Below are 288,358 nucleotides of genomic sequence, written 5' to 3' on the forward strand. Positions count from 1 at the left end.
TCGGCATGTCTGTCTTGGTATTTTGGTTCGAAGAGCATTCTCTGTCCTTTAATTTATCTTGGTTGGATTACAAACACGTGTGGATGCCCCAGAAGTTACTAAATAGCAAAAGTGACTTGTTTAAATGCTTTTATGCAACGCATCTTTATACCTGTGTACCTCAGCCGTCACGTGACGGTAACTACACAGGGGTAACTTAGACCGAGCATCTCGTTTAGATCTCACAGAAAGAAACCGAGCCCCCAGAAGTTGCGGTGTATTTAACGCCTGCGCACATACGGTCGATAGTGGAGAGAATTGTGAATGGGGGGAGTATTTTGGGTGTACAGTCATAAGTCGGACTCCGAGGAGCCAGGAAGTAACTGTGAGCCATGCAGCTCATGCGACGGATAAAGTAGAGCGAGCAAGCGTCTGATGTCAGCAGTCGGAGCTCACACGCGCGAGAGAGAGGAACAACAGCCCACAGCAAATTAGTGCCAAATTTATTGCGGCAGTGCTCAGAGACCCCACAGGAGGCGAAAGTCGAGGCACATTTCATATTTACAAGGAAGCAAATTTAACTCTTAACTCGTTGCAACACACTTCATCATAAGAAGAAAAAAGACGGAAGGAAATAAGTGCGGGACTGGGGAGTTTCAAGTCAACGCTTCTCTGTTTGCAAGTTCAGACTAGTAAAATAACAAAATTGATCACATCGCATTCAAGATGCCTCGGGTGGTCCCGGATCAGAGGAGCAAGTTCGAGAACGAGGAGTTCTTCAGGAAACTCAGCCGCGAGTGCGAGGTGAGCCCGATTCATTCGGTCAAGTGGCGGAAACAAAGTTGAACCTCTCGTCTGACATGAAAACAAGCGTGTCATCTCCTTTCTTTATCAGCCTGTGTAGTGGCTGCTAATGCAAACAGCCTGAAAAGTTATTTACCGGCTCTTCCCATGCAGGGAAATGAATTAATTGATTTTTTAACATCTCGAGCATCTATCAATTCTAGATTGAAGACGCGCAGATGAGAGGGTTCACAGCGCAGGGCATCACCTTTTAACTCTTGCCTGATATTGAAAGTTTGTTGACTTTTTATATACAATGAAAAGAATCAGTCAATTTCCGTATCAAAAGTGTGCTTCAAGTCGTTTAGTTTCCTCTAGGTTGCGAATGTGCTCATCATTTGAGCAGGCTGCGAATAAGTTCACCTCAGGTCATCTGTTTTCATAAGGCTATAGAAGCCCTTTGATGATGGGACTTGTTTTGTTATTCTTCATCCCTGTTTACAGATAAAGTACACGGGTTTCCGAGACCGGCCGCACGAGGAGAGACAAGCCCGCTTCCAGAACGCGTGCCGGGACGGCCGTTCGGAGATAGTGAGTACACTTGCCTCACAGGACCATTTACATTCATTTCACTAACCCGCCGGCAGTCTTGCTTAGCTTACTTTTTGTTCAAATTGATTAACCAGACATCCGGAACTATGCTGGCAGCTAACAAAACTATGTTCCGAATACTTCCTCTTATGCATTGAGTGCAAAACATTGCTGAAATCATTTTATGTAAATGTATAATAAGTCATGCAGGATATTTACATGTTGCATTTAATTAATTCAGTTATTGATAGGACACTACAGAGAATTAAGCAATGCTTTAATATAGTGTGACTTTAGGCTTGTTTTAATGGACTTATAACAACACGTCTCAAGGGTGGAGATACACTGTATCAGCATCTTCAAAAATTCACGGCATAATATGTTTTGAGTCGACCTCTATTCATGCCACATATTTTAATTTGTTTGTTACATTTAAATAGTTATTTTTAAAATTCTATAAATTCAATAGATTGTAACATATAATTTGGAGAGATATGTCGTTTGTATCTAATGTTTTGAAGGCATTTTAAGATGGCTTTATCCTGGTAATATTCCTAATAGTAAATTACAACAACTACAGTATAGGTTTTGATTTTTTATTAAAGACTATATATGAAATTTTCTGTATTATAAAGCTGAAATGCACCATGGCAGATTTTTTTTATTGGTTAATTGGACTTTTTTGCAGGGTACATTTCATGCTGATTTGGATGTGTTCGAGAAATTATCACTGTACGGAAAACAATCATATTTCATTGACCAGTGACACAACGAATAAAGCATTTGCAATATCTACTTAAATAAAATAAATAAATACAACTAACAATGCCAAACCTTAACAAGAAAAATGTTTAGATTCTCAGACAAACACAAAAAATATGAAAAATAGCTTTCCAGATCTCTTCCTCTCTGTGAAGAATACGCTGGCTGTATGTTTGTGTTGTTTTGTAATAGGATTTACAAGGTCACAATGTTTGACAGGCATATGTATTACATGTGCAATTGAGCAAGAAATAATCACACAAAGATTGGCATGATCATGTTAAACCAATTATTTAACTTAAATCGGTTTTGATATATTTTTATAAATACACATAAACTAATTGGAATAGACAATTATATACGAAACAAAACGGTTCTAACATAAAATCATGTATTTTTATCATGCATGCTCCTTGAAAACATTATTGAATTATTGTACCATAATTCAAAACCTTTACAGCACTCCTGTTGCTATTAATGCAAGTGAGGGGCTGCATTTAAAACAAGTTATTGATTTTGTACCCTCTTCGTTTTTGTTCTGTCTCTGTCAGTCATGCACCCGTGCTTTCTGTCTATACTCAAACTCAAGTCTGATGCAGACCAGTTTGCCAGCACCAAGCATTGGTAAAATAGAATCAGATGTGTGTAACTCAATACCTCAAATAGAAAAAAATGATGACTTAGGTTTTCTCTTTGCGTTTGCCCCACCACCCCCTCCTCCCATCTTTTCCTGATGTTTTGAGCCCTGGCCTTGGCTCCAGGCATTCTCCTCTCTGATGTGAAAACAGAAATGACGGGCTGCATAATTTATGCTCGGGCCTGGCTTTCTTATCCTGTTTGTATTGATTTCCCTCTAAAAGGCTTTTGTGGCGACCGGCACCAACCTCTCGCTGCAGTTCTTCCCAGCCAACCTTCATGGCGATCAACGGCAGACGCCCACCCGAGAATATGTGGACTTCGAGCGGGAGACAGGAAAGGTACTCCTGATACATTTTATTCAAAAGTCATTCCTGTCCACTTTTAAACTCACCTCCATCTTAATCTCTCCCAACCTCTCCCTTTTCAAAAAAGTTTTTATTAAATGGCTAGTTCTGTAAACACACACATGTGACCACATGCAGTATATTAATATGTAAAGTTGCTTTGTTTTCTGTCAATAATAGCTGTGTCAAGTGCACATCCTCTCTTTGGTTATTGTTTTAACACACACTCCCATACAAATGTATTGTATTAGAAGGGGACAAAAGTGTTGTGATAATATCTCAGAGTAACAAGCAAAACTCTTATGAAAACCTTTTGTCAGTTTCAGTTTTCCACATACATGATTTATGAAATCTGAGAAATGATTGCAGAAGTCATTTCTTTTTCTCTTTCATCTGGTTTCCCTCCATTTCGCACAGCAGTGGAAGTGTGTCACATTTTTGAACCAGACGTATGCATGGTTTAGATGGGCAGAACCCTTGATTTTCCATAATGATACGTTTCACTCAAACACATCGTGAGGAAAAACGAATGCTTGAAATATTACGCTGCAGGCAGCAAGAAAAACACGGTTTTCCATTTTTTCTCGATGCTTTTGAGTTTTATTTCTGTTGCAGTATTATTTCAGACACGCTCATTGGTTTTTAATTTTTGAATTGGTCTTTCAGCAAATCCCTCTTGTTTTTCTGGATTTAGGGAATGTTTACACAGCCTCCCTAAAGCCATAAGAATGTAAAATAAAACCATACTGTCTACGCTCCATATTTAACCACGTATTAAACTATGCATTCATTTCTGTTATTCTAGTCAAAGCTCTCCGTGTCTGTTAAAGATCTATAACAAAGAACTCTCTACACGTTAGATTTGTAACGTCACTTTTTTTAAAGCGTGTTTTGTCTGACACTGTGAACAACACAGTTGAAAAGGACACTCTGCTCCCATACATTCTCCCATTATTGCATCGGCGTGAGATCATTAAGAGATCAAGGTCAAATGTGACACATTCATTTCCCATCTTGTTTATCACAAATTCTCATGTTGTTATTTCTCCCGCTGCGTGTCTGTTCTGTGATACAGGACTCTCGGCTGAGAGGGAAATAAGTAATTGATACTGCACGGCATTCGGTCAGGCGTTTGTTATCTGCACACGCAACTAACGCATCTATGCTGTCACACTTCCTAAATATGATACAAATTTAATTCAAGTTTTCTAAAGCTAAAGAATCTTGCAAAGATGGGTTTGCAGTCCGTAAACACATCCTAAACCCTGATTAGGAAATATGCTGCCGGCACAACAGCTTTATGGATGGTCGCACAAGACCAATTAATGCAAACGCTCGTGCCGTTTTAAATAGCGTATTGCCTCCGGTTCTTTTCGGGTCACCCTGGAGGCCTTTCCTTTCAAGTCTTTATGCAGAAGAGTGTTTGTGTGAGGCACTTATTGGCTTTATTTGTGTGTTTACCACAAGCCGTCGCAAAGCTGGCGTTGGATCTCGTGCCGTTGCAGATCTCTTCACGGACGATGCCTCACTGAGATGCGCTCATTAAAAATGCATCCGTGAGAAATCAATGGACCTTTTGGCCCCGTGGCTGACGGACTAATCTTTTACTGTTAATTATTTAAAAGGGCGTGAAGGGTGTGCACGTCGAGCCCCGTGCTGACGGGCCGTCGAGCATGCGTGCTTCTGAGCCGCGGCTCACTGGTAATCCTATCCACCTGCCTGTCACCTCTGCCAGAACTCAGATCCATGCAGCTTTAATGAGCCTCACACCGTCTGCCTTCAAAATACAGCCCACGCGACGCATACCCTCACTCTCTCCGCTTCCTGCCCGACACACATGCCTGTTTCATCGCCTGGGGCTTAGTAGACTTATGATGCTTTGTTGCAACTACCTGTTCGGTTCTTTTGTTGAATCAAATCAGTTAAATACAAGCTTAAGCAATGGGTGAATAACATTTTCTTGTTAGAATAAGGTTACCAAAAAGATGTTTTGAAGAAAGTTGGTAACCGAACAGCATCGGATTCGGCACCCATGCAATTCTGTATGGACACAAAACCAATGCAAGTGAACAGGTTCAGGCTACCAACATTTCATCAAAATGTGGACAACAAAACCAGTCTTATGGGTCAATTTTTCTAAATTGAGATTTCTACATAATCTCAGAGCTGAATAAATAAGGTTTCTATTGATGTATGACTTCCTAGAATAGGTCAATATCTGGCTCAGATACAACCGTTTAAAACTCAGGAATCTGAGAGTGCAAAAAAATCTAAATATTGAGAAAATTGCCTTTGAAGTTGTTAATCAGGGGCACTGAGGCAGGCCATCCACTCACAAAAATAAAGTTTTTATATATTTAAGGTAGGAAATTTATAAAATATCTCTACTTAAAATCCTAATGATTTTTGGAATAAAAGAAAAATCAATAATTTTGACCCATACAATGTATTTTTGTCTTTTACTAAAAATGTTCTCATTTTAAAGACTGGTTTTGTGATCCAGTGTTACGTATCGTCTTTTTTAAAGAAAGTCATACAGGTTTGAAATGACAAGAGGGTGAGTAAATGATGACAGAATTTTCATTTTTGGGTGAACTATCACCTTCAGGTCACAACATGAACATTTACACTTGCTAGTTTCCATCCCAATCATTTTTTAAAGAGCATTGTCACCTGTGATAAAAGCTGGTAGAAAAAAAGGGAAATACAATTTCCCGAGTGAGGGGAAATCTTGACAGATTTATATCCGTGTTACATGTTTGGAGTTGGAGTTGCCTTTCTCTTTTGTTTGGAAGGAAATCCTGAATGGACAAACTCGCCTGATAAGGTCTGTCCTCCCTTCCTCTCTCGCTCTATACTCACTCACATTCATTTCGTTTCATCTTTTAACTCTTCCTCTCTTCTTCTCTTCTGCACACACAAGCTCACACAGTGTACGTCTGACACAGTGAATTCCCTGTAGAGCGGTTAGTGTCAGGCCGGGAGAGATCATGCGTGCGCCCTAGCCTCTGCTCCTAATTAAACTGATTGTTAACCTTTTCCACAAACAGATCCTTAGTAAAAGTTAAGGTTCTAATAGACTACAACAAAAATATTGCCCTAACCGGAAAGTGCTCAGACTCGCGGGTGATCCAGACATGCAGAACCATCCTGTCATCAGGAATGTGCGATCGCCGTCTGCCCATTGGCCCATCTTGTTCTTACAAGACTGTCGATTGGTTTATTTCTCACGCCGTAAATCAGTCATCGCCATGCCAGTCGTTACTCACAATGCGGCGTGCTGTGTTTCACTGCCAGACTGCCCAACTGTAAAAAGCAGCTTAGAGGGTAAAGCAAAGTTGTAAAATATGTGACGCGAAGTTAGGCAGGAGCAAATGAATGAAGGCATATTTTATAGCTTGTCTGATCAAATGACCGATAACAGCTAGAAAATATATGCCATGAGATATCCATTATGGTGACATGTGAAAGAGACATTCAAGTTTTTGAAGTCAATGGTTTGGATTAGGACTGAGAAATATATTGAATATTCAGGACTGTATTTGCGATAGTTTATTTAAATTATTATTTAAGTATTATATTATTATAATAAGTATTTTAACATACGTTTTATTTGCTTATTAAATTAACTAATCTGACTAGTTTCACAATCCTTCTTTCACTCATTAAGACAAACTCAGATACAAAAATGTATAGTATAAAGCAATTAAGCTTTAAAGTACTGCCAAATGCGTAAATGTAAATGTAAGACACATGATTATTTGAGCATTTCTGAGTAAAAATTCAGTAGGAAAGCGGCATTGAAGTTGGTTAGAGTACTTTTGTGAGTCAGTTCTATTTTTTGCATAATAATTAAATTATTAAAAGTTTGTATATACATTTTTTTATATTAGCATTAAATTCATATTTTAATATTGCAGTTTATTCATATATGTAAATTATAATTATCATACATTTTATAAAAAACATTTTCATCAGATTATTATTGTATTAAATAGTGGTATTTAGTTATTAGGTCAGCCTTATTAACAGTTGGGTATTATTTTGAAGGAGCATAGGTTTTTTTCACTGCCCCAGAGCTCCTCATGGCTCTTTTTCTCCTCTGATGAACTCAAATGTGATGACAGACTCAGTTTGCAGGCAAAATTTCAACTCTTCCCCCTCCTACTTTCTTTGTTGCCATCACCAGAGACGGCCGTAATGTTCTTCCACCGTAACCCTCACCTCCTTACGCCACGTTTTCCTTCCCTTCTGTTCTCCTGGTTTGAAAACTCATACGTTGCCAGCAGAAGCCGTGCCGGGCAGTTTAAATTTGGCCTGTGGCGGGGGACAGTAGTATTATCTGAGTGGGCCAGAGCCCCGGCAGCAGAGCTGAAGCACAGGCTCCTAGTGTCACTGCAGGCTAATGGGAACCAGCTGTGGTGGAGGTTTAAATTTAGCAGTAGCTAGCACAGCCTTAGGGAGGAGACTTTAACCCTGTCCCAACCAGAGATCTGCGGAAGCAACTTGAAGTGCAAATTCCCCCACGTATAGTAAGTTTACACTGTGTCAACTTATACGAGAGCACGGGCCTGCAGTGGTTTCATGAAGATTCACGAGTCTTTGTTTGTTTTGAGCTAATGAAACCATGGATCTACCGTAGATGAGTGTGACACCTGTTATGAATCGCTCACTGCTTTCACCTATCCTCTAGTGTGCATCCCTCAAATAAACACTAAAATTCTCCAGTGGTTTAGTTATTTATTTACGTATCACAAAGGATGCTAAAGAGAAGCTGGAAAGTACAGGGAATTCCTTTGTGTCTGGCTCAATCATTAACCACTTTTCAATGAAAAATACTCTGTTATGCTTTTTGATGTTAACTTTTGATACTCACACAACTCGTATGAAAAACACTCCATGGTGAGCTTAGTTTAGTAGCTTTAGGCAACATTCTGTTATGCATGTCTCCACCACGACAGACGGCTAGAGAAAGACTCTCTCTCTTTCATACTGCTTCTGTCTCCACCATTTAAACTCAATCTTGTTGAAATGCGATCTCCTCCGAGATGGAAGCTTCAGCTATAAGGCTTTAAGGAGATCTGATGCTTGGCGCTCTCTCCTTCTTTCCTCTATTCGTTCGTAGAGCCCGCGTGTGGTTTGTACTTTTTTATGCAATGCAGAAATTGGGTCCGTCTGCTCGGGCCATGCCAAGAGCCTTGAGTTTGTCATTCCACTTCGGAAGGGAGAGCAGTAAGAGAGTTATAAACTGAATGGCTGAGAGGTTCTAACGGCAGCCAACTTCTGCCTGAGACCCTCCACAGAGCGCTGGGTGGTGGGCTATCGGTACGCAAGCCTGCATAAGGCAGTATGCAGTTCATTGGCTTAATGAAAGAAATGTTCACATTATGAGAAATCTGGTAGAGAATAAATGTGTTCATTTTTGTGTTTTACACAATGCCTTTATGTATAATGCATTATAATGTGTTTTAAAGGGTGTAATGCATTATAATTGTTCATAATGTGTTGTAATACATTAAATGTTCTTTTAAAGAATTACAACCAAATAAAAAATGCAAAGTGTAAAAATGAATTGATAAGTGTTTTAACGTATCAACTGTAGCTACAATTATCCATGAGACATGACAACGCTTTATAAGGTGAATTACAAGGAATAATTCATATATTAAAAGTACTTTTATAATGCATCATACATATATGCTTTAGGTAAAGTGTTACAGACTTTGATTTGGATTGTTAGTTTATTGCATGCAATAAACATTGCAACAATAAACATTGCAACAAATGATGTTAATGTAGACGTAGTCATGAAGGTAAAACTTTCATTTGATAATTTTTAATGTACTTTACACATAAGTTACTTTGAAAAGAATTTAACTTGTGACAAAAATGTTCAAGAATTGAATCAGATATGTAGAATTAACTGAATTAGAAGCAGATTTTTTGGAGAGGGACAAGGAAACTTGTTTGTGAGTATTATGTATTTATGTAAATGATGAAAAATGCATGCATGTGTGTGTGCATCTGATGCAGGGCCAACGCTCGGGTCCCTGTGTTGGAGCCACGTCGGGGCGTGGTGTTTTTCTCTCTCAGACTATATAAATCTTCGCCGTGCTTGTGTGTGTAAGAATGTTCGCTCGGGGGCAGATAACACGGGGAAGAATCGGACTAAATGACTCCATTATGAAAAGGCTCCAGTCTGAAGTCTCACCACAGGAATTGGTGTTTTAATAGTTTTGCGTTTCCAGAACTTTTAAGCAGTATCCAAGTCTGATGTGTGTGTGTATAAAGATGCCGAGTGACTGTGTGTGCTTTTGATTTTACACCCTGTTTGTTTGCGTATGCATCTGTTTACATGAGTCCATTTATTCATATATGTATGTGTCTGTTTATTATAGGTTTTCTTGTGTGTATGAATGCATGTGTGTGCATGCTTCGTTTAGCACATATCTATATTCATGAGTAGTCATGTGCCACGGAACATGCCGTGGCGCCAGTTTGACAGTTAACTCCAAGACACGACACGTGGGGGTGGAACGCTGATGCTCACAGCAGAAAATCAAACGAGGAGCAGATGAAGGCCTCTCATCTTCCTCTCTCTTTTTGCTCGTGCAGTCGAGGTGAAACATTCAAGGCTATTCTGCCATTTTTAGGTACTTGTTTGTCGAACTTTTTTTCGATAATGATTCAATTGAACTGATAATGAAAGTGTTTGTAAATCACTTGACTGTAGTGAGGTGGATGACAAGTTAGAACTTTAAACAACACAACATGTGACTTAATCGAAAACAGCGTTACACAACAGTTTCTTCCAGTCCAGGAATCTGATTGGACGAGTTACATTCTAGTATTGCTGATATCTGAGTTTTTGTTTGAACGGCAAAAATATACAAAACAGTGGCCAAATTGTGTCTAATATTTTATGAAAGCAATATTGCACAGTTTTTGAGTCTGACAGTGCTTTAGCCTGTGTGAAAATCTTTACATTTACTTTAATAAGAGTATTTAACCATTAAAGTAATTGTAAAGATGTTTACGACATTGTTATACTTTTTAACCGAGTCATTAGGATGAAAAAACCAAATAAACCTATTTCCTAAAATGACAAACGCCACATTTCAGCTATTTGTCATCACATTACAACTGTTTCAGGTTAGCTTTCATTAAACATATTGATGCTGTTCTGAACTCTTATCTGCGTGACCGGTTTGTAAAGTCAGACAGGATGATAAACTACGGTTTCCGTAAAAAAACGGTGATCTGCAGAGGAGGCTCACGTTTCTCACGATCTCAAACGGAAGCAGCCATGCTCACCGATTACTTGTCAATGACATCATCAAAGCAAACGCGCTAATTGATTCCTGCTGCTTCCATCTTACTCATTGTACTTCAGACTCCACCCCCACATTCATGTCTCTGATCTGATCCCAATATGTTAGAAGTATATGCGAAAATGGCCTCTTTGTGTATGGCCACACAGCATTTTTGCTGAATCAGAACTTTACAGAAGGCAACAGCGTTACTCGGTTAAGATGAATCTAAATAGAAGAAAATGTGAGAGAAATACAGAAAGGGATGTAATCGTCGGGTGAATGCTTTGTCCATCGTATACTTGCCTTGCCCCATAGGGATTCAATTATAGCGCCCAGCTCGGATTTCTCAGGCACGTCTCTCTGCCTTCCAGTCACACCCCTCTGATCAATAAGCTGTGCAGGAACACAACACATCATCATCACATATTTCTTTGTGCCCATTCCATATGGCCGCGGTCGTCAGATATCAGGCATCCGTGGATCAAACTGCTTAAAACTTGACTGATAGTCACTTCAAATACCTGTGATTTGCCACTGCACAATGGCCATGTTTGTAAAAGGTTGTAATGCTCAACACATTGCTAACAGAAAGTTAAACTCTAATATGTTATGTCTAATATGTTTGTGCATATCTAATCATATAAATAACTGCAAAACGCGAGGAAGTGTTGAACTCCATATGGCAATATCACAGTTTAGTCATTTTTAAAGAGATTATAGAAGATTTTTGCGGGACCTTTTAGCTGCAAATGTAGTAGTTACTACTGAATGGCCAAGCAGAACTTGCATACTTTGTTATTCTTATAACATGGTCCATCTCATTTTCCTCGGAAAGGTCTGCTCAGGAGACCAACTCTGCTGTTTGGCTTGGATCATAGTAAGTAAAAAAGAAAGATAATTTCCCCCCATTTCTGGTTTTAAAATTAAACATATTTTTTATAGGGTTTTAAGTATTTTTCTGTTATTTATTCATTTTCAAAACTTTTTATAGTAGAAATAAATATAGAAATATGTTTCCTTTTCCACAATATTACGTTGTTTTATTTAAGGCAAAAAAAGCATGCACTTTTAGGGGAATGCCCATATCAAGTAAATATGTGATCTTTAAAGTCATTTGCTTCGCACCAATTTATGACATGCAGCGAAAAGGAAAAAGAAAGAAATTGGCAAACCCCAGAAAAAGGGGACACAGCAAAATGCAGTATGCTTTTAATATTAGCAGACGTAATGTTAGCAGAGTGCATGGGAATGGCAGGTCCCGGGTGTTGGTGGTATGTTGAGTGTTTGTGAGGGCCCTTTGCTTTTGATTCTGTGTCAGACGTCGCTGTTACAGGATCTGGGCCAGATCTTTTTTGGGTTGTTTTCTGATTCTTCACTTGTACAAGGGTCCAGGTGAGAAATACAGCAGCTCTGTGCGGTTTAACATTCCTGTTGCTTGATTCCAGGATAGAGCCTCTTCTCAAGACACAGGTGGGGCATAGCCACAGTCACTGTCCACTCTAGTGACGTATGTTTACAGATGTACATACTTCTGCTTGCATCTGTGAGTGTGCATGTCTCACTCAAACAGCTTTGGATGCTGGAAATGCCAAATTATGCAACAGAGGAGGGTTTGTCCTCTATTTATTATATCTTTCGTAGCACATGAAGATTCACATACATCATTTTGATAATCTGAATCGATTGTCTGTACAGAAGTTCAAGTGAAATTGAATTTTTGAGAGTAGAATTTAATCTTTGTTTTCATGTTTTCTGAGATGTTGGGAAAAAAAGAGAAGAGATGGAGACAGCGTGGCTGGGTTGTGTCGCCAAGCTCTGGCCTTTTCTTTCCAAGATATTTTCTTTTACAAGCATCAGTGTCAGCAAAAAAACGTGTTGCTTGGAGACCTGACGTTATAAAGCCAGCCACCAAACTTCATCCCAAATGCCATTTAAACACAGTTAAAAGGACAGTTCACCCCCAAAATTTGAATACTCACTCAAACAGATCTCATCCCCCATTTACTCCTATAGTATTTATTTTACCTTTAATTTTGGGATGAGATCTATTTGGTTGCTGACATTCTAACTTATATCTTCCTTTGTTTTTAGCAAAAAAAGAAATTTATATTATTATATAATTTATATTAATCTGAGGGTGAGTAAATGATGGCAGAATTTAAATTTTTGAGTAAACTGTCCTTTAAACGTCCATTTTATAGTCTAGTCTAAATCTACAAAAAGTTACATTATGTGCCATATGTACTCTGATAATCAATTGAATAAAATGTCGCACTTCTTTATAATTTGTCACAAACGCTTCATTTAAGAAAAAATGTGAGCCTAAAAACCTTATTTACACATAAACAGGAACCATTAGTATTTGTATTTCATTTCTGGCCAAGGTAGACGTTCTTGTTCTCGTATGCATAAAGGTGTAACCCTAATTGTAGGTTGTAGGAGGTTGTGGGCGGGGAGAGAACGAGGGCAGTATGACCCTAATGGACTGACACTTCTTTGTCTTTATGTTAGTGGCAGGTGGCGTGGGCAGAGAACTTTAGGCCTGCAGGGCTTACGCTTTCCTCTGCGAGCGAGCGAGTGCATTAACAAAAGAGGGCTTTTGTCGGTTAATTTGGATATGTGCACGTGGGAGTGTCTGGAGTGCTTGTGAGCGTAACAATACTGCAAACGTTTAGTTTCTGGCTGTCTCTGATTACACAGAGAAGCATGCTCTATCTCTCCGGCTGCTTTGCCTAGGCGTGCTCAACACCTGCACCGGGCCGCACCTGTTTTGTGTGGGTGTGTTAGGTGCTCAACTGCAACTCGACACATCGCATATTTGCGTCTGCACGATGTCACCTGGACAGAGAAAAAACTAAGCTGGACAGGGCGGCAGGCATACATTTATACATGTATCAGTCAATATATACCATTGTAGGATGTATAACTAAAAGAGCAAGTAGAGATTGAAAGTGAATGTTGTCTCTTTCCAGAGTTAACCTTCTCTCCCTTCTTGACGGGTTGTAGCTCTGCTGTATATCTTTTTGTCTGTCCTTGGGCCCTGTTAGTATCTCTTTATTGAAAGAACAGCTGCCATTTGCTCTTACTCATAAACACTTACACACTCAGCGATATGACTCAGTGTCTGTGAGGGTGGATGGAGAGTCGTATGTCATGTCTTTAGCTGTGGAGGAGGATCCGGCTTTCAGGGCCATGAGTCAGGCAAGCATATGACACCCGGGATGGACAACAGGGAGGTTCTCACACCGAGGGGTCCTTTGCTCTATAGGAGAAAGATTTATTTTAGAGTCTTATGACACGTTGACACATGGTGCTCTCATGGGGACACAGGTTTTAAAGTCATTTTATACACCCAAAAAAGTCTGTTTTTTAAATCGAGTTATAGAAGGCATGCTTCAATGCATCAGCTGCATAAGTTTGATTTTTGTGAAGTACGATTCGCTAGACTACCTTTGTCATCCATCTTCACCAGAAAGAACATTATTTTTGGCAAATTTGAATGTTTTTAGCAATCAATAGAACTCTTGCTGTGTTTAAACCCCCAAACCAATCCAGAACATATAAAATACGTCCACTTATTGTCTGAGTCTGAATGTGAGGAGTGGGTCACAGCATCAGCCTGCCTTTGTTCTAGCGCCATGACTCACACAAATCTCAGTGAATCTACAGATTTGAGTCACAGAGCTGATACAGCACTTACATGTGAAATTAGGTTCTCATGTGCTCTCGCTCTCTTTTCTCAACATAAAGAGGGAAAGTCCAGTAAAGGCCTTTTGAGGTCACTGACTCACATATGTAGAGAAACATACACAGGCACGGTTTCTCTACTCACATTATGTCTTTATGTGTGAATAATCCTGCGATCAGCGACTGCAGCATAATTAGCACTTGTGTGGGATCGCACACAAAAACACACACACACTTGCTCACAAGAAGCTCCACTCATGAGGTGCGGGGACACAATGGCCCTCTGTCAGCGTTTGTGTAAGTGTGTGTGTCCATGCTCACCCCCCGACTCCTGGCTTCAGACGTTTCTGGTTTTTCTTTTCCCCTCGCATGCTTACAAATCTGCCGATGATGGTCTGGCACGTGGCTAAACGAAGGGGCAGCTTGCCAGTACGCCGGTCACCCACCACACTGTTGCCACAGCGACAAGCATTGGATCTCCCACTGTCCGGCTATTTAATTCAGTTTTGCTTCAACCATGTCAGCTTAGCTCATATTTTTGTCAGTCACCTCAACAAATAGATTGTTTTAAATTGGATTCATAGGTACAAATAAATGTTTAAATGTGTTCTTTGGTGTAAATGAAAATTGTAAAAAGCGCTATATAAATAAAGTTGAGTTAAGTAAATGTAGAGAAAAACATAGAATAAAAGTGTAGAAATGTAATATGAAAAATGTAAAATAATCTCTCTTATGCTATTTAAAATGTTAAATATACTTATTAATAATATAAAATAATGTACTATTAACAGTTTGTTATCCAAGTTTTTGCTGTATGTCACACTATAGGTCACACGTTCGATATATGTGTCAGCTACCCTTATATTAAATCCATTTCAGTCTGTTGTAACTGTTACACATAATGAGATACATTTTTTTTAAAGACCAAAAGGTGTGTGGATATTTGACAAAATACCAAAGTGTGTGATCAAAGTCTATGATTGAAACATTTGACATCAAAATTTTCCAAAACCAAATCAGCTGAGCTATGCCGTCCATTTTATAATGGAAATTGTATAACTCTTTATGTTCAAATTGGTCTCCTTTGTTTCTGTTTTCACCATAACCGAGGTTTGGAGAAACAAAGTTGATACTTCAATTGTAACTCCATTAAGTCTCCTAAACTATGAAAGATGTCGGCAATGCAATTTTCTTCTCTTCTTGTGTTGCTTTCTATAGAAACTGGGAAAGTGGAAAGCTGATAGCAGAGAGCAGCTAACATGGTTTTGTGTGTATGTTGCCAGATCCCTGCGTGCACCGCTCTAGAAGTTTGTTTTTGCTCTTCTGCAGATGCTGTAGTTGTGGTAAACAATTTCCCAATCAGACTTTCTTCAAAGTCCTTTAAACTCTTCTTTCAATTAGTGCCTTCCAATTAAAGACATTTGTTTGGGCCTACCGGCAATGTGTGTGCTTAAATATTCCCAGTAGAGCCGATGGAGTGCTGTGTGTGGCCTGTGCGTTCCTAATGAAGGCTTTTCTTCCTCTGCTTCTATCCCTCTCTCTCTCTTTAAAGAGAAGAAGGTACTTGGCTGCCACGATTGGCCGCAGTGCAAGTAACTTTCTGCTGGTTTCATCTCATTTCCTGCGTAGATGTGTGGACAATGATGCTGGCTGAATTGGTAGCACTGCGTATGCTTCGTAGTGATTCTGGACATTTACAGTAAATTAAATGTTACGGGTTAGCGGGTTCCTTTAATTGTCTTGAGAAAGAGCCAGTTTTCCGGTCACAAGTTGTTATTCTATATCTGGAAAGTTCATATTTTTTTATATTATACGTCTGAAGATGCATGCAGGGGACGAGTGCGTGTCCTTGCGCCTGCGTTCGTGTGTGTTTAAGTGTCATACGCCAGGGTGTGGGGGATGTGGGAGCTGACGTTTCGTTTTGAGGAGGAAGTCTGTGGTCGAGCCGTTTTCTACAACCCCAACCCCCCAACACACACTTCTTTCCTTCGCTATGTAGCTGCATTTAAAAGAGCCTCACCATCTCTACAGATGTGGAAATCATTTTAGAGTAGTGTGTGTTGGAGGCGGGGCTTCATTGGTGAAGCGTGGGATTCAGACTGTGTACTGGCCCATCTGAGAGTGCACTGCAGCCTCCCCTCGGCCCAAAGCACCATGGGAAGGCCTTGGGTTTGGCCCGGTCGTAAATGAAACCCCTGTGCTAGTCAGGCTGGAAATAGCCCTGCTAAACTGCACTAACGTGGGACTGCACATGCATCTTACAGAAAAACAAACTCGGCCCGGTCCACATCTGACAACTCCTTTCAGCTCCTGTTTGCATTTTCTAATTTATTCCAGAATATTTGTTTACCGTGACAGAAATACCCCTGACCCTCAAGTCATAAACCAGAAGTTCTTCTTGCTGGAAATATATGTGGAGTGTTGTATAAGTTGTACACAAGCACTTATGTATGAGTAGATCATACTACTGTAATTGACACTTTGATCATACATAGCTGTTGACTGCACATCTGCCTCTTATGTGTCCCTTCCCCCCATGCCTTTTTTCTCCTCCTCCTCATGACTCCAGCTCCCTAGAGAGGTGCATGGTGGGAAACAGGATGTCACCCACTAGGTGGCACGTCTCAACACTGCACTTCCTGTTTTCTGGGTCTATCTCTGTTTCGGTCTTATCTCTAACAGTCACATTTTTGTCATTTAACGGCCTGTTTAATGAAGACTCGCATGGGTGAATGAACCTTCAGGTAGTGGTGATCAATTGTCCCTGCTGGGTCATTTAGTACAGTTAATTTCATAGGGGAACTCCCTTCACACTTCAGTATAGGGGGTAATTCTCGCTATTAACAAACCATTAACTACGACATTTTCCCCAATAAACTCTTAACTTGTTCCTTATTAATAGTTAGAAAGGTAGTTGTTGGGTTTAGGTATTGGGTAGGATTAGGGATGTAGAATAAAGTCATGCAGAATATGTGCTTTATAATTACTAATAGACAGCCAACATGCCAATAAAAGGCACTTTATTAACAACAAGATTATAGTGAGAATTGCCCCCTATACTGAAGTGTAACAAGGAATTCTGAATATATATTTTTATATTTTTTGCTATCAGGTGCTCAGGTATTATGTAACATTCAGATTTTTGGCTTTGAACTCACAGAGGTAACACAGGTTACATTTAGATTTAACAGGTTTTAAAGATGATTGTGAAGATGAGCTCCTCGACAAGATTAGACCCTCCTGTTCTTTGCTATATATATATATATATATTTTTTTTTTTTTTTGAATCATGTTTTTTATTGTTTTATTGTGTTAGTTATCTGTATTTTTTTGTTAGGGTTAGTTGTGTCTTAAATAGAAACAAACAAACTGCAGTTTGATTGATATTAATTGGAATGCACAATAAAAAACATGATTTAAAGAAAGTTATCTCATTTTGGAAATAAACTCTTCAAAAATCTAATGCAAAAACACATAGGTAACTAAATAATACGTATAGTACTTGTGTATGATATAAGTAAATAATAAGTACTGTATACTACTTGTGAATGATATGATATGATATACGATATGATATGATACGATAGATTCTACTATTACATGTGCTCCCCAGTTCATGTCCTTTCTTTATATCGGTTGGTTTGGTACCAGTTTCAGTCACTTGCAGAATTACAATAGATGACAGACATTCAAAAAATTGTGGATTAACATGCAAATCTGTGATATTTGAATGCTGGTTTATGCCACACACTCCAGCTGGGAGTGACTGAACAGCTGGTGAATCTTAACAGTCGCTTCAAGCACAAAATAAAACGTTTCGTTCCATACAGAAGAATCAAGCCACACAAGACATCAGATACCTTCTGCGTATAGATGTCATTCTAGGAATAAGGAGTGTGTGAGTTTGTTTTAAAATGAATAAACATAATTTGCTGTGCATCTCTTCCTCATGCCTCAACAAAGCAGGACGTGCTGCTAAACTCCGGGGAACAAGCATGTTCAGACTGCTCTCGGTAACTGCCCTATTGTGTGTGTATGAAAAGGGAAAGACTTTGAAGTTGCTGTGACTCAGTCATGGCACAGGGACACACACAAAACACATGCTTTCATGCTGAAAGGCATAAGAGCCGCGGATTTATTCTACAAAGTATTAAGAGGCACCGGAGTGCGAGAAAGAGAAATCACAATCAAGTTCTCTGTAGTATCTGAAAAGCTTTTCCTAGACAGCGGTTTTATTAAATGGAAAGCTTCTCGCTTTTATATCATGTGTCTAGAATTTCAGACAACATTTCAACTATATTTCAAATTGACAGATTTGCTACCAAAGTCAAAAATTTCTATATGAACTAAACAAAAAATTCTTCCAAAGGATATAATCTGTGTTATATTTATTACTTCTAAGGAGTTTTTGGAGAAATCTGAAGAAGTCAGACATAACCAATTGCTCATTTAGTCTTGTGAGCTATGAATAGAGCACAAGAGATCTACAGTACAGAAGGCAAGAGAGAGAAAGCGAGAGGTGGCTGAACAGATGCATGTAAACCCGTCTGTCTTGTCTAGGGCCTATAGGCTACGCGGAGGGCCCAGGATTGTTTTGGCTGTCTAAATCAAAAGCCTCTCCGGCTGAATTCAATCCCAGTGTTTACTCGTTCTCTCGCACGCCCCTCCCGCCTCTGCTCAGCTCCACAAACACACACAGTGTCTTATCCTTACAGCCGCCCCACCCTCCGCTGTCGTCTACCTCCACAGTCTTTCCCCACACGCTTGTTTAATAAATATGGCCCGTGGTCTACAGAGGTACCACATTTTATTCCCACAACCGTTGTTGTGATGTTTTCAGAACGTTCCTTGAGCTCTGCAATATTTTGTCATGGTTTCTGCCTTCTCTTGTCATTAAGAGCTTACATTGTGTTATTGTCAAATGGTCAAACAAGCACAATCATACTATACACGACAATGCTATAATATCATAAAAGTAGTAGATACCACTTTTCTGCCAAAAATCCAGAGTTGAATGGAGTTGTATTATGACAAAATGTTAATTTTGGATGAATTAACTGCTTTAGCATGCATGCTTTCTCTGTTTGAGTGACATTCTCTAGCGTCACAGTATCACATCAACATGCAATTACCCATCGCTTCAGTGTTTTACCTGGACCTTCTGATCATTGGGGGGTATCGGGACTACTCGTCACCTCCGATATAAAATACAAAATGGAAAACAGAGAGAGAGAGAGTACTGCTTTTCTCATTTGTCAACGTTGTTGGCATGGCTCCAATGAAAACTGTGTGTTTAGGCTGATGGAGTTATGAATGTTCTCTCTGGATGAAACCCAGGAAGACTTTTTAAATGTGTTATTAATGGCTATAAGGCCTGTATTTGTTGGGAAAAGAAACTGTTTGAGTTGGACAGATGAGAGCGCAAAAGAATCCGATATGATAAAAATGTAGGTTCGGATTCATATTTAGCATTTATTTTTATATGTGTGCCACATTGCTCGGAAACGGATGATTTGCCTTTCAGTGTATTTCTGTTATGTTTGGAGGAATGCGCTTTTTCTATTCTTCGACAATTTGTTGTAAATTTGCTCTGTTGTTTTACAAGCAATATCACTTTTTGAGTATTTATGTCTTCTAAGTTAAATTCATGCTGTAAATACAGATATGATTTCAGACTGTTGACTCGTGGGCTTGGTTTGTGTTTAGTTTAACTGCTACAGAGCTGAGCAGGCTTTATTTTCTTACCTGTGTTTTACTGCTGAGGGGGACACAGATCACAGCCTACAGAATATCCTGTAGAGAAACATTGTGGAAGAGTTTTCAGGGGGGCAGGTGTGGGGGTGGAGGAGGCAGTGAGGCGGAGGTTGTTTCGAAAGGGAACAAACAGTAGTAATGGCAGAAAGCCCTACACTGCTGACAGGAAGCCTACCGTTTCCTCAGGTGCGAAAACACTGACACATTTTCAGTCGTGTGATTTGTGTTTTCATATCAGTTTTTGTGAGTCAGATGTTTTTACAGAGGTGGGTAGATCGTTGAATGTCTCTTCAGATCATCATTTAAGCAGTAGAAAAACGAGGCAATTTTTTTTCAAGCTGTTTTTATGTATTTTCCAACTGCTTTATTTATTATAGAGGGATAGAACATTTTTAAGAGAAACATCAAGTGATGGGACTCAAACCAGCCTGTTTGTGAGAGCAAACAATGATTGACAATTAGTTGTGTCGGATGTTGATGTAATGTTGTTTAGACCTACAAAGAGTAAAAGACCCACAACAGTAAACATCTTTAAGAACTTCACTTTTACTTAAACATCTGTTTTGATATCTCTCAAAGGTTTGCTAAGAACAATGTTTTTAGGTTTTTAAGATTTTGTCATTTCTGTAGCTTGAGTTTACTCTTTATGGTCCTTTAAATAATGCTTTTATATTCATATCTTCTCAGTCACCACAGCAAGCAATAAACTCATTTAATTCATTTCGGGGCGCGTTCACGGACAAGGACTATAGCCAGGACTATGCCTTTGTAAATTGACTAGTATACAAAGTCTATTGAAATACTTTCCAAAAAATATTACTGCTGTGCATCTCGAGACAACACAACCACACTGATATATTTTAAGATATGTCAGTGTAAATTGTGTTAGATCAAGAAACCTCTAACATTTAATGGAGTCTGTAGCTAGGCTAAACCCCTGTGCGGGAAACCGCGCCTAGATTTATTAATTTGATATTATATACATTTGTATGGCAGATATTTCTGCTTTTGTAACTATTCTTCTATACAGTAATAAATATAGAGCTGGGTGGTTAGGAAAAATGTCCTATTAATATGTGAATCTTTGATCCCTGATTTTTTTCTTAAATCTTTTATTTGATTTTTTTCTTTTCTAGTGACATCTCATTTTTGATGCAAAAATCATATACGTAACTCAACAAACATTCACATTGCAGTGGTGAGTTTAGTGGGTATGAAACCAGGGCAGACACACACAGCTACACGTCGCTTAAAGACTGCAGTAAATCTAGACAAAGCCCATGTTGTGTCTACTTTGCTGGGGTGTTAGTCTGGCAGGTTTCTCCAGCAGTCACCACTGACCTGTGTGGGACTCTTAGTATCCAACAACACACTGCGGTGTGATCCAGCATTGAGTGTTCCTGCGTTTTTTCTGCTCTTGAGGAGAGCAGCACCATGAAACTTCACTCATATCTGGTGACTCGAGTGCCTCATTGGTTTTGGCGGGTAACACAGAATACATGCGTGCGCGTGTGTGTGTACGAGTGTTTATAGCCGGCCTCTTTCACTGCGCTCTCCTGCAGATACAGAAATAAACAGCACCCACAGACCGACAGACTGCACGCTTTTGTCTCAGCCTGGATTCCTCAGTGACAGAGATGTGATATTCCTGTGGCTGTGAGCCAGACAGACAGTCATATACCCCCGTCTTTCACTCATCCCACTTTCTCACTTACTCTCTTTCTCTTTTTTACTCTCTCCAGTCAAACAGAGGCACATTCTCCACGTCTCTCCAGCTCTTGTATTTTTGTATTTTGTCTGTTTCCTTTTGACAACAGTCGGATTAAATAGAAATCAAATCCTTAGGTTTTTCTTGCTGCCTTTTCCTTTTGTCACGTATTCCTCCTCTAAGGTTTAAGAAGAGATCACAATTGCTTTATGAGAGGTATTCTTGAATTATGACAGATGTCTTATTTTTAAGGGGTCTTAAGTGAAGAAAAAGTTGAGACATAACTGAGAGCTCAATTAAGTAGTCTGACCCCCCACCCCCTCGTGCTCCCACACACGGATGTAATCATGTGCCCGCCCGTGCTGCTGTGTGCACTCTATGCTCAGTATAAATAAATTCAGACAGGCTTTGCCTGTCCCTGCAAGGCGAGCATCGGTGTACCCTTACTATACTACGCTGGCCCCTATAAATAAATACCCTCATCACAGGAAGCAAACATTAGAGGCTGCCCTACAATATTTGGCTCTCGGCTGGTCTGAGAGCTTCGACAGGAAGAGACCGAAAAAAGTGTAATGTGTATATCTGTAAGTCTGTTTCCACAGTCGAGTTATGAAGTTCTGCCACAAAAACTCTTTTACTCCTTGGCAGACACTTTTATCCAAACTTACAGTGCATTCAAGGTACACAGTTTATCAGTTTGTGGGTTCCTTGGGAAGTGAACCCATGAGCTCAGCATCACGAGCGTCATGTGCTACCATTTGAGCTGCAGGAACATTATACATTTAGACAATGTTTTACAATTCAAATGACCCATTGTACAACCGGGTGTGACGTTTTCATATGCGGCTATGACTGTAGAGTAGGTGGTTATGCCTTTTCTCCTGTTCCAAAGGCCGTCGATCCGTCCGTCTGATGTGTCCTTGTTCAAGTGTGCTGTTTTTCACTGTGGTGTTTAAGACACAATGTTTTATTTTTCCCCATCAGAAAAAGAAATAAAAATCTAAATACTTAACATTCGTTTCTATCCTGATGCTATCCGTGTCACAACATCAAAGTATGTGTTTGTGTGCAGGTGTACCTGAAGGCTCCTATGATCCTGAATGGAGTATGTGTGATCTGGAGAGGCTGGATTGATCTTCACCGTCTGGATGGGATGGGCTGTCTGGAGTATGATGATGAGAGGGCACAGGTACAGAGAAGTTGCAATGCATCCAGCCTCTCATGCTTTATTAGCATCAGAAAATACTGACGGCGTTTTGTGTTTCTGTGCGGTTCGTGTTGTGTGTGCAGCAGGAGGACGCTCTTGCCCAGGCAGCTTTTGAGGAAGCGCGCAGAAGGACCCGGGATTTTGAGGACAGGGATCGCTCACACCGCGAGGACTTGGAGGTGGGAGTTGCCGTGAGTGAGGTTGAGTGTGTTTGCACTGTCTGTGTAGTTTAGATGAATGATCAGTCGGTGCATGCTTAAAATCTTATGCTCTTTCATTTTAGTCGTAATGGAGATCTGTATTTGTGTGTACATGTTTTTTATTTATGCATGCACAGTAATACATGTGCTGTGTTGCTTTATCATAATCCTCATTTTTCTTCATTGATAACACACTGTTCAATACTTTAGAGAGCAGTTCACTGTGCATAGTACAGGACAGTAGTCTGTTGAGTTGTCATGTTTTAGATGCTCCTGAGCAGAGAAATGACCAAGTGGTGCCAACAGCATCTTCTGACACAAGAAATATATATTTTGCAACATGTTTAGATCCTTTATCACTCCAAAATCTATAGAAAAACACTATAATCGCATAAAGAAAATGAAGCTTTTTATGACATTTTATTTTTTACATGTAGATTTACTGTATATTCTGTATTTCTGTTATTGAATAAAATATGTTAAAAAATAGATTTTATATATTATGTGCCAAAGCATCATAATAATCCTAAAATCAAAAGTGATATTTATTTTGGGTTGAAATGACCTGAAAATGTTTTTGACAGGTTTTGTTAGATTCAGCCGGTAACCATTGCATTAAATCTAAAATGTTTCTTCAATTCAAAAAATAATTTCAAACTAACTGCATAAGAGCCAACATTTCCAAAAATGTTTTAATTTTGACATTGTCACATCAACAACAGTGGTTAGTTATTGGCTTCTCTCCTTCACAAGACTGTAAGAGTGAGTAAATCTTACAAAAAAAAATGGCACCTCACAACTTTCTGTATCTCTCTCCTGATTTCTTAAGAGCTCTTGATGTAGCTAAACAGCTTGTCTGGAGCAACACTGATTTGATCACTTGTCATTTAGCAGATGCCGATGGCACAGCTCAGTCATTTAATAACTCAGGAGGTAAGACATCAGTTTAGGATTTCAACTAGTGAACTGCTTCCTTGATTTTACAAGTGTATGCGTAGTATAAATCATTTAGAACAAATGCAAAATGAATGTGGGCATGTTGATGTGTGCTTCATAGTATAATGTGTGCATGCATTTGTCTACTCAAAGCAGTTTGTGTAGGTTTAAGCTTCTGAAATGCTTTATTTGTATACTCATGGCTTAGTGCATGAAATATCTTTGCAATGTAAGTCCTCAAATACAATCATTTTACAATCAATCCAAACTGCGCTCCTAAGATGAAAACCAAATTGTGTTTTTTAGGACCCTGTGGCATCAAAAATCTGGGACTGATGGCCTTCAAGGACCAGGGTCTGTCTCCTCTGCTTCTCTCTATGCTTGTGTCATGCACTAAACTGTGTCTGTAAGCGTGTGTGTGTCAGGATTTCAAAAGGGCATTTGCATGAAAGAGCATCTTTATCTCTGTTATCTTCTATGTGTGCGTGCGAGACCATGTGTTTGTGTGTGATTCTTAGAAAGATTGAGAGATTGGCTACTTGAAGTAGGATTCTCAGTGTTAAAAAAACCCATTCGAACAGAAAAGCAGTCTCCCACCGGCTCAAGAGACCCCCAACTCTCTTGACTCCGACTTCTGTAATGGAGACCAGACTTCCATCCCAGGATTCCTTACTGCCCCGCCCACCCACTCCCATTGCTGCAAAGCCCTCTGGGAGCTCTCATGCACAGCTTGGCAGCACATGACCAGAAACATCCCCCTTATGAACCGCCGCCATTATATTCCTTTCTTCTAATCTACACCCTCTGGCACTCCTTTACACAATCCTCATCCTCTCCTCCAGAATCAATCTCACCAGGGTCTCTTTTTTAAATAGATCTCGCCGCTTATGAAAATCAAATTTCCTACTCATCGCAGTCAGACGATTTGTGACTCACGGGCCAAGTGTTTTTCCCTCAAAGCTCAAAGTCACTGCGAGCAGTGGAAAAACGAAACCCTGTAATTATTCTATAATTCATGCCTTCTCATCCCAGCAGCGTGGAGCCTGACCCTAGATCTGAGCTTGTTTTCAGATGTTCTTCTCCTTACGGTTCTATCGGCTTTATTTTGGATACTGAATAATGTTTGGAGCGAACATACGGCGGCCAAATCTCAGGCTCCATCAACTGTAATTCAATAAAAACTAGCACAATATCAGTGTAGAGCACTTGTAATGGAGAACCGCTTACTCCGGCGACTACTAAAGAGACAAATGCTCAGTAGAAAATTGCTGCTTTCCGGGAAAGGGGGCCTGGTTCATTGTGAAAGGGGGATTTCTAAATTATTTTTGCATTGTCCCGCCCGTTTACATTCACTTAAGACATAACACTCTATTCTTACATTAAAGCAATACTTCACCCACAAAGGAAAATCATTTACTTAGCCGCACATCCTTTCAAACCTGTTTGACTTTATTTCTTCTACAGACACAAATGAAGATATTTTGAAGAATGTTGTAATCCGGCATCCATTCACTTTCATTGGTTTTGTGTCCATACAATAGAAGTGAATCGATGCCAAAGCTGTTCAGTGAACCAACGTCTTCAAAATATCTTCTTTGGTGTTCTGGAGAAGAAAGTAGGTCATACAGTTTTGAAATGACAAGCGGGTGAGTAAAAGATGACAGAATTTTCTTTTTTGGGTGAACTGTCCCTTTTATTCAGTACTGAATACTACCCAGACACAAGTACCTGTGCTGTTGACATCCCCAAAGTGAGGTTAAAAACTGTGAGTAAGAATAAGCGGGGAACACTCTCTGCTTCTATGAACACACCGACTTGTCTTTTTAAGTGCGTATTGTGTGAGTGTTTGTTTGCAGGGGGAGCAAATCAAAGCCAAACGAAATCTGGTAATGGCCTTCTCCATGATAGATGGTAAAGAGATGGATGAAAAATAGATAGGGCATTTTTCATTAAAGCCGGGCCTTTACGGCAGGTGGGATTAGAGCATGAGTGATGTTGGCCACTGAAAGTATTAATATATCATTAGTATTGATCTTTTTCATTAGCAGCGCTGGCTGCCCAGCAAAATCTAAGCAATATTGACTTGTGGTACAGGAGAGTGCTGCAGCTGGGCTCCATATAATCGATGCTGCCACCTCCCATTCACACACAAACATGTTTTGTTCTGTTTTGGCCCATTGAAGATGCCTTATAGAGATATAAATTGGAGGTGTGCTTTGATTTTGCTGATTATTCTTAGTGTAATGTTCACATGCAACACATGTCTAGTTGCATCGCCGTCTGACCAGACACTCCGTGTACAGTATGACAGCTATAACAGCTTCATCTGTTAATGCGTACGCTTAAACGCAGGATTCCCAGGCGTCGGGGTCGAATAAAAACAGGCAAGGTTTAGAGCGCGCTATAAACGCCAGTTACACGGATGATGACCTCACGCTATGTGAGATAGACTACGTCTGCCTCCTTTCTATCTTTCCCCTCACTGTCTGCCTGTCTGTCTGTTCGTCTGCCCTGGTTGTCCTCAGACATCTATGTCAGGGAGAGATTTAGACATAGGCACATAAACATATGTATCTGTGACAAGGCCATCAGTCATATCTTTATTTTTAAGGCTAGTGATTTGAAGACTTGCCCCTGACTAATGACCATCTGCCACTTCTACCAAAAAAGCACCTCACATCAGTCTTCACTTAAACTGATCTCTGCTGTCCCCTGCTGGACTTATAGAGCAATTGCATGTGTATTTCAAGGGAAAAGGCATTGTGTCAAATTGTGTTTAATTTATTTTTTGCTGAAGATCACACGGAATCTGACTGCACCAATCTTAGAGGGAGTTTTGTGGCGTTTTGATGAATTGAAAAGAGTTTTACATTTACAGTAAATTGCAGACGTTTTTATTCAAAAGTGATGAAAACAAAATGCAATTTTTTTGTACATCCCTGGCCTCTTGCATAGTTGTTTATTGAGCTTTTTTAAGATCATTCTGTCATGATTTCTTTACATCATGTTTTTCTTTCATCTTTGGACCCCAAGAGGAAAATTTGTTCAGAAGGTTGAAGCTGTTCTTTGTTCCATACAATGAAAGTGAACGACGGCTGAATTATTCTGTCCAACTCCTATTTTGTTTTATTTGTATTGATTCGGAACAACATTAGGATGAACAAAAGAAGACTAGTCTAACCCGTTAATATTTTGGCTATTTAATATGCTTTCAGCTACAAATGAAGAGTTCATTTGCAAAAACGATTTTTTATTAAATACTATGGGAGTCAATGGGGGATGAGATTTGACCGTCTTTCAGATACATTTATATAGGTTTGGAACAGTCTGGGGGTGAGTAAAAATTAGGCCATATAGTCTGGGGGTAATTAAAAATGTTAAGAACTCGGTTATCTGTTTTTGCAAATGAACTCATTTTGAAAATGCAGAAACTCCATTTGACATTTTGAAGCAAGTCAAAATCTATTTGAAGAATTTGGCTTTCCCCCTTCATATCAGTGTATTAAAAAGGTCAGCAGATTCCGTCAGGGCCCGCACACATCCTATCTGTGGTTTCAGTAATGTGTTGCTTATTTCAACTAACTGTTATATGCACTGGAAAAACAGTACAACCGTTTTAACTGTATTATGTCTCTGTCTTGGTTTGTCTGTTGGCGTGTGTGTATCTTTGTGCACATTTCGCATGTGTGATTGTTTTTGTGTGTAATGATCCAGCCCAGGAGACAGCAGGACCCCAACATGGGCAACACTGACGATCACAAGATGCGCTAGCGGCATTCATCAATGTGGGCAGGGATAGGGTCATAAGACCTCCATCACCACGGCACTCATCTCCAGATGCCTCGCTTATCACAGGACACATCAAAGTCCACACTAGTGGGGATTTTCGGGTGGGATGTTTGGGAGGGGGGTAACGGTTTTACCTCTTTTAGCCTGGTGAAGGGGCTGGGTGGGTTGGGCTGGGCTTGGGCTGGTATTGATGTCAGTCAGAGATTCATTTGCATTTAATTCAGTCCCTCGTTTCTTCTTGGGAATTTTGCACTATGTGATACATTCAGTTCAAGTCTCCTTTCGGTATGCATGGTTTTCCTACCTATGTTAGCTATTGTTCCCCCTATGCAAGGCATCTTATTTTATTTTTTAGCCCTGTTGTAATTAAATGGCATTTTTATTGTTTTATTCATATTGTGTGTGAAAGTCAGGATGTTTACTTTTCATATTTCAATTTGTTCTTTATATAGGCTTGTCCGTCTTTGTGCTTTGTAGGAAACTAGTAAATGTTGTTAGCTAGATTTGTGCAGTATAGTAGAATTAGTTTTTTATCTAGAAGGACGGCGCTGATGTTGTGGATAAAGAGGTCTTTTTCTTCTACAATCCTCCATGTTCTGTGTCTTCCACACCGTTTCTGTAACAATCAGTTGAAACATGCTTTGAACATAAACCAAGCAGCAGGAAGTGAATATCGAGGTCAGTGTTACTCTGAGCGTGCTCTAAAAAAGGTGGAGATTTGTTTTTATCGTCAGTTTTTAAACTGCACTGCTCTGCTTTTTTTCCATTTATGTTTAATGGTTCACAATTTTAATGCCTTGACAGAAATTCAGACGGACTTTTGAGTTTTTCCTGCATATTTTAATTTGATTTGAAAATCAGTTTTCAGTGATTGCAGTGAACCTGAATTAATGTCTTAAAACTGATTTTTTTGCATTACACAATTTTTTTGATTGATAAAAAGTAAAGAAGGTATAACATAAAATCAGGTTAATGTATGACTCGAAGAAATTAGTATCATGGAAATGATGGCTATTAATGCTCTTGTTTTATGTATGTTAAGTGCATATCTCGTTAAGATGATCACGTACAGGTTTAGGGGATGTAGAGTCTGTCTTCAGGAGAATTTTTGATAGTGAGGCGATACAGGATGTTATTTGTTAAAGATTACTGATTAGCATAAGGTTTGAGTGGAAAAAGAAAGGATAGCGTATGGGTCAGTGTACATTGTAGCTCAGAAATGGGCTATAACTATGATCACAAAAGGCTTGCTTTTCATAAATTAGTAATCTCTGATGGTTTTTGTGAGTTTACAAGATTTTGCATACTTGCATTAACATAAAGTTTATTTACCACAGTCAATAAGAACATTTAAGGCCTGAGGTTTTTTTCTGATGCTGCGTTTAGAAGGTATGGCCTACCTCTAGCTTAACACCAAATATACCCTAAAGAGAGTTATTTATAAAGAACAAGTTCACATTGTCTGAGTGGTGAGGAAAAGCTAATCTTGTTTTAGCAGAATGTCAAAGCTTTATATAGTCAGACAAGGCATTTAGGCAGCAATGAATGCTCAGAGATTGAGTACCAGGTCTGAATATATTTTGTAGATGCCAGAGACAGAGAATCTAAACAAACCGGAATCAACAAAACAGTCCTGCTTTCATTATTCTGTATAGGTGTGTCTTATGCTGTTTATCAAAGAAATACCCTTTGCTGGCCCCCCATTAGATTTTTTTTACCCCTTTACTTAATGCAGGCATTAAGGCAAATACACAACAGGTAGTGAATGGCTTTTTTAAATGAATGAATAAATAAAATGTTTATTTTCTTAATTGTGTTAAGTTATTGATGCAGGTATACCTTTGTTTCATTATCAGGATGCGCTATGATGAAATGTGTATTTCTGTATTAATATTGCTTACATTTCCCTCTGGGCCCCGAAGGAACTGGGAATGCTTTTATATGGCCTTTGATTTCAGCTTTTTTCTCTGTTGTTAATTTTAAGTGAGGAGGACTATTAACTGAAGTGTTATGTTTGACTTGTTTCTTAATAAACTTGTTACAACTCGTATAATCACTTGATGTTGTTGTGTGTGACAGAAATGGGACATTTAGATCATTAACACATAACGCATCTTCATAGACTTTTATTTTGAAAACTACACTGCATAGTATGCTGCGATTACAGTATACTCCAGTACACTAGATGGCGCAGTCAGCAGTGGGATGTCAAGTGTGCTCAAGAAATACCAACGGATGAAGATACAAAAGGAGAAGCTTAAGTGAGAAAGCGGTTTCAAAATAATATATCTTATCATTTACAAACCTGTACTGAGGCAAAGGTTGTAATGAATGCACACTTTTGATGCCGTGGACTCATTTATGATTTTTCGATTTGATGCAACATGAGTGCACTTAAACGACATTTCACGCGATGGCTTTAAAAAAAACAAGCTCTTGAAACCCCTAACATTACACTCATTCAACAGTTAAATTGAGTTGTTCATATATTTAATTTAGGCCCGGATGATCAGACAAGATGATTAAACTTTAAAGAAACACCACTGGATAAACTTTGGTTATTAAAGTCAGTGAACACACATGATGATGATGTAACGTTATTTCTATTTAAACAGGTCACGATAGGAAGATACGAAATGTTCTCTCTAGTTCAGGTTGAGCGAGTTTAATCTCAAAGTTTTTATATTTTTTATGGCTAATATTTTAAAGTGTATTACTTATGGTGCTATCGTTTTCTCTTTGATCTGAGGACTGTCTCTCAATCATATTAATAAAGTCTTTCAACAATCTGTCTTGTTTGGTCGTCTGCCACCTTTGAACTGATGTGATTTGTGCTCTCCAGCTTTGACCAAGTGGATATTGCGAAGAGGAACAAAAGCTTTTGATTCTTTGTTCTTCATCTCTTACAAAACATAATTTGTCTTATGGTCTGGAGCTCATTTTTCAGCCATTATCATGATCACACAGTGGAAGAAATGTCAAAAACATCTTTTGAAATTAATATTTTTAAAGGGGTATTCCACTGAAATTCTGCCATGAATTGCTCATCGCTTGGTTGTACCAAACCTGTATAAAGTTCTTTGTTCGCCTGAACACAAAGAAAGATATTTGGAAGATTTCTGGGGCATCATTGACTATAGTAGAACAAATTAAAATGGTGGTCAAAGGTGCCCTAAAAAGTTTCCTTTCCTTAAGTTTTCAAAATATCTTCTTTGTGTTCAACAGACCACACAAACTATACAGTATTTTGTACTTTTTGTTGTTTCCTGTTAGCTAATGTACTTACTAATGTTAACAAATACATTCTTGTAAAGTGTAACTGCAAAACATTTCTTTGTCTCAGCTTTGAAAACCACCATTTTCCTCGATGAATTCTTGGTTCCTTTTTAAATGACCCTTTACACTTAAAAAAACTGAATGAAAATGAACTGAGACCGTCCACTATGCAAATGAGACATGTTTGTGCATTACAAACAAAGACCGCTAGATGTCAGCATATCAGTATTAATAAAGACTCCTTTATTACTAAAACCTTTTATAGCATCTGTAATTATGTGGTGCAATAATATTAGGCCATGGAAGTAAATCTTTTAAGTATGTTTCCTTCACCATGCACTTCACCTGTACCTGTGTAATGCAAAATTCGTCGCTCGAACTAGTCAGTATAACTATTTAAGTAAAAAGTTTAATTTAAAAGTAAAATTTGTATCTAAAACGAAATACATTTGTAATCATTTTCTTCTAGTGCATACTGTTAATAATTAAATATGACGCAATATTGTGAGTCATATTGCTCAGTGCCTCAAGGATGGCTTAAAACATGATAGATGACAGATTCGGGTCAACAGGTCCTGATCCTGGTCAGACCCTAGTATGTGCCGTGTCTTCTCTTGACGCCTCCAGAGGTCTAAAACAGAAGAACGTGTCCTGTGGGGAGTGAGTCTGTGTATGGGAAGTGAAGAGGTATTGATTTGCACTGAAGAGAGCCTCCCACACAGGCAGCGATAGAGTGAGAGATAAGCTGAATTCTTATATTCAGTTCTGTGGGAACACAAAGTTCAAAGCTTCGTTTGTCACCCAAACCTCTGCCTTACATAATCACCCTGTTTTGTGTTCATTTGACCGAAAAGTAATGAAGTCCACTGACATCGCTTCTGTTAGTTGTTGGTATGTAGGTATTTGCCTGTCTGTGGCAGAGTCCAAACTTGCACTTTCCTATAAAGGATGCATTATTGCTGTCTGTGAATGCCCTTGTACACCAGCAGACTCTAGTGTATTTGCCTTGTAAATACTGTGGGGCCAAAAAGACTAGATTGAGAATTTGAACATATTCCATTTAAAGGTTGAAATAAACAGGATGTTGGACAATTTATATGAAAGAAAAGGTTTATGATGTCAAATAAATTTGCTAACATTAGATTATTTTAATGTTCAATGTCAGATTTTCTTCCATTCAAGCGCTTTAAAACTGATAGTGTACGCATCAATTGTCACTAGAAATTTTGCGGCAAAACCTTATATTGTATTCTGAAAAGTGGACAAGAATATATTCACTTATTTTTGTACAAAAAAAGATAGTAAAATGGCAAGTAAATGACTATGTCTACAGACCACTGTCTGTATAACCTCATTCTTGTTACCATTAACTTTGTTTGTATAAAGGCTGTTTGTGTGTAGTAGACAGTGGAAAAGTTATTTCATCAAAAATAAACTTTGTTTGTTTGTTTGTTCTGTTTTTGGGCCTGTGCTTGGCCTCTGTTTCTGCAGGGCTCCTATTTCTGAGAGCTCTAAGTGGCTCTTCATGCTAGTGGCTGGGCTGGCAAGGCCTTCGGCAGCGCAGACCCTCCTTATTCTCCTCTTGGCAGCCACCCATACTTCTCGCTCACTGGCTTCCTAATTTAGTAACGGCGGGTAAAAATATGCGCTAACGAACAGGGTCTGGTATGTCAGGCTGGCGTCCAAAGGGGGAGAGTGAGAAAAAGAGGGCGAGTGAGGGGGTGGAGAGGAGGGGCTTTGAAAGCAAGACTTCCAGGAGATGGCAGTACAGCAAAACCACAACAGGAGTGTCATTGTAGATATATCTGTGATTATGAAGTGATTGTAGTCATAACAACACGGTTAAACTGATAATATGTATATGATAAAGAGTGTAGAAACACTGTAATAAATGTTTTTAAGGAAGATGTATGTAGTAACATTTATATTAAAGGGATACTTCAGCCAAAATGAAATTAATTTATTCACATTCGAGGTGTTCCAAATCTGTATAAATGTCTTTGTCCTGATGAACACAGAGAATGATATTTGGAAGATTGCTTACAACCAAACAGATCTTGCCCACCATTGACCCCCATAGCAGGAAATATTACATTAGCATTTTTTGTTCCTTTGAACAACAAAACACAAAAGAAGACGTTTTGAAGAATGTAGGACAGCAAACAGTTTTTGGGCACTTTTGGCTACCACTGTTTTTTTCCTACTATGGCAGTCCATTGTCTGGTTTTAAGCATTCTTTCTTGATGACAGAATTAAAAGAATTAAACAGAATTAAAAAAAAGTGTGCAAGAATTCAAAATATATAATCAGACTGAATCAATATTGACTACACCAACAAAAGTAACATTTTATGATGGAACCGGTGTGAAATTAAAAGGTCTTGAACCACCATGAAAATCTGGGGTTGAATTGAATTGTTTTTTGAGTAAGAATTTTTCATTGAGTTACTTTACCGTTGGCACCACCCTTTCAAAGCACTATGGTGCCTGACACAGGACAAAGATTCTGTCTCTTTTTCGTTTTTTTGAGAGAACGTATTTACGAAAGGCAATCTAGGGCTACTGTAGAAACCACTTGGTGAATTCCATAAAAGTCGACCCGCGGTGTTTGTAGATAGAAATGGATAATTCTAAGGTAAGAAAAACATTACACTGCATTGAGGTCTTTAAACACCTCTGAAGACATGTCAATAGATCCTCTAAAAAATGACACACTGGACTCCTTTGGACACTATGTTAGATTCTCAAATCATGTTGTTGTGAATCATCTGCTTTTTTCAAGCCAATTTGTTTTTACAATAATTTTTAAGAGACAAAGTATTTCTATATGCAAAATATGTATTTTCACTAGTGGTCTTTTTGGACCGCACTGTAGCACCGTAGCATTTTCTTTTTAGTGAACTTTGAGGATACAGCACTTTGGAAGATGTAAACAAAGCTGGTCCAACCCTGGTCCAGAAGAACCTGAAGTTTCATTTTTTAACCCACTACCCAAAATGTTTATGCAAAATACAAACAAAATTTACATTTATAACCAAATCAAAAAGTGTGTAAGAAATAACGATTTATCTCCAATTAAAAATAATAATAATAAAAATCAAACCAAAAGTGGTTTCGATAAATGTACATCTTGCGAAGTGGTCTATAAAAACATTAAATAAAAGACACTTTTGCAGGATTTAACAATTCAATGGGCCTGAGAGGCCGACAACACAGGTGTCATTCACACTACTGTCACATGTTAGTGGCCTCTCTCTTTCTCTGCCTCTGTCTCAAACCTGTGACAGTCCTTACTAATGAAGACAACATGAGTGCTAAAACAGCGACCTCAAGGACTGCACAACATGTGCATGTGGTTCTGTTTATCTTACAAATAGCCTGTTTTGCATAAATGTGTTATTCAGATGAAAGTGAACAGATCTTTCAAAGCGGATCTTTCTTGCAGATGTTAAACTGTAGATTGATCCACATTTCTTAAGCGCTCTTCTCCTATCATCAGAATGGTTTAAGCAAAAAGTGTACAATGTGAAATCTGCATGTATAGAGACACTTTTGTGCATTTATGTAAGCAAAAGCAAAAGAGATCCAGAGAGAAAGAAAAAGGGAGGGGGAGCTGGTGGCCAGAACGTGTGTGTGCATACATGTGCATGCATGTTTGTCCAGCCTTGTTTGCACAAATGTGTGTGTGTGTTCAGGATTTTCTCAGCCAGCATGTGTGTGGTTGGTCTGTCTGAGACCTCAGGCTTGGCTGGCTGTGTCTCGGGGCTCTGAGTCATCTGGTCACGTCTGCACAGCCGTGAGAGAACGGAGGAGACCAGCAGCTGACACAGTTCCTCAGGAGCCCCCTCTGAGGCGCAAGAATCTTGACTGGTGATTAAGAGCCACTGCTTGGGATTCAACACTCTTGAATCTTAACCTCATATGTTCCCTCTGAGGAACACTCACTGAAGCGTTTACGGGTGCTTTTGGTGGTTATGTCATCTTAACCTTTGACCCTATATGTGGGCTATTGAACTAAGTTCTCTCAGACTGAATGAAGTCACTCTAATAATTTTTGCAGTTTATATTATTATGCAAGTGTATTTACTTACTCTAAAATAAGGTAATTGATTCATTGACCATGGTAACTAGTGTAAATGTGGTGAAGTCATCTTTAGGAGCGAATGATTGTAGTGTGAACTGAATGACAAATGGCATTTTGAACACAGCATCAGATGGCTTTTGTTGATATTAAGTGTTCAAAATGCTTTGTATGCTCAATGGTCCAGTGTATAAAATTTTGCAGTATCTGGCGGTGAGGTTGCGAATCGCAACCAATGGCCTACTCCACCTCTCTCTTTCAAAGCACTACGGAGGCTGACACAAGACTAAGAAGTCCTGACGTTTTCCGTTTCTTTGCCAAAGGAGATAACGTATTTACAAAACGCACTCTGTAGAGCAGTTTGTCCGTTTAGGGCTACTGTAGAAACTACATGGTGAATTCCATGTAAGGGGACCCTGGGTGTATGTAGATAGAAATGGCTCATTCTAAGGTAATAAAAACATAACAGTTCATTATGTAGGGTCTTTATACTCCTCTGAAGATATCGTTATGTATATTATATTGCATTTCTGTCAATAGATCCTCCAAAGAATATACACAGCACCTTTAAAGGGGTCAAATGATATGGCAAATATAATTGGTGGTTTTAGATGTAATGCAATGTGAATACACATACTGTGCATGTTGTCTCTCCTCTTTACTCCATCTCTCTGAAACGCGAAGTGTGCTATGGTTGGCCAGTTAACCAGTGCGTAGTGATTGGTCGAATACTGCAAGCGTGTGTAGGAAATGTAATGGAACATCAGGTTCCATAGCAATTGAACTGTCAGGAACGCCCACGTTCCTTGCGTATACATTTGGGTGGTCTTTATCAAATCATACCACGAACTGACGTAGATTTGTGGAGGTGTGGTTACACAAGGCGTTTCAGGCAGGTCTTGGTGAGCATTCGCTTTTAGATAGAATGCATCTTTTGTTCCGCCACTCAGATTTTTTACAAAGCTCAGCGCTCTGAAAAGCGAAGTGTGCTATTATTGGCCAGTTAACCAGTGCGTAGTGATTGGTCAAATACTGCAAGCGTGTGACGGTAATGTAACGCCTCATACCAAATTAGGAACATCATGTTCCCAAGCAATTGCACTGACAGGAACACACACCTTCCTTGCGTTTACATTTGGGTGGTCTTTATCGTCCATGATAAACTGTAATCTGTACTTTCCTTAACAATTCAAGACTGAATCTGATCTGGAAAATGAAGATGATCAAACCGATAAATCAGCTTTGCGAGCACGACTTGAGTAGGGTGTAAATATGTTAAATAGTTAAAAACTATAGCTTACTGTTTTACCTACTATATACGACCTTATAAAGATATGACGTTAGTGATCAACCAGTGTTACGACATGTCTCGTCGCGACTCAATGAAGAAAACACAAAATTTTGTTGCCTCTAGATGGAACGTAATTGCTGATTATCAGGACTTATGTTGTCTTTTTTCACATTGCACGTTTGTCTGCATTTGCAGACCACACTAAGAAACAACATGTGCCTCAAACACACAACAAACTCAACTCGCGTAAGTCCATAACAAAGTCTTTTACAATGAAAATATATCTGCAAGCTGCGAATCTGAAGCGCCAGACTGTCCTTGGAAAGTTGTAATGGTTGGAATTGCCCCACTTTTTAATAAAAGCTTTTTTGGACAGCCGGCCTTGATCTTTCGCAGGTTTATGAAGCAATCATCTGTGAAATGCGCTGCACACACTTGAATATTCGTGTTCTGGAACAGTATTGTTAATAAAATGTAACTATTCGTTTTTAGTTGTCACATCTTTTGGAAGGTCAAACAAAGAGGCTTTCTTTTCGCAAACACACAGCGTCTCCACGACATGGCTGCGGCGGCGACGATACAATGAGATTTACAATTACGCCGACCTTACTTGCATATAGATTTGGGCGGTCTTAGTCAAGTCATACCACAAAACGTAGATTCGTGCGGGTGGCGTTTCAGGCAGGTCTGGGTGAGCATTCGCTGTAAGATAGAATACATCTTTTGTTCCAACGTTAATTTAGCATTTTAAGTGTCTTATACATGCATGTGCAACTTATAAAACACCAGAGACACAGAAAACACATATTTGCCCCATATGGCCCCTTTAAAGTCTTGTAGTGTATTCCAGCCATTAGTAAGAAGTTTTTAAGGAATATAGACAATACCCCTAAATGTTGCACTGTTGACTACCATAGTTGGTAAAGAAACGATGGTAGTCAGTACTGCCACAAAACTGTTTGGTATCCCACATTCTTCAAAATCAGAACAAAGAAATTTTGCACCAATTTTTGGGTGAGAAAATTAAGACAGAATTTTTATTTCTGGGCGAACTATTCCTCTTCAAATACTTCTTGCTGCCGGTTTATAAATAGGTTGTCTTCTGACTGTCTTCTAGTCTTTATCAAATAATAAAGACTCTTGACACATAACGACTCTTAACTGCAAAAGGGTAAATCTTTAAAGTCTCTTGCCTCCCTCTGCTGAACACTTCTGCCTACTTTAGTTGATTCAAATTGGAACCTGGTCTTACTTGGTGTGACTTTCATTGAGGCGTAGTGATAAACGTGCGGTTAGATGTACCACACAGTAGTCACAGCCTCAAATGAGTGTTGCAGCAGATCAACCACATGTGAAGAAACTGTGTATCTAATAGAGACACAGACATCACATACTAAACAATATGGTGGCGATGAGCTATATTATTAGTACTGAAAGATGTATCATAATTTCAGCTAATATAAAATGTGTGGCTGTGACACAAGGGGCCTGACTTGAGTACGCCCTGTTTCAACTGAGGCAGCTCGATAAACATTTCTCTGTGTCTCATCTGTAGGTGTGAAAACATCTGATCACAGAGCACAGCTTTACCAGCTAACTCCCCAGATTCCCCTTTCACCTCATCTGTTGTGATCCGAAAAAAGTCTCCAGAGTGATCTTAGACTGGCAAAAGGACTTATGGTTTTTGCGTCTAAAACGTACTACTTAGGAAGAGTCGTCTGACTGACATGCAGGATCGTTCAGAGTTTGTTTTGTAGCAAAAATAGCAGACATTTTATTTGTGATAAATGTAGATACTCAGAAAATAAGATTAACACATCCTACATCACATTTCAAGTTTATTTGCAACATCAGACTACTGTATTATGGGGCATCTCCCAGACAGGGCTAAAAGGGACAGCTCGCCAAACAAAGAAACTGTATAGGAATAACTACAATGGTAGTTAAAAGTGCCCCAGAACTGTTTACTTTCCTACATTCTTCCAAAGCTCTTGAGATATTGTTTATAAAGCAATTTGGTAGTCAATGGTGGCCAAGAACTGTTTGGTTACAAGCATTCTTTCAAATCTCTTTCTCTGTGTTCATTAAAACAAAGAAATGTATACAGGGTGAGTAACTGAAGACAGAATCATATATATAAAATTTAGTGGTGGGCATAGATTAATTTTTTTAATCTAGATTAATCTAGATTAATTCCAAAATTAATCTAGATTAATCTAGATTAAAATGGCTCATTTGAATTCTGCCGAAGGCATTCAGAATATGTGTGCTACCCAAATAATGACTAAAAGTAAGTCTTTGAGAACGGGTTTCTCAAGCCAGGTGGCGCATTAGACCAGGGGCTCATCTCCTGTTTCCAAAATGCATCACAAACTGCTTGAGAAAGCTGTTCTACTATGATAATTGGTGATGAAAATTAAATTATGTTCAATAAGATGAACTTGTGTTTACTTCCGCATTAGCTAAGGGATGATTTGCGTTTAGGTGGTACTTGAGACTGGAAGAGCTCCTACAGTACATTTACATTTAGTCATTTAGCAGACGCTTTTATCCAAAGCGACTTACAAAGAGTGAGGGAGCAACAAGCGATATGTCATACAGGAGCCATAATACATTAGATCTCAATACAAAGTTACTGGTTTCAACTAAAGCTAGACCAGTACCTGTTGAGAGAAAGAGTTTTTTTTAAACCAATTCCGCATTGCACAAGGTGCAAACAACCTTAGTCTTGTCGATGTTTCTATTGGGAAGCTTCTTAAAAATTAATATTCCCTGAAGCAAACCCGGCGGCTTCATAGCTGCATCCATGTTAGCACGTCACGTTTGATGCGGTAATTTCACAGTAACGTTATGTTGTGTTCAGACCAAACGCGAATGGCGTGTCAAGCGCGAGTGATTTATATGTTAATGCAAAGAGAAGATAGACCTACTTGCTGCGCGAATCGCGCGAATGAAGCCCTGGTCATGAGATGATGAGGCGGCTTCTGCTTCCGCGAATGACGCGAGTTGAAAAATATCGTTCTCGCCGCGTACAGTGCAGTTAAGTTGGTATACATCCGCGCTAAAATATCAAGGTGAAAGTCATCATAGCTTGCGTAGTATAGACCCAGCTCCCAACCCAACTTTGAGAATAGATTAACGGCGACATTTTTTTTAACGCGGCGTTAACGGCCCACCACTAATAAAATTATATATATTTTTTATATAGATAAAAAAACTATATGTTTTTCTTTGATTAAAAATACATTTATAACCCTTATAAAAAATAATAAATTACTCTGCCTACACAAATTATAAAAAAAGAAGACCTTTCCAATGATATATAGTTTGTCAGGATTTGATTAGAAATTACATGCACAATATTGACCCAAACTTAGGTGTCCCGAATACGGAACGGGTGACAGTTAACAGGCCACAGACATTTGTTTAATATTTTGATTTAGTTATAAATGTTGTGTTTTTCGTAAATAAATGCAAAATGTAAAGTTCTTTGGGACCAGCGTTGGATCAGCATTACTTACGTTTTCCAAAGTCGTCTTATTTCTAAATGAAGAAATGACACACATTATTTGCAGTTTAACTTCCCCTTCTCATTGTGTGTATTTTAACAAACAGCAACCCGTGAATATAATTGCTATTCATTCAGTGTCTATTTAGAGGTGCATTTAAACTCCTGAACTTAGAAATTGTGAAATTCTCATGGTTAAAGAACTGTAAATGCGAGTTGTGTATTAACTGTTTCCATGTTAAAAATAGCATAAACAAATGACTCTGTGTAAATGATCCGTATTTATGTTATTAAGTAATTGTGCAGATTGTTTCATTTTCAAACGTTCATCTTAATGCACTTTTATCACGTAATACATATTCACACATCTGTTCCTTATTTTCACATGACTGATGTAATAAATCTTTGTCTTATTATGTTGAATTTAAAGTCTATTTTGTATGAAGCAGACATTTATTGACTAGTTCTGCATTAAGGATGTATCAAAGTATGTATAACTTCTGAAAGTCAAATCTTTTTGATTCTCCAAACTTTATGAAAGACTTTGCATATCCACTCGTACAGTACAGTAGATATTTCATATGATATTATTGTACGTTTTTTGTTGTTTAACAATATTTGGTTTAGCCCCCATAGATTTATTCGTTTTATAACATTACCCGCATTTACAGCAGTTAAAGCAAAATCATCTGGACATAAAAGCCTTATTTTCTGGCCTAGAGCAAAACAAAAATTTCAGTAGGAAACTCCAGCTCTCCGAAACACAATGACCTCGTATCATTGCACCAATCCCTTTTCCGTGTCTATCTCAATCTTATGATTATTCATAATGAACTGCGACACAATTTTGGAAAGAGAACGGTTAGTTGGCTGTAAAATTGCATAAGTGGTTTAACACTTCAACAAAGGTGGCTTATTCTGACTCGCAGCACGTATGCTAATGCGTTCACAGCTGCCGCACTTCTGATAAAGTCTGTTATTCACCGAGCTAGTATGCAGTGTTTCACCTATGTTTTAAACAAGGTGTTTGTGCAAGTGATGGGGTAGTTAAGAGGAGCAGAATCAGCCGAACGGGCTGTCACCAACCCTGCCAGGCTGCTCCAAGTTCTGGTTTTGATAGCTACAATGAGATAAGCTGTATTTTCATTCCATTGCTTCAAAGCTTTGCAACAGTTCAACATTCAAACTTGAAAAATGCCCAAGTCTTAGATAGCTTACGGTGGTGTTTATCTGCTAAACCATATCCAAAATTTTGAAGCGTAAGCGGAGAACAAATACCCGATTGTTTCCAAACCAAAGCTTCTAACTCTGTCATTCGGTTCGTGTGAGAATAGAAGATTACAGAGAGCTTTCAAGGTACCATTGTCTTCTTGTATGCCGACAATGGTGCAGTGAAGCATACGCCATGATTTGTTCTATCTCTGTATGTAAATTCTCTTGTAAGAAATGCCATAACATGCTCGGAGACGCGCAGATGTGTACATCTTGTCAGCAAGGCGACGGTTATTTACTGAAGCAGGGCTTTGTTTTGCGAGAGCCAGCCATCTGATTCTGCACCTCAGGCATGTCTAGCAGCTACAGTAGTGAGCAGAGCTCTTCCCCTTTGAGTGTATTCTACTTGTCTGAATCCCCCACAGGCTCACGTCCAGGAAAAAGGGCAGGTCAATTCTGTGTCCTTAACGCACCCTGGCCCCCTTTCATGGCCCTATATCGCTTTAGTGTTAACCACAGGCAAATGTGAACGATGTTATAAACCAGGAATTCACAGTTTATTGTACTTGTTTCTCGCCGAAAGCACTCCATCAACATGCCATCAGAGCGGCTCATAGAGGTTCATTTGTTTTGCCAGGGCTGTCGAAATGTCCTGGAATTTTCTTAAAATTAAAGATCTTTTCCCCATGCTCTCTCTTTGGGTGACTTTTTCAGCGTTCTAGCTTTACACTCGGTTAGTTTAAAAAGATCTGAAGGAGAGATCCTATGCATGGCAGCAGTGCGGAGTGGTGTTACCAAGGAAATCAAGCATTCTCCAAGGTAACAAATTAACCCAGACTCTTGAGAAAACATGTTTTTTTCAGTTAATATGCCAGGTCTAAGGAACAGGCAGCGAAAAACAACTACAGCTACCTATAGCAAATCAATTCACCATGAAAAAAGAAAGGACAATTCATATTTTTATGGTATATTGCAGTATTTATTCTAAATGATTTATCCATGCGAGTCATACATATTTTTAATCATGGCAATCTTGAATAAAGCTTTGTTGGTCAGGCTAGTGGTTAGTTATATTGCGCTGACTACAAAAGCAGGTGATGAGTAGGTTGAAGTTGAGCTCAAGTTGTTGTGCTTTTTTGATGAACATGTTTGTGGTTGTGTAACTTTGTTACAGTTAAAGTAGTTCATCCAAAAATGAAATGCCCCCTAGTTGTTTGTTCTATGGAACAAAAAGAAATGCAGTTGGAACAATGTTAGCAACTGACAATTCTAAGGCACCATTGACTACCATGGAAGAGGAAATTAAAGTGTAAGTTAAAAGTGCCCCAGAACCGTTCTCAAAATATCTTCTTTTGAGTTCAACAGAACAAAAACATTACACAATCATTTGTCCTACTTTGGTAGAGTATCCTTTTAAATTTAGCCAAATAACGGTTATTTTATTCTACTGGTAACCCCCAAAAATACTGGCTAAACATAGTCTTAACTTGCTAGCTGTTGTAATTCACTTGTTGTTTTGCTTGATATCAGAAATGATCTACACTACAGGGCCTCTGTTGTTATTGATTCTTTGCTTAAGTCTACCGGAAATTAAGTCTGGGCAACACCGATGTTTGTTTATTTTGTTGCTTTTGAAACTGTCTGTACATCCAATCAATGGACATTTTTCACCTGTTGATGACACGTTAAACGGTCATCAGCATCGTACATCTTCCAAAGTTTTAATATTCTTTTTAACTGTATTTACGTTTTGAACACATTATTTTATATAACCTTAGCATATAAATTACAAAAAATTGTTAACGCTAATGCAATGGTGTTTCTAATAAATTGTCTTTAGAAGTCAGGGTAAATTTGAGATCATTTTGACTGCCGTTATCAGACTTTCTCTATTTCTTCAATTTGTTGTAAGTAGGAAAAACACTATCGTGGAGTTTTTCCTTTTCTATTTGAACAAATGAGAATGCAAAAAATGTATTTGTTGTTTTCTCCCATTCGACTCTATAGAAGTTTAATCAACCATGACATCTTTCTCTGCTGAGAAGCCCAGAAACATGAAAAAGGTCTATTTGTAGTGGAAAACACAAGCCATGGGCACTATTTTTCCTTATTTCATTAAAGCAATAAGCTCCCAAAAGCCTTGGTTTAAAGTGATTTTGTAACTAACACCTAAGGTTGCGCAAAGTGGAGCACCCCCACTTAGCTGTTTTAAAATTACTGTAAACCAAAGCTTCAGAGGGCTTATTGCTTTAATAAAGCGATTATTTAACATTTACCACTTCGGAAGATGTTGCCAGTAGAAGACATGATGTAGCACCACTTGTGCTGCACCTTAATTCTTCCTCCAATGAGAACCTTAACAAAACAATCAACTTTACGAATACCTTTCTGTTTATTCATCTCTCACCTTCAATGAACAATCACGGCCCATTCACACACGCAATGATGCTTCTGTTTAATGCCGTTGCATTTCTCTGCAGTCGCATGTAAATTTAGTGAGACTTCCAGGCTAAAACTCTACCTGGTGTATTCTGACCTTTCAGGCTCATCTGCTGTGTTTCTTGCGGTACGCTGAAGTTGTGTGATGCAGAGGTATCAATAATAGAAAAAAGGGGCCTCCCTGTTGTAGGGCTGCTATGTGGGTCATGGAGGCTCTCTACGGACAGGCGGAGATTGATGAGGAGCACGAGGGAAAGCGCCCGAACCCCAGCTCCAGCGTCACAAATTCACAGCCAGGCTCCCTGCACGCTCTCCCCCAGCTCCCCTCCAGCAGCACACAGCCTGACGCTCTTTAAACGACCTTCACGTTACCCTTGTTTTCGTGGGCCTATGAAATCTGCAGGGCCTTTCTAGAAAACTTGCAGGTTCTTTCAGTGGTATGTCCTTTTGTGCTATGTTTTGTGTCTTAATGTCCGTTAGTAATGTCTGCTCTCAGTTTCCTAGAGACTGCCCGAATGAGGTTATGTTAATGATTTTGTTGTCTTATGGGACTGACCGGAGGCCAGGCTGCAGAACCCTGAAACTAAGTCAGATAGTGTTCTCTGTGTCAATATCTGGTGAAGCAGATGACACGTGATCCCCATCACCACGCACACACTTTTGGGGATTATCGAGTTGCTTTCCCACCACATTTTGGAAAATAATCGTTCTATTTTTAGGGTTTAATTTTACTTGGCAGCGGTATGACAAGAAAGCAGAAGCCTCTGCCAAATGATTATTAATATTCATAAGCCAAGTCTTAAAATTGGGTTCCCCCACTTTTAAAGTCATTTAAAGTGAAATTTTCCGCTGAATTAAAGGGATAGTTTACCCCCAAAACCCCTTTTTTTTTAAATGTTTCCGATGTTTTTTGGTCCATGCAATGGAAGTTAATGGATGCCAGTGTTGTTTGGTGACCAGGATTCTTAAAAATATCTCCTTTTGTATTCTGCATAGGAAAGAAAGTCACACATGTTTGGACTGACACGAGGAGGAGTAAATGATGACAAAATATTTACTTGGGTAAACTGTCCCTTTAAGGAAGACTTGAAAAAATGGTCCTTTACTATTGTAACTTAAACACTTAGACTTTCTGTCATTGCTGGTTGTGTTTTTCCATTGTCTATATCAGAGCATGACACCTTCCCCTGGACAATTTTTTATTACTATTTAACTCAATAAGCCCCTCCCCCGTAGAACTAGGATTGATTTGAGTTTTATCCATTATTTAGATGATATAAACTTGAAACCTGATTCTCCATGGCAACAACATGAACTCTTTTTTTGAACGTTGTCACATCTCATTTCATGTTCTTCTTCCGATCTAAGCGTCTCTGTTGTCACATTACCGTCGTTCTTCGAGCACATCTCAGGTGGTCTTCTCCATCTTAGCTCAAGGGTCCCTCTGAGTTTTTGAATGGATAATTGTGTGCGAAACCGCAGAGAAGTGACTGTGCTCACCCGCTAAGAAGTTCAATAAACCACCCTCAAACGTAACCGATTCCTCATCTCCAGAGGTGTTTTGGTAGGACCAATGTTTTCCTGTCAGGATGAATATTGTGGTAGAGGCCTATCGAAGGGAGAAATTAGACTAGACGCCCTCTGTGTGCCGAGTTTACTTACAGGGTCCTGGTGCTGTGCGAGTCTACGCCAGACATTTGGAGCTAATTTTCCAGCTATTGAGATGGAAAAATCCAAGCAAAGTCTATCGTTACTCTCCATCGTGAAGAGGGAGAGTGAAAACAATGAGAAGGGGAAATCGAGCTGGTAGAAAACATCATAAGTCATGATGTAGTGGAGGAGTGAGAGGGATCGTGTGAGGCAGTTTGTGACGGATGAGTGTGGGGAAACTGGGTTTGTCTCTCCAGAAGGGCAAAGCCAGTCTGATTGATTGGTGCGCCTTACCAAAGGCCCCATGCCCAAAAGTGTTCCTGGGGCATCTCATAAATGTTCTGTTAATCTTTTGAGAAGCTTAAAGTCGGAAATAACTATACGAGTAGTAACAGTACTACTGGAAATTATAATCATTTTAAAGTAGTAAAAATCTGTTTGGGGATGCTTCTTTGAAACTGCGATCTGATAAAATAGAAGCTATGCATTTCTTGAAATAGATATATCAGAAATTGTGTTATGAGGAACACAAAACAAGATATTTTGAGAAATGTCCATATAGTGGAATTCAATGGGGGGGCCGGTGTTTTTAGGTTGTCAACGTTCTTCAAAATATCTTCTTTTGTTGCCTGCAGAATAAAGAAAGTCATAAAGCTTTGAAATGACATGGGGTTAGTAAACTATGAAAGAATTTACATTTTCATGTTAATTATTGTTTTAATTCTGATTACTATGCATCAACAGTCCCAACACTGCTACAACATCTTGGTGGCGATAAATTGTTATTTCTGAATTTCAAGAAACACGTTTGAAAGAAAAATGATTAACCTAGTTGTGTAACCTTTTACAAGTTTTACTTTGCTTTACTCAAAATTCTTTCTCTCTCTATTCGAGGTGTAAATGTATTCAACTCTCTTCCCAATTGAAACATGTGCATGCTGCCCTTTGGTTAGCGTGAAGCTGTGAGTCACAGATCTGATGGTAAACTAAGCTGACGTTAACACATGTGACATAAGCCCCTGGCGTACGGACCTCTACAGGGTCACGTCCACAACTTGACTTCAAGCGCTTTCGCTGCGCACAGGGGGACGTAGCTGTTTGCGCTTCTGATCTCATCCTCACAGGCGTTGTGTAGACCTATTGATTAAGAGACTGTATTGATTTAGGCATCGCTCATTTATTTAAACGCCCACTGTTGCCCACTCGCATTATAATACATTAGCATTGTAGTAATGTACTCAAAAGGTTATGATTTAAATACTCATGATCACGCTTTTTCCTTCTTTGAGGTTCATGTTTAATCTGTGAAATGGTTCTTGATTGCTATACAGTTCTGCTCCCGGCTAATGACCCGAGTCTATCTATGGTGTATCTATAGCACCCTTGGAAAACGTTGCTTTTTAACAACCCCCAGCTACTTTTCCCATTATGCTAAGTGAGATGTGCAGATTTTGAAATTACATTGAAACCTGATGTGTGCAGCTATTTGTGAAATGGAAAACAACTTTTCTTTTCACCGCCTATTTGCACGCCACCCTGTTCTTCAAAACCATACACACTGACATAATCATGACACTCCATTCAGATGGTTCTCTGACTTCAAGGATTGGCTCGTCCTAGAAAATCTATTTACTCTGAACGTCTCCAGCGCGGTTATGAGATTTTGGTCTTCAACATTCTCCTGCTCTCTTCTCAGGGGGAACGGGGGTGCATGTTAAATGGGTTGCTTCCACATTGTACTCTAAATCCACACTCATTCTGTTTGAAGCAACTTCAAACAAAAGCATGAGTCAACTACATTGAGTTTTTTTTTTCTGTGCCAGCCATGTGGATGGCATATGCTACTGGAATGAGGTGAAGAAGTAGTGTTTTGTAAAACTGGCCGCAGTAGCTACCGGTCATGGCCCGAGGGCACGGGGGCTTTGAGTGGCATGTGATGTCTGCAGAATAAAGAGAAAATGGATATGATTCAGATGTGAGTGGTGTTTTTCACAGTTGCCACATGAAGAAAGGCATTTGTGGCTTTGTGCTCTGATTCCTCTCCTCTAAGATGGACAGCTTCCGTCTGTTGAAAAATAATCATAAAAAGACATTTCCTGACCAGATGTGAGGCATAGGTTATTTAGGAAAGGAATGGATGAATGGGATAATTTAAAGTGTTGATGGTGGGCAATTAGGTCTCTGCGACATAGAGGTTATGTTAAATAAAATCTCATAACTATTTATGTTCTATGAAGAGCCATACATTTTTTGGGGGTATATAATTGCTTATTGCTTGTACATTTTATTTGGTAGAAATCTTACAAAGTATGTTGTCTCCTTTTTTGGTCACATCGATGATGCAGGGACATATGCTTAGACTAACATTTTTCTTATGGCTTGACTTTATCTTCAGGGGTTTTGTCAAATATAAACAGATGATTCAATATATTGGTAATAAATACATTCTCTGAAAATTTATATTGCAAGTTTTGATGATAAATGTCCGTAACGTTGGAATTTCCCACATACAAAATCCTGTATTTTATTAAAAATATATGATTTTTATATATGTAAATATGGCACATTAAGTTGAGTCAAATCAACAATAAATTCCAAAAGCCATTCAGGTTTTATGCAAAAAATACGCTTTTCTGTAAATAATTGAATGTTGTGTGCCTCTCACAAACCTATCAAATGGTTTCTGATAGTTAAGAATGTAGCCAAGAAGCCACATGATCTACTTTCATTGACGGTAACTAACAGAGTCTTTAGCGTTTAAACCCTGTTTACTAGATAAAGCCTCGATAACAGTAAAAAACATATTTTGATATATTGTGTTACTATAGGTAACGGTCAGTATGTTATTACTAACTGTTGTTTGTTATTATTTTGTCACCTACTGTTCAGACCATTAGCGAACAAAAGTCTCTTTAAAAACAGAGCAGGTGCAATGATGTTTAAAGACCCGGAACTGCTCCTTTAATTCAACATTGCTGGAGTGCTTACTTAAATCAGCTCATTCAAACATCATCATGTCAAGTCATTTAGTATTTATTTAGATTTTGACATGAGTGAAAGTGGAGGTGTTGTTTTCATTCATCCACCCAATTCATCCACCCAATTCCACAGAGGTTATTTTGACAGTGGTGAACATGACAGATGGGCATTCTTATGCCACGGTCAGACTCGAGTTTAAGCATGCAAAATTTGGTCGGACGGTGCTCTGAAAATGTGCAGGAGCGAATCCTCCATCTTTTACATTTCTGTACCTTTAGGTAGCGCTGTGACGTTTTGATCTTCTATTGGTCTCCTGCACTCACGTGACGTGAATTCGCAGGTCAGAGTTCACCAAACTTGAACTTTGCTACACAGCGAAATGCAAAATAACTTCGGACGGGCTTGCGTTTCCGGTCTGTCACAGTGGCATGCGTATGAATGGAATTCAATGGAGCGAAAAGTCAAGTGTGACCGCAGAATTACACTGACAGGGTGACCAGTCTCCTGTCACTTGTCTGTTAGCCCTCTCACATTCATGACACACATTACTTCCCAAAACAATGTTGTGTTACACGGTTAATCTCATCCAGAATAAAAGTTTACATAATACATGTCTGTGTATAGCATATTAATATTGTACCTATTACATATATTTACATGTACATATTACATGTAGGCCTATATATATTTAGGGAAATATATTTAGACAAATGCACTTATATTGGCCAATATTTGAAATGATATGTGTATGTGAGTAGAAAGACAAAATTAATATGCACAGTACACAGACATTAATCACGTAAACACTTTTATTCGCGATCAATTGTATAGCCCTAGCTGTTTTTATATTTTGTATCAAATATTTTAAATACCTCTGCTTTATTTCTTTCAGTCGATTATTTTCTCATCCCAATGTCTTTTAAGCACCGCCTGACTTGGCTCCTTGGAGATAACGCCCCTGCCCCCTTGCCACGGTACTAAATCTGACAACCAAGTGATAATAGTCCAAAACGTCCCTATTATGGCCTTTCATTTTTATCCTCCTTAGATTTGATGTAACACCAGAGGCAATGAAGCATCTAATTGCCTTACCTTCACCTCATGAGAAATTGCTCGGCTTGAATACACAGTTTCATGGCACCCTCCCCACTCATTGCCTGTCCACCAAAGCATATCGTTTTCTCAGGCCCTGGATGAACCACTGCCTCCCTGAGCCGGGATAATTGACTGTGTGGCTTAACAGCTTAATGGAGACGGGGTTGGGGAGGGGATGTGAAGGCGGTTACTCGTGCGAAACTCGGCGAGCTTTGCTCTGAAGTGTGCCACAGGTTGTCCTACTTTGCGTAGCTGAAGGGGGCGAGCTTGGAGAAAGACATGAAAAGGGTGCTTAGATCGGGAAGATAAGAATTCACAGGGAGATGGCTTGGTTATTTTCCCTGGGGTCTTTGCCTGTGGGATGCTAATGAGCCTGATATGCTAATAGGGGTGGAGCTTTCCAGCAGTTGTTCCTCCTCCTCCATCTTTCTGTCCTTGTCAACCTTCCCCACAGCCTTGGACTTCAAAGGCATGCCAACCCATACTTTCCCCGCACATTTGCATTAGCCGCCGCCGCTTCTCATGTAAAATGAGATGTCTCCACAACAAACATAGAGTCAGCAGTTTAGCTTTTGACATTTAGCGAAGTATTAGCGAGTATTTCACGCCTCCTGTCCTCTCGCTTGTAATTAGGGTGGTGAGGTATTACATGCGTACGGCGCTTCACAGGGGCATCAGGAGGAACATCATTAATGGACACCTGGAGATGAACAGCTTGTGGGTGCTGGTTGGTGTGACCCTGAGCTGGTAAAATCAAATGAGTTGACTGATGTTGGGGGATAATTTGTCAGATCTGGGGCATTCCCAAGAGCTGCAGTTTGTCTCCGTTGACAACTGCGCTCACCTGAAGGGCTACTCATCCTGTGTATGCGGTAATGTAATCGCACGCTAAAGGAGACTGATGTCCTCTACCGTGTGTGCCCTAGTGTCCTCTACATCGTCCTCGAATTCTGTCTCGCACTTACACCTCCTACACTGTTATACCTTTACTTACACGTGCAGAGTTACCGTATATCACAATATTTAACATATCCCTGCTGACCTTCTGAAACCTTGTATATCCATATTTTGTGTTTTTTAGTTTATATCATAAATCATTATTAGTCACCCTTTTTGTTTGTCACTGTTTTTTTTTAAAACATTTAGCCAATAAAGATTATTAAAAAGTGCTTGTCAGCTTTGACAAGACAGTATTTAATCATTTAAAAAACAATGTTTTTTCCATTTCCTGAAAAACAATATATTTGGACATCAAAGGTTTCGAAAGAACAGCACGATATGCAACTGAAAGATCGATAGTTTTGATGTGTGGTTCTTTGTTTTGTTTTGCTTTTAACTCCATGTATGTTAATTTTAGTTTTATTGGCGTTTATAATTTTCAGATTTGTTTCGTTTGATGTATCTAATAAAACAAAAGAGATTTTTTTTCATGCTTACTGTATCTGGTGTTATGTGTGTTTCTAAAAGTTTAAAAGCCTAACGTATATTACTTTAAGTTTTGAAGTCATGAAAATGCATTTTTTTATATTGTATTGTATGTTCCAACTTAAATACTTTGTTTTATGTTTTATTTCAGTTGAGGAAAATATTTCATTTATTTTTCCGTCTTTAATGATGATAGTAACACTAATTGTACATTGATTTTGAGGAGTTGCTTAGTTTCTACATGTGTGATCATCATTCAGAATTAGCTCATTCTAAGAAAATTCTTTCACTCCTTCAACAGAGTCCAATGAGGATATTAGAAACATCTCTCTACCAACAGCTAATAGTCTATGGATTGAAACTTGAGTGTTTTATGATCAAATTTCAGTGGCTGGAGAACAAAGTGAATAAGAGATGATGCAGTACGAAGGCCACGTGTATTCCAACAGGATGCATGCGAGGCAAAACTGCAGAAAAGCTTGTGTTTTGGCTTGGATGCACATCCTCTGGAAATGGACGCTGATCACATGTGTCCCAGTCATAACAACAATGGAATGATGTAATCCGTATGGGGAGAGCATTGAAACAGCTGCCCTTTATAGTCAGTTGCCACTTTGTGCTCACTACACTTTGACCTAACTTTGATTTTCTCTCTGGTGCGTTCCCCATTCCTATGCTATACACTCAGCAAAAGCAAGCGTATATAGATGTATTATTTTTATGATGGGTGGGTTTGAAGTGCACTGGGAGATTCAGTAAATACTCACACTCAGGGAAGCCACCTACAATAAATGCACCACTGTTGCTCATATTAGGATTCACAAAGAAAATGTTGTGTTTAGATTGATGTTTACTGTCCTTTAGGCAACCATCCCAGGACAGAATAAAATAGCGTGAAATGAAAAGTCCAGGCGGAGTGAGTTTTTGACCACATGTTGCCTCAATATGGGTTTTACAGGTGGCAGATAGTAGATCTTTGGCCACAGTGCTGGTACAGTGGTCTTCTGTAGCCTGGCCAACCAGAAGGAACTCATTACAGTGGAACATCTCATGTTCTATTGGGGAAAGGTTGTCTGGGAACACATTGGATGAGATTTTCTTTCTTAATATTGTCTGGTTTTGTGCAAGTGCTTGACAAGACCCATTAGATGTAGAAAGTGCTTTGCATTGGATGACAGCACTGGGGTCTTCAGATACTTGATGTTTATCCTGAACATTTCAGTTTTTCCTTCAGGGGTCTCAGATGTCATTCATTATAAAAGGTTTCGGTAAACGTTGGGTCAGACACCTCTTAAAACATTGAGTTGAAAGTATTTGCACTGTATCATATTTGTATCTGTTATACATGTTGAGGCTTTCAAAGACAGAGAGTCTTTCAATAACATTATTGTTGTCCATTGCCTTCATCAGGTGGCTCCTAAAGCTCCCGTGGTGTCTGCTGGGATACCCGTGTTTACCACCCTCCACCTCGGGCTCTTCCCCGCAGAGAACTGCACCCAACAAAGGTGAATCCCCCCTGATTCAGACGCACACGTAAACAACCTCCAGGCTGAACCTACTTTCCCCAGACTGTCTCCACCTTCACGCCGGCCCATTCCTCTAAAGAACACCTTAAGATGTCGTTTTATGTATTCCAGAAGGGCCATATCCAGTCGCGGTTGGGTTGTGACCTTATCTTTAGTAGAAACTTTTCCAACTATTTCTCACTGTGTTATGTATTAAAACTTCTCTGCTCTCTGTCACAGACCAGACGCGAGGACATCCGTTCATCCAGGAGACAAGGCACACCATTGCTCCCATCATGCACTGAACACGTCGACTACACACGCAAAGCTGGGCCGTGTTTACAAGTTCCGTGTTGACAGGGTCCCTGACTTTGAGGCTCATTACGCCACCTCTTCTCCCTTCGCCGCCCACCTGCTTCTTAACGCTGGTCCTTGACTTAGCGTAGCCGACACGTCGACTGTCTGGACCAGATGAAAGCTAATTGAAAGAGAAGGCTGCTCTTCACTGATCTAGACTGACAGCACCACCTCCCCAGAAGTGATTGTGCCACCCCATGCTGGCATTTTTCACAGTGAAAGAAAAGTGTGCGGTGGTGGTGAAGAACGCAGGCTGTTCTGCGAGTTCTTGGGCTGCCTGCCAAAGCAGCCGGATGACTTTATTGAAAAAAGCAGAGAGACAGTATTTCCGTTTTGCCTTTTCTACAGTATGTAAACTCGAGGAGTTAAAAAGTTTAGAGCAGAACTTTTTGAAAGACCCTTGTCAACTGGGAATCAGAGATCAAGTTGGGTTTGGGGACGATGCATGCAGCGCAACACACAGACTTGATAATTCGGCAAGCCGGGCCTGTCGGTTTTGATGTAATGAGCACTGATTTTGTCATCCAGCGCTGTGCGGATAGGTTAATCATTTTCATTAACACCAGCTCGTTGGAGAGACCTCTTCCTCTTCAGAGCTGTCAGTGGTGCGCTGGCTTGGCGAACACATGGACCTCTGCAGCCCTCAGATGTGTTAGTCCAATGCCAGGAAAGAGTGAATCGATGCGCACAGACAGGCGAGGACCCCTCAGCGGCCCCTGAGTGGACGGCTGTGATTACTGCTGACAATAATTTATGGGCCTGGCTGATTGAAAACATGAGAGATGTAGTTAGAGTTGTAAGGGTGTTTAGGCGGTACCTTAAGATACAAAGATGGAGCCACATCTGCTGATGGGAAATGTTCTGCTGCCAAACACCACATGCCTTTTGCCCCTGCAGTGAAAGAAGGGCGCCCCCCTTTTCTTCAGCCAGACATAGATAACACAATTTCTTGTATTTAATAGGAATTATGTTGTGTTAGTTGCACTATAAACCTGACTTTTTTATTTCACACAGAAATGGGATGCACAGCAGTACTAGCTAGCAGTACTATTTTCCATTATTTTTACTAAGACATTGTTTGAATGCAGGGACATTAGGGGTGTTGCAAACGTCAGGTTAGCCTACATTGTGATGACAGTTTGTTTGCTCTTACATAGGTGAGACATACATCATTTTTCTATCATGGGTTGACTTCATAACGATCTAATTATATTTGTATTACCTAACCTTCACACAAACATTTTTGCTTTTTTTTTAATTAAGACCTTTATTATGCCTACTAACCGTATTGTTTTAAGCATTATCTAGCTGGTTCCCACAATGTACTGATACATGATTTTCATTGTGGGGACATTTCGGGACACACACTTTAAAGAAATCTTACATGTTTAATATTGTGAGCCCATCATCCATATTGCCAAATGCAGATCTGCTTTCACTTTTACATATTCATTTTGTCTGTCTCGCCCCTAGAGGGAGAACCAAAGTGGCTTTAGCACAATGCCTGTAAATCTAAGACTAACATTGTTTTTATTGAAAACTCTAGCAATAATCATGCGTATTATATGTACATATAAATACACAGTTAAGTAACGGCTTATTTGATTATATTTTTTTATGTTTTAGGTGTTAAACTTAAATTTCTATTTCAAAAATGGTGACAAAATATAAAGATACAGGTGCATGTAAAAATCAGACTCATAAAACATCTCAAGAATATGTTTTGCATAAAAATATCTGTGAACATTTGAATGAAAAATAATTATTGCAAAAATGTAAGATAACAAACTTAAAAATTGTCCCTGTAAAATAAAGTGTATGTAGCATGAGTTAAAGTACAATCATTTTATTTTAAATAAATATTTAAAAGGTGTTTTAAATTGTATAAATATGGTTAATTTTAACAAATTTTAAACAAACAATTAGTCTTATCAAAATAAGACGAAAACATTTCACATGACATATTAGACTTTATCTGCAAAAAGATGTTTGAAAGCTTGACGTCAGTTGCACATTGAAATGTTTGTTAACCACAGCTGCCGGTGAGATATGTGTTAAGGAAACAGGAAATAAATTAGATCAGGTAGATAAAAAACAAGACACTTGTATTTGCTTGGGAATCCATGGTTTGTGTTAACATATTACAGTTATAAAATGATGAACCGATCCATGATTTCTTTATAAAACAATTGCCGACTGCCATAAAAACGGACTGAATTTTTCCTGTTTGTGTTTGATTTGAGGTTTATACATAACAAATTTCTATCTTTTGTAGTGATGGATCGAAATCAGGTCGAAATGTTTCACTTTTACAGCTTTGTCACAAATTAAAATTGTTACAAATGCGGTCAAGGTGGATTAAAGGGATAGTTCACCCAAAAAGGAAAATTCGGTTATCATTTACTCACCTTCGAGTTGTTCCAAATATGTATGAATTTCTTTGTTCTGATGAACACAGAGAAGCACATATGGAAGAATGCTTATAACCAGAAAGAATGTTCCCCCCATTGACTACCATAGTAGTCAAAAGTGTCCCAGAACTGTTTGCTGTCCAACATTCTTCAAAATGTCTTCTTTTGTGTTAGACAGAAACAAAAAATACTAAATATTTTTTTCCTACTATGGGAGTCAATGGATCTGTTTGGTTAAAAGCATTCTTCCAAATATCTTTCTCTGTGTTCATCAGAACAAGAACATTTATAAAGATTTGGAACAACTCGAAGGTGAGCAAAGGATGACAGAATTTTCCTTTTTGGGTGAAGTATCCCTTTAAGGTGAAAAAAACAATAACGCACAGTGCTTTATCATGACCAGAATACTGGTAGCCTGCAAGTTTTCATGAAAACAAATAGCACTTAATTGGGTCATTCATAAGAGCTGTTACCAAAGGTGCTGGCAAGGGATGAGAGATGGTCCATGCACAAATGCCTCTTTATTGTGAAAGTCTCTAGTGGCTTGGGGCAACATCAAACCCCCCCACCTCCAAGTGTACGGATTCCATTTAGCTCCCATGATAGAAAAACAACATAACTGTTCCTTTATCCACCCCTGTGAAAGTCAGATCATGTGGTCAAGACCACAAAGCAAAACTACAGTTCTCTGAAGATTTTATTAAAGTAATTTCAGTCCCAACTAAAGGGATAATACATTTTGTGTGAGGAAACTTGTGCTGAGCCTTTAACGCTAGCTCCGCCCCATTACCGCAGGTAATATCACGTCCTTGTAGACCTGAAGATGTAGCTCCCGTCTCTTACTTGAATACCTGCAGGATTTCCGCAGCCTAATCTCCCATGATTAGCCTTTGCCACTGGGTCCGGGTCATTAATCCCGTCCCCTACAGTGAGTGACAATAATCTCTGCTCACTGGGCAGAGGAGCCAACTCCATTTGTCACTCTGTCACCCAGTGGCTCTCACATGGGAGAGGACAAGGACCATTTATCTACAGAATGTGCTGGAGAAACTGCAGGACCGGCAAATAAAAAAAAAGCTTGATACTTCTACAGGAATCCTTAGTGGTGTAACAAACAAAATAAATATGATCATTATTATTATTATTATGTGGACGTGGATGTTTCACTATTGTAACACGTTCGGAAAGAAATGTTAAACCTGAAGTATGACTTACAAGCAGGTTGGTACAGAACACTCCCACAATCTTTAGTCATTCAACAAATATCCCCATCACGATCTCATATCATTGGTTGAGTCAACTTTGCTGTGGTCAGGATGTTTATAAAAAATGTATATTTTTTTAATGGTAATTAACCAATGCTGCACTTATAGTTGTCTTTGCATTTAAGATTAAGAATAAGAGAACATATTTTATGATTGAAAAAATGTGTAATCTCGTTTGGCTTTGCACTATGGCACACTTGTTCTGAGTCATTTTTCTCTGCATTTTCATCATTCAATTAACCTCAGATTGTGTGTCATTCCAGGAAAAGAATGATTGTAAACATGACTGACTCAAGATGTTGCCTATCTCTCACCCCCATGTGCTACCTGAAGCCACAGAGCCTCGGCAGACTTTAAGATGAATAAATTTGTATATTTTAAAGCACATCCCTCTGTGGCAATGAATTCTCCAGAGGCCTTTTCTCTCGTCTCGTCTCCCAAGTCTGCCTCACGCCCTGTGGAGTCATTAGTCGCCTTGCTGTATTGAATCTTTAATCATTTGAGTTTGAGAGAGATAAAAGGAATATTGCTCTTTAAAATTCCAGTTCAGCCATCTCCACTTCGGTTGTTTCTTTGATGTTCAACGATATTTCCTATTTCCTCTGAATTCAACATTTGCCAGACAGCGACGTTACACAATTGGAGTTGAGATTGGTGAGCTCCCAAAGGTGAGTGGTGGTCTAGTGTGGGCTTGCAGTTTTCCTACATGCTCTGCACTGCCAAACTAAACTGTGTTCTGCTATTCTCCAGGCAACAGTCATCTATCTGTGGATCTGAGGATTGGCAGTCATTCTCTAAAAGGACAGCTGGCAGCAATTGTTGAACTCCTCTGCCTGGATACTGGATACAATGGCACCTTTTCTAGTTCAACCTCATATCACCTTGGACTGTGAAAGGTAGAGAACAGCTGACCTGGAAACTCCCTTTAGGGCGATTTATGTTTATATGATATCAATATGTGTTCTTTAGACATTTTTATAATCAACATTTAAGGAAGTCAAATAGTGCAACTTTTCCTCCAAAGCAGAGCCCATTCATAAATGAAACTGTTATTGTACTCACTTTAATGTCACTCCAAACTCATGTTCCAAAGAAAACAAAACACTTATGTTTGTTTAATGTATATTGCATTTTTTTATTTTTATTTACATCCAGCTTGTTGTAAGCTTACTTGACAAAACATAATTTTAAAAGTGCCCTTTTACACACACACCCACGCACGCACACACACCCATGCTGTACACACCTCAAATTCTTCCCTGCCTTTGCACTCACAGATGTCAGGAAAACACAATAATAATGTGTGACCTCGTTTTGGTCTGATCTTACCGAACAATGGACATCAACGGAGTAAACGTTGCATTCCTATGCTACAGACAAGCCTGTCAGACCTGCTCGAAACGTCACATACACTCTCACTAACGCAAACAAGCCGACACACAATAGCTGGATGGCAACAATAGTAGCTGTAATAGGGAATTCTTATAGGAACAACCTGATGTTGTTTTGGGTGACAATGATTCTCAACACAACAAAACACGAACATAACAAGATGACTTTCCTTTATTCATCTTGTTCAAAAACACATAAAATAACACGTAAGGGGATAACTCACCCAAAAATGAAAATTCTGTCACTATTTACCCACCCTTAAGTTGTTCCAAACCTGTATACATTTCTTTGATTTGATGAGCAAAGAGACCGATTTTTTCAAAATATGCTCGTAAAAATTGGATGTTTTGAAGAATTTAGTAAAGCAAACAGTTCTGTACCTTTAACTAATTGGTCCCACTATGCTAGACAAGGATTTCTCAGAAAATGTATCTTTCTCTGTGTTCACAAACCAATTAATTTATACAGGTTTAAAACAACTTTCGGGTGAGTAAATGATGAGAGAATTTTTATTTATGGATAAACTATCGCTTTAATTTCAACATTTACTCTCCCCATCCTGTGTTATACAAAGCATGCTGGGAACTGGAAATCACTAGTCCAACCATTCAGAATTTTAATAAAAAAATTGTTAAATTGTTATGTGGTCCTAATGTACATGAAAAAATGTGACTTCTGTTTTTACAAATATACATCAATTTGCATGCGATGGAAAATTTGCATGACATATAAATTGAATAAATCAAGCAAATGCACAAAATTATTTTGGGTATACGTTGCAATTGCTAATTTATTATTTACAACAGACCATTTGTTCTTACCTGTGCGGTCTGGGGAAAAATGCTGTCATTGTGCAATAGACTATATTCTTTTCTATGGGGATATTTGCATTATTGTAATAAGTTGCTTTGGATGTTGAAGCTGCATCATTTTTAAAAATAACTAAGGATATTTAGCTTAATATCAAGTCTTTTATATTGCAGAACTGAATCGCATCAAGCCATGACATTCCCTGATACCGTGGGTTATTGCCGTGGAGACCCCGGTCCCTGTCTCTCAGTACTGTCTCTGTGGCAATCCTGTTTGCCTTATCTGTGTGCATTCTGGTTCTCCTCATTACAGAGAGTGAGAGAGGGAAACACACAGAGCGAAAAACCGAGAGCGCACAATCCATTTTCAACACTCATGCCTTGCGCTTGTAGAGCTTTAGACACGACATTTCTAATTTTGACCAGAAATCTAAGCCTATTTTCATCTACCACAGCACATTTGCACAGTTGCAAAATCTGCTTAAGACACACAGGACGGAGCGAACAGTTTATAAATTGTTTGTGTGTAAATTGCAGGAGCGAGAGACAGAGATGCCTTAGAACTTAACAAAACAACTCATAAGGCTATATTTATACATACGTGCCTTAAATATCGACACTAATGGACCTATCTGAATGCTGGAAGGCGGTATACCACACAGACCTGACGACTAACTCAAGACCCCACTTGCCCTGTGCGATCTTCCTAATTTAGCTTCTGAGTTTGATATAACGCTGCAAATATTTGCTGGCCTGCACGTTAAATCTGTTTGCTCGGGATGTTTTGACAAACAAACCGCAATGGTATATTAAATGAAGTAAATGTTCAACAGTGCATGCAATTATATGCTACATATATCTGACCTTCTTCGATGAAAGAGTGTCTTTGTGTCCTTGAGTCTTGTTTAGACATTCTTCTAATCTCCTAATCTTGATGTTGTGGTTTTTTTGCATTGAAATGTTCAATATAAGGCATATTTGTCTAAAAATAAATTTTTTATATTTCAAATATTATATGTTTCAAATGCTTTAAACTGCTACATCAGCCTCTCATGTGCAAGATGCATGTTATAAGTAGAAAATGAGTTTCCTTCCATTGTCACAGACTTCCTTCCTGCTCATATTCATCTATATTTATTTATTTCCTGCTTAAGGTTCCTCCTATCAAGATTGTCAAAGATGAAGAAAAAAAGGAAGGTACACACTTCATCTCAATCTTGAGTGACTTTATCAGTTTCAAGGTTCAGGGGTTATTTGAAACACTACTTCGAGTATTTGTGATGTGTTAATGAGATTCTCCTCATTAACTGAGATAAAATAACATCCTTTTTTGTTATCAAGAGATATGTTACACGTTCTCTGTCAGAGTTTGAGAGTGCATCTGCTTGTTGTGACCTGAATTGTGCATTGATATCTTCAGGATCCAGAAATGCCATTTGTAAACATTTGAATCATTGTGCTCAGTTCAATTACAGAGGGACATGCATTTGATTTAAATGCTTTACAGGGATCTTTTAAAATGGCAGTGAAGCATAAAATGTAATGTGACAACAGTTTACATGAATACAGCTGATGTTGTTTGGAATTTTGTACTTTTAATTTAGAGGATTTGTGAGGATTTTTATTCAGTTCAATTTGAGTCAAAGAGGAGTTCGTGAAAATAGTACATAATTCCATATTATGAAACACATTTACCATGGTTTGAATGTATGCCTATGCATAGCAATGCACATCTCATCCCACTAAATTTCCAACTGTGAAACATTATCACCTGAAAAATCATATGAAAGTCATCTTATCTCTGTAGCATTCCTCCTTAAGTTCCTGCTATGATTCTAAAGAACTATGGAGTCAGCCTGGCTATAGACAGTTTTCACGGCAAAAACATAAACAAACGTTACTGTGCATGCACGCGTATGTGGCCCATATTTAACTTCCTGTACACATACACAGAGAATAGTCCCTGCAGATTATTTCTGAAAACATGCTTAAGAAATAACAAGTAAATGACATTAGCTAGCAAGTTTAAAGTATGTCTGGCCAGTATTACTTTGGGTTACCAGTAGAAGAAGTGTTTAAATACAACACGACCCATTTGACAAATGGTTAATTTATGAATAAAATTAAAGTTTTTTTTATTTTATTTAATACAAATATTATACAATAGAATATTCATATAAATTAATATTATTATAAATTGATTAAAATATAAATGGCCACTAGCCAGACCGATAAACTAACAAAGACCTGAAGTTTACTTTGATGAAACCGTCTATATTGGGGCGATTACATTAAATATGTAGAATTTAAGGTATGAACATTCCTGTGTTTAAAATGAAAATCCATGTTTTCTTTATCCATTTAATCCTGTAACATTTTATTTATTTAGAATGCATTTATTTTTAATTCATACGATATATAATAAAAATAGAAAAGTAAATCTGAGCAGAACATTTTACTGAGTCACATCTCTGATGGCAAAATATGTTCTATTTGTGTTGGAGGAGCTAGAGGAAGACCTGTCTTTGCCTTCGACCAGCTTGAAATATGCATTGATAGGATCACGGGTGATTAACTTTTCAGGCCTAATTTAATATACTTTCTCAATCATTTGCACAGAGTGACAAATTCTGGCAGATATTCAGAACGCCGCCGGTCGTCCGTGAGTCAGAAAAACCCACAGGGAAAGATGAGCAGGTTTTCTCTCTCACGGCCTCACTTCACGTCTGTTATTCTTGCTCACCTGGTGTGCGGTGAGACTACACCGACCATAGTGAGCCTCCCTATCCTTAGGGAGCCGTAAAGGGCTTCCAAACACCCAAAGAGGGCGAGACCAGACTGAAGACTTTGTTGCAGTTTCCAGGCAACATGTCGAATGAGCCTGTGGAGAAAAGGTGGAGGAGGTGCACCTCGGGCCCGGAGGCTTTGGCGTGATTAATGGCAGAGGTATGCGTTGCAGCAGGCATCCTCCGAGAACCCAGAGATCAGTCTTCCTGTAATACAAATCCGACATTTGCCTCCCTCCCCTGTCTCCACCCCACCTGCTCCTGCTATACACCATCATCAAAACCTCAGCTCCTCACTGCCAAGTGCATCACTGGCATCGGACTCATAAATCATCCCCAAACAAAACACGCTTAATCTGTGACGCGCAGGCCTGACGCGTAAATTTATTATTTGTGTGAGATATGCGGCGACTTGTCCTGAGAACCTGCTGTCCGTCTATTTGAAAATAAATAAATAAATACACACGGATGGGGGGAAAATGCTTTTTAAAACTTCTCGATGATGGAGAGGTTAGTTATGGATGATAGAGAGACAAAGCATTTACATGGCTAGTTAATTTCAAGGGTTTAATGTGGCACAGACCGCTTTCTTCTGCAGCCTTGTTCTTGCCAAAGGATTTTCTCCAGCGCATTTGTAAGACATGAATACATAAGTCCTTTTCATAGATTAGGTTGGCAATGAGATGAATGGTCTATGGTGTGAGTCAAATTGCCTGATCGCAAGTGGGTTTTTTAAATGGCGCCATATGAGGTTAATGAAACAAAGGATTACCGCTCTGTAATCCCAGAACAACCCAATGTAAACTTGCCTTACTGGCTTATCATAACTCATGCTCTGTTTCATTCTACATGTACTGAAGCAATACTATATAGGAATGCAGTCACGCCAAAGTTCCTAACCAGGGGTAAGTTAACCTATCAATTAATAACTTCAGAATAACAAATGTAATGTCTTTTTTCTTCTCACCTCCCTAGATATCATGTTGTAGGAGCTCCATCCTTTACATTGTGAATATTTAAAGTATCATTCCTTGAATTCAGCATTTGCAATATACAAGTGATTCTACAGATCTTATCACCACACAGGCTAGAAATCGCAGGGGAGTTTTTCCTCTGTTAACCCATTTGTGATGAATGCTACTGACATGGTGCAGATTGCTGTCAGTCGTCAACATACATCTGACATGAATCTGCGTAAATCACCATAAGCACCTTGGGGTGCCTCGGGAGGTAAACAAACTTTGCTCATTTACGGAAGCATTACTCTGGTTTATGCTCAGAGTTTATGGTATAGAAATGGAAAACAGGTCATGAAAGCAACTGAACTGAATATCTTGCAGATTCTGTAAACCTGACGTGCCTTTTGTTTGAAAACAAGTCAGGTTGAATTTGAAGAGGATTACCTGCAGCATCATCAGAGCAAAATCTTTGGAGTGGCAAACAATACAAGGTAATGAGTAAATGAACACGTTGAAGTGCAGTTGCTTAATTGCTTACGTAAAAAACTCATTGATATAAACTCAACATCTGTGATATTCCAAATGTGATGTGTACTGTAAATCACTAAGATCTAATGTTGACATAATTTATTCGCAAATTATTTTAGTAAATTTCAAGCAAAGGCTGGATGTTTTGGGGGTAGCGGTAATTCAGGGGGTCGGTTAATAAATTTATTGAAAAAAAAATATTATTCAATTTTTAAGTATCACTATATACATTAGAGTAAGTAAGCATTGTAAATACTGTGTATTAAAGTATAGCTGCTAAATGCATGCATGTTAGTTGCGATCACCCTTAAAATGAAACACCCAGTTAAAAACAATAGATAACATGTTGTCTCTGCTTCTCTATCCATCCAGGTCCTTGCCATGAAAACATTTGAAGACTCCATTTTCATTATTGTGTACAGGTACACTAAATTAGTTTTTTAAACTACTCACGGTGGAAGTTATGATAAAATGATAAAATAGAGGGTTATAATAATTGCAAAGCTTTATGTGGGCATTACGAATATAAAGGCTTTGCAAAAGTATGCAAGACAAATACAGAAACAATATTTGTAAAATATAAATGTAAATGTTATAGTGCTGGGGAATATACAGTTTGTTTTTATTTGTATGAAACAAGCTGATTCCCTGCATAGATATTTGCTATTGCTCATATTTGCCCTCTCTTTCTCTCACTCTCTCTCTCTCTCTCTCTCTCTCTCTCTCTCTCTCTCTCTCTGTGATGTTAGTGTGCCATTACAGCTTTGTTTAGCTGCAAGGTTAAGTGGTAAGAGATGTACTTATGTCAGGTGTTCAATGAACATCTCTTTTGGCAACTCTTTGGTTGTATTAGGCGTGTTAATGATTTTAGTACAAGGTCTCTGTGAAGTAAAAAAAGTGTCTGTGTTTCAGTTTTGTATTTGGCCTTATTGATCAAATGCTTTTTATGGTTTCTGTCTTACTGTCCTAACTTAAGGTACTGTAAAGTGCAAAAGGATATTGATTGTTCCGGTTACACTTTTTTTTCTTTTTAAAGGAAGGTGTTCAATAGTTTGACTGATTCCAGACTGCATTAGATAGATAGAAGGCACTTTAGTACAAGCGCAGCCCATCCGATGAAAAACATTATCATGAAGGTTACATCAAGGCAGGCATGAATGATTTATTATGTTTTGTGAAATACAGATTAGGTTGTACCTCAAAATAAGATAAGCAGTTGTATAATCCAAAAGTGTTGAAATTTAAGAAAAGTAGAATTATTAGACCTGTTGCTTTGAGTTGTATTGCATAAACTACTTTAAGTGGACAGATAAGCACCGTTAGACCAATTTCAGTTATTTGGTTCAGAGCTTTGAAGGAATGTGAGAAAAACACGAGATGAAATCTCTGGATCCTACAGTGACTTTACCAGAAAAAAGGTCCGTTGATGCTCAATCTTGTTTATCAAGCAAATCTGGTACCCGACAGCAATGTGTCAAACTGAATTATATGAGGCCATTTTGCAAGATTAATTAAATGATTCTTGATACTAAAGACCTAATGAAAAATGGGAAGAACAGTTTCATTTCTGACCTTGCTCAATTTTTAATGAACTCTCTGATTCGTACAAAATGGCTCTCTTTTATAAATGGTGCTGTGCAGAAACTTCAACAAATGGTGAGCGAATTATAAAGCTTTTATTGCGGCTTGAAGCAGCTGTCTGTAAGTCAATGCAATAGTACAGACACAAAGTAGGATACACTAACCTTTTGAAGATATCTTTCTGGAGAAAAGCCAAATCTTGAAACCCACTGAAACATGTAATACAATTACATGAGTCATTTGTGGACTCCCTTTATAAGAATAAAACAAACATTGCTCTGTTGCTTATGTGTGTTACAACAAAATTAAACTAAAGGATATATTTGTCATAGGTACCAAGATGAATTTTGGCTCAGTGGGCAAATGGTCAAACTGTAGCTCAAATCAGACCAAAGGAAGATAAAGTCAAAGTTGTGAGTGCATCAAGCTCAGGGAACTGCAGCAAGAACAAAAGGAGAAAAGTAGTTAGTTGGAACTTCTGAGGTTTTGATTAGATATGTAACACAGATGCATAAGTATGTGACAGTTGTGTGCGGTGCTGGCAGGGCATGCTCAGTGTTAATTACGCACGGTAATGAGAGAACAGAGCCAGACTGTGAGACACAGGGTATTTTTAGAGCCTCTGCGAAGTTATCTTATGCACAGTCTCCTTCCACACAGAGACAAACTACCGTGCTTTTGAACTACTCCATTTTTTATACCTTTTTAATAGATACTGTACTTCTGTGTTCTCCTAGAAAGACTGATTTTGACTAGCACTGTATGTCGATAGTCTGTGCAAAATTTCCCCAGATTCCTCTATAATTTGTTAAAACTTACAGTAGTTAATAATTCATTTATTGACTTTGAAGTGTATTAGAGGCCAGATTATATTTTAATATGCTAAAATGATAGAAAAGCAATGAACAACATACTTTCACAATATATTTGAATCTTGGTTCATGTTAATTTCTAATACTTTTTCAAATTTCAAGTTTAATTCAGATTTTTATGTATAAATTAACATCATTTAATGTATTTGAATGAAAGTGATTTTTTATAGGCAGCAGTAAAAACCGGGCTATGATAATAATGCATGAAAGGGGGAGTGGTTGATTTGGAAAGGTGCTAATTTTAGCCTGCTAGCACTGAAATTATAATCCCACCCTCTATGCGATTCCACGTCCAAACCCATGCCTCCTCCAAACACATAAATGTATTTCGTAAATCCACGTAATGAATAACTAAATCCATAAAATTCCACTCGAAGCATGTACATACCTTTCCAAAAGAAAAAGAGCAACCATGATATCGTCTTTCAGACCCTTAGCCGGAGCTGTCTCCATCGTGTAAAAACTGAACCGATGTTAATTTGAGTCCTTACTATTTCATGATCCAGACGTTTTTTCATCACTGCTTATTCAAAAACGGAATTTTGTTTTGTAAATTGACTTGTCGATTCCAGAGAAAGTTTGAAAGTAGCTGATTGTCCTCCATTCTCACTACATTGACACATCGGACGAGTGTGTGCTGATGACGTATGATGTCTGCGTGAACATGGTGCAAAGTGGGATGCAAAATCTGTGGCGGAAAAAGTATACATGACCAGTCACAGCGTTTGGCCAGAAGGTTTTGATTGGGCGTACGTGTTTTGGTCCTTCACCTTTCACAGTCGACATATAATTATAAAAATTATACTTGACAACTATACTTGTTGATTGCTATCAGGATGTAAAGAGATTTCCAACCAGCGTGACAAAAATATTGTTGGACAGGATCACCTATTCTGCCTTTAATCTAGAATCAGCTGTCATTACAATGACCGAATGTGTTTATGAGTACCATGAACCCGTTGTTTAGAAAAAAACTCCATTCTCTAACAAAGTTCATACAGGAAATCTAGCTTGACTACAGTAATCTTATAGTCTGTTATTGTAGATATTATAAGTTTCTTTATTTAATTGGTGGCCTGGTATCACAGAAGTCTGCCATTATTTGTGGTCTGGTACAATGCTGAAAATGTCAGCTGTCTCATTTGAGCATGCTTTAATAAACCCTACTGCAATTCTTGGGGACTACGTGAATTATCAATCCAAAACTCCAGCTGAAACTTTAGGTTGATGGGTTCATTTTGTCAGTATTCTATTGAACCTAAAATTTTTTGAAAGTCTACAGTATAAAATTCAAGAGATTTGACTTCAATGTTCTGATGACTTCTATTGGGTTTAATTTAAGTGGCAGTAATATTAAGAAAGGAGTTGACATGGTTTTATTACGAGAAAGGTAAATGACAGGGGTTCATGGTTTTAGTCAGGCAAGGTTTATTGATCAGCTCAATTTTCCACTTTTATTATTAATCATATCACAAAAAAACATCCAACATGCTCAGTATTGGTGAGTGACAGCTGCGGCTGGTCCACCACTCCCCTGAGCCAAGCCCTGCCACATTCACGCATGCCCAGCATGTCAGGGTCCATCTGGGATCCTACCCTTCAAACTTCTGTCGTCCAGCTCCCTTCCGGCAGAAAGACCCAGGGACGCGAGTGTGAAGTCAGGCCTCACAGGGGCAAGAAGAAAGCCGTGTAAAGCCAGCTGGTCTGGCTTTGAGGAAAGCAAGAGAATTATAGAGAGAGAAAGAAAGAGAGTGAAAGAAAGAAAAACAAAGGGGAACGGAAGGAAGGAAAAGAAGAATAAAGTTAAGTTAGGAATGTAGGAAAGCAACACCTGAGTGAAAGGCCATAGCAGCAGGTTCTGTGAAGGTGATCGTGCAGCTCGAGAAACAGGTGAGATACAGCCATTCACTGAATGGGAGGGGCAATAGGGGAGATGTATTGTATACCAAATATTAATACCTACAGTAGCATGACCTCATTGGTTGTGGATTGTGCAATTCAAATTATACCATATCAAACTATATATTTTATAAATGCATGCCAATAGAAAATAAACAAACTAAATATTTTACTGTATTGTACAGTCACATATTTCTATGTAAAATTTAGCAATACCATGTGTAAACTACTTGACATGCAATGTACATTAATTAAATAAATCTAATAAATCTGACCAGAAGAGTCTACTTACTTGGTAAAATTTGTGCTATAGCTGATTAGATACTAAATTAGATAGAAGAAGAATAAAACATGTCTCTTTAGTTAATCTCTAGACCACAGGTGGCTGGGGTTCAGTGTGGTTTGTTAGGGTTTTGGTGCCAATGGGTGTTTGCACAGTGGATCCAGAGTATTTGCCTAGCCCTGATGGGACTATTTTTATGTACAGCTCTGGCTTTACAAGGCTTTAAATAGAATGTGAAAAAATCTGAAGTCACAGAGGGCACATAATTAGGGATTTCATCCATATCCATTCCATAGCTATTTTCCAGGACTAAGTTATTTAAAATGTTAGTGTGCTGTGGATTCGGTTGCAATATTTATAAATTATTGCTGATGTTATACATTTACGATTTAACTTCTTGATAATTGAGATGATGATGCAGTTTTTAATAGATAACATCCTAATCATTGAACATTTAATCATGCTGGCATTTCTGAATAAAACAAAAAACAGAATAAAACTTGAGGAAAACATCTACATTCAGATTAAATATACATATGTGTTTTTTATTTTTATTACAATACAGTCAACAGCCTCAGACTTATTTTCAGAGGAGTGTTTTTCATTTTTTTGAACTGAGGAACATTCAATGGTATTCAATTTGGTAAATATGAAATATCAAATCAGAAATATGCCACAGATGTTGTTGATAGGGCTTAAATTGTAATTAAACCACAATATTTCTTAAAAATATTACAAAATATGTATTACACTAATTTAGACAAATTCTGTTATCCGTAGCAAGCCTGATAAAAAAGAGCATGAGGCAACTATAGCAACCTAATTCCATGAAAATACTCCAGTGTAAATTATCGATGTCAACTACCCAAGCTGCCAAAAAGGGTACTATTTAAATCAAAGATCTTATTGTGTTGTATATATATATATATATATATATATATCAAAGTAATGCAGAGCAATACAAATGTTAGATTTTGTTGATTATATGCATATTTGCTTATCTGCATCACTGTTCTGTAAATTCTCGTATTATATTAGTAACTTGTAAATATACACTTATAATATATAATTGCTGTTGGTCTAATAAATCTTACCGTGATTAATTGTTAATGTTTTGCCACAAAATTCGAAGAACTGATGGTTATGCAGTCCCCTGTTTACACATAGCAGCTGCACAAATGTTTGCTTGTAGCTAGATTTTGTCAAAATAGATGAAACAGATGAAGTGGTCAGTGTAGGCTTACAATTTTAAATAGATGTTTAGCACTTTTGTGGCCCTGTGGTGGTAAAGGATTGCTTGAAATGCTTAAAATAGTTTGAATACATATTATTTTTAATGTTGTGGCAGTAAGTTAAACAGTATTTCTTAATTGTACTGCAGGTATTAGTAATCGGAAGCGTTGTGGGTGTATTTTGTGTCATTCATATCTGACTTAGGGCATGTCTTGAGTCCATTTCCCCTTTATCTTCATTTATCCTCGTTTCTGTCTATCCAAAAATATGAGAAAACAACCCCTAAACAACACAGACTCAACAATCAAATCACTTTCATAATTTCCTTTTATTTATTCTAATATAAAGACATTAGTTTCTGACTAAGTAATGTGAAGAACGACTAGGCCTAAAAGAAGCAGCACGACCGCTTGTGACTTTTTCCCATTTGTCTTTTGCATTGTTTTAAATGAAATAAAATGTGATAATTTTGTTATCCAGCAGTGGTAAAAAGTGAAAGATATTTTCCCTTCAAGTCCCGGCAAAAACAACAACTGTTCTGCCACCACACCTCCTTCATAGATCCTACAACTACACGTGACCCTGCCACATGCTACGTAAAACGCGTCCGGCCCCCTTTTTCTGATTGGCCGCTAACAAGCGGCTGAACAGATCATTGGATAAGAAACATGTCACTTAAAAATCGCTGACCCTATTGTTAATGTTGTTCAAAAGAACTTACGTCAATCGTATCTGAGGTAGCGTAAGCGTAACCCCCACAATAAATAATAAAAGTGAACGACACAAAACGGGTTTATTGCAAGTAACACGCATTCATTAAGTTAAACATTTTTTTATTATTTAAAATATTGAATTATTGAAAATAAAACATGTACATATGACTTGGCCTACTGACTATTCAGTTTGCTTTCTCGATTTTCAAAGCAGATGACATCATGAAACAAGTTCTTTCCTCCTCAAGGATCGTCTTTATTTTTCACCAGTTTATACCTCACTTCTTGTTTTTTCCTCACATTTAAGTCGTAGTTCTCGAGTTTTTCGCATTTGTTTTCAAACTGGCGATGAGACACGAGTAGAGTAGGAGGAGGATGAGGAGGCGGTTGACTTGACTCTGTCTGCGTTCGTCATATTAGGGGAGGAGCTTGTGTTCTGACAAGAGCGACTGCTGCTTCTTCTGAGTTTGTCAGCCCAGCTCCCGAAAATAGAAGCCGTGTGTCAATGTGACTGAAAATACATTTATGTCACAGCGTATCCACGGGAGTCACTGATACACAGTATCTATATACAGCGAGGGGAACCGCGAAGAAAAAAAGGTGAGTCGCAAAAATAGCAACAATGTTACACAGCAGCGGAGTCTGGGAGAGTGAGGGGAGAAAGCGCGAGAGGGAGTCGCGGAGTGAGATTGGAGAATCGCGAATTAACGCTTAACAGTTCGTTTGGAGGTTAAACGTGTTTGTCATGTGTGTCTCGGTGGTCGGCAACATGATAGAAATGTCTGGTGTCGGGTCGTGAGCTTTGGAGTACAGGGGAGCTGTGTTTTTCGCTCGTGTAATTCTCTAAGCTGTGTTGAGCTCGCGCGGTTTTGGGTATAGTCCACTTTGACAGTTGGCGAATGTCTTTCGAAGTTCGTCGTCATCCTTTTAAATCGCGGTAATAAGGAAAAGACTAAACTGAAAGCAAGGAGCGTTACTAGAATACATATTTACCGTAAAGTTAGACATTTTCTGCGTATGAACTGTATAAACCCTTCGTTTTTGTTCATATTCAGGTATCAGGGGTAGAAAAGGGGCACCTGCTCAGCCTTCACAGGCAGAACTTCAGTCGGGTCTAAAGTTCTGTATCGGACGGGTAGTCCAGGCGCAGACATGCTCTTTTGAAGCTTGATGAATCTGGTTAAAGTTGCTATTAAATCTTTATTTTATGCAATGCGTTTTGCTCTGTAACTGAGCAATTTTATAGCATGGAAGGTCGTATACACGAATCGTTAAAAATATATAGTAGCCTACATCTGACTCTTCTGTATTTTATTACACTTTCAGTTAACAGGGTTATAATGTTTGCCAGCTTTCCAAAGCACGTCCGACCATTGTATTGTTTTTATTTTGGTGCCGCACCGCCACGTACGAATAACCTGGGTGAAGTTAGTGATGTTCAATGTTTTTATCTTAACTTGGAGTATCCTGGTGAGTTGGAAATATCCACTGGAAGTCATTCCAGAGACCTTTTTCCTTCTGAAATCTAGAGGGTGCTGGTCTCTTTCACAGCTTTGTGGAGTTGACACCAGCAGCCCGAAGTGTCATATTGGCGAAACGTCTGCATGGTTTATTGGAGTCCTTCATGCTGTATGATAGTGAAACGAATACAGTTTGAGACAGGTGTAAATTGATGCCATCAATTACTCTAACATGTTCATTTCACTTTAGATTTAATGTTATTAATGAAGTCATGCTTTCTAGTAACAAACTAGTGAGAGGTCTAGCTGTTGTGTGGTACATGGTTGTGACTCATTTACAAGGTCATTATTGCCATACGGTTATTTAATTAAATATAATTTCATTTATGATATATTGAGTTTGTTTTATCATTAAAAACAACAGGCACATTACCTTATGATTTTACTTTTGTACTTTATAGTTAAAACAACATTTTCCATTGACTTAATCAGTTTGGCACGTTATAATAATTCATAATTTGCTACAGTTTTTTTTTCTATTTTATTTGATAATCCTGTAACTTGATATTATAACTCTTTGTGAGACGCATTGGATAAAAGCGTCTGCTTAATGACTAAATGTAAATGTAATCGTGAGCTTCGGTATTGGTCTGAAGCAAACTGGCAGAAAAAAGCATTATCAAATTAGCTTGTGATTTTTAACAATACACTCACAACAATAAGTGTTTCATGGTAAATACAGCCCATTTTGTTGCATTATATGAACTCTTTGAAAGAGAAGCTGATTTTGAAATGCCCAATGAGGGAACAGCCTAATCATATACAGGCAAAGAGTGAAGTACTTGTGCCTGTAAGATTACACATGCCTCTGTAATGGCCCTGTACCCCGCCATTTAGTTATCAGTTAAGTGCCACAGACTCGCCATGTCTGTTCTCCTTTAAGGCGACAACATGACATATGTCATTTTGACCTTCACAAATTACACAACAATATGTGTAAAATACAAAATTTTCAGATGAATCATAATGTAAAAATATAAAAAAAACATTCAAAAATACGGCATGCTGTCTTGACCTGTTGTTCAAATGTCAAAGGCCGAATGGGGCTGTTTTCTTAAGATTGGTCATTGCTTGTGTCTGACAAGCTTTGTAATTACAAGCCACATGAGACAGACAATCAAGTCACGGTACATCATCATGAAAATGACCTCAGGAAGAACGTTTGTCTGTCCCACTAATTTGGCTTTTAAAAGGCTTACAAGCAGTGTAACTATAAGTGATAGTTTTACTTATTATACGTAACAAATTTATTCTTAAAAAATAAACAAAAGAATAAAAACAGTGGTTCTTTGTATATTTGTTTTGAATTTGTTTGACTGAAACATGTTTTTAATGTGTCTGAGCATGACAGTCAATGTAAACAAGAAGTAATATCACTATTAAACATCAATCTGCTTAATTATACAAGCAAAAGAGTGTTTGTGAAGGGCAAAGATTTATTCAGTGTTGTCAGAATCTATTTAGTTAACTTTTCTGATCCCTCTGCACTATGAAGCCTGCACTGAACGCTGTATGTAAAACACCTGTTTTTAATAGTTTGTTAACATTGAAATATATTTTTTCATTTGCACCTACGGTACAATATAAATATTATTTCAGTCCAAGGGCCAGCGCATTTCCCCCTTCTATGTAATTTCATTATAATTTAATAATCCCAAAGCATGGGTGGAAGGTCAGCGCTGAAAACATCACACTAAAACTAACCTTCTATTTACACACTTGACAATTAATTAGTGAGTAAAGGATTTGCTTTAACATTCTGGATGTTGCTGTTCACCTAACATTACAATATAGAATAGCATCTCGCTTTTCCATCCTGCTGTTTTCTGTTAAATAAAAATTATTATAAGACATGTCTTTATCAGTAAATATAAATCGCCAATTTTACGTGCAAGTAAAACTTTTCAGAATGCAGAATGATTCAAGTGCCATTGTCTATTTATAGATATATTTGATAATTCTGTATATCAAATATGTGATGCCATAAGATTTTTCATTTACATGTCAATTGCATTGACACTTCTGCCCCATTCGTCCTGATGTGCTGCTTTTTGAGGTGAATAAAGTTGCATTGACCTGTCTTGTGACCTTTGGCTTGAAGGTTCAGTAGTACGATCTGAAAGTGCAAATCAATTGTATATTCCTACCGAGGCCTGCTTCTCATTTCATACATATGCTTGTCTATAATACATCATGGGATTTTAGTTTACAGTGCATTGTCTCTTACGCAGACAATTTGTATTGTGTGCTATACACTGCATTTGTACCTCACTTTCAGTATGCATGCATCTTCCCATGGGCATCTGTCCATGCCTTCTGTGAAATAAAGTCAGCTATGGAGAAGTTGAGCTCCAGAGGTGGTGATTGGTGTTGTGCAGGGTGGGGGTTAGAGCGTCTCCCACTGTGCTGTTCATAGCACTCCAATCTCACAGCCTGCTCTCAGCTCCTTCCAGGAGAGAGTGAATAGAGAGAGTCTGGAGTGTGTGGGCGAGTCTGATCTGCAATTAACGCTGGTTGTCAGAAAGAGAAGGCTGGCGTTTACACCATGCTTCTGAATCACTGAGCGAAACACTTTTCCTTTTCTCCCTTCCCCCTTTTACAGGGCATTTTACCCAAGGAAGAGAAAGCACCAGGAAGATCCAAGTAGAAAGAAGTGTTGCAAGAAAAGGAAGAAATCATAAAATTGAGACTTGAGCTGGACATTTGGGGTCCAGGACTGAGGATTCTGCTGTATTGTTTGTCAGGTAAGCTCAGTTTCTTCTTTACCTGTAAAACCTAAGTGCCTACATTTAATGCACAATATGATATCTGTGGTAGAGCGCTTACCGGTTGTTTGTCCAAGTTAAGCATTAACAAGTTTTAGATTCTAATCTTCATTACAGTCCCCGTGTTTTAGTAATTGTTCACCCTGTAAGCTTCAGATAGCAAAGGATGCATTTTTTAGCCACAAATGTTAATTGGCTTGTGGAAGGTTAACCTTAGAAATTATATGTAGTTTTGGTCTCTGTAATTTCATGAAACATTTTTTATCATTCAGTTTAGATTATTTTTGGTACTGTACAAAAAATACAAAATCTGCTATAAGAAAGATATTGTTACGGCGTCCGCTTTTGCTGTCATTTTTTTGCTAAACAAATAACAAGTAAAACAAAATCGTTTACTAACTTCATTTAATGACACATTTGTGAAGACCGCACGGGAAACAGGCAGTTGTCAAGGGACGTCATTGACTCTACATTTGATGCGTCATGCTCATTACTGGTTTGAACGCTGCTGTTGTAGGCCCATTCCTTTTTCCCATAGTGTGAAGGCACTTTAGCAGTTCTGTTCGAAATATTTTTCAGATCAACTCTGCGGAATGTGCGCAGTGTCCATTAAATCACACTTACTTTTCTTTTTGTTCAACGGCTCTTTTTCACGCTTGCTCAGAGCAGCGTGATTCATTGTTTATTGGAACCCTATCATTGAGCTGGAGATTCCAGCATTCCCCCGTGAGACCTGGAGGCAGGATGCAGAATCTTGAGCCCAGTAGATAATGTTTGAGCCATAGTTTGCTTGTGTGGGCACCACAGGCCTTTTTCTCTCCTCTGGGAAAATCACTGAGGATTTTTTATTCAATAAAAGGCGTATAAACGGACTGCTTTTATCACCATAAAGGGCAGAGTTATGAATATGCATTCGCATGAATATATTCAGTTGATTTAGTCCGCACTGACTTGCCTCTCTATTATCTGTGGTTTTTGGATAGGCTCTCCAGTCCGACGGAATGTACGATGTCCCAGCGGGGTCATCCAGCAATTGGCCATAAGTAGCAGCTCAAAAACCAGAAACCTCTGGCTGCCTCCTTTCCCACTACTGCGCTACATTGCCACACGTTTGATTCTAAATAAGTTACTGAAGGATATGAGAAACATGTTAGGTAAACAGAAAAACCATCGTTTGAATCGTGTATCAAAATATTAGCTTCTCACACACACAGAGCTGTGCCTGTCACAAGCCGTAAATAGGTTTCCATAGCACTTGCCAAATAAAACCATCTATCAGGTTCTTAGGCTCCTCAGTTTTAACTTTATTAGGAAGCTCTTTAATATGTAGCGATGATGACTTTCTAACCATTGGCTTGCGGATTAAGTTGGCACAGGCCTCCGCACCACATGAAAATACTGCTCACTTTTTGACACATGGATAAGATTTCAAAGTTAATATTTGTTCAATCATATTTAAAGTGTAAATCCAGTATTTGTAAGTGGTTAAAGGGTGGGGGGAGGCAAACACACAATTATAATTAAAAAGAACATGTGGGATGGACTTTAACTGAAAATTATCTAGCTAGACGCATGTCAGCTGAATGTATTCTTGTTCTACTATTTGTAGCTACATAGAAAAGCCTTTGGAATAGTAAAGCATTGCTGTCCGTCTGGGCCATCTTAAAATGAAAATGCAGTATTGTAAGCATGCTAGGTGAAGTGAAGCCAAATACTCGTAAACACAAATTTTGTACTTCTGTTATCTTCTGTTGAGCTTTCCATTTGTGAATGTGCAACAAAAACATTATTTATTATGACAATGGCATATTAAACAATAATGACAGTCGGAAGTTAAATGTAGACTCAGTGTAGTCTCAGAGTGCCACACTGTATTACATTTCTATTCACAATGACAAAATTTAATGTATTAGGCATTTAAAAATAAAAAAATATGAGAGAGGGGGTTTATTATTATGATTTTCACAATATTAAACAAGGATGTTTCTCTGATGTGTCATAAACATAAAGCTCATTTTGTATTCCTGCTCTGGTACCCCCTAACATACAGTACATTATCTATGAATGTAACAGCATTCTTGATAGCAGTTGGCGTCTGGTGTGAATAATCATCCACATTACTGCTGCGTTGTGGGAAAGCCACGTCTGTGTTGTCTAAGGAAACCGCTTATGCTGACCTTTCAACTGCCCTGCCCTTGACTGTGACCTCTGGTGGTAAGCCACCCCACACGATCCACTCAGCACACGTGCTGCTGAGAAGAGCACAGCGGCTTAAAGATCGAGAGCCCATCTCCTTTGCCCTTCCTGAAGACGCGGTCATGTGTGAGTCCCTTGCTTCAGGTGCCCTTACCTCTCCTCTCTAGGCATCGTCTGGGTACACGGCATCACGAGTACGAGGCTGAAGCCAGAGCAGCAGGCCAAAGCTGCTAATCCTCTTTCCTCATACTGATCCTCTTCCTCTCTGCCTCCTCACCCTGCCACCACGCCTCTTAGGGTTAAGAGGGCAGATTAGGCATGAGTCCCATGTTACTCAACACTCGAGCAATACAAAAACCTTCAAGTGCTGAGCATTAATCCGGGTAGTCCGTGGAGGGTAATTTACCGTAGGTTATCTGTTTTTATGGGTCAGTGATTAGCCTTAACATAAGCACCATTATAAACTCTATTGAGTTCAGGTTTTACTCGAAGCACCACTGTGATCCATTTTTTATCTTTCATATCTGATGCCTTTTCATCAGAGTGCCTCTTTATAGTTAAGTTCAACTGGAAATTCTACATACATTTCATAATTATAGTATTGCGTAAAATAATTAGAATACTTTTACATGTTTTCTGAAAAACTCACTCCCATGTTCCTCTCGACAAGCATTTTCACAGATTTCATATTTAGGTCTTTTCTTTAAATAAAGCTACAGTAAAGTTTGCTCGTAGATTACAAGTCATATGGTTCGATTAATCATAATTTTTTATAATTTTACAGGATTGGGGTTATAAATGACCCTTTTTATTCAAAAAATGTGTGGGTAAACTATTGCTTTGTGGGATAGTTTTCTCAAGCACCCTAATGAGAGAGTGACTTCGAGGGAGTGGAAGAGTTCACATAGAAAAGAGGTTCAGGGTGCATGTCAGTGAGTGTGGCTTCTGAGGTGGGCTCGTGTGAACATGTGGTGGAAACGACTGATGCAGTCTGCAGCACCTGTGTTCCGCCAACCCCCCCCCACACTGTCTCTCATTACCTCTGCTCTGTGGGCATTTAAATGTTAGCTAAGACCACAGCTATGCTCTGCTGTGCATGCTCAGGATACAAACATTAAATGCTATCATCGGCACAAAGTATCATGTCTTAGTGCTGCCTGTATTGTTTTTTTAGCTCGCAGACATTCTAGCTTGTTGCTTTTTCTCTTATATCATAGTGGGTGGATTTTGAATGTGACGTTGTTTGTCACATTATTGCTTTGCATCATCACTGTGTTTGTTGTTCAGAGGAGTTAATCTTTGCATAATGGCTCGTCATCTGTCATGCGTGATGTTGTGGTTTTAATGCTAATCACACAGATCTCTTTATACTATAGTTTTTTTTTTGTAGAAATTGATTTAAATAAAGAGCAAATGGGGCTGTTTGTCTTCTGCTTCTCACACTTTAAACTCATCCACTGTGCAGGTTCTAACTTTCCACTGGACTCACAAGTTCACAACAGGTGCATACATTTGATACCTAAATGAAACATAACCGATAACTCAATAACATTTTCTTATCTGTGAAAGTGCATCCCCTGAGCAATAAAATTCATCTAGGGGTCTGGAATGCTTTCAGCATGTCTTTTAAAGAGGAACCGCCATTTTTTTCTGTCAAGACCAGCATTACTTCCTTCACAACACATGTTGGCAAAACACAAGCAAACAACGGAACAAACCAAAAATTATCATAGTATATGTATTGCGGTCACACTGTGGAACACATTGAGATTTTATCAGTTCTCTGGGTGAGCTGGTGAGCTCTCAGGTATCCTGAATTGCAAGTTTATATCACAGTGAGCAAAGGCATGTTTGGCAAATAAATCGTAAAGGCATAACCACCTACTTGTCTTGGGTGTGTCTCTTTTGTTTAACAAGACTTTCCCCTATTGCCAGAAGCATGATTCTCTCTTTCGACTCACTTGAACCTGACAGTAAGTAATTTAAGGTCCAGAGTAAAGAAACACTCCTCTTAATAAGGACTACAATTTACTATTTAAACTCAAAGTACCTTTTTTCATTGACCAACCTCTTTCCTTCACAATGACAAAGTAAGATAGACTAACGCTTTGTGTTATTAATAACTTCTGTGATTGATTAATGAATTAAATCTTACAAACAGAATAATAACAAACAGAATAACAAAAGAGGTGTAGGATATTTTTTAGAAAGCTTTCGGAGGCAGCATTTTAAAGTAGGAAGGCAAATGTTTTCTTTACTTCGTGTCTCCTGCCATTATGGTCAAACGGTGTCCCGGAAGTCAATACCTCATGAGGCAGCGAGGAAACAAGTCAGATGTCTAAGCTTTCGGACGCGGCCTAAATCAGTCGATCATAAATTAGCTCCTAATTGTTGTTGATTAAGTTAGAAACTTTGCTGCAGCAAGAAAAGGGGAAGATGTGCTCTTTAAACCGGATGAAGAGGAGCCTGTATAACATTTAGCATGTATATTTTTTATTAGTGGAGTTTAATGTTTTACACTCCTTTGCTTTTCTATTTTAGATTAGATTCTGAGCATCAGAGATTTGGAGATTGGCCCATTATATCATTGTAAAGACAGGCAGATCTGTTTGGAATACAAAATGCCAAATTACTGTCTTTTGTACAGTGATTCCTCCCTATAAGTCTAACCACATGTCCAAACTGGCTGTGAACCCTGCCGGTGTACTTTTGGCACACTGTCACAATTGACTGTAAGGGAATTTTAAATTACCCTAATCCCTTGAATTTGCAAAGCCGTAATTTCAGTAATAGATGACTCCAGTGATTTGTCAAGGCCACCTGGAATATTTTACATCTTTCTACTGTCTGTAACCCACTGATAGCAGGATGTCCATGTAAAAAGCCCCATCCTGGATTTAAATGGAGCTCTTTGTCTTAACTGCACTGAGAGGGAAATTGCCCATGCTCTTAGATCCATATTCAACATGACACTATTTCAATGGGGTCTTTCATTTTACTAGTGTTCAGCTGAAGAATTCAGCCATAGCTGCCTTCTTGATTTTTATTCTGTTGCAAGATGAATACACTCTTAAGAAAGAGCAGGCTGATATTTTTGTAACACATAAGGGCCACAGGATTCTATTTAGCTAGACAGGAAAGTTTAATTTAGCACAGTTTATTGTTGTACAATGAGATGTCCCATACTGTAACATTATTACAAAATATTAAGGATCCACCAACATTTTGGCAATGTAATTTTTGAAGCCAAACAGTTTGTTTAGCTTTTTCATGCTTTTAGTGACAGAGTACACTGGAGAGCTGACAGGAAAGCTTGAGGTGGAGGCAAAGGACCGTCGAGGCAGGAATGATAATATAATAGTACAGAAATGATAGTCATACAAAGATTTTTAAATAATATTCAAACAATGATTTATATAATAATGCAAACATATTATTTAAATACATGACAGAATACTAATCTCAAGAAATGAAAAATTTAAATTATATACTAGTAAAGAATTTGGGAATGAATCAGGCTTAATTTGACAGTCCAATTCTTTTCTGTCTACACACTGTGAGGTGCTTTCAGGTGCTTTGGACAATAAGGACAACCTTTGCTGAAGTAGTAATAGATTTTCATACAATTATTTTTTATCATAACAAAGTGTCCTGGATAGTTAAACATAGTCAATCTCTATAGAATTTGTACACGTTTTACAACATTTTGTATTTCTGTTGAACAACATTGATCTTGCAAACATGATCACACATCGATTAGATTAGGTCAGGTCAGCTTCTGTTCTGTCTATTTATCAATTGGCATGCCATGACAATACACCAATATTGTAAAAGAGCAGATAAACTCGGTAAGAAGAGAGAATGGCTTGAGGTTGTTCGGGGAACTGATACGAAGCAGTTGACCTCTGCCATGTAAGGAGAAAGTAGTGGCAGCCAGGACAGGGAGGTATCAGTTTTACAGGCATGACATGACATCACCCTCCTTCTGCTGTTGGCACTTTTCAGCAAGGGAAAACATGACGCTACTTCAGTAAAAGTCTGAGCAATTAAAACACAGTGAAGCACAGGACAATAAGGTGGACGTCTTTGTTTCCAGAATTTTTATGAACATAGTAAGTTGGTTAGTCTTGGCACCTCAGTTATAAATAGTTCACCCTGGTAACAGTTTTAAAGTACATACCATTCAATAAATAGTGAATAATTTAAATTATTTATCCTATACAGCAATGCGATTAAATGAAAAGGATGCTAGGAGCTTTACTTAGTGCTTCTGTTTCTAAGATTTTCTCCTGGAAATAAACGTAGAATGTTTTAAACAGTGTCACACACTGTGCTAAGACATACCAAATTATGAAAGTCTGTAGTCACAACTCAAACATTTCTGTTTTCAAGGACAAATTGTCTAAACTATGCCAGCCACATCAGTTTTATACCGTAGCGCAGTGTTTGTTTGTCGGCTTTTGCTTCATTTGTGTCCATTTGATATTTCTACTAAGGAATTTCAGGAGAAAATGAAGAAAGACTTAAAAGCTGCTTTCAAATAAGGCACATTGAAAAAGCGCTGTAGACATAAAATTGAATTTTAATTACACGTAATGAATCTGGGTTTTCCATTAAGACTCCAAAGCTGTGAAAGAGCAACCATTTATGAGCAATAAAATGTCCAATATATATATACTGTATATATAAAACTAGGTACACGAATTGATTTAAGCACAATTTCTCAAACTCTTTGCTCGTACTACACTCGTATGAGTAAGTGCTTAAATTCAGATTGTTGCCATTCTCTCTCTCTCTCTGCTGATCCAGATGAAATAGTACTCGGGGCCTGGTATCTCAGCTGCTCTGTGGCCATACTTGGCCAGTGTCTTTGACTCCCAGGTTCTTATCTCTCGCTCGGCCGCCCCCCTTCCCCTGTTCACTGATCGGCTGTCTGTCAGTGGCTTAGCTGCTAGCCTGTATCAGAGCACACATGGGAGGAGAGCTGCGCCGGCACTTACCCACCCAGTTAGGCCACAGGCTATCAAAGAACAGTTGGGCTGAAAAGATTCCTGGGTAGGCAAACAGCAGGGCCTCTCTTAGTCATGTCTGTTACAGTGTTGCACTTGATCGCTATATTCTGTTTGGTCAAACTCACTTCCATTGTTACTGCTTTTTTTGTGAGGCTCCTTAGCCACTGTTATTGAAGCAAAAATCAAAGAGCTGCAAGGAAAAGTGTTTGGTGAGCGATGTGGAACGTGATCGGTGGTCTAACCGCAATGCTCTTATACTGTATCCTGTGGACCTCAAGTAGCACATAAACACAGCAGGATGTAAATCCTGATGAGTTTGTCAGCGGCTCAACGGTATCTCTTTACTAAACTAATGTTTACAGTTTGTTTCTCTGCATATTTCAGAACTAATTATATGTTCAGATGGGGGCAATCGAAAGATTTGCCTTACCTAAAGAAATCATTATTTGTTATGCTTTACTAAATAATTTTGCTAACCATAAACCACACGAAGGCAGACAAGGGGTATCTGTGCACTACAAACATTAGTTCATTTTGCAGAGCTAAGAGAGTCTGCATTTAGAGTCCATTAGTTAAAGAGCGGTGTTCTCTGAAGAAGTGCCTACATTGTACGGTGCATTTCATAAACACCAATGCTGCTGCGAGGAGACGTTTATGTAAGAGGATATCTATATTTTAAAATTGTTTTCCTGCAGAATAGAGGACGTAGAAATCGTCACAGGATCTTGTTTGGATTTTCTCTTGAGCATGGAGGTTGCAGTGACATTCTTGACTGTCGTGGATCTCTATTTTCTCAAACCGTGTCTTATCACGCAGTCTTATACCATAAAAAAGTGTCTCTGTTTTGAAATATTGCTAAATGCATTCTTCCATTTTAGCCGAGCCCATGATGGAATGAAAGGAATAGTTTGACTTGTCAAATAAATGAAGGGTATTGACAGTCTTCTGAAATTTTAGGTGTGTAATCTGCATTTGTCCACAAGGGGCCCAGAGAGAGATATTGCTTATAGAATTCTATCATTTACGCAAAGTGAAGCATTTTATTCTGAATGACAACATTTGTTAGTGTGGCTGTATGTCTTTCAATTAATACCTTTTTTATCTGCTACTCTGTCCATGCTTATGTGCTTGGAGATTATTGTACATCAGTCTTTCTATGAAAAATCTCATCAGTTCAAAACCTTTTCCAGTTTATGAGTCATTGGCATCCATGCTGTCTGGATTGCATAAAGCTTTTACATAATGGAGTATTGTAGAACAGTGGGACTAAAAAGGATTGAAATGTCAAAGGGGAAGAGCAGAGTATCAAATATTTATTGTAAGCCATTTAAAGTTTTCCTGTAAAAAGCAAAAGTATCTCACAGGTCAGGCAGAGGTAGGCCTTCTGTGTCCACTCGTGACACTTGGAGCATAAAAGAAAGGGATTTTTTGATGTATTTGACTTCAGATTAGCTTAGTCATCAAAGATGGTGGTGCCATATAAAATATTTATTTTGTTATCTCAGGGTTTATACAAGTAGAGGATATTTATTTCTGATGCGTAAAAGAATTGAATGATGCTTTTGATACACAAAAAGGCTGTGGAGATAGCACTTCTGAAACAAAATACCTTAATAACTCAAGCCCATTTCACATTGAGTCTGAAATTTGCAATCCGATATTCCTGCAAATTTTAAAATAAATATTAACCAATATAAATAAATAAAACCTCACGTAGTGTCAATCACATTTACACACTGCCTCCGTTATTTCCGTCCGTCATAAAAAAATTAGGACCGGGTTGGATTTTCTGCATTTTTCAAGCGTTTTGAGTGGCCTTTTTTAACTGTAGAGACACCGTACAAATGAGAGCCAAATACGAAAAAACCCATACGAAAATTTCGGACTGTATGAGCAAAGACCTTTACTGTACATAAAAGCATCCTTTATAGACGTTAGAATTTCATTAATGATACTCATTCCCTCCGCATGGCGGTCGGGGACAGTGCCTTTGGACTGGCAGACCGGGGTGGTGGTCCCTCTTTTTAAGAAGGGGGATCGGAGGGTGTGCTCCAAATATCGGGGATCACACTTCTCAGCCTCCCCGGGAAAGTCTATGCCAGGGTACTGGAGAGGAGAATCCAGCCGATGGTAGAACCTCGGATTCAGGAGGAACAGTGTGGTTTTTGTCCCGGTCGTGGAACACTGGACCAGCTCTATACCCTCTCCAGAGTGTTGGAGGGTTCAGGGGAGTTTGCCCAACCAATCCACATGTGTTTTGTGGATTTGGAGAAGGCATTCGACTGTGTCCCTCACGGCATCTTGTGGAGGGTGCTCTTGGAGTATGGGACCCTTTGCTACGTGCTATCCGGTCCCTGTACGACCGGAGCAGGAGCTTGGTTCGCATTGCCGGCAGTAAGTCAGACTTGTTCCCTGTGGATGTTGGACTCCGGCAGGGCTGCCCTTTGTCGGCGGTTCTGTTCATAATTTTTATGGATAGAATTTCTAGACACAGCCAGGGGCCGGAGGGTGTCGGGTTTGGGGACCACACGATTTCATCTCTGGTCTTTGCGGATGATGTTGTCGTGCTGGCCCCATCAGACCAGGACCTTCAGCATGCACTGGGACGGTTTGCAGCCGAGTGTGAAGCGGCTGGGATGAGAATCAGCACCTCCAAATCCAAGGCCATGGTTCTCGGAAAAGGGTGTCTTGCCCACTTCAGGTTGGTAGAGAGTACCTGCCTCAAGTGGAGGAGTTCAAGTATCTGGGGGTCTTGTTCACGAGTGAGGGAAGGATGGAACGGGAGATTGACAGACGGATCAGTGCAGCTTCTGCAGTAATACGGTCGTTGTACCGGTCTGTCTTGGTGAAGAAGGTTTACCGGTGAATCTACGTTCCTACTCTCACCTATGGTCATGAGCTGTGGGTCATGACCGAAAGGACAAGATCCCGGATACAGGCGGCCGGAATGAGCTTTCTCCGCTGGGTGGCTGGGCGATCCCTTAGAGATAGGGTGAGAAGCTCGGTCACTCGGGAGGAGCTAAGAGTAGAGCCGCTGCTCCTCCACATCGAGAGGGGCCAGCTGAGGTGGCTCGGGCAACTTTTTCGGATGCCCCCCTGGACGCCTTCCCGCTGGAGGGACTATCTCTCCCGGCTGACCTGGGAACGCCTCGGTGTCCCCCTGGAAGAGCTGGAGGAAGTGTCTAGGGAGAGGGAAGTCTGGGCATCCCTGCTTAGACTGCTGCCCCCGCGACCCTGCCCAGGATGAAGCGGAAGAAGATGGATGGATGGATACTCATTCTCTCCCCCCCACAAAAAAAGAATGTGAAAATGTAAAAATGTTAAAGCTTTGGATTGAGATTTATATGCAGGTTGCAGTGAAAATATTGCAATACTTAAAAAAAATACGATAAGTTCATTTATAGACAATATATTGCAGGCAGCTGAAAAGGTTTGGACACATCGATTTGTCTGTGTAAAGGAGGTCATGTAATGTGTTTTTGTATGTGGATGCGAGTAGCGATGCATAAATGCACGCCATCTTTAATATACCCATTCACCACTGTTCCCTCAGGAGGAAAATATCTATTCATCTCCTCTGTTTATCATATGTGTATTGAGATCTGTGCAACATCAAAAGGCTGCCATGCCAGTTAACACAGCTCGCAGGGTGGCTCTGGGCAAAAAAAGTTGGGGATGGGCTAACACTTCTCAGTGCTTTAGTTGGATTAGTTATCTCTGGCGATGAGTCTCTTTCTCTCTCTACTGATGGACAGCCATGCAAAGAGAGCCAAGAACACATGCCATTACTTCAGACAACAGGCCAAGAAGAATGCTTTCATGCAAACATCTAGAGATCACACTAAGTGTAAGCATGTATAAAACTGTTATCTTGTACATCTGTGAGTTTATGAGTGTGAGAAAAAAGGAAGTTCAAAAATCGTGATTAATAAATAGCTTTTAGCATGCATGTTGGATTTAGTGACCAACTTGTAAAAAAATTAATGACTTAAAGAGATACTCTTTTCTAAAAACGGGAAACTCTTATCATCATTTGGTCACTCTCAAGTTTTTCCAAACTTGAATTTTTTTTTATGGAACACAAATAAAGATAATTTACAGAATGTCGAATATCACACAGTTCTGGGCACCTTAGGGACTAGCATAATAGTTTTTTCCCTCACAATGGAAGTCAATAGTGCCCCAGAACTGTTTGGTTAGAAACATTCTTCCATATATCATTTTTTGTGTTCAGAAGAACAACAAACTTTATACATGTTCGGAACAACTTTAGGGTTGACAAATGACAAATAAAATTTTATGGGTGAACCGTCCCGTTATGTGGATGTGTCTGTATTTGTTGATGTGAAAAGCCCTAATAGCAACCAGTAAACCCCTATAGTAAGTAACATGTTCCAGAAAAAGTGCAGTTAGAGTGGTGTTTATTATGGTCACTAAAAAACTAGTCTTGAAGAGTGAAAAGACTAAAACCCAAAGCTGACTTTTACGTCAAGACACTCTGTCGTACATTGACATACTGTCATAATGAATTTAGTGATGACATTATTTTAGACTCGCAGTCCTTTTTTATTTGTGCTTTGACGGAGATGTTGAGTGAGCTGGTGCGATCTCTACTGTGGATATGATGTCAAAGATGATCACCCATCAGTCACAGACTGATATTTTGTTCATGAGTTTAGCTAGGCTGAAGTTTCTTGATGGAAGTACTCGGTCAAAAATGGTTCTTATATTGCATTGTGAAGCACCCTTTTAAGTGTGTTATATTAATCGATAATATCATAGACAACATATTTGACCCTCTCAATTCTTACTGGGTAAATCAAGATCCATCCTGCATTTCCAACTTAATATTTTTGTCTCATAATAGAAGCATCAGTTTGTTGCAAATGCCATTTCTGGTTCAAGATTGTCATTAAGATAGATAAGGTTAACTCTTCTTACTTGTTCCCAACTTGTTACCGAAAGTTGACCAATATAGTTAAATGTTTTTCCATGACAATGTGCTTCAATTCTTTAATTGTTCAGTTGATACCCGTTCAAAGGCATTTGTGTTAAGCTGATGGCAAAGAGTTCCATCACTTTTATGAGAGACACCGAAATCCCAGATTAGCCACAATTAACACGAACAAATGTTCCCCCACCCAGCACAGTGGTCTCCCCACATGAAATGGATCTAACTGTTCGAAGAGGGTCATCGCTTTATCCTTGAGAAACTGAGAATCCATTCATCGGCTCGGCTTGGAAACCTGACTGACGCAAATGGATCACTGGGAATATGAGTGTCCCAGCAGTAATTATGTTACAACGCTGCTACCGCACACGACCAGAGGGTTGGGGGTGGGTGGCGGTGAAGAGAATAGTGATACTTCTCTTGTTTCATTACAAGTTTTTTCTTTTGTCCTTTTTCAATGCCTGTCATATTCACACACACAAATCATGTACAAGCAGTACATACTTTACATCAGTCATGACATTTATGTGCTGAAGAGTGAAATTCACTGTTGTCACATCGCACCTAACAACATCCAGTCAAAAGATACTTTTAAGTGAGGCCGGTTGCAATTTAATTTCTTGAAGTTTTTCTCATTACTTTATATCTTTACAAATCTTTCTTGTCGTTTTGATTTTGCCCCCAAAACATTTGGTGAGGATTGAAAGAACATGATGTAATGAATGATGAAGAAATAGACAGTAGTGGGAACAAGAGCCATATTGAAGTTTCCTCCATGGCTTTTTCTGCACGGCCCCCAAGGCATCTTCTCTAGTCAAAGTCACCTTGTGTAGTCCGCCCCCTCTCCCAGCTCTCGACCTTGCTTGATTGATTGTGGGCACGTCTAATGTGTTCTTGACATTCTCTTACATGTAATATATATTTTATTACTTTTAAAAACTGATGTCTTGATAGACTTATAGTTTCTCGCTGTCTTTGAACTGGGAGCTTTTCCGATCATCCCATGTCATTATCTCTAACATACAAGCCCTTAAGAAATCGGGCTGATCCTGGGAGAGTTTAGATGTGGTGATCGCATTTTGGAGGTGAGAAGTGGCTTTTTTCTTCCTCACCTCCCTGTCGCTGACATCAGGCACTATCAGTATAGTTGTGCGCAAACACTACGGAAGATTGTCTCGACTGGCATTGATCTGGTCGGGGAATATAGCACGGTCAGAGGAGAGTTGTTGAACGGAGCTGGCAATCATTAGCAGAGATGAACCACCCAGTGACTGCCTGCTCAGCAGTATCATAGAGCTACCCATCAAACAAACAATATACGATTATCCATATCAGACAAACACACACCTAAACCCATACTTCTGATAGCTTCTTACATATTCATCTGATTCAAAGATAGTGAGACAGATCGGACTGATCAGAAGAGGAAATATACTCTAAACATTGGAAGGGAAACAGTCCATACTGCAGTGTATTGAATGGCGTAAGGTTGATATGTGACATGATATGCTAGGGAATGTTATTGTTACAGCCTTTGTGTTTTATTTCACTGCGCTTCAAGTTTCTTAGAACAGCACTTCCATGTCCAAATAAAGCTTTGAAAATACAGAAATACTCACATCCCATGCACAGCAATTTTGCACTACAGCGATGCATGTAAATTGTGTCTTCTTTTTAAAGAATATTCATCAAGTCGGTTTTAAGAAACGAAACTTGGTTATTTTTAATCACATCCTTCCTTTTTTGTTACGCAATGCTAATGTTTCCTGATCAAAGCATTACATCAGTTCTCCGAATGACAGCACGATGAGTTTTACTTTAGTAACATGGTTGTCAGTCTTTGACTTAAATATTCAGTGCCAACATGGCTTTCTGGTTTTTACTGTCTGCTGACAAATCTTGAAAACTTTCCGATTAATCCCGTTGTCGCTAAATTAGTTATATTTCTCTGAAGCAGTATACATTTTTATTTTAAATCATTCAGTTTTTCTCCTGAAGCATCATCCACACTGCCAGACCTATTCTTTTATTCTGTTCTCTTATTATATTTTGCATAATGAAATGCTGTAATGTTAAAAACCTCTAGTTCATGGCTGCGTAAATTCCTCATATTTCAGTCTAGCCTCCAGGGCTCTTTTTTTGTTGACATGTACATATGTACCATTTTCCTGAAAGAGTGCTCATATCCTGATCATCTCAGTTTATGAGTAATGTGTTTGGAACTAATTTGTCCTGCCGCGTAACATCACCTTAAGCCATGTTTTAAAAAGGAAGTTAACATAGTGTAAAAAGTTCGTTACGAACGAATGCGTGCAAGCCTTTGTGCGCGGTTCCATCTGTACTGGCATGTGCTCCCTCTCAGAGCCTCATTTTCACTCATTTCTTCATGCACACCCCTTTGCTAGATCTTATTAATTATATCTCATTAGTTGCCTTGGAAACAGAGGTGAGGGAATGAAAAGTGGAGAGAGGAATCTGAGAGACTTAACAAGGCAAAGAATGAGAAGATGAGAGCCGGAGAGAGAATTTAAAAGAAAAAGAACAAAAAAAGAAAGGAAGAATGCGTCTAAAGTGTTAGCCGGGAGAGAGGAAAGTAGTGTTGTCAGATTAGCATCTGGAGACATCAACAGCAGTTGAGCTGCCGGGCCTGGACTCTTTACCCTGGGCTGCTGGAGAGCAAGATAAGCACACACTCACAAAAGCAACCGGGTAGCTGCAGACACCAGCACACCTCCTCCCCATCCAGACCAGGGCCGCCACATCTGCAGGTACACATCCACCCATAAGAGCCCAAGAACAATAGCCATGGCTGTCCTCCCTCCCCTTTTCCCCTTTGTTTTCAACGCTTTTTAAAAAATGAACCTTAAAGTCCTCCCACCAGCCGTCTACTGCAACACCACATTTACTGGAGGCAAATTAGCCCCTTTGTCTTCGTGAAACAATGAATGTTTGCTGTCTGGTCGTTGTTGGTTCTTTTACAAAGTTCTACACATTCTGCAGTTTACGTCTACTGTAAATCTGTCCGTTTAACAGCTTTGTCCTTCTTTGGTGCGATATGGAATGGTGATTCATAGTTATGTAAGCTGGGAAGATTTGAGCTCCTTATCAGCGGAGGCCAAAAAAAGTAAAGCCCAGTGCTACTTGTTTAAAAAAAAAAGCAGAAAGATTGGAAAGAGTAGAAAGGGAGTGAGAGGCCAAAAGAGCGCCTGTGAAACGGCACTTGTTGTTGAAATAATAAGCATTGGTGGGAGAATACACAGGAGATGATGTACTTGTGCTGTTGTTTAGTCTCCAACATACTGGAAGATCAGAGCAGACGCTTGTCCCAGTGGCTCCTCCCCCTTCTCTCTCTTTCTCTCTCGCTTGCCATTTCCCACCCTGTCTAGATTTGTCTCATGTTTATTGGTCATCTGAAGGGGTCTGAAAAACAGGAAGTCAAGGAGCAGGATGTAGGGAGTGCGCTCTGCCCATAGCTTGTTCTGGTACGCTGAACCGTCAGGGAGACTGTGGACAGGAAACAATGCGCTCATGGTGCTGCTGTAAATTCTGGACACTACTGTATGTAAAATGTTTAAATTAATAAACAATTTTCACAATCACTGTTTCACTTTATACCTAAAAATCTGGGAAAGCAACAGCTATTTATTAATTTTATCTATAAGAAACTGATTTAATTCAGCTGTGTTTGTCACCTTAGTCAAATATAAATAAGCACAATTCACAGCAACAATGCTTTTCAAACCAGCCTGTTTATAAATGAATGCCAGATGTAGTGACAACGCAACACTGGCCTGATAAGTCTGAAGTCAACCGGCCCATAATTCTTTGCAACACTGGCATGGGGCCATTAGATCGTATTTATGGTTGAATTTATTTATTTGATGAGACACTTTATAATGTAGAGTACCTTTAACATTTAGTATAATCCATGTACTTTTTATATGCCCCTTACGTTCTAAACATGTTTTCAATACAGTTTTTATAAGTCAAAGGATTACAGGACCACTCTCCAAAATGATAGGTTTGTGTAAAAATGAGGTAGTAAAGGTTTGGCAGGCATGTCGTGTGTGCATGTGTGGTAATTACAGTGGGAATAGGGCATGTTTTATTGAGTGTGAAAAGGCCTGACCCCAGTACCAGCCCTCCCACTCTCACACTGGCATGTTCCAAAGGGAGAGAGAGAGAGAGGCATACTTACTAACACAAGACCCGTTTTTTCTCACACCCTCACACCCACTCACATATACACACACGCATTTACATTTATATATACCGCTCACCGTGGGATTATCTCACAATTCTTCTGAGTAGTGCGAAGGACATGGGAGTTAACATGTTTATAAGACAAGGGGGTGTCAGAATGTCAGGTGGGGCCTCTCATCTTCAGCTGCGTGCGATAAATGCATGTTTCATATATTACACTGGAAACCAAACCTACATTACAGAACACCAGCAAATGTTTTTTTACTGATCTACATTGTTGTGGTTTCTGTATTTGGCCCTGTGTTTGCACCTGTGTACAGAACGACCTGTACTGCAGGGTCATGGTCATCACAGCGAGCACATGCACATGTCTCACTAGAGATCGGCTTGGTTTGCACATTCTGTGGGTCATGTACTCCTATTGATTTTCATGTCAGGGCCCAGCAGCCTGTCCTATAGAGACATATTCCCTGCTTATCGATCACACTGACTACAGATGTTTGGTAATGACCTTTCAAAATTGCTGGACTGGTTTAAAGATAAAGATATACAGTACTGTTGACCAGGTGCACTGCATCAATGGCCTTGAGTGTATAACATTACTTATTTTACTAAGGAACTGCAAATGGTTTGTTATTATTGCATAATTCGTTTTTTTTTTGTAAATTAGACTGTTGCCATAAATTACGACAACTGTTAGTTATATTATATTTCACTTCAATTTATATTATCTCCCGGTAATTTTCTGGGTTAATAGTGTGCAGTGAAAGAGAGTGTAATTCAAGAGAGCTGATGTAATCAATGGTGGTCATGAACTGCTGGCTCTGCTGCCTATGCCCTGGAGCACTGAAGTGAACCAACAGGCTTTTATTGGATCTCACCCACAGCCAACAAGCCCCACTGCCATCCACCCTACTTTTCTACATGAAACCCCAGCCTATGAGGGTTTTCTCTGTCACTTTTGAGTTTCTGAATTGCCACACTTTACCCAGTCACAACATTTTATGGAGCAAAAGATTTTGAATTAATGTTTACAAAATTCATATCATACACTGCTCAGCAATAGCATTCTGATGTGTTATTGCTTGTTCTCACAGAAATTGTCAAGCTCACATTCCTTGCGTCCATTGTTGAACATTTTAGGCAGACAGTGCTTATCTTATATTTGAGTTTTTACTCATTTTGATTTTTACTTAGTTTTGGTCAAAAAATAAAAAAGAGATGATGGAATAAGCACCCGCTTAGTTATTTATCTAGGAACATTTGAAAACTCTATTCATTGTGGTACTCATGCTCATGATGCAAGCCTACTGCCAAGAGATTCTACATCATGTTCGGACTAAAACTGCAATTGGATGTTATACTGTAATTGTTTGCCATGGACAGGTGTAAGGTTGCGCTTTTATTTTGCATGTTGTAATTTGCATTCCTCGCACAAATTATAATTTTACTGTTACAGCTATATGTATATCATCATTGGCATTATGACTGTCCGCTTTAAATGATCATGAGGGTACTGAACTTCCATTCACTGATCTGTAAAGACCATCCTTCATACAACTAGAATGTATAGGGCTGGTTGGACATTTGAGTACTCTTCAGGCTGATATACACTACATGGCTTTTGCCCCAATTTGCAGTCATACACACAAAATGCCTTTGTAGATAGTGATTTAGCTAAAAATTGCAAAGCAAAATGTATTTTTTCTCTCATTTTAAAATTTTACTTTAGAGAGTGTACATGACGAATGTGTGAATGATTTAAATGTCTGGTAGTGTGAGACACTTAGTCATTTACAGAATGATGCCGTTTTTCTATGTAATGGTGTACAAAGTCAACAAGTGTATCTAAGAATTTTAAATGTTTTGTAATGTATTCCAGGCATCAAACGTACACATGTCAGTTTATGGTAAAAAAGAAATCGAGGCACTCTTTCTCTATGATATAATCAGATTCTCCTCTCAGTACAGCAAGACAATAAGAAAACAGGTTGTTTGTTGTAAACTACTGTATAATGGACCAGACATCAACCAGGTCAAGAGAAACGTATAAATCTTTAGCGTAGTTTCCGACAAATAATTTTCTTCAATTAGTCATATAAAAAAACGTGGTGCATGCTGCAGTATATCAACATTTCTTTATGTAGGCGCCCAAGACACTCAAAGTTCTCTGAGGAAGTGTAGTTTATGCCTGATGGCTTTTCAAGCTCTGTCAAAGCAAAGGATCATAGACGTGAGATAAACCAGGCCATGTGACACAGGGCCAAATGACATCCTTCCACATCTCTCTCCATACATGACACTAGCACTGCGCAAGGTTGCCAGATCTTCTCAGTAAACACAAATAGACAAAACCAGCTAAACTCACCATTTGCACGGTAATAGAGTGCCGTTTTGGCCTGCGTGTGTGCTGTAGGACTCAGCTTGTCTATGTCTGTTAACTTGACAGAAATGTCATGACACAATGCATTATGCTTCCAGACCTGCAGTCTCTCTGACGGCCATGACAGCTCACAAATAGGATTTAGAGCAACAAGACTGGATACGTGTAATTATGTTGTGCTATGTTTGGATAAGCAGAACAACATTGTTATGTGCATACAAGCACAAGATAAGGCCCTCCTCTTCAACCATGACCATTTTCAATCAAGGATCTTGGAAGCTTTAGATGGTTAGTCCAAACGTTTTCGCTGCAGTTTGAGTGATTAAAAGGCAAACAAGGAAGAAATCGGTAGGTTTTTATCCCCCATTTTGCAATTGTTCATCCGTGGTAAAAAGAATGTTTTAAGACAGTATGTGTGGGCTTTTAAGAAATCAGTATTCGGTCAGATTTTAGAGTGCATTTGCAAGGGTTAATTAATTACTAATTATCATAAATAAATATTGTCTTTGTTCATCCAGATTTTTCAGATCTCCGCATACTTTCCCCCGTGCAAATTATTCTGTAAAACTCAAAACTCTGGTTAAAGCAGATGTGTTTGAAACATATTTCCGACAGGGTTCGTATATGCCCAGCGCTCAAAATAGGCGTTATGCACATGTCGTGAGTGTGAACACTGAAGGAAGAGCTCATTGTTTTTCCTTCCTGCTGGGGGATATGGTGACTGAGAAAGAACAGTGTCACTCTCACAGGCCTAGCGTGATGCGGTATAGGGAAATGTCTCGTTTTGCCTGCCTGTTGTAAGAGTTTCCTACTGCGGACAGACAGCGTGAGTTCACTGCTAATAGAGACCTGCAGACACCTTAATACTTGTTTCTGTTCAGCCAGTAATTATAGCATTTATTTCCTGCGGGTCACTTGCCTCCATCCTGGTCATCAACTTCCACATCTGGTGCAAGTCGTTGTCTTTTTGCTGGCATCGTATGGCTACAAAGCGTGTCGCACTTTCCCGTTCTCTAGAGGAGAGAGTTTCTGCTCTCCCTCAGCGTGTCTCAGATGTGAGATGTGGTTGCATAGGCATTTTCTATTTACGTGTTCATCTGTGTCCATGCTGGATGGAGATGATGAATGCTTCCTCTGAGAGGTAGCTGGCTCTTTGTGGGCAGGTTAGCAAGGGGAGATGGGGACAGAAAAGAGAGAGGTGGCGATTCGCGGGCTCCCTGGAGGCAAACTGTGCTCTGAACCCACTTGGCTTGGCTTCCACGCTCTTTCTCACGTGTGAATTGCCTCATCTGGCCCAGAGGATTTAAACTAATGTCAGCCCGATACTGGGTGCACTCTTAATCATCTTAGGAGCAAGAGCTGGCAGCAGCCGGGGTTATGAGTGGAAGAATAAGGCCTGCTTACTGTCTCCTGAGACACAGTGCAGAGGCAGGGTGTATGTGCTTGTGTCCTAGGTTGTGTCAGAAATGCAGACAGAGAGATATGTGGGAAGAATGGAAATGAGTAAAGAAAACAGGACCAAATGACCGAGAGACATTATGCACCGCATGCATTCTGAAACTAGACAGATGACTTTATGACCTGCTTATTGGTGTTATATCAACTTATCTACTAAATCCTGCTTGCCATCAAGCCTGAAGTCAGCAGTAACCTTCAAGTATCTGGGGGTTTTCTTTTTTGAAGTATTAGTTCTGTGTTTTTGTTAACGATTGTTAAAGTGTGTGAATTCGTAATATGTAATGTTTTGTTTTGTGGCATTCTTGTCCTTTTTTGTTTTCAATAAAATCGAGTAAATGTGTAAGATGTTTTTATGTTTTGAGTCTGATAATAAATGTCACAAATATGAGAGGGCTGATCTCCAGCTGTTGAAGAGAAGCAGGTAGGAAGATAAGAAATCATTGTGGGTCTCAGTTTTCTATCCTTCCTGCATGTATCATGCAGAGGAACACGGCACATTGGGCCGCTTTCATCTGCATCAGACCTCCTTGAGTTTTCATGTTCGTAACATCTGTCTTTTGGTTCTCTCTCTCTCCCTCTCTCTCCCTCTCCCTCTCTCTCTCTCTCTCTCTCTCTCTCCACAGAACGTGGTTTGGACACCTCAAGAGAAAGATTCCGAAAGAACGAAACAGAGTGAGAGAGAAAGACTTGAGAAGAATAAGTGGAGTACAATGTGCTAGGGGAGTGAAGGGAGGCAAACTCAGTGTTTTTCTGATATTCTCGTGGTGTCAGAGAGACCAAACAGGACGGCAAGGATGGGACGGAAGAAGATCCAGATCACAAGGATAATGGACGAAAGGAACCGGCAGGTCAGTAGCTCCTCTCCCCGTCTTTTTCTTTTCTCCACATTGCTGTGGCTGCCTTCAGGGTAACTAATGGGCTGTGTCTCAGAAACCTTTGTAATGCCTAATTTAACCACATTTTCAAGCATTTTATTTACTTCTGGAATGTTTGAACTTCAGTGTTGAAGTGTTGCTCATAAATGTAGTCTGGGAAGGCAGTTCACTAGGTTTCGATACACAGTCATAATATCTTTTATAAGCTAATTTGACACAGAGTAAAAAATCTGCACCTCAATAAAGTGCAACATTGTTTTTTTGAAATGTGTTGTTATGAGCTTTTATGGTGTTTTTTGTATGTAGCTCAAAATAATAGTTGTTGTATTAAGGAAGAAATATTTGCATTGCGATAAATTCTAAATGGAATATAATATAAACGTCTTCGTGATGGCAAATGCAACAGGCCTAAAAGACCATTTGATTATTGCTTGGTCCATCTGTTCGTTAGCTAAACATGTTGTCCCAGCATTCCTGGACATATGCACAGAAAGAGCCATAAAAAGGGACCGGGACACATTTCCAGCCATATTTACAGACGCGGCTCCCTCACACCACCTAGCAATTTTCCTCCGGAGAAGCTGTTGTGGCAGCCAGAGCTGGTGAAAGCCAGTCAGTGTGGCAGCAACATGGAGCGGGGTGACCAGGGTGAAGTGGGGTGACTGTGGCCTCTCCCTTTTCCATCTCTCTGTACACTGGTGGGCTTGTGCTGGGGCCTGATGGGGGCCCTTGCTCTCTGCGGTTGCAGCTGCTTGGTAGTAATTAGGAGCAGCCACTGCACCACGGCACCCTCTCATTACAGGGAGGGACAGCGGGACACAAGGTGCCCAGTCTCTCTCACTCACACCCTTTCTATGTGTCTCTCGCTCTATATCCCTCGCCTCTCCCCAGAAAAGTGCCAATGCTTTGGCCAGCGACAGAGACGGACTGGAATTCACCCTTGTCTACACACGCTAAATATAAATAACACAACACAGCCCAGTCTAGTCGCTTTATATGTCATAGACATTTCTTCTTTTTACTGTACCCAATATGAAGTTAATACATGTATGAAATAAATGTGTGGCTCATACAGTTCCGTTTGAGAGTACATGACATTCATAATATCTGTCTTATAGGAAAAGTCACTACATTTTCCATGTTTTAAAATTTGGTAATGAAAAGAGAATGCGTCTGTCCGTGACTCTCTTGCTAGACTAGATGCACCCATTCACACTCGCTCAAAATATCATTTGCACTGTCTCTTTGGTGAAATAACTTTCTTGCCATGCTCACGGAAAGCTAATTGAGGTTTTGCTCACTCTCCTGAGGGTGATAACATAACAGCCCATGCCCTCCTCCCCCTTTGCCCCCAGCTCTCCTCCCACCTCTCTGACAGTTACTGTGGAGGTAGCAGTTCAGCCGAGTGAGAAACTCGAATTTACAGGACAGGCCAATTATCAGCATAACACCAGGTCCTGGGTGGGATCCAAATAGAAAGGCAGGCAAAGAGAAGACGTCTACTGGAAACATCAGAATCTGCACTATCTGGCCCAGCCTACGACATCAGCAAAAAGAGAAAAAAGAAAGTATGAGAGAAGGAATTAGGAAAAAAACAAAAAAGCTATACTGTGAAATTACTTTGCGAGCGGCTGATCTAAAGCAGGGGTCGGTAACCTTTTTTAACGAAAGACCCGTTATTCTAGTTTTGTTTAATTCATTTTTTCAAAAGACCCAGTTCAAAACTACTATTATATATATAACATCTTTCAATGACTTCAATACTAATAACTTGATTTATGTCCAGAGACCACAGTCTCACTTATGGTGTCTGTGGGGATCAATTGTTATTTTATTTTGATAAAATGCCCACAGACAACTCAAAAACAGTGAAACAAACGAAACAGTGCATACTGGGGCTCCGCTGGGGCTTTACATTAGGTCTTCTTTCAATTAAACTTCATTAATTCCAACATTTAACGATTAAAAAAATGCACGTTCCTATAGTACTGACAAAATACTGCATATGTGTCTTCTGACTTTGCGTGGTTTTTGAAATGCTGCAGACTGATCGGCGAATGTCTGACATCAGAGCAAGAAAGTTTTGAAAGCACACGGAGCTCCTGCGCAACACCTCACGAAAGAGACATAGCTAGCGTCTTGCTAAACGCTCTGTAGTGTAGTTCATAAGTGGTCACGACACTTACATACCGGCATTGAAACTCTTCTGTCAACATTGACCTTATGGTTGGACTTCATATGGTTCATATGCGAGAAAGACTGCTTACACGGAAAAACTAAAGAAAACTTTGCCGGAGATTTGTGTCGTGACGCTTGTCCAGTATTGGACAGGACGACCTGAAATATTCATGTGTTATGAGTTTCAACGATCAAATGTTGGTAAAGGCTAAGAAACCAGCCACAGGTTCCCGACCACTGATCTAAAGCAATGTATACAGTAGAGTTTTTCCAAGTTTACCCCAATTTTTTATTTTATTATCTTAATATTTTTTTACTATTTACTTATTTTTTATATTAATGCTCACATAAATTATTTTGTAGACTGTGGAACACATTAAGTGTACTTTAAGTACAAGGGCAACAATACTAGTAACAGGGTATGTGAAGATGTGAATAAAAGAACATGAAAGTATGTTCTCTGCATAAGAAAGTAGATATTCAAATGTCTACTTTTGTGTTACACAAATAAAAGAATATAAATAATTTTCAGAATTTTGGGGTGAACTGTTCCTTTAATTTTTTTTACGACTTGTGATTCATAGGCCCTAATGACAGCGTTATTTCAGAGGGTTTTTCTCGTCTGTTGTTATTAGCATATTCACACAAGCTCGAGAGACAATACACCGCCTGGTAATTAATAGCGCTCTTGTCCGGCAGAATTCAAATTTCACGGCTCTCATCGGAGAGAGCGGTTATCAGTGGCACACAGGCTCGGCTGCGAGTGTGGCGCGGCTTGCTCAGCAGAGAGTTCTCGAAGAAGATGTAAGACGTAAACCCTTCAGACTCCTTCATTAGAGAGCTTGTGTATACTCGCACAAAAAAGTTCTTCCCCCCCACAAGCGTGAACCCGCTCTCCTGTTCGCTCCAGGGTGCTCTCCTCACCCAGGGGAGATGGCCATTAGCATACTAGGCCCGTTGAAAGAAGACAATTAAAATCCTTATGTGTGCGGCTGCGCCCGGAGCTATCTTTATTCGCTGCGTTAGAATGAGAGAATGCCTTAAGTGGCCTAATTAAATACAGTGGCAATACTGCACGCCTCACAGGCTTCAGCAGGGGCGTCTCGTATCATTATGAGGAGGGCTCTGGAAAAACTGTTGACCTATCAGGATTTATTTAAGAGAGCGTAGCAGGGGTTAGGAGGTCTGCGATTGCGATATCTATCAAAACAATAGCTTTTCAGGAGAGCCGCAGGGCGCTCATTGTGCCGGTTCTACACATATCTAACAACATTTTCCGGCCCAGAGGGGTTTTGAAGATCTCAGGGGGGCATTTCTGCTCTTCTATCAATTCGGCTAGAAATTCGCACAACCAACGGCACAACAGGCATCGATTCACACATTGATTGAGTCCTATCTGTGAAAGAAAGAGGTGAGAAAGATACATTGTTTTATGAGACTACATCTCGGCTCATATTCAGCTCACACCATAAAATATAGAGGAGCCAGAGGTCCTGTGATGCATGCAGCCCCATCTTTCTACAGCTTTCCACCAAAAGCCCCTTAAGTGCGGCCTGTAGGAGAATGAGGGGGAAGGAAGGAATGACAGCGAATGGAGAAGAAGCGGAGAAGCTTCAGTGAGCCTCACTGAACAGCTCAGGCTGACATGCTAATTGCAAAGCTGTGTAAGGAGGGCGACTGCCATAATAGCGCAGGAGGACAGAATGATCCTGAACCCCCCCTCCCTCTAGTTCCCCACCTGTCCATCGTCCACTCGGTACAATCTCAGATTTTCTCCGAGCCTATAATTATTTGTCCTGATGATGTCGCACACCTGTCTCATTCGCAGCATGTACGATAGTGCTAGTAACATGCTGTTGAATTACTCCCCTAAAGAAACAGTAAAGAAAAACAGTATGAAACTTTAAATTACCGTGGCATGCTCAAAGGACCCTAATGAGAGCAGCCTATCTGGGTAGGGACAGCATCCCTCCATTGTGGCTGTGATTGTGTTGTGACAGCACTTTGATTTATGAATGATGGAAAGTATTATTGCGAACACTAAAGTAAAGACCCAAGGGAACAGTTCTGCAGAAGCACGCATACGAAAACGCTCCTTGTTAAGAGAGAACTTGTTGGATGCGATTATATCAGGGACCTCTTTGGCTTTGTTTCCATACAGTCGACATGCTCTCTCACAGCTGCGTTTGTGCGCGAGTGTGTCTTTGTGTGTTTGGACCTCTGTGCCTAACGACGTCCGCTGTACGCCATTAAGCAGGCTCACTAGGGGTAATTACCCAAGTCATTAAAAGTTTGATGATTTCACTGCTGGGCGGAGTGTCGCCCGCCCTTTCTTTGGCTTACTTTTGCTTCCGTATGTCACATGCACCGAGCTTCTCTGTTCTTTTTCATCCCACTTATTTTTTTAGCAGGACGCTCATCCCTGCGTTTCATCCCTTCACACTCTCTCCTAAAAGGTTCTGAGCCAACACCATTATTCTTTAATGATTAAAAACATGGTTTAGGTAGCGAAAAATGGCTTTAGTGGAGAGATGGAGTTCGCTCAATGTGGCCCTTCCATTATTGGGTGTCTTTAAATGATAGAGTGTAATTGCAGCTAAAGTGGATTATTCGAAGCAAAGGGAGTTTTGTTTTTGGTTTAACTGCATTAGAGTGTAGCTGTAGAATTGTAAGGGGAAATAGTGTGGGTGGTTTTCTGTCTGTAATTCATGTCTGATGACAACAACAATGAAATGCTCGAACGATGAAAACTCCACCCACCTCCCTCCAGTTATTCATCATGGTGGCGGAACATCAACAGAACAAACTGATAAAACGTTTGTAATGCGCATGATCTTTATTTCCAAAGGAATGTTGTTGTAGATATCTTCCTGTCAAGCCTGTTGGCCTCATTATTCATTTCAGAAATCAAACATGACGGCACAGATCAGAGTACTTACTTTACACTATAAACAGGTTCTTTTTTCTTGCTTGTTTGCTTTGATAGCTGACATTGAGCTTAGTATAAAATGCCAATTATTTAAGGTGTAGTTCATGTTGTGAATGAGGGCAAGAGATAAATGTATAGAGATCAGTCTAATTACAAGGTCACACCAGCACAGCCCCAGCTGGATTGCCCAGCCCTCAGGATACTTAAAAGCTCAGAACCCAACAGTGAACCCTGGGCTTTTTTCGTGTCCTGTGAAAGCTGATCCGGCCGGACAGGAGGGAAGGACCGCTGCCTGTCTCCCAGGCCCGAGTGCTCTTTGCTGGGTAGCAGAAGCCAGGGGGCTTGGGTCACTCTGCCAGCTGGTGCTATGGCAGAGACATTCTCTGGACCACACAAGTCTCCTGCCACTTGTTATCGCGATCATTCAAGCTGACGTGCCGGTTTCATGATGTGTCACCCTCCACACTTTCAATTTGATAGCAGAGGCTTCACCCTCATGGCTTGTTTTCATGTTGGCTTCTCTCCCAGAGGACAGCCTGTGTTGAAACCCTCGGATTGACAAGCCGGATCTTTTCTTTTTTCAAAGTGATTGACAGGCACAAGGAAATGTACAGATAATCTTGAATGCTCAAAACACATGAGTGAACGTCCTTATGGTTTGTTCAGACACATCTCCACATTTTTGAGCATATACGTTTTTATCCACACATATTGCCCATTTCGTCTTTTGTGGGAACCATGATTCATTTTTACTTACATCCTTATTTGCTTTGATTCATTGGTTTCTTAAAATTCTAAGAAGTGAGCACACCCGATGATTGCATTACGAGACGCCCCAGTCCTCTGGAAGTAACAAAGGCCAGACTGAGAAAAGTAAGAGATAAAACACAAGAGAAGAAGAGTAGACTTACCTGATATGCTGAAAAAGTTGTGAAAAGGTCAGCATTCTTATTCCCTCTGTACAATTAGATGAGAAATGCTAATATAATTACAGGACGTCTAGGAAAGAATGACCTTATCAGAGACTGCCATAAGTGGGGGGGGGGGGGGGTTGGAGCACAATAAATAATAAGTTATAATATCACCTCCCGCACAGGAACTTTGTGTTGCATTAAAGTGTCCCCATGATTTGTTTGTGCATACTGATTCAGAGATGGATTTTCTCACCAAAATGCTTTAAGCCCGCAAAGGAGAGCATAACATTTGAAATTCATATGTCTGTGAGACATAAGACAATAACTGGATCAGAAATTACAGTAATGTAGATCTGGGGCAAAAGTCTGAAATCAGTCACACCCCTCTTTAGAACTCAACTGAGTGTGTGTTTCTCTGAGAGCCAGTGGAAAAAACCCCTGCAGCCTCCCACGTGACCTCAGATCTCTCTGTGGCTTTCCACTGTCTTAGCAGTGACCCGGGAGACTGGGGTTGTTGTTCAGGGTGATCACCCAAAAGCTCTCTTTTCAGTTAGAGTACTCATTTGTGGCGTTCTGATGTTGGTATCTTGTACTTAACATATACATGACGATGGCATTTGTCACCGCTTAAGTCACAGACGTGCATTATGCTGCCCAAGAATATCAAATATATCTTTTTAAGATGAAGTTCAACTTGAGTTAAAAGTTGTTGTGTGGATGTGGATGTGTCATACAATCCATAGCACAATCTATAGCACACCACACTTTCTTGCACTGCAGCAGGAATAAATGGTTGCTCAGGGTCAGTTAGCAGCTACTCGGAGTGCCCCGAGTGTCACAGCACGAACCGTACAGCATGGCCCACCCCATGCTAAAGGTGACATTTTCTTCTGCTGCCTCAGAGGTCAACTCCACACCAAACTATGCCACCTACTTGGACTATGGCTTCTATATCTTTTTCTCCTCTATTCTGTTGCACAATTACATCTGCCATTTATGGAACATTTAATGATGATATACTTGGAAAGCGTTTGTCAAGGGAGTGTGCCATGCCTTGTGTTTGCTTTGCAAGAGAGGCAAGAGGAGTCTAATGACAACTGGGAGGGAGCCGCTCTTCGCGGCACTGGGAATTCGCACTGCTGTCTGCCTGAGCTCAGCTTTCTCTCCCTGGACTGCTCGGGTATACGGTCCTGCTCCACTGCCACACTCCATTCGTTTCCTGTTTTTGTATAATGAAAGCTACCACGTGTCATTGCCTCATGTCATTGTGTGTATTTGGGTGAACGTGTGTATCCACGTAACATATGTCCGTTGCAGATTTCATTAGGCTCATAACTTAAAGGGATCGTTCACCCAAAAATGTAAATTCTGTTTTCATTTGCTGAACGCAAAGGAAGATATTTAAAAGAATGTCAGAACCAAACAGACTGACTCTCATAATATTTATTTTCCCTACAATGGCAGTAAATGGGGAATGAGATCTGTTTGGTTACTGACATTCTTCCAAATGTCTTTCTTTGTGATCAGCAGAACAAATACATGCATACAGGTTTGGAACCACCTGAGGTTGAGTAAATGATGACCGAATTTTCATTTTTGGGTGAACTATCCCTTTAACAGTTATTTGGGTCATCTAGAAGTGTCTTCCTTTATTCCAAATGTAAAATGCCACATGTATGTGGATTAAACGGAAAAACAATAAATGTATCAAAGGGTACACCATGATCCGTACGTTTTCAATTTGTAATCACCTGTAATGCAGAACATGTGAAGCTCACAGCTGGACTGAAATCTGTATGGATTCAGAGATGCTGTGCTCTTCATTGGATTACATTGCATTATGCCATTTGAAATGAGGGTTCCTGCAAGCTGTGACCAATTAAAGTTGAACAAAGCCAGCTCATCTGCTCAGCTCTGCTTAGTAGGTCAGTGAAATTGGCGGAAGTAATTGTACAGCTCTCTCTCTCCCTCTCTCATATACAACGCTCTTCAGCTTCTTTTTGCCGGAGGCACGGCTTTCCACGGCATCTCTGTAAGTTTTGCCATGTGTCCCACACGTCGTGCTCATCTTGACTATTCATATGCTCACTAACGATGTTTTACTTGATGCTTCTAGATTATAGGTGTAAATGCACTGCTAGATTTGCTGTGTAACATTTGTTAAACATGAGAGCTGAACAAATGCATAATTCCTTCTCATGCTTTTGAAGGCTCCTGAATGAGCGTCTTGTGGATAATAGAGCACATGCTCGGCTTGGCTCGTTGTATAGCCGAATCAAAAGCAAATCGAATAGCCGGTCATCTCACGGAAAGTCAGATTGTTAGGGGTGTGTACACAGGTCCTGCAGAAGCGTACAGCTCGGCTCGTGTTACAGCGGTGGCACTGCAGGAAGAGGCTGTCAGAGGATGCAGGCAGGAGTGATGGAGCCCGCTGTCTCCCTAATGGGCTGATTGCACAGGCTGTGGAGCCTCTGTTGTGTTTCTCTTTCTGACCTTCTGTCTGACCTGCCATGACATCAGTATGGCAGCACCGCTGTCTGCCTGACTCATTATCTCCGGTACCATGGACCTAGATAGATGGAGAACACTAAAACAATTAGACTTTATCAGATTCTGATGGACAGTCCAAGAACATCGGTGGGATTTAACTGACGCATTAGCGAGAGATTTATGGGTGCAGATTAAAGCAGAGGTTGGAATAATTTTTTGCTTTCTATTAAAGGAATGTTTCCAGATTCAATACAAGATATGTTTTATTGACATCATTGGCCATAATGTTAATAAATGGATATAAAGAAGAATATTGTCTAAATAAATAACAATAAGAATAATTTATTTTACCTATAACTATTTATATAAACGATAGCAGTTGGTATTTTACTCTGTGTCTTCTAAGAGCGTGTTAATTTGACAATGCAACTGCATTATTGTCAGAATGATGAAGAAGTTCGAGTATGGCTGTTACCATTTTACCAAACCGTCTTTTCTTGTTTTCTGTTTTTTACAGGTTACCTTCACAAAGCGAAAGTTTGGCTTGATGAAGAAAGCTTACGAGCTGAGCGTATTGTGCGATTGCGAGATTGCCCTCATCATATTCAACAGCTCGAACAAACTCTTTCAGTATGCCAGCACCGACATGGACAAAGTCCTGCTTAAATACACAGAGTACAACGAGCCCCATGAGAGCAGAACCAACTCAGACATTGTAGAGGTAAGGAACAAATTACTGATGATTGATAACAATGATTTTTATTTCAATTATATTGATATGTATTCATTTGGGCAATTTGAGCATTGAGCACTATACAGGGACCTTGTACATCAGATTCTGAGGTCAATGTCTACCAAATATTTAGTAATTTCTGAATGTCTAGTAAAGCAGTCAGTCAGACTACAATATATGCATGCCCCGAATTTGTTCAGCATGTGTGTGTTTCATACTTCCGTATGGGAAAAACGATGTCTGGACAACATGTAACAGTTTCCTTCTCATCCGTGTGTAGATAAAGCTCAGGACGTATGCTGCCCCTGATAAGTCCAGTCACACATAAATAACGCAACTGACAAAGGGCCGCAGATCGTGTAACGGGATCTTAACTAAAATGAGCACATGGCACAGTAGAGCCATTTCCTTGTTCACCATTCATGTGTGGCACAATTAATGAGTGTGTAAAATGTTCCATTTATACAATTCACATTAAATTGTTTGCTCATCATAAAGCTATCCCAGCTGGCCATACGAGTGCTTCGCAAATCAAAACCATACCGCTATAGTGCTCGGCACACAGGAAGGACGATTTGCCAGGCACGCACTGTCCTCATTTGTCAAAGAAACATTACTGTTTTATAGGCCAAGACCATCGGTAAACCGAGAATAAGAATTGATTTATTTCTTTATGTCTGACATTGTTTCGATTTTTTTAAATCGGTTTACAAAGCCCTGTGCTGGCGGCTAATGCACATACATGTTGCCAAACATGTTATAGTAAATCTGGAAATAGTAATGTTTTAAATTTGCTTTATCAAACTCAGTTTAATGTGTGTAAATAATCGTATTTCGTCGCGAAAGCATTTTCATGCATTTATTGTTAGTTTTAAATCGCAATATGACAAAAGAAACTGCGAAAGCAATACAGTGAGATGCACAAAAATTCTAAGAGTTTGTGCCACTGCCTAAAAGTCTTTACTAAAAGCAAAAAACTACATAAAAGAGTCAGCTGGTCCAAGTTATGCTTTATTCATGCTGATGACACTGCTGGTGAATTACTTGCATGGTAGAGCTGCAAAAGAATGCCCAGCCATCCACAAGGCCTCAGCCCTCCATCAGTGGCCCATCTGCTCTTTTTCCTGCACAGAGTGGGACCTCACCTGCATTAAAAATGAATGGACACGCTCTCCTCTTATGTAACAGCCACCCCATGTCAGCTTTACCTCTTTACAACAGCTTTTAAAAGAGATGCTGTGCTCTCTTTCAGTGGCTTTGTGCCTTTCCCTCTGTGATTTCAAGAACAGCAAAATCACTGTGCTCTGTGTTGCAAAACATTCTCACACAGTACTAAAGAGCCTCTTTACTGCTGTAGATTACCCTTCAGCGGATTTTTGAAGTGAAACATGGTTAGCGCTATCCTTTAAGTGTCTTGTAGGACACCCACGAGCCCATGTAGAGACATGTACATCCACACAATCACCATGTTGTCAGCAGATTTTCTGCCGTTTACTGATGTGAAATGCAAGCTGGTGGCATTCTGAACCTCAGCCAGTGCATTGAGAGCCCAACAAAGCAGCCTTGTCCCTGCTTAGTCGGCCAGCATCTACACATGGCAGCAGAGATCGCCAATAGCTAGCACACTTTTTTGTAGCCGCGATTTAAAGAAGCAGAGCTATAAGCTATTCGGGCCTTCATTCTCTCTCTTCATTTACTGTATAGTGGTGATGAAACCAGTCACAGAGACTTTGATTCTGTCTGGAGGCAGTACGTTGGTATGACTCCATCGAGACGGAATGTAAAGATCTGCGTAGGAGTTATACAGTACATCGATATAGCCAAAGGATATCAGGATCCAGCAATATTGATCTATCTGTAAAATCACAGGCCTGTGTTCTCATATTCTACAGTGTGCCACTCCGAAAGAGGATACATTAGAGAGATATTATTTATCAAAGTGCATGTTCAAGGAGGAAGTAACCAAAAGTCCCTTTAAGACAGGTCAATCCACTCTCTAGACGTATTTGCAGTGCAACCTAGCAGCTATTAGCTTTCTAGGCATTTACAGCCTTAATATAATTGAATGAGACAGAATACTATTTCTAAAACTTGTTGGACAGGCTTATAATGTAGTAACATGTTTTAAAGGTCAAGCGTTTAAGATGTCTAAATTTTACAGTAAATTATTGTAATTGTGTTTTGTGTGACACTAAAATCATATTTAAAGTGATAGTTTAACCCAAAATGAAAATTCTTTCTTTAATTATTCAGTTTCAAGTCACTGCAAATTAGCATTTCTTTATGCAGAACACAAAAGAAGATATTTTGAAGAATGTTGGGAACCAAACATTATTGGCCTTCATGGACTTTCATTATATGGACACAAAACAACATTTCTGAAAGTATCCTCTTTTGTGTTCCACAGAAAGTGTCATATACAGGGTTTACATTAGTGTACATTAATTATGACAACATTTTTCTTTTTGGTTAAACTATTTCTTAATCACTGCTATTGTTTTAAAGGCATTGTTATTGGCAGTGTTATTCGAATCCATTGTTTTTGTCCTATTGCTTAAGAGATGGTTTCCTTAAAAGAGGTGAGGAGTGTGAACAATTATTCCAATCACTATCTCGTTCTTGCAAACACATTTTAAATCATTTCTTCTGCTGAAATGTGCTTCACATGGAGACATTTAAACTTATCTAAATAAATAATTTGCCTTAACGCACCACACAAAAATGGCAGATTTTTCTCATTTGTCATTGCTCCAAAATTTTCTGGAGCAATCACATCCTCTACTGCTTTTCTTTTTGGGGAGCATGAATTCCCATTCCGTGTGCGATGCTGAATCAAAAGCCACATTCCTGCTCACCACCACCATCTGCAGATAAAGGCCTGGCCTTTCCATGTCAGTGGAACAGATGTATAGCTTTCCACAGATGGATGTGTGACTGGGGCACAGTGTGTCAAGCAAGCTCAGGGCTATGGACATTGTCTCAAGTCTGGCCCACAGTTTGTACCGGAGTACTACACTGAGATCACTCCGCCTGAGCGAAGGGAAGCGTGCGCATGTGTGTTATAGGTGTGTGTGCACGCCTGCTGCATGGTGGTTCAACTTCAATAACACTCCAGGCGACAGGTGAAGCGTTCCGTGAAATCTCCCTTTGTGGATCCTGTCCACTTCTCTGTCTGATTAAAAGTGGCCGCGATCCCATCTGTGTCTCCCTTTTCAAAGGCTGTGGGTATAAAGCAAGCCCTTTTTATTTACTGAGTAGCAGTACAGGATTGATGGAGCGTTTCCACAGAGGTTACAGGATGTCCATTCATCTGCTCGCAAGGGTCTGTAAGGACCACCGGTGTTCCACAGTATCAGGTCTCATCCAGCACTTTTTGTCCTTGCGCTCACCTTTATCATTTTTCTGAGTTTGTGAAAGGATTTGGAGATGAAATACATGTTCATGTGTGATAGACCTCGGTCTAAAGATTGTGTTTAATAGCATATCCGCACCAATTTCACTTTTATTAGAGTGTGAATGTTCTCTGACCTTTTATAAAAGCACATGTTAGGATATGGAATATTTTTTGGTACATAAAGTTCATCACGATGTTGATGTTTATAGTAGAAAATTGGTTAAAGGAATATTCCAGGTTCCAAACAGGCAGCTCAGATGATAGCATCTGTCTGATAGTTGCTGTTGATAACCACAGACAAAAATGTTCCTCAATGTGTTAAAAACAAACAAAAAGGTCTTTAAAGTTTTGCAAATGCAGGAATGCAAATAATTGAAGTTTAAGGGCCGAGACAGGCTAATTTTTTTAATATTACAGTTACAGTAAATTGCTGTACAGTACTGTATATAAATGTGTTATTTAAGTTTAACATGCCTGTGCCAAAAGAGTTTTGCAGACAAGGCTGCAATTATATTGCAAAAGTCTTTCCTAGATATTCCTTAATATTCCTTAATATCAATCAAACTGCAGTTGGTTTGTTTTGATTTTAAGCCATAATAAAAAAATACAGCTAACTAATAAAATAAAACGCAATAAAAACATGATAACATAATAAAAGCATGATTTTGGAACCGAGCTCTTCATATATTTCCAAAAGCATATATTTTAATGTTGACCCCAGAGCAGGGCCTTAACTTACAGATCATCTCATAGTTTGTATAATGTGTAAAGCACATTTTTGCTTGTTCCTAAAGCAAAGAGAAAAGTTGAAAATGATTTTCTGTACTAATAGAGCTTAACTATTATACTCTGACCATTCATTTAATTCCATTAAATTAGAGTTGTTATCGAAATCCCCTTTACTGTACCGTACATTACATTTTCTTATTTTTTATAAAGGCAGACAAACAAACACAAAACGTCTTTACGTTGTCTGAAGAAAGCCCTTAAAGTTCCGGTTGTATTACAAATTGAATTCTACTTGTGCTCCAAATGAAAAAGCTGCTGCAGGTAATTAAAATAATGAAATCATCCTTTCTCTTGTTCCTCTCCAACTGGATGTAATGAAATCTCCCAAAGTAGCCCTACTCTGGTATTCTGAGTACAGACCTGTCAGTGTACACAGGATTCCTTGAAATCAGATAGCAACTTCACAGCAGATATGGGGTGTCCATTTGTCCCTTCTCCATCCCGCCTCTCTTAGATGCTCTCAACAGCATTACTCGGCCATGCTGATATCATTCTATTCTCATTAGTGCAAATTATTATTATTGAATACACTAGCAGTCCCAGCTAACAGCTATTATAATGAATGTCAGAAGGAGTGTTTGGACTACAGACTTGCATTCACATGGCGAATGCTTGCTTTGATTAGATTTACATGTATGACTTTTCCACTCTGATCGTGTTGCAAATAACCAAACCGGTGTGCGTTGGTGCGAATAGATGGCTGACCTTTTGTAATACACTGTTTGTTGTCTGTGGTGTCGTTTACTTGTACCTGGCTCAAATAGTAAGCAAATCAGTGAATGATACAGGCAAATGTTGCGTCCGCTTTTACGCCTCTATAAGGCTTACATTGTTGTGTGTGGCTTTCGAAAGCAAATTATTGTTTTCTTTCCTGAAGAAATATTCAAAGGTAGAGCAGCTCAGTAGACGGAGCACTGTCGGTATTGTAAAGAAAAGAATGTTGTCGTAAATAATGGTGTCAGTTATTACATTCCATAATGTCATTGATCAGATATTGTTCTGTCATTAACTGGAAACTTTGTGTACGTTTTTATTGACACTATTATACCCGGAATAAATGTATAAATGATTATTCACTAAGTTAAATGCTCTCTAAGGTGCTTTGGATAAAAATCCAGAAATTGAAATGTAATTTAAATACAATGATAATACGATGGACGGATATACAGTATACTTGAATTTTTGATGCATGGCTAACTAAAGGGTTAAATTACGCAATTCTTGAAAATTGTTCTCAAAAAGAAATTCTTCTGAGAATTACTGGCTGGCAAAGAAAACATCTGAAGTTCGCAGGATATGTAAATCTTGACCATTCCCAAATGTCAGCTTTTCTTCTTTGCCTTTTCTCTGAGACTCCAGTTTTGCTCCATCTGAATAACAGCATTGTTTTACCACAAGCACGGGACAAAAAACAGTCACTCTTCCTTTCATCTAAACCTTTGAAGCTGCACAGTGCAATCGGCATATGAACTGCTTTAAACAGCCGTGCAAACGTATTAGCTATGCTATGCATATTCATACAGAAACACTTGAGCTCGCAACAAGCTCACTTCAAGCTTGCGCACAGTTTCTGTTGGCCGTCGAGGGGGAAGTAGTAAGGAACTGATGTCTCAGGAGGAGAGGAAGGAAATGAGGCTATGCTGTGGGACTGGGGGAGGGAGATATTTTTGATAAGGGGCTCTTATTCATCACCGTGGTGGGGGAGGGACGGCTGATGTCATGTGGTCAGGGGATTTTTGGGACATTTACCACAACACACAACTCAGTGTTATGTCTGTAATGTTGCCAAAGCTGTTAAGTCACTTACTGTTTATCTGGGTACCAGGTACCAGCAATACAACGCCTCTGTAAAAAGTTTGCCAGTAAATACGCACACCTTGTCAGAAGATAATTGCATTTATTTATATAGCTGCGGAGCTAAATTTTACTGTTTTGTTGGAGACTTTGCGTTGAATTGTTTGTGCTGTCAATCAAAGCTCACGCGGTGATTAAGACCCGACTCTGTCTTAATGAATGCAAATTGGCACATCTGCTTCTGCGAGCTAGCTGGCCAGACTGTTCAATTAGCGTGATTGATCAATTATCCTCCTCCTGGTGATGTGAGGATAGAGAGAAAGTGTTGGAAAGAAGAAAAGCAACAGTGCGAGAAGAAAGAGATGGTAGGGAATGCTTCCAACCAAACCCCCTAAGCCTGCCTATTAAAATATGTTCTTTAGATTTGATTAGTCTAAATTGATAGTGATGGAATGATTTAAGTCATGCTTACACGTAAACGACACATTTGTTAAATTGGGTTTGACAAGAGAAATAAAAAATTTGTGGAATAATGACACTGTGGTCATTTGAAACTCAAGGGGTGTTTTAAAAAAGCCCCGCCATTCATTACATTACGGGCACGGATGTTGTTGTGTAATTTCATTATATTGAACTTCTTCATTTTAAAAGGAAATTGGCCTGTTTGTCTCATTTTAGCAATGATTTTGTCATTATGTGTTCTGTGTGTATTGACAGAATGGAACAAACAAAATAAATCATCAGTGCATTATCAGTTTGGTTGTTAGTTTCATTAAAAACACCGGACGCACATTGACTGTTCACGAAGTACAACCTCAAGTGTCTTATGGCTTTATATAATCACAATTTTTTTATCATTTTAAACCAAACATAATTTCATCAGGCAGATTGAAGTCATCTTGTCATACTGAAAAAAATTCTTTGGTTTTACATTTGTAGATTTTAGCCTGCTACTTTAAAGTGGAAGCTCTGTTGTCTCGTAGTATGTGCTGTTAATACCATGAAAATGACAAATTTATCCCTCTCCGAGCAGGCTTAGGTGGCAGTCTAATGGGAGTATTATTTATATGGCCCTGTTGATTAAGACTTAGCTGCTAAGCTTATTTTCCAAACCCTCAAAGGGGCTTGTCTGGGCTGTTTCAGCAACAAATCACGGCTGGAGTGCCAACATCTTTAATGGTGACATACCCAGATAATGGGGCCATGCTTACAGCCGTGTGCGTACTTGTTAAACTTATTCTGGTGTAGGAAAGCTAGACTTAAAGTGAGACTATAATTGATTTTGTGACCTTGTCCATATGTGTAATTTGATCCTTGTAATTTTTAAATAGTGTTGTTAATACTTTCAGCAGTTTGTGATTGGCTGTGGTAGGGCCAAATCTTCAGCTGAAGGCAGAGGCCTCTGAGTCCTTGCTTCAGGTTTTGGCAGGCGTTGCACTGAAGGATCACTCACTCACACACCTCATGCACTGGCACAATCGACGACCCCTACAGTTCTGGACTATTAACCTAGTCTTTGAGGATTCATTTAAAAGGGGTCAGGGGCTTCATTTGCGTTTGATATGCACAGACGACAACACGCAAGAGAAAGATTGCATTTTAATTGGCCAGTGCTTAACTTAGTGGCTTGACTTTGGGCTGGCCAGGGGCCAGACTGACTGTGTGATCTGCTAAAGCCGTGTTTGACATTTTAAAAGGCTGGAGGGGAATCCATGGTCAGTTTAACTGTTCAACATCCCGGGTGGCTGTAAAAAACAAGGATCTGGGCTTTTCATTAAATATATTGTGAGTGATGACATAGATTTTTAGGATTAGATTCTCAAGTCTTCCAAAAAAATACATTCCTTTGGGATTGTAACACTTTGGGCAAATCAAACTTTGACAGTATCTTCTCCCTAAATGAAATAAAAACATTAGATTTATTGGGCAAGTTAATTTTGTTATCTTCATTGTCCCTATTTAGCAACTGTCAGTTTTGTTAATATCTGATTTTCACACTGTTTTGATAAACTACTTATTAAATCTGATCTAATTTCCCTCATGATCTGTAACATATCACTTCATTTCAGCGATCTCCGTTTCTCTCTATTCTCAATTCCCACTGCTCGCTCTTTAATGTCTCATCTACTGCCACGCTCATCCTTTCCCTCCTCCTTTTTACATTATGCCGCTCGCTCACACATTAAACTCTCTTCATATTAAACCATTTATTAATTCAAACCAAATGTCAGCACTATTGACATAAAGTGAAGGTGTCTTCTTTAAGATATTCAGGATATGTGGTGCATTCTTTCAATATGATTTTTAATATTGCTCTGAAACCCTACTTTTAATTGTTGTGTACACATATTTTATGACATACTTTATTAGTCTTTGGTTTGTTTGATTTTCTCTCTGTTTCGTTTCACATTTTGATATATTTTTTGAGGTGTGAACAACAACAAGTTGCGGTGCACACAGCTCTTTGAAAATTGGTCGAATAGCTCTATCTTGGTCTCAGTTGACCACAGAATCATTACCCACATTGCAACTGGGTCACCATTATGCTTTTTGGCAAACTCTAGGTGTTCTTTCTCATGTTTTTTTGAGAGATGGCCAGAGCTCTTGATATGGTTGACCGTTAATCTGTTCTCATCTACTGAACTCTGGAAGTCCTTAAAAAATACAGTTGGCTTCATCTTGTTCGGCAGTGTTGTAATAGATGCTGTCTATGTAGGTTTTGGGTGGTTTGATGTCGTTACCATTTACTTATAATTGAACAGTTTTGTTTTGTACGCTTTTCAGTCTTTTTAGTCATTACAACCTGAATAATAAAAATTCACTGTGTGATTTTGTCTTGATAATGTGGTGGTTATTTTAATGATTTGGAGGTAGATGTAATTGTAGAAAATTTCCATCTGTGGAAAGCTTGGCAACACAGACACTGTTTACTTATGCTTTTGAGTTTTTTTTAAAACGTTTTCTAATTTAAAGTGATGTTGCACACAAATTTTTTTTTAGTTAAGGTTTCTGAATGCATATTTTATATTTTAAATGGCATTAAAATGAGATTATCAATACTGAATAAAATGGAATTAAAATGAGATTATCAATTCTGACACATGCGATACCGTAGTAAACTGTTTTGTCAATCTGATAACTGTAAACTAAAAACAAACATTCCTCTGAGTAAGCAAATTTTACAGTAATTGTTGTCAATTGTGCTAATTATATTTAGAGGAATTATTAGTTTATAGAGGAAAAAGTTTTGAGGGTGCATTAATAATAATAATAAAAGTGACCCTGTGGCAGAGAGCACTTCTTAATTTTAACAACAAACATTAAAGGGTTAGTTCAGCCTAAATTCTCTTATCATTTCATGTAATTTCATATCTGTAAAATTTAATTTGTTCTGATGAACACAGAGAAAGATATTTTGAAGAATGTTAGCAATTTTCACTTTTGAGACATCATTGACTACCATAGCAGTAACAATTTAATGACAATCAAAGGTGCCCCAGAACTGTTTGTTTTCAGAAATTCTTTGAAGTATCTCATTTTGTGTTTAACAGAACACATGTACTATGTTAGTGGTTGATGAATTGCCTATATGATGAATATCTTTCTTTGTGTTCAACAACACAACAAAATTTATAAAGGTTTAAAACAACCTGAGGGTGAGTAAATGATGAACGAATTTATTATCTCTTTAAGATTAAACCATAATTGTATTATCACATGATAAGTATCTAACAAAAACAGTATTTTTTTGCATTTAAATAAATAAACATCTATTCATATAGCACTTTTCGTACATAAAATGTAACTCAGAGTGCTTCACAGGTACAAAAACAGTAAAATATTACAAATTACATAATATAATAATAATAATACAAAAAAGTAACAATTAAGACAAGGATTAAACACAGCTCCAACCACTATTATCACAGGCAATTTTAAAGAAATATGTCTTGAGCCGATTAAAAAAAATAAAAATACTTGGTGATTCTCTCACTTCATTCGGCAGACAATTCTAAATTTTTGGAGCTTAATAACTAAATGAGGTACCATCAGACTGCCTAAAATTAATTGTTCGATATTCTTAAAGACCAGTAATAGAGGATCTTTGAGTATGATTTGGGATATGTTTTGACAGACAACCGTTAATGTATGTAGGTGCCAAGTAATGCAGTGACTTAAAGACTAATAATAATATAAATAAAACCGGTGTAATATGATCTCTTCCCTTTTGTTTTTATTAATACTCTGGAATGCTGCATTTTGTATTTATTGTAATTTTGCTAGAGCCCTTAGGCAAACCAGTACACGTAGCATTACAATAATCAAGTCGAGAAAAAATAAATCGGCATCATTCATGGATAAAATGGACAAATTCTGGCAATGTTCCTCAGGTGATAAAAACAACTTTGTTACTTGATTAATGAATGACTTAAAACTCAGATCACAATCCAGAATAACACCATCATTTTTTACCCATTTCTTTTATTTCAATATTGATTTTATTTTCATTTCTGCACACAGTTTTTCATGCTGCATTGTGCACATTTGTGTAACCATGACATTTTTAGGATTGTAAAATTTAATATGAGATGTAAACAATAAATAATTCATCCTCAGTAATGACAATTTACTCTTTGGTGGCCTATTGAAACGGTGACGTTTGTAAACGAATGAATGACTATTGACTCTTTTGTTCTAGGGTGAAGTACATATGTCAAGTAAAAAAAGCACTGTCTTAATATACCACACTAAGTGCTGCAACACTAATGGTGTAGAATCAAGCCTCCTGCAGCTTTTCAAAGTGCCCTTTTTTATAGGACAAGGACTCCCTTTCCTCTGGGCTTTCAGTCTAGAACAAGAGCACAGCCCCTCTTTGGAGAATGCCATTTTCTCTCGTTCCTCTCCTCTCTTCTGAAACAAAGAGCTACATTTGGTTCATTCTTTCAGTAGCCACTTTATAAGACCTTGTGTCTGTGACAGCTCTCTAGATGAAGGTCTGAATTTGTGGTAATTGTTGTTCTTTTCTATCTCACATGTTAAGTGTGACCAGGTTGCTGTGGAAACACTGTTTGGTGTTTACCTCACAACAGAGAATAGAAAGAAACAGATGCAACAGAATATTCGTCTTTCATTTAAAGTATCACAGCGGAAAAATCTCTGTTGAAAGGTAATGCAAAAGAAGCACAAAGGACATATAGCATTAAAGGATTTAAAGTAGCGCTGTGTAATATGTCAGAGCTTCGGGCTTAAGTGGAATATGGACTCTATACGGCCATATTATCAATGACACATCAGTTATGAGAGCATATTTTAAAGACCTCGCGCGGCATCCAGGGTCACTGTATGTGTCGATGAGCACGGCACGCTGAAGTGCATGCATCTCTTATCCACTCTTTCTGAGCTCCATCAGAGCATCCCTGCTTCCTCTGAGCATGATGCTTGTTACCTGGTTACTGCCAAGAGATTCTTGTTTTCAGTACATGTCGTGCCTCATTGACGTCAGTCCCTCTTTTGCTTTCTCTCCCTCTGTCTCTCTCATTTTTTAGTAAGGCTGATGTTTCTTATTTCAAAACCAGGCGTTCTTCAAGAGGTTGAAATAAAAGGGAGACAAAGCAACAAAAGGCCCTCAGCGAGGTGGGTCTTTGGTAAACATTAGTCTCCAATGAGACTAATAAGGCAGGCTCTAATCTCAAGTGCTTGAACATAGATGCGCTGACTCTGAGCAAATAACCCTGGTGCTCATTCACCGAGGAAACAAGAGGGGGACAAAGCACGGCGCAAATGAATGACTAATTCTGAACTGTAATTTTCGCTCTCAGCTCACTGGAGTCTGCATCTCATCGTTGTCCAGTAAAGAAATACCTCACAAATGAACTTTTTATGAATGTTTTAAGGAACTGGTGACTTTTTTGGTTTTTATCTGTCCCCATCTTTATACAGAAATTGATCACTAACCATAATCCAGTAGTTGGTTCCCAACCCTGGTAGTAGTATCATAATACAGTAGTTTTCTGCACACTGAAATTTTTTTGTAACAATTTGAGAGTTTCAAAACTTATGTAGTTACTGTGGAAAGCTGAAAGCTATCAGTAGGCTACATGTAACAGTAGGCTGAAAGCTTAGTCTATCAGTAATACTTTTCACTGGAGAATATTAAGCAAACAATGTCCTATACTGTAAATGGAGTGCAATAGTTATAGTTGGTAAAGAAAATATTTTTATTCTGTTGAAACCTTTTTATTACATTTAAAAAAAATGTTTATGTAAAAATATACATTTTGAACATACTGAAGCCTTTTAGCTTTAAGGAAGCTTTTAGTATTGGGTCTAGATTTAACCATGTACAGTAAACAGTGGCAGATTAGGAAAAAAAATTGGGGGGACAACAGGAACAATAACCTAAAAATAGGAGTGCAATAGTTGTAGTTGGTAAATCATTTCTTTTATTCTGTTTAAACCATTTTATTAAGCAGTTTTAACATTTTTTTTTAAATAAAAATATACATTTTAAACAGACTGAAGGCTTTTAGCTTCAAGCTAGCTTTTAGTATTGTGTCTAGATTTAACCATGTACATTAAACTGTGGTGGCTGGTTCAAACAAAATGGGGGGGGGGCAACGGGAACAATAACCTAAAAATAACACCATAAATTGGACTAAATGTAATTGTTAAATATGCATTTCACAGGTGATATAACCATTTATCATCACCTCTTAGCTTGAAGTCACCATGAAATCAAAGTGTTGCAGTGATTATTATAAATTATTTATCCACGCACACCTGTGTGAGGACTGGGGCTAGGGTTGGGAATCAAAAATCGGAATCGGAGGGGCAGGAATCGGGTCGGAATCGAAATGAATAGGAATCAGATATTTGAAATTTTAATTCCTCTTATCAATTCCTTTCTGCATATTTTCAGGAATGTGCTTGAGTTAACTTGTGATAAAGCACAGGAACCACAAATTGAGTTTCATTGTAGCAACTAAAGTTATACCATGATGTAATTCAGGGTATGGTAATACAAAATAAATCAGACAAAACATGGTTGGTGTGTATATACTGTATATAAACAAAATGGTGCTCATTTTCACACTAGTCAATAAGAAGGCTAAATGATCATACAGGTCGATAACTTAATGTTTTACTTCAACTGTAAAATCGAAACTGGGAATCGATAAGAATCGGAATCGATAAGCAGAATTGGAATCGGAATCGCTACAATTTAAACGATACCTAACTTAACTGGGATTGTTAAAGAGTGCTGTAGCTGCCACATCTGTCGGCTTTGTTTTTACTCTGGTGTTCTCAGTTCTGATAGGTCCCCATGATAAATCCGTGCTTGTTCTCTCCTCTCTGGGTCTTCTCTGTTGCACCAGGAAAAAGAATTGTGTTGAGTGACAAACAGGAAAAGCTTCAGTTTGGTACATCTCTCATGTCATGAGGTTGGGTTATATTTCAGATATTGTAAATATTTCAATGTTGGTGTATTTTCAAAGAAATGGCATAAAACGGATTTTAGGTAATCCATCACTTCTGTTCACTATTGTTTTTCAGGAAGTAGAAATCTGTAGTATAGTATTAGTCTATATGTTTACCATTTGCAACATTTTGAGTGATCAGTCAGTGACACTTGCAAGCTGTGTCTCAGTGGAAACGATCCAGATTTGTTTTGCATGGTATCGGTACGTAAGCCTTTCAGCAGTTTTCAATGCTTAGATAAAGATGTAGCAGTGTAATGGAAACAAAATGAAAGCGTCATTCTACTTAAACTTAACAAAGCTCTCTCTCCTCCCTCTTTTCCTGGTTACCATCAGAAACAGTCCCTAGATAGCGAGCGCAAAAGCTAATGGAAGTGTCCTCTTTGGCTATTGATTACGCTCCAATGGGAGGGGGGAAAAGCATCTCCAACACAGGCAAACATGATTGAATGTAATTCAATAAGAGCAAGAATGGGGCCCTTCTCTATCTCCCTCTCTCAGATACTGTTCCATGGCTCTCAGCTCTGAGATCTGGCACGTGTTTGCCGATTTCAGTCATGAATTATTCTCTGATGACGTAAGTCCAACTAGCCTCTAATGATTTCAACACTGATGTGAAAGATTGTGTTTACTTGCTCAGGCTTGATTTGTAATGTAGAGGCGAGCCTTTGCTGAAATTATTGTTGCAAGATATTCAGTACTCTGGAACTGGTGCATACAGTAATGTTATGCTTTCAATTAAAATTCTTTCACTTTTAGTGATGTATTGTTTGTTCATAGCACGAGTGGGTTAGATTGTTCTCAGTGGTGATACGGACCGCCTGAGGAAGGGTTTTAAATCAGTTGACACTGCTTATGGTTTGCTTTTGCATATGCTTTGATTCATAGTTAAAACTTGGCAGCTCACCACAGTGCTGACTTCAAAGAACGCTTCATGTATAACACATTCCCAAATGTCTGCGATGTGTTAGTGTTACATGTAACTAATTTTACTGAGCTAATTTACAAATGCAAAACAAGAATTTGTTTGGAAGGTTATATGCATGCTGGTACACTTGATCAGAGAAATTAAGACATAATGGTAATAACGGACAAAAGGTGAGTTTATAGAGTAAATTGATAAACTCTCCTTTTGCGTCCTGCCTTTTCGAGGAAACCAACTCTGAGTCATTTGAAGAAGGTTTGTCTTCTTTCTAAGTTTGATTGCAAATTCCAGATCAGCCTAAACAGTCATTACAATTCTGTTCACTTCCCTTAAAAGCACATCATCATTTCTGACACTGAAATTATGTGTATCTTTTAAATTGGTTTAATGGACTAAAATATTTGATTTACTTGGCCTAACGTTGTTCCAATCACGCATGACTTTTCCCGTGTGGTAGAAAACGAAAATTTGAAGAATGGTAGTGGGCGTCTTTTCAAAGCTGTTACGATAAATAGGGACAACGTTCACTTATCATCACAGTTTTCAAAGTTACCATCGACCTAATTTGATTTGCAACCGCAGTGGCATGACAGGCTGGTTTCCAGGAGATTTTTTTCACCGTTGATGACCTGAAAAATAAAACCATCAACCCACTGCATGAACACATGTCTCTGTTAAGCAGTCCACCATAAACCCGTTCAGTTGTTTGTTAAATATGATTTCCAGCCCACTCACCACCTCAGTGCCTAGTCCTTTGACCGAACACACCGCACAATGAGGGTATCAAGGCCATGGTCAAGGCCGGCGGTTTTCAGGGCGGATGGCAGGAGGCCGGAAGGCTGGCGAGGTGCGTGAGGAGAGGTGCGCTCTCACAGATTGATGAGGCCTGCGCTGTGGCAGGGGTATAGAGTGTTACAGAACAGACGTCCTGCTGGCACGACCTACCCTCTCTGCTTTCTCCTCTCTGCCTTATCGGAACTCCTAATTGTCCTTATGAATATTTTAGAGGAGAGCAGGAACGGAGGGGTTCGGGGGGGCTATTGTTTCAAGGGCTGTGATGGCTAATGATCCAGCCTGTGGGTCAAGATGGGTAGGAGCGAAAGACAGGTAGGAGGGTGAGGAAGACGAACTGGTTTTGGAGGAAATGGGCGAAGGAAAGAAGGATGGGAAAAAGCGATATATTTATCTCAGAAACGTTCCCACTTCATCCTACTTTTTGTTCATCATTAACTGTAATAGCTTTACTGTAGATTTCAGTGTTAAATAGATGAGATAATTTATTTAGGCCAGTGGGACTAGAGAGCAACATTAGTTCATTGGAAGGAAACTTGAGCGATGACTTTGATATGCCTTCACCTCAATTTTGGTTTCAATTCCCAATCTGCTCTCGTGTCTCAAAATACCCTTGATTGTGAAAACGTTCTTTCCTTCACAGTGGCAGCTAATAGCTTGATCAAGCCCGCCAGTGTACAGTCTGCCAACATCTGCCCGTCTTTGTGGGAAACTATTGCTCGTGGAAGTGTAACACGCTTTGCTAACTAATGCTATATTCATATGAAAGGATCTCAGCGGTCGGCCAGTGGTAATTAACTGTGATACATGGCAAAACTGAGACGAAGGCGCCCTCCCTCTCTGAACCGACAGAGACGTGTCAGCTGCTAAAACTTCTGCCGTTATTTATGTGCCGTGCATTGTGCGGCAGCTTTTGTCTGGTGGGGGGGATTCGATTTCCCTGTATATTGTTTTTTCTAAACAGCTGCGCAAAGATCATAATTACCAAACGTTCAGCCGGACTCACTTGCTGTAAATGAGCTCCCGCCGTCCAGCTTCCTGTGAGAGGATCGCTCAGACAATAGCACAGAGGCAGGAAGAACACGCATGAGCTCAGATCCTGCTTTACAGCTCAGTAGCTCATGGAATGAGATCTGACAAAGTGCAGCGCATCTTTTTTTAGGTATAGACATTAATGATATGGGTCATTGTGGGAGGAGATGCTTTTTTGTGCCATTGTGCTATTAGTGGTTTGCTGCGTCACGTTGGCCTGCTTGAACAGGCACCAACAGCGAGCAAGTCAGAGAAAGAAAGAACTGATGGTTTTGGCTTGGTTTTGGCCATCAGGAGCAAAAATAAAAATAACAGCTTTCCACTTCTCTACCTACTGTCTAATGTATTATTCGGCTCTTTTAATTTTGCAAAATAACACCCTTCCTTCTTGTTGTTTGTCAACATGTTAGCAAGAATCAGCGCTCACTATGTGCTACTGAATGTGCTCGATCACATCAACAGTCAGAGAGAATAATGATCTTGTAATTGATGCACCATGTCTGTGAATTGGGGTGTAAAGTGCAAATCAGCACAACAGAAAACAAGAAACTGAGTTTTTACATGTGTGCGGTGTTTTAAAGTGCGCTTGGCTTAGGATAATGTACTTTATAAGAACAGATATTCCTATCAGTTTCATCTCTGCACAGATTTTTAGTGTGCTTTCTGCACTCAAACCCCTTTGATAATAATGCTAAGCAGAACACATTTGGGATGTCATAAGGCTTAGCATGCTGACTTGCTCAGTGTTGCGGTAGTCACAGCGTCTGCTTCACGATTCTGCAGGGCCAAAGTTACAGACATTTCTGCAAAAAAGGTTACGTCAGCCGCCCTAAGAAAATGGAGTATACCTCCATTTTACACATATGTAAAGCAATATATGGCTGCACTTGCAAGCAGACTATATACTGTATGTTATACCTTCATATCTAAACTTGAGTTGAAGAAAAGCTGAAATGTCTTCTCTCCACACACAGCTGCGTCACAGTACTGTGTGATTTAATCAGAAACGGAGGATAAGCTCTCCACCCTCACTCCACCCATTACACAGCTCGCAGTCTGTCATCATTCTCCATTCTTTCTTCTTCTTTCATTTCTTCTCCAGCTCCTGCTTTATTTTGAATGGTAAGCTTTTAGCCCACAATTTCCGTCTATACTTGAATCTTCCTTTTATCCACGTGCAGCACATGAATAAGTCAAATACAAAGAACCTTTGATAAAGCGGTGGATATGTGTGAAATGGTTTTTCTATGTATACTGTAAAGTGCTTGTGCCATTTCACTGTGTGAACCTCGAGTTGTAATGCAAAGTAATGAAAAACGCTTATGCAGGAGAGAGTCTTTTTTTACAGGCAAACTTATGATTTTAGACCTTAATGCTTCAGAATAAATTGCTAAATTCAATAAACACCTTTGTCTGGAAGTTGATATTTCTTGTTCTTATATTTCTTATTAACTTTATTCAAAGGGAAATAACACTATTTAAATATATTTGTTGACAAAATTGTCCCTAAAAGTGAGCCATCTGGATTCTTTATTTTCAAAAATAAAGGAAATAAAAGTTGTTTTATTTTTTTATATTGTTATGTAACACTTTTTAAGCAAACAGAAAAGGAGGTTTCCAAACTTTTTGGTTTTCTTGAATGTTCCTTAGTTCTTGTTTCATCTCACACACAGGCACAAACACTCAAAAGAAAATACTCACTACGTAGTTATGTCGTACTGGCTTGACGTCAGCCTCATTTTTTGTGCGTACTGCCAAATTTTTATCAATACAGGTCTGGCGAACCTTTTAAAATAAGCGAATATTGGCAGCTGTCCCACTGTCCTGTCTGTGTGCCATGCGGGACATGCTGAACAGATTACACAATATGAGTTTTCAGCTCCCTCTCCAGAACCGCTTACGCCAGCACTGCCCACTCTCCCTCTTTCACACACTCTCATAGTCCAGTCTCTTATACACACACACACAGCCAGCTCCACGCTCTGATAACAATAACACTCCTTTTCCCTTACGACATCTAAACTTGTGATATTAGATGTTCAGGTACAACAGACATAAAGACAGAATTTAGAAAGCCTTAAACACTCCTGCTCACTAGATTTCTTCTAACGTTGTTTTTATCAAGAAGATATAAAGTAAGACAACACTAGTTTGTTTTAGAAAGGTTGAAAGGGGCATGTATTCTTCAAACTCTACAGTCACCGCTCTGGCCTCTTGATGAGAGCGAATGGCAGACGCGCACTTAAAAGTGTAATTAAGAATGTAAATGATCCAGTTTAATCAAACTTGTGATCAACCTCATGCCCCCATCTGTGCTTGTATTTAATGGATTCACATCCATCCGAGTACATCAAACACGGCAGTGCCTTATTTTCTGCAGCACTGGCAAATTTCGATCGCGACACATAACGTGTCCTTCTATGGCCATGCATGCGCATGATGGCTCCTGATTGGCTGATTTGTGAGGTGAACGGGCTGACAGGTGTTAGGGAGAGGGACACCTGTTAGGACATGTGCTGATGTAGTGATCCATTTACTAGAGCTGCAGGCAGTATCTATGGGACACCCAAAACATGCCAAGCCATTTAAGATGGAACTTACGAGCACGCAATTCCAGTTCTTTAGTCTTTGAAGCACTTGAGGTCATGCCGCAGTCTAGATATATACAAATGTTAGCTTGCTTGTAAGAATATAGGCCATACTTTTCATATTTTTGCGGTTTTTATTACATTTTTTAAGGAATAATTAAGCTTCAAAATGAAAATTCTATCATTATTTACGCATCCTGTTATCATTTTAAACCTGTGTTATTTTCTGCCTCCTGCAAACCACAGAAGAAGATATTTTAAAAATGTTATTAACCTAGGTCCATTGACTTCTGTTGGATGGACACAAAACCATAGCAAGTCAATGGAGACCAAAGCTTTTCCTTTTGTGTAGAAAAAAAAAGGCATACCAGTTTTTAATGACAAGAGTGTGTGTAAATAATGACCGAATTTTCATTATCAAGGTGAACTATTCCTTTAAAAATTGTATTATATCCTATCTATATAGGAGTTTCCAATTCCAGACAGCTCTATGGGTTGAGACTGGCCACACTTTGTTTTGATACGTTATTGTGTTCATCGCCAGGACTGTATGCCCATGAGGAGGCCGGTCTGGCAGCCGCACTTTCCACAGGGGCCCCTCCCTGTCGACTCAGGCCCCAGCGGACGGGTGTGTCCCTGGGGTTACTGTGGAAGTCAGCAGCCCTGCCCTGCTCACACAGACCTCGCTGCCCTGCTCCAGCCACAGCACTTGCCACATAATGAGCAGGTTGGGACTATAATTTGCAGGTCCTGATGGAATCTGTGGCACTCTGGGGGAGAAAGTGCATAGTTTCACTGGTAAACACAGTGTTTCAGAGAGCCACATAGGGTCCTGTAAACAGGAAATGACCCGAGAAGGCGTTGCTCAGAAAGAGAGTGCAAGAACCACCTTCGGTACCGCACTAAATAGCTTCAGAGTTACAGAAGGTCCCAGAAAAGCCATATATCTGTAGTTGAAAGAAGTATAATCCTTCTCTGTTTTCATTAGACAGAAAGATACGAGATGGATTGCACAGCACTTACTTTATACATTGTGTACATTTTTTAACCTTCCTGTACACATGTGCCAGCGAGAGACCTCAGATGTAGTGCAGAGCTTGGTTGCACATTTTCTTAGATAAAGATCAACAAAGATCTCACCTCAGTGAAATACCAGAGGACAGCAGCTGCACTGCGAAGGCACTATCACACACACCCACACACATACCTACACACTCGCATCATGATCGACACAAAGACTAAGGGGCTTGTTAGTGTATATGTGCTGTGCTTCACTTCCTTCAAAACATGACTTTTTCATCTGAAAGAACATGTGACCTCTGCTGCCAAACCGCCCTGAGGTAGCCTTATTACAGGAGCTCCATCCATCGAGAATATGGACCAGGGTGTCAAATGAAGATTTCACATTTTCAAGCTCACCCTGACACCCTTTGCTGTCACCTTGTTAATGCAGTCAGCCTGATGCGTAACCAAAAGTGTGAAAAATAGAAAGGAAACACTTCCCTGAAAGCCTGTGAAATATATTAAATGAATACCTTCATATATATATTTACATTACATTTATTCATAATGCATTGTACTGTACAGGCTTTACACATTACACACATTTTTTAGATTTACGCTTTTGGTCACGCATGAGACCGAATGCATTAACAAGGTGACAGCAAATGGTGGAAGGGTGCACATTTTTTTGCATAATTGTAACCATACATACTGTATAATAGATTGCAATATATGTTTACCTAGAATTGTTTTATACCATGGGGTAAGTATTGTGTTTTAGTACGGGTGTTGTGTTTTAACACAATATACTTTTAAAATGATATTTTTACTCTTTTTATCTGCTGTATGTAGATATTTTAGAAGTGGTTATATAAGGAATGCTTACGAATGTTTTAAACACTTTAATAATAATGAGTTACATACACAAATGGCCAATAAAGTTTTATTAATTTAAGGCTACTATAACGGTCTCTGAAGGTAAAAAGAATGCTAATGTTACACCCGGTACTTTGCGCTTTGCTTTTGAAATAATCGGACCCGTCCATGCTTAAATGTTATGGTCCGGATATGATAATCCATTCATTTCGTATATTGCATTTACTCTGATAGGCTCCTGTGAGCGGCAGACATGCTGAATTACAGTGAGAGAGTTTCTAAAGCTCTGCACTGTGGGAGCCTCTTATGTGTGTGTGTCTTCCAGCTGGGTGGCTTATGATAACTGAAAGATAATGAAATATGCATCACAACACACATGCTGAGGGAAATGTATGTTCCAAAGAAAGAGAGCAAAGAGGAGGGAGGGGAAGAGAGGCAGAGAGGGAGAAAGACGATTTGGTTTTCCAAAGCCTAATGTTTTTAAAGGAAAGGATAAGGAGTGACAATTCAATTTCCTCCCTGGGGACTAATGCAATAGGCATGGTGCAGCCATCAGCGTGTTAGCTCTTAATGTATTTGCCGAATTATCCATTGAACTGTTACCAGTTCAGTTTGAACATCCCAATCGTAGCTCTTTCATGCTCTCTAGGCAGATGTGCTCAGTAGGCTAGACAGAAACACACTATTATATACAATTGTACTGAAGTTTAATAACTTTTTTTACTAAATGCTGTGTCCTGAGTGTTTTATCAAATTGGTCGGTCCTTAAGTGTTTCATGTTTACGCACCAATCAAATATTATTACATTGTTTAATTTTTGTCAATTTCCGCAGTCCATTACTGACTTGCAAGAGTGAATTTGGTTCAGATGTTATTGTTGTATATTCTGATAATTTAAATGGGTCTCAAAGGTAATGTTGCTTAGCTGGCTGGCATGAAATCAGTAAAATTTCTCATCATATGCTGTATTTTTTCAGCAAAGGTATGTGTAGCTATTATAGCAAATTTATCTTATCATTGATTTTTAGTAGGTCTTTTTATTTAGATTATTTGAAAAACCCTTATGCTAAATGAAAGTAGTCAAAAAACATTGCTTAAACATATTTTTAATTATGTCTTAATGTTTTTTTTATCTATTGGTCTAGTTAAATGCTGGCAGAGCAAGTAGAAATCCTGTATGGGCCAGTAGGAACACTCCTAGTGGTTGAGCCCTGAACTAGCTGTCTGGGTTTCATATGTCTATGTCTATGTGTGAATTTTCCAATTTTATTTTCAGAAATTAAGAAACAAAGGCCATATTGACTGTGCCAGTCCAGATCCAGATGACTGTTTCGGTCACAGTCCCCTCATGGACGACCGTTTCGGCAAACTAAACGAAGAGAGTGATTTAATGTACAAGCGCTGTGGTGTAAGTACTGCCTCCTTTCTCTGCCTTTTTGTGTTGATCCCTCTTTTTATGTTGATGTTCACTGCAGGCGCTTAACAAGAAAGAACACAGAGGCTGTGATAGCCCGGATCCTGACGCCTCATTTGTCCTCACCCCTCACACAGAAGAAAAATATAAAAAAATTAATGAGGAGTTTGATAATATGATGCGAAATCATAAAATCGTAAGTAAATGCAATGTTTTTGCTTGGCTTTGTGGCAGAAAGGATACACCCCCTTTTCATTACCTCACCCAGTAACCTATTTCAACAAATAAAGACTTTTATTTCTTGTTTCAGTGGAAGTGCACTTTTTCATGAATTTTGTAGCTTTTTCTCTCACCCTAATAAGATCACATTGTCTGTTGCATTCTTCTCTTGTTTTTTAAACTATTAAATTATAACAGAATAAACATATCACTGAAAAGTTAAAAATTTCATAGTATTTGTTACTTTATTGAAAAATAATAGTTCACTTGGCCCTGCGTCGACTCTACAAATGAGCCGATAACATTTACATCTTTGAATGCTATTATAAGTAAAAACATAAAGCGAACCGCCTCTCTGTGTGATAATACGAAGCTATTCCCAGTATACAGTTTCTTTAAAGAAAATTCCTACAAGTCCAGCAACGGGCTAGAATATTGACAGATTCATTGGTTGAGGTAATTGATGTGTTCTTCCCAGCACTTACCCAAACAGATCTGGAAATTGAATCTTTTCTCTCAGTACTGCGCCCTGTCCAGGTCATGTGATGGAGAAGATTTGCTGTTGTATAAAGACAGACTCACGCTGCTTCTCCTCCACTCATTACAACCAATTTCTTTTATTCTCTCTCCTTTTGGTGGGTGGCAACACCTGGGTTTGTTTGTTCATCTCCCTGGACAAATTATATTGTCCTATCAGAGCCCAGTATCCCACCGCAATCACAGATTGAAACGTTATTCTATTTACCAAAATGTGGACCCTTCTTTTTTTATTGACAATAGTGATCTTGTTGGTTGGTGATCGTAATATTCTGCACCTCAAAGAGGGTGCCAGGTGATTTTTTTTCAGTGCACTGAATGGACCTGAACAAAGCTGCAGTTAAATGTGTCATTAACTCACTAATATTTTTACTAACTGGCTCACAGCACTGTTAAGTGAATGGAGTGGCTTCTCACTGCTCCTGCTCTGTGTGGATAACTATGAGTAGTCAGCAATGCACTGCCTGTTGATTTGACTGAGACACTATCTATTGATGCAAATGCACGACTACATATGGCTTTTTCAGTTCATTAGACCAAAATGGGATTTTCCTCCATAAACAAACCAATGTATATTAAAACGACTTTACAGGTAAACAAAGAATCAAAAAATTAAATACATAGTATATGTGGTGTTTTGCACTTGTTTTTTGCTTTTTAAACAGGGCCAAGTGCAGTGCTGGCTATAGCCATGCTTGACTGGAGAGCTATTTTGAGATAATGCCTGAATTTGCATGCCTCTGTAATATATTTCATTTCAACATGTTGTTTTATGTATTAAACCTGGGTCAAAATAGGTGTTCCGAGCACATTGAAAACGACTCCCAGTAGGAGATTTGTTTTCCAGGAGTATTTCTCACTTCATGCCGGGGCTTTTTTGGACAGCCCAAGGTGATCCAGTGATCTCCCTCCTGAGATTACGTTTTTCCACCTGGCAATCTATCTCCCGTTTTACTTCATTGTATGATAAAAGCACCAAAACTCAGGGGTCATCTTTCACTCCTGTTAGAAGCCTGAAGATATGTGCAATCATTCTAGCTGAACGAATACAAACGCTGCTCAGAACCGAGTGCATCCTGCCGCCGTGTCGTTTCTTGTTAGCCGTTCTTGTAGAGATCTGAATCTGTGTGAATGTCAATTTTGATACTGGGATATTTGGATTAAGAAATTCTTAAAGCTCTTTCACATAAAGCCATGTATGTGTTTGCATCTGTTTCAGCCTACAGGCCTGCCCCAGCAGAACTTCTCCATGCATGTGGCTGTGCCTGTGTCAAACCCCAACGCCATGTCCTACAACCACGGGGCCTCTTTAGGCAGTCAGAGCCTGTCAGCCGCCGCTGCGTCTCTGAGTGATGGTGCCATGCTGTCTCCACCTCAGGGTTCCCTGCACAGAAACGTAGTGTCTGCCGGGCCCCCGCAGAGGCCCCCCAGTACAGGCAGCGCAGGTTGGTGCTGTTCCCTCCACATACTTGAATTTCTACCATGCAAAGTAGGGCAGTTTCAGTACAGTCACGTCTTGGATTTTTGTTTTAACAGTTTATATGTCAAGAGTGTGCTTTTTGTATTATTTCTTTGCTTTCAAAACTCAATACAGATGTTGTTTTTCTCCGTCTCTGATAGCGAGATCTATTAGAGGAAGTAGTAATGAAACAATCATGTTTTTCCCAGCTGCTGTGCACAGACATCTATACGTTGCTTGACATGCTTTGTGTTTCACACCTTCTCAGCCCTGGCATGAGAGAAACGGAAGTGAGATCAATTAGTAGTCTCCTGGAAGTGGTCTCCATGACGACAGCAGGCTTTAACACCGTCTGATCTGCTCTTTAAGCTGGTCTGACAGCAGTGGGCTATGTGGCTGGGCCACACCAGCCCTGGTGTGAAGAGGGAGAGACAGAGTGACATATCGAAAACAAAAGACTGCATTTGGATGTACTTCATAAAGATCTCCCATGACAACAAATGAAGATGCAATGCAAAGATACAAATAATTCAGTCTTCATATTTGTTTTTGAATTTAAATGAACAACCTGAAAATCCATAAATAGCGGATTTGAACTTAGCCCTTATGTGTGTGTTTAAGTTATAACTCGAGTGTAAAATGCATGTTTTTCAGTACTGGACACATTAGTCATCCTTTTATCTCTGTTGCTATGTAGGAGGGAGGCATGATCGTAGTAGAGTGCAAAAAGACTGCTGCAGTGCATCGCTGCAAAAAAGTATTTGATGTTCCAACAACACCCATTACTGACCTCAACAATACTTAAACACTCGCCCTTCACAGGCCAGCACACGCTCTCTGGAGTTTGTTCTAAACAGTACAAATATTGCTTGAAACCGCGATGGCAAGATCAGCTTTAGCATTTCTTGTAAAACTGCCTTTTTTGATTCAGATTTAATTGTATACTTTTTTGTACTTTGATGTAAGTGCGTTGAGATCACTTGCCCTGGACTGCCTTGGAGAAAAACAAATGAAAAACATTTGGTATAACCAATGCAGACAGTGCAATGCAGAAAATGCAAGCTGATAGGAAACGGTCTTGATTTATTTTTCTAATAAAAAGTGGAGCTTGCCCGTTCAAAAATTGCCTCTCCGTTGCTAAGGTGTTGTGGATTGTTTGCGAAAGCATTGCTCTATGGTTGCTAAAGTATTTGAATGCGCTGTTCTTTGGCTTCTTTGGTATTATAGGTAAGGTATTTTGACCGAGGTACATAAGCATATTGTTTTGCAGTTGCCAAGCCATTCTGGTCAGTTCCTAGGGTGTTGCTAATCTGTCGGATTCTTCTCTATCATTATAAATCTATGGTATTTTTTCACCAATGTGAAAATTCGTTCTGATTCTTAGAAAAGGTAATAACACACCTCTTCTCCACAACCCACATGATTTGACACGTCATTTGCTGTATGTCTGAAAAATTCCCACTACAGATAACTATATATAAGAATTAAATGAATACATGAATTGAGAAATGAATAAAATGATCTACCGGTGCCGTAAGAAAACACTTTGTAAGATTTCTTGAAATTAGAAAAAAAAACTAGGCAGGCATCTGACAAAAAGTATTTTATATATATATATATATATATTTTTTTTGCGTGCTCTTCATCTTAAAATTAGCACAAAAATCCGGTTGCATGTGCACAGCTGTGGCTTGTTTCTCATGTCGCTCAAAATGAGTTGACAAGTATTTGCAAACTACATTAAGGAACAATACATAAATGCAGATGTATTCTAGTGGGAAATGTGTTATATAAGACAAAGAAGAAGATTTATTATCTCAAATTCCTTAACTAGATCTTTTGATTATGATTTCAGTTTTTGCATTGCCTACAAACATTTGACTTATTCAATGTAGCACTAAGAGTTAAGTTTTTTTTTTTAGATCCCCAAGTATGAGCAATAGTTATAGAGATCCATGCATTAATAGTTTATCCATTTTGCATTCTAAAATAGCTGGGAAATTGAAATTTGTTTGAAACACTACTACGATCAGAGTGCTGTGTCTGTCACACACACATACATACACACACAGAGATGTAGGATGCAGATGGTTAATCATCTCATTTTATGCATCTCATTAGGTGTCATGCTGGGTACCCCAGAGCTCGCAGTGCCAAACGGCGTCAGCTCCAGTCCTGCGGGTAAGTCCTGAGGGGTGACTGCACCAGCTACGCTGAGCTCCTCAGTCAATAGATGCGTAGTTTGTGGATCTGTATATTGGGTGCCGGTTTTATGATTAAATCATTGATGGTTTGACTTGTAGTAGTGGATATCATAATGTTCGCTGTGATTATATAGTTGTGTCGTTTCGCCTGTACTTGGAGAATAACTGGCATATTACAGTAGAGCACACCACCACCACCCCCCTACTCTCCTGATATTTGGAAATCTAGGCCAAACCGTTATGAGCTAGTGATGGATGTTGAAGTGACTCTGCCCTTTATGAGGGCATCAGAAGGATATTATCAAGGGTTTTCTATGGCATCTGAAAAAAATTAGCATATAATGATTATCATTCAAAGAAAGTCTCAGAGGTTGTGTCACAGGCCTCCGAGCTGCATTGCCTACCTGGATTGAAGAGCATTAAGTTGTGTAAGTAGGATTCTGTCAGTCCAGCTTTGCCGGTTCGAGGGCGAAAGGAGCCATTAGATTGAGCGAGTGTAAACAGTCATGTGATGATGGAAAATGGCGGCAGCTGCAGTGGCTCTGCCCTGCTGCTTGTGTGTACACACACTGTCAAGTCATGAAGGACTCACGCAAGGTCATGTGTCCAACTGTTTCTCCCTGACAGTTACAAATACAAGGGTTGCTTCCATTCTCCAGCGGGCTGCTCTGTCTATGTCACCCGTGAAGCAGGGCTACTTTTTCAACATTACAAAGCACCCCAGCAAAAGAGCTTGACTGCTGGAACAACCGGGCCATGAGATTCTGCTCTCTCACGTGAACTTGAAGGTTCCTATTGGCCTAATTTGTTTTTCCTGGAAAACTTAGAGAATGCATGCATATGAAGGGTCGTCTTTAGGGACGAGGCTGTGCTCATTAGTCCAGAGGCTGAGGGACGGCCTTCCTATTCCAAAGCGACAGCCTTGTGCACACGACTCGGCATCTGCGTTTATTTTGCTTGGTGTACGAAACGGTTAACTCCGTTTCAGTAGCTGAATCAGACAGACAGGTAAATAAACTCAGCATTTCCTTTAAGGCCTCGGCCCCCTGCCTCCATCCCTCCTGCCCCCCCTTGAGTTGCCTTCCCCTATTGACAGGTGCATCTGTTTTCCTGGTACTGTGGCAGTCCTTATACGGCTGGCGTAAGCCTGCTAAATGCCTGACCCAGCAGAACCATGCAAGCATTCGGACCATGACATCCCTCTAAGGCACAATGACCAGGCAACCTGTCATAAGCATTCTGTGGTGCTGAGAGGCAGGGACAGGTGGGATTCAACAATCTTTTAGCCAGCTGCAATTATACAAACAGACATTTGCTTACTGAGTATGAAGTAACCGAATCACTCAATTGAAGTCACAATATGAATATTATTGAATTTTCTGGGAGATAATGTTAAACGGGTTATAGTATGAATGGTAGTAAATACTTTAGTTTTGTAGGAGTTACATGGAGCGGAATTCAGTGTCTTCACGCACCCACTTCTGTTAGTCTTTTAGTGATTGTCAGACATTTATGAGTCAGTCCTCACCAACATATTTCCTGTGGGGCAGTCTCATATCTCTGTAGAATTAACATTTAGAGATGCGAAACAGGGGCGTCGCTAGGCATAAATGAATCTATATAAATCTATGCTCTAGCATTTGCTGCTTTATCAAGTGTTATTCATTCAAATTAGAGAACTGGTAAATCAGCATTTACAGATTGGTAGGAAGGTAAATAAAAAAAAAACGAGGCCTTAATTATTCAAACACAAATACCGAAATTTTAAGGTAAAGAAGATTTACAAATCTCAGAGAAACATCGTTTTTTTAGACCAAGGAAAATCACAGCTGTATGTCAGTGGTATATAAATATAGAATATAAAGAACTTTAAAATGATCAAATACTGTTTTGTCAAAGTTGAAAAGCACTTTAAATACTTTTATTGGTGATATATCTGCAAGACCCAGTGACAAACATAAAGGGTGACTAATAATAATGATAAATAGAAAAAAAAAAAATCACGAAATATGGAGATACAAGGTTTGAGAAGGACAGCAGCGATATATTTGCAGCAGGGGAATGTTTTAATTTGTGATTTTATTAACTTGACCGCTACTGTTAGGTGCTTACATGAATGTCATGTATCCCCTATATCCCCTTTAGCCCAGTGTAGTAACACTCCCGCTTTGAAGTAAGATGAAACACTTGCGCAATGTATCTGGGGCGGGGGGATTAAGGTACTAGATGTACAGTGCTTAGTTGGCAGTGGCATTATGGGGTGTGGCAAGGAGCATTTGCCCAAGGGTCTCAGGGCTTTGGCTCTCTGGTCACATAGCGCAGGCCTTTGGCTCTCCTATCACATAACGCAGCTGTTGTTTGTTCCAAACAGCCCGGACCAGCGTGGTCGCTTTGGAGAGGAACCACTTCAGTGCTCCTGTCAGATGGCCATTCCTTGCATACTTTTGATTTTGCACAAGGCACAGGGAAAGCAGGGACATCTCAGAGCACAGCCGAAAAGGAATGCGACTCGCGGCACTCTTCCTCTGCTGTCTTTCCCTTGTGTAGAGTGACCTCATATTGCCTGAATGAGTTCAGCAGAACGCTCTGTTCACCAGTAAAGCTAAAGGAAGGGCGAAGAGGGTCCAAGTGTTACTCCAAGCACATACACTAACGCTCCACTTCAAGGAAAGGAAAGCTTTTTCTACACGTTGACTTACCCAGCTAGGGTGCAAATGAATCTTTGTGTTTGTGAAATATCAGGCTGCTGTCGTAGCACGATTCATGTAGCAATTTAGTGTGTTACCTAACCATGTACAGTTGCTGGAGGTCATGATGACTCATCAGGACTGTAGAACAAAATGGTTTAGTTTCCACTCAGAGTTCTGTGACATGGTAGAACACTATCGTTTAGGCAGAATGTTTGGTTTCAGATCATCGTTTTAGATTTTTATTTTCTTGTTGATTTTTGCAGGGAACAGAAGGCCTAGTTTCTGTTGAATCGGCCATATCCCATTGTTGACTAACAAACCATTGGCAGTGTTTTCATTGACGCAGGAAAAATCTCTTCCCACTTGGTGAATTTTTAAATATGAACCAATCCCATCCTTTAGCAGTCTGTATACAGATACTAACGTTATGCAGACACTTGCATTTATACTTAAAGTAGACAATATGGTATAATATGTATTTCTCAGTGTGGTCAGATGTCTGTATCAGGCCAAATTTTGTGTGTTCGCTGCTGTTTTAGTTGTAGTCTAGTTATAATTTTGTGGTTGTGAATCACATATTGATTTCAAAATGTGTGATTAGTATTATTTTACTCTATGCTAACAGTAACAGTAGGGAACAGCCTTCCCTTACATTTTCCCTTTTCAAATTGCTTTTACTTGAAGACAGTATACATTGTTTCACCGATATATTTTATACGGATCACCATGTACTTTCCCCTATAAGAGTTTTATGTTTGCTTAGTGGTTGGATGGCTGCCCTGAAATCGGAAAAGGTTGAAAGTTCAGTACATTGTAAGCCCAAATGAGCTAACTGACAGCTCTAGCAAGGCATTGCCAATTCTGTGTCTGGCTGACTGTACTCCATACAGAAGACGCTGATTTAGTTGAGTTTTTTGGTCAGTTGTCCCAGCTAAATGCAGCGTCTGTCCTGGTTCTCCAAGTAGGTTGTGTGTGTGTGTTTGTGTGCGTACCTAAAAAGCGGTCTAGCAAAAGCCAATTATGACTGAAGAGCACACAATTCCAGAAGGTGAACTAGTCCTTGGTGCTTTTCTCATTCTCTTTTGATCCAAAAGACTTTTCGAAAATTTCTGTATTAACAGCACCATTAAGGTTGGTCTAAGTTTTCGTGTTTCCAAATTGTAGAATGTCAAAGGTAGAAAAACTGACGACTGAAGAATTTGATTACAATATACAGTATATGGTTAAGAAACCAAAGTACTATATATAGTTTGTGTATCTTAACGGCCCTTATCATTGTAAACCTCATTTCAATGAATGGTGACATGTGAATATGCTACACGTGCAGACTTAAAATGCAGTTACTTAAATGTATTATTAAAAATGGAAATGATTTCTTTGTATATTTATCCACAAAGGGGTCTTGGTCCTAAACTTAACAGACCCTTAATATAGTTTATATGTTGTGAAATGTGCTTTTGTCATGGGACGACAGAGGTGTGGCTGAAAAGCAGATCCATGAACTCACTTTCAATTAGTGAATTACAATTAAATTGGCACTACAAGTCGATGTGTCAAAAACACCTTGTTCAACCTGACAATAGCCTGCTCTCAGCTTTACGGTTCATAATGCGTAAACGTGCACAAAGAGGAAGTGATCCAAACTTAATTGTTCCAGAAATACATCATTTGTGTTTCAATGAGCACCAATTAGCAATGTGATAAGCTGATCTTTGAGGCAAGCTGAAGTTCAGTTTCGAGTATGATGCAGATGTGCTTTTGGCTATTGAACACCTTCTGAGTTAAAAACGAAGCATTGTTGTACAGGGCTCCGCATAGCTTCCGTCATTAATACTGAAGAATATACGCTGTTGAGGAGCAATTACAAGCCTTGTTTGTGTGTCAGAAGAATGCTTCTCGAAAGAGCGTTTACGTGCCAGTTACTTCACCGCATCTTCCGGTCCACACCATCCCAATCCAGATCTCCAAATAGCGTCTACTTGTTCCCATTCTCCATAGAAGCATTATAAATGATATTTATTTTTTGTACAAAAGGGCTCTCCAAGTAAAATATGAATCGGATTTTCTTGGCACTGCCAGTTGGAACTCTTTTCCCAGCTCACATTGTTCCTGCGCATGGTTTCCGGAGCCAAAACAATATGGCTGCACCCGTTAAAGAGGTGCTGTTCAGCCTCATTAATTAAGACTATAATTAGAATTTGGACTCTGTTCTTCTTAATCTATTAGAGAGGCGAAGCTTTGATTCTGAAATTCATTAGTCTTTCCTCATTCATGCATACTTTTTCCTTTCAAAGACACTGTGCCTCTTAAGGTAATGATGACTTATTAACCGTTAGGAATCGTCTGGTGCCTTTTTGTCAGAACAGCCATTTCTTTGGAAGAAAAAATGCATTTGTTTTGTTAAAGCGGACTGTTATGTAACCATGCTCCCAAGGGATCTTGCATTATTCAGAGCTGAGTAAGAGATTTAGTTTAATAAAATAAACGACGTTGTATCTCTCGTCTATATTTTTTTAAACCTTTAGGTATTTTGACATCCTGCGCACTGTGTTGAGTGTATGACGATTTAAGACGTGTTCTTATAGAAGCAAGAGAGGTGGAGGCACCGGTTAAAACCCAGAACTCGAGAAGTCTCAGGAGGGCCTCAGTTACACAGTTTGTTTCAGAACATCCTTTTTCAGGAGTATTTCAGTGTAATGATATCATACTCCCTCCTTTCAAACATCATTACAGTAATGTACTGCTGATATGTCTTTTACAGTTATTGGATCATAATTTCCTCCTACTTAGAAGTTCACAAACTCCAATGCTTGCATTGATGATTTATTTCTTGTTAATCAAATCAACTTTTATAGTATCAGTCAGAAGCTTGGTCACACCATCTCTTTTATTATTGCTATTTTAGACATTTAAATAATGACGTTATACTTATGAATAACACAGATTGACATTTGGGCGTTATCTAGAAAGCAAAAAGGTAAACAAATCAAACAAATCTAATGTTTAAGATTCTTCCCATCCGCCGTCCTGTAAGATTACACCTTTGCACTCTTCAACTTCTTGAGGTGGACCTGAGATGCTTTCAAAATACATCAAAATACATAAAACCACTGTTGAAGGAGCAATGTGGAGACACTAGCTTATCTAATGGTGAGGTTGCGAATTGCAACCAACGGCTCACTCCACCTCACGCCCCTCCCCTTCGAAGCACTACAGAGGCTCACACATAACTAAGATGTTGTCACGTTTTCACTTCTTTGCCGAAGGAGATAAAGAATTTACGAAATACGCTCTGTAGACCAGTTTGTCCATTTAGGGCTACTGTAGAAACAACATGGTGAATTCCATACAAATGGACCCGCGGTGTATGTAGATAGAAACAGCTCATTCTAAGGTAATAAAAACATAACGCTTTATTCTTTATACAATCTTATACAACTCTGAAGACAGTTATGGGTATTATATTGCATTTCCGTCAATAGATATTCCTAAATATTAAACACAGCACCTCTAACTCTTACCCCGCCATTGACGAGTTATCTCGTCATTAAATAAACAAACGTTCTCCTGCCAAAGACCAGTTATTATGGTTTAATTATCTGTTTGTACTGTTATACAGCAGGTGGCGCTGTTACACACCTTTGGAAAAAATACAGATGCTCTGAAGCTTGAACGTAAATGTTTTATTCGTTTTTAATGATTGTTCTCAGTGTAATCTGGGTGGAGAACAAATGAAGATAGAAGAATACAGTTTCTTTTGTTTGAAAGCTGAGACTGTTCTTTCATTTGATATATTGTTGGTCCATAAATTAATTACAGAAAATATACTGTGAGCCATCAAAATTTAGTGAAAATGTTAAAAAAAAAACGCTGCCGCTGACTGGCAACTTTTTTTTTAAAGGCTGGCGGAGAAAGAGTTAAATGTTTTCTTTGTAAGGAGGTTTAGCACAACTTGTATAATTTTGTGCACAGAAGTACGTATCATTTTGTTTTCGAGTTTACACGCACTGTACTAGATTCAGATTTGGCCACAGTCCTGGTGGGCAGAGCACTTGTTCTGACAAATTGCATGGTGGTGCTTACGTGCGGGCGTTTGAATCTCGCTTGGATCATTTCCCAAACCTGCTCCTCCTGTTTACCATCTACAGAACTCTCACAATATCTGTGTCCACAAAATCGTCTTAAAGCAAAATAACAACAGCGAATATCCCTAGATTATTAGACCCTCTGAGGATTGTGCGTATGTATTCCTTTCTCAGCAGAGGCGTGTATAAGTCGAGACACAGTAAGTGCAGGGCTCTGCTCTCTGTCTGTCTGATGATGGCCTTCTCTCTCTCTCTCTGTCCCACAGCAAGCCCCCACAGGAAATGAGCGCTGGGTGGGGGGCAGAAAAAGCCCCATGACTAACATTTATTGTAGCTGCTATTACAGCGAAAACACACGGAAATGACATTGCACTTCTCCGTATGTGTGGTTACGAGCAAATAGAAATAAAATGGGCATAGAGGAGTTTATAGACTACTTGTTTGCTTTTTAAGGTTGTTTAGTTGCGCTGATATGGACGAAAGAAAACATTCAAATGGAGCTCAAGAGTAATTGTGTTTTTGGGTTTGAATGCCGGCCAATTGTAATTCCTGTGTTTGTCTTTAGAAGGTTACACATTGTGTGGGTAAATGACCCGTGATTGTTAGAGAATATTTCAGATGGTTGTGCGAAGGAACTTGCTAACAATGTGAGCCAGCAGATGGTAGAAAGACATCTTTGTAATGCGCTGACATTCATGTGAAACCAGAGACCCACAGTATATATAGTACACGGGTGCGAGGTCAGTCAGGTGCAGTCTTGATGGATTAGTCTGTTCTTTCTCACGTGATGACATCATCCTCACACTGATTTTCAGTATTTGTTGATGTTCCACAGAGTGACGTTTAGTCTGGTACAATACATTGTGCCCTTTACTGTGCCTTTTTAGGGCATTGTAGCACTCGCTAACATAATGATTTGATCCTGTTTGCTCTTAATTCAGCAGGAACGAGTTGAAAATAAAAGTAGCTTTAGTTTCAACAATAAACTCAGTTTGGAACTCGAATTGGCCAAAAGTACACCAGACGTAAACATGCCATCGACACCCCACCAAAGTTTTTAGATTTCTTCTCCAAAATGGAAGTTTAATTGCTTTTGATAGCAGCGAATGGCTGCACTCAGTTGTAATGACTTTAGCCATTCACTTTTTAAAGAGCTTAAGTCACACTACATTTGTTAAACTGAATTGCTTTCCTCATCCTGGGACGCTTTGACGCCATTGTACACCAACACAACCAAAGGCTCATCAATTTTAAAATTTATGTTTTATTTTCGTAAATGTGCAGGATAATTACCAGGGTCTTATTAGAACTTTCCCAGAGGGTTGGGAACACTTAACGTTGCGTGCTATGAGATGCTACGACTGCAGCTGGGAAATGGCATGTCATCAAATCGACTGATGGCTGTTGGGGATTGGTCGATTAGAGCGCAATCCCATGATGCTTTCTGCCTGTATGTGTGTCCCAGCAGGAAATGGCTTCGTTAACCCGAGGGGCTCGCCGGGGCTTCTGGGTACACCCAGCGGGAATGGGCTGGGTAAAGTCATGCCTGCGAAGTCACCACCACCACCGGGGGGCAACATGGGCATCGGAAGCCGCAAGCCAGACTTGAGAGTTGTCATTCCCCCATCCAGCAAGGGCATGATGCCTCCCCTGGTGAGTATGATAGAATCTTTCCTAGACACTTCCACATACACTCTCGACGTCTTAAGATCATGTTGAGAACTGAGTTGCTCTGAATCGACTTGATATATATTTTGTCATACTAATGTAAGATCTGGCTCCTAGTTTAGAACCACTGCTATAGATAAACCTTAAAAACTGTAATCGCTGACAATGAAACGAAATTAAACTAAAGCAGTGTCACAATAAGAACACCAGTGGAACCAAGTATCTCAGGTACCCTCATTCGTTCTATTATTCATATAGAAATTAGACGGCCTCTAAATTGATTATAATTAAGGTGCAGAGAGCTCTGGCCACGTTCGGCACCTGAGGCTACACCCGGCTGTCAGCCTCATAAATCACTAAAGTATAAAATGGGAAGCGGAAAAAGAATATTATTATTATATTTCGAAATGGTCAATAATTTGTTCATTTCAACAGAAGAAGCCTCTCTCTCAGCATGGCTCGGGTCTTGTTTATTAAATAGCATCGTGGGTTACATGGGGTTCTCTCTACTCAGCATAAATATATCGTATGCAAGCATGCGTGTGTATGGAAAAGCATTCGTGCATCTGGAAGCGCTACAGTCATGAATCAAAACAATTCCACATGCCAAGCTAGTGGTATCTGTAGTCATCACTAGTAAGAGGCCCAGAGGATTATTCATTTGTGTATATTTGCGAATACAGCCAGCGTCCTTTCTGTGTGTGTGTGCATGTGAATGAACCGCGTCAGACAGACAGACTAAAGCAGGGCCTGTTAATGTGCCTGCAGACAGGCTGTCATTAGAACATAATGGTATTAAATTAATCACATCGCAGTGTGACAGAGTTGGGATGAAGGCTTAATCAGAAGCCCAGAGTGTGAGCCAGATAATATCTTGTCACCCTTGTCGTGTCTCCCCACTGTTATTGATTGAGTGCCGATATTAAGACAGCACTGGCCCCGCACCACTGACGAGAGACCTTCCTATCTTCAGTAGTGTACAACTCCTTAATCAGAACAAAACAATACGATAAGAGGCCATCATTTAAGACCCTTAAATCGAAATGATGCGTTGTTTACAAGGGAGAAATACAACTGGGGATTAGATATGTGCTAGAACATTTAAAGTAACTGTTTAAGTATTGAACGAATAAATGAATTGAGAGAGAATTAAAACACTTAAAAACAGAAAGCATGACCTGAAAACCCCAAACAAGACTTTTTAGTATTTAAATGAACAGCATCTATTTCTTACAATTTCGCTGCCGAGGTGTTCAGTTGCTATTATAAAATAAATAATTTGTGTCAGAGGGAAGGATTTGCATTTGAGGAGATTATTTACTCCTGTTGTAGGTTTAAAGTAATACCATAATCCCCATACTGCTATATTTCCCACCTCTTATTTAGCACAGTGTTTACTGTCCTTCTCACGTAAACAAATAAATTAAAGCAAGCAAAAGATTGTGTCATTGAACTCAAAATGAAGGATGGGGCTATTGGACACACAAGCACATGTCTGAATGAGTCTGTGAGGTGAGGGGTTAAGTACATCTTAGCTGCGAGGCAAAGCTGTTCAAGGATTTTTGTCCATGGTTTTTTAAAAACACAATTACTCTCATCTACTTTCTCTTTGTCTAACATTTACCTTATTGCTACATGTCAGATTAACCACATGGCCATGAGGAATGAAAACGTTGCGCATTTAGTGGCATCGAATTTGACTTTTCATTTGAATTGGTCCCCCAATTTGAATTTCCAGTTTCATAGCAAGTAACCTGAGGCAGCGTTCGTTTCACGCTTCACTCTCTTAATTTGAATAAGTTAGTTTAAAAGCACATCCTGGTGAGAACGGTGGCCTAACCCCACTGAGCCTAGGTGTGCCACCTGGGCCTGTACTGACACCCTCATCTGCTCTTTTCTGTTGGAAGCAGTCAGAAGAGGAGGAGATGGAATTGGTGAGTTTTGAGTGACTGTGAGCTTTACGTTTGGCTTGAAAACCACATGGCATTAACTGACAGAGCCACACTAAGTTCACCGCTCAAACTAAAGAACAACTAAACCCAAATGGATGAACTCATGAGCGGAACTGTTGTGTGTGACTCACACTGCATGTTCTGAGCCTTTAAGGGAAGTTCATAGAAACCACAGTGTGTTATTACATATGTGTGTTTGTGAGTCTTGTGTGGAGTATTAAGAGTGCTGTGGGTGAATTTGAAGAAGGATGATAGTGACAGAATTAAACACAATCTAAGAATCATTTTAAGAAACAAAATCCAAATAAAACATTTGTGCTGTCCAGAAATGTGACAGTATGGGTATTTTCTAAAGTATTATCCTCTGTAATGTTTCTCATTATTTGGCCTGGTTTGTGATTACTTGACTTGGTATGATGTCATTGAGATAGAGTTGAGTCCAGAATGATATCATTAGACAAGGAGAGCAGCCAACTACAGTTGGGGAGAATGTTTTCACTAGCTAAAGGAATTTCAAGTAATGTGAATGCATCTGTTGCAACTTCAGGGAAAAACTAGTACTTAATGACCCACTGCTCTTCAACATAAATAAATGACTAACAACAAATAAATATAGATTTATATCAAAGTTTTTATAAGAACTTCAACTAGAACAAGATGTCTCAATTGTTCGATATGTTTATAAATAATACATTTTTAAAAAGAAGGAACTAAAACAATCTGCCTGTCAAACTCTGTGTTTCTAAACTCAACATTCATGTCAGATTGTTGTGTTTTTGAGCACCGCATGTCATTTGAGGTGACTTTGTAATTGCACTGCTTGTTAGTTTACTTACAGTATTTCATTGCATCACATTTTGGGACCTAGTGTAATAAACCTCAAACAGTTTGTAAAAGGTTTACTTTTTTACATTTTTGTGTTGGTCTGCTTATATATTTACATGTTGAAAAACAAACAGTATGTAATATTCAACAAAATAGCAGTGATCTTATATGAACAATATACAGATGTGTCTGATACTGGAGGCATCATAAAATCTGCTGGTTTATGAGCTTTTAAATTAAATGTATAGCTAAACGTAATCTGCAAAGCACAAGAAAATGAAATCTCTAATGAATCTACAGCGCCCCTTATTGGTTAACTATGATATTACCCACACACAATTTCCTGATCCAAATACTTGCCGTGGTTGGGTGGAGTGTGCATGTATGTCTGTGATGGGATTTGTGTCTCATCAACTTTTTGTAAATTCTCTCCTATGTACAGAACACTCAGCGGATAAGCATCTCCCAGTCCACCCAGTCTCTGGCCACACCGGTGGTCTCTGTTACCACCCCCAGTCTGCCACCCCAAGGCCTGGTCTACTCAGGCATGCCCACTGGCTACAATTCTGGTGAGTCTGAAAATGCTGTTAATTCTCTCATATATTTATTTGTTTCGTTAATAAAAGGATGACACTACAGAAGACACCTACACTCATAACGAATATACAACACTGCTGTAGAAATGTGTTTGTATGATTCATAAACAGTGTTGATGATTGTTGTTGTGTTGTTTGGCATTAGAATACTCCCTGAGCAGCGCTGAGCTCTCATCTCTGCAAGGCTTTGGCTCTCCGGGGCTCTCTATAGGCTCAATGTCGGCATGGCAACAGCATCAACTGGGCCAGGCAGCTCTCAGCTCGCTGGTGTGAGTAACATAGATGTTCAGTCGCACACAAGCACGCATCCACATACAGTTATCGAGAAACACTAATATGCTCAGACACGAGGTCAAATGCATTTTTCTTGAGATTTCACAATAAAAATTATAGTTATAAAAATATACTTTCAATAATAAAAAATACAGTGTTTTTGTGGCTTAACTGATATTGCAATTATTCTTCATTTATGTTGTGGTAAATTGTGACCTGGAAAGGTTTTCGTGATTGTAATCAAGCCAGACGTGTTCATATACTGTGACTAAAACATATGCCTGTATAACTTATAACTGTCAGCCTTCACTTCACTAGCACAGTTCATGATTCACAGGCAAGCATATTGATTCTATAAAAAGATTATTAAAGGTCTTGTCTCCACAGCCTGCAAACGAAAGGTTTTATTTAAACGCAATAGTTGGCCATCATTCCGTCGCGTTCTGGCGGGCATGCTCTAATTACATACCACCCTCTAAAATGATTCAGGCACTGTTTTTGCTCCAAGTACCATTAAGTAAACAGATGGAGGGTGGGATATTATTAATCTTGCTGTGTTAGTCTATGTTAAGCGTCTCATACTGTAGTAACCATTGAATTTCAGCCTACGAATATTACTGGCTTGTTTGATGTAAACATTAAGAAATGTATCAATTTATAAATGAAATTCTCTTTCAATTCAGAGGTGGCGGTCACTTACCTCAGGGCTCCAATCTCTCCATCAACACCAGCCACAACATCAACATTAAATCGGAGCCCATTTCACCTCCACGTGAACGCGTCACCCCGTCCGGCTTCCAGCAACAGCAACAACAGCAGCAGCAGCAGCAGCAGCCTCCCTCCGGGCGTCTGGACATGGGCCGCTCACCCGCCGACAGCCTCAGCTCCTCCTGCTCCTCGTACGACGGAAGCGACCGAGAGGATCACCGGCACGACTTCCACTCTCCGCTCGGCCTGGGGCGACCCCCCGCCGGCGGGGCCGAAGAGAGGGAGAGCCCCACGGTCAAGCGCATGCGCATGGACACCTGGGTGACATAAGGCTGTGTTGAGCTGACCGCCAGTCAGTCACACGCAGGGCTGGGCAGGGGAAAGGGAGAGAGGCGAGACAGCAGGGAGGGTCATAATTGTTATTATTCTATTATTATTATTTAACGTCATTTCACTTTTTTGTAAGTAGGTGGATGGTGTTTGAAGATGTCCTTACATATCGAAATTAAGCAACTAAGTAGAGAGAGAAAGAAAAGTCAAGCAGTCAGAATAAACGGTGTACTCAAAACAGGTGTTTTCAGGTACTTGCAAATAGGATTGTTTGAGAGTCCAAGACAAGAGATTATTGTAGTCACTGGTGCAGTTTGACACTTGTAGCTGTTTTTTTCGCTGTTGAATTAGCAAATTTCAAACAATCAAAGAAAGTTTAGGGCCGGCTTTCTGTCTAAAGGTTGTTGTCCGCTGGGCTCATGTATTAAACAATCTGTATCTGCACTTGCCCTTATGTCACTTATTAAATTATTTAAAGGTCATTTTAAATAAATGGTTAAATACATTTTAAAGGACAGTAGATCGATTATTATGAGGCAGAGCTTGTATCTGAATTGAGATCACGTATCGCCTCAATCAAGACATTAAATTATGTGTAAAACAATGTCTCTAACTTTACCATACACATTTTAACCAATTGCTAAATTTTCAATATATTACTGACAAACTTTTTTTGGAAGTTTAAGGTAGCCCAGTGGATTATAGACTATAGCTATTGGATATTCATGCAGCTCCAACAACTCAATGGTTACGCAAGCCAAAGTCTCTTTGTCATTTTGTTGTACTGTGGGTTGGAAATTTTCAGCATTTCTCTCTCAATGTTTGTTTCATATATTAGTTCTGTCATAGTGTGCATTGTTACAAATGTTGGAGAAACGATAAACATGCAAAGCAGATCTTGAAACAATATCTAAAGCCATGAACACTTGCTGTTCTGTTTGTAAATTAAAGATTTGAGCCAAACATTTTCTTTTGTTATGTATATAGCAACTTTAATATATATCACTTTCGGTGTAAGTACGTATGTATTGTATCTTCACCAGATTTAAGAAAAAAAGTATATTTTTGTGGATTACTGCCAAGTTTACAAGGCGAGATCCTTATTAAGTAGAGTATTCACTGGTTAATATTTACTATTTTGTTAACTATACTGTACTTTCTTCAAATCGGACTATTGTTGGTAATAATCAAAATGGTTTTTTTTGTGTTTTATTTGGTTTGTTGAGAAGGTTGTTTTTGGGTCGTTTACCCTTTAACGGTGGTGAATGTCTGTCCATAAGAAATTGTAACGAAAGAGCTGTTTTATTTAAGCTCGACCGTCCTTTTTGGTTTCGTTTTGTAAAACGATAATCGCCATGCTAAGAAAAATATGGTTGCTTTTCCTACAACTGTTTTGTGAGGGATTAGCCTGCAGCTGCTGAATACACTGCCTACTTTAAAACTCATTGCAGTTTAGATGCACTATTCAGTCATCTCCACTCAAAGAAACAATCCCACAGTGTGTATAGAAAGTCATCCCTCTTCGAATGCACATGTGCTCCCATATTGTAAATACCATAAGTAACCCCAGTACACATGCATACTATGTACAGAACATATTGCCACATATTTTGTGAATTGGTTCATCTACAGATTTCCTTATGTAAGACACCTTGTAAGGCATCAGACGCAATGCTCTACATTGCTGGACAAAAGGGGGCACTGTAGCTCTCTCTGCTGTTGCTATTTCGCTCTTCGTGCATATCCCTCCAATGCCGGGCTTTTCATGTATGACTGTTTGTTTGTGCAGCACAGATGTCTGGTATAAGTGGCCTCCAGTTTGCATCACACCTCACATCCCCTCAAGTGGGATTCAGCAGCTGAAAATGGAAATGCTAGAAATTGTAAACAGACTTCACTCAAGAATGCACAAAAGTTTGTACGTTTAAGTTTGCCATTGGATAAAAGGATGCTTTCCTCTTTAGATTTGTTATGTATTTGGATCACTTTTAGATACCTCCCTGTCCTTTTGAGCACCATAGCAACTGGCAATAAGCTGATATTAATCTATGCAGTCCCCGTCCCACACATAGCCAGGAACACAAAGCATTCGCATTGAAAGGAACTATTGGAAAAAGCATCTTATAGTATCACATGCCCATTTGTCATGAATCATGAATAAAGTGCTCTTTATTGAGCAGTTGAGAAATGACTGTTAACCCTTTGTCCCTAAGTGCTTGCGTATTGAGGTCACATATAAAGGCACACTAAATATGAAAACGAGCCATGCAGTCACTGCTTTAGGTATAGCTTTAGAATAAACCTCAGATGTACAAGCTTTGTTGTCTCAGCTGAATTAAACAACTTGGAAACCCATTAGAAAGTTTTATGATGTCCGTTGAAAATCAAGTTGTTCACAATCAAAGCTTTTCAGGGTAGACAAGCAATAATGCCAGCTCAGTGCTATAAAAGCACTGCGGATGAAAAAACCTGCAGTTTTTTACACTGCAATGCACACACATTCACTCAACATTAGTGCTTGATTAGGATTCAGGGAATTTGTAGAGTTTCTCCACTACATGCACATTTAGAGCCTTATTCCAAAGAGTTGCTGGTGTTCAAAATCCAATGTATCGCTCATCATTTCTTAAATTCATCCAAACAAGCCTCATATCTCTGGATGAAGTGTATAGCTTTGTCCACGAGTCCCTATACAAATGCGCGGATGAAATACATAAGAATCTAAAGGGAGGAGGCAGTTCCTATGGTGCAGAGTGCTGTGTGTGAAACTGTTGAATGTGAAAGGAAGGGATAAAGAGAAAACAACAATTGTGTTGCGTACTTTCTTCACTTTGCTGTGCAAGAGTACACTGCTTTGCTTATGGCTTTTCTAAAACAGAATGATGTATTTGGTAATTGTTTGTAGTTTATAGTTCACTTCAAGAAGCTGTTTGCGGTTTGATTGCTCGAACCGTTTGGCGGCACAAGCTGGACTTTGTTGCCATAAATGAAACGAGATGTTTCAAAAAGAAAAAAAAGAGACAAAAAAAGAGAGAAACCTTTAAGTTAATCTGCATTATATTTCCCTTGAATGTGTTGTTTTATCTTCATTATACAATTAATATTCTAGTGATCTTTTTATTGAATGACTTAAGATATTATGCTAGAGATTGTTGTACAAATTTGTATTCTGCATTCACTAAAGTACAGTAAAGATATTGGCTTTTATTGTGTAACATAGGTTCTCTCGCTTCTTCTGTGCTAACTGAAGTGAACAGTTCTCTGAATTTGAGTAGACTTTGTCCACATGTGAAGTCCCAAACATTAGAATCTGTCCGCTTTATTAAAAACCTTATTGTACCCTCAAATACTCCCTCTATGTGCCTTCATACTGCATCCCTGACAATCACACAATCAATGCACATTTACTTTTTTTTCACAGACCTGCCATAGTTTAGTGGTTTCATAAAGCTATGAGAGATACTATTTAAATTTAAATCACAGAAACGTTAAATGTGTTTTTGTAGATTTATAGGAATAAAATGATACTTCAGTATCAGTGTATCTCAACTATAGGGGTCTCAAGATGACCTGATGTGACCCTGCCTTTCAATTTTTTGATAGTTTTCTATTTTCTACACATCACATAGAACATTTGGTTAAAAAAAGATCTGAAATCTTATTGAAATGAATTCAAAAATCAAACTTTGATGTCCGTTATAATCTCAGTATCTTCACCTAGTTTTCACAGGCAGGGTCACTAATAATATTTTAAATGAGAAAAATCACATGCATTAAAAGAGCTTCAACTAAGAGAGGTTTAGTACTGTACACATGTTTTTAACAAAAATATTTTTTTTCAAATATGCAAAGTTTTTTATTGAGTAGAAGGTCCACGTGCTTTCCTACATATATGCGCAATATGTAAAGCTGCCGCTAGGTGGCACTAACTTCGCATGTACTTGTTTAAATTGGCACACAGGTGTATGTGGGCCTGACAACACAAGTTCTGAGATAAAAACAGATTCTCTTCTGTTTGTACATTCCTGATGTTCTTATCATAATAACATAGTAATTCAAAGGTCTGTATACTTAGATAGCCAGCCAACTGTAAGGGATTAAATCTGCGTATTGTAACTAAAAACAGTCACTTGGATAAAAGCGTTTGCAGTCTAGCAATATTATGTAGGTTCGTATGTTCACGTTTCAATTATTAATCACGTAAATCCTTAAGTGCACAAACGCAAATACCGAAACTCTTTAAAACTGTGGTTGGCTGACCGTCTTTACCCCGCCCTGCAAACCGGTCGAAGCAGAAAGATTTCTACAAGCGCGAGCTGCTGATGACACCTCACAGGTGACAATGTGACATGCCTTTCACCTGAGCACACGTCTAGTCAATGGTTTAGAAAAAGGTAAGCGTTTATTTTCTTTACTTAAGTAAAAATGGACAAAAGTTTCTAGAAATATTGTTACTCTATAAGTGTAGACTAATTATTCATATACGAGTTTACATGACACTGCTGACATAACTCAGTTTGTATTAACCATAAGGCTACATTTCTCACTCTCCCTATCCTTAAATTGAATGTGGAGAATGTATTCTTTATATTAACCATGGTTTTACTACAGTGACCTTTTTACCATGGTTTATGTACCATATAAACCCATATTAACCACAACAATTGACTCACAACAAGAGCCATAGTTTAAGCATAACATTTGCTGTGAAACTAGTAATATAAATGGTACAGTAATCGGTCATTCAACAACATGACTGTAATATTACTATGGGTCATTTTGAACAATCTCCAACAGTTGCAGGTGGTCAAAACGAATACATGTTGCTTTATCTGTTGTTTATGGTTAAGCATAATGGATCAACTTTGTTAAAGTGAATGAGTTGGAAACATTGTATGACATCAGAAATAAATACTTTTGTTTGAGCTGCCAAAAAAGGACATCAACACAAGGAACCCATCCAGCATACCTCCCTCAAAAACGCTCTCAGATTGTGTCTTGTGTTATTTCGTTGAGTTTTCTTTGAGCTTTACAACGTTGTTTAATGGCACTGCATGGTAAAACCATGTGGAAGGAAATGAAACTCATAAAAGTGTTTATGCTTGGTGTATGAATGGTAATTTATTCATTACATTATTCTTTTGTTTTTCAAGTTAGTTAACTGAATTCATGTCATGTTTTTTAAGAACCGTTTTTTAAACCACCGAGGCAACACTGGTCTCAAACTTGTTAACGTCGACAACACTTCTTTCTGCATACTTTGCATGTGTCCTCTTTGCATGCGTGCATCACAATGATTTTTGTTCCTCCTTGGTCGTAAGTGAGAAAAATGAATTATGTATCGAAAATGATACACCACATGTTTACGCTGCGATCTTAGCTGTAGATTAGTGTTTTTCAAGCATGTCCTAATGTCAAGTGGTTATGAACAACGTGCAACAGTGATTGTTATCAGACTGCTTACTCTGTTTCCTCATGGTTGTCGTTCATTTGGCTTCCTTTACCTCTGGGTTTCCAGAGGTAAAAATGTGAAGCATAGATATAAGCTACACCATTGTTTTGAATGCTGTTTGATATTTTTGTTTTACGTCTAGCAGGAAATCCCCAAAATGCCTGAGAACTGAATTTTAAAGACTGAGGCTAAAATGCCTTGTTGTTATGTTGTTGAATGTAGAACAGAGTTCATCTGCTTTTGTCTGACAGTATTGTTTACATTTCAGCTGAAGAAGAGTCTCTTCTGCAGTCATAATGGAGCAGAAGAAGAGAATCTGGCCAAAGTTAAATATGAATATTGTAAAAAGGGGAAAAAAGAAAAAGACACCTCTGAAATACAGGAGGAGCATATCTGTTCCAGACCTCAGGGTTCGGACTCAGGAGATGCTGGCTTTGGATGAGTCCAGGCCACTTGATCAAGACAGTGTCTTATTTGTAAACCGCGTGATTCCAGGGGACCTTGATGAAACGGGGAGTGAAACCTCCAGTCTTGGTTTTTCCGACCATGGGCCATACTCGTGCAGCCCAGCACCATCAGAAAGATCGATTCCTGTGGACTTCCCAGTATCAGTGGAGAGCGCAACTGATAAAAAGCGGCCAAGAACCACTTTGTGGTATTTGAATGATTCAGATACAGACAGGGCATCACCTGCTCAGAGACTCAAAGACCCATCGGATAAAATGTCTTCAGCCGTCATTAGAGCCGGTGCAGGCAGACAAACACCTTTGGGGAATGAAATGTCTGCTCTGGCCACTACAGAGTCATTCAGCACTAGTGAGGAGCAAATTAATTGTCCCGCTGAGCAAGAGCTGAAGTCTCCATCAGAAATGTTCGTCACAGGGTCTGCGGAGGACATGGCATATGTGAGTTATCTCAATATTACTAATTTATTCTTTTGTCAAAATTACACCTATGCTGAAGCAGTTTTGTTTGAATATGTCATGGTGCAAAAAGTTTAATAATGACAAGGTCAATAATAGTGTATCAATATTATGTTAAAGTGTACACAAGATGTAGCATGACATAACAATGACATCTCAAAGACTAAAAAGTACACTTTAAGTACACTACCATAATGTACTGAATGTGCCCTGTTGTCACACATTTTATTTCGCACTTGGCATACTAAAAATATAGTTTTTTTGTACTTCAAGTCCACGGTGTTTTAAATACCACGTTTGAGTACACTTAGATCTTTTTAGGTTTATCTTTAGAAGTGCTGATTTTTTTTCTACATTAAGTACCAAATAAGTGCATGGCCAAATAGAGTAATGTAGAGTACGTTTAAGTTTATTATAGTGCACTTTTTTAACGTGGGGGAAGCGTTTAGGGGAATTACTATTAAAGATGTGTTTCTGTTTTACTTTTACTTAAATTGTGATGCTGATGGCTGGCAAATCTAATTGCATAATTAATTTTTTATTTTTAATCTAAAAAGTTAGCATTTTTGCAAGTTTGCAAGCTTGCATTTGCATTGAAAGAATAGTCTAGCCAAATATTAAAATTCTATCATTATTTTATCAGCCTCAAGTTGTTTCAAACCTGTATACATTTTATTGTTCCACTGAACATAAAAGAAGCTACTTGTAAGAATGTTTGTAACTGAACAGTTCTGGGGCACCATTGACGTGGTAGTAAACGAAACCACTGTACCATGGCATTCAATAGTGCAACCAGTGGTGTTCTGTAACTCGTCTTCAGGGAAAGCACTAATGCGAAGCTCGGCAAAACATGTATTTAGTCCGTCATGTGTGTGGTGCGTCACGTCACGTCAAAATACCTGCTTGCTGCAGATGCATCAAAAGGGTTTATAAAGCGATAACGAGCAACTTTTTGACCTTAAATTAATTAATAATCTCTAAAATTATTTTAGTGGTAGGACAACTTTTAACTGGACAAATTTTACTGCCGTTGTTTCATAAGCAGCCTCCTATCGGCTGAAATTGCACTTATGACTTTGGTGTTCGGGACGGTACAAGCCCCGCCTTTTAGGCATACGTCACGTTTTACTCGTACCCTGCGATAAGTTAGCCAATAGCTAACAATACGACGAAACGATCTAGTTCAACGCAAGTCTCCAAACCATCAGTATGGCAGAGCCAGCTAATAAAACAATGAGGAGAAGAGAGAGAGTGATCGGACACAAATAAATATCTGACGGACTTGCACTCGGCGACGCGAGCTGCAAGAGGCAACTGGTTGCAAAACGGATAGCCTTCCTGCTACTGGATTTGAAAGTCTTATATGTAAAAATTTTCTTACTGTCCTTTACTTTCGAGTATATTAATAATTTGGCTGTGCTCAGGTTGTTTATTGGTGCTCTAACGTTAATGGTTCACAATTTATAACCCTAGGGTAGACTAGAGATGATGTACTGTTGCCGGGTCTATATAGCTTTAATTTAGTGTTATGCTTGTAAATGATGACTACCAAACCACAATAAATGTTTTATGGTCAAAAGTTGCTGATTCCTTAGTTCATGCACGAAGACTAATGTTATTAGTATCTATAGTTACTGTGCTAGGCACTATTCCAATAGCGTTTAGAGTGTAAGTTATTGATTGCACCCTTTACACAAAGCACAACGCCTAGTCGCGACTGTGTTTCCGAAAATATAACTACAGAACATTAGTTTGTTAGTTACTAAACATATTCACGTCCATGCGCTGTGTTTTGGGCGACTACTATGCAGCTAGCACGCTTTGTGCTAACGGCTAACAACCAACTGCTACCTCAGAATCTAGTTTGAACTATTAGTATAGCCCAGTAGTATTACGAGAGCCAAAAGAGTAGTCTAGTACATGCACAGTTTATAAAGGGACATGATGTACAGCGGTTTCCGCCTAGTCAACAAATTGATTGACAAGGGCAAGTGCAGGGAATCTGGCCAGGACACCAGGGTTACACCCATACTCTTTACGAGAAGTGTGATGGGAGCTTCAATGACCGCAGGGAGTCAGACCCAGGTTTTATTTCTCATCGTAAGCAGCTTTTTACAGTATAGTGTCCCCATCATTATCCTGGGGCATTAGGATCCATATGGACCACAGTACCCTAATGACTGCTCTCTTCCAGCAACAACCTAGCTTTCCCAGGAAGGTCTCACATCCAGGTACTGACCAGGCTCAACCCTGCTTGGCTTCAGTGGGCAACCAGTCTTGGGCTACAGGGGGATATGGCTGCCTGCTATAACATGCAAAATTCAATACTCACATAATGTTAACTTTTGTATATTTACATTTACGCATTTGGCAGACGATTTTATCTAACATATTAGATTTTCATTAACATAAACTTAGGTATTTGGAATCCCCTGGGATCGTACCAACATCCTTGCGTTGTCATTGGAATGCTCTTACCCCTGAGCTACAGAAAGCTTATCTTTTGTAATATTATTTTTGAAATATTTTCTGTGATTTTTACCCCCTGTTGACAAATCTGTGTGTAGTTTTTGCGACTCGAACAAAACTTCTATTAAAGTACTCATGGTTAATTGACCTAGCTTTGTAGCAGACTCCAACCGGTGTTGAACTTTCTCATTCAAGCCTATTCAATCTATTTTTTTCTCAGGACACTCCAAATGAATCCAGTGACTTTGATGTCTTCTTATCAGAACAAGAAGAGCAGAAAGTGAGTATATAATAAGAAGGGTTGAAAAGAGCTTGGTCTTATAAGTGGAGTAGTTTTTCCTCTTATACTGTATCAGATTCTGTCACTCATATTCGGTCCTGAATCCTATTAAATGCACCGATGATTATAGACGGTTTCATCGGACAAACAAGTCGTCCTAAAGTTAACTTCCGGTCTGTGTTTGGTCATAATATAACAATTTATTTTATCTTTCATTTTTATTCATTTAAATTAATAATAATATATTACAGTATATCAGTTGTATTAAATTAATTTTAAACTACTCAACCGTTATCGATTCTTTGCAGAGCCCATAACGTTTATGTTATTTGATACTGTGTAAACCGTGTCCAACAGACATTGAGTTAACATTTAATTCTGTGTACTGTGCTTACAGGGCTCATCAGGATTGAGTGACAGCCACATTGGTCTGCCACAGCAAAAGGTCCAGCATCTGCTCACTATCAACCTGAAGGAGGGCAGGAATCTGGTCATTAGAGATCGCTCAGGTATTGGAAAAGACTAATGAAGACGATTAAACTATTGTCATGGTGGGTGGTGTCTTTATTTATAGGCGTTTTATGATCTTTTAGGCTTTACATGCATTTCTTCGTTTGAGTGTTTTGTTCTTTTGTAATAAAAAATCAACGAGTCATCATGGTATTAGTAGATTGAATCCTGTGGTTTAATAAAACACTTGATTCAGCGGTACTCTGGATGGGTGTTCTCACTAACACACTTACACGGTCTTACTCTAAAAGTAACAGGATGGTGGTGACTGTACTGTTTCTTTATCACTGATCACAGGTTATTGCTGATCTTTTTGTTGGGGCACGTCTGTATTTTGTTCATTCACTCCCCATTCTACGACATACAGGATGACAAACTTTTCTGTGGCAGTATTTTTCCAGACAAAAATACTCCGCAGGTGTGAAATTGTTTAGTTTTTTGTATTTTCCTGACCTCATATTAGTATATTTGAAGAGTTTGTTTGCGAAATGAGATTCATGATTTTTATTATGTTATCATGTTTTGATTGTGTTAGTTAGCGGTATGGTTTAGTTATTATGGCTTGAATCAAAACGAACCAACTGTAGTTTGAATAATATTAATTGGAATCCACAATAATAATAAAAAAACTTCATTTTGTAGTCTCGTTTTGGAAATAAACTCTTCAATGGTTCTTTTTTGTCATTTATATACTTTTGAGATCTGGATTTAATTTGGTTTTACTCATTTTAACATCTAACTTTTCTGTCTACCGGTACCTGGAGTCTATCTCAATTCTAGTTTGAGCCCGTAAATGATCAACTTAATGACTGATGCCTGACAGTAATTTGCATGCGTTTATTTTGTATGCGTTTTTGGAACTTTACATCAACTGACAAGACATTCACTGTTAAAATACAATGGCAGTGCACTTAAGGTTCACTATGCACCAATGGGAGTGATACACATGATTACCGCACAAACTATTACTTAAAGAACTGAAACATTACATTGCTATAGACAGGCAATTTGTTGTTGACTGAATATACATTTAAATTTCTTCATTTTGTGGTTGTTTTTTAGCACTGTAATACATTCTTTTTGCAAGTCTTGGTGAGAGGCTGTGATCATCTGTAGTGTTATGTGACCATGCAGTGCTGTTCATTTCTTTAACCAGCAAGTATGAATCATATCAGGGCCTTGTGCTGTCCTGTTCTTAATGTGTTGAAGCTTTTCTTAGACATCTGCTATTGTGATATTCACTGGTTTAAGCTCTCAGACATCGACATGATCTGCTTTTGAGGCACTTTTATTACATGGTTTCTTGAATACTTGATTCTGATCGGTCAGTTGCGGCATTCTGAGGTAGAATATTTCCTGATAATATCCAGGTTTAACCTGTGTCATGTGTATCAGTAGTCCTGGTTTTGAAATAGATTACATAATTGAAATAAAATATGTGTTTTGAAATAAATGTAGAATTAAAGCTCAATCCTATCGGCAGACCTTCTTGCGACACCTTGGTTTGTGGCCTGTATGAATGTAACAGATCATGCAGGACTGCAGTCATTACACATGGAATTCTTCCAAGTTCCTCCAGCTTGTCTGGTCTTCCTAAATCTGAAGAATGCGGTTGGACCAGATTGTCCTTCTTTCTATCGCCTAACCTGTTTCCACATCACGCTACATTCAAGAAAACCGCAAGCTATTTTTGGAAGTATTGTTTGCATTGTATAAGTCCAAAACAACATTTACTGTTCACTATTCAAATGTTGTAGCCAGATGAATGCACAAAATAAACTTTTATCAGGTAAGCATATATAGTAGAAACAAATGAGCTGGCCTTGTGCTTTTCCTACTACGGTGCCAATGCAAATACTTAGAGTGAGGTGTTGTTTCTTAGACATACAGAGTCCCTTGTGTCGTGCTGCTAAATAAATTAATGAGTTGAGTTTTGTGTATTATCCCTAAAGCAAGGTTTATTGATATCTTACAGGCAAATGATATTACAAAATTTTCATTTGATAGGCCGAGCGGTTCTTCAGACGGAATGCCAGTGTATCTGGCAGGCCTGCAAGAGCTGATTGGGTGGCTCATTGTCATGTTCAAAGTCACAGGTGTATGCCCACAGGCCATTCATTACCATCTCTACCTCATTATTTTTCATAATTAGAATATATCCAGTGATGTCCCTCACTGCCAAATCAATCTGATGAAATGTTCATGCGCAAAATAGACTGAAGTCAATCTATTGGTGGCAAATGCAGACAGGAAATTGTGTATGGAATGCAGATTTTTGTTTTTTGTGAGTCTTTTGACATTTTTAAGGACCGCCCCCGAGAAAACTCAGAAGGTTGTTTCTCATTTCCTTTTAATGGATACATTTATCAATTTTTCTTATTAATTTACATTGGCATCAGTTTACATGAATCCAACAAATTAGAAATTGTACACATTTTATTTTTGTACATATATTGATCTTTTTTTTCTTCTATTATATAATATAACATTTATGTTTATGTCTCATAGTGTGTGCTGAGGGATGAGGCGTGAAACGTCTTTGTGGAGAAATTGTGACCTCCAGTGGTCTTTTAATAGAACTACACAATCTCATCTCTGCTGCCTGTTTCTGAAATATACAAAGTACTGCTCTAGGCACTTGAACTATTGAACAAATGTACTGAATAGACCTTTTTAAATATACTTAAGATTTTATATAATTGAAAGTGAAAATATTAAGTAAATTCTCATGGTCCTCAGCCAGTTGCATTGTTTCTTGTTTGTACCAGTTGGTCCTTCACTATGTCTGACACACGTCAGCTGCCTATATTTGCCTAACAGTTACCTCCCGGCTCGCTCCCCGACTGACGCTAATGCCCAAAAGTGGCCCGTAACATTCCCTCCCCCTTTTCGCCATCCTCCATCTTCCTTCTGTTAATTTCCGCAGTCACCGGCGGATCTCTTCCCCTGGCTGCCGAAGCCCCTTTCCTCCTGTCAAGCTGCCTGGAGGTTTCCTTGTCAGAGGCTGGCAGGGAGGAGCCGCCTCCTGGAGATGTTCATTTGGAGAGGGGATCTGACAGATCTGACAGTCTCTCCCCACAGGGCTTTTGTCATGTGATTCCAGGCACCCTGCAGGTTCTCTAAAGCGCTTCTTTATCCAGCCATACAAATGAAGCGATGGATGATTTTTTCCTCATATTTTTCTTTCCATCGTACCGGCCAATCTGCATAGCACAGCATAGACAAAGCCGGACCCCTCTCCCTCCCTTCTCTAACAGACAGACACAAGACAGACTTTCATAACAGGCTTTGCGGATTAACACTGCTTGCTCTTGGTTTCTGGGGTTTTAATGCAGAAGCATTACATTAACAGATTCACGCTGGCTATAATTTTTTACTCTTTCACGATCAGCCAGCTCACATAACTCAAAAGAGACCAAGTCCGCCCTTAACACGCTAAGAAGTGTCCTCTAAATTGTAAGTGGTATAGATTATTCACTGTAGGGAAGTTTGTGAGGGTATATCTGTGGGATTGTACAGTTAAGTTTATGATTGACAATGACAAATGTCTTTCAAGAAAAAACTGGATGCCTAATGTGTTGGTAATGTGCCGGTGTGTTTTTCAACAGGTACCAGTGACCCATTTGTCAAATTCAAACTGGATGGCAAAAACATCTACAAAAGCAAAGTTGTGAACAAGAATCTGAATCCCACCTGGAATGAATCATTTTCCTTTCCCATCAGAGACGTAGATCAGACTGTTCATGTCAAGGTTTGAGACCTATTTAGATCATTAAACATGATTAATTGTTAACATTTTATTATATTATTTATTTTAGATCTAATTGTAAAATGTATACTTCAGCTTGGGACTTATACTGTACTTTGGGAAGTATTTTTCAGAATATTTTGGACCAATATATTGTTAATAATTTTTATAAGTAGGATGTTTGCTGAACCAAATGGATAAATTATAATACCTACATTGATACTTGATCTTAAATTTTGTAGAACAAAGGAAAATAAAATGGTCATAAAATGTCAGTAATAAAACGGCACTGATAACCTTGTGGTTAGTGCACTGACATTTTGCCAGTGCGAGTTCGAGTCCCGTCTTGGAGGGTCCTTTGCTGATCTTGCCCCCCTTTCTCCACCAAACGCTTTCCTATCAGCTCTCTACCCTTTCACTAAAACGTAAACAAAAAAACATACATATAATTATAATAAAATATCAGGATTTCAAGTGTGTGAGGAAATGGAGGGTATATTTAGTGAAAATTTCTGAATGATACAATTGAATTACTTGACTGTGCTTTTCTCAATTAAAAAAGGTAAAAAGGGCTTTAATAACTCCAAAACCTTTGGTCTACCTCATCCCAAATTTCTGAATCAGGTATACGATCGTGACCTACGGTCAAATGACTTCATGGGCTCCGGCAGCTTTGCTGTCAGTAAACTAGAATTGAACAGGTGAGACAAACTAGTTTTATTGAATTTAAAGGTATTTGTCGCAATTACCTTGATGGTAGTTGAACATAAGCTGTTATACCCCTGTTGTACTTTTTCTGTATTGGTTCTATATATTGTTTCTATATATTCTATATCATTTGCGATATTCCTCAATGCAGAAGGGTTCTATTAACACTGACTTTGGAGGATCGCAACAGTGTGGAGGGTGATATGGGAGTGATTGTTTTAGAAGCCAATCTGTCCCTCCGAGAGGAACCTGCCAAACGAAATGTAGGACTTCTAAATATTGACTCAGTTTAATGTTAATCAAAACACAAGGTATAGTTACACAAATGCATTTAAAGGTTTTCTAACATTATCTATTTGTCACATATTTTTCAGAAGTGGCTAATGAAGAGAAGGGGAAGTTTTAGCAAGGTATGTCCTTAAGAAATAGTTAAAGACTTTTTTTCACATTCAAATATGGAATACATATTACTGCTCTGTCTTGTAGGGCCATACATATACATATTTGTTTTGTTTCACTATGTTTATTATTATTTATAAAACATCACAGCAGTATTTTTATATATCTAAGATATCCACTGGAGGGCAGTAGATCCTCATCATTATTCAAAAGTTTACTGATTCTATGTGCAACATTTATATTTAAGCTTCTAGAGTTGAAGTAACATCCACTTTCCCTATAGTTAAACAATTCTGTAAGTTTGATAGAGTGACAGAGTTATGGGTGTGATTTTTTTTTTTTTTTGATGCGCTGGACCAGTCTAGTACCATACATGAATCACAATGATATAAACGACTCTGAGCACTCTGTCTTACTTTATTTTCCGTAGGTCAGTTCATAATTGATAGTTTATTTACATCACAGCAGTAGGAAACAACTTTTCTCTTCAAGGCTGTGAAAGGTAGCAATTTAAGCACAGTGAACTTTCAGTGTACTACCATTGTATTTTAACAGTGAATGTCTTGTCAGTTCATGTAAAGCTGTAATAAAAAAAATATTTTCAGTATTAAAGTTTAACCAGTTATAACAATATTTTTGCCCGGTTTCACAGTCAAGACATATGGCTAGACCCAGACTAAAATTTTTAGTTTTTTCCCTTAGGCATATTTTTAAAAGCAACTTAAATATACTAATTTTAAGATAAGTCATGTCTGTGAAAACGGGCAAAAATATTTAAAGTTAAGTTAAACTTAAATAGTGAAAATATAGTTTTTATTACAGCTTTACATTAATTGAAAAGACAATTCATACCGTATATTGAGTTCATTTTACTGATATATATGTGTATAAATATGTGTATACATATATCTGTGTGTTTTAGTTTCATTTTACTACAAACTCTTCTTATATTCTCTTCTTATATTATTAATATTTCACCACAAATCAAGCTCCTCTATCCCCCCCAAAATACACAAATAAAATTATTTTATCCAGACACAGTTTTTATTATTACAAATGATATTTTACTAGATTAATTTCAGTACAACAAATGCCTTTAATAATACCTTTCCGTATATTATGCTGTACTGTATATTTCATATTTTTCTACATCTTTTTCCTTTTTTACAACATCCATTTTTACATCTTTTGTTTAGCATTACAGTAGGGAGTACTGAGCATTGAATTAACTATCGCAGAAATAAGGTCAGAATGACCTTTTCTTTATTGGTTTCTAAAAACAGGCTTTGGTTTCTTCACTTCAACTTATTTTTTCTTCATATTGATGTTAGGGCGATTTATGGACCTGGCCATTTCGTGAGATTCGCCCAAATAGATTCCCACTACACTATGCGATCAGGTATAGATCAGTATGTGTTTCTGAAGCGCTAGCATTGATGTTTACACTCCAGCGTGTCCTCTGCCAAAGCAGCTGAGACCTAGTTCTATTTGACACCTATCAGGAGAAGCAGAACATCTCTCAGTTCTTACCTCTCCTCGCACTTTCTCCGTCACGCCCTCACGGATGGAAACAAGCAATAATGTTGGCACATAGCATGTGGTTCTTTCTTCTGATGGAGTCGGGAGAGAGAGTGTGTGTTCATTTTGAGGCACTATGCCAGTGTAAGATGCTGAGGATATCTGTGATGGCTCATTCCCAGGCATGGTGAGCTATAACCCAGATGTTGGGATGTAATATCACAGCTGTGGACGGACAGCACTGAAGCTCCAGCCAAATGGATACGGCTTTGGGCTTGTCCTCGTGTCCCCATGCTGCTCCACCATATGGAGGCAATCCCCCAGCTCTTTTAGCACCAGAAATAGCCTCTCTTTAGGGGCCACTTACTCTTAAGCGGAATTGTTTTATTGGCCACGCCAATCACAAATTTGTCCAAAATAAACACTTGGGAAGACTTGGCTCGAATGAATATTATATTTCTCTCTCAGCTCCCTATGTAAGAACCCCCTTTATCTTCCCCTCTTTCTCTTTTTAAAGAGGCTTGTTTATGGAGATGCGGCCATTACGTTAAATGTTAATGCCGGTTTGTCTGCTGTGTGATTCTAATGGAGAAAAGGCCCTGTCACACTCTCTAAGCAGCCAGGTGGGAAAACAGCTCTCTGGTCTTTGATTACTGGCAGAACAGACCAGCCTCTTCCTGATGCTGTGTGTTTCCAAAGTGCAAGGGTATCAGCCCACAAGTCATCCCTGTACTGTGTACTTATCCATCTGCATTCTTGTTGATTGCCCTGTTTACTCTCGCCGAGGTGCCAGAATCACCTGCAAATTTTGACCAGCATGTTTTGAATGCTTTCCGTTGCATAATGTATGTTGATGCGACCACAGAGCAAAGAAATAGACTTTCGTTTGGTTTTGTTCGAATTTTCTTAAAGGGACCATTGTTTTATAGTATATACCAGTGCTTCTTTAAATATTAGTAGTATTCCAAATATATATCGTAAACGCCCCGAAAATACACTTTTCACCATTTTGTTGTGTTTACTAGCAGTATACAAACATAGATGTACTCGAATCACAGGAGAGTCTCGTCATTTTCTAATTGAACCAAATTTTTTTACATTATTTTGTGCTGGAATTACATTTGAACATTTCTTTTTTTAGACTCTTTTTTTTTAATGTATCCTTAATACAATACTGTATTTTCACACTTTTTGCACAATTTTGGGAAATTACTGCTTTTGTTTGGTAATGAAAGCTGCAATCTTTTTTTGCTTGGATAAATTACAAGCAAAAATTAAAGTCTTCAAAACGTACCTTAGCCAGATTTGCAACAGTCAGTTTATAATGTAAAAATTTGACCCGTCAGGTGTGATTTTGTGGGAAATGTTCAACTTCATTTGACTAGAGCACACACAAAAATGCAGATGGTGATATAGATGGATTCAACGGAACGATGTGCCTGGCCCTAAATTAACTTTTGGTCTGTGTTTGGTAACAATAACAGTTCATTTGATTTTTTGTTGTATATTTACTTTATTTAATTAAAACTATTCAACAGTTATAGATTATTTGCGTTGATCTACCGGAAGTTAAGTGTGGGCCACATAACGATTATGTTGTTGGTGCTGAAACCTTCTATTTTTCAGTTTCATGTTATCATGTTTTTCCATATTTGTTTTTTGTAGTTTGTATTGTTAGATCATTGGTTCTCAGACTTTATCATTGTAAGCCCCCCTTTGTGTAGAGTGTAGCGCTTTGTGCCTCAACAAATAAAAACGTAAAATCTTAAATTTAGAATTTTATTTAAACCAATAACATATTTGGTACAGTAAAATGTATACAACAACAAAAGTGAGAACTTAACTAAGTAAGCCATAGTAAAACATTTACAAAAAAATGTTTATGTGTTCAAATAATATATACACGTAACTGTGTTGTTGATGTTAAATTATGTAAAATGTGATTTCAAAATAAGCATCCAAATGATGCAATTTTCACCAGCTATGTAAATCTTATGCACGTCTACATGTTGGCTGTTTCAGCCGTTCAGTCCGACGCAGGGTGGGCGGCAATCGGGTGGACAGAGAAGTCAGGTCTGGAGTGGCATTTACTCTGTCAACCTGGTCGAAGGGCAGGATATGCCCGACACCGGTCAAGGAGACATCTACGTGCGCTTCAAAGTAGGAGACCAGAGAGTTAAGAGTAAGGTGAGATCATCGGCCGCCTCATTCTTTCTCCATTTGCTGTAATTGTTACATCATCATTACAGCTTCACTCATCTCTCTCTTTGTTTCCAAACCTCTGTCCTTTGTTTCTCACATTGTACTCTTTCCTCCTCCCATTCTTTCTTACTAGTTCACATACCTTTCCTCTCTCTCCTGCTTTAGATTTCCATACCTCTATCCCCCTTCCCCTCTTCCCCCTTGGATCACTCCTCTCAGGCTTCAGTGCTCCGGTGACAGAGGAGGCTACTCATTAGATCGTCCGTGTCTGGCAGGGCGTCTCTCCTGATGCTTCTGTTACCGCGTCTTGTTCAACTCATTTGCATACATACCCAGAATGCCTTGCTCATCTACCTCTTCATTCGGCCCCCTCCTTCCCCCTCGATGGTTCCGACCAGCTAGTCTTGTGTTCTCATGTCATTTTTTTCTAGAGCCCCCTGGCTCTATTTGGGCATGTTTGCTTGTTGAACAAAACTAGTTCTAATTGGATGCTGTCATAGTTTATAATCCCGGCGAGAAGAGAGGATATGTTCTCCGAAAGACGGACGCCCCTCCTCCACCACATGTCTTATTGAAGTCTTACTGAATAAGGCTTAATATACCTGTCATGTTAGCTGTCTCTGTCCTGAGAATCCTTAAAACATATTCTCTCTGTCTTTTGCTCTCCTTTCTGCCATAGAATCTGTGTATTAAGGCAAACCCGCAGTGGAGAGAGTCATTCGACTTTAACCAGTTGCAGGATTCACAGGAAAATCTGGTGGTTGAGGTCTGTTGCAAGAGGGGCAGAAAATCTGAAGAATGCTGGGGATCGTAAGTGTGACATGAGAGTGATATATTTTGTACATCAATAATATATGACATACAGGTTGGGGAATCTTTTGTCCTAAATATGTTTCTTCGACATAAGTAGAGATGCCATGCAGAAACTGTTGTTTTTATATTAAATGCAAGTTTAAGAAAAATATTTATCACCTCCATAACTGGTATAAATCTGTGCCCATGCTGACCAAATTCTAATAACTTGAATTATTCTCAGGCTAGTCATTGAACTGGCCGGACTTTCTGTCAATCAGAGGCAGTTATATACTCGTGAGCTGGATCCAGGCAAGGGCCGACTTGTGTTCCAGATCACACTGACCCCGTGTTCTGGTGCGTCCATCTCAGAACAGCAATCTGCTCCATTAGAGAATCCCAAGACCTACCAGAAGATGATTGAACAATACGTCAGTATTAAATCTGGATTTTTTCGTTTTCATGTTTTCCATGTTGTTTTTTGTAGTTTGTGTGGTTTAAATCAGTGGCTGGTTTTCGTTGAAAGGTCCCGTTATAGGCCACCCAAATAAAGACTTATAGTCTTAAACTTAGAAATTTAATTAAACCAAAAACATAGTTACACAATGCTGGAACATCAATTCTCTTGGTTGGTCTTTTTTCTGATGTTTGATGGCATAAAATGCAATGATGAATTTCTTTATATTTGATAAAATGCCACGAAATCTTTGCCCCCCCTTGGATCCATCTTGCCCCCCAACCCTAACCACTGGTTTAGATGGATTAGAAAATAATAATGTTTTGATTGTGTGATTTAATATTTAAGATGAAAGCTCAATTGTTGCTTTTGCAGAGTTTGACAAACACTCTGGGAGATCTGAAGGACGTTGGCTATCTTCAAGTCAAGTTGATAAAGGCCACAGATCTTCCATCAACAGATTTAAGTGGTACGTATATGCTTTAAATCCATCTTGGTTTTATATCGAACTATTATTGAAAACTTGATCATGTCAAAATATCTAATGTCATCAGGGAAAAGTGACCCCTTCTGTATCCTTGAGCTTGGCAATAGCAAACTGCAAACCCACACCATATACAAAACACTGAATCCTGAATGGAGAACAGCCCTGACATTGTAAGTACAGTAACATGTAGTGCTGTATCATGTATCACTGCAAATGATCATGTTATAAAAATATTATGTGATATCACATTTATTGTGTCTACAGCCCAATTAAGGACATCCATGATGTTTTGGTGTTGACAATCTATCATGATGATGGGGACAAAGCTCCAGACTTCCTGGGAAAAGTTGCCATTCCTTTGCTGAGTGTAAGTATCACACCAAGAACCTCATTTTTAATGGATATGTAGGACACACCTTTTTAACATTCCTCAACGTTGCCTTAGATTTCCGATGGTCAGCAAATCACCAAAATGTTGAAGAATAAAAATCTATCCAGGGCAGTCAAAGGAAGCACCACACTAGAGCTGAATGTGATCTACAATCCAGTAAGTTTAAAGAGGGCATTACATTACAATCCAAGATCATTTTTATATTTTAATATTAATAATAATATGAGTCGTAAAACGTGTCTCACTTTCTGATTCTTATGAGCACAAACTATATTGAATGTTTATGCATAGACACATTTTCTCTAATCTTACTGAAAGTACAATCTGTAATAGTATTTTTCTTTCCCAGGTCAGAGCAGGCATTAAAACCTTCCATCCTAAAGAAACAAAGTTCGCAGAGGACAACCCAAAGTTTAACAAAAAGGTAAGCTTTATCTGCAACTATTATAGCATCATTTGGCACCATGTATCTAACTTTCTCTTAATATTAGGTTTGTTAGTTAGAGACTCATTATGTTCAGTTTTTCCTCCAGCGATGCCCGAAGCTCTTTAGACACCAAAGATGACTTGATTTATTAATATTTATCACCAATGAACCTTCAGTTTAAAAGCCTCTTTACACCTGAGTGAATGTCATGTTGTGAGCGTTACGTCCTTAGGCACATCTTGCTAACTACTGCTTTGTCCCCATTAGCTTTTAGCACGTAATATCTATCGAGTGAGGAAGATCAGCACGGCCATTCTCTATACGCTGCAGTATATTAAAAGCTGCTTCCAATGGGAGAACAAGCAGAGGAGTATTATAGCCTTCCTGGTAAGTCTCCGTACCACTCTGTTTATAAGATTTCAACTCTTTGGCCCTTTTAGTAACCTGAGGTCAGTCAACGTATTTGTGTAATCCCTCTTTAAAGAAATCACTTTGCTACTTAATAGCAACTTTTCGTAAGATGGAGACAGGCAGTGTTCATTCAGTCATGCCCTGTCAGGGTGCAACTGTTAGGTGTTGTGAAGCAATTATTTCTTTTCACATTCTTTTTCGTGTGTAATAAATAACAGAGCAGCCATAATCCACAAACGTACTGTAGCAAACAGTCTACATTTACATTTAGTCATTTAGCGGACGCTTTTATCCAAAGCAACTTACAAAGAGTTTCGGGAGCAATAAGCGATATGTCATACGGGAGCAATAAGCGATATGTCATACAGGAGCAATAATACTAGGTGCCAATACTAAGTTACTGGTTTCAACAAAAGCTAGACCACTACCTGTTGAGAGATAGGGTTAGTGTGTGTACAAAAGTGTGATGTGGTAGAATTACTTTTGTTCATATATATTATAGCACTAGAAATAATTTCCTTAATCTATATTTTTCTCTTATATTCTAGATAAACAATTAAAAATGTCTATTTAAACAAAAGTACATTTTTAAGATTTTACAGATCTGGAGTACATTTTTCCCACTCTATTGCCATTTTTGTTTCAAGAACAAATCCAGATAAATGTGAGTTTTATAGGTAAAACCAGAAAATATAACCCCATGTTATGTGCAAATTTGATCAATGATTTAATATTTGGGATTGACCCCACAATTGTTTTAATATGATTAATTACAGTAATAATAGTTATTCTCTTTCCTCTTAATTTACCTACCTAATATTTTTATAAAATATAAGAAGGCCTACATAGGAAAATAACTTAAAAAATAGAATAAAAAAATATTTTCTTGTAGACTATTTTTTAAGACTCAAAGTTAAATACAGCCAGATGCTTTTTAAAAGTCAAATGCCAAAGTTGCACTTTGGGCAAACATAACAGGAGGCTTAAATAAAAAAAAGGAAGAAGTCTCAATAAGCATCAGATACATTCACTAAAAACTCTTTAACTGAAGTATTTTCACGAAAGTTTATTATTTTTTGAAGATTTTCCAAACACTTAACTGATCAGTTTCTCACATTATCACAGCCACCAGCAACAATCCGACTGAACTTTAATACCTGATCTGTTCCCTACTCTGTGTTTTACTGTATCAAAGAAGAAGGCATTATAAGCCCAGGCGGTTATTTTTAGAAGCAATACTTTTAGGAAGCCATAGTGTAATCTGCAGTCTCCCGCGCCGCTGCATCACACTGCTGAAATGAGCAGTGCCCCCTGAAGGGGAGTCGCTGGAGGTGTGCGCGCCCATCCACCTGAGGAGACTGGGTGTCAGGCTGGGCAAGAGGCGTGGGACGTCCTATCGGCAGCCCTCGCGCTGTCTGCACACGCAGGGGTCGAAAATGAAAAGAATAGCTTCTCATCTCCGCTAGCATGTGGCCTGTTTCTGCACCACTGCATACAGAGCTATGCAGGTGATGCTGAGATATGGAGATGACAGGAAAAATGGAAATGGGGGTGAATCACGCAGGTTGTGAAACAAAAGGCCGGAGGGGTGGATCTCAACCATACACTGTTGATCTATTTTCTTTACAGCATTTAAGACTAATTGCGTACTTTCTTTTAACGTCTCATCATGTGTAATTACCATACACGTTGCAAGACGTCTATGAAACAATATGTAACCCTCAAGGCTCAGCGAACGCCTCTCCACCTTTCTCTTGCGCTCTCTAGGTATACGTATATCTGTATGCTGCAGTAATGAGGTAACAGAGTTAGACATTGACAGATGCTTACCTCTAAGAAATGCATAATTAGAGTAGACCGTGCCTTTCGTTCGCTTTACCAATCCATATCATCGCAATAGTCTGCAGCGTGTCGCCCATTTAATTTATAACGTAGGACTGTATACTTCATATATAACGTACGTGGAAAGTCAAGAAAGGATACTATTTACTTTACAAACATATATTTCAAATACATTACTATACATTATTCATACGGCCAGTGGAGTCTCCGTCCTTGAGCTTTTACAGTTTACGCAACTTATAATGCATTTGTGGTGCTGCGGTTTCTTTGTCCAGGTCTGTAGGTTGATCAGGCAGCGCCTGTTCCCGGAACACACTCCCACCCCTGTGCTGGAAATCCCATAGGTCATCACCCCGACCCGCACAGAGCGCATACAGACGCTCTCCCTCTCTCTGGCAAAACGCTGCTTTCATCTGTAGAGAGTGGGAAATATGTGTGTGGGTGCATGTGTTTTAGTTCGAATATCAACTGCTTTTGTGTATATATATTTATATATATACAGTATGCATGAAAACTTTTCGATATTGTATAATAGTTTATTCCTAGTTAGATGAAGAACATGCTTTCACAACTGTGTCGCTGGATAAGTGCACCTGTAAAGTCAGTCTCAGTTGATTAAATTTAGTCTCTGCATATTGTTTATGGTCCACCCTTAGTTGGATGTTGTCTTTACAGTACGGTAATATTCAAAATCACCTACCGTGTGTCAGCAAGTTGACACGCAAAAGTTAAAAGTGCACTGCTGAAATTGTAGTATTTTTGTTCTATTTTTGGTAAAATAATACTTGAATTTGAAGTTTCTATTTAAACCTCATAATATATGAAACAAGAAAAAAATATTTAATAAGAAAATTAATTCTTTCTTATTATATGATCATCATGAGTGTTTGTTTAAAGTCTTGGTTTACATGCTCCCCAGGCAGCGTTTACAAACAGTCCCATCAGGGATCTTCATATGCATTTTAAGGAGAAACTCATGATATATCTTCGGAAAACATGTGCAGCCGTGCTCTTCTAACCAGATGGAGCACTTACATGAATATTTTTTTATTGCTTGTTTATGCAACAGTAATGAGCCCAGAAACAGCACTTACAAAGTCCGACAACCGCAGTGAGTCCAAGAGAAGGTCTGCGGCGGATAAAATCTTCATAAAATAGCACAGTTTAAATGTGGCCTGCACTTAGACTGGGACAGATGAATGTGGCATATATCAGTGGAGACTGCAGAGAGGTCACGCAAAGTTCTCCGCTGCACGTCTCACTTCGGCCTGTAGATGGCGCTATAGCACCGTCAAAACCCTCTCGCCGAGTCTGAACGCTAGAACAGGTATTTGCCGAGAGAAGATCGACGACAATTGTGATGCTAAGCGTTAAACAAAGTCGTTTCTTACACCACATTACACTGAGCAAACATACTCCAAAAAGTTTCCACTAAAGTCTAAATGAGCATTACCCAGCCAGGCATTAACAGGCCGAATTTGCTCCGTAGTTTCGATAAAGATGAAAGGTACCTTAGGGTGAGGGAGAAGAGATTATTTACACATGAAAGGCGATTTGGAGCTCTCCTGTCATTAAAGTCTTTTTAAAGAGTATTTAAGTTGAATTAATATTTTAACATATGAGCTTGCTCCGTCCGTCAGTAGTCGTGCCTAGAAAGAGAAACCTGCGCATGCGTGTTTACGCGCGTGTTTGAATTTTTCCCCTTTTTGACACTGCCAGGTAGCAAGCGGTTCCGACATCATTTGACAGCCTGTGAAATGCTGATTGCTTCACATCACAGACTGTAAAGATGGCATCTGATGAATGTTTGATGTCCTGCAGCTGTAAACACAGTTGGCAGCTGTGACGGAGCGCGCGCGCTCTCTCTGTTTCCGTCTCTGTCTAGCAGAATGGCCATGATAGCGGGACAGGGTCTGCACAGGTTCATAGGTCCCGAGGGGATGCTTTAAAGTGTCTACGCTATTAACTGGTTTACTGGTACGGTCAGAATTAGAGTGGTAGCATTTTCACGGCCCGATTGGGGTACCGTTTAACTTGTGTGATGTCCTCTGGAAAACACAAGGCTCTCCTGATATTAAGTGTTTTGGTATTTTTTCTTGCATTGCAGATGCAAGTGCGTGGGCTTTTTAGTTTTTATATTTTATTTTATTGCAAATAGTTTTTAAAACGTTTATTTGATAATTCCCCTAATCTTGATTTTCTTATAGGCCAGTATGTTAAATATGTGCGTAAATCAATATATATTCTTTAAAACCACGTTTTTCATGTTTGTTCATATGTAGCTTACTCGTACCTCAATAATGTTTTAAATTATCTTTACTGAGATATTTTCTTTGCTAATACTGAAGTGTCCAAATATTTGCATTTCATTATTTAGTCAGCGGAGCCCTATTAAATAACCTCAACATTTTAATTGATTGACAGCTCGAACTTAAACACTAAAGTCCATGTATGACTGCGTTTCTTGAGTTTCTTTCTGCATCACCTTTGTTTCACTTCACTCCCAAGTTTTACCGGACAGCTGTATTGAAATAAATACAACGTGTGCGCGGGTCCCACTGCGCGTCTCGTGGGTTTTAAGGATCTGTCAAGGAGTTTGTGCTGGGAATATGACAGGAGGGCGAACCCTTGATAGTGATATATGTGCACGGGCTCTTCCTGAAACTCTTGAGGAAGGGATTAATAATTAAGGAGGTGGATTTGAGCGGCCGCTAACAGCGCAGTGATGGCTAGAGATGGCTGGAGATTTGACAGTGTGAGTGTTGTTATTGAGATGTGTATGCTCCGTGTCATCGTACCGCTCCTGGGGCTCAATGCGGAGTCTGCCGTGACCCCGCACACCCCCCTCTTATCATTCAGACTGACAGCTTCAACACTCACACACTCCATCCTTCACTCAAAGTCTCCACGGACCACTTCTAGCATTTTCTACATAAACATTTATGCGCTTTTTGATCAACTCGTGTAAATGTGCGGATGTTCATTGTATGCATGTAAAATGCTTATTTATTTGCATGTTCACATATTGCATTGTTTATATTGTATAGATTTGCATTTATATTTAATATGCTTGTTCCATTGGCGCATAATGTGCTGTAAACGACTCGCGCTACGCACTCCTTACGCGCTTATTGCCGATTTCAAACAAACGCACTCCGACTTCAACCCTGACGCATATGGCTGTGTGCGTTTTCGTGCCCGCGCGGTTGTATTGGGCAGCAATAATAACACGCTCGCCACCTCTCCAGTCACAGAGGACAGCTCTCCCCGGGCGACTGCGGCCTCGGCCCCGGCCCGGAGACGCATGCGCGCGTATGCCGTGAGCCGAGCTGACACTCGGGGTGCGTCCTGCCTCGGGGAGTAGGCTCGCGTGGCAGATCTGTCACCCAAGAGGTCGTTGAATGTTAACGCTTCCAACTTGGATTAAACACTGGTGGCCGATGCGGCGGGGTGGGGTCGGTATGCCAGCCGCTGACAGGCACCACGGGGCTCTGTACACTGCCCTCAACTCCGCTGGTGACAGAGAGACTTTATCTTTCTTTTTCTCTTTCCCTCTGGCGCGCAGTCCACTCCACCAGCCCGGTGATAAGGACACGAGGCTCAAGCGAGAACCACAAACGCATATCATACATTTACAGCCCCCAGTGCAAGCTGTAGGATCAGATCACATTCTAACAAAGCTGAGATTTATCTGTTTACAAAGATACATTTACAAGAATTTATACATAGAATAGAGTTTAGCTCGATTTAACATTTGTTTTTAAGTTTTCCTTTAAATGCTCTAAACTTTTAAATACATTTTGAAACATTCATTATCATGTTAAGCAATTCTAAGAGAAAATTTAAATTATTTTTCAAAACATTTCAAGGGCTTTAGCAAGAATACAATAAATAAAATACAAATGCGTGATGTATATATAGAAAATATGTATACAAGTTTTGTCTAGAGAGCAGTGTTATTTTGTGTTTGACATAAAAATACCCTTATTTTTATCATGAATTTGCACGTGTTTTTAAATAGATCTAACCACAACATGTTGCATGTTTTATTGGTCTGCATTTAAACATGACACAAGTAACCTTTGCAAGTGCATTACATTCTTTCTCTCTCCGTTGCTTACCAAAGTCGTGATTGTAATGTCCACTGGGTCCCTTGATGCGCTATTAATATTGTGTCATTTTTCTGTATTTTAACCAAGACACCAATGTAGGTTGCTTATATCGCCCTCTATTTCACCTTGGAAAAAAGCCAGAGAAAAAGTGAAAAGTGTGGCAACGCTGTAAGATCCTCCTCTGTTCACATTAAAGTTGCCCAGTTTCTTCTGTTCTTTCAAGCACACACATACACGCATTAAGCCTGCAGCCAGTAGTCAGCCTTGTTAAATTCGCACAGATACGTTCGTGTAATCTGGCATCCATCCACAGCCCTTCGTCTGACCCTCATAAGGCAGACTGGCACTGCTGAGGTTGTTTGCTCCTCTCCGAGTGCTAGGGAAGATAAATGCGTGAGAGGGATGCAGGAGAGTCAAAATCCCCTCTTGGTTTAGTTAGTGCTCACTTGCTTTAAGAGGGTATATACACATAATAGATTTCCCACTGTCAAAATGCACACATCTGAAGCGTTAATGCTCCGAATGGCTTAGATGCTTCTAAAAAAATGAATTAAAAGTTAATATCGTTTTATATCCTCTAATCAAATAATTGCAGTAAAACTTTCTTCATTTTGTTGTTATTTGGTTTTGCTTCATTATATGTTAAACGGATAAAGAAATAGTTTCTATTTGTCATGTTTGACTTCTACTTTTTGTCTTAAATTTGTTCTTTTCGTTATGTTTCCAAAGAAATCTCCCAAATTTGACCAACATCCCCATCCAGCACTCCAAACTTTGACATGCTTCCTGCTCAGCTTGTCTTTCTTCCCATGTTTATTAACACTGAATGAATTTATAGTGCTCTTATGAAAATGCTTTTAGCCAAACTAATCCACCTCTATTAGCTGTTTTGTTGGCCCGTCAGTGTGTATATGTGAGGAAGTTGATATATAGTGAGGTCCAAAAGCCTAAGCATGAGATATATGGGATTTGAAATCTAATTTAAACCTGGATAAAAAAGGGTGTTTTTGGAGTTTTGGGAAATGTAAAATAACATTCTGGTATACGAAATTGAAGTCCATGTACCTTTTCTAGGTCATTAATAAAAAGAAAACCAAGTTGTAATACATTCAGTATTTCTTCAATTCCTTTGAAATGTTCTTAAATCATGCTGCAGAAATATATAGATCGGGACTTGTGGAGTCAGTGCAAAAATGCAAAGAAGAGGGACATACTTAGAAATTTTCCAATTCAGCTCAAATTGTTATACCAATAAAACACTTGGCAACATCTTATAATAAGGTCCTATTTGTTGACAATTAGTTAATGCATTAGCTTACATGAACTAACAATGAACAATACTTCTACAGCATATTAAATCAATCATATTATATATATATTATAATTTCAACATTTACTTATAAATTATTAGTATCAAACGTTGTCACTCTTTACATTAGTTAATGCACCATGAACAACTGTATTGACATTGTTTACTAATGTTAACTAATAGCACCTTATTGTAAAGTGTTACTACACTTTTAATAAATAAATAAAATATTTCACTAATGCTCTCATGCTCTCGGACCCCAGTGTAAAGTCCACTTCGCAAGATGTAAATACTGGTCAAGCATTACTTCCATTACTTTTATTTTTAAATCTTCCATAAGTAATAAAATCTTAAAGATATTCGTTAAACATTTTGATTCAGTTGTAGATGTTCTGTTTGTTGTATTCTGTCCAAACATTTGTGCAATGTTAAAAAACTGAATCAGGAAGCTCTTCTGGACCATCTGCCGAAGTGGTGTATATGTGCTGTATGTACTTCATGGTCCGTCTTGAAAATTCAGATGGATGAAGGTTATTGTACTCCCACAGTGTTGCTGTGATGTAAACAGGCCGAAGCTGTTGAGTGTTTTTCCCAGCCCTCCACACCACTCGTGTGTAGTTTATTAGTAAGTAGTCTGGATTGGTAGCCTCTCTCCACCCCTTTGCCGTTTAATCAATTTGCAGGATTGTATAAACTCTTAGTGAGGGTGTCTTTGTCCTTTTGTTCCTGCTGTGGGTCTCCTCTCCCCCTCCCCAGAGAGCGTGGGTGGCGTTCTGCTGCCAGCCTGGCTTCAGCTCCAGGACTTATTTTATTCACACTTTTAATCGCTGAGTGCTTTATTATTAGGTATAGGAATTCCTCTGACCAGGGGATCATTTCCAGAAGCTTCAGAAATGCATTTAGCGGAATCATATTAGCTGCATGGAAAACAAATCCGGCAGGCGGTTCTTAACCCTGCTGCTGGAGTCGCCCTGCTCCTGGCTAGGTCTTCTGCTGATCCTTGCGTCTTCACCGCCCGGTTTACTCCAGCACACCACAGTTATTATTGCATTGTAGTATTTTTCTCTCCGGATGGTCCTTCGCATATCAAGCCAACATTTTTCAACCAATATGATGTTAACTTTGCTATGTACAGTAAGAGATTTGGTGTAGTGGTTATTGTCACATTAAGATCTATCTATCTATCTATCTATCTATCTATCTATCTATCTATCTATCTATCTATCTATCTATCTATCTATCTATCTATCTATCTATCTATCTATCTATCTATCGATTCTAGTTTGTGTCATATTTTTATCTCTCTTCTCTTGATTTTATGTCCTTTTAACCGTTTATGTGGATTAGAGCCGCACCGATATATCGGACAATACATATAATTATCGGTCGATAATAAACACTTTCAGCTATCTGCATCACCAGTTGATGTTCAATATTTTTAGTCATTATATTAAATAATTATATTAAGAACATTCAAAAATATTAATTTGATCAGTCGGCAGATATAACTGGCTATCGGAATAATCGGCTATCGGTATCGGTGGGGAAATTTAGTATCAGTGCATATTTAGTTAAAATATATACAGGTATGACTGTGTAATTTAAAGTGTATATCTTGGATAATTGTTGTATATATTGGGTAGAAGTCTCTCAATTAATATTATTTAATATAATTTATATTAATATAATTTAATTTAATGTTAAATGTGTCTTATATCAATCTTATATCTAGAAACAATAAAAATTGAAATAATTGTTTACAATAGTCTATAGCATTTTACACACAAGGACATGTTGACCACATGTTAACTACAATGTTTACTTAAAAATATATATAAAAGAGAATCAGCTTCATTTTATGATGTATGACTGCTTTATACGAGTGCATCCGTGTTTGCTTTTAATGCACTTGACAAGCAGTAAAACATCACTGCTCTCTTTAATCGATATCTGGTGCTAATAAAACATAAACAGCTTAGCAGAGGATTAGTCTGTTTAGCAGAAGCAGTGGAGTATTTGAGGAAACGGGAATAGTAAAGCGCAAACTCTGCTTATCATCCACAGGCTATCTAAAGTAGGACACCGTCTTTGCGTTTGAAGAAAGGACTCGGAATGGCTTTCCCACATGTTATCCGTAACATTTTTATTAGCACTGGGAAAAAGCATGTAAACCCAGAACACTCAGACACACATGCATAATCAGGATTGGGGACGCAATGAAAAACAATTGGCAGGTTTTGTTTATCCGGTCATTTAGATGCTACATTTAGACACAAGGCATTATATTTCCACATGCTTTTATCTTGTCCACCATGCCTGTGAGCATTTGAGCGGAAATTTGCATTAGCAGACGATTATGAATACCTGTGACAGATCCTCTCTCTAGACTCCCAGGCCGCAAATGAATGGTCTCCCACTGTTGACTCGCATGGGAAGACAGGGACCAGGCAATTAGACTTTAGTAGTTAATGTAGAAGCTTCTGCAGGCAGGCCAAGCGGGTTCAACATTCCTGCTGCGCTGATGCCAGTATTTTCCAACTCTCTCGCTCTCGCTCACTTGCTCACTTTCCTTTGCTACTTCTTTCAGAAGGTATCATTTCTGACAGCTAACCTGTTGATGAGCCCGTAGAGTTCATCTCTGGGTGAGCGTGGAGGAGGTAGCCACCCCTCAGCATGGGGTCTTAGAAGTGGAAGTGAATACAATATGATTTCTTTTACACCCAAACAGTATTCATCAATGTTCTTCATATTCTTCCTTTACAAGCTTATAATACTTTTTAATACAATTTTCAGATTACATTCTTACATGAGCACATAATAAATTAAATTATAGTCAGTACTTTAAATAATAAAGCATGACTACATTTGTAATGAATTATTTAGGAAACGATCCCAGAGTGTACGCTGTTGTTGAGGGTAGGTTTGTTGTCCGAGTGTTCTGTGCATTATGCACGATTCATATATTGCTGGTGGCTCTGTGTTTGCATGTGTGAGTTCAAGTGCAAGGGAAAGGCAGTAGGTAGACTGCCCTGGAGCAGGATGTCTGACCAGTGCTTGCTATGACAGGAACATGCTGAACTGTACTGATGCTAAAGTAAGGCCTGCAGGCCCAGTCTAACTTAAGCTTGTCACAGACTTTAGTCAAACATATTGTCTTCAACAAGCCTCCAGCTTGCCACGTAAATGCAAGCGTGTTCTGTGTGAAGGTACTGTGCGTTCTTTGTGATAGGTACAGTCGTTTTAAAGTACATGTATTTGTATTCAAATGAAACAGGATTTTAAATCTGTTTATTCACATTCATGTTGCAGACTGTATGTACTTTGTAACAGCATTGCATTGCGAAATACCCTAATGAAAAGCAATCATAATTTAATTGGTTGGCAGATGATAGATAATGCACAAAATACATCAGTGACAGACTGATATATCAGCATGGCTGATATTTGATATGTGGCCATTTTGGGATTATCACCGATATTATGTCTGCCGCGATGATTGTGTCTGTTCCAATCTACAGACAGCTCTATCAAAGAATACAGACATAAGACATGGATTTTCTTGGGAGTTTAGTGAAAATTGTGTTTTGTAAGTAGATCGAAGACATTTAAGCAATTTTCTATCATGACAAATCCAAACTTAATAATAAGGTTCTACTTGTTAACAATTAGTTAATGCATTGTCTAACATGAACTAACAATACTTCTATAGCATTTATTAATCGTAGTTCATGTTATTTCAGCATTTAATCCCTTAACATTAGTTAAGGCACCATGAACTGACATACATTTTTTTGGCATTAGCAGGGATTTATAAATGCTGACTATATTGTTCATTGTTAGATAATATTAGCTAATGCATTTACTACTGTTAAAGGCATAGTTCACCAAAAATATAAATTCTCTCACCATTTGCTCACTCTCAGATTGTTCCAAACCTGTATAAATGTAATCTTTGTTTTGAGGAACACAAAGGAAGATATTTGTAAGAATGTCAGCAACCAAACAGATCTCATCCCCCATTTACTTAGTAGGGAAAATAAATACTTGGTAACTGACGTTCTTCGAAATATTTTTTTCTGTGTGTTTAAAAATACAAAGAATAAATACACTTATACAGGTTTGGAACAACCCGAGAGAGAGTTAATGATGACGTAACTTTCATTTTTGGGTGAACTAACCCTTTAACAAATACAACCTTATTGTAAAGTGTTACCACAAAAAGGCTTGCAAAATGATCACTTTATTTCATTCCTGAAGATAACCCCTGGAAAATGTTAGATATTGATTTATTTATTGGAGTTTACTTTCTATAAGTGACAACAACATCTGTCAGCTGTGGCAGGCTCCAGTTATTCAACGCTCCAGTATATTTGTTCATTGGGCATTGCAGATGCTCAACTCTTTCATAACACATCATTTTGCAAACAAGAGATCAGGAATGATGATATCCTACTTAAATCCTATTTTGAGGGAAAATAAATATCAAGATATTGTTTTCCTTTGTGATTTAATAAGTCATGCATCACAGGGTTATTTACTGTGCTGGAAGCAGTGCATTGATCAAATTTGTTGACGTAAATACATAGCCGCAAAATGGACTACTCAGTTGCAGATGTTATATTACGGATTGGTTGAATCGTAATGCGCAGAGCGCGTTTTATAATTATGTTTTCTCTGAATGTCTTGTTTTACGGTCATCCCTTTGCGTATCACACGATTATTTCTCAGAAGTTGCCGCTAGCCGGGTTTAAATTCAACCATCCAATTAGTGGCGTACTGCGCGGTGCTGTAGGTGTTTTACTGTAAGAAATACCTATTTCTCTTACAGGATTGTAAAGGATTATTCATCTTATTTCCAGAGGTCTCGAGTGTTTGCGGTCTCTGCGTCGGATGAAAGGAAAAACGCTACCGTCGCCCCTCAAGCGGCCATATGTGTTTGCTATCGGTCAGGCGGCAGGAATGTGCCGCAGTCAGAAGGCATTTGAAATGTAGTACATCAGAGCAAGTGTGGGGCCTCGCTTCTAACAGACGCTGTGTTTTATCACATCAGAATTACACACCATCAGCACAGTGTTAATCGATGCAAATGGGGTTTTGAAATATTAAATTTCTGCCACTCCTATACCGAACACACAGATGCTGGCACGACGTCCCTTATAGTGCTGAAGGATCTGGCGAGATGCTGATATACAGCTTGGCACGTTGCGAGGAGGTTAAGAGGCCCTGTGTCGAGTCTGAGTTGTTTTTCCCGATGTAAACTCTTGGAAAGACATGTTAGAGGAAATGCCTATATGTGTGTGTGTGTGTGTGTGTATGTGTGGGCAGCACTACCAACTGTGCTGTTTGTGATTCTCATACCCTGTTTGATAACCTCTCTCTCTCTCTCTCTCTGTCTCTCTTAGATATTTGTGGTGTCAGTGTGGCTTTGGGAGCTGTTCATGTTGCCTCTCTTCCTCCTCCTGCTCATTGGCTGGAACTACTTTCACATCACACCCGGCATGGCCAGCTACAGTCAGGACTTGGTAAGTGCTGTGATCTCGCCCACTCGGCTGCACGGAAAACAGTCCTTTATAACTCAGTGCTTGTGACTCAGATGCTGCAGGACTGACAGGCATCAGTTTGAAACCTTCACAGATTCTATTGTAGAATAAATCTTAGACGAACAGCAGGTGACATTGCACTGCGTATTACCATTTATATAAAAAATGTACCATTTAAAGATCCAATGTGTCAATTTTTGGAGGATCTATTGACAGAAATGTCAATATAATATACATAACTTTTGTCTTCAGATGTGTATAAAGACCTTACTTAATGAAGTGTTATGTTTACCTTATACCTGAGAATGAGCTATTTCTATCTATATACATCGCGGGTCCCCTTGCACTGAATTCGTCATGTTGTTTCTACAGTAGCCCTAAACGAAAAATTTGTAAATATGTTATCTTCTTCGGCAAAGAAGTGAAAACGTGACGACATCTTAGATGCAATTTGAAATCGACAGATGCCATTAAATGTATACACTGGACCTTTAAAGAAATGATCATATAATGGTATGATTTTAATTTGTTATGAGAAATTAAATAGAAAATCTAGAAAAAACTGTGTAGTGGGGACAGAAATGTTAAATTGTAGAATGCTTTTATACAGTATTAGTGGAAAACATGGATTTGGTAATGCATGCTTTTTTTTATCCATGATGCTTATGAATCCAGCAATAACAAAGGTTAAGATTTCAATCACGTCTTGTATTGAGTTTAACATCAAAGTCACATTCTGCGTGACCTCCATCTCCGCAGGGCTCAGTAAACCATGTTTCAGGCCTTACCCACAATGCATCAGCTCTTTGTGTATCTCTTGCCCATCACAGGGCTATACTTGGGGCGGGGCTTTTCTCTCCCCAGTGTTAAAACCCTTAAGGCCTAGCAGAAAGAGATCACCAATCCACACCACAGTTACATTCAGAACCCAGAGAGGGTCAGGGCTGATTGATAGGAACAGATCTAGGCCCCCTGAACAAGCGAGATTAAATGTTTTCCTTTTGGTTTCAGGTGCATGTGCGAATGTGTGTATGTGTTTACGTCTTGAAGAAATGAGATTGCTTGGTTGTGACATTGCTCTTGCAAGGAAGGCCCCTCTCATTCACCTCCTCCTTTTGTGCGAGGTCACTCGAGAGGCAGTTGCTACGGCAACAGGGCCTCTCCCAATGGGGGTGTATATACAAGCGAAGGTTTCATTACGAGGTGTTTGTTAAAAAAATGCTCCATTGCCCATGTGTGTCACAATCTTAGTCGCTCTAACTCATTCTTCCCTTTATTCGCAGGAGAACATGTCCGTGGTAGAGGACGAAGACGAGGATGAAAAGGTATTTGTCTGATTTCATGCCTGGTTTTTGATTAACCGCTGACTTTTATAGAGTTCCCCGAGCTGTCCTTGGGGGTGCGGCTAAGCCGGACCGTACACTGTACCTTTAAAGACCACATTTAACTCATGCCTCTGACTTAAATTTGTTTCAAATGAGGACAGGCGATTCAGCATGCACATTTTCCTGTAGTACTTTCACACCGCTCCTCTGGGAATTCTCTCTCATACGACAAATGGATTTGGTTGCTTTGCCGTGGTTCTATGAAACGCAGAAATAAGCACAGAACGGCATCATTAATTGAAGTTTGTCTTCCACTTGGGAATAGAGGCATTGTAAGGATTTTGCAGCAGGCATGGCTAAATAGGGAGGATGGACTGCAGTTGAACTCCCGCATTTCATTTTTTACGTTTAAAATGAGTCATTAGACTAATTACAAATTCTCACAAATCTGCTTAGATCCAATTATTCCTAAAATATTCAATCATTAGGAAACAGTAGTACAGAAATGTAAAATGCATCCGTGGTTTCACTTTTTTGGTGTGTGAATGGATCCCTGACAACGGTCACAATGGTCAAAGTCTGAATAAATTCATAATGAGGTAGGGCAGGCACATAATCACTTTATTCTACATTGTTTGGTCCGGTGAAGAACGGGTTAACAGGAAGATAATGTGTTATTGCTTTCTGACTTTCTGATGTGCGGAAGTGCGGAGCTCTAAGCCTCCGAGCGGTGACCTCTGCGCTGTATGGCTAGGGCCTAGGATTCATATCCATAATGTGCTCAATATATTCCGCTATGATGTCCGCAGGCTAACTTCATCTGTTGAGAGAAACCCCTCTGTTAAAAACAGATCCCTCTTCTAAATCATGTCCAAGCCAAGCAGATAATTCACAGATGAAACACATGATATGTATGTGCGAGCACATTAGCTTACGCCCAGCAGCTAAATAATTGTAATATATCTTGAAATGTCTGTGGTCAAAGAAAATAATCCGAGATATGGGATTTATATTTGAGACCTATAAAATATGGGTTGTTTGAATTCAGCTATAAAAATGATATTGGTTTCCTTTTTAATGTTTTCCGGTGTAATCCGTATTTGTACAATTATTTTAATTTTTAGCCATAAAAACAGTTCCATTTTTGGACAGCCCGTGCATATATTTTTATTTATACAACGATTATTTTGATGATCAGAATGAATTCTATTTCTCTGCTGACATACAGTAATGTATCATGTTTTTACACGCTTTCACAGCTTGTATAAATGAAATATCTCCTTTCATTTATTTAATTACCCAGATGTCGAAGTTTATTTTAAGTTGTCAGCTCTAATTTAAGGTGGCTTGTTTCAAAGTCCTGTTATGTTTTTCCTCTTTGACTTCAGAGTTGGGTATCACGCAGGCAGATCAAACAGTGTAGCTTTACGTTTCCTATCAAAGTCATCACGGCTAATGTTTTTAGGGTGAAGAACGATCGGTGTTAAATTTGATAACTTCAAAGGCTGTGCTTTTTTCCCAGTCTTTGGTTAACGCGGGGATAAAGGCCGTCCCCTCTAAGAAGGTTACGATTACCGCCTGCTTTCGCTAGGCTTTCCCCTGGAGGAAAAGAATATGTAAACCTGCAGCTCAATGGCGCGGATGCGATGGAATGAAGCTAAAGAAAGCCGATAGGCGAGGCTCCGATACTGCAGAAATAACACACAACAGATCTGCTCTTTGGGCACAGATCTGTCCTGGGGGAGAAAGAGAGAAATTTACAAATCAAGCAGTGTGATGAAACCTCCCTTTGGCCTTCGGTATCAATTGTGTCGAGCGCACAGGCGCTAGTTTAATCGCATCAGAAAACAAGAGGGCCAAAGAGAAAAAAAACACCATGTGGATTCCCACATGACCGGGAGGCCCTGTTAGTGTGGCATAAGGTCACATGACGCTCTTTGGTCTGGGGAGAGAGGCCCACACTTTGCCCAGACCTGACCCCCTATTTTCATCCCTCGAGTACCATCGGTGAGGTCTTCAAACCCTCAACCTATTACTCTTATTCTAACCTGAGAGTGATGATGTCATGATCATGTTTTGGAGTATTTTGTGCTCACTGTGTTTAACGGTTCTAACAAACCATTTGCACCACATTTTGTGAACTAATTCCAATAAGGCAGGTGTTTTATTTAGACACATTCCTGTGGTTAATCCATTGTGGAATAAGCGAGTCGCGAATATATTTGCACCAGCTTTGAATGAATATTCAAATTTGACGGCATTTGCTCAATTAAAGGAATGTTAAATGAACCTCGCCTTTGCAGCGTTTTGATTGTGCCGAGCATCCCGGCGAAACAGCGGTTTCTGTTTACCTTTGTGCAATCTGTTCCCTATTAAGCCAACATAAAAGTTATTTGACAATTTCATCTGAACTGAGAACATGATCTGACACGGGTTTCCAATCAGAAGATGTGTAACTGGGATCATTTATGTCTGCTCAAATCTCTTCCACCGCAGAGGCACACTGGGAAAAAGATGAATGACTTTAAGAAGGTTCGGGGACATGAATGAAGAATTTGATTTTTGAATAAAGAGCAAAATAAAGTTTGGACAGAAACACACACACACGGTTGGTAGACATCTGTGTTGTTGACTGTGCAAAGAAACAGTAAGGATATTTAAGCCGATATCAAACACAGTTGATGCTCTGAAATAATACATCTTTTTAAGTGCAGTATCCTCCATTGACATTTTCCACACAAAGCAATGGTTTTAACTGACTCATAACAGGAGGCATGTTGATTTTTGCTTGATTTATATCCCGGTCTCTGTGTCAGGACACGCTGTGTGCTGCTGCAGTAGACAGGGTGTGTTGAGTGGAGGCATGGCTGGTTTCCTATGGTTTCCTGTGTCTGGGGCCGAATGGAGAATGACAGCGGGAGTCTAAGCTGAGCTTTCCCAGGGGCTGACTCTCAAGGGCCGCCGTCTGGGGACAGTCGCTTACATAAACATATACACTGCTTTATCACGTACGCCTGTCTTTCTCACCACCCCCCATACACGCTGTCTGTATTTCTGTCATTATTCCTGTCATTATTTCCTCCTTTTGATGTGAGAGCTTTCTCTCTCGCTCACCACATCTTCTCCTTTTGGAGAACTATACTCATGGGCTCTTATTCTGGAGGAATCTCTGATGTGATCATGTTGCTTTGGACGTTAGATTACCCTGGCAATCTTCTTTAAGTAAAATGGAATAGAATTTCCCTTTATTTTTTCATGGAAAGTCCATTTAGCCCATGTCTCTGAATTAGGCTGCAACCCAATACTGTGTGATGCATCAAATACAAGAAGGCAATGGGATTTCCCATCTCTCTTACAAGAAGTAAAAACATTGCTCTGTATAACAAGATTACATTTAGACAATGCAAGCTTTTTCCCATGAGCTCGGATATAGAAAACTCTAAATCCAATGATTTCAACCCTGTGCTCAATCGCGCCATAAGGTGGGCAACTCTTCGCTTTCATGTGCCAAAAACTGGTACTCGAAAAAGCTCGCACCCCAGGAAGCGAGCCAAGACTTGCCCAGCAGAGACTTGCGGATTAGACGACCTCACATGTCGGCGCACTGCGCCGTCTGTATCTCGAACTCCCGAGTCCCTCTTTCTCTGTGCTTTTTGATTGCCATTTTTACATCTTTCCCCTCCGCTCAAATTTTGATTGTGATGCATCTTTATTGTTTGCGTCCGACGGACGGATGCTCAGAGCTCTGTGACGGTGCCGGAGGAGAGGCAGAAATATTCTCTTCATCTTCTGAGATGTTACTGGAGCTCATTACAGGCCATTGACTAGATGAAATACTGGTGATGGCACTTTGGAAATAAACGGCTTTTTCCTTTGTGGGCTTCTAGCAGCTGACTTCCCTCATCAGTGTCTGTCCTCTTTTTTTCTTTCTCCTCAGGAATCAGAGAAAAGGGGACTGATGGAAAAAATCCACATGGTTCAAGAAATTGTGCTTACAGTTCAAAACACTTTAGATGAAGTGGCCTGCTTTGGGGAAAGAGTGAAAAAGTAAGAAAAGTAATCATTTTATACATCTTCTCAAGTACAAATACAGTTGTGCTCGTAAGTTTACACACCGGTTGCAGAATCTGTACGAGGTTTAGCATCCTAAAAATGCAAGTTGAAATTAAACCGATGGAAAAAGGATTTGTTAACCACAAAATTAAAATTCTGTTGTGACAGTCAGACGTTCTGGCCCGAACTTAACTTCTGGTCTGGGTTTGGTCATAATATAACAATCTATTTCATATTTAATTTATATTAATAATAATTTATAGTAATATTTTATTGTATATTAACTGTATTCATTTAAATTAATCTTCTCAGAAGTCTACCAGAAGTAAAGTTTGGGGCACGCAGTGATTGTTTATATTGTTGCTGCTTAAACAGTCTATATAAGCATTGAACAGCTACTAAAAGCTGCAAGTAAAAACAAAAGTCACAAATTAATAAAAAATATTATTGATGTAAACTTCCATCTGTAGATTTTATTATTATTTACATTTATTTTAATGCATAGAGCAGATGCTTTTATTCAAAGCGACTTAAAAAGGAGAGAAAATCTAACTTTTAATTAAAAAAATTACATAAAAGTAAATTATTGTATGAAAATATTAGTTATATTAGCTATATCATGGTAGCACTAAATAAAAAATATGCTATTTACATTTTTTTTAAAGTGGTAACATCTAAAAGATTTTACAATGAGTAAACTTGTGTTAACTTATTGGCAGAACCAAATGCTGTATGCATAGAATAATGTAAAATATATGTAAGGTGGTATAATGTGTATATAATGTATATATATTAAATAAGATTTATATCTCTATTGACAGCACATTCAACTGGTCTGTACCGTTCTTGTCTTTCCTGGCCTGCCTGGTTCTGTTTGTGACCACAACTGCCCTATACTTCGTCCCGCTGCGGTACATAGTTTTACTGTGGGGTAAGTAGGCCAGACACCATGTGTAGCCTTTTCACCCGATCACGCGTGATACTCCAGTGGTTCTGTTAAGCAGTCTCCACTTTCCTTTCAATGGAAGACATGCGAAGGTGATTCAGAAGAATCAAGCTTTACCATCAGAGCTGTGAGCGTGAACCCCTTTATTGACGCCTGACGAAAGCTATTTAAAAAGTGATCCATTTCCACAGCTCTGTCTGTGACAGCTGATCAGAATCAAGAACATGATCTGCTGTCGGGTGCCGAGAGCAGCTCTACCTTCACCCACTGACACTTTGGTATGGTGTGAAAGTTTGATATGGTATGATCCGTAAGAGAAAAAGAGCGAGCGAGTGCGGGCAGAATTTTATGATGTTCATGTCAGTTTGGGCCAAGGTCAAGTAAAGGTTAAGGTTTTATACCTACTGAAGATTGCTTTTATAGGAAACACAATGAAAAGAAAGGTGGTAGTTTAATTTATTAGTTTATATTCTTGTAAGCATTTCATTTGGTTGACTTAAGGAATTTGATCATTTTAATGAAATATGAAAATAAATGATGAAAGAATTAAACATTGTTTAGTGTAGTTTGTCCCAAAATTTATTTTAAAAAGTCCCCCTTAAAAACTTGTGTACAACATACTGTGTGCAAATAATGTAACATTCATTTATTTTGACGTTATACAAACAAATATTGTTTTAACATACAACCAATTGTAACAAAAAATCGTATTTCTTAGCAATGTTTTCTCTGTGATGTTTGTGGTTTAGACATGGTAAAATGTGTTAAATAGTACTGTGCTATTATTAACACATATGCATTCATTCATAAGACGAATGTTTGTTGGGTCAAGGTTTTTGTTCTCTGTTGTCAGTGAGATACCTGCAGGTGCGGCGGATGCGTTTATTAATGCACGCTTGTTTTCACAGGTGTTAACAAATTTACCAAGAAGCTTCGCAGCCCATATGCCATTGACAATAATGAAATACTGGATTATCTCAAGAGGGTCCCTTCTGATGTTCAAAAGGTAAGGGTCCAGTTTTACATTCAGAGAGAAAGAGGGAGGGAGGGAAAGAGACAAGGAAGGAATTCCCTGAAGGTGTCTGCATTATTTGCTCTAACAGAATTCCCAAGTGTTACCCAGGATATTTCCTCTGGCTGTGTTTGATTATTAATGGACTCGCGCCTTTAAAGGCGGCCCCCGGCCCAATTATTTCCCAGCATGTTTTGATGGAGTCACTCGGCTGCCTGGATGGGGTCTGCTCTGATCTGTCCTCGGCCGTATCGCTGCAGCCTTGTCCCTGATTATCAGTTTTGTCGGCCTGTGATAAAAGAAGGATGCTGTCGAGGGTTCAGCGATTGGCTAAGGGGTCGGTGTCTGCACACTGACAGTGTGACGGCCCCGTCACATCAGGTTGGAGGACTCGATTAATGAAGTGTTGAGCCAACGCCATCCTGCTGGGCGCCATATGCGATGAAACATTATCCATGGCTGATATGTCATTCAGGGTTACATCACAAGCCTGCGGACATACAGCCCGGCGCTGAGAGAGTGGCTGCTCGTCTTTCGTACCCGGGATACAAAGCGGGACGTGCTGTCGGGAAGCGTTTCGTTTAGGATGTGGGACGCATTGCTCTCCATCAACAATGCTATTAAACTCTAGTCAATACTTCGCTCGGCAGAAGACTGGATAGCTTGAGCGATTGGCTCAGACCATCCTCCTGGGACGAACCTCTGCAACTTTACGTTAACATATGTCTGTGCAGTTGGATGAAGCCAGCATGACACACTGGTTTTGGCATGTGGAGCAGCAAGTTGGCAAAACAAGATGGAAACCATAGCTGAGTTTTTAAGCCTTTTGAAGTATGTTTTTGTGCTTCGATGAACTGCCTGCTGTTCATTTAAATGGAAAGCAATGAAGACAGAATGATCTTTCGCAAAACGAAATGTCAAAATATGCCACTTTGGAAAAACAAAGCACCGCTAATATAGCATGACTGCCTGTTCTCCGTCATTAACTATACCTAGACAAAACCAAAAGGTATTCGAATCCACTACGGAGCCAGAGCCGTTTGTCGTTTCGTCCGTACCTTTATGCTAAAAATGAGCCGGCACAGATAAACAGCACATTACTAAAGCTCAAATTGACTGCTGTCTCGCGGCTCCCGAAATGACTTGGCAATTAGTGCCCGTGCGGTTCTTCAAAAGCAAACCCTCAAAACTGGACTTCATACGGCGGCCCTCTGTCCTAAAATAAGCAGCATCTGTCGGTTGTGAGGACAGTTTCATGTTCTGAGGCGACGCGGCTCTCTTTGTTCCTGTGTCCTCCATCTTCCATTCTCACAATCAGGGCCTGGTAATTAGTGTGCAGTCCCTACCTTACTGATACACCTCCAGGTTATTGTTTTCGAGAGAAACAAACAAGAAAAGGATTTGGACACATTCTTCATGCTTTTGAGTCCTGTAGGCCTCATACCATAGTTAGAAAGTTGTTGACGATGAGTCTAGTTTGGACTGCATGGTGGTCTGGGATGAGAAATTCCCTTTAATGCCATTTAAAATCTGGTCTTAAATGTTGCTCTTGGGTGAAAAAGAATATGAGAGGATAATGTTGAAGGTATTGTGATCTTAGTGCATTACAGTACCTGTGAAATGAAAAAATCACAAGGCCTATTTTTTCATGAAATATTGCAGCGTTTATTGTAAATACTTTATCTTTTTATTCTCTTTAAAAAAATTGTGTACCTTCATACTCTTTAATTAAAATCTGGAAATGCACTCCCTTCCTCTAATGAATATCCTTCTTAAATGACGTACGTCTGACGGCTTGAGCGGATCATTCGTTAACTCCTCCCCTCAAATGTCAGTCTGCTGCGATTTCCATTTCAAAATGTAACGACTGGTTTTATACATCCAATCAAATCGCATAGAAAGATGAAAGCCACGCCCGCTATCTTTCTTATTAGAAATTCCATTTCACTCGGAAATGCATCAAAATACGAAAGTTAAAACGATTGCAACTTCCGGTTCACAGGGACTTTAACGTTATGTAGGAAACCCCCATCCAGTTGATAAGTAACGCTTAATAATATGTGAACATTAGTTAATGATAACATGAAGTAACTAAAAGCAAAACTTCTACAACATTTATTCATCTTAGTTCATGTTACTTGAAACATTTACTAATCCATTTTAAAAGCCAAAAGATGTAACTTTTTAATGAAATTAAGTGAAAAATTATTTATCATTCGTTGACCCTCAAATCATTCAAAACATGTATATGATTAAAGATATTCTGAGAAATATCTCAGTGGTTTTGTGTCTGTATGATGGAAGTCAATGGGGGCCAAAGTTTTCTGGGTTCCAGCTTTTTTCCAAATACCTTCTTTTGTGTTCTGCAGAAGTAAGGAAGTCATACAGGTTTGAAATGATATGAGGTTAATAATGAAATTGAAATCTAAATTGTTTTGTGAACTATCCCTTTAATGCACTTAATTATCATGAACATTGAATTGCCATTAATAAAGATAAATATGCTGAAAAAATGTTGCTCATTGTTTGGTCATGTTAGCTGATGCATTTTGTTGCTGTCCTTCTGAAACCTTATATGTCAAAATTCACTGTTTATCAGAAAACGGAAAAAACACTGAACTTTTCAATGAATGCGTACTTTGTTGTTAAAGGAGCAATATGTTAACAAAACAATATTTTACTATGTTTGTAGACATTTAGGAAAAATGCTAAGTTCATATATTGGTTTGTCCAAAAAACAACGCTATAGCCAGTTATTACACACTGAAATGTGTGTTCCATGCTGGAATGTCTGTTTTTGTTTTGGTCCGTGTGACCCCGCCCACTGATGATTTACCCACTAGTGTAATTCGACAGCTCCGTTGCCCGTTGGCGACAATAACTGCATATTGCAGCAAACAACGATCTGGGTCAGAGCAGATTCCAACATTTCCTGTACAGTTTAATTGCAAATTAGAAAGGATTACAATATTATTTTAAAACTTACAAGTACGGCTGTTTTTACCACCACTTTCAGAAGATGTGCACAGGAGTGCAAATGAATAGATCTCTCTGCGCAACCGCGACAAAACTTGCGCGAGCTCCAACACAAAGCAAGTGGGTCATAGAGAGTTTTGATTTTATGTATCTGTTAATTTCACAACAAGATCCCTTGCAGAACCCGCAGAATAACCTGAGTTTTGCCGTGATGGCCCGCGCTCGAACAATAATTTCTGTGTTATTGTACGATTCTTTTAATAAAGCCATCCACGACTGAAAGGCTACAAATAGCAATCCTTATCGCAACTCTCATTTTATTACACTTATATTTGTCACAGTGATGTGCACTACCGCCTATGGCAGTTCACCACCAGGGGCGGACTGTGAAGGAAAAAAATCGGCCCTGGATTATTCTGTCGACGGGAGGTGTTGTATGTAACCTTTCATTGCGTTACATGCATACGTGTCCGACTTGCTAATGCCTTCGAGTTGTGTGCATTTGCGTTTATAATACGCCCACCATGAAAAGATCTGGTACTTCAGATGGCCAGTCTGCACCTGGACAATCTAGACAGATTGTCCTACCGGTCAGTCCGCCCCTGTTCACCACCATCATGGCACTTCACCACCACATTGGTGCGGTTGTGATGGCCACTGTCACAGTCCTACTTACTAGGAGTAATATACAATATGGCCCGTAAATGTGACCTCCGGAAGATGCAAATTCTGAAACACGCTGCTGATTGGGTTATATTTGCAAAAAACATAACCACTGCAAACGTATAAATTATCAAATTAACCTACAGTGTAAGAGTTTACACTTTCCATTACACTCCTGTAAAATTGACAAGCACTTTTTAATACTTTTTATTGGTTAGATATTTGCAAAACACAATGACAAACAAAAAGTGTGACTAAATGATTTATAGCAAAAATAAAAATCACAAAATATGAAGATGAGAGGACTTCAGAAGGACTGCAGCGGTTTACTAATGTTAATTGGTTGATTTTGGAAAACTAAACTCGTACGTTATCAGCGAACGGTGGCTTTGTATATATTTAACCGCAGCATAATAGTGCTACGCAGATGTGTTGTTTCAGATGCAAACTGAAGAAAAAAACTATTCAGTTTCTCATAGCTCGGTAAAACTCTGTTTTAGCAGGGGGTGAACTGGGGTGGAAGGTGAAGGTCGTCATAATGAAAGTAAAGTACACAGAATGTTCAGAGCGGAGGAACCGTGTGATCATCTGTAACCGCAATGCCCCAGTCAGTGCCGTGCGAACACTTCCTCCTGCCTACAAGCTGCTATAATTAGTCTCAAACAAACTTTTCCGAGGAAGGACACAACTCGCAAACTCCTCGGTTCGCAAGGACCTAAGACAGCAGGCCCGCTCGCCCGCCCAATCCATGTGTGCTTTCAACATAGTTCCCATAGAGTTGGGGGGGGTGTAGTCACCGCTGTGTCGGTAAGAAACCCTTGACTTTTCAAATCTTTCCTCCTTGTGATTAATCCCCTCTGCTCCTGTGTTTAAAAAATGATTCATTACAGCTTCGCCCGCCTGGCTTTCCCCCTGCACCAGCTCTCCTCAGGGGAGCCATTATTGTGAGCAGGGCTCAGCTCCGATTACCTGCCTCTGACCAAAGAGCTGTTTGTTTTTACAGGTGCAGTACAGCGAGCTGAGAGCCGAGCTCGGCAACCAGGGCCCGGTGAAAAAGAAACGCTTGCGCTGAAGCCCGCCAGACGTGTCGGATGAAAGGGACGGTCGACGTTTCAAGACACGGTCTGTTTAAGTCATAATGCCCCGTGCGAATGGAACAGACCCTTGTACGAAACCATCCGTGTTTCCACGAAGGTGTATTCTTTTGACTTTGTGCTTGTGTGTGTGTGTGAGAGAGAGAGAGGGGCCCCATATGACGGGGCCTTTGGCCCACACTGACTCACATGGTCACAGCGTCTGAGTGTATGATGGTAAAGTCGGACTCTGCATGTGGTCGGAATGGAACACAAAGAAATACCAGCAAACAAATGACTTGTGCTGTACTGTTCATATATTAATGTCTTTTTAGGGACCACATTCTGCTTCATTTAGCAAAAGAAAAACGATCCACATAACAAATAGCACGAAACATGCTTCCTGTAGTTTGTGTGTACAGCAGGTTCTTCAAACGACGGTGAAATATTTACTATAGATTTCTTGTAAAAGATGATTCTAATATTCAAGCTTTCAATCATTAAATGTCATTTATTTTAATAATTTTATTGTAAACGGAGCCTGATAGGTTTTATTTCCTATCAGTTTAATATTTATGCAGCAGATAACGAAAAAATAAAGGCGATAACTTAAAGTTTGACTTCTTGAGTGTGTTTTTCTTCTCTATCATTGTGTTTGTTGTAAAGGATGCCCTCGGCGAGAATACACGGCCGCATTATCACTCAGCCCACACTTCAGAAGAGGATGCTGGTCACTGTTTAGCTCTGCTCATGGAGAACACATCAAAGTCTCAGTGTGTCCAGAGCAGTCGGCTAATGCACCGCTTTTGTAGTTCGCTGACAATAACAAGGTCCAGATGAGAGAGCTCATCTCACATAAAGAGAGAGAGAGAGAGTGAGTGTGTATGTACACTCCACACCCGCACTTAGTGTTTCCCATTTTCATTAAAATCACCTTCAGTGCCTAATGGCTCTCTACTAGACCCATCAGTCTGTAGTGTTAGCACCAGTGATGGGGCTTCAAGTACAGCAAATGGAGAGTTCCTGCCTCATCAACTTATTTATTCATATTACAGACATATTCTACCCTCTCCTCCATCAGAGAGTCGTTTTTATAGAAAGCAACATTTCCAAAGTGATGTATCTTGAATGTGGGCATTCACAGCATTGATTTCAAATGATTATTAACTTGATATTAACAAATTAATTGACATCACAAAGCAGTGAGTGTTCATTTGGTCCTGGTATTAATGATTTTTGCTGTTCGCTCGCATTCGAAGACAGTTTTATCAGACTTAGTTGGAAAGGTTTATTTTATGCAAAAGAAAGAAAACTTTCCTGAAGTCATCCGGTTGTCTTCTCCTCTTCAATAATTTACTGAGCGAGGTAAATAACTGAGCGAACGCTTTGTAAAAATAGCCGTTCTGTCTGGTTCTCGCCATACAGATGAGCCCGAGACCCCAGCTCTGGGAGTTTGTTCTGACTGATTGTAGCGCTCAGCATCCCAGCCTGGCCCCTTCTTTTCTCTCTCTCTTTCCATTCACTCCTCTGCAGTTTGGTGCTGAACGAGCCTCAGTTGGTACGGCTTGAAGAGTTTGATTGGCTCTAAGGGACCTGCTGGAGCCTCAGGCTATCTCTTTTGACAGTCTGATAGAGACATCACGGTTCCCTCCCAGGAGCTGCCACCAGGGGTCCGTTTCAAAGCGAGGGGGAGTGGAGGTGACCCACAACTCTCCGCCAGAAGAAATCCCACACACAAGCTCCATCCTTTACACCCGCGACGACTTTATCGGAGGGCCACGGAGCGGGGTGGAGTTTAGTGAGCTAACCCTAGCTCACTAAATGAGACCCCATCAGATGTCTTCTTGTGGTGAAACCAATTAAACAATGCTTGCAGGAAAAATCTAGTCATTGGGTTAGCACCAAAACTTGAAAGCAACCCTCTTAATGGATGAGAAGTGTTTATGCTGGAGGAAAGCAGGGGTCTTCAAAAAAAGATGCTTGAAAAAAGTCTTGATAAGCCAAATGAAATGAAATCTTGCCAGTTGTCTTCTCTTTTAAGTTAGGAGAGACGCAGCTTTTATCACTGAGAGTTCATGTTGTTTTTTATTCTTATTACTGTTGCAAACTGGCTTTATAAAATTCTTACACTTTGAAGTTTTCAACAAAACAGTCAAATTGAAAGCCAAAGAGACAAAACTGCACAAAGTGATTAAATGTGTTTCCTCATATGCAGGGCAGTCCTTTCCATTTTTTTTTGTACAATATAATTCATGTATTCATTCAAGTATTCAGGTTTAAAGACTTGATCTGAAATATGTATTATATTATCATTTAAAATTTTAATAATTACATCATTTATATATGTACATTACTCATATTATATTATATGTAGTATGCCTATAATAATTGTAATCATATAATTATTTATACAGGATTATTAAATAATTCAAATATATCAATATCAAATTGTTTTATATTTATTACATTGTATATTTTATGTATAAATCAAAGCTTTTGTATTTATGTATTTACATTTCTTTGGGAATGATAGTTACAATATTACAAATCCTGTTCCATTTCTTTGTTGCTACAAACTGTCTTTGCGCTATTAGTATTAATTGTCACTGTCATTTTTTGGCTGTAATAATTGAACCCTGCGTAAACACAGCAGGTTAGATACAGTATATTGCGTATGCAGCGAAACAACTGTCTTGTTATTTAGTCAAGTAAGAGATAATTATAGTGCGTAAAGAAATAACTTTTTCAACTTCTCTGTTGTCTGTTTATAAAGCAAATCATTAAAAAAACAGATTAGTTTTCCTCCATCTCCTGGGAGCGAATCTCTATAGATTACTAAATAGGCAATATGGTCCCCAAATAGATTCTTGTATGTTCCACAAGCTCACTAATGAACATTTCATCCACACAGCAGTTAACACTGCTTGCATCATTCTCTCTCTCTCTCCTTTTTCTCCCTCAATAGTTGTTGTTTTGCTCTGCATGAAGCTGATGTCTTCATCAGCCTGTCAGAAAGGAAGTGCCTGCAGCTGTGGCAGGTCCCCCAGAGCCTGTCGCACTCCTTGTTTCCATGGTAGTCCTTCAGGCAGCACCATGGGCAGACTGTGCGCAAGGACCCCTGCAACCTGTTTTTTTTCTTTCTTTTTTATAAAGCAGTCACTGCTCTGATATGCAGCCCCGAAGCGGGCGTCAAACTAAAATGCGCCAAATACTGCGAGTAAGAAAGAATGCAGCACTCATTCCTTCGCAGGTGTGCCGCATTATCTTTCAGAAGGAATGCCAGACGTGTCTCATTTGAATACGGACGCCCCGTTCAGAACCCCATCGACAATTATTGTTGTACGGATGCTTTCGGTAAAGTGTAGTGGCCCTCCCTCGCCGCAGATGTGTATTCCCGCAGAGTTGTTGTAAGCAACTTGGCTACTTGGTTAACTTATAGGTGTCACGTTATTTCGCTTTGTCTATTTGTTTTCTTTAGTAGCGAGCCAAAATAAAAACACAGCAGAGATTCAAGGTGTTGTGGAGGGACTCCCCTTTATTAAGACCGTGGAGGTCAGACCTCCGCCTCTGACACCAATAACGTTCAGGGCTTTCCTGGAATCACACACTAATGAGATCCAAATCCAAGGCTGATTGTTTTTGCTTTGCTCAGGGTGGGCAACACCAACGGAAAACCTTAACCTACATGCTTAGACTAGCGAAGAAAACTCCCAGGTCTGTACTTTCAAAGTGAAAGCACCATGTCAACAGCGTATGTAGATAAACAAAGACTAGCCAACATGGACAACAAAGATTACAGACCGTAGGGAAAAAATCTATTAATTATATTAGAAAGTCACGACTTCAATTCAGCCGCAGGAAGCTTGTTGCTGTTTGCAGGCATCGTACATACTACTGTAAGTTATTTACACAGTGGGCGTATTCACGCTCGATGACACCCAGCCGTAATTTCGCGCAATACATCAAGTGTGCAGGGGTAGCCTTTAAGAGCTTAAATTAAGTCACTGGTCTTTAAAAGTATCTCTCTTAGGGGCCCGTCTGTATGAATAAATTCAACTGATTTGGCTTTAATATTATTCGGAGCGCATTAAAATGAAGCTAACAGCTGGGGTGGTGGCCAGTCTCGGGGGCATGGACAGGGGCCAGGACCGGCACTGAGATGTACAGCACGAGTCAGGCGGGCGTGTGCGTGGAGTTAAAGGTCCCTCCATTACAGGTGTGGCCCTGACAGGCTCGGCTCCAGGTTCAGAAAGGCCAGACACAGATGAAAGGATGATGAGTAGAGCCACTGACCGCCTCAGAAACAAAGTCACCCTTTTCCTCTGAGCTCTCGGCGCTGATAATCGGTCACGTGGGCCGCGTTTAGTTTTCCGTCTCGCTTATCATCACGCCAGGAAATGTTAAACAATGTTAATAGAAAAAGACGGTCCTCTCGGTGACACATTATAACAATAATCAAGAAACAATGTTGCTTAATAAACATGGGAAATCTCAGCGTATTGTCAACCCTTGACTGAACTGGCTCGTGTACCCTTGAGGGGGAACCTTGAGAAATGAGAGCTACAGAGGTGGAAATTGGTAAAACGATAGAGAGAGAGGAGATAGAAAACAGACACCTTTGTTAGCTATCTGTTGTTGCCTGAATGGTCCGCATTTAGCGCGTGTGCACCCGGTCAGGCAACAATACACAGAATAATTTAACCGCATATTTCATTTTAATTAACAGTGATATAATGCAATGTGACTCTCGGGCTCTAGAGAGAAGAACACAATACTTGGCTTGATGAATCTACTGGAGCCGCTCGCAGTCTCTCTCCTCACCTCATGGGATTCAGGTATCATTAGAGATAAGCAGAGATCTGCTTTTTGTCTCACGCTACATTGAAAAAAAGTGCAGACACATGGGTGACTGCAGAAGTGTTCAATATTAATAGCCTTTCATCAAGGACACAATTAGGACACCTCTATTTGACACATTCTATAGGACTGAGATGAATATGTATGTATCTGGTGTTCTGGAATGTGGCGTAGTGCAAAGCTACAGGGTTAAATAGCAAGACGGTAACGTAAGAGCTTCTACAAAAAAGGCGATTAGATTGATAGTTTTACTGTAGTTCTCGAGTGTGGTTTAAAAAGTTAACACAACACATATTTTCCTGTCAGAATTGGCTGGCGTCTTATTTGGCTACAGCAGCTTCTACTTAGTGACAAATGAATTGGTGCCAAAATAAAGTAGCTTAATTGGATGCATGACCTTTGACAATAAATTATGTGGAAAGTATTTTAAAACCCTGTTTGTTTAGCTGTTTCTAAGAGTCCGCAATGACATTTGTTTTGATTCATTTGTATTTTGCATTGTTCATTGACCTACCAATCATGATCCTCTCAGAACAAAAATGCAACTATTATACTATGAGGATAATTCTTATCAATTCGAAAGATTGTCTTTGTATATTAGGACAATTGCTTTTGCGACAGTGATGTTAGGGGCGGAGCATCAGTATTGCTTTTTTCCTAGTAATCTCACGTTTTTGCACGATTTACAAAATACGAATTCATAGGTAGAGCCCACTTCGTAAAATAGTTACGAATTCCCAGGTTGGTCCCAGGTTGGATTTTTAGGTTGGTCAGAACAGACCTGTGACACGTTTTTGGTTCAAGCAAAAAGTTTTTCCTTTCCAGTTTGTATCATGTTCATTAGACAGTCTCATTTTATTGTGCTGTAGGTACACTTACTGATAACTAATATGGGTTAGATGTAGGTCTAAATATGCAATTAAAAGATAATACATGATAAAATACACTCACCAAACTCTCATCAATCTCAGTACAGCTTACATTTTAAGTCTTACCTGTTGTCCAAATAATTGCGTTCACATATTCTTCCAGTGTGTAAGAAATCAGACCTCAATATTTTATACCACACAAAAAAAACTTGGATGCAGTGAAATTACCCTACATATCAGTTATAATTGGAAACGGAGGAGACAGAGGTCACTGGCCACCGCCACCGATGGCACAGTCAACCTCCGGGCATGATTTGCCTCCTCTTTCATTAACAAGGCCTGCTAATTACAGCCATATGAACTGTCCTCCAGATCTAAAGCGTGCCACTGCGCACATGGCAATTGAACACACCATTGATGTAAAAATAGAAAAAAGGATTTAACTTCATTTAAAGCTCCTGACTCAGATTAATTAGATGTGGTCTTGCATTGGAACCACTTTGCTCTGTGATCATAGTTTAAAGAGTCCAGTTGTGGAGATATTGAAATGGTGTTTGTTTTGCTCACAAGCCTGAGATGTCAGCCACCAGGGCCCAATTAGCCGGCAAACTGAAGCCTCTGTTAGTTTCTCCTCTTTAGCTTTGACAAGCGGTGGAGGCCGATGTGATTACATTTAGATACCACTGTGCTACAACTCTCTCTCACGCTGTTCAGACACGCAATAACTGTAACATGCAATGAAATTTGATTGAATTACTCGATTACAGAGATATCTGTCGCTCTTCATGTCTATACTTACTAAAACAGCTCATACTAGGAGTTTTAACTATGTATTTATCATGGCTCATCCATTTAGAATTTAGTGTTAACATTTTAACATTGATAAATTGTAGTTTTGAGAATGCCTGCCCAAGGCAACTTGTTAAATCCAATTTTGTAATTTAACATCACTTTTTTTACTCGAGTTAAAAAGAATAATTTAACATTAAAATATTCAATAATGAAAATTATTTATGTATAAAGGGACAGAGATGCGTGTGTGTGGGGTGGATGATGGCAGCAGGGGGAGGAGTCTAGGTGTCAGACAGACAGGGGGAAACAAAGCCATCATCTCCCTGTGCTTGCCCTCGTCCCCCCTTCTCCTCCACTGCACCAATTACTGGCTCTCCTGCTCGGGCATCAGTATGCAGCAGGGCTCGCACGCAGCACCACTCGCCCCAGGCCATTGAATACGTTACCTCTGCTATGGGGTGAGAGGCTCGAGGGCAGCGCGCCCCGTAACCCCGTAGATAATTTGGGATTCCTGCTCCCCGCTGACGAATGAAAGGAGTGGGAAAAAGAGAAAACAAATAAAGAGACACATAGCAATGAAGGAATAATGTCTGTCCAGACACCTATCCAGAGATCTGCTGATTTATTGATTCCTTCATGCTTTCATTTGATTTCTGTGAAATTGTAATTAAGCTCCCTATTTATGCTTCCTCCCAAGACGTCGGCTAACGCTTAACTGGTGCAGGTAGCCCCATCCATAATACATAATTAACTCTATAGTGTGCACACTGGAATAGAAAGATGAAGGTATGTGGTCTGACGCCATGAAAACTAAACTTGAGTGAAATGTTTCGTGTTTGAATGTGGAGGACGAAAACTTGACATGTCCTCTCAGACCAAATGCACCTCAGAGAGACTGCTGAGCAGTCGCATGGAATTAAGATATAGATTAAATCTGCTGCCAGTCCAGTTTAATTCCCTACATGAATAAAGGCTTCATTCTCACACGAAGTTAAGGTTAAAAATGTTTTGTGCATGCTCTACCGCCTTGAAAATGAGAAGAAAAGCTATTTCTCACTGAAAATGTAGAAGTATTGAAAAAAATAATATTTTCATTAATCGATTCAATAATAAATATTTGTGTTTGTGTAACATGTGGGTGCCATGTATATTATTATGTCTATATAAGTGCAGACACATGTATATAAAAGAAATATTTACATAAAACAAATCAAATACTACATATAATTTACATTATATTAAAAATTCCTAAATATATACATGCATGTTTGTGTATTTATGTATCCATATACTGTAAATATACATGACACGCATATATTCCATTAACACAAACATTTATTTTGTAATCACAGCACTAGTAATAATTTCTTATTTTTTATTTATAATTCTATATTTTTCAGTAATCAATTCATGAACAACATTTAATTTCGGAATGCTTTTACTGTAATCGAATCACATCTGTGCTCTTCTTACATAAAGCTTCTGTGTCGCCTTGAAAGCACAAGAAACCAAGAGATGATCAATTTGATGAGGAATCGCAAAGAAAAGTTTGTTTAAGTTGCTTTGCATAGCCCCCATATATAAGTTTGACTAGTGTCTTCAGATACAGACGTATTTGACTCCTACACGCTGGCCTTCAAACCCAGCCGGGTTCTTCCCACTCTCCAGCCAACAGATGCATGAAACAAATGCGGCCCCGCAGAGCTGCTGTTGTCATGTCGAAGTAAACGGTGCAATGAAATTCTGCAAAATGAGGAAAGAAGAGAAGCAGGAACTTTCCACTTCACTGTGCTGCCTAACTGAGTTACTAACAGAACAGAAACAGAGGAGAGGGAAAAAAAACGCTGGAAGCGCTTATCATGAGACAAAGCTCACATTGCACCCAAAACATTTTATAACAGAACGGCTGACATAAATGCCTTTTTAATATGCCTCTGTTTCTCCCCAAAAAACAGTTGATTATGATAATTGATTATTGCATTAGTTAATGTAGCGATGAATCAATGATCAAACGCGTCAGTCCGAGCTGGGAAAACAAGCGAGGACAAAAAGATGGTAGACAGTGAATGTAACAGAGCTGTGGGGAATTATGGGACTATTCAGAACGCTATATTCATTGGCTGCTGGAAGATTTTTTCGCTGTGTGCTGTGGTTTCAGCTGGGAAAGGGCAAAGCGAGGACACTAAATCAACTGGCCAAGAAATCTCACGGCACGATAGTTTCAAATAACTCTCCAACGTTTAATTGATGAGGTAAAGTGAGATGAGGTAATCCACTTTGAATAATTGAAAAGCCAGCATGATATGTTTCATAAAAGCGGCCTGTGTTGGAACAGCACAGGTTAAAACAAACACAATTACGAAATGTAGCTTCTTGTATTCATATCTCAAACCGCCCAAAATTAACAGTATAATAAAACGTTAAGTCCTACGCCAGGTGCCTGCAATGTTGAAATAACTACTGTGCTTGACAGCTAATGAATCAAGAAATTATTCCAATTGATTTTGCACGTTTTAAAAACTAGAATTAGCATTTTTAATTATTCATGTGCGTATTAATCAATCAGACAACAATAGAAAAAAGTTTTTGATTGATAATAAAAGTCTGCTAATAAAAAATGAAACCTAGAATTTCACCCAAAAATAGAAAGAGTAAAATCATTACTCATATGTCATTCCAAACCTGTATGAATTTGTTTCTCAAGCAGAATTATGACAGAATTATATTTTTGGGAAAAACTATTCCTTTAATGCTAAAAAGAATCAAATCTGCAATAGATTAAAAAAGTGTTATAGAAAAGCCACGCTTCCTGTGTGCTTGGATTAAACGTTTGCTTCTTCAGGACAAATGATTTAAAGCGAAGCAAAAACTTTGACATTGATCATTTTCCAGGTTGTCTCTCGGCGAGTCATAGAACAGCGTGACAGTAGGTAAAGTAAACACTGGCCGTCTGTGGTTAGACGTGTAGGGGAAGCTCTCTCTCCAGCAGAGGGGCACCTGCTTCTCAAAACCCAGCCTCTTAATCACTTTCATCTGGCCCCCCTGCTGCCGCACTAACCTGGTCTTACTTTAGAAACCAGATCCGTCGTTCCCATCCTAACACACTTCTTTTTTTCTTTGTAGCCGTGGTTGTTTTACCTTTCTAATTCAGCCCAGATGTGACAGCCCACTCCGCCGGCCCGATCTTCCCCCTCGCCTTCTCTCGCCCACCTGCTCGATGACCTGCGGACCCCACACCCAGGCTCTCATTTGATTTTCCTTCTCTGGAGTGAAAGGGCCGTTCTGTAGCTCGACGGCGTCCCTCTTTTTGCTCAAACTGTACTGCCTGGAGGGTCTGCGTCGAGCGTCGGTGCAGAGAAGCGCCGTCTTAGTCGCGAGCTTTCATGGCTTTTGTTACTCCTTCAACATCTCAATAAGAAGCTCCATGCCTCTGGCCTCTAAATAACCCACCTCCCATGTAGATGGCTCGAGACCAAGGACTCATACAAGCACTCTTCAAACACACACGCATACACAAAACCAGCAGCGTTACATTTAATACACTGGATAAGAACGCAATAACGTGCAATTTTCAGAAATGTAGAGAAAAATAATTTTGGAAACTCTTATACTCGGAGGTAATTTTTTCTCTGTGCCCAATTATCATCTAAAGGAATTTCATTATAGGAAAGAAAGAGCCGGTTTGTGGAATAATCTCAGATTTAATTGGATCGGTCCAGTTGGACATCCCTGCTTGATAGACGGCGCAGATCTCTCTAGACCCGCGTAAGTCTTGTGTCTGTTGGACAGGCCCCAGTAAATAATCTCTCAGTGCTAAATGCTCACTGTTAATTGTGTTTCCTTTTTTCCCAGATAATTACGACAACACCTCTGCGCCTCAGCTTGAAGGACGCACTCCGCCAGGCCCTAAGCAGGTGCCTCTTACTGACTGACAAGAGCTGTCAATCAGCGGTAAAGAGCTCTCCACTTTCCTTCAGCTGAACGCTGCGATATTCCCTTTTGTCAGTTTATACCAAACACGAAATGAAAAAGCCGGGGCTTAACCAGGTAGCAAACAGGCCCCAGACTGTCAAAGGGAATTAGAGCGAGCATGTCTGCTTCTCTCCGTTCTATCTGCGAGCTTCGCGCGGAGGCTTTCTTCGCACATGATAAGGGATTTTACTTATGGGACCTACAGTGATTAAGAGTCCCTGGGTAATAGAGCCTTGCCTTGCTGCCGTGTTTACAATTGTCAATGAAATTACAGCCATCTTTTGTAGTTACAAATGATTTCGCTTATGCAAGAAGGATGTATTGTAACCTGGTATGTCTAGGCCAAAAATACATCAAAGTATTTACAGTAGTTAAAAACACAAATTAATGACACAGAATGCCTGCAGTAGAGACAGTACACTAAAAAAAGGTTTTCTGATAAAAAATAAAAGTCTCACGCTCAACACCAAAAATTAACAAATAAATGTAATATAGATGGAAACAACATATAAACAAACATTATGTGGCCCAAACTAAACTTTGGGAAGACCTCTGCAAAGAATCAATAATTCTTGTGTAGTATAAATTGAATACAGTTGATATACAATAAAATGTTAATATTAATTAATATTAATATAACGTAAATTGTTGTATTATAACCACACACAGATTGGAGGTTAATTTAGGGCCAGGCACGTGTGTCTGATGAAACCATCTACAGAGTGTTGACTCTTTACAATGAAATTGCAATGAAAAGGCACCATAGCCTTTATAAAAATAATAAGTGTATGACTTGTGTTACAGTATGTTCTTGTATACAATATTCCTTTAACATAAAAGAAGGGCTTTTAAGAAAGAAGACAGCCATACAGGTCTGGAACAACACGAGGTTGAGTAAACATGTCCGAATATAATTTTGGTCTGAACTGTTCCTTTAAGAGTTTGTTAAGCACTTGTCCATGTAATCAACTCGGGTATGTTTGCCGTTTCTGTACACAAACGCCGGTCAGAAGAAAGCAAGCGGTGCAATTAATCAAACCCAAATGCGCAGCATCTCATTTCTGTGCAATAACTCACCACTATCATGCACAAGCACCGTTTTCACGGCCACAATTAAGAATGCTAATAAAACAATCCAGGCCCCGCCTTTGAGATGGATGGAAAGAGGCACCCTTATTGTTATTCTTATAGCTGACCCGTGGGGCACTGTCACGCTGAGCTGAAACAGCCGGCCTCTCAGGAGAGCATAATAAACGAACTAAATCAAAGATGGGCATGCTGGTGTGGCCTGGCACTCCTAACACTGGTCCTTGATCAGTTAGATGAGCCGGGGAGACGGAGAGCCAGCGGCCATTCGTGCAGAAGTGCTTGTGTCTGAGCGGGAAAGCAGGTCAGGGAGTCAGGGTCGCTGAGCACCAGTGTGCTACAGAGTGCCTTTGACAGTACACGGCTCACATGAGGGAACGGCACATGAGGTTCAGGCGGGATATTTAGTAGTGTACAGTAGACACGAGTTGCAGGAATGACGTTTTAGTAGTGTTTGCGGAAAACGTTCCACAAATCATTCAGTATTGCGGTGTAAGTGCACACTGATAAAATAAGATGCCACAATTTGTTTCACACTCCATCATTCACCATGCGCCTGTTAAACGGAAATAGATTGGTAAAGTTTTTAATGTGTTAATTGCTTTGAATTTCGCCCGCAACATTGTGATTTACAATTGGAAACACTTGAACTTGTCATTCGAGCATTATGGGCTTGTGCCCGTATGGGCACCATATGTGCCGTCTCTGCAAATCATATCAAATTTGCTTGTATTTTAATGTGTAGGTTCTAAAGAACTGACCGCTTAAGCAGCAATGCTATTCTTTTTGTGATCGGTCCTGATATTGATAACCCATTAAATCAACCTTCGCCAAAATGTTGCCGCGCTCCATCTCAGACACAACACTGGCGAGATTCCGAGCTCTCTCCGCAACCTAGCAACCCGTCACATGCAGACAGGATCTAGACAGGCACTTTGGGGGAATTCAATTCACTTGTCCGCAGTGAATAAGATTGAATCACTTAGACATGTGAGGTGATTTAATAGTGTTAACATACGTTGCGCCTCAGCACAATGACACGGGAAAAAAGGGGCTCTTAGGATTATTACATTCACTGCGAAATAAGTCACTTTCCCGGGTTGGCAAATATCATTTTTCTGGAAGATATTTCCCAGATAACAGCAGACAAATTGAGATACTGCTATATTTTCACTTCAAAGTGCAAGAAATATGTGCTTTGCCTCGTCTTATTGAAGTTAAACTGCATATTAAGCAAAGCACATGAAGCTAATGTACTGTTCTTACACCTGTTATCAAGACAGGTAGAATAGATGCCTGGACCAGAAATGTGATGCAGCCAAAGTTCTGCTGGGACTCTATGTAGACCATGAGGACCTAATTTGCCTATTTGACAAACAGATTTGGTTGAGATTGAATATTGACACATATTGTAGTCAGTAAAGGCCTCCATGCAGAATGTAGTTTTTGATACTAAAGAAATTAGTAACAAGAAGTTAAAAGTCTCAAGAATTTAAAGGAATGCAGTACTTAACAGCCAGTGTTTGTTGGTATTTGTTGAGAAAAAAACCCCAAGAAGTTACTTGAAATGTATTCATAATCTAGTCTAAAAAATATTTAATTTTGGACAGAATCACCTATTAAAATATGCAGCAGAGTGGAGAAACAAAAAACAAACATTTCAACAAAGTCATCAAAAGTTCTGTAAACACCTGGAGAGCAGGACAGCAGCCGCAGGACGTCTGTAAAACAGACCAATGAATAAACAAATGATGGATAAACAGCAGCAGAGATGAGAGGATATGAAGAGCGTAGGTGGCCTGGCCAAGACTTCTCACAGTCACTGTTTTGACCGTGGGAGGATGAAAATCTGGAAACATACTTTGGCTTTTTTATTCCATCATCATCGTTGTCTCTCTCTCTCCTATTTTCTCTTTCTCTTGCGTTTTCTTAACTTCTCAAGTAGTTTCAGGTCTGATACACCAACCATAAAGACGAGAGTTAAATAAAGTCTCGAACTTAACTACTTATCATTCTGCAGCTTAAAGTTTCAACACTTTATTTTTAAATATGGAGATGCACTCAAAGTAATAATGCGTACACAAATATGACATCAATATAAATCATTTTAATTTGTTCTTTAAATGCTAGATATCTCAATTATTGTGTTGATAAGAACTGTCTTAAAAGTGTACAAAACAGTTGATGTATTGTAATTGCACTTTTTTCTAATTTGCTAGTGTTACAGTTCTGTAGTTGAACAATTTTGAAACGCCAGTCGTTTTTATTTTAACCCATAGGTGGCAGTATGCCACCACAAAAAAAGCTGCAGGCGTTTCTCTGCACCACATGGCAGAAGCAAGTCTGAAGCTCCTTCGCCGATTTAATTAGACAGAAACAGATACTTACATGTTCAGTCTTCAGCTGCCATTCCTCATTATTTTTTCATCGTCTGCTGGGAGGGGGAGAAAAGCGTATCCTCTTTTGGTAACTTTTTCACCAATCATAAAAATAAAGTTGAGCGTTTTACTATGGAGCACCAAGTGTTAAAATGTTGCTTCACACCTCTGAACGATCAAGACGATTAAGGTCAAAAATGGCAAATAAAGGCGCAGATTCTATTATGAAAACAGAGGGGTTTTTATGTTTAAATTTTTTGAGGCGAGGAAAGTGTGCGAGAAGTGCAAAGAATAGCTTTTTCCCCTCTATTATTTTTGGCCAAGCCAAAAGACCACGGATAAAGTTAGACAAACACACTGCACAGCCACACACAGACACATTTGCGAAAATAACTACGATTACAGCCCACTAAAGTAATTATCTTTACAATTCTGGCCTTGGTTTAAATAATGCATCATTAGTTTTTCTAGGACATGATACAGGAAAAGCAAATGACTAGCTTTTAAACAGGAAGTAATACAATCCTCTCATTCGCCTTTGCCAGTGAAAGGATTTAGAGAAAGGATGTAAGGATATCGGCGAACTGAACTCTGTGCGTAAGGCAACCGTATTCAAATTAAAAGGGCCTAGCTGCTAATGAACCCAGACAATCTACTGCACACGTATCTGTGGCTTTTAGCAGAAGAATAGCGAATGATCCACCTGCCTACGAGGCACAGCAGACAGACTGTTTCCTTAAGCGGGCCGGAGTTTGATAGTATTATGACAGATAGAGATGACACGCAGACGGGACAGAGATACAGCCTTCCTCTTTCCACATTAATTAAAAAAAGGCTCAATTAACAGCGATGAAACCCACTGCAGCACGCTGACTAGCTGCTAGTCCAATCAAGGCTTGAAATGCAGAGCAGTTGGCATGTCTGCCGTTTCTCTCTTTTTTATCTATTCGAACCTAATTGCAATTTTCCAGCGTCGAATGACGTGATGGAAATGACCGGGTAAAATTAGCATCATATGAATAACTATTTACAAGCTATTGACAAAACACTTGCATTTGCTCATTTGTGATTTCGACATTAATGTGCGTCCAGTGCCGTGCTCCACGCTGGCGGGAGGAAATATTATGCGGATGGAAAAGGGCCTCTTCATTTCTGGGGCCGTGCTTCCTCCTCTTTTTTTCTGTCTTGGCATTCACCTTTATCATGGAAATTCAGAGCAAAGCTGGATATTAGCGACATCAGCTTCTGCTGACTTGTGAAACATCTAGAGCCGAGGACAATTTTGCCATTCTGGATAAACTGTGAACCCAATATAGGAACAGCGGTATTTGCAAACTGAGGATTCATCTCATTGAAATACCTCTTGTATAGGGAATATTTATAGTGGCCTTCAACATTTGCATCAAATAAATAGTGTTGATAAATAAATACAAATATTTATGATAGACGCCAGTCATATGCAAGTACAATGCAATAATATAGATAGCTGTCTGTTAGACCGATCTAGCAAACATTTAACTTCATTTAATTTAGTTTTATAGAATTTACCATTTATCATAATATTGTCACTGTCCTTTTGAAACCTTGGATGTCCAAATTTGCTGTTCTTTTAAAATCATTAAATACTGTGTTATCAAAGTTGACAAGCACTTTTTAATACTTTTTATTAGTTAGATATTCGTAAAACCCAGTGACAAACGTAAAGGGTGACTAACAATAATGAGTTATGACAATTTTTTTTTAAATGAAGATACAAGGTTCACTCAAGTCTCAAAGGCAAAAGGTATTGCACCATACATGCACTTCTCTGCATTCTGGTGGTTTAAGGATTATGTAGTAATGTATTTGCTTGTTTTTAATAATTCATCCAGTTATTATAACAATATTAGCAAAGATTAAACACAGGGCTTTGCTCATTACATTGGGAACACAGCGCACCAAAAGCTCATTTCCTGCGGAGGAAACCTGACTAACCCTTACTGACCCCTATAGATATTCCTATTACCATGTTCCAATGTTTAAGGCTAGCCTCAGAGCTACAGATCTGAGAAATGTACAATCTTTCTTTCTTAAACACGAAGAAATGTTACATCACAAGTTATATAATTACTAATTGAAGCAATGAACCTTTCGAGTCGTGTTTTCGTAAGATTTCATCCAGACAGATGGGGCGTACCAAAGCATTAGTAAAATCCTTTTAGTAGAGTTTTGAGGAAAGTGCTTATCTTCTGAGGGATTTGTATCATCTGTGTCTTGATGAATATTTGGTGCAGATCATGCTTACAAAGTAGTGTCAAAAAGGCAACTTCACTTTGAGGTATGTAACTCACTTATTTAATCTGTTTTTCTTTGAAAGCCTTTCCCTGGGGAATATTTATATCCACCTGCCAATGCAGCTCTGCGATACCAATTTAGTATGGTGCATTAGCCATCCGCACGCTCTTTAAAATAATATCTGGGGCTCCGTAATGAGTAATTTAAGAAAGCTAAAACTTGTGAGGTTATCCTGTACCTTGACACGTCTCCATCCACCATCCAGTGTCTAAAGCATACAAATACTGCACTGAAGATGTTTGATCTTTGTTGGTTTCTATAAAATGCGCAAGATCTCCAAACACAGAAACCACTATATTAAGAAAGGCAGAATAATATCTTTATGTAAATGTTAAATTTTGTACGCTGACAGTGGAAACAGAAGACTCTGCACCAGGAGAAACTTGAAAGCAGAAGCTACTATCAAACTAATTTTTTAGTCTTTTATTCTTGCTCTTCCTTGGAACTGTTGACAGGTGTTGCGGAAGCATGACGTATTCTTAAAATATAACAAACAATCGCCGAACTTATAAATAGGGCCCATCACATCTAGCTGAAATATGACAAGGGATGAACAGTTTGATCCAGTCATTTACATACAAACACTGTAGTTCTCCAACAGCCCAACACTTATCTAAAAATACCATGCATTGAGATAGAAGAAAATGATCTAAAGTCAGTGAGATACCTGAGACACGGCAGCAGAGAGACAGGCACGCTGACGCACGAATTAGGCTTCGACTCTAATGGGTTTGTCCAAGCTATTGCAACTAAGCTGAAGCAGAATGCAGTCATTTATTTCAAAATGGTAACATAATGCAATAATGGTAAGAAGCGGTTGTTTTGATTGGGGAAAGGATACCCACTAAAACCGCAGTTACAGCGTGAGAACATAATATTAGCGTCTGTCATCGAAAGGAGCTAACAGGGTTTCGGTTTCAGCTCTTTCCGAAATCAAATTAGTCAGCCAGACATCCAATTAGTGTTTTTGTTTAGTTACATGTCGGAGCCGTTCAGTAGGCTGTTAAGGGGTGCGGGGTGGCCATGTGGGGCTCTACCCTCTTAAACAAGCTTTAGGGGTTACATAAACTCTAAACACTTACCGTCCAACTGCAGAGCTGAGTGAGGAAAAGTGTGGTCACGCAGGCTTTGAATGATTCACATGCGGGCGCCATTATGGCACTAGAAGCGTTCGCTAAAGCCATCAGGCAGAAGAGAACAAAATAAATGCAGTTTGTCGGGAGCTTTGATGCCACAATTAAGGCGAGTCCCCAGTTTCTTAACGGCTAAATCATATCAGATAGAGTATCGACAGCCTCCCGTCAGCGAGCGGGTCCTCCGAGAGCAAGCTATTTACACATTGACTGATTGACTGTTTTTTAATAGACACATAATTGGTGACAAAGACCTTCAAATGGAGTGTCATTTGCCAGAACATTTGCGATAATTCACAGTCGGCCTAATTTTCCATTGGACACAGTCCCAATGACAGGGCTGCACGAACGGGTTGATAGCAGTGACATGAGCCCAGAAAAGTGCTAAAGCTGTACTAGAAAAATAGAAACAAATCAGAATTTTATATGGTAGTACAGAATTTTTTGTTTGTTTGAAAACGCTACTGAAAGCACGAATGCATGTGCATACAGTGCAGACAATAATAATGAATTATCTTGCGAATGTTAAAGTTCTACGTGATTCTTCAGCTTTACTGACTTTCACATCACCTTGAGCTGCCATGACAGCCACAACCTTTATGGCACGAATTGAAAACACCAGAATTACAAAAGGACCATAAAAAAACACCCGATACATCGCAGGGCATTCCAAATAGGCTTGGCTTTTCGTAGCAGCTGCTCGGAGGATGTTTTTAACATCTATTAATGCTGAATTACTCCAATTACAAGCTTTCTTTACACCCAGGCCCTCTCGCCTAGCCCATGCGAGATGGCATCCACCTCCAGGAGCCAATCACAGCCAGCCCCAACCACCAGCAGCAGATGTAAGCAATTTACTTTTGATTTCTTCATATTCAGTGTGAGACGAGCTCCTGATGACCTGTAACCTTGGAGCCTGCAGGATTCTAACCCTATCAAATTAAAGCTCTCTGCTCACTTATCCCCCAGCGCTCTTCTGCTGCTAAGCAGCCATCTCGCTGCATAGCAACGTCGGGCCAGGCGTGCTGTCTCATACGCCCTACCTCATCAGCTGTTATTAGGGAAAATATACAGTGGTCTAATTGGATGAGATTCAGCTAAGGAAGTGCAGTTAAAGGTCACCGAGCCGGCGTGTGTCTTCTGCTCTTCAGAATAATTTTCAGTGTTTCTCGACTAAGGGAGCCGTTAAACAATAGGGCCAAAGTTGCAATCTTTCTCGTTCTCTCCATCTTCCCGAGCTCCTGTAGGTGAAACGCTGGCAGCCGTGATGAAAGGAGAGACCTAGGAATCGTGTAAACAAGATGGCGGGGCCCTGACTGTTGTGCTCTGTGCCGCCCACTCGCTCGCCCGCTCCGAGCATCCAGGTGCTCGTGCCGCGGCCTCGACGTTAGCCAATTTTATACGTTCACCAGTGATCCGTAAGGCCACATCCTTTCTGTAATCAGTCGTTCTTTTTTTACAGATCCTTCATCCACGTTGCTAATTCTCAAGGCTGGGTTCTCCCGAGATATTTTCACTCAATTTCTGATTAAGGCAGTAACTCCAGTGGGTGCAGATGGGCTTGATGCGCATGAGTCTTTGAACAGAAACTAACCAAAACATATAAGAGGTTAATAAGATATTTATGCTCACAGACTTTCAACTGTGAGATTTCTTGCCTGATGCTGTACAGTCAATTTTAAGAATTTACAAGTGAAATCTGATTTGATGGAGACTGTGAATGTATTTGCATTAAGATAATTGTTTTTTAGATCTTTGCCACGCGAAAATATATTTTGCAATATGCAACAAGATTGACACAATTATTTTTTATAATTTAGTATGTTACTTTCTGTGCTTTCTATTAGTCTTAAAGTGAACAAAAATGTTGTGTAGGATTTGTAATTTGAGCCTTTAAAAATGTCTGATGATCTTTTATTTTTAATAAATCCTATTAGTTCATTAAAAGAAAGTTTATATTCAAGTAAAGGGCATGGAATGTTTAATCAGATATCTATAAAATAGCAGAAAATACATGCAATGTTCAACCTTCTACCCTTTTACTTAGTCTTGTAACTATGCAGTACAATATGTAAGTGATACTTTTGCTCTTACTTTATTATGTTAGAGCATTTCTTAAAAAGAATGCGCACACTGGAACCCCATTCCAAACCAAATTCACTTTGTTTTGCAACAAACAAAACCTTGGGCTGTATTTCCATGTTGCTATCTCCATGCGTGATAATGGTAGAGATTTGGGGAAAAGACATGCTTGCTTAGGGGCGCAATAGAGCCTAGTAAATACTGCAGTGGAGTGTTTACCTTTCTAAGAGTAGGGGGCTTTACAGTCTTGCTGTCAGCCAGTTTTACAGCTGAAAGCACAAGAGCTGGCCGACTGAACTGAGTGGCACAGAGCAAGCTGGCAGAGTGGGCCGCACCCACCCTCGTGCGCCCTCTCTCTATCTTTTGTTCCCCGGAGAAAAGCTCCTCCGCCCCACAACGCTTCACTAACCGCTATGTGTTTGCTGTTGGAAAAACCTGATTAAAGCAGGCAAGGCACACACATACACACTGATAAACACACATACGCCTCTGACCACACAAAACCACAAACAAAGAATAAGACTGTCAATGACTCCCAGCTTTCCCCTTTTCACCCCGCAGTCCCAGAAGACCCGGTATTGGCCCTCACAACGCTGGAGCTGCAGGAGAATGCCGGCATCCATTGATCTGTGCCTGATAAAGCCCTCGGTGTGGTGCGCACGCCGCTTCATGTGTTCCATTCCGCTCAGCCGAGTCCATTTCAGGGAGTTGTGCGAGAGCTAATGTGGGCTGGGCCGCGCTAGGCACGACCTCTGGGATTTGGCCTAAGTGCTGTTTGCTCTAACGCTTTGCAATGAGAGTCTGAGGGGCCGTGCAGGAGTACTTTCACACTTCCCCTCGGTCCCCTTCATTCTTTGAGATGTCTGCATTTACACCACAAAACTTAAATGGAAGAATCAGACTTAAACACGATAATACCAACCAAAAGCATCAAGTGTTTGGACACCTGTTCTGTATCATAACCTGGTAAAATCAAAATCTGAGGTGCATTGTTGATCTAGTGCACTCATACACAAGCAAATATTAACCTTTAGGCTTTACCAAATTTACGCATTCAAAATGTATTGTTTTGTTTATAAAACTAAAACTATTGATGACTTAATCTGGACTATAGATTTTTGTCTAATATTGACAATAGATTTTTGACTAATAATGAGAATGTCCCTCCATGAAATGGCAATGTAAATATCCCCCAAATAGCAATAAAAAAATGTGGGGAAAAACACTGGTAGCCGAACAACATTGGACCCCATTGTATGGACACAAAACCATGGAGACATTTCTCAAAACTATCTCTTTTACCCAATATTTATTAGCTTTCTTTTTTAATCAGGGACATTTCTCACCAAACGTCATGTTTCAATACGAAATGCTTCAAACAAAACTGCTGGTCGGTTTCATGTTGTTTTTAAAGGTCAGGATGTAAGTCTATCAACATAATATGTATGTATCCATTTATGTTAACATAAAACGCATTCAACGCCGCATTATATATTTTCATAAAGGTCATCATGTGATCCAGTCTCTGTACCCTCCATCCAAACTCTTTGAAGACATGATCTACAGTGCTGTATATATGCTGAGCAAACACTCCTGTCTGGCTGATGTGACACGCTCACTGGTCTCTATTGGCTTTGCTCGCGCTGTCTGTCACCTTTCACATCTCAGTGCTCACGGAGGTGACCCTCGCCGCGTCCCCTGGCTCCATACGTTATCGGCACTAACCCAATCGAACACAGATTTCTGCTGAGGGGGTGGAAGAAGAGGCCAAGCCCCGGAGCACGCAGAGAGCCAACCGCCACAACCCCTGTGACCTCCCACCACCTTAAGCGTGACCCTCATTTACAAGTGGGTCACCTTTGCAACAACTGCATTGGTGCGGGGTCAGCTTGCGATACGAGTCCTCAAAGGAAGCCTGACCAGAGGAGAGGTCTTAATTATGAAGGGCTTCCTGAGAGCCAGGCCCGGCCTGCACATGGGCACTCTGACAGAGCCAGTGCATGACCTCCATTGAGGTAAATTATAGTTGTTTAGATGTAAGCTCATCACGCTTAACTGAAGGTACCTCAGGATTCATTGTTGCAACTCATTGCTGTATTACCGTGGATTTTTCACTAGCACCATGTGGTCATACAAATGTTTTGAGTGCAATACTATAATTGGGCAGCGTGCACGCTGTATGTTTCTCTATTAGCGCAATAATTTGTCCCCGTCTTGATTTTAAAAGCTGAGAAATGTCCAGATGCAAGCGAAAAATCTACCAACACCACCAACTCTGAGCCAAGCACCATCAATCTGTTCACATATCTACTTCGTATCGTGACAAAATTACTATCAAACTATCAAAACATCGCCGATCCAAGACAAATGAAAGTTCTCCTCTACAAAGTACACGATTTTAGCTTCTGCCAACATTCCTCCTTTTTTCCTTTTTTTTCTTGCACGGCCACATCACAGACTCTTCAGAACATTGTGCAATGGAAGAGATGAAAGAGGTGCATAGAGGTTCATTGTGATAGTGGACGCTCTCCTGGAATACAGCTGTCCTGAAACAGAGCCCTTATTGCTGAGACGTCTCAATAAAAGTGAATATGAGGTCTTTTTTGTACTGACCTTCTGGCAACACTAAATGGCCTTAATAGGGGTGACATAATGCACCATTTTATGGTTAATCAAATTCCCACGGACCTTGAGAGCTGCAAATCAGCTCCTACAGTTGGAACTTAACAGATGTTAGCTAGTATTCATCTGCTTCACATTAAATAGATACAGACTCATTATGCCAAAGAATCTGAATGTTCATTTTCATTGGTATTGCAATAGATTGCCATGAATGAGTCTTAAATTGAAAAATGAAGGAGCATTTGTAGCAGTTCTAATAGACATTCAATCTGCTCTGCAATGGACCTCAGTAAGAATGGAGCGTTATTTAATGAATATGAAACGAGGCTGTAAGGAGTAAAGAGTCTGTTAGGAACTGTAAGTACAGTTCATTCAATTGGTTATAATTGAGTGTATTGTATACACCGGTGTCTATTGTTGCGCCATATACAGAAATATCTATGACATACTCATTTTGTTCATACAGTATATTCATACTCACAAAAAATCCCAGAGGCCGGAAAACATCATATATGCCATACACATTAATTTTACAGCTCTGCGCTCTTTCTGTGTCAACAATTGTGCATTTATGTCTAATACTATGTCTCCTTTTACATTTTAGAAGAAGCCTCCAAGATGCATAAATAAAACATCTCAATAAAGAGCAATCTCGGAGCAATAAAATTCTCCTCTGGTGTTACATGGCTAAATTTATTCCGATTTGGCACTGGATAGAGAGATAAATATTTGATCGCATTAATTAAACCCATGTTTAATTTTCTGAATGAAAGAGACAGAAATCGAATTCCAGCAACAAAAAAGAGTGACAGAGAGTAAGCTGGCGGGGAACAGACAGAGAGCGAGAGAGAGGTCACGACAACCGTGTGATGGTGGCTGACACGGAGGTTCACAGTGCGGTCAGGGTACGCAGTTGAGGCTGGAGCTCAAGGCACAGGCCAGGCTCTGTATGCAGGTGCCCTCTCGCTGCCCCGCTCACTTTCATCCCCCCTCCGCTCCCACACCGCCTCTGCCCCGCCTGCCGTCCGCCAATCGGATTGCGAGGGGGTGGCGGCACAGCGGGGCTACATCAAAGGCCCGGAGCAGTGAGAGGCTCAGGGCCTGATTCTGGCACACAACAAAGTCGCACACAAGAGCGAGGCAGAGACGGACAGTTTTAAAAAAGCCGTCCAAACGCACCCTTTCTCAGAGAAGGGCATCGGCAGAACAAAACATTTCATTCTCCTCCCCAAACTAGCATTGTGCCAGCCTCGCATCCAACAACCCAGACAAGATTCTTTTCTCTTTTCTCGCTCGCCCTGGTCTTCTCCTTTCAGCGCCTACAGCCAATGGCCCCCTCGAGTGTGTGAACAAGAGAGATAATTTAATAAAGAAAATCCAATCTTCCAGTTTGGGGAACAAAGTTAGATTTGAATGGGTGCAATAAGTTCCCCCCTTTCCCTCCCACCCCCCATCTTGAATTATAATTTCATTTTGAATATATCAAAGAAATCTTGAGGCTCCTTCATCTTTTGAAATAATACAAAACTGAAATAGTGCCACATTCGCTGCACATCATAATATGCATTCACAGTTCTGCAGGGCCCCGGGCTGGTTTACGTGTCCGTTTATTGAATATAAGCACAACTGTGATGAGTCATACATAAATGTATTCCCTTCTCATAATGAAATTCTCACATTATTAACTGTATATTATCATACAATAATGTCTGTTGAATCACATTTCAACTGCAATATTGAATGGGCTTCTTGCATTTTGTAATATTAAACATGGGTGCTTGTGTTCTAAAAATAGTCTTTTCACATCGTCTCTGTCAAACCTAACTGAACAATATAATCAATAAATGTATATCTCATGAGTAAGAGGCCACAGTTTTACACCCAATGTCCTGTAAACACACTGCCGGTTATTTCAATTACAGACTCCAAACTGACTCACTCACTCACGATATGATGTTTTTCTCCTCATCTCCCGAGACTGCCTCCTCACCAAACTTTGAATGAGTTTCAATGTAAATCATTTCGGAAGCCGAGAACTTTCCGAGCATGAAGCACCCTCACAGATGCCAGTCAGCTGCCAAGTCATGAGAAGTGGGCTGCTGAATGAAAGTGTGTCAAGTCCTGAATTGATTATGCTGTAAAACCAGCGGCTCTCGTACATATGTACAGCATGATGATGGGATCCTATGGGAAACTTGGACAAAAGCCTGAAATTGAGTTCGACTAGAGAGTGGAGGATGAATCAGACGTTGCGATTGTCATGACCAGCTCAAAGCGCAAAGAAATGAAACAAAATACCACATGTCCAATTACATGACACAGCCGAAGAGTAAATGACATCTTTGCAGTCACAATTGCTACTCTCCAAGGGATTACTGCAAAACTACCACTTTGCTAAGTGAGGAGGTAAAAAGAGAGTTGTTTAAGTATTGTTTTCCCCCTATAGATAGAACTATAAATCCAGCACTCAATCTACTGAAGGGGTGTCATTTCTGTCTTTCAAACACCCTTGTAAAAAAGACTAACACGACCCGTTATTTTTTTGAAAACTTGCTTTAGTTTCATAATCACACCTTTTCTATCCTTACAACAATTCTATCTTGAAATATATTTAAAATATGACCTAATTTGATTTATTAACACTTAAAATGTTAAAGGTCCAGTGTATGAAATTTAGTGTGATCTAGCGATGAGGTTGTAAATTGCAACCCACGGCTTACTCCATCCCTCCCTTTCGAAGCATTACGGTGGCTCACATAGAACTAAGAAGTCATTACATTTTTGCTTCTTTACTTAAGGAAAATAACAGTTTTACGAATGCACTCTGTAGAGCAGTTTGTCCGTTTAGGGATACTGTATAAACAACATGGCGAATTCCATACATGGTGACCAGCGGTCTATGTGGATAGAATATCTCATTCTAAGGTGATCAAAAAACATAACTCTTCATTATGTAAGGTATTTATACACCTCTGTATACATAATATATTGCATTTCTGTCAATAGATCCTCCAAAAAAAGTTACACATTGGACAGTTTCAAATAATCACAAAAGATGTAAAAGATTCATTGAATGACAAGACCTGAAATCTAGGTGAGAGGCCAAGACAGGAATTATTGCCTAAGTTTTCAAGTCAACTCAACTCATTATCGTTTAATATACTCTCCCATGAACATCTGCTGCATTGCTTCATGACTCAACCAAGCATGATGGTCTCGAGGGTCACCACAAACATTAAAGCAATCTAATGTCAGACACAACAAATAAAGACGAGTAGAAGTATATTATGCTCCATGAACACTATTCAGATCCAGTGGGTGGCCATTGTTACCCCATATCAATGACAGATGTCAAATCTATCTGTCAGGACAACACCTGAGGTGCTAAACATACAAGAAAAGCAAGTCTTTATTGATGGATGTCAGAAATACATACAGCAGATAAAATCCCTCAAGTAGAGCTGTTTTATTGTGCTGCTGCAGAGTGCCATATAAGGGATAATATAGACAGAGCTGTGTGCCATAATGAAGACTTATTGATAGCCTGTGCTGTTGTAATGATGCTATTGACTAAATGTACACAGCTATTATTTGTATTTCTTCAACAGCTGTAGGTGTGAATGTGGAATGAGGAGTGGCCATCTTGACACATGTCAGTCACGCAGCACAAAGGAACGCTGCAGATGACTTTCTGCCTGAGCCGGATGTTTCACAGTTCCTAATGTTTTTACATGGCTGTCAAAGTTAATGTGCTAACGTATGTGATTAATTATAATAATCGCTGTTAATTTTTTAGTGCTGTTAACACATTTATTCAATTTGCATTCTTTTTATGGTGATATTTAATTATCATCGAAGCTCAACAAGTCGAAATATCACCACATCATATATAGAAATGCTAATGCGAACACCGGCGACTGTGTCTTTACACATGTACGATTACGTCCATAATGTGTGACTGTTTTAATACTGAAGTATCGCTGATTTGCATTTGCGATTTTTACATGTCCTTAGAATTTTGACGCAGTTTGAGAAACAGCCGATATGAAAAGTTGATATTCGTGTAAGAGCGTCGTTGCATAAATTCACGCTTTGGTTCTCATCCTCAGAAATTGCTGTGCCTAATAATTACATATACTTTGTCAGGCTTTAATGCAGACCAACTATAGCTCCTTTATAATAGTCTCAAATGTTCAAGCAAAGAACTAAAAACCGACTTTTTTGTTGGCAGCTGCGTGAACCTCCATGATGCAACCTGCTAGCAGCTTCTACTTTTTACCACACAAAAGGCGTTGATATATTGGAAGCTGTTTAGTAGTTTGAATTAAAGCTGCTGACTTGCATTGGACGTCGCACGGATAACCTTCCCTGTGTTGATTGGGCCGAACCCAATTTGCTCCTCCTCTCGAACATATTTGTGCCTACAGTCTCTCTTGTCAACGGTTGCACGCACCCAATCCGTCTTCTCTTATTGTGCATAGAGGTGACAGCTGGCATTCAGCTGTTTGTAAAAAGCCCTTTAAAAAACACACAGGGGCCTTCGTCCTCGGCTACATTAAAGTAATTAGCTGCCAAGCAAGTCCAAAGCACCCCCCGCCAAGTGCCAGCAAGACAGTCGATTGAAGCAGGCATCCTGTTTGACACATCTGGGCATGGGAGAGTAATGAAAACAGCTGCTTCTGCCCATATGGCATCCAAAGGCTGGCAGAGCGGCGGAGCGCCGTGCCAACCATAGGCAAATTATCCATCATTAATCCCGGGATCTGACCGGCATACGAGTCGCTGCTAATCAAAACATCTGGGGGTGGAGGAATAAGAAGGGGGAGGTCTCATATAAAAGGGGCTATATTTTGCAGCTGAAGGGGATACATGTCGACTGCTCAACAAAAGGGCTCAGAAATATTAAAAGTGTGCAAGCCTGTGAAATCTCACCAAAATACGCGAGGGCGATAGCATCAGCCAGGGGAGTGACTCTTGGCTATCGTTGAAGCGCCTGATTATTGGCAGTAACTGCTACTCAATTTACTGTAAGGACTTCAAGTGAAAAACTAAATACGTAAATGATGCGTCTAAAGTATACAAACAACCTGTGTACAGTGCAAATATGTTCAGAAAAACTAAGGTAATAAAAATATTATGACCATTATGCCAATGCATATAACATGAACAAAAGTTATATTGTAAATCATAAAATAAAAAGATTACAACAATCTAAATCAGACTTCTGAAATGTCATTTTTTTACTTGACTTGCATATTTGCTCCATCTTGAAGACTTTGAATGATAACACTTCCCTCTTTGCCCAGCCAGTGCAGTTTACAGGATTAGGCACGGGAACATGACATTTGACTTTTAAATGCCGTCAGCTTTTGAAATCCATGCGTGGTAAACTTTTACTTATACAAAAATCAATGCTCGGACACAATTTGATTAGCTGCAAATTGCCCTCACATTTGTTTCTGCGTTTGTCTATTGCGTGTCCTTTTCCCTCATAGGCTGGCCCGTTCAAACCAGGGCTACAAATTCCCTCAGAAAGTCGGTGACATTAAAATGTCCTTTGATGTGCCTTCCCTAAGCAGGGAATATGAACAGTAATAGTGATTCTTTAACTTAATGCTTTTCCGGGGATCAATAGCTCTTAAATGCTACAGAGGGACAATTAAAAATAAAAGGGGGGTTGTTGGAGTTGGAATCAGATTATACGCTGTTGCCCCTAGCTGGACCTCAAAAGCACAGTATGGTTTCATTGCTAGTCACCCGCGCGGCACTCCTGGTTTGTCTGCGGCACATGCATATGCAAGTGGGACCTGCATTTAAAAGCTCTTAGATCCCAAATATGACCCGGCCTCTCATCTAAAGAGGGTTTACAGTCTCAAACACTGAAAAACTTCAAAATATACCCTAAAGAAGGTACGTGTGGTTTTACAGAAACTAATCCACCTTTATTTTTAATATTATTCCATTTTCCATCTCTAAAATCACCCGAAACCCAGAGACACCGAGACATTCCACGCCCGCTTTAAAATCAGCCCTGTTTATACGCTTATATAAATGTCTTCCTCATTCTTCTTAGCCGCCGGGTTTTTGGAAGCAGATCTGTCTGGAAAGGTGGCGGAAGGGGTCGTGAGGTGGCCCGATCCCCCCCAGCGGCTCCTGCTGTAATGTCAAACTGGGGTAATAATACAGCTGTAACTGGAGGCTGGAGCAAGATGAACGCCAGCTCCTGACAGACACGGGCATATCCAACACAATTAGCCTGGCGACAGCAGGTGCTGCCTGCCTCTGCCACGTTAGCACGTCTCCGGTTTCCCCCTTTAATGGCCACAAAGTGATCCTAACTTTCAATTAACACATTACCCCTGCCTGCATTGCCCCCGCCTGCCTCGCATTTCCCCACCCAGACCATTACCTTACATGTTTGGTGAGAAGTTAGGTAGAACGGCCTAGCGCTCTGTGTACGTGTGTGTGTGTTATTTCATCTCATGATGGGATGTAGGCTGTCACAACACTGCTAATGACCGCAGTTAAAATGACCTTTATGAGGTTCAACAGCTGAACACAGAGGAAATTATGGTATACCTGCTATGTAGATTGGGTTAAATGATTGATAGGATGCGATTCGATATGAGGTTTCAGGAGATAATACAAAGTTGGTAATTGTTAACAACCCTGATTCTTTAGGCGTTGTTTTACATGAGAGAGCATTAAAAAGTGGGTAATTATGACAGTGCTCGGAAGTCATAGTAAGTCAAGTTCCAGATATGATGCCAAATACCTTTTAAATTTAATTTATATAGACCGTTCAATCTAATAGACAGAAATAAGTAACTTAAAGTTAAGATTATTAACCAATAAATGAAAACACTATAAAATGTAAACAGTACATTGTAGTAATTTTATTTTACATACATTTACAGTATATTAGAAAATGAAGATGATTTAATCTATATATTTGATCGTTACTAATTAATAATACTTGTCTCACAGAAGCCTTTTGTGTTTTAGAGGTGAATCTCTCACTGGCCTTTAAGTGACAGAAACACTCAAGGACCCTGGGGATGACAAAAGACCGGCAGCTATAAAAGGTTAGGGTGAGGACTAACATCAAAATAGCAAAACTGTGATGATAAATATCTTGTTTGGTTTTCCACAATATCACAATATGTAGTCTGATCTCAAGTAATATCCAATGACTTTTCACGCTGACCAAACATTTACGGTCAAAACAGGACATAGATGAAGGCAGGTCAAGAACTTTATACTGTTGAAATAGAATAATGGTAGAATAAGGTAACGTGATGGTAAAAAGAAATGCAACAAAGCTGAACAAAGTTCAGTCTGAATTTCAGAACACACCTCATATTTTTTGAGAAACCTTGATTTTGCACTAAACAACCAGAATGACATTTTGGACAAAGTCCAAGCAATAAAACCAAATATTGCTATCAAATGATACTGTCAAACATCGCATCTGTCAGATAACATAAAAGTACATCATGCCATGCACCTTTGTGACAACGACTTTGCATTCCAGTGGTTGAGTCGACAGGCTTGTCAAAATACTTGGCTCTGACATCATATCTGCTTGCACATGTTGGCTGTGACTGAAGTAACTATATGCACAAAGATTGTTTTCCTATAAAAAAGCTACTCCTGGGACGAGATATTTCTGAGGCATTGTGGGGATTTTACATTCACAAACATTTTTACATGCACTAATTGCATGTTTTATAAAGCACATTGTTCTGTAATTAAGAAATGTAGGATTCTTATTGGCTTCTGAGAAGTATCCATATTTAAGTCAGGAATGTGGTAAATGTATGCTAACAATACTAATAAGCATCTGACTGCACAAATCAGACTGCAAAATTGAGATAATCTATAGCAATGTAACCAAATCTATGTTAGTTTGATCATTTACACATGATGCTTCACATCACAGAAACATTTCATTAGCATTCCTCTTTAGAGTAAAAGCATAAACGTATGAAGCTGCCACCATCAGCTGCGCTGAGTTAAAGCAGGTTGACAGTGGTGTGATGCAGCTTCAGAGTCTGTTTCCAATTTAATTGGCAACATGTTTAAAACTGTATTACTTCATATGTGTGTTTATTAAGCAAACCAGACAAGGTTAGCGGTCAGAATAGACTGGTAATTACGCCTACTTTTCAGCCGAACGTATACGCTGCCAAGACCGATCCACTGCGGTGCGGATCTGAGCTTTTAATTTAGTTCACTTAAACACAATATAAAACAGATAGACCCATCTCTGAATCGCAAAATCTCGTTTTTTCATTAGACTGAGGAACAAAAGCTGTAGAATAATGTCTGCATTGAAAAAGCTTTAAAGACATCCGCCTAATTCTGTGAAATTACCTGCACATCTTTCTATCGCATATCTGTATCTTTCTAAGCCTACGGTATGTCTCTTTTCCTCCAGGTGGTTATTAAAAGATATGCGAGAAAAGACGGTCTAGTTATGAATTCTTATTCAAATTATCTCCTCTATTTATACATTTCATCATAGCCGAGATGGTCCTTATGAGAGCAGATAATAATAATCAAAAGGACCAAAGGGTAAAATCAATGACCCTCCCGAGTGAACGCACAACACCGACTGGCCACATATATTAGACACTACTTATCTCCCACACAAGTTCCGTTTCTCTGTTTGCTCTGAAATCCCAGAAAGAATAACATGACGAACGCAGTGCACTTCTGACACAATATGAAGAACGTTACTCATCCATTGCATACTGCACACTGAGAATATTTTCTTTTCTCAGGGGAAACCCAGTCACATGCACCTCACGCGTCTGTCTCTTTGGTGACCTTGTATGTGAAGCGATGATCGTGCCAGCACCCTGTTCCTGTATCTTGGGAGCTGGATTAAAATTACAGGTCCCCGCAGTGCCTGGATAAACATGTGCTCTAATGAAAGTTGGGTGTAATTTGCTCTTTGCCATTTTAACTGTAGTTATTACTGTTTTGAATGGATGCATCTGTCTGTGTGTAGTCTTTCATTACCTTCACTCATTACGGGGAACAGCGCATGTCTCCCCAAGGACACGCCTTTTACGTGCTCATCTGCCGGAATGCCCATTAATGCAGCAGTCTACCTAAAACAAATTTGTCTGAGGCAATTAAAAATAGCACTATAGGATACAACCCCTCATAAAGAATGTTTTAGAAAATCTATGCACGGCACTATGAACCGGTCCGACTACAAACCTACAGACATTTATTGTCAGTCTTACAGTATGTTTTATACAGATATCTTCATATATATTTAATTATTTACTTTTTGCTCTCTACCATCTACCTCCTTTGCAAAATTGTAAAAAGCGCTTTAGAAATAATTTAATTGAATCTTTTCCTTTCTGGTCTTTTGAACCCATATGACTTTCTTCTGTAGAACACAAAGCCGTGTTTAGATTGTAAAGAAATGCGTGTGTGTGAATGAATGCAGAGTGAGGTCTTGGGTGATTGAAGGGTATCTGTGAGGGTCTCCCATGTCTAAGGGCTGTGTTTAGTTTCACTTGTGATCAGGGGTGATGGCCCAATGACATTTGCCATTACATGTGAGCGCTTCATGACATCATGGAGCTAAACGCTCACATGTGTGCTTTTTGGCTTACACGTTTATCCTTAAAAGAATCCAGATGAATCAAATATCACAAGAGGCGCTCAGCACAATAGCAAGATTACAAAGAAATCCAACATATTTTGAATACGGCGATTTAATCCCCTCGAGCAATTGTAATGATGACGGCATCACTTCATTTCAGACCTTAGTGAAAGTTCACCGTGCACTGGAATGGGTGGTTTTACTGAATGGACTCAAAATTCAACACATGCCTACACTTATAGGATAATTAGACTCATTTCACTGTATCTGTGTTTGTGTTTGAAAGAGCCGCATGACCACAAGGCCATCAAATAAACTGCCCCAAACAGACTGCTTGAAGTGATCTGGGGAAGGTCATTTATGACCTGTGTCTTCCTTTTAAACCCTTTCCCTTCCATTATTTCACCGAATTATTAGCTTCCTTTTGAAAATATTGGCCAAATTTATTTAATAATGTTTGTACAGCTGTGAGGATAGGCTGTGCACACTCGCTGACCGACCCATGGTTCCATATCCAGCCTGATCTGCAGGACCCTGGAAGCAAGGCACGTAGATGATGCTTTGATCTGTGTTCTGAGAAACACACATGAAAACACACAAAAAGGCTTCAAAAGAATGGATTTGTATTCTGATATCTATACATGCCTGGACAATATGAGGATCTTGAGTGTAATTTTATTTGAATTTAAACTAAATATCCTTGATCTAGAGCAGTGTTTCCTGACCAAATATAGGCTCAATATTTCAAGATCCATACTGAGTCACTAGATTTTTTCCTTGAAATTTGCAAGAAACATTTTAATAGCAGGTGTCATAGCCTGTTATTTTAATTTAGTGTATTTGCCAGTTCACAACAAGAAAGTGACTTTTATCAAATTAAGAATGGGGGGTGACAGTTCACCCAAAAACTCTGTTATCATTTACTCACCTTCAAGTTGTTCCAAATCTGTATACATAACTTGGTTCTGATGAACACAGAGAAAGATATTTGGAAGAATACTTGTAACCAAACAGTTATTGAACCCATTGACTTCCGTATTAGGAAAAATTACTTTATATTATTACACAAAAGAAGATATTTTGAAGAATGTAGGAAAGCAAACAGTTCTAGGGCAATTTTTTGATTTTTTTCCTCTTATGGGGTCCAAGAACTGTTTGGAACTGTTATGTAACCTAACAAGTTCTTTTATAAATGGTTTGGCTTTAAATATGCTTACAGTATGCAATGGCATTCGTGTATTTATTTTATTTTCTCCAAATACTTTTAAGTGCCATATCTAACCCATTCTTTTGCTCTTATTAAAATGTATTTTCTTTCATATAGATTTCTGATTCCCACAGAATGGATTAAAAAGTCCATAAGGCAGCTATGACGTATTGAGCTGCAATCTTCCCCTGACAGGAGACTGGATCTCATTGGTAAGTCTGATGAAATAAACACTGGCTGCTGACTCCTCCAATTTCACGGCACCCCTCAGTGTCACCTCGCGTGCCTTCCTGCAGATTGAGATATTTGCAAACTGTCATCTCCCATAAATAGCTGTCTGTGGTGACGGTGCTTACAGGGCCCAAGGTCTGGTTTTAAGAAGGTTTTTGCATACGTCTCCTTATCTCCTCTGTCAAGCCTTTCGGAGTTTGTTCAACACTATGACAAGGGAGTGGTACACGAGGACCAACTCGTCTGCCCACATGAACCTTTCCCATTCTATCTTTTTTTTAACACCCTCATCCACCCTGTCACTCATCCCGCAAAAACGCGCACACTCCTTATGGTTATTAGTTATCCGACATGCTGCAATCATTGAACTCCATTAGGCATGGCAAATCCCTCCTTCCTGTCTCACGGATGAAATGGGCTTTGCCATTCTTTTCCCTGCTGAAATTAAAATGTGTCATGTCTGTCGCGGCCACAGAAGCGGGACGTGTCCGCGTGGTCCCAGCGAATCGTTTCTGGCAGCCCCTTATTCCATGTACATTCCTATTAGCATCACATACACCAGTCAGATACTTATCAGTTATTTCATCTCTGAATGTCCTACAGACCCTGAGAGTAAACCGGTGTAAGTGGCTGCCAGCTACAGTAATTATTGCTTTTTAGCTAGCTCCATATCAAAATGAACAGGTGCTTTTGATGTTCAGCAATTACATATAAACTACATCTTTCTTCTCGCTTTCGGTTAGACGGTTTGTGATGAGAGGGCAGTGCTGTGTTTGAAGCATCTCTGGCTTGAGTTGAATGACTCTCCCAGGTAAAACTAGGCACTTTATTGATTCCCAAGTGTAAAATTAAGCTACAGAAAGTGGCTTTACACTGCGCTGTATATTCAACTTATATTTAAAACAGGAAAATGAACAATGTTAGACTTGTCTGAGGAACACAAAAAAAATCTTTATAAACATCTTTCTTTGAAAAAGCCAACTGCTAGTATTCAACTTGCTTAAGAGCATTCAGTTTAATGAAAAACTGTGTAGTATATATAATATATATATATATATATATATATAATGTGTATATATGTTAAAAACAAAGCTACAAAGCTACTAAGCCATGGACTAAGAGGCACATAACTCGGATTTAGTTTTTATATTGGTCTTTGAGCACTAATGATGGCTTGAGTTTGCTATCAGATGCAAAGCGGGAAGTTTAAGGAGGTTAATGAGGGAAAAAAGCCATAAAGGAAAAGAAAAAAATAAACAAAATTTATGTCAGTCTCCTCTAAAAACTAGAAAAAAACTTCTAGCAGATCTTTCTCAGATACAACAGGAAATGTTGCGAGGCTGTAAGCAACGGTCTCAGTGGTTGATAAACCGAGTTATTACAACTGCTCCCCACACTTAATAGCCACCCGATACACCCAGAGCACAATCAGCCTGGTCGCCATAATATTATAACCAAGTATTCACCAAGGAGGCGTTTAAGATTTCCCAGATAAAACTGAAACGCTAGAGGGCCAAATTGGTTAATATCATTAAACGATATTACCAGGAAACAGAGCTGACAGAATACGATCCCTCAAGACGCAGCGGTCTGTGGAAATAATTCATGATGCAACAGCTATCAAACATGTAAAAGTTATCAGGTTCAAGACCTCTGCCAGTATTTGTGCTCTCTGGTTACATGTGGCGCTAGGGTGAGCCGCGGCGGTGTTTAAACAATTAAAGGAAATGTCTCATTATAAATGTGACACTAAAATGCAATATTCTGCTTGCCTCATGCTTGAATGTGTGTAGATAAAGTATTTGACTTACAAATCCAATTCTACAGTCTCAGAAAAAAACACTTAAAAAAGCACAATAATTATGAAAAAACTATATTTGCATACTTTCTAAGTAAGGTTCATTCAATGTCATTATTTTGACATGAGATTAATGGAAAAAGCATACGCTTACCAAGCTCAGTCTTGTATGGTATGTTATAGCCAAAAGTTTGCTTTTCAGCTATATAAAAAGATTGAAGGTCAAATTGATATTCCAACAAAATCAATGTTGCGCATGTGAGAAGCAGCTTAGAGGCAAGTGGTATTTTTCCACTCTTTGTTATTGACCCATGTTTGTAAACTTTCCAGACCCACAGACTCTAACAGGTTTAGCTTCTGGGAATCGAGTGTGAAAGGTCAAGGGACCTCATAGACAGTCTACCATGACTGCTTACAGCCACCAATTACTGTACAATTTGTCTTACATTTGCATTTTAAATCAGATATTTGCATTCTGGTGCCGTCCACCTACCCATAATTTCCACAACACTTTGCGATGCATGTGTGTTGCATGTAACATATGTGTGTGTTTTGCTGTACGGTGTATTTATACTGCAAGGTGACAGTTGGGCGAGAGGCGGGGGCCGGTGACTTATCAGCATCAGCAAATGGACCGTAATAGTCCCATGGGAGAGACGAGAGAATGACTTCACTTGACTGCCACAGTGTTCCATATTGAGTTTATTTTATTCACAGTGGTAATGCGATATGTCACAGTGTTGCTAATACACTTCTGTGTGCTGTCATCTGCCTGTAATGCTTATCACAAGCCCTGTGCTGACGATTTGCCCTGCTGTCGGGGGCAATTATAGCTGAATGCAGCGGGTCTGAGGGCTCGGCGACTGTTATTACTGACTCGGAGGCATGACGTTAGAACGACATCTCTTCTTTCAACGCGGGGCCGGCAGGTTCTAAAGGAGCCCCTTCATTCCAGGGTTCATTCAGGGCCAAGTGAAGGACCCCATTTGTGTCTAAACACACCTTTAATAGCTGAAGCTGAAAGCACCTCCATTTACAAGATACAAAAGGTTGCCATGCATTCAAAATGTTGCCTTGCGTTGGAAAAGTCAAGTAAAACTGCACGAGCAAAGAAAGAGGAGCTACTCTTCACTGTTGTTCGGCGAAAAATAAGAAGCGTTGCAATCTACTTCTGAAGAAGTGGAAGATCGAAGCAACACTATCACACTCCCATATTTCTAAGATTTACATTCATCTTTGTAAACTTGGTGACACTCTGTATTAACGGATCAGTTTGACCTTGACAGTCTCAAGCTGTGTGCACAAAAACGTGACATTTCATTGAATTTCTTTAGAGTGTGTGACTGAAGTGACACCATTTTGAGAACGTGTCCCTCAATGCTCTGATTACCTATGTAAAAAAACATATTTCAAGATGCAAACACACGTGTTATTAAAGTAAGGTCAAAGGTGATCAATTTGTATGGTTTTTAAATTAATACAGTGATTGAGGACTGTGAAAAGGCACTAAATGATTCCTTCACCAGACTGTCATCAAGGTGAAATTCGCCACCTCTGGGTGAACAACCCTTATGAAAAGTGTGTGCAGTGGTGAACGACATTCACTTCAGGGTTTGCAGTCTGTGTAACATCTTCCTTTGAGTTTTTTTTATGCCATAATTTTTGCTCTTGAAATAAAACGACCTTCCTGTCTTATGGAAGAGAGTAAATCCTTGTTCCCTCTGCCAGAACTCTCTCATTACTCCCCATTTTAAAGCAAAGCTCTCTAGTCCTGAAGGCCTCATTACTGCTGAAAAAGAGACCCATGGGACAAGAAGTAAAAAACATAGAGGGGATCCCCTCCTCCAATAAACTGAACTTCCTGAAGTTCTACTCAAGAATTTAAAGAAAAGCCCCAAGTTTGCGTCTCTCCCTGAAGGCAGGACGTCTTTGAGGTGAATCAGCTTCATGGCTCAGGCACCTCCATTAATAAAGTCTGGCACCGGTTTGAGCAAGTGCCAGCTAAGTGAAGCAGTTATTGCAAAGACGCTTGATGAAGAAAAAGTGGCACAGTGTAAACAGAACATTTTCTAAAATCAGTTCTAGAGTTTCCACCTATTCATAGCACGCCGAATGTGTTTGGTGAACGTTTAAACTCAGGGCTCTGAGTACTCCCAGGAAGCTTCGCAGGGGGCGCCAGAGGGGGCCATTGAAATCGGAGAAGAAAAGGAAAATTCTAGATTTATATAGAGGGGATTTATATAGATTTGTAGAGTATATTTATTTCCTTGCAATAGCTATACAAATGGCATTACAGTCTAAAAATGTGTTGTACTTTACATGAAGATATATCTAGAGTTGCGGTCGGACTGAAAGCTTGTATCTCCCAACACTGACTTTTTCAATAATTTAACACTGCTGTCAAAGTTGACAAGCTCTTTTCAGTCATTTTTATTGGTTAAATATTTGCGAAACCCACAGACAAACATGAACGGTGACCAATAGTTATGATTTATAACAAACTAAATCATGAAAAACTGATATACGTTTCAGTTCGATTTTTGGAAACAGATCCAGAGGGTTTTCAAATTAGGGTAATGTAAAATGTTGAAATTTTTGAAAACTATCTTTAACTAATTGTTTTTTGAGAAAGCATTATTCGCAATACCTGAGGGCTAATTTTTTTTTTTTCGCAAATAGACTCACCATGAGTATCGGCGAGTCCTACATATCAGGATATTTATAGCTAATGCTCATTTAGTGACCTTGAAGGGAGAACAGAAAACACAGCTGTGCATTTCGTTTGACTAAAAATGTTATCTGAACTAACAAACTTTGGACCCATGGCTTTCTTAAGAGAAACAGGGTAAGGAAGCCAAAAGCACCCCACACAATTAAATTTTCCCACAAAATTCCGACAGACGGTTTTGTTTTAAAATTGCTGCAAGCTGTGATTCCCACGTGAAAGGGCTGGAGAGAGCTTCCTCCCCCTGTCAGTCACTTGTAAGGTTGGAGGGTTTGGTATGTTAAAGTCATGACCTCCAGCTTCAGGGCAGGAGTTTCTGTTCTCTGCTATCTCTGCTGTCTCGCTAACACAAGCAGCCTTTTAAGCGAGGAAATGTAAATTAATTAATGAATAAATAAATAACATCCATACACATCTTGGCCACTGGGTAGACCGGTAAATCAAAGATTTATTTAGCCATCATTATTGCTCATGTAATATTGAATGTTCCACATACTGAACTGAGGTGAGTTAGTGTCATGCCAATGGCCTGCGGCAGTGCCCTCGTTATAGAGTAGGAGTCCGTGTGGAATGACCTTATGGTCTTTCACTCTTGTCCTGAGAGTTGTTTTAGACCCTGTGGGGCCTAGTCTATTTGGCCTCTGCCATAGACATGTTAACATTCAAATAGTGGAGAAATCCATACCAGTACAGTATGTTAACATTTCAAAAGAATAAACCATATACCTAAGTTCACTGAAAGCTTCGCCAAACTTAACTTTTAGCAAGAGACTGTATATAAGAAATATACAGCCTGGGGCGTAGCCAGTATTTTGAAAGTGAGGGAGTGGACACTGTCAGTTGACTTGACCCTTTTCATATACAGTATTAGGGATACACCGAAATGTAAAATTTGGCCGATAACGATAACAAATACATTGGCTGATATACAGTATCTAAATATAAATATAAAATTCCATAAGACTGAAACAAAAGCCAGCTGAAAAAGTTTAACCAGAGGAAATGATTTATGATTTATCCGCTATAATGTCGGCTGATAATACAATTTAGGCCGATATTATAGCTGATAAATCATTGATTGATTACGTTCAAAATGACCATTTATCGGCCGATACCAATATGGCCGCTAATTTATTGTGCATCCTTAATATATATATATATATTTTTTTTTTATGTATATCATATATTAATATTTTGCATATATGTATATTTACTTAAGGGCAACAAGATTTAGCTAATTTTGCAGTTTCACCAAAGCAGCATTGACAGGAGTACAATATATATTTATGAGAAATAATATAAAAACTCATCATAAGCCATTAATTTTAAGACGCGTTAAACAGACGTGTTTTCTATTGCACATACAGTTTTTCAAACGCTATTTTTAAGCACAATATGTAAATCTATTTTTGTTAAAGATGCCCAAACTGCGCTAAAAGTTTACGCAAAAGCACAAGAATCAATCACTTTACTGGTGGTGAGTGACACCGTTCTTCAGCTCGTAAATTTGATCCAGTAAAACGCACCCTAAATATTGTCAGGTTTGCACACTAAACAGTGCTAAATTTGAAGTTAGACCGCTACTTGACACGTCCATGAAAGATGATTTGCCTCGTAACTCTCACTTGTGATTGGCTGAATGTTAGTTCACTCAAATCTATGTAACAAACCTGAGAACGTGGATGGGAATGGTGGCGGCCGTGTGTCAAATACAGACGGGGACAGAATCATCTTTTTCTTAAAATGAGGGGGACATGTCCCACCCATGTATACAGCTATTTCATAATATGGAAAAAATAGCACGGCATATCCTATACTATGCAAAAAACAATTGCAAGAAATACCTGATGGTCTTCTACTTCCTCTGAGATTTCTCAGTATACATTGGATGGTCACTTTCAAAGACACGTAGAATTAAGAGCAGCAGACACATGCGTATTCTAACAGACGCAGCATAGTAGGTAAATGGACACACAATGGTAAAAAAGATGCAATCATTTTAAAGTATGTGTCAATCTTTTTACTGTTTGCTACATGTCTCCAACCTTTTGACCAGATTTATGATATTTTATGAACTACATTTAGCATTAGCATTATTGATTTTCAGGTAAAAATTTGTGACCCTGTGAAAACACAGGCTAAAGTCTCAGAATCCAATTAATTATAAGATAACAAGAATCAAAGATTAATTTCAAGCATTAATTTCACTAAGATTTCAATCTTTAAATCTTTGGCAATATAAAGTAACTTTTGAAGAATGTTGTTATATTTTCAAAGAATATTCTGTTGGATAATTTTATGTAGAAAACAGTAAAAAGATGTTTGCTCGGTTTTGACACATTTTGTAAAGAACAACGTTCTAATTGGGAAATTATTTAACGATAGTAGTAGTTCTGGTATGAATGGCATGGAAAGGCTAATTTAGAAAGTACATTTGTTTTCTGTTTATAATGAGAGCATTTTAATTGTTACATGTAACATTGTTATTTATATCACAAATATTAATGATCAGACTTCTATGAGGGCATTCCCCTAGCCACAGAGCCTACAATACATACAATACATACAATACATATTATACATACACATACTGTTTATATCAAAATATGAAATAAATGGCCTGAAAAAAGATCATATCTTTTAAGTATATATATCCAAATGAGCTAAATTGATTAAATATTCATTTTATTTAAAATATCCGTTTGGAGGAAAATATAAAGACCGGACCTCTTGGAACTTTAATTGAATACTCCTGGCATAGCAGTTTCAGCGGCAACAACATAAACAAGCGTTATAATTAGTGGTGGGCCTTAACGCCGTTAACGCAGTGAGACTCTTATCGCGCGATAAAAAAAATGTCGCCGTTAATCCATTTTCAAAGTTGGGTTGGGAGCTGGGTCTATACTACGCAAGCTATGATGACTTTCACCTTGATATTTAGCGCGGATGTATACCAGCTTAACTGCACTGTACGGGGCGAGAACGAGATTTTTCAACTCGCGTGATTCACGTCATTCGCGGAAGCACAAGTCATCATCTCATAACCAGGGCTTCATTCGCGCGATTCGCGCAGCAAGTAGGTCTATTGGCTCTTTGCATTAACATATAAATCACTCGCGCTTGACACGCCATTCGCGTTTGGTCTGAACACAACATAACGTTACTGTGAAATTACCGCATCAAACGTGACGTGATAACATGGATGCAGCTATGAAGCCGCCGGGTTTGCTTCAGGGAATATTAATTTTTAAGAAGCTTCCCAATAGAAACATCGACAAGACTAAGGTTGTTTGCACCTTGTGCAATGCGGAATTGGTTTTAAAAAAAAACACTTTCTCTCAACAGGTAGTGGTCTAGCTTTAGTTGAAACCAGTAACTTTGTATTGAGATCTAATGTATTATGGCTCCTGTATGACATATCGCTTGTTGCTCCCTCACTCTTTGTAAATCGCTTTGGATAAAAGCGTCTGCTAAATGACTAAATGTAAATGTACTGCAGGAGCTCTTCCAGTCTCAAGTACAACCTAAACGCAAAGCATCCCTTAGCTAATGCGGAAGTAAACACAAGTTCATCTTATTGAACATAATTTAATTTTCATCACCAATTATCATAGTAGAACAGCTTTCTCAAGCAGTTTGTGATGCATTTTGGAAACAGGAGATGAGCCCCTGGTCTAATGCGCCACCTGGCTTGAGAAACCCGTTCTCAAAGACTTACTTTTAGTCATTATTTGGGTAGCACACATATTCTGAATGCCTTCGGCAGAATTCAAATGAGCCATTTTAATCTAGATTAATCTAGATTAATCTTGGAATTAATCTAGATTAATCTAGATTAAAAAAATTAATCTATGCCCACCACTAGTTATAATACAATTATTATAAAATAAAATATGAATATACATAAAAATTAATAATTTAATTAAATGTAAAATAAATTGTAGTATAATAACCAAACACAGACCATAAGTTAAATTCGTGCCAGGCATATGTGTCGGATCAAACCATCCGTGCAATGGGACAAAATTATTACCGTACAAATAAAACATTATTATCATACTTTCATTATAAATGGAGGAAACAGATCACTCAAATAATGTAAATAAATGAGATTTCATATGCTACATGAAAATTAAGTCTTTGTGATTGAGGCATTGCATCACTCATTAAGAAACAGATGTCTTTGCATCACCTTACAGAAACCAAGAGCCAATGCCTTTTAACTTTTAGAATTTGAGCACATTTCTAGGATGGCTCTGCTTTTAGAGTTTATTCCATTGGTGTAACCAATATGGCCACCGAGTGAACTGAAGCATCTTGATGAATAGAATCTCAAAGGTTGCTGTGTAAAAACCATTTCTACTCCACACAGTACCATTCAGAATCCAGATTTATTTCATCCACGGTGGAGTGTAACACAAGGTCAATATTAGCTTTGTATGACCTTAATGCCAACAGAGGTCACAGTTTCTAACAGCTTGCATGCAGGCAGATGGTATCTCTGAAAGATTTAGTAACACATGTCTAGTGAGGTTCCCTTTGGGGAGCACCTTAGCCCATTTATAGCCTGTTCTTTTAGCACATTCCTCCCAGTCATATGAACTGAATACTGCTCACTCTGCAGCAGTAAAACGTATTAAGCCATCGACAGCATCAGTGTAAATGCATAAAAATCAATGTCATAAATCATGATGATCTACAGGGACAGTGAGCTTGTCATGGTGTCATTTTAAGTCCATAAGCGGTGTCAATTCTACATTTGTCTACATTTGTCTTAGTGAACGTGCAGTCGTTGAGAGATGTCTGAATAGTGGTCACAATTGGATCGTGAAAGTAGGCCGAATTGTTGGTTTTGTCGGATTTGAAACCAATCAGTACTTTAAGAATAAAAACACTTAAACAACCGTTCCACACACTTCTGTTTAGCATTTCCATTTCTAAAACCCTCCAGTTATATGTGAAGTTTCTGGATGAGTAGAAGTGCTACTCTAAAACCAACTTTCAATTTGCATCTATTCCTGATGAGATAAGCCCAGCAACAGTCTCGGAGGTGTGAACGGAGACGCAGTGAAAGTAAATCAACATTTAGCTCTCGTCGCATCGATCGCTGGCAGTGAATTTGCTTTGTTTATGACATTGAAGCCCATTGATTGCAAACAACCGACTCGACGCATGCAGCCTGAAACCCTCCAGTTCAGCGTAGGCAAGAACTGTTGAGCCAGAGGGGAGCACTTATTGATGGGCCTGCAAATACTAAAGTCATTTTAATTGATCAGCCTTCTAGCAGAGCAGGCCATCTTTCAGAGCAAGAGGGAGGTGTGTTGGTCTGGAGGGTGGAACTTGAGAGCCATTGGGTGTAAGCGAGTGTGAACAGATTACTTCGGCTGGTTAAGCTTTAGAAAAACAGTGATAGCTGCGATTAACTGGGAACGACATGGGATCGCTGACACTTGCCAAATTCTTGGAAAGTCAATTGGTGAATCTTTCAGCACTTTCAGTCTGGAAAATGTCTCTGATACTTCCATCTAGTTAGACCACAATGTAATTCTGTCTGTAATTCAGATGTTATTTATAGAAAATCAAATAATTAGGATACACTGTCATACTGTATCTTTTTACATCACTGTATGACAGAATGCTGCAAAATGTCCGAGCTGGAAAGGACTTTCCAAGTTGTCTGCAAATAGAAAGTGAGAGCTAGACAGTGACTGATTTGGCAAATGTCGAGCAGTTATCTTCAGTAACAAGAGCCTCAATCATAATGTGAGTGACTCACTTTCAAGTAGTTGTTGAAAGAGCAAATGGATATGGAGAGAGAGAACTAAAAAACGTTTCATCTCATTTCCAGTCCCTTACCTCTGTAACTCTGAAGATTTCTGCTCTCTCGCTCCTTATAATAATGAGCTCACCTTGATTGTGTGCCATTGGATCACAAATGATACAGAAAGAGAAAGCCAAACAAAGTTTGCATGTGACAATGCGAACACTCTCATGTCTACACCTCTCTGAGATTCAGAGCTGTCTAAGAGTTGTCAGGATGCAATTGATTCATGTGCAAATGCCGCCTATTCCCCGGTTCACAGTCAGTGTGTATAAAACTCACTTTTGCCTCCTCGAGAATGACAGCCAGCGAAGGCAACAAAGCTGTCACGTACAGCTGTCTGCTCAGTAAAGAATCATATTTATTTACTGCCAATAATTTAACACGCTAAACACTGGGGTATCCAGTTGGTTTGGAGGGATGATGCTAATGAAGTTATGCGAGATACTCAGCAGGAGTAATCATTTATTGCCTGTGAGAAATCACTCAATTAAAACCGTTATGTAACTCCTAAAGGGAAATGGAGAATTGTGTTTTGTTTAGTAAAATGGCTGCTTACCACCAAGTTTGCAGAAGTAAACTCTGATAGATGGTGTCCACTACAGTGGACAGATCTTCGAGCCATTTAAACGGGATCGGTCACTCAAAAATGAAATTCTGTCATCATTTTCTCACCCTCTTTTCGTTTTAAACCTGTAGGCTTTATTTCTTCTGCAGAATACATAGGAAGAGTTTTTGAAGAATGTTGGTAACAAAGTTATTCACTTCTATTGTACGGCCATAAAACCAATTGTAAGTCAATGGGTGCTACCGTTGGTCGGTTCTCAACATTCTTCAAAATATCTTCTTCTGTGTTCTGCTGAAGAAAGAAAATCATAGAGGTTTGAAATGACAAGAGGGTGAGTAAATGATGACAGATTTTCATTTTGGGTGAACGATCCCTAAGAGCGTGACCCCAAAACCACTTTAATCTTATATTCGTGTTCTCAATTCTGCTAGTTTTCTTCAAATTTATTATATTTAAGACAGAAATAAAAACACTGATATGAAAAGTAATTCTCTATTTAGTGTTCTGCTTGTAAAATAAAACATATATACAGTACTCACGCCTATAAAAACAGAATGAATACAAAACCATGTGGTTCACATCAGGCCGTAACCTGTATTAGTCGTTTGCCATTGAAGCAGCAGAGAAGCGACAGCTTGGATGATCTTCTAATGCAGAGTGCACGGCCCCTAGAGTGACAGCTATCCACCCAGACAGACAACTAGTGCCCTGTGGTTAATTCAATAATCTCTCTGAATCAGTCCCTCATAAATGGTGAGCGTAATAACACTTGTAACCGTATTTGAACGGTGAAGAGTAGGAACAGCGGGACGCTTGGCATTTGAGGTGCACAGGAGTTTAATCTTTCTATGAAGAGGATGAAAAATACATTCTCTCCTCTCCTATCTTTTTTTAAATCATACTGAATTAGTGTCCTTCCCCACTGGCATCCATTAGGGAAGGTGATCACAGTGTTTGTTCCAGGCTATTAGGTCTGATCCATTTAGAGGACCCTACCAGGAGGAATCTGTTTGGATATGAGGGTACACACAGAGAGGTGTCTGCTCCCCTGCTCTGATCGAGGCAGTGAGGACAAGAGACCACCAGCTGACATGGGTAACAGCTTTCACAGAACAGCTTACACTGTGTATAGACTCAGATATAATGAGAATGGTGAGGGGCAGATAATCGTGGATGGAGCAGATTAAATAGAGATTATTTGATGGAGAGTCCTGGTTTAGAATAGAAGTAGACCAAAAAGAAGATTTGACTACTGGTTTTATTCGTTTTTGTGATTATTAAGTTTTTAAAAGGATATTTTTTGGTTATGATTATTAGTTATCTTGATGAACAGGCTCAATTGATTTTGAGGAATGTTTTTTTATTAAAAAAAGGGTTGTATGTAATGCAAACAATTTATAGTTAACATTGTAGTCTTTCTGCCATATTTGCTAGGATATTCTACTAACAAGAAATGCTGGGGTTTTTAGATGGTAGGCTAGGTGTTGTCAGGTAATACTGCATTCTTAAAAATGCTGGAATATTTTCAACCAGTGGCTGGGTAAGAAAGGGACAAACCCAACCGTTGGGTTATAAATTAATCCAGAAAATGTTCATATCTGACCCAACAATGTGTTGAAACAAACTGGCATTTCTTGCTGATCTGTTAAACATGTTGCTATCAAGAACATTTTTCTTGGTGGCTCTGGAAAAACATCTGTAATTTGGTTTTTGAATAAAATATACATGAAAATTTTGAAAGTTCAAGAATCGTTAACTAGTGTAAAAAAAGGCATGTAACATGATTTTCAGGGGAAAAAAGATAACTAATTGTGATCTTGTTTTCTGCAGTGAATGTTTTCAAATAAAAGCCGGTATCCGCTATTTGCCGTTGTTTCAGCCACAGGGAATTTTATATTAATATTTAGATACTGTTTATCGGCCATATATCGGTTGTCGGCTTAAAATGTTAAAGAATTATCGGCTATCGTTATCGGCCAAAATGTAGAGATCGGTGCATCCCTAATTGGACATTTCAGAAAAGTTATAACACATCAGTCCTTAAACCACACAATTTTGGGTCTCAGTACTGCAAACATTGTGGCATCCAAGTTTTCTCCAGAAAATGAAATGAAAGTATGACCGATTATAACTGATACCTACCTTAGCAAAGACCACTAAAAAAGTGTGTCTATCTTACCAGAGATCAATACAATTAAGTGACCCATATGACCTCTTTCAATATCCCCACAATAAACTCAAATAAAATAAAAAGGAATCAATAAAGAACATAGTGAACTCAAAGATATTCACTACCTTTACGACTATCTATGATGCCAGGGGATTCTGAACTTCCTTGTGATATGATTTAGCTCTATCACTGAAATGCAAGACCTCCTATTGTGGTCTTTGAAATGAAGGGCTTTTTCCCCCAATTGTATCTGATCCACTCATTGTGGCCCCCAAAGATCAGAGGGTGCGTTTCAGCGATTGTGCACACATCAAAGGCCTTTTGGACAAGATAATCCACCTAACTAGGTAATAATGTTATTTGCTCCTCGCAAAACATGTTTTCAATGAAATTATCACCACCAGATTTCAACCAAAGGGCTTTGGAGCTTCCGTTTCTGATATCAGTTAGCGTGTAGGAAGAGTGCATAGCTCTTTCAAGTAATTTAAGACAAAAAATCTCAGTACCTTGTTGAGCTGTCCAAGTGTATTAGGAGAGGAAGGCAAGAAGCAAAAATGTCCCTCCATAAACCAATTATCTCTTTTCTTTACCCAATTTCAGATTCAGATGCAAAAACTGTGATTACAATTGTATGTGAAACACTACCCATCTGAACAAATGGATGTTTGTTCCAATTTACTGGATTCCTGGAAAAAAACCCTATCGCAGCAAATTTGAGTGTTACAGTAAATAAGCACCTCAAAGAGAAGGTTTTTTGATGAAAAATATAAACGATGAATAACTATTTTCTGTTAAGAACGAGAGGCAAGGCCATGAAATAGGACAGTTTTGTTCTATGTGCAGGTGCAGATATGCAATATGACCTCCGGAGGACCTTCCATTCTCTCATTTCACTCTCATATTTGCCATCACTTCTCTCACTATGCAGTGCAAATAATACCCAAAATTAGGTGACACATGTTCATACCCCAGCCTTGCGTATTAGGAAGTAGTCAAACAGTGTGGGCGCAAAGATGGCATTTCATTTCCTTATTCAAATCAGTGAAATTTACAGGCAGGAAACAAACAGCGTGATGGGGAAAAAAGCCTGCTTAGATCCTGCAGTGTCTAGAGTCCTCATATTTATATAAGAAATCTGTCAATTGAAATGAAAAGCGTCATATGTTAATAATAAATTTTATTCGATGGGTTAATAAAACATCATTATTTCTTGAAGAGTGGAAGAACATGCCTTTAAAGAATCAAAGATAGTTCTCTGCATTCATTTCTAAACAACACCCCCACCCCACTCCAATCCAGTTTTTTATTTTTAGACGTAATTCTGTCCATCATTTCTTGTTACAGTCATCATTAGCACATTTCCATTCCAGTATGTGAACTGCCAACAGTTGGCTTTCACAAGCTTCCAGATAGCAGGTCTGAGCAATGACTATACAGGTCAGCCACCAACATGCATGCACACAATGTGAGTCCCAGACAACACACAATCTACTTAAACACTACCTGCATATGATATTGCATGACCAAAAATGGCTTTGATCGACAAAGAAACAACAAATCAATGAAAAAAGTACAAAGCAGAACTTAAAATAAAGCCTCTCATGCACACCCAAACAAACAGCTCTCAATTACAAACATCACAAAGTACAACTCTAGAAAGTTCGCAGTTGTGACACCGCAGGAAGCAGGCCAGCTTTCAACACTGAGTGCCTATTTTCCTGCTTCCATATAGATTGGTAAACAAATCATTCTAAAATTATGCCGGGATGGCTCATTTTCTTATTGACTCCTGTGCGCAGCTATTTTAATCATTACCTAATTGTCTAGCTGCTCTATCGACAGCGTGGCGGACCTGCTGTAGTGATTTGTGCTGACACTGCCAGGGGCCCATTGGATCTGGGTTAACCTTTTGATGTCCATCGACGCTCTGTGCACTGATGATGATTGATCGAGGTGGCCCTTGCCGTTAGATAATACCTAATCAGCGTGCGGAGTAATTTGTGTAAATGAGACCTCATTATTGATGATGGCAACTTCAGAAGCCTTCATGCACACTAATGCCAGGCCGCCACTGGATCTGCAAGAAAACTTTGTTCCCGAACGTCAAAAGAGAGTAAAGGCTACTTCTTGAAACGGAGGAGCTGTTTAGAAGTTCATGTGCTGATTTGGATGAAGCAGGTGCACTTAACCAGAGGGAGAAACTTATTCCTACCTTCTCTCCATTCTCTTTATAGTCAAAATTCTTCCAAATTATGAAATGCATTAAAAATACAAAACTCCAACTCCTCCGCTCAATTTTCCTTTTTATAGCAATGACACAAAAACTGTTGATTAGCTACATTATTCATCTCATAAAAGCACTTAATCACCATGGGTATTTCACTGGCCACCATCTACATATTCCTCTTAATATTACTCCATTATGTTACTCTAATCTTTTTAAAGTTATCTACTGGTGAACTGTGGCATAAATGATTTTCTCTTTCCTAAGACTACTTACTTTTGGAAATCATTTTGTCAGCAGCACGGATTGAAATAAGTGCGGCGGTGTATTAAAATGATAATGGGTGGTGCAACTGCTTTTTAGCATAGCCGTTCACTAAAACCTGGATTATAAAAGCAGCCAATTTAATATACCCTTTCTGAAAGCAATTCAATCTCCAGGCAACAATGAAGAGAAAGATACTTTAAAATAAAGGAAGCGGGATAAAGTTAATGGAATTATAATTATTTCCTAGGGGAGATTATGAGTAATCACTTAAATACATGCACATACAGTAATCAGGAACACTGTGATCATGGAAACAGAGGAACAAAAATAAGACTAAACTTTACCGCTTCAGTGACATGACAAAGGTGGACGTCTGCCATATTGTATGATATGATCTCTGTATATGCTATTTGTGCTCTGCAGCATCTGAGGTTCTTAACTGTAATCTCATAAAGTCTTCCCAATGTCAGAATGCTCACATGTGTGTGAGTGCTGGAGGGCTCTTGTATCTGGCTCCTGAAGATGGAGCTCTGCTCCAACAATGTGGGTGCAGGGCTGGGCCACCACCCTGACGCTTTACGACCTGATGATGATTGATCATGTTGTTTTCTTCATTACTTTAAACCCAATCATTGCTTGCTGTAATTTGAGTAATGATAGCTCATTATTGCCAATTGCACATTTAAGGGCTTAATTTACCCTTCTCTGGTGCACTTCTGGGACATATGCATACGATGGACACCTTCGGGATAAGGGATCGATAATTCTCTATTGCCGTTTTTAACTAGAATTTCTCCAGTTTGAGATACCTCTCTGATACGTGTCTACACATAGTATTGTACAAGGCAAAAATAATTTTCAGGTCGTTAGCAATAGTAAAGAAAGAGGTCAAGTGTAGTTTGTGGAAGTTAAACCGTGAAGTTGACGGTTTGTAGTCACCTATTGAAAAATAATGAATCACTACCGTCATGTGCAAAATGCTTTACTTTTCTTTATTAAGACCATTATTTTTTGTTATTAAATTTTACATTTAAAAGAAAGAAAGTCTAATCTAATTACAACAAATAAATAAAAAAATATGGATATGTGCAACATAAAAGATATGTTAAAAAAAATGTAATGGTTGAAGGTCATTTTAAGTTAAAGTCTTTAATGAAAAACCTGTAAAACACACAAAAGTTAAATTACATTGATTAAACAAACATATGTTCAGTGTTTTATTAGTTTAACCAGTTGACAAAAATAATTGTATTATTATATAAATGTCTGTAACACTGTTTATTAGCCTTTACTCAAATTCCATGTACTGTATGCCAAATATGACAACACATAACCTCCATATTACAATTACTGGCATGAAATATATTAATAAATATCATTTTATTATTTTGCTTGCTGCAGAAGATTCTGAGAAGAGCTTAGTTGTATCACCCTAATTTACATTACTTTTCTGGTAAAGCATTGACGATAATAATTCATACTGGAAAGAAGTCTTTAAATATCCATTTATTCATTTTAGAGGATAATCCTACATAAATATCCTCTTTTCACTCCAAGTATAATTAATATTAGATAAATCCTCCTATTAAAATACTTATAGACTAGCACAAGCTTGGATCGACTCTCCTACAAGATGAGGCACAGATGCAGAGGGGAAGACAATGTCAAGAAAATGGAAAAAGACGGGTCAGACCAGGACCAGAATCAACAGGAGACATTGAAACGGACGAGCCCGTCATCCTCCAAGAATCTTTGGGAGATAGAGGTGATTCATCATGCTAGTGCATTATTGCTGCTCTGAATTCTCATTGAGTTCCTAGGGTTTGGCACACAAGCTCGGTTTAAGGTGCAATCATCACAAAGAAAGAGGGGAAAAGAGGTGAAAACTCAATAGGGAAGCATTATTATCATCCAATCTTTACATATAACTGCTGTTTTAGCTATGCAAAGAATTTTCTATTGAATACGCCTGTGGAGGAAAAACAGCCTGTAGCAAAACAAGCTCATAATTGTGGTTCTTTAATGATCAGTACTGTTGGGCCTGCACCACAACATGATATAAAGATCACTCACCAAAGTCAAAAAAGGGGCTTCAAAGTGCTCAAAACTGCTACAGGTGTCTTAAACAAACAATGCTCCCTTTGAAAGTGCTCACAACAACTGTGATCTCGTGTCCTACTGATGTCCTAAATTGCAGGCGAAGAATGGAGCTTTTTATCAGGGCTCTGGTCCCTGTGATTCTGGTCTCAGTACGCACTCATTCCTGCCCTTTTCATCTTCCTGCCTTTGGAGAATTCCTCTAGAAAATGTTGCCTCCTTTCTTCTGGTGGAAATTTGAGTTCATCAAAAAAGAGGTGAATCCAAGTCCTCATACTGTGGCCACGGCCATGTATGGTATCATTAAAGGGTGAAACGGGGAGGGCCTACATATATGTCCAAAGACACACACAGATACAGAGAGGGCCATTTATGTTATCCTTTGCCAATGTTTGAAGCCAGAACCTTGTTATCTGAGTGGCTTCATTTCTTGGCTTTTTGAGAGCAGGTCAGAGGCTTTCATGTGAGAGGATGAACACTTACAGTGTCCCTCCCGTCACCAGCAGTGGAGGACCAGAGCTTCAGTGCTGCTTATCTGCTCTAAACGCTTGTGTTCAAAGATGATATATGTACCTACATGGTGACCATGGAAGTACAGAAGAACAACTCTCTATCTTGTATCCGACAAACCCATTGTGACATCATACTACAAGCCCAGATGAAAAAAGTCTATGGATATCACTTCTGTATATCGGGTAGCCATAAATTATTAATACTGCGAATAAATTTAGGTGAATTATTCTTTTAATTCTAAATTTGACAGAATATTTACAAGATCACTCAATGCAAAATGTGATCGCAGAAAAAAAAGCATTGAAAATCAAGAAAGATCAGTATTAAGGTATTTCTTGGTCAGTAGGAGCTCACACATGCTCAGCTTCAGTCAGTCATTTTCGGACTTTATGCTTTTCTGCAACCTCTCAACGTTCCGTTTCACATGCCTCTAAAATCAACCAATTACAGGCTATGTAAGCAGGCGTGTCACTCCCCCTCTGTACTGATGGTGTTATTTCCTGTTTCAGATTAGCTTTGCAAAGCCAGAACAGCGAGAACCGGGGAGGGCCTGCAGTGACACAGCACTATAAAAGCACAGCGCTGGAAAAGAGGGGTGGGGACGTGAAATAACTCATACATAAAAGTCTGCAGTAAAATATCCTTTTTATTTCCCTTTTTACACTGAAGAAAATGTAAGCAAGGCTAATCTACGGTAAGAAGTTACAAGCCCGAAAATCTTTCCCCTGTGTTTGTACCATAAAATAATTGGTGTTTAGGCCTATTTCACACTAGGAATTTGAACCATATGTGCCTTCAACAGGTCCCCTGAGAAGGGGGAAAAGGGGAGGAGGAGAGAATGAGAGAGGAAGGAAGAAAAAATAGAAACTTTATGGGTTGGATTTTCTATTTGACTGTAATCACTCCTCTAGAGGCCCATTGGAGTCCCCAGGCCAAAGAAAACAGTTATGATTGGAAAGTGATACAGCATGCTAACATGCTGATAGGATGGCTAGAATTTACTTTTCCTAAGCTGCACTCTTCCTTTACATCGCCTGTAACTTTGGGCTACAGCTTCTCTGCCATGAGGGAGTAGAGGCAGAGAGGAAATGGAAAAGAAGAAAAAGTCTGGTCTCCTAAACCCTTGAGCTGCCCCGGGCTGTTTTCTCTTGTTAATGACCACCTATCACCCCTTCACTCTTTCCACAAAGATTTACAAGATAAGTGAAGGGCAAATTACCATGAAATGATTTGGGTTCCTCCAGAATGTCAGGTGGTATTAGTGTGAGGAATGCGCATCTGTAATCTCTCAGATATTTTTTGACTACAACACAAAACCACATACTCAATTTTCCACGGTGAATTGAAAGATTTTCTGTCCAATTTCAAAGCCAAAAGTACAAATGCAGATCTGCATGTGTCACCTAGAAAGGCAGAGAAGGAAATAAAGCTTCAAACATAATACTTCAACTTGTGCTCTTGCTATAAAAATAAAACAGTTCTGACTTTTGTTCACCTCTTCCAGGGCAGACAGTTTTTTTCAAGACTTATCTGATAACTAAGACTGCTTAAACCAAAATAACATACCTCCAAATATAAATATTTGTTGGATTACTCTCACATATTTATACTTTTTAAGATTTTTTATTAATTTAATTTAATAAATTTTCCTTAAAATTATGACTCCTTACAAATCCAAATAGCAAATTGTGCTCAACAATTTCCAACACATTCATTTTTTACTCTCGCAGAACTTTTACAGAGCCTCTCTTTGTACACTTCCAGACTACGAAAGCAGGTCACCACAAGGTAATTGGAGTTAACAGATGCTTCAATTCCCACAGATTCCCTCACGCTGAAATCATTAATACACAATTGCAACCAGAAGGACAGCCTTCTCCAAGTATAGATTCATTACGACAAGAACTTAGGTTGAAACTATATTCACATGCCCCTCCTATTTGCAAATGCTACAAAAACGTCTACGCTATAAATACATGGATGCACAAGCAATGCAGTGTAACGGAGTATAATGGCGTTAATGAAATGGGCCTTCCAAACGTCACGTCTTCTGGAGTACAGTAACTCGATATTACAAACTCCTGTACCATTGATTCCAATTCTTCAGAGATATACAAAACCACGCTTGACAGACTTGAACTGACGGAACCTACCTAACAGCTTGTACAAAGGGCAGGCGTGTGTAGGCAGTCTGCCGCTAAGTGCTTACCATCAAATACGTTTTATCCGCAACGCCTCGTACCTCTCACCGCCCGCTCTGTGCCATCTCTGTGAGTAAACATTCAGTAATGGTGATATTAGTCTGCGCGCAAGCTCATGTACAGTAGTTTGGGCACAGACAGATAACAACAATTACAGGCCCACATAAAACGTTTAAGGTTAACTTAAAGCGCAAAGACGGAAGCGTGGAGTAAAAAGGCGCCGTTCTGGTCTTTTTCATACATGTAAGGCATAAATTATGTCCAATGGTGCGAGCGCAATGCCACTGTTGAACAGCCAGTCAATGGAGAGGGCAGGGAGAGGCAATGGAGCGCGGTAATGTGTAATCTTACTACTCAATGGGCTGTGCCCAGCAACGGGGCTCCGAATGCTGGAAGTGTCAGAGAGATAAATAGCAAAGTGTCCCCCTCGAAAAACATGATTAATACCCCGGCTAGTGACGCTGCAGAAGATGAAGTGGAAGCAGCTGGCTCAAGCAGCGCAGGCACGCAGGGAGAGGTGTGTGGAGGGGGGTGGATGGGGATGGGAGCGAGCGCAGCGGAGCAGAGAGGGCAGAGAGTAGGACACACCGGCAGCCAGGGGGAGGGAGGCGAGGCAAGGGCACGCTGGGCCGCGGAGAGAGGAGAGACCTCCTTATAACACTATCCAGCAACACTACTAGACCATTCTGTCGGAGTACACGCACATGCTAGTGCAGAACGTACATATGTTGCTTGGCTTACTGGTAAGACTCCATTCACTGCACACCTGCATGCAACTAGAGCTTCACATATACTGCAGGTATAGCTTTACAAACACTTAATGCGGGGGTGTTTACATAATCCACATGCATTGCACACAAAGTACGCTATCTTCTACACCGCTGTGGTCTTAGTCGCTGCTTACAGCCCCAGCTGCTGTCATCATCTTTATCGTTCCTCTCTCTTCTGTCTGATCCCCAGCATAATGCCGCGTTCCAAGCGAAGTTTGAGGTGGGAATACTCGTGATGAAATTCCCCACTCAAATTTCGACCTGAAAGCATTTTAGGCAATTATACATCACGGTCACATGCAAACAAAACAAGATGGCACCAAAACTCACCAAGACAATTAAGATTCCTTATGTCAATTATATATAGCCCAAACACCAAGCGAAAATTATTGCATTTGTTTAATCTACAGGGAAAATGTTTATAATTTATATATAAACACTCATATTCATAAGGATTAAATAATATTATTTCATTGGACACACATGCCTGGCCCATCTTGGAAATTACATCAAATGATGTTTGTCACAATTTCTAAGTTGTCTAGAAAACAGCATACAGCAATCCAGCAGGAAAGCAAATTACATAGCACAAGTCGCTTTTACATGCTGCTCTTTGCCTTCAACAGACCATTACATTACCTCAACATTCTAGAGTCATAAAAAAACACGCTGAGTGACTTTATGTGTTGTACACCCCTGAGCCCCCTGTGGTCTAGCACAGATAAACAAGTTGAGTTCCAGGGTCTGTCCTGTTGTAAGTAAACATGTCGAGGGGCGGGAAGCTTTCTCATGGTTCAGGGCCCCCCGCCCTCCCCTCACACAATTAACTTTTGCAGTGTAATGAGATGATTGATAAGCTGGAAGTTTGCGCTTCAAGAAGATATTAATCATTCCCTCCGGTAATTTTAATCATGCGTTCCATCAACCCCAGATGCTGAGGATCACCTTCCTGGCAAACAAAGGGCGGCCACACCACTCGCACAGTCATTTTGTTCTAGTTTAACTTTATTTTGCGCTGGTTTGTTCCTCCCATCTGTTCGCGCCAGCCTCGGCAACCCACGTTGCACGTCGATAAACCGAGGAAGCAGCATGTGGGAGTGCGCTTGCGAGTGTGTGTGTAAACTTTTGAAAAAACAGGCGTCTTTGAAATGGTAAACCGAATTCTCTAGGTTCGTGACTATCTGTTGTGCCGACACCAGCCCACCCTATAAGCACAAACACGCATATACACAAACAGTGATGTTACCACATGGTGTGGGCAATATGTCTTAGAAATGCACAATTTGGCATTTGAACCGCTCTTTATGATGGGGAGAGAGTAGTTACACGGCAGGGTAGAGTTGGACAGGAAAGCTCTGCATCCTTGACATGCCATTAAAAGCCTGGGAGAGAAAAACATTCTCGTTTTCTGTTCATGATCAATGCCTTCATTAAGGGTCAATGTAAGAACCTATGCACTGAGGGAGCCTTACACTTGGGCTAAATCAATGTAGGTGCCTGCATTCTCCTTTTTTTAACTGGAATAATTTGGACAGAAACAGTCACATTGGGTATTATTTTAGCTTTCATTGATTCAGGCTAAAGACAGTGGATTTGTTCAAAACATTGACACCAGTAATCAAATGATTTGCCTTATTCTGAGTAAGCCAATATAACGATTAAGGTGTTTACATGAGTTGCTATAAGAATATACCTTTCAAGTTCCGGTTTACATGTTACACTAAATAGTTTGATTAATGAAATACGTCATTACGTCCCTAGGAGACGCCGTTCAACATTCCCTCCATAATTTCATGTATCAACAAACAGTTTGTCTTCGCCATGGTAACACATACAGTTTTTGGTATTTCATTTACTTTCTAGAATTGTTGGCATCTTTCTTGTTTCCCGTTTGGAACAAAAATGTGCTTTCTTGCTTGAGGCCACGTTGTTTGCCGTAAAATGAAACGGCTGTCCATGCTACATGCGACTAAAATAGGAGTACTCCACCCCGCTTAATTCGATTTGTGTTTACTACGATTATGATTAAGCTAATCAAAAAGCTCTGATTACATGGTCCATTCTTAATTAGAGTATTGTCTTAATCGTGATAGTATAGGATTATTGTTGTCCATGTGAACCTGGGTCAGTATGTGCACAGGATGTACATTTCTATATGCATAGAATTGCCTACTATATCGCTGCTGTCCTTCTGAAACCTCTATCTCCATATTTTGGCAAAACATATTTTTTCTTTTTTGCCATAAATTGTTATTATTGGTCACCCTTAATGTTTGTCACTTGCTTTTGCAAATATATAACCAATAAAAAGTATTGTTTGAAGCTTGTCAACTTGTCAATTTTCTGCTTCATGTGAATTTGGAGATACAAGGTTTCAGAAGTACATTGACAATATATGTATATTGCATATAAGTATACAGCAGAGTATCAAACAATGCAATGCATCTGACACCGCCATAACAGGCTATATACAGTGTATGTGCATTTTGCAGTAGTAAGCTAGTATTACATTTCAAACACATTGACATTAAATATCATAATTCAACTTGTGAGGAAAGTAGATTAAATTTCTTGCAGCTAACAAAGCACTTAGAATGGTGCAAAAAATAATAATGTTAAAAAGAAAAAAAACAAGGAAAATTGCTGTAATGTAGTTACATTTACCACTTATTTCAGACATTTAGGCATTTCACTAGTCATTTTAAAAATAACTCTATGCACAAGAAGCATTGAAGACGACTTGTATTTCATATACTTAATTATACTTATACTTAAAATATTTAACTCTAATCATACACTCAAACCCCCCATAAATGGCTATATACCACTGCAATTCCCACTAAAGTTCTGTTTTGACAAGAGTCAAGCAGGCCCACTTAATCAGGTGCAAAATTAATAACAAGCAAATGACAGACATTTCATCATTGTGTTAAAAGTTTTCTTTTAGAAGTTACAGAAAAGGTGTCCAGGAACAAGAACAGATCCAAATGACTAGTCTGCTTGTAGAGGCCTTCAGTTGATAGGGCCGTCCCTGGAGGGGATGATAGGAGACATCCCAAAAAGCAGTAGGACTGCACTGCCTCTTACCACTATTAATTGCAAGCATTATAAAAAAGCAATTTAATTTTAAACCGGGCTTGGCATCATCTGTTATCAGCACTGCACTTGCGCAGAGCACAGAGAGGTAATAGAGGTTTTCAGGGGCTATTCCCTGCTTATTATCTAATAATGATGAATGAGTATCCCTGGAAGTGACAGCTGTTTGGATGCGTTGTTTGCATCTATTTGCAACTTTACTAAAAAAAAATTCAGTTTGACTTTGAGGACAAGACCACTAAAATAGCATTGAACAGACTTCACAGAACAGACATGTTTTGTCATTAAAACATATACTGTTCTGGAAGTGTATTTATACTTAAAGTGAAAGATTTTAATTGGTGTTTTATTGCCCAATATGTACCCCTTAAGAAGAGAATACTATATCAGAGTTAAAAACTTATTGGAAAAGTTAACCTACACAACAAAAGCTTGAATAAATAGCAGATTGAAATGACAACTAATTGTAACTAAACATATCCTAAAAGAAAGAAAACAAAATAATGCATCTCAAGTAAATAAGTTATATAAATGTATGTGATCGACACTTTGCAGAATGCATTTTCTTTTCCCAACACCATAAAAAAAATTCTATATGTACTCTACAGATCCATCAATAAGAATCAATTCAATGAGTGTAAAACAGAAATGTGTTTAATTTAGTCCATATAACGCTGAATATCATCAAGCACTGTTAGTATTTTTTTACATACAGTATATATATACAAAAATACTGTAAATGAAAAACAAACTCATTAGCTTGTTAGATCTGTGCTGTCCACACAAATCTATAACATTTACATTGTTTTTGTGAAGAAATAAAAAAAATAACCATAACACAAATAGCTGTCAATTTCATCTACTGTATTAATAGTTCTGTAAGTAGTTTCCTAAGTAACGTAAATCTTTTACAGCTCTTATTTGATTTTTTTTTTTTTTGGGTTTTATGGGTTTACCAATGTAAATCTTTCCAATTACCCCTAAAACCGTCTTAAATATACCCTAAGGTGCACGATTACTGGCCTAAGATACTGTTAAACGCACAACCGTACCTTGATCAAGGTTTCATGCTTGATATACGGAAAAAGGGTCTGCAAATAATACAGCCTTAATCATTCCATCCATACAAATTCCTCATTTATGTTTGTTTAAACAGTCCAGGTGCATTCTGTCATGTGGATCATAAGTGCAGCGACTGTAAAACCACTATAATCCCCCCGGAGCAATCCCAGACAAAAAGCTAAAATATTTCACGCTGCCGTTCTAAAACACATGAATCTCTGTCAGGATTCGCCTTCATGGGCGATCAAAGCCCACGCACAAAGGGGTTCAGGCTGTTAAGATAATCAAGGGCGATGACGTGCAAGAGGTCAAGAGGAACCTAATGAAGTGCAAAGGTCGCATTATCTCATAACTGCCTTTGACTTTACCAGGTGTTCGTTTGGTGAGAAGGCTTTTCCAATGCTATGAATATGCTATCATCATAAAACTGCCAGTGATCCTCTTAGGTATGCCTGTAAACTTGACTACACTTCTACAAACCACCATCACATTGACAGGCTTGTTTTTCTTTGGCACCAACTGCAAAGCTGAAGGAGTACAATTTCGGTGGTGTTGACATGGCTTTTAAAACATGCCTCTGTTGAAGCGTGGCTTAAGAGAAAACAATGAGCCCCCTCAAAGGCCCTCATTATCTGTGACTACCTCCGCTATGGCCAACACACTCTGACACACTACTAAAAGACAATTAATCCTAATAATCACGGCACCATGGCATCATTCCTCATTCTGGCAGGCCTTTTTCCTCCGTTGGGTTGACTGGGGAGGTGTTGAACCTCAGATCGGTGGCACACAGATGACCCCTTCGCAGATGCTGGGAGAACAAGCTGGCTGGATGAATCATTTCAAACAAAATGGTGCCATCATGAATGCCTTTGTTCCGCTGAGTCATTCATAGAACTGGACAGGCACAAGCATGAATCAGCAGTTCTTATCAGGATGAATCTATGTAACAATGACACGTGTTTGTAAAGGCCAATCAATTTTGTGCAAAAAAGGTACAGAAAAGAGCCAGCCATTATTTCGATTTCTGAGGAGATGAGCTGAGACCGGGAATGCGTCCAAGTGGGTAAAAGCAGGGAGAGTTAAAATTTGTAAATCTGTGTTGCTAAATTGTCTATGGCTTCAAGGTCCAAATCAAAAGATTTGAGTTGCCTTGAGTGTACTGACTAAAACCTATCTCTCATGGGAACATCGTTCACGTGTATCGCTCAGTGCGAGTTGCTTGGATACCCAATATAAAGACTTGTAATGTTCTGTTCTAGTATCTAGAGATGTATTGATTTGTATGGGTGAACAATGCGTCATGTTCTGTTTTTGTTTTTTCGACAGTTGCGCTACAACATGTCGGGGAATTAAAAACTAAATTGTTAAGTTTGTTCTAATAAATGACAGCAGGGATTATTGCTTTTGAGTTAGTCTCTACTGAATGGCACAACAGCTTGTGGCTGAGTACAGCTCTCTCACTGTTTAAGGAGCACTGTGTGTTAGCAGGGGATTGGCATTGTGAGTTGTTACAATTAAGCAGATGCTGGGGGCTTCAAAACTTAAAAAAACAACATCATCGTAGTGTAGCAATTATGTGCGAGCAGAACTAAAACATAGTCACAGTCTTCGTATCTCTCAGCAATCCACACAACAAGCTCATTAAGGCCTGCTTACATAGTCTTATTTGGGTTTGAAAAATTAATGTACTCGCACCTGGAATCCCACAGTCGTTCATTCTGCACACATTCCGGATATAGGCAGTCTCTGATTTTAAATAGAGGGCGATATATAGTCACCTCTGTTTGGTTTTTTAAGCAACATGCTCTCTCTCTCTCTCTCTCTCACTCGCTTTTTCTGAGCAGTTACAGCAGGAGCTGGCATATTAATCACACTCACAGTCGCTAATGCTAACAATCAGTCAATGTGCTTGGCCGGGCTCTCCATCTCATCTGACAGCGAGTTTTGTCCTGAGGCCTACTGATTTGTCCTGCCATAGCTGCCTGTAGGACAAAATATACGACAGCAGTCTCTTTTTTCCTCTTGAACGTCAATAGTGTATGGATCTTAGCGTGGACTGGCATTTTATCTGAAAACTCTGTAATATTAGTCTTCTTCAAGACTGAACTGTCAATGGACTGTGGTGGAAAATTTACTGATAATAGCAGTTGGGAAAATGTGTTAACGTTTATTCTCTTGAATGTGCAGTGTGGAAAATCTACGCTTACGTCTCCTACGCCTTTCACAAATTGTTGTATCGCTCCAAGACGGCCTCTTTAAACCATCTTTATAGTTTAGGCACGGCTCACCACATCAAATATTCAACCATTGTCTTTGAACAATATATTTCCAGACCCAAACAGCTGTCTGGTTACAGAGGAAGAAAAGCACATGCTGAGATATTCCTGGACTGCCATCCAAGTGTCTCGTATGAGGCAGGACTGGCATGTTTGCGTTCGCACAGGAAGAATGTGGCTCTTTTCTGACAGCTTCAAGCTGACAACTGTAACAGTGACACAAATCATATGAATTCAGTTCCAGGCTCGTTCTTTCTTCACACAAAGTGAGAGAGAGAGAGAGAAATTGTGTTTGTGTGTGTGGACATAGAGGACAGCCTGTGGTGAGCACTGTAATGGATGGAAGCATGTATGTGTGCATATTTGGCAATGTTTTTTCTCTCCCTCCTTCCCTCACTTAAATCCGGGTGCTAATTATTGGGCTTCACATAGCGTAAAATGTACAGCTGTGGTGACTGTCAGTGCTCCATGGGCTGTTAAGTTTGTGTGCATTTTGACAGTGGGTGGGTTTACCCCCCACCCTCCACCTCCAGCACCACTACCTCCATCTCCCTTTCCATCACTCAGTGTAGAAAAACTAGAAGACTTCACTGCCATGCCAGCCTCAATCAGCGGGCTGTTTTTTCTCCCGTTTCTTCTCTTATGAGTATTTCACGGTTGCATATAAACTAGAGGACAGCTCAGGCAGGAGCAATATGGAAAATGATAGAACTTGCCTGAAGGGAAAAGAGAGTAGCGCAGAGATAACAGCGATCAATTACAACTTTTTTACAATGTATCTTGCTGTGCAGAACATCTTTTGTAGGGAAAAAATAAAGATGTTCAGGGTTAGGAAACTGTCACATAGCACCGTCAATCTCATTTCAGAATTTACGAACTTTCAAACCAAGCACTCGACTCACAGATAACAGATGCATGTTGGTATAAATGATCGTGTAGGATATAAAACTATATGAAGAGCTGCAGGATTTGAACCAGACTGCTCTCTCTCTGGGGGATAAACTTCATAAAGCAGTTTGACATTGATTTTGATTACTTTATTTCTGAGGTGTTCCAGATGTTCTGATTTGTGATTGGGTAATTTTGCTTGAGTAAAACTGGGGGTAGGGTCCAAAAGAGGCCCGAACGTTTGCATTTGGAACCAATTACACATTCACCTAAGCCTGAATATCAGCTTTCAGTATTCATATAACATCATTACACACTTAACACATTTATATCATTATTTAGAGGGCCTGGAATACCAGGGTTTATAAGTGACTAATGTTTTCTGTATATGGTGAGTAAAAGTGGAATGATATAATTTCCTGCCCTGGAAGAGCTGAACATTTCACTGATTTCACTTTTGACAATGTTTCAACTCAAAAGCAGTCATGTTGCAGACATATTTATGTTATCATGTAATATATAGTCACAGAAAAAGAGACTGCTAAAAAAATATTTTCATTTTTCTATATTTACTCTTTATAGGTATGTATTAAGTAAAATTATCATTTTTGTTTTGGTCTGTGAACTACTGAAAACATATCTCCCAAATTACATTTTTGGGGCATTTATTTGCAGAACATTGATATAAAAACAAACTGGTCAAAATAATTTCCAGATCATGATATGAATTTATTGATTTATTGTGCTGATTCTCTGGCACACACATATGTTAGCTCAAGAACATCACAACTAAGGGCTATGAATCATAACCAAGGACCTACATTAAGCTACAGAAAATCTAAACACTGTGTATATTCCCTTTCAATAGAAGTGATGCTATTGATCATGCAGGTCAGGCAGCAAAAAATTGAAAATGTAGGTTTTACATGCACATGTTTTAAAGACACAGGGGTGATTTGTAGCCCCAGGGAAGCCCAGGAACACAAGCACTGAAATGCTCTTTGACCATGAAATGGCCTGAGCTGGTAATAGTGGTTAATGGGTGCGTGCAACAGCAGTGCAGTGGAACAGCAAAGCTCAGCAATGGGCAAAAGGTAGACTGACTCAAGGGATTCTGACTGCAGGGGTCCTGTGCAGTAAAGGGGACCGAGAGGTCAGCCTAGTGATGATAGCGTTCTTCTTGACACACTAAATGCCAGCACACCACCTTGTAGGAGCATCGGCAGGTTGAGGTAGAGGTTTTGACTTGTTCAACTTATTTACAGCTTCATGAAAAAGGAGAAGACTAGTGAACTTTCTGTTAATATTATTAGATTAATATCACTAGTCTATTATGACCTTTGGATAAACGTGTGTATATGAATAAATGGAAGGCAACAAATGTACCACGGTTACATTATATTTTGTAAACGTGTTTTTTTAAGCTGTTAATACCAATACTTCAGTAGTCACAAAGTGTGTCTTAGGACAATTATTTTACATAATTAAATGCTGAAGATGCAAATTAAGAATTTTAGAGCCCTTGTATGACCCCGTATGTTGCTAATGGTAGATGCGCACTGGTCTTTCAAACAGGCTCCTCGCTTAGATAAAAAATTAGGGGGCGTAAGTTTTAATGGCAAAAACACAGTGGACCACTCAATCAAAATGTATCGATTACTTGACCTTTCGGGTCACCATTAGTGTAAACATGCTTCTGATCTGGTGACTTAAAAAGAATCTCTCTCTGTGCAGCTTCATTACACCCTTCAATAAAATACTTAATGAACCATAAATCATACTTAAAAAGATTCTGCATGCTATTCTTTAATGTAAACGGGTTAATAATATATACATTATACATATACATTACTAAGTTTACATATATATGACTAGATGTCGCTATAGATAGATGTGTACAAATGTATTGGCTAATAATAAATCTTGTTTAATGTAATTTACTGCTGTAAGTTATAAGAAACCTAGCATGCTTGTTTATGATATAATAAAAGTAGTTGCGGTGCAGTAAATCAGACATGCTTAAAAAAATCAATAGAACACATTACAAGCACTGTCAGTGATTATTTTCTTAACTTTACTAAGCTCTTAAATCCTAACATATGTTATAAAAAGAAGGATAATAATAATAATAATAATTACAACTTTAGATCAAAATGTCAGAAAAACAGATCTTTGCAAATCTTTCTCAACAGTCAGTGTTAATGTTTTTCTATGGACTCTGCTTCTATCCACAGATTATAGCACTAATTGCAGTAAAAAAATCCACACATTTGAAATGTCTCTGAGTGACACATTGCCCTCATCCTTTGAAGGTCTCATCATCCTGTCCTCCAGCTAAATTCTGCAAAGGGCAAAAATGAAACCATTTGTCCCTCCACATGACAAGGGCCATGTCAGAGGCCAAGGGTGGCCAAAAGAGCCAGTTTTTGATAACCATCTCACCATATTGCCTGTGACAATGCAGAGGTATCACAAGTCCTCCATTTACTGGTGTCTCCATCTAAAGGTCATTACAGTGAAGGGGAATGAAACATGACTAGACAATGGGGTGACTTTTCACCTTTGACCTGAGGCTGGGTCTCTTAGGATAATGTCTGTGTTTTGGCTATGCTAAGAATTTTATGTTCAGGTAGATATATGATTGAACTTCAGTTTTACAGAATGAAAAAACGAGCGTTTATTATGAACCTTGTATAGGGTCATGTATACACAAACAACTTCAAAGAGCATAAAAGACTGTTTTATATATCCCGGTAAATATCTAGTCAACAACAACAGCCTGAATTATGGATTGCAGGTAACACACCTTAAGAATGTGGGATCCACGTTAAGTGATGCAGCAATACAGAATTTTGTTGAAGAGATTTTCTGAAAGAACAATGTGTGAGCAACAAACAACCATTGTCTAAAGTACCCCGGCGAGGGTCTCTCTAAACACTGCTTGGTATTGCTCACCTGACATGGTTCAGTAAAGCCTGACATCTAGGCTTAAAATGATTGTCGATTGCTGGTGAGAGTGGTGTCACTTTAATGTGCATGCCCCGTCATTTCAAGTCGAAGGGGAAATAGCTCTTAAAGGCACACTACATTTTTCCCAAGCACTTCATAAAAGTAAATTCCCATGACTGAAAATACAAGACCTGGCGCTAAATCTTCCTTACATTCAGTGCAGGAAGCGAGGCAAAATCCTGCCGGAGTCAAACACGCTCTTTTGTGCCTGTTGTTATGTATACGGCTACTGCGGTAGCTGAAGGTATCCCCTTTCCTGGTCCGACCGACTCCCCAGAAGAAATGCTGTCTTATGCCTCAGACACACCCTATTAACTCTGTTTGTCCCAAAACAGCAGAGAAGCAAATACAATAGAATAGAGCAGGATGTTCACATCCTCTGTTCTAGAGAGCCTGAAGTGTAACTTACAGACACTGTTGTGGTGTAGCGGTTCAAGTGCATCCAATATGAGCCTTTGATCCATGCGAGTCGATGGTATAATGCATCCTTCATGCATGGCAGTTGCCTCCTTGCCCTTCTCTGACCCCAGGTCTACAGTCCTGAAGACAATTCAGGGTAGGTTTACACACAATGGAGCCAAGCGATATCGTTTTACCACCACCCCTGCTGGGACACGGGCTACAGGGGGCAAGAGGAGAGCACCACGGTGCTAAATTAAATAGTTTATACAAGGGAAATATCGTGATTAACTCAGCAAGAGGCAATGTCAACAACTTCTGAAAACCCAAAAAGAATTTGATGACCACAAGCATAATACTATCACGTTTTATGTTTCAAAAGCTCTTACAATTAATAATAACAAATTAGTAACAATAATATCAGCTAGCAAGCGCTTGCCTAAAGAACTGAAAGCCATTGACTGAGCACAAAGCAACACAGCTCTCACTACAGTATACCTCCCGCCAGTCTGGAGTTTGCACATATTCAGATGGATTATGTTTTCTGGCAGTTAATTTCATTCTTTGAAGCGCTTAAACAGGAGGTCAGCGTGGATCTCCATATCAAAGGCATATGAATTAAGCCATTTTCCGTCTACTCTTATTTTAAGGGAATACATAGAAGAGTAGCCCGCAGTGATATGCTATTGTCAGCTTCTACAGACTCTTGCTTTAAAGCGAGGCTAACGTTGCAAGAGAGGGAATCAGCAGCATTCTAGTGAAGCGGAGAATGAGATCACTGAGCTCTCTCGGCGAGGTCAATAGGAAGGCGCGGCATTGTCACGTTTAAAATTCAGCCCTTTACCTCACACACTGGGCCCACCACAAATCCTGCACGCCTTTATGTAAAGAAAAGCCGTCTTTAAGCCAATGTGTTTGCTTTAATGAATGCACTGATCTCGGGTGAGAGAGAGGCTATGTTTGTGTATATGTGCACTGTATGTGTGTGTGCGTATTGGAGGGCTTGCAAGTCAAGCAGGGGCAGGGTCAAAATCACAGAGGGAATAATCCTGTGTGTCAACATGAGGACTGTTAGCTCCCACCATCACAACCTGCAGCTAAATTTACAGTGAAGAGAAGGCTGGCATGGCGGTCGCCTTTGATGGGCTTAATCTATGCAGCAGTGAAGTATGAGTCTGCACACTAATGCCTGTGTTCGGCAGAGAAACTCGTGTGAGCCAACAATGTCCTACACTGTCTCGCTTCATCTATACACAACGTGCCTGTCCCCCCAGGTGAACACCGCTGAACATTGGATACGACAGTTGTAAACTAAAGCACTTCATATGTAACGTATTTATTTAAATTAGCAAGGAATGAAAAATAAGGAGGTGGAAATTGTTTTATACAATGATTGTTTGTATAAATGTGGAGAAATCTTCAAATCTAAAGTGTACAATTTCGACACCATGAACATCATATAAAACAACAGATTACTATAATGTTTCTGAATTGGGCTTGTCAGGCTCAAACAGAAATATTTTGGAAAAAAAACCCACCTCACTTACAATTATAATTATATTTTAAAGGGATAGTTTACCCAAAAATAACAATTCTGTCATCATTCACTCACCTTTGAGTTGTGCCAAATCTGTATACATTTCTTAGTTCTTGACTACCATTGTAATTTTTCCTAATATGATAGTCAATGGGGTCTAAGAACTGTTTGGTTACAAGCGTTTTTCCAAATTTATTTCTCTTTGTTCAACCAAACAAAGAAATGTATACAGATTTGGAACAACTAGAGAGTGAGTAATTCATGACAGAATTTTCATTTTTGGGTAAACGATCCATTTAAACTGATGTACAAGTTATTTAACACTTAAAAAAACGACAGACTTCAAAATCCACATCAAGCTTGAAATGAATACCCTCTACATTCCTCTTTGTCTGCCCTTCAACACAGGCCTGACCTGATCCCAAAGTTCAGAATTAAAAGCACAAGGACAGCCCTGATATGACATGTCAAAGTCTGTAGGTTTGGCTTTGGGCCTGCAGCCCCACTGGCTGTGTCCTCTGCCTTCCCCGTTTGGTCTGGGAGACCGCAGGGACATGGGGCCTGACATGGCAAGACTGAATCTCAGGCTGGTGCCCTCTTTCATTCCCACTATCACACAGCCTGGTCCCACTGAGACGTGTCCACGCAGGAACGGCTTTGACTGGGCCAAGATCCGATCAAGCCTGGAGGGAAGGGTCATCCTCCTCTCTGACTTCAACTTGCTATGATCTTTGAGCCGAGTCTAAAAAGGACCCCTGACTTGATTTGAGCAGACAGTGCCTTTGAAAGCTGTCTCTGCATTGGGTCACTGTAGCCTGGAAAAGGGAGGAGAGGGGTCAGGCTGCACACAGGCAGGAAAAAGCAAAAGCTAGGGAGGATGGGGAAATGCGGACGACAACCACGCTTGGAGTGCAGATGGCAAGATGTTTCATGTGTGGCCTCAATGGATAATGTCAGTCTGGCCACTGCGCCACAAAAATGCACAAGGTGCTTAGAGGAATCTAAATTAAAAATGTTTTAGAGGATAAAAGAAAACGCATAAAAAGAAATACATTTGAATATCTAAAAAATGATATGTTTGAATATGTCTTACAGGATAAATGTAGCAATTGTCATACTTTAATCCCCTTAAAAATATGGCAGCTTAAATAATGCAGGATGCAGACCAAAATATCAACATTCTTATTCTTCAGAACTATAAACAGAAACCCTAAGAGAGAATTACAACAAACAAATCTTCAGTCCTGGGGAAGTGATATTTTTAGCATGCTGTAAAGCAATGGATCTTTCGCGCTACAATTTGTGATCCGATCAAAGCGGACACTGCCTCCAAGGACTGGGAACCAGCGCAACCCTGAAAACCAGCCATGGTCAGAGGTCAGCAGAGGGGAAGTAAAGATCCAAGTCCATTCACGTAGTGTGACACGCCGCCTTCACCCGCTCGCCCCAGAGGCTTAGTATCCGCGTTAACACTTCAAACACTCGATATCTTCACTAGACACAAAGGACACTTCTGCCTGCCATCATCACCATTTCTTCCCGGGAAGAGAGATATAGATCTGTCCCAAAGGTAGCAGGCAGTTGAAGTCGCCTTGATTAAGTCCAGTGTTTTGTTGTCTGACTTTTCCCCTGCTGAAAGCAGTATTTTTCCATGCAAATGGCATCTCCTGCTTTTAAAACATGCTACATCAAAAACTAGCCACTACAAAAGATAGTATTGAGCATTGTATTGAGTATTGTAAATCACTGACAGCTGATTTTGAAATGAATATCTCTGGAACATGACAGCTATTTTTACCACATGTCCGCATGAATTCTTCTCTTTTTATATGGCCATGACAGACAAAAGTAAATTTTTCATACAAAGTTTAATATGTGAAAGTGTTTTGTTAGCAGAGACATGTGTTGGAGAACAAATCCAGCATCATACATCAATTTCAGGCTAGAAAACCTTACAATGACCTCTGATGTATTACAGATAATACAGAGCTGTTTTTGCACAGCAGTTTCCCACAAATAAATATCACAAAAAGATGATGTGATACAAATGTATCAATACAAATATTTTAATGATGATGATGATGAGCCAATGCAGTAAAAAAGCCTACACAAATAACTTGGTGGTTGGCTTGCAACATTTCCTTATTCCATTATTAAGTCATCTACCTATCAGAACCAGAAATAATATTAATAGTAATAATGAATAATGCAAACGTCAGTCACACATTTCCTGCACGGTCTACTGCGATGAACTAAAAATATGAAATAACAACATATCTGGCAAAGCCTCTCCATACATCTAAAGCCGAACAACTGCCACGGTTCATTCATTTATAAAACAGGCACTGTAAGATTGGTAAACCTTGTCTGGGATGTGCACCTGACTCGAGGGAGGTGAGAAAACACCTTATTTTATGGTTCACTTGATTCCGCCTGCACTAGCTGTCTGCATTTTCTCTAATCTTTTAACAGCCCAAAACCACAAGGCCGCCCACATTCTTACTGCAGCTTAGAGCTTCTATTCTACTTTACTCCCGCTACCAAAATCAGGTAAAGAATAGAGGTGGAAAAAATCATCAAAGGACTTGATAAAAAATATATATAATTGTGTGGTCAAAGAGTGTGTTTTCTCTCTGTGTGAGACCTCCCGAATGCTGCACAGAGTAGAACGCGCTGCAGGCAATCTTTTGATGGAAGGTCTCATTTTCAACCTCCTGCCGTGCAATATTCAAGCCAGTCTAAAATAATACAGGACTCATTTCAGGACTTAGGACCTCTCGAATATGCTGACAATAACCAACGGCTGGAGCATCAAATGAAAAACAGCTTTTCACAGGGAGGGCTTGAGTGGCACCCGAAACCTGGGGAGCAAAGATCCTGGATCCATGCTTAGAGATGTCACATAACACCACAGCTGTGTTATTACCAGGCTGCCGTGACGTAGAGACCCCAAAACAGATCAGTCTAGCTTGTGTTAAACGCTGCGAGTAGTCTGTGTTCATCAGGAATAGTGTGCTTACAATGGTCTAATCATGAAGCACAGTTTTGGCAGTGGTTGTGTCGAGTGACAAAACGCATTTAAAACAAATCTATCATAACATCATCTGCATAGTTGCCAAATTGATCAATCGCACACTTAAATGGAATACATGTGCCTTTGATATGAATTAATGTTGAACAAACCAGATGTTGCGTGTCCAACATTAGCCAGTTGGCAAAACTGCTGCCTGATGATGTTAGGATATTTTTCGTTATAGTGTTACACGTTGGCAAGTGACTAATAGCATCATGCACTAATAGCATCATAATAATATTTTAAAAAATTATGCTACGTAAAATAATTATAGAAAAACATAATTGTCAATTCATAAGCCGAAACAAGAGAATTAGCAGTATGTCCGTAGAAAGTTATAGTGAGAATACTTGCGTTACTGGTCATGTTACATTGGGCAACTTTAGTGTGAGAATGTTTTAAACTTAACAATCCCCTTCTCTAAAAATCATTCATCTTGGATAATCAAGCTTGGCCACAAACTCCTTTTTTGGGTGAGGAGAGAAAGCAATTCGCCTGTTCCTCCTTCACACATGCTGAAGACTGCCAATCTCTGCTGCACTTAGAGCTTCAAACACATCACTGAGCCTTTTTTAAACAGGCCGTTATCCTTTAAAGGGAAATCTTTTAAGCGCTACGTTAGATAAAGGACACTGATCTAATACAAAGTGAGCCCAGAGAAAACCAGACCACAGACACTCACACTAGCACAGATAGGAAAAATGCCTATAATGCCAGTTAGTGCCAGCTGTAGACAAGCAGCTCATCTTCATGGTTAATGCTGTTGAAGTAAAAAACGAACCCTATAACAAATACAATTTCTAAATGTAGAATAATATTAAATGAACAAAAAATATGTTTAGAAAATAATTTAAGCAATTACAGTCTTACAACAAAACATCAGCTACAAGTCTCAAAGCAATAGATGGTCTTTCATAGAAGGCTTTTATTTGCGTGTTTAAAGGCACAGACAATGTTTTTCACCATATGGCTTGAAACCATTAAGTCGGTGTGGCCTTATTCTGTATGGCGAGGTGTCAGAGAGAGGTGATATCAGACGGACGTGTTGCGACAGGCTGCTTCAAAGAGCAGGAGGCCACTCTCTCTTTTCACTCTCTCTCTCCATTACTTTTAAAGCACCCGGCCACCCAGCTGCACACAATTACAACCCCAGCAAGCATTCAGCCTCGCCCCCACCCTACCACAGGGCCAGTAATCAGTTAGATCTCAGCATGCATGTTCAATGATCTGTTATTAATTAATCAATCAAAGCTAATCAAGGTAAACTTGGCTTTTCAAGCAGGTCAGAACACACACTGTTCTCCTCTACAAGTCTTCCCCCTTTGCCCTTCTTGAAAAACAGATTTATCACAAAACATACAAGTTATTGTGAGGGTTTCTAAAATATTTACGTAAAGTCTTAAATATTACTGGATTGAGGTGTCGATTTGGCAATACATGAGAGTCATTTTAAACGTCCTACCCCACTTGCCTTGATTTATAACTGTGCTTACAGACAAAATGAGCAATAAAATGCACCACGTAATGTGTCCTCACACCTCAATTGTGTAAAATACATCCTACACAATTGAACACAAACAGTAAAATACAGGCCTTTACATCTTAGTAGTCCATAAATGTACATCCTTAAATATGTAAAGTTAAGATGTCTGTCAAGCATTTAAACGCGTCCATGAAGCCCCAAAATATTGCCTGTGTATGTAGGCAGGTAACATGGTTTTAAAGTAGGTTGTGTATTTTCACACCGACCTTTGCTATGATTTTTTCTTCACGCAGTTGTTTCTTTAAACAGCAATTACTCGATAGTTTTACACCGGTTTCGATGAGGACTTTGCTAGGCAGTGTAAACACAACACGCGTACTAACCATGAAGGGCACTGATAATATTGCAAAAACGCACGAGAATCACAAATTCTACACATAATAACGAATAAGAACAGAGATATAAGAAGGACAAGACGTTCCCGGTTGTCCTTCAAGGTCTTTATAAACAAAGTAGTACTGTACCTCTGCAGCGACGGCCCGGAGTTGTCCACTGAGTGGCGCTATAGCCCGCGAAAATGTTATGAAGAGCGCGCGAAAGCTCCAAGGTGACAGCAGAGCGAGTCACGTGACTGCTGCGCTAGCAGGGATGGAGAACTGCATCTGTCACCCCAATGAAATGTAGGTAGAAACACTGTGAACATTTCAAATTCAAATCTAAAATATCATTTCACACTTTAATGCTTAAAATGATATAATTCTCCTAATGAACTTAACCTTCTTAATCTTACATTTTTTAGATTTCTTTACTTTTCTAATAAATTATTTGTGTATGCCGAATTTAGCAATAAAACTTAAAACCACTGCTTTTATTTAATTAATGTTGTATTATACTATAATATTATTAAAAGTATTAGTATAATATAGTAAGTTATATCATATTATATACAAATATATTAAAAAGCGTATGTTACTGTTTTAATGATTACATTTGATAGATGGATAGATGGATATATATATATATATATATATATATATATATATATAGAGAGAGAGAGAGAGATAGATAGATAGATAGATAGATAGATAGATAGATAGATAGATAGATAGATAGATAGATTAGTTCAACATTAAACATTTATAAAAAACTTTACACCCCATATACATCACAATAAACAGACTAGTACCAGAAAAATAGAGACAAAAAATAAATATTCAGGTATCATGTTTTCAGGCAGGGTCTTATATCTAAATTGTTTAAAAAAAGGATGTCACCTATAGCTTAAATTGTGGTTAAGTGTCTGCTATACCAGTGAAGAAAAACAAAATATTACTGTCAGTTTATTGCTTGAAGAATGAAGATGAACACAGGTTAGGAGAAACGAGATTGGTACGGGTTTAAACCCATAAGAGCAAATCCATGATGGCCATACAAGCAGATGGGATGTACAGTCTGAGAAGTGCATGGGGTCGACTCTCGACTTAGTGGCAAAGCTGTGGGCATCGCTTGTAGCTGTGTTTATAAAAGTCGACTTAAGAAAGCAGATTGTTTGGTCAAATCAAACCCTTAAGACCATATTGCTGCAGTTTTTCCTTAGTCTTTGTCCAGAGTGCTACAGGCAGTGAGAGCAGACGCCAAATGGTCTAAAAATTGTTATCATTATGTTTGTCTGGGGATGGGAAGGGTGAGTTACTTAGGTTCCTGAAAGGACAGATTGTCCTCTTTTGTCCTGCTAGAGCTTCCCTTTCTAGCTGAACAGCTCTCACATAGGGGAGAGACAGAGAGGGTCAAATCTCTTCAGACACGTGCAGGTCTTCAACATGAGGCGGAACTGCTCTGGGCATTAGTTTTGTTTATATCCTGTTCATTATTATGCCAAAAACTTTACACAAATCCCATAGTGTTTTGTTGGGTTTTTTACTGCATTTTACCTTAAAAAGCCAACGCAACAAAGAAAAAGTCCAAAGAAAACAAATGGCTCCTCTTGTCTACATCCAGTTGTATTTACTGGGTACTCCTGTAAAAACACTTGCTGTGGTTTGGTGGATTAACAGAGAGCCCCCTAATGGAGTAATTACAGAGAGCCAAACATCTATTTTTCAAGCATGCACCACCATTACTCTCAGTTTCTCCAGCCACTCTATTGGAAGTCACTTACACTCCCTACAATGAGTTATCATTGACTGCCATTTAGGCGTTATAGAGCAATTTGTCTTACTGAGGCCATGGGCTGGCCTCATTGCAGTGAACAATCATTCTCTCTCCAATATATCAAACATTCATGGGGAAAAAGGGAAGAAAATAGCCCACAAACAGATAGTAGAGAGAAGCTAATAGATACTTCGAAGGTGGGAGACAAGAAAAATTATTGTTAAAGATTAATGAGGCAGGGACATGACTGCTCTCTGTGGCTGGGATGAAGAGGAAGCCGATAGCCTGCCTCTCTGGAAGCCATGACCTGTCTGTCCCGTGGGCCATGCTGGGGTGACCATATAACAGGCAGTAGATTTCACTGCTTTTGAATATCATATTGTGGAACCTACAATTTATGTCATTTAAAGTTAGATATAGTTAATATTCATTCATTTAAGTAAAGAGATAATATTGTGCACAATTTATGAAGTGAAGTTTTGTAGTATCCTTAATAAAAATCTTTCTAGGTTATTGTGAAGACCCTGGTTGATTTCAAATGTCAATTTAGTTACAATCAAAGTACTCTGAAAGGTAGACTGATTTTATTCTTACACTGATTTAAATTCATTTGCCTATGTCAGATCTGTTGGTGGGCGGAAGGGTTTTTTGCCCCAGAACTGATTTTCTGCCACAATGGCAGGGATTGATCTATTTCAAAGACCCAAATAATCGAAGCGTTATCCAAATTTTTCAAACCAGAGACATTTCGTTAATATGGTACAGCAACATCATGTCAAAGATCCTTGATGAGTAAGGTACAAGAGATGATGTGAAATAAAACCTCATTCTTAATTTGTCCAGCATGGAGACTGATCATTAAATGACGAATAAATGAACTTGAACATTTTCATTTCGTCATGTCCTTGGTTGCAACATCGTCTTTTCATATGTTTTATGCCTCAGGAAAATGAGATGCAATTGTCTGGTGATGTCATTATGTAAGTTCTAATTTGAATGATTGCTAACCTTGGTAATTTTTCATAGATTGAAATGACCCTTTGTCCTTTTTATGAGCTTCAATACTGCAAAAGAAAAGCAACGGAGCTGTACACAAAGCAATCTGGCCATCCTCTTCCCCCACTAAATGTGTTCCCGATGAAGGGTTAATAGTGTACTTAACTTTGTGTTTTGTTAGATTACTCTTTCTTTCAGCCTAACACAATGACAAATAACCATTATTCTTTTTCCTGCGCTGATAATCAGGACAACTTCAACATTTTTTACCAGCCCAAGTTAGACCATTAATCCTGGGCGATTTGGCCGATAAGTGTTGACTGCCAAGTAATGGCCATGTCACTGAGGAAAAGAAAAAATATGTGAACAATTAAAAACAGACAGCCATTATCTAGAGCATCCACACTTCCTATTCACATTTCATTGGTGTTATTTGGAATGATCATCACACAAACTATACACGCATTGTGGAATCAATGACTCTGTCATTTAGGGTCTGTTGGAAGTGTAACAGCAACTGATATGATACATTCATTATTATTATCAGTAATTGCTGTAATTGTGCTCTGTCTAAGATCTATTTGTTCATATGTAAACAATTACACATAAAGAGAGAGGCAGTGTAACCTAATAAAATAAATAAAAAAGGAGAAGAGGTGCTTTTTTTTGAAGTGCTTTTAAACAACGTAAACACTGTAATTAATATTGTTTTCTTATAAAATATTTCTTTATTATTTTCTGGAATTAGCTTTTGTTGGTGCACTTGTATGTAAAACTCGTCGCTTGTCAATCTTTTGTTCACTTTTTTTGTTGCTCAATGTTGATTACGGAAATGTAATCAAAATAAATATGTAAGAAATGAATTAAATTCACCCTGACTAAGACATTTTAACATTTAAAAAAATGTAAATGACTAAATTAAACCAGCAGTTTAAAATGTTCTTATTGCTATCAATAGACTGTTTACCAATATTATCAGGAACACTTCAATGGATTTGAGACTAATGCATGTTGTGAATATGAGGAGTACACCATTAAAGACAGAATACATCTTCTTAATGTAAATTATATATCATTACTGATAAATAATAGAGTATATACGACTTTAAGACAAACAATTAGGAGCCAGTGCATTATCTCTCTCTCATTTTTCAAACACCACGAAAAATTCCACCTACTAGAATGGACCGCTGAAAAAAACCCATTATGTAAACACTATTGAGCATTCTGTGAATTCAACATACCAAACGCAGCAAATGCCGGCAGAGTCGCAGTTCTTAGCATTTGATATTCTGCATCATTGTGGGCTGAAACTCTATTTAGATCAAAGAGATTGAGAAGCCCAAGTTTCAAATCCTCCCTAAAGCCCATTCTGGCTACTCTTTATTTAGCTCATTGGCATTCTGACCCCATGCCTCAGAGACTTTGAACCCTCAAAGTTTAAAAAGCTGAATTGCTCCTTTAAACACATTATCAGTGGGCCAGATTAAAGAATATCACTAAGCATCTTAAGGTTTTAGTGCAGTGTGGCGGCATGGACCGGGCCTCCGGAGCCACTTACTGCCATATACTGTATTAGGAATGGCTGAAAAAACACACCAGAGGGGTTGGTGGGAAAAAAGCCCTGCCCTCATGGTAAATTAAGTTTGGGTTAAATGAAATAGAATAGGAGGAATGATCTAGAAAAAAAGGAGTAAAGGTTAAAAGGAGACCGATTGTGGTGTTTATCATATCAGCGAATTTCTGTGGTTGCCGGTCATTACGAAGCACATGCGGATTTACAATGTAGCTTTTTATTTGTGTGACTGTGTGCTAAAAGCAATATTATCTATCCTAGAATGCTGATCTCTAGCCACCATACATTTCTATCCAGATTTCCCGAGGACTATCAGTTTCATACAAAGCGCCATCTGTGAGGTGCATTCAGTAACAATTGTCATGACGTGAGATACATTTTCCCCTTATTTGTTTTCTTTGGTATAGGCAAACAACAGCAAATGCACAAAGGGGATTCTGAGAAGTAAATCCTTCTTTTTTTAGGGGGTGGTTTGATAAGGTGCAAAGATGCACAGAATTGAATGTATGTGTTTGTTCTCCTGAGCGGCTCTCACACCCTCTCTTCTCCCTCCCTCCCTCCCTGCCTTTCTTTCTCCTCTTCAGTCTCATCAGCCACCGTGATTAAGATTTGGCACCTTGGACCACATTGTCTTCATTTGGAAATATTTCAGCTGCATTTGTGCCACTCGGAGGGGAGAAAGAGATAAAGGAGAAGAAGGGGAAAAACACACCCTGTTGTGTGAATCCCAGAAAGGCCTTGAACCCTGCCATTCATCCTATTCACTTCATCAGCTGAGTCTAATTGCTAGAGAGGACAGGAGACCCGAGGCCCGATTGTTCCTTATCCTCTTTGGAGCCTTCTGAGGCATGAAAAGCGAAAGGCCTGCTTTTGATCTTTTTTCTTCCCTCTCCCTTCCTCGTTCTCTCCCTCTCCTGATTCTCTTTCTGTGTCATCTTCTGCTATCCCTTCCCTTTGAATGACATTCCCTTTTCAGGCCATGCCCTCTTCTCCATCCACGCAAAATAATTATCAAGCTCTGCTTCATCAAATAATGCTGGCGATAGGAGGTCATGGCAGGGAGGGCCAGAGGTCTGGAGGGGTGGCCCTGAACTGTGGAGATGCTCCTTAGCTCAGGGCACCTTTATGTACCTTGACCCTGGTTTTCGTTTGCCTCTCTTAATGAGACCCTCTTACACAGCCGATGCAATCCTGGCCCTGCTCTGTTAGGGGGCCCTTTGGTTGGGGGGCCAAAGTACAATAAGACACAGAGGCCGTGCTCAGACAAGGGTGCATCTGTGCCGTCTTATTAAGGCTTGAAGAAGAGCTCATGCTTCCCAAAGTCCCACAGGCTCGGAGACCAGATCTATTGACACCTACTTGTCCTCTGCGGTCAACACCTTTCAGTGAAGGGCCAGCCTACGCACACAAGTTCTTATTAGAAGTAATTTCAGGCAGCTTATTTAGAGAGGCAAGTGCTTAACTTGTGAAAAAGCGGTGAATTCTGCAAAAAAAAAATCTTAGGCTCAAAGGATGACAAAGAATGTCAAAGGGCAGCACTGTCAGAGGACTAAAATAGTTCTTCAGATGAAGAATTGTGCACGGTAAGAATGCAGCCACTTCGAATCGGGCTTCAGGCACTCTCACAAGCACTTATTATGACAGTTGTTTAAAACTAGAGTGGGCGAATTTTGTTGGACGACACGATACTTTGAGTTTATGTACAAGAGGCCTGCTCATTTTACGTATAATTTTGTAAGTACTTTGAGATGGTATCATTTTTACGTGGTTAATAAAAATGATGCAGTGTTTGAAGAGGTCATCTTTTCAACGATATTAGAACTAAATGTGTTCTTATATAACGTAAAACATTAGATTATATATTACATTTACATTTATGCATTTGACGTTTTTTGTATCCAAAGTGACTTATATTGATTAAACTATACATATGTTTCTGAGTATGTGCAATACCTGGGATCGAACCCATGATCTTGGCATTGCTAGTGCCATGCATTAACCACTGAGCCACAGTGTTATATACAGTGTAATGCATATTACCAGAAAAAATATTATCATAACATGTCATGTGTGTAAAACTGTGCTTAGAATCCGTATGTACTTTTAGTCAGTATGTACTGTCTTTAAATACAAGCATTTCCCATCGTTCTTTGCAACTGAATAACTAAAGTCTTTTATTATAAGGTTGCAAAGATGAAACCTGACAACAAATACAATGACTAGTCCTAAAACCCCATTTCTACTATGCTAGCAAAGTGCATAATAAAGCATAAGCAGACAAGGAAAAAAAGAGCACAGCAAACAAACAAGACGGCAAACAAAAACCTTTAAGCAATCATGTAAAGCACGTTGAACATCTGAACACTGTGTGAGAACAAAGCGGAGCCCCTGTCAGCCCATCGATCTACTCCTGAAGGCACTCGCGCACATACACACACACACACACAAACACTCACACATCTACATCCACAAGGCTCTGACTGCACCCGTCTCTCCCCGCTCCTCTCAGAGAATGTGTGTATTGATCTGGCCCACTTCTGTAGAGTTAACTCACTGATAAAACCTGACCACAGGGCTTCCATGGGCCCAAAAGCGCTCGGGATGCTGTTGAAAAAAAAACACGGGGAGGAAAATAGACGGAAAAAAGAGAAATACAAAGCAAGTGGGAAAAGATCATTGCTGGAACGTCTTCTCAGTCTGGAGAGAAGCAGCTATTTGACAGTTGTGTCTTTTTGGCTGGAATTATTTATATATTTTCTCAGCATTGTGTGCTTACAATGCTGTCGACTGTATTGCATGGACTGACAAGCGTTCTGAGATGTTGTGCGTATTGACATCTCTTCAAGCGCACCCACTGGAATTTCGCTTCAGATTCACAGTGATGTTAAGAAAAGCAGATCTTTTTTATCCTGCATTAATGCACAGGGTTGGTCAGTGTGTGCGCGCCTACTGTAGGCCTATGTGTGCCTGCATCTCACAACGTGTTGCTTGTGTGAACGCTCGCGTGTGTGTGCCTGAGCGCATCCAACAGTATACGGCAGTGTGGATGTGTGTTTGTGTACGCGTGTATGCGTGTTGCCGCGTTAGAATGTGCAGTGTTGTCATGTTTGTTACATTCCATGTGGGAGGGTCTGCTGAGAGGCAGGCCATCTGTAGTGTTCTGAAGATCGACATGTTGTAAAATGCGATTGGAGAGTGTGGAGACTCGACTTGTCAAATCTTGGCACATAATGAGGCAGAAGGGAGTGAAGGCAGGAAAAAGATTCAGAGATAAACAATTAGATTAATCCCAGCGGTAAAGGGCACAGACAATGGGAGGACTCAAACCAAAAACAAAATCAATATGGCAACTGGCGGGGACACAATGGAGTACAGTGAGGAATAGACTAACACTTATTTCTCAGTTGAGAAGACACGAAGACACGCACGCAGCGAAGGAGTCACGACACGTTCGAAAATCAATACCGGTGTCAACGCCGTACCGCCTATTCACGTTTTCCGTCACAGAGGGTTTCTGATGTTCAGTCCCGTGCATACGGTACAGTCACACACATCTGACCAGACCCTAAAAGCACATCATCAAAAGTCTAAACAAAGACGCTTGTGGTAGGGAGAAGGGGATAATGAAGTGAATTAGGGGCCTTGCTCGCCTCCGGCTACAGCCAACTGATGATCTTTTAGGAAGAAAGACGTTTGGGACTGCAGTGCTTTCACACCCCCTGAGTCCAAACATAATGGAGCATGATCTGCAGCCACAGTGTGGGCCGTCCCAGTGCGCCGCGGCCCCTCACAGGCCCTGCCCAGACTCGCAGGTCTGAACCGACATCTCAGCTCGTATCCCGGCAAATCTCGCAGGGCCGTCCGTGCCAGAGCACCGGGGCCCAACTGAGGCTGGGGCGTCCTGTGGGCTAGCGTGAAGTACAAGCACAACAACACACACAAAAATGATGTGATTTGAAGGGAAGGGGGGTGATCGAGCGTCCCCGACTTACCCCACAGGGACGCTAAAAGGCGTTGACCAGAAAGGTGCGAGTCTGCGACGCCGCAACCCGCCCATTGTCACGTCTCCAAGGAGACCGGTATGCCAACGAATCGTCGGCAAGGTTCCAGCCAAAACCCAAGGCAGCCAGGAGTGTTGGGGACCTGTATGGACTATCAGCCCAGTCCCAGGGAGATAAGGGCCACTGCTCCACTGACCTCCAGAAACCTGTCAGTCTGTCATCCTCTCCTGGGGAATTAGGAGTTATGGGGGGTGATAAAAAGATTCCATGTATTCTTGCTTGCTGTTATTTGGACCAGCGAACACTTTACGTGAGGTGGGAAATGAAGAAAGATGGACAGAGAAGCAAATAAAAAATTGCTTATTTGCAGCTTTCTGCTTCTCTTAATTGTTACTGTCAACGTTTGAAAAGCAACTAAAAAAATGATGACATGAAACTAATATTTTCAGCATTTTATTTCATTTTGAATAAAATCATTAAGACATAACTGCATGGAGAAAATATAAACACAGTTCTCCAGCTCATTCGTCATAAAGCAGAGTTAATATGTTCTGTAATCTTTTATTGGCCAAGTTTACATAAAAATAATATACATAAAATTTTTGTCACATTTAAATTTTTGACTGTGTTTAACGGTTTAATATAGTAAATTAATACAAGAAAAAATACAAATAAAACATTGCATATTATTTCTGCACATGCTGAATTTCTATGAGCTCTAGCAGTGTGTTGATAAAAAAACGGTATTGTCAAAGACAAAGAGCATTTGGTGCAAGTTCCACCGCATTTGGTTGCTTTCCCAAGGGACCCTAACGATTCTGTTTCCCTTCTTCTTTTTCTCTCTTTCTTTCAGCCAAAGAGAAAGAGAACATTTAATGGTGTGGTGTTGCCTCTTTATATCCAGAGCAAAGAACGTGACGCCTTCCAGACGGAGAAAGATGGCAAACCCTAATAATACCAACCCATACAATGGCTCTGACAGCCCGGCTATAAAGCAATCAGGGTCCCAGGCATTCAAAATCTCTTTAACGCCCACCCTTCAACAGTCTGGAAGATGAGTGGCTGACCTGAGAGCTGTCAATCACGCTACCGTACCTGCTGGAGCCTGGGCGGAGTACAGCCGGGGGCATGCGGTCCATCAGATCTGTGTTCACACTCCTCAGACTAGCACTGCAAGAAATACCAAAAAAAGAAAAACTATGCACTACTGACCCACTCTTAATTAGGGAGTGTGGAGAAGAGGAAGGTTTGTTTGGCTTTAAATGGAGAAGGAGAGAGCAGGAGATCCAAGAGACTGTTGGTGCCCATGTAGATAGACAATAACCTTTTCCCTTGATTTCGGAATAAGGCATTGATTTGTTCTACGCTGTTCTGTATAAGCAAGAGCTCTCCCAGTGGTGCGATACTTGCTAGGGAGGAGACGAAGAGACAGCCTGGAAGAGAAACGGAAAAAAATGCAAAAACTAGTTCATTATCCGTCTGTAGCTCATCCATGCAAATAGATCACAATGTAACTGTGGTTATTAATGGCTCTCTCCTGTTTCCTCCAGGGGTTTCCCATCTAAAGCCTACTTGCTTAAACTTTTCAACTGTTTTTGTCACTTATCTACCTTTCCTGCAATGCAGTGAGCACTTCATGTTCTTCTCCATCTGCTTCATATAACGGCCACCAATGTCGGTGAGCAGGGCTCACGGTCGTCTACAGATCAGTAATGTTGGATGAATATATTTTATAGGATAATTCATTTTTTAATGAGAAACTGTACAATTTCTAGCACACGACACTGGGACTACTGTTTTTTACCCAGGTAATGTTTTGCTATGTAAAATTTGTGGTTTACAAGCAGTTCCTAAATAATGATCTACCGGGCATTTTTGTTGTGTTGATATAATTACCATATTAACATGAATTAACATTTACTCGACCTTTTTCCAATAACCTCCAATCTGACCCGAACGTGCTCATTTATACAGTGGACACATTGCATACAGAGTGATTGAAATTCTGCTATGTAGCTTTTATAATTATATATTGCCTACTGTACACATAAAAATAACAAAATACTAAAGTCATATTAATTCAATATTAATGCCATTCAAATTTATGATCCTGTTTAAAGACACACACACAAGCATGCATGCACGCGTTTGTGCGCACACACACAAACACACTTAGGACAAATTAAACAGATGCCAATAATGATGACTTTTCATGCAATTCATTAAAAGGTATTCATTTCTTGCAGGAAAACCTAACAAGCTTACAAACAACACATCAGAACTAAATATCAAAACAATACACGCAGGATTTATTCTCTACATATTCTCGTACATATTACAGATTTCTGAAAGTTAAGAATTTTTTTGTGTTCCCTCTTAAAATGAGTGACTTCTGATTCTCATGGACTGGAGATGAAACATTAACAAGATTTGGCAGCTGAAGGAAGATGAGTTCTGCAGAAGTGTTGTTTATACAATCCCATGGAGACGTTCCCTAGACTCTACCCTTGTGTTTGGCTGACCGGGTGTCACCTGGGGCTGGCTTAGGAGGCCTGCGTGTCGGGTCATAGATTGACCTGTTGTCTAGCGGGGTCCCTTGCGGTGTCTCTCGCGTGCTGCACTGATCCTGTGCAGCTGCATGAAAGGTCCACATGTACCTGTCCTCACCCTGAGGAACTGGGGGTCGGCCAGTCAGAGTGCAGTAGACCATTCAATGCTTTACATCTCATCCAGACCCGGTTGGAGACAAAGCTGTACTTTTATCCACCCTTGGTATCCCTTGTGTTCATCAGAGTACACATTCGACAAGCTAAGTTTGTGATCTGTTGCAGTTTTGAATATTTTGGGATATTATTTGTGTGTGAGACTCTGGTCATCAATGACTTTGTGTACCCTTACCCAAACTTTGAAAAGCAGTATTAAAACTGTATTTCACTTGCAGCTGGTACATTGTCAAGTCTCTGGTGGAAAAAAGCCTGCACTGAGTTGTCAGACCTCTGTGACCAATGACATAACATCCTTCACTCTGTCATGTTTAACTAAAACCAATACCCATTCAAAGCCGCATCCATCAGTGTTAGTTCTCAACAATGACAGATTGCCTTTGCCTCTGTACCCGTAGCATCTGGATCGTCTCTCTGCCCCCCTTTTTTCTGTTCTTTATGGTAAACAGGCTGAACAACAGCTGGGCGATGGGAATTTACAAGTTAATCAATTGTTAGTTAGGAGCTACTGCTGTGCCCTATATCCAACCATCTGCAAGTTAATATTCATTTACTATGCTAATTTTCCCAAAGGTAACAGTCTATCCATTTCTACTTAGGGGATTTCTTCATTCTTAAGAACAGACTAAATGACACACAACAGATAGTTGGACAGTGCCACGTCTTGTTCTAGAAGGATTTATATTTGAGTTGATTGACAAAAACTGTGTTAGTACCATTATACAATGCTTACACTTAACAAAATAATTACAATTACTGTTTTTTTTTTCACAGGCACATGCTTTTAGGGACTAGAGGTCTGAGCGTGTTGAGTTTCACAAGGTCTTGGGTAAAGCAGGTAAAGTCTGTTTATACAGGAGGTGAAACTTCCTGCTGAGGCAGTTTTGCTTTTATTTGCTGCTCTTTGCCTCCTTGGATCAGCCAGGTGTTGGTGAATGTGATACTGCTCTTTGTATGATGGCAGTGTCCTATGACATCCTCAAGGTATTACAGGCTAAAATCCCATATATTGTTGTGAGCAGTTTGAGATATTAACTAAATAAACTAGTAGCTAAAATAAACTTAACATGGAAAGTTGCATGTTTTGTCATCATTAGTCTACTGAGATATAATAATAATAAATATAATAAAATAACTATAACAAAAAGGCCTTTTGGTTATATTTAGTTTATTAATAATAATAGTAATAATATTGATCATAATAATAAAAAAAGCCTTTGCTTATACTTTTGTTGTTTAATTTTTGTTCCTTCTAAACTCACTGCTATAAAACTACAACCATGATTTTAAACTTTCTCAAAGAAGTTAAAAGTAATAAATAAAACAAACTGATATGCTGACCTGCTGTAGTAGACATTTAACATTTTCTGAAGGTTATGTTCCGACTTTCACTAACCATTAAAAAAAAACTATTTGTAGTCCCTGATGCTGTCCATGAACCACACCAGACAAAACTGCTGTTACACACAGTGACCCAAATGCATCCACTTCCCAAAAATGTTGTGCCTCTAGCCAAACAAATCATTCTTGAACAACCTCTTCAGTGACTTCCCATTCCAATTGACTCTCTAAAGTAATGTAGAAACAGCTCCCATGAGCTCCAAGACCTAAACTAAAGCAAGGCCATTTTCATTCGGACTGTACTCCCTCTACGACTCCACTATTGGAAAATCTAAATCTTTAATGCAGATACCACCTTTAACATTTGATATTGTTCACAAACTGACTTTGACTCAGGAAAAGAAAGGACTTTTTGGAGGCGAGGGTTAGCAAGCCTAGGGGACACGTTTTCATTACAGACCTCTACAGGGCATTTCTACACAACATTGTATAGAATAACACGCATCTCACATATGTTGCCCTGGTGCCTTGAGCCAAGGGTTTGGAGCAAGTGCGGGAGGGCTTTTACAACTCGGCTTCTAGAGCTGGCATTCACCTTTTCACTTCTCCTCATTGCCATGGCGAAGAGATCAAGCTCGGCTTTATTTATAATCTGGCTAACCTCACGGCATGACCTCTGCACAGACATCACACGGTAGGGTCACATCCCTCCTCTGCACTTCCAGGATTCCAACATGGCTCTAGGACAGCAGCCCCAGCAAAACTTTTACACACTTCGGCTCACAAAGAAGCCCAGATCAGAGCGAAACCAGCCTCGCTTTGGCCCTTCGCCAGGGCTCAGGCAGCTGGGGGCGTGCTCTAATAAGAAGACAATGAGAACGCACTGACTTCCTGCGCTTTGCATTGTTGGTCATGAAAGTACAATTTAACTGCTTAAGCCATGAATGTGCTTTTGAAAATGCGCTTTTGACATTGACAAGACATAACTCCCACAAATGTCCTAGAAGATTTTACTTTTATTTTACAGTAAATTTGCATCACATATTATTCATTATAGGTCTTTTGAATATTGCTTTTCTTTTCTTTTCTTTTGATTGGATTGTTTGATATTTGTATTTGCCTAAATTGGAACAATATCCACATGTATGCTAAATGTCATTCAATTCAAATTCCATACAGTCCAAAAAAAGACGGGTTAAAAAGGGAAAAACCTGGCTGTTGGATTAAATTATCTCAGAAAAAAGTTTTTATTTTAATATAATATACAACCCAACGGCTGGTATTGACCCAATTCTGGGTTACATGGGAATATTATTGTTGTCTTTCTTTCACTCACTGAGGGAAAATATGTAAATGAATTAGAGGGAAGGCTAATATTTTCTTTTACCCAACCAGATAAGATATATCAGAGTGATTTAAGCGGGCCAGGTTAACAAAGTAATAATTAACAGATCACGGGAAGGTAGAGGGAGGTTGTGCTTTCAATGGCTCCTGGTGGCCTCAAGAGTCCGAGATGATAAATCTCCACCAGACTTCCCCCTGTACAAAACCTAAAGCTCATTCAACATCACATCCATCAGTGTTGGCCTGAAAGCCATGACAAAGCACTTTCAATTACACCAGTAACTGACTCTGGAAGCAGTTCATAGCTGGTGCCCGGCTGAGCGAAGTCATAGGGGTGGGAGCAGATGGGAGAGGGGGTTAGAGAAGCTGGCCCGGTATCATCTATATGATCCCCCTGCAAAAAACAGGGCGGGGGCGGAGCGTGCGTTCCGGAGACATGCATGGTTCTCGGCCTGGGATCCCAAGAACAATTCACCTATTTTGTGTGCTGTCACCCTGGCCCTCTGATTTATGGATGGGACACCCTTCCTGCGACCCATGTGGTCCATCAGCTGGGCACCAGGGACGTGCCGGTGATTATAGACAGGAGTATGAGAGGCCCCTCTTCTGCTTGCCGAGGTCCTATCAGCAGGCCTATCGGCTCTCCAGTGGGGAGGCAGCCAGAGTTAGAGTGCCATTCTTAACCTAAAACCATCACGGGACATGCCCATGCGCTGTTAACGTCTGCATCTAATTTCAGGCATTTTTGGAGTAGATTCCTAATTATATTATGTGGAGTTGAAAGCTGAGTGCGAGCACTCTAAAAGTTAACACGCTAATGTTTTATTGGAGTGAATCTGTACATAATTACATGACCCTCTCTAGTACTTCGGGCTTTCACTTCGTTGGGATAAGTAATCTAACACAGCTATGTAAATGGTTAATTAATTCACATATACGCCACTGAGTGTCTGTAAAAATCTGCAATGTTTGACTTATAAACGTAATTAATTTGAGGGAAATATTAGCTGTTTGCCGGAATAATAAAAAACAACAACGCGATAGATTTTGGAAATCAATTTGTGTAGGGAATAAAAAAGGGCATCTACACCGCTGAAAAATGAGCTTACTCTCCGTATTTCTCTTAGACTGATTTATTATACACAAAACACAGTGCAAAATTCTCACAGGATGATGATCCTTTAAAAGATGTTCTGACTCCAATGCCCTGATGAAAGGCACCCTCCTCTATCCGAATTCACAGGCCTTTGCTCACTCACTTCAGGCAATTATGACACACAGGAGATCTTTGACTGTTCCAGGCACCCCACACATGAAAAAGACCAGGCTTTCTTTTCAGGCTGAGTGGTAAAAATAAGCCTGCTCTCCTCCATTGTGGTACACTCATGACCCCTGCAATAGTGGTAAGCATCTATCCGAACAAGCCACGGGGCAAAACAAATCACTTGCGATTTGTAGAATTATAAAGATTTTAATAGCTGTTATGTTTCTCTCTCAGATTGGTCTTTATTTCCAAGTGTCAAAGTTTTCTGGACGCCCCAGGCTTTTAGAAACCAGTAATTGGTCTACTGAGAGAAAACGCTTTTCCCTTAGTGATTGAGTGCATTTGTTGCTGTGAACTTGAGGGTATCCCTCAAAAGATTGTGGGTCTGGGTCGCTGGAGCTTGTAACATATCGAGCAGAAGCCAATTCGCATCCACACAACTCCTAGTTCTCTTTCATATGCGTTTTTTGTTTGGGGAGATAACCTTTTGGAGCAGCTTGAGATTTTGATTGCTAATTAGTTTTGTTGCCAGATAACACAGCATACACCGGGAGGGCTTTGCTTGTTGAACTTGGGCAAGAACCTGCATTAATTCAGAATAATTGTCATGGAGAAAGTTGCGTGTAGCGTAAACGCTGGTAGCGTCTACAATATCAAGGAAAAACGTCTTTGTTTTTTTCTATCTTTGTTTTAAGTGAGAAATACAAGCCCTTGCTTGCACTTGACATAGAGGATAAATACACTATCATATATTGAAACACATCCCTGTCTGCCATTCATAAAATACAGGTACGTAGAAAGTAAAGCGTTTAAAAACAAGTGGTAGAAAAAGGTAGGAGACCTGATCTCAGAAAGTACTTTCCCAAACTTTCCTGGAAATGGGTTTTTGGAGTCCCAACTAAAACAAAGTCAGAATATCAACCTTTGGAGCAACACAAATTCTTAACTCATTTTGCCTAACATATTGCTAGCAGATGAATGTCAATTCTAGGCCACGAAGCCCGCACCCCCACCAGTAAGAAGTCCAAAAATGTCATCCTAATAAATTGCCTTTTTTACACTTCAAAGTCACCTTTTGCTCCGGGTTTTCAGGGCCAATTACCACCTCAGCGTTTTTCCTGGGCTTTAACATTACATAGAGCAGAACACAAAACAAACCAGCAGAGCATTGCGGGGACCTCTGTAAACCTCGCTGACCAGTGGCTGTAAATCTCTCATTCATCGTGCTTAACCAGATCCACAACCTATTCAGCGCCACATCCGTCACAGCTGCGAAAGAGTCAACGATGACAGAGTGCCTCCGATTGTGCTATACAACAACTTACTCGCTGGTCATTGACTGAACCCTCCTCTGTGCCTTCAGACGTATGGCCTGAAGGATTGTTGATGTGATCCATTTATGAGCCTGTACTCTTTACGCAGGGCTGTCGCAGCAGGCTGAATGTGTGAGGTTGATGCATTGGAAGTGGACATGTGCTTTTGTGCGCATAGGGAACATTGTGCTTGCTTTGCCAGATAACTGAAACTTTGACTTGTCGTTGGTCGTAAATCAGCTATGAAGCATGAGAGTCACGGTGAAAATGATACCTCTGTTTATACACTTCTACTTAAGTGCTGATAGGTTCATTCAGCGCTTTGGTTATGCACCAGAATTTGTGGTTTACGAGCACACATTTTTATGCCTTGCGTACGTGTGTTTTGTTGATTATACAGCCGCAGAAAAAATTAAAAGACGATTCGAATTTTCATTTAATCAGCATTTCTGTATGTATTGTGTATTGTGGCCATTCCGGTTCAGTGTCTGTTGGATTTCAACACAATCAAACCTCAGGAGTGACAAAGTCATCCAACAGCAATGTGAAAGACTGACAGAATGACAAGCACATGAAAACAACATTGTATTGTATTGTATATCTACAATACATAAAAAGTATTTTCTTAACTTAAATACATATACAAATATTATTGTTGTATTGCTTAAAAGTGAATATGAACTTGCGTTCTTTGCAGTATTTGAGGTCCAAAAAAATACAGAGTATCCTTTCTTTTATTTTGTCTTGTTCCTCCAGTTTTCATTTTCTGCAATTCAAATTAGAAATTTGGGAGAAATCTTGTTAGAAGTTCATGGAACAAAACAAAAATACACATTTTACCTAAACACATACCAATGAACAGTTAATTCAGACTGAAGCTGAAAATGCTGCTTTACATACAGTATACTGTATATAAACATATATGCATACATACATACAGTATATACATATTATATGTAATGCTAATTATCTCACATATTACTTTTACAACTCACCACTTAGAAACAATGCTTAATGCCTTACTCAAAAAATGACGATAGAAAAAAGTGGTTTGAAGAGGGATGTGACAGTAATGTGCCGCCATTACACGCATAGACACAGAGATGCACATATTGGCAGACATGGCCACAGCAGAGAGGTAATGGAGTTGGCTGCAGCTCTGGTGGTCTTCTCGTTATAGAAGTGGAGAGTGTCAGCTGTGACAGTGCAGGTAGCTAAAACACCACTTAAGGTTTTAGCTGGAGCGGCTTTTGGAGAGAAAGGAGCGTGACCCGGGCTACCTGCTCCCGCATCCCACACACCCTTTCTGCCTGACAGCCACTCAATGGCAAGTGTCTGTCGGCATAGTGAGAGAGAGAGAGAGAGATGCCTGCCAACAGTGCTGAGATGAAAATGATTACCACACATCCCTCTAGTCTCACTCACTGCAAACTGATACCTATTAACAAGCGCCTGTCAACATGTACGACGAGCATGGAAGAGAGAGAGTAAGAAAGAAATGGAGTGAAATGGAGAGTGAAAGTAAAAGCAAGTGAACATAGAAAGGAATAAAAGGATTACACTTATTAATATTAATTATTATTGTTTTTATTAGCAAGCAGGGATACTGTAAACCATATTTCATCTGCAAAGTTAATTGCTTTTGTTACCGTAAAATTAATTCTTTAACTTAAAAAATAGACTCGCATTCATAGATGAACTTTTTTCCAGGTATCTTACCTGTTTCCTTTTTTTATCATTAATAATATCTACATGCTATATGCTTGAAATAATTCCATGGGGGTATATTTAGTACACATTGTTAGCTCCATGTATAAATACGGTGAGTTCACAGGGGTTATGTTCTTGAACTAAAACAGAAGACAATGTTATGAATTCCTGTCTGGAGATCTGCAGACAGATGCTGGTTTACAGTATAGGGGTTGTATCTGTCTTCTTACAAAATGAGGGGTGGGAGGGAATATTCGTCTTGTAAGCCTAATTAGGGAAATGGGAAAATTCTTTTATAAGCATTTCAGAAATCTTCCATAAGTAATTGCTATGCAAATGATTACCATTTTTACCATTTCGACTTCAGCAAGCTGTATTAAAGTTAAACATAGTATGCAGAAGAACTGCATTATCATTGTTCTAAAATGCATTTCCAACCGTGCCACTTTACTAGGCTCAAATATAAATGGAATGATTGAAAAACACAGCTGATATATATTTTTCTAATTGTTGCCAGGGAAAGTGAGCTGCATAGAGTATCTCTAATCATCAGTAATTAGAATATTGTTGCACATAATTACAAAAGATTTTGATTGTCTCAATTTCCGCCCTGCAGAAGGCCCATCCCAATCCCCTGCCTTAATACACATTTGTTTTTGTGAAGTGTCAGAAACAATTATGATCATGTGGATCTCAGCATGAGACTTTGCTTAAAACGGGAGAGAAAGACCTGCTCTAAAGACAAAATAAACACTTCCAGAACTAAGAAATTGCAGCATTTGTAATGACCAAATGCCTGGACAATCAAGAGGTTTAAAAACAGGATATATCAAGCAAACTTCTTTTAAAGTTTAGAACAACTCTAAAACAGAATCATTAAACTTAAGCTATTTAAAATACATATCATACACACACATGAAATAATGTCTCAACACATTCTCTAGCTTTTCTATTTTTGTTTAAGTTTAGAACACAATTGATCATTTGGTCAATTTATTTTAGTTTCAACTTTATCCTCTAGAAAACCATATGCAATAAAGTGACCTTTTAAATCAGCATAAACACAGCATCCACAGCACCGCTGTTGAAATTTGAAGCACAGGTAAAGAATAATATTAAATATAAACCATGCAAGCAGCTTCGTTTACGAGAAGAGGTAAAGGAAAAGAAACTCTAAGTGCTGCTTGGAGCCAACTTTGAAAGACTGGCAGGAAAAACCACCAAGCTTCAGAAGCACTTTATTAGCCAGCAGGGTGGGTCAGATGGACCAGCCCCATTATTGATTGTGGTTGTTGGATGCATCCACAGCTGCACTTTCTCTAAATTTCCAAGAGTAAATATGCACCTTTGAAGTGGGGGGTGCCCAGGAGCACTCCCCAGCCTGGATGGTGTGGCTTTGTGTGGAGGGCTGCAGTTACGGGAAAGATCAATGAAACGGGGGCATTAGGTGCACTGCTCTGCCTGGCCCTGCCATCAGGCAACAGAGGGGCTCTTAGTGGGCTAGTCTTATCGAGTCTCGGCTAGTCGGAGACTGATGGAAGCATGCCGGAATTTCCTTTTGCTCCCCGGTTGCCCATATGGGTCAGGATCTTATGTGGCACAAGCTCTAATCAATGAAGTTCCCATAAACAAAACCACAGTCATTTCAGAGGAGGTTAAGCTGTGCCTAAGTGATTGACATTTTGACTGGTGATATTGTTTTTTTTTTTACCTCTATAGAAGAACATTTAAGGAAGATGGCTATGCAATTTTAGTGAAAAGGTAACAAAGGCTGTACAAAATACCCTTGTGATGTTTTACTGTAAACAGCAGCCTGCATCACAAATAAATAATGCATGGGGAAAGTTACCTCACAGTAGCCAAAATATATGAATTGTTCTATTGGAGTTGGGCCTGCGGGGCTCAGGTTCAACCCAGAGAGGTATGAGCATAGAAAAGACAGAGGGTTAATGGGGTTAATGTGTAGCCCCGAGTTAGATGGACATGGTACAAGAAGACCAACAGTAAAAATTCAGCATCTTATAGCTTCTCTTAATAAAGTAATACTATCATCACCATTACCACCACCATTACAATCATCATCACTAGCACCAGCATTGCTTCATGCAACAGACAAATATGAATGATGCAGAGCAGGTAAGTAGTCTTTGCCCTTCGCAACAGGTTGTTCTCGAACAGCCTATAAAAGTATTAAACTTGTGCGTTGAAGGAAAAGATCAATATCAATAGTTCATTTGTACCTTTTAGAACATATCTTCATTTTCTTATTAGGATAACAATCATTCAAGGACTTCAGTTTTAGCTTCTGATTCAACGATTTTTGACGGTGAAAATGTCAAATCAATATCTACGCACTTTGTCCAGTATGGTTTTGCAACCCCAGTGTCAGCTGAGTGGTCAGGCAGGCAATTTTATCTAAACAATCATGCGCTGGCTTGTCTTCTTTAAGAGCAAAACGTTTTTTTGCCTTGAACTAGGAATGTCCCGATCACGTTTTTTGTGCCCCCGATCCGAGTCATAACATTTTGAGTATCTGCCGACCCAAGTCCCAATCCAATACTTGTATTTTCCTAGGCGCACACACACTAGGAATATTAAGGTTATTTAAATATTATTATTTAACAGGACAGCTTAATCCTGCATTATACAAAAAAATATCGTAGAAAACATGCATGACAGAATGAGTTTTTTCAACTTATTCAAATATTAAGAATAGATTGAACATTAAAATGGCCCTCTTTATCATAATTAAAACACTTTTTTTTGCAGGTGGACAAGAGTTTGTCCTGATGAGGAGACAGAATGATAGCTTCTTTCAACACTGTTTTCAAGCTAAAACACTCAACACAATGCTGCAAGTTCACTCTATTCACAAATATATCTTTGAACTTTCACTTTCACATGAAGGAAAATCAGCACCTCTATTGTGTAAGCGGACAGCCACTAATGCTTCTCATCTGTGTCATTGAAGGGGTCATATGACACAGTTATAGTTTGTTTTAGTTGAAATGGAATATGTATACACGATTTAAGGTTATAAACACTGTATTTTCCACATACCGTGCATGTTTATATCTCCTCTTTCCCCACCTCTCTGAAACGCGCCGATTTTTTTACAAAGCTCATCTGTCTGAAAAGCGAGGTGTGCTATGATTGGCCAGTTAACCAGTGCGCAGTGATTTGTCGAATACTGCAAGCATGTCACAGAAATGTAATGCCCCTTACCAAATTTGATTCCAAAGCAATTGTACTGACAGGTACGACCACCTTACTTGTGTATACATTTGGGGGGTCTTAGTCAAATCATACCATGAATTGATGTACATTTCTGTGGGTGTGGTAAGACGAGGTGTTTCAGGCAGGTCTGGGTAAGCATCCGCTTTAAGATAAAATGCATCTTTGGTTCTGACACTTACATTTTTGCAATTTTACGTGTCTAATACAAGCATGGGCAACATGTTACATCTCAAAGACAGAGAAAAACACATATTCACGCTATATTACCCCTTTAAAGACCTCATGAACTGGAAGTTGCGATCGTTTTTACTTCCGTATTCTGACACATTTCCGAGTGAAAAGGAATTTCAAAGGAGAAAATGAGTGGCCATGACTTGCGTAAAAACAGCTGTTGCATTCATTTTGAAATGAAGCTGGCAGCAGACTGACATTTGAAAGGGAGGAGTTAACGGATGCTCCAGCCATGCCGTCTAATTTACGTCATTTTAGATGGATTGTCATTTAAGAGCGGAAGTGCATTTTCAGATTTTAACTGAAGATTATGAGGGTACATAACCGTATACCAAACGAGACGTGATCGGAAATGATCCGGCATAAAATAGCAGATCCTGATCATGTTAAAAATGCCTTGATTGGCCCTCGATCCAACAGTGTTGTAGTCAAGGCCAGCTCATTCGAGTCCGAGTCAAGACAGAGTCCAGAGAGGGTCGAGTTTGAGTCAAGATTAAGTCCAGAGAAGGTTGAGTTCGAGTCAAGACCGAGTCCAGAGAGGGTCGAGTGAAAGTCAAGTCCGAGTTCTAAGACAAGAGGTCTGAGACAAGACCTATAGAGATCTTCAAGAATATGTTCAATGTTTGGTGGAAACAATAAAACTGGCCAGAGCTCATATAGTGCATTAAATATACTATGGCATGTACACTTTGTTTTATTTACTTGGACTGATATTAGTTTAAAAGTATTATTAGTTGAGGTTAAAAAGGACTGATATTAAGTGTTGTAAAGGTAATTTTATTACAATTATTACTTCCCCCTGACCAAAGATATGTCCAAAAGACATCTTTTCTGCATCTTTTGATGTTGAAAAGATGTCCCTACATTAGCCCTTTATGACGTTTTCTGAATGTCTGATCTTTGTACAATGTAAAAGCTGGTTTATATCTGGAGTTTATCGGACTACTTTCAGTTTTCACAAAATAAATTAAATGAGACTCCGAGTTGAACGATTTGAATGCAGTAAGATAGCAAAGCAACCATAAAAAATGATAATGGCTTTAAATCAATATCAGTTTTCTGATCAGTGTTTGCTTTAGTTAGGCTCTCGGCTTGATCCTTGACTTTTGTGAAATGAATTGGTTTGAGTCGTGTTATAGTGTTTTAAAAACAGAGAAACTGAGAAAGACAGAGATGCTTTTACAAAAGATGGGGTTTTTCTCATGTAAATTGATAGGCTGTAATAAAATGTATTCGTTTTAAACATTATTGATTAATTGATGCTCTGCCTAGTCAATGCACAAGTATTGAGAGAAATATCAAAACATATTTCACTGACACACTGTCACCGCACTCATCATACAACCCTCAACAATGGTGACAATAGTCAACATAATTCAGATAAACAGATAAATTGCAATGCATGCTGGGAGTCATGAATGAGTTTTGTACTATGTTGATACCCAGCATGCATTGCAGCATGAAGTTTTCATTTGCTGATTGTCACCAGTGTTGAGTATTATATTCAGATTCTTGATGTCTTTGTGTGTTTAGCAGATTGTGAATATGTGAATGCCTAAAAAAAAAAATCACAGTATATCAAACTACGGAGCCACAGAGCTAACAGATTAAAGGCAGAGGATGTTCGATTTCCGAATTACGCTTGTTTAGACAAAGTCTGGCCAAGTACCAAAACAACCTTGTAGCCAATCAGCAGTAAGGAGCACAGACCACAGGTTGGACATGTGTCGAGCCGAGCGCTGACAAAAGCAAAAGATGGGGGTAGGGGTGTGTCTGTTTTGGTGATTCCATCAACAACGGCTATGAGAAATCAGTCACGCTGCCATTAATAAAACAAACCCAATTATTAAAAGTGATCCAAACAATTTCAAAATGTATAAATTACCATTCAGAATTAATCATCTCTTTCCCACAACTAATTTATTTTAACACACAGTTATGGCTAAAGGAAACCCAATTTAACATTAGAGGAGCCAAGAGCTCAACTAAAGCTAAAAAAGATCACAATAATGGTGATTTTTTGCAGGTACAAAAGTGATACTGATTCAATGCAATGAACATTGACAAATCATCAATTTTTAACCTTGATTCAATGGTTGCTTGCTTTCTTACCCAATTCAAATCATTCAGCTCAGTTTATTTCAAACAGTCTCACTCATTGAATCCATATATGAATTGAAACAAGTCAGATAAACTCAAAATTTCAACCAGTTTTTACTTTGCACAGACTGGACATCAATATTAGATAATCAGGAGACGCCATGAAAAGCCGTAGAAACAACTTTCACTTTTGGCCCTTAAAGGGATGTCCTTTCAATGTAATTAAAGTTGTCCTAACACACGGGGTTATCTCATATTAATCTTGAGTATCTATAGAGTAGTATTGCATCAGTCATCTTTGAAGAGTATTTAGTTTGGTCACATTTATAAAAGATAGATACAGCTGTATGATTACTTCCGAAATTGGGGGTGGCTCAACTAAAGCACATTGTCAACAAAACAAAGACATCAGTTTCACTCACCTCATGCAGTTCATGTGAGGCATCTTTTAGCACTGGGACAGCTACATATATCAGTTTCAAACGATCTCCAAATCCAGCGATATATTCATCACCCAAATACAGTGAACAAACAAACACCTGGACTTCTAAAATATATGGTCTCTTTCTCCTGTACACAAGTGAAAGTGACGTCTGCACATACTCCTTCTCCTTTTCTCAAGGCTGCCGCATAGGCGTGCCGCGTGCAATTCCGGGAGAATTGTCCAATAAGGGACTAAGAGAAGTTGCTACTAAACAATTTTATATGTTCGAAAAAAACTTTCCGAAACCTGTACGATCGCTGGGGGAGTGTATTGAGCACAGAAATACTAATATGCACAACTAATTTTTTGACAAGTTGACCATGTTAAGCATGAGAAGACAGCACATTTAACATTGTAAAGTATTCAGAATGCATGACACATCGTTGCAGCACCCCTTTAATATTTTGATGGGACTTGAGTGGACTCGGGCATAAGTCCAATTCCGAACATGCTCGAGTACAAGTCTAGACCGAGTCAAAATGCACACAAGTCCATGACAAGACAAAGACCATTAAAATAGGGTCTCGAGACCGAGTTCAAGACTGAGTCTCGAGACTTCAACACTGCAATCCCAATTTTTGCACTCGGCTCGGGACATCCCTACCTTTAACAGTTTATTATTACCATTTTGTCTTTGTTAAGGTAAGTACAGCACAAAGGCTAGTCAAAATTAATTAAAACAATAGATTTGAACTCCTCTTAAAAAGTACTGCATCCTCAGACACTGCGGCTCCCTTTCTGACTGGAACATCTGTCTGCTCACTTTGTGAAAGCATGGAAAACCCATATCCTGCCCATTGTGCCGCGTGATGTGCTTACTTGTGGCATGCTTTAAGTGCATTACAGTTGTGCTGAATGTACAGCTTTTTATATTGTGGCTTGAAGAGCTCAGTGAGAAGGCCGGGTGCGGTTAACGGTTCATTGGGGGAGGATAATCTCTCAGACTGAGGTGGTACAGACCGATAACTCCGTTTAGTCCTACCTTATCACAAATGTTCTAAAACATGGCTTAAAAAGTGTCCACATGGCTGCGTGGCTGATACTCTTCAGTCCACAAAAAATTACATGGATGACATTCTATCAGGTTGTATATTTCATCATTCGGTGTATTTCTGTACTGTCAATTACTCTCATTTTGAGAAGATGCTGGCTCACCTCCAACCTCTTGTTGTTAAAAAAACTGTAAGTTTTCCCACAATATAAATGTGACATGATGCTTGTATTGAGTCATTTGAGTGTAAGCAGACAGGTAGAGGACAACATCTGTGTGTGTTCACTTAACGTTTGTGTCTTTGGGGGTTCCTCATTCCCAAGAGTCATCAGGCAAGGCTGCTGCCAGGCCACGAGAGGCAGCCAGCAAGAGTTAACATTTACAACCCCCGTCACACTTCACAAACCCCAGTGTCACTCAAGCACAGCCTGTGTGGCAGGCCCAACATTAATGGAGACATTGACATCTTCCGGCAGCGTGTTTATCTGATGCTAATGCTAAGCAACCGCAGCCAATAGCCTTCGCTTGGAGCCATCGCATTGAAAACTCCCCAAACAAGGCTTGCTGGCAACAAGTTAAAGCTGTACTTTTTCTTCATCTTATTTTCAATGTGCCGCTCCGGTTGCTAGCAGACCCCAGAAATCAAGATGCACTGCTTTTCTAGCAAGCTTTATCTTTTGGACACAATCACTGTTACATGCTAGGTTGCATAACCGTGTTCCCGTAAGAAAAACAGGAACGAGAAGTGTTATCAAACATTTCTAAGCAGACAATCTCAATGGTGAAAGATGCAGGCGTATTTCACAGATGTTTAAATCAAAGTGGAGCGTGATATTGACATACAGCGGGGAGCTTGAATACTCTGCTGGCAGTAGTCTTCAGCGGAGGGCCTCCAACAAAGGTTGTTTACATATTTCCACCGCAGTGTTTTGCTCCATAAACTGTCTGACATTTTTTCCCAGGATTCCAGAAACAGCACAAAGCCACGGGTTCCCTCCTGTGATGAGAGGCTCAAGCTTGTGTCTTATGAATAGAGATCTGATTCTGGCCACCGTTTTACGATCATTTACCCATAGTGCTTGTGGTGTTGTGTAAATTGCTATATGTTATGTGAATTGTGGCATTGTATTATTTCCGAAATTTCCAAATGATAATCTAAATAGAAATGATCCATCAGTGCAACTCAATGTATCAGTTGCTTCAAAATAAACTTAGCAGGTTCCATTAACAAGTGCTTCAGCTATAAGCAGGCAAATCTGTCATCTCCCCTCAAAAATTTGTTATTTAATACTTATTTCACACTGGATAATTCACACCTAATTACGTTAAATATTATCTTTCCCTGTAGTTAGATGTAGGAGATAGGTAACATACACATTAATATGGGTGCAAGAGGTTCATGACTCTCAGATGCCTTCATTTTAGAAAAGTTACAAAATTTGACAATTTAAAGCAATAGTTCCCCCTAAATACAAGCATTCTGTCCTTATCTACTAACCTTCAAGTTGTTCCAAATCTGTATAAATTTCTTTATTATGATGAACATAGAGAAAAGATATTTGGAGGAATGTTTATACTCAAACAATTCTTGGACCCCATTGACTACCATAGTAAGAAAAATTACTTATCTTCTTTGGGTTAAACATAACAAAAAAAAATGTTTTTTTATAATGTAGGAAAGCCAACGGATCTGGGGCACTTTTGATTACCAATGTGATTTTCCTACTACGGTAATCAATGATGGCCAAGAACTACTTGGTTACAAGCATACGTTCACTTTCTCTGTGTTTAACCAAACAAAGACATTTATAAAGGTTTGTTACAACTAGAGAATGAGTGATTCATGATAGACTTTGCACTCATGACATTGATCCATACACAAAGAAACCCGTTTATATTTGAAACAGGAAATATATCTAGCCTATCATTTCTCATGGAAGCTATTTGCATGGCTACTGCTTAATAACATATGTTTATATTCTCCTGCTAATGAATATAGACCAATTCGTTTGTGTATCTAGACGCATTGATAGTATTACGAAAAAAAACATACCCAAGAAGATATTTTACAATTAACAAACATGAAAACAGTATCTATAATTGTCCAAGTGTTCTCACAGGGTTCTCCAGTGTTCATAGAGGGAGGATGATGATGGGTTCATGAGGTAGAAGATGAAGCTATCTTTAGAGGATTGATTTCCCATACTTCCATTCTGCTGGCTG

At 39.3% G+C, this 288,358-nt stretch overlaps 3 protein-coding genes across 22 annotated transcripts; all 3 read left to right on the forward strand.

Moving 5' to 3' along the window:
• The first annotated feature begins 276 nt into the window (after positions 1-276).
• Positions 277-29,503, forward strand: cbfb (core-binding factor subunit beta). Of its 5 annotated transcripts, XM_056766564.1 has the most exons (8): positions 278-783; positions 1,267-1,353; positions 2,976-3,092; positions 22,633-22,749; positions 22,851-22,946; positions 23,862-23,900; positions 24,210-24,257; positions 27,618-29,503. In XM_056766564.1, the coding sequence occupies exons 1-7, from the start codon at positions 706-708 to the stop codon at positions 24,237-24,239; spliced, it is 564 nt and encodes a 187-aa protein (XP_056622542.1). In that variant the 5' UTR covers positions 278-705; the 3' UTR covers positions 24,240-24,257; positions 27,618-29,503. The 5 variants fall into 5 exon arrangements, with proteins under 5 accessions (XP_056622540.1, XP_056622542.1, XP_056622544.1 ...); XM_056766562.1 differs by lacking the exon at positions 24,210-24,257 and having other exon boundaries at positions 277-783; XM_056766566.1 differs by lacking the exon at positions 23,862-23,900 and having other exon boundaries at positions 279-783; positions 22,851-22,958.
• Positions 29,504-69,679: 40,176 nt separating this feature from the next.
• Positions 69,680-146,692, forward strand: mef2aa (myocyte enhancer factor 2aa). Of its 15 annotated transcripts, XM_056765688.1 has the most exons (13): positions 69,680-69,840; positions 73,363-73,504; positions 94,352-94,576; positions 103,632-103,835; positions 125,794-125,925; positions 125,993-126,127; positions 127,907-128,132; positions 130,268-130,327; positions 138,591-138,778; positions 140,704-140,727; positions 142,013-142,139; positions 142,312-142,435; positions 143,123-146,692. In XM_056765688.1, the coding sequence occupies exons 3-13, from the start codon at positions 94,523-94,525 to the stop codon at positions 143,475-143,477; spliced, it is 1,629 nt and encodes a 542-aa protein (XP_056621666.1). In that variant the 5' UTR covers positions 69,680-69,840; positions 73,363-73,504; positions 94,352-94,522; the 3' UTR covers positions 143,478-146,692. The 15 variants fall into 15 exon arrangements, with proteins under 15 accessions (XP_056621666.1, XP_056621668.1, XP_056621669.1 ...); XM_056765690.1 differs by lacking the exon at positions 140,704-140,727; XM_056765691.1 differs by lacking the exon at positions 130,268-130,327.
• A 1,036-nt stretch (positions 146,693-147,728) lies between these two features.
• On the forward strand, positions 147,729-190,101 carry mctp2a (multiple C2 domains, transmembrane 2a). Of its 2 annotated transcripts, none has more exons than XM_056766627.1 (23): positions 147,729-147,871; positions 149,198-149,834; positions 152,542-152,601; positions 152,999-153,110; positions 156,720-156,862; positions 157,484-157,560; positions 157,719-157,830; positions 157,942-157,977; positions 161,507-161,671; positions 162,366-162,496; positions 162,723-162,909; positions 163,311-163,404; positions 163,490-163,592; positions 163,687-163,789; positions 163,868-163,969; positions 164,163-164,237; positions 164,508-164,627; positions 177,317-177,436; positions 178,738-178,779; positions 182,717-182,826; positions 183,654-183,763; positions 184,687-184,784; positions 189,433-190,101. In XM_056766627.1, exons 2-23 carry the CDS (start codon positions 149,226-149,228, stop codon positions 189,499-189,501), a joined length of 2,778 nt encoding a protein of 925 aa, XP_056622605.1. In that variant the 5' UTR covers positions 147,729-147,871; positions 149,198-149,225; the 3' UTR covers positions 189,502-190,101. The 2 variants fall into 2 exon arrangements, with proteins under 2 accessions (XP_056622605.1, XP_056622606.1); XM_056766628.1 differs by lacking the exon at positions 189,433-190,101 and adding an exon at positions 184,882-189,402.
• The last annotated feature ends 98,257 nt before the right edge of the window (positions 190,102-288,358 follow it).

The sequence above is a fragment of the Triplophysa dalaica genome, chromosome 14, assembly GCF_015846415.1.
Source record: "Triplophysa dalaica isolate WHDGS20190420 chromosome 14, ASM1584641v1, whole genome shotgun sequence".
Taxonomy (NCBI): domain Eukaryota; kingdom Metazoa; phylum Chordata; class Actinopteri; order Cypriniformes; family Nemacheilidae; genus Triplophysa; species Triplophysa dalaica.

What these genes read in the sequence shown, in the direction of transcription:
- mctp2a (XM_056766627.1), top strand. Translation starts at nt 149,226, where the DNA reads ATGGAGCAGAAGAAGAGAATCTGGCCAAAGTTAAATATGAATATTGTA. An exon ending in CTGCGGAGGACATGGCATAT is followed by an intron (nt 149,835 to 152,541) that starts GTGAGTTATCTC and finishes TTTTTTTCTCAG; the next exon opens with GACACTCCAAATGAATCCAG. An exon ending in TGAATGTGATCTACAATCCA is followed by an intron (nt 163,970 to 164,162) that starts GTAAGTTTAAAG and finishes TTTCTTTCCCAG; the next exon opens with GTCAGAGCAGGCATTAAAAC.
- cbfb (XM_056766562.1), top strand. Translation starts at nt 706, where the DNA reads ATGCCTCGGGTGGTCCCGGATCAGAGGAGCAAGTTCGAGAACGAGGAG. An exon ending in GGGACGGCCGTTCGGAGATA is followed by an intron (nt 1,354 to 2,975) that starts GTGAGTACACTT and finishes TCCCTCTAAAAG; the next exon opens with GCTTTTGTGGCGACCGGCAC. An exon ending in GTCATTTAATAACTCAGGAG is followed by an intron (nt 23,901 to 27,617) that starts GTAAGACATCAG and finishes GTAATGATCCAG; the next exon opens with CCCAGGAGACAGCAGGACCC.
- mef2aa (XM_056765688.1), top strand. Translation starts at nt 94,523, where the DNA reads ATGGGACGGAAGAAGATCCAGATCACAAGGATAATGGACGAAAGGAAC. An exon ending in AGGGCATGATGCCTCCCCTG is followed by an intron (nt 138,779 to 140,703) that starts GTGAGTATGATA and finishes TGTTGGAAGCAG; the next exon opens with TCAGAAGAGGAGGAGATGGA. An exon ending in GCAGCTCTCAGCTCGCTGGT is followed by an intron (nt 142,436 to 143,122) that starts GTGAGTAACATA and finishes CTTTCAATTCAG; the next exon opens with AGGTGGCGGTCACTTACCTC.